The 220,215-nt window shown below is 37.8% G+C and overlaps 2 protein-coding genes across 2 annotated transcripts; one reads left to right on the top strand and one right to left on the bottom strand.

The window, feature by feature from the left end:
- Nucleotides 1-21,819: 21,819 nt before the first annotated feature.
- On the top strand, nt 21,820-159,306 carry PLXND1 (plexin D1). The gene is made up of 35 exons (XM_039346542.1): nt 21,820-21,953; nt 25,875-26,006; nt 32,077-32,177; nt 33,312-33,441; nt 33,949-34,123; nt 36,952-37,060; nt 40,524-40,626; nt 48,816-48,920; nt 50,263-50,358; nt 53,361-53,454; nt 56,063-56,226; nt 61,761-61,912; nt 65,579-65,678; nt 66,616-66,755; nt 67,431-67,595; nt 70,773-70,863; nt 72,851-73,117; nt 73,948-74,097; nt 85,804-85,918; nt 93,003-93,110; nt 93,282-93,394; nt 95,286-95,393; nt 96,209-96,339; nt 98,334-98,532; nt 111,925-112,071; nt 116,256-116,412; nt 117,565-117,668; nt 120,134-120,197; nt 139,192-139,226; nt 140,190-140,294; nt 142,671-142,834; nt 144,554-144,701; nt 150,310-150,450; nt 151,287-151,361; nt 156,895-159,306. Exons 2-35 carry the CDS (start codon nt 25,893-25,895, stop codon nt 157,009-157,011), a joined length of 4,287 nt encoding a protein of 1,428 aa, XP_039202476.1. The 5' UTR covers nt 21,820-21,953; nt 25,875-25,892; the 3' UTR covers nt 157,012-159,306.
- Nucleotides 159,307-193,290: 33,984 nt separating this feature from the next.
- Nucleotides 193,291-207,861, bottom strand: RHO (rhodopsin). Its single transcript, XM_039346543.1, has 5 exons — nt 207,402-207,861; nt 203,492-203,660; nt 202,169-202,334; nt 201,212-201,451; nt 193,291-198,823 (listed from the first exon to the last, which is right to left on the bottom strand). The coding sequence occupies exons 1-5, from the start codon at nt 207,760-207,762 to the stop codon at nt 198,701-198,703; spliced, it is 1,059 nt and encodes a 352-aa protein (XP_039202477.1). The 5' UTR covers nt 207,763-207,861; the 3' UTR covers nt 193,291-198,700.
- Nucleotides 207,862-220,215: the final 12,354 nt, after the last annotated feature.

Raw genomic sequence — 220,215 nt, forward strand, 5'->3', positions numbered from 1 at the left:
CTTTCCTCTCCCAAATGTGGTAGGCGATTCAGCACTCTCGCCAGAGGTGTTTCAGATGTGGGTCTCTTATCGGGCGGCACTTCCCGTTCCAGGTATCCTGGGGGGTGCGTGCAGTCCCTCAGTCCACACGTTGGTGCTCCTGTGTCTCCTGGCATTTCTCCAAGTGCTCGGAGATGCCTAGCCATTCTGGGGGTGGGGGGAAATCCCGATCGTTGTCTACCTTCCGTTTGAGTATTCCCGGGCTGCGGATGGTGAAAGGGGGAATTCTTTTCCACAATCCTCTCCATTGGTATACTCCGTATTTCTTTAAGATGTCTCCAATGGGATGGGGAATTGCCCATGCTCCAAGCTCTCAGCGTTAAGTGGGCTGGGCAAAGATCGATATGCCGATTGATTGAGTCCTTATTGGATAGCCATGCCTCCTTGAGCAAGCGGCCCCCTTTCGTATTGTCACTAGCCAAGACCTCTACGTTTTCAAAATCAAATCGGTGGCCTGATTCAGTCATATGTGCCGCAATCTGTGAGTATTGTTCGCCCCTCTTTACCGCTAGTTTATGTTCATGGACCCTAGTTCTTACTCTCTTGGTGGTCTCCCCAACATAGTTCTTAGAGCAGTCCTCGCAGTCGATCCTATAAATGACTGCTGACTTATCCATGGTGGGGAGTGGGTCCTTGGGGCACATGATTGCGGCACGCAGCGTCTGATTGGGTCTATGGGCTACCTTAACGTTGTATGGTGCTAGTAATCTAGCAGTAGCTTCAGAGACGTTGCAGATACAGGGGAGGGTAACCAGTATCGTCTGTGGTGCAGGCTCATTTGTACACGGATCTCTTCGAGGTTCAGGTGGCACACTGAAGCGCCTATTGAACCTTGTTGGATATCCATTACGTTTACATATGCGGAAAAGATGGTTTCTTTCCTCTGTTTTTACTCTGGCAGTACTACAGTGGGATTCCACCCATTTAAACAGGGCTCTAATGCATCTAACTTTATGGGCCACTGGGTGATTACTCTTAGGATGGAGGATTCTGTCTGTACACGTTGGTTTTCGGTATACCCTGGTTTCAAGAGTTCCATCTGGCTGTCGATGAACTAATACATCTAAGAATGCCAGTGAACCTTGACTTTCTTCCTCCATCGTGAATTGGATGTCTGGGTATACCGAATTCAGTATGCCCATAAAGTTAGTTTTTTGATGCCTCTTGATGACAGTAAAGGTATCATCCACATAGCGGGCCCAGAATTTAGGTCGATATTGGGCCATCGCTATGCACTCCAACTGTTGGAGTACTACCTCAGCAATTACACTGGAGATCGGAGACCCCATAGGTGTACCTTTGGTTTGCTCATATATGGTACCCTGAAAAGTGAAATATGTCTTCAGGCATACTTTCACTAACTTTATGAGGTCTTCGATTTGGAGAGAGTCCTGCTGTTGACCCGAGCCCCTTTGGTTCAGGCAGTCTCTTAATACCGTAACCGCCAGATCCTGTGGGATGGAGGTGAAGAGTGAAATGATGTCAAAGGACACCATTAGCTCATCCTCCTCCACCCTCAGGAGTTTTATCCTATCCAGGAACTCTTCGGCCGATCTCACAGTGTTGGTGTTATCATCGGTCAGGTGTCCGATGCGATTGCTCAGCCACTTGGCCAGTTCTGAGGTAGGGGTGCCCTTAAATGCAACAATGGGGCGGAGTGGGACGTTTGGCTTATGAATCTTGGGCAGCCCATAGAATCTAGCTAGTGCTGAGTCATTGGGGCGTACCCTTCTCAGAACGTCCTCACTCATTCTCTTGCCCCGTTTTATACCATCTAGGAGTTTATTGGTGTGGTTCCTAAGTGCGATCATGGGGTCTTTATCTACCACTCTGTATGCCGCTCTATCTTTGAGCAAATCCAATGCTTTACTCGTGTACATCCCCTTGTCCATGACAACTGTTGCTCTCCCCTTATCTGCTGGGAGTATAATAATGCAATCGTCTCTTTTGAGTTGTTCTAAAGCCTCCACCTCCCTTTTAGACAACGTTTGGTAGCCCCTATGGCCCATCAGAAGCCCTGTGACTTGTTGTTTTAGGGAGTTTTTAGTCTCTTCCCCTGCTCCAATACAAAATATGGCGGGCTCTAATGCTGCTACAAAATCAAGTGCTTTGGCATCTCTAAGGTTATAGCCCACGTCTTGCTGTAGTAGAGCGAGCTGGGATTGAATCAGTGTCTTAGTTGACAAATTACATACCAGCCTGTTGGGAAAGTTATTACCATTCCACTCACGCAGGCTGTTGATTCTGCGTTGGAATACTCCCCTCATATGCTGGCGTGTTCTTTCGGCGGTTATCCGAATGTGCCGGCTCAGTGCCTGGAAATGTTGGCTGGTCAGTTCCATCTCGCACTGCTCTCGATGAACCTGTACCCATGCTTTTAAGCTGTCTATGCACCTATGTTGGTCATTGATGAGCGCACGCATGGTACGGCGTTGGAATTGTTGAACTGCTTGCTGGCATTCCAAGGAATCAATGGTGGGTTTTCTCCTCAAAGATTTGGGGGGTAGGTCTTCTTTGAGGCAGTTGTGCAAAAACGTCAGCTTACAGTAGTTAGTTGTAATACGTCGTGCAAACTTCTCCCACTTTCTGGCCACGAGCAAAACTGCTCTGTCATATCTGTTAACAATTACACTAAAAATATGATCCCTGGGTATATCCATATTTAAAATCAAACAAATAAACGTGAGCACCAGGGAGTATTTAAAAATTTTAGTAAAATTTAGTAAAATTTAATACAATACCAATAAAATCACCCGCCCACCCCACCTTGCAACGCCGATCTGCCCGTGTCAACGGACAGCACAGAAGAGCTCCCAAAATGATATCGTGCAAGCAAGGAGCAAGGAGGAAATTTCAGTGTATTTGTGTATTTCAGTGCGAATCATTTCATTAACTGCAGTCACATGCTGAGTGGCCTGCATATATAGTAAATATTTTGAGTTTGATCAAATACGTAAAGATACATGACCTCAATATTTTATGAAAATATTAAACTGTTTAGGAGCCTGGAACTGAAGTTAACTCCAAGAGGGTTAGTTCGAGAGTCCTTTTTTTCCTTACAAAGATAGAAAAGATAACTCAAGTATGTTCCTATCCAGAATGATAACTATAGAACTGTAGTGCACCTATTATTTTAAGGAAACTAATGCCTGAAAGGAAATTTATATTTTATTTGGATATCTTTAGTTGGATAAATTAAATTGCTATTGGGAAATTGTCAGCCAAGCAAGGAGGAGGAGTCAAGTGGGAAACTAGCCTTGAGTCCTTGCGCAGTTGCAAGAAGCATAAGCCTGACCCCCACCTCCAGGTTCCATGGGAACTTCTGTTTATACCCAATAATTATTGTATTATAGGTAGAATACAATAAAGTAGTCATGTGTGGATCTGGTTGCCTGTGCCTGACAATTACTCCCATTCTATTGTTGCTTTACAGACTAAAAAAAAAAATTACACTGATTGTGAGGAGACATCTGTATTTGGATACCCAATCCGTATTTATTAGAATAAAAAAGTATAATAATAATTATTCTGCAATTCATCACTATTGTCAGACTTTACATGTTGATGAAAAAATTCCTGTTTATATGGGTTTAAGTCATAAAAAGGCGTTGTTCTGAAATGTTATTTTTGAGTTCAGACCCTTCCACCTCTCTTAAATGTTTTTATAGTGTATCTCAATCATGTAAAACATTAAAACATTGATTTTTTTAGCCAATGTTAGAATGTTTTATTTTTGTCATTTATGTAAGCTTGTGAAGCCTGTTATGTCTCATAAGTTAAAAAATTCAGAAAAAGGTAACCTGACACCAGCTGTGTTCTTTTATAAGGATGAAGTGTTATAGTAGTCCATAATAGATACGTGGACTTCCGGTGGTCAAGCAACGCTGATGGCGGCTACCTTGTAGCCGTCCTCCTGAGATGGTGTCAGATCTGCGGAGCACAGCATACATCAGCTGGCCCGCGGTTCGAAATCCCCTTCCCGGGTGAAGGGAAGGGGTAGAGACTGCATGAATAGAGGTAGAACCTCTTAACCTTCCCTGGATTTTTTTTTTAGGGGGGTAGAAAGAGTGTTCCCTCGGAGTTCGTGCCTTCTCCGCCTCTCAGCTGTCTTTGTTTCTTCGGAAGCAAAGTGAAACGCCGCTACCATCTCCGCACTTAAAGCTTTCTGGTGAGTGATTTTTAAAGCGGACAGAACTGTTTAAAGGACTTTACTTAGAGTTAGAGATTTATTTTTCTTAATTCTTTTTTTAGCTTATGCTGATTCTTTTTTTTTGATTTTTTTTTCTTCGGGCGGAAAGTGAGAGTGAAAGTAAAATGGCGCTTTGAAAGTGTTTTTTTCTATCTCCGGAAAGAAAAGACGGACTGAATGAAATGTATGCTTAGTGTTGCTTTTTTTTTCTTCTTCTTTTAAGTTTCTTTTTCTTTTTAAAGTGCTTTGGAAGTTCTTACTTTTATTGCACTTTTCCTGGTCTTTTTTTATTTGTAAAGATTTAAGCTTTTTTTAAAAAAGAAAGAAAGAGAGACTAACTTTAAAAAATGGCTTCAAAGAGACAACCAGCTTCTATAGTTTCCAAGGTGATTTCTTCTCCTGTTATTGCAACTGTTCAACAACAACTTAAAGTAACACCACCGGTGCAGCAACCTAAGGCTACATCTCCACCTTCTCCTCCTCCATCAGGCTCGTCTGCACAAGACATTAAAGACATAATGGGAAATGCTGTGTCTCAATTTAGGGAGGAAGTGAAGCAACTTCTGGAACAGAGCAAGTCTGAAAGTAAGGAGGAAATGAAGAAAGAAATGAAGGAGCTTTTTGCACAGAATAATACTATTTTGAGGCAAGATATAGTCTCAGCTTTATCTGGATTGGCTTCTGTGGTCGTGAAGCTGGACTCCAGATTGGAAGAAGTCGCAGAAAAAGTAAATTTTCTTGAGTATAAATTCCAAGATATGGAAAAAAAAGTGGAAACTTCACAAGATGATATTCTTATGTTTCAGTATAGACAGATGGAATATGCCTTGAGAATTAGGGGTCTTAAAGAAGATATGAATCAAGATTTGATGGAGATCGTGATCAATGATTTAGCTGTTGTTTTGAATATAGATAAAGATGAATTATGTGGAGAAGTGGAAAAAATTTACAGAGTTAACTCTTGGATTGCGAAACAGAAGAATTTGCCAAGAGATGTGGTGATTTACTTTGCCAAGAAGTCTCTGCGCAATCAGATTTTACAAGCTTTTTATAACAAGAGATTCCAGATTGCTGCCCAAGATATCATTATCTTAAAGGAAATCCCATCCAAAATTTTAAGAAGCAGAAAAGATTTTGCTTTTTTAGCAAATGAACTTAAAACAAGATTGATGCCATTTAGATGGGAGATTCCGATGGGTATTATTTTGAGCCATGCGGGGACACGTTATAGACTTAACACGGTTGTTAAAGCTAAAGAATTTTACAACACGGTCCTGGGAGCAGGCTCATCTTCATCCATGACTCAGAGAGCCTTGAGTGATAAAGAGTTGGAACAGCAGTCTGAAGGACTAGGTTTGATGGCTGCGGGGCAGGTGGAATGGATGCGTCAAGCAGAGGTTAAAGAACAGAGAATGACTCGTGCAGCACATAAACGTAAGGAAAAGGAACAACAGAAGAAAGAAGCTAAAGAATCTTCTCATCAGATTGTTTCGATGCCGGTGGGAGGAGCAAGATCCAAAAGCTCTGCAACACATTCTTCAGTAGCAGACCTTGAGGGAATCTTCTCCAGGCTCCTGTTTGAGGGAGATGGCAAAGTTCCTGATCTGGAATGTTAACGGTCTTAATTTTCCCCAGAAGAGAAAGAAAATCTTTCATTATTTAAAGTAACATAATAATGACATTATTTGTTTGCAGGAAACTCATATTTTACTTAAAGACCAAAAATATTTAGCTAATGCTCGCTTGGGATCTCATTTTGTATCTCCTGCCCCTGGGAAAAAAGGGGGTGTGGTAATTTATGTTAAGCAAAACCTACCAGCTTGCCTGGTAGAATCAGATCCTCAAGGAAGATATGTTATGATTGAACTTGGCTTCTTTGGTAAGAAAATTCTTATAGTGGGACTGTATGCACCAAACCAGCAACAGGAACAATTTTACAGGTTGTTACATCAGAAAATAACTCTGTTGGATTATAGGTCTGTGATATTAATGGGAGACTGGAATGGTGTTTTAGATACACAAAAGGACAAAAAAGGCTTTTCTACCTTCTTTAAACAGGCTAAACTACCTAAAGCTTTTTTTGACTTGAAAGAAGATTGGGAATTGAGAGACTATTGGCGTGAACGTAATCAAGAGGAAAGAGATTTTACCTTCTTCTCAGATAGACACCAATCTTTCTCAAGGATTGATTTCTTCCTGATTACAACAGATTTATATAATAGGGTGAAGAATGTAAAAATTTTTCCTAGGTCATTGACAGATCATAGTCCAGTCTGGATGGAATTGGTTGCTGAGAAAGAGGAGAGGAGATCCTGGAGGTTGAATGAGAATTTATTTAAACAAGAAAAAAATGTTCAAAAATTAAAGGAATGCTTAAAGGATTATTTTGTTTTAAATATGTTTAAGGGAACATCAATGTCAATGGTATGGGATGCAAGTAAATCTTTTATGCGTGGGATTTTGATAAAAATGAATAATTTTCATAGACAAAAGCAGACTCAGAAACGTAAAGAATTGGAAGATGAGATTAAATTAAAAGAGAAGCTTTTAATCTCAAATCCTTTAGATGAAAAGGTGAAAGGAGCTATAAAATTGTTAAAAACACAATTTAATATGTTGATGGCTGACCAAGCTGCAACTAATTTAATGTTTATGAAACAAAATACATTTTGTAATGCTAATAAACCAGGGAGATGGCTGGCTTATCAGTTAAGAAAGAAACAGAGACAGAGAATTATAGATAAAATAAATTATAATGGTAAATTGGTTTATCAGAAAGAACTGATTAAGAAATCTTTTTTAGATTATTATCAAAAATTATATAAGAGTACTAATGTACAAACTATAGATATAAATAATTATTTAAGTAAAGCTAATCTTCCTAAATTAACAGAAGATCAGAAAAAAGAGATTAATGGTTTAATTACCAATGAGGAAATTGTGATAGCTATTAAGCAATTAAAATTAGGCAAAGCGCCAGGTACGGATGGTTTGACATCTATTTATTACAAAACTTTAGTAGAAGAGATGACTCAACCTTTATGTGAGCTTTTTAATAATATATTACAGGGTTTAGAGATTCCTCCGTCATGGCGCAATGCTTTTATATCTTTGATTCCAAAAGAGGATCAAGATCTCACTTTGCCCAAGAATTATAGGCCTATATCTCTCTTAAATGTGGATTATAAAATTTTTGCAAAAATTATAGCTAATAGGTTTATGGGGGTCTTGCAGCAGCTTATACATAAGGACCAATCGGGTTTTATAACTGGAAGGTATATGAAAAATAATGTTAGACAAATTATTAACTTATTAGAATATTTAGATAAAAACAACCAAGTCTCTGCAGGGCTGATATTTTTGGATGCTGAAAAAGCCTTTGACCAATTGAATTGGCAGTTTATGTTATGTTTAATCAAGGAGATGAATTTTGGACAAAATATATTACAAGCTTTATCTAACATATATCAAAAACAGACTGCTCAACTTATTGTTAATGGGGGTTTGTCAGAGGTTTTCACAATAGAAAAAGGTACAAGACAGGGATGTCCATTATCTCCGTTATTATTTGTTTTAACATTGGAAATTTTGTTGATCAAAATTCGGGAGTCTCAAGAAATAAAAGGAATAGAGATTAATAAAAAAGAATATAAGTTAAGAGCTTTTGCAGACGACTTGGTTGTTACTTTGTCTCAACCTACTTACTCGGTAGTAAAATTATTACAATTGATTCATCAATATGGGTGTGTTTCAGGTTTTAAAATTAATAATAATAAGACTAAAATATTACCCAAAAATATGACTAATTGCGATAAACAGACCTTGGTTAACTTAACAGACTTTGAAGTTGTTGATAAGGTAAAATATTTGGGGGTCATATTATCTGCTTCTAATGCAAAATTGTATAAAAACAATTATGAAAAGTTGTGGATTGGGGTACAGAAGGATTTAAAGAATTGGGATGACTTACAGTTATCTCTTATGGGTAGAATTGCAGTTATCAAAATGAATGTCCTACCAAAATTTCTCTTTTTGTTTCAAATGTTACCTATCTTAAAGAATGAACTTAATTTAAGTGAATGGCAGAAAGGTATTAACAAATTTATTTGGGCAGGGAAAAAAACAAGGGTAAAAGTTAAAATTATGCAAGATTTTCGTGAGAGAGGTGGACTTAAGGTACCAAATTTGAAATTATATTATGACGCTGTGGTTCTAACATTGATTAGTGATTGGGTGAATTTAACAAATGTAGAAATACTCCATTTGGAGGGTTGGGATTTACTTTTTGGATGGCATGCCTATTTAATTTTTAATAAAAAAGTGGATTGGGTTTTTAAATCTCATATTATAAGGATTTCTTTGCTTAGGGTGTGGAGGAAATATTATAAAAGTGATTTTAAAATACCATTATGGGCTATACCTTGGCATGCAATAGAGGGGATAAAGAGAGGAGTTAAGATGGATACGGTTTCCTATATACAACTACTTAGATGGGATGGTCAGAATTGGCAATTAAAATCTTTGGAAGATTTAGTACATGAAAACATTACTTACTCATGGTTTCAATATAGACAAATAGTGGATAGATGGAAGACGGATCGTAATATGGGTTGGCTTAGAGAAGATGAAAATCTTTTTAAACAAGTAAGGGATCAAAGACCAACTCATATTAAGAGGGTATATGGGGTTTTAGTGGAAATGGATTCAGAATCTGAATTAATCAAAGATTGTATGATTAAATGGGCACAAAATATTGGTGAACCAATCCCATTGGATACTTGGGAACTTATCTGGGTGAGGAATTTTAAATTTACACAAGCGCAGAACTTAAGAGAGAATTTTTATAAAATGTTTTATAGATGGCACCTCGACCCACAAAAAATGTCTATTATGTACCCTGATCTACAGCCTAAATTTTGGAGATGTGGCTGTTTGGACGCTACTTATTATCATATTTGGTGGTCGTGTAAAAATATAAAAGCTTTTTGGATTAAGATATGGTGGAATATTCAAAGAATCTTTAGAAGGAGGGTAAGATTTACCCCGCAATTATTTTTATTAGGTATTGTTACTGATTGTGATGCTAAGGAAGTTATATTGATGTTAAATTTGATTACAGCCGCAAGACTGTTAGTAGGACAATATTGGAAGAAGGAATCTCTGCCTACTTTACAAGAGTGGTTTTATAAAGTTTCTTACTTGGCAGAAATGGCAAAGATTTCGGCCTTCTTAAAGGAGCAATCTCAAGAGAAATTTTTTGTTGTATGGGAAAAATGGATAAATTTTATACAATATAATTTGGATATGGAAAAATATCATTTAGCTTTTTCATAACTTGTATAGATTGTTCTTTTTTCTTTTTCCGTCTTTTGTTTTCTCTCTTTTTTTCTCTTAATTTTTTTATTTTCCTTTCTTTTTCTTTTTCTTTCTCTCTCTCTTTCCTCTCTTTTTTTCTTTTTTAAAGTATTTTTCTTTTTAATGTTTATGTCATATATATCTTATTATTAATTATTTTATAAGTTGTAAAAATTTGTTTAGGTTTTTTAAAATTTTAAATAAGCCTATATTCAGTTCTGGGAAGTTCGGGGAGGGGGGAGGGAGGGGTGGGTTTGGGAGGGATTGGGTGAGGGTTGATTTGTTTTTGGTTGTTTATTTGTAAAACTTTTAAAAAATTTTCAATAAAAAAAAAATAGATACGTGAAAGAGGCTAGAAACCCTTTTTGCATTGTGGAACTAATGAAATTCTGAAGCAAACAAAGAAAAAAAATTAATTTAAGTTTATCAATTTAAGTTAAAAACATTTTTTTAAAAAAATTAAATCTGTTTATCAGTTGGGCTGTGAATGATTGGCCATGGCTGATAAGGGATTTCTAGGTTCTAGTCTAGCCTTTTAACCACTATATTACACCGCACTGAGTTTCTATTAGTTCCCTATGTTCCATCCAAAACAAAATATTACTTCAGATTTGGAAGTTCTCTCCTGGTCCCAAAAAATTCTTCCTTTTTTCTGAGTGTCATTTTAACTCTTCTTCCTTTCCGGAAAGCTGGTGCCTCTAGTTGAATTATTCTTCCCTCCATAAAAGCTATTGTTAATTATCTGAAGGTTCTGGTTCAAGATTTAAGGGAGAGGGGGATGAATATAAAGTAATTTAAATGGAATATATTCTCTTTATCTCTAAGACCATTATTCTCTTGTTTTCTATTATAACTTTTTTTCTCTTAATATTATAATAACTGTGTGATCCTCAGCCTATTATCTGTCTGCAAGTTATACAGGTTGAATATATTTAAGGTAAAGAAAACTGTTTTGAATCAAGCTCGGCTGGTGACTACATACCTAAATGTGTCTGTGTTGTCACCTTGGCAACACAAGGAAACTATTTTCTGGGCCTTTTTTATTTTTTCGAATCTTGATCTAGATTACAGTACTGGAATTTTATAGCAGCCCCATCCAAGTTCTGATATGGTCAGCCCTGCTTAGCTTTTTTTGAGATCAACCAAGATCAAATTGGTAATGCCACTTGATGTGAATGTGCTTAACTACAGTTGTATAAAATATGTGCACTTTTTATCTGGACATAATGAAGCTGGCTTGTCAGTTTATGCTCCAGTCTTTATAAGGTCAAATCAGAGTAGGTTTTTTTTTTCAAAATCAATTTTCAAGTATCACATTCTGAAATATTCAGGTGTTTGAAAGATTTTTGCCCTGCTGTCAGGGATATAACAGCATCCCTATAGGGAACATTATCTTCCAATTCTTTTCCTATGAAAGTATTTAAGCAGTATTTTTTCTAAATATTAATGGGGGAGGTTGGTAAATGGGAGTAATTTTAATGCATTACATTTTATACCTAATATTTAAGGTACCAACAGCCTCTTTGCTTTACTTCTAGCCCCAGTATTCAAGAGTTTTATATCTTTCAGCAGGAATTGAATTCTGTGTATGCTATCAGCAGGTGAAGGAGAATTTGACTTAAATTAACATATATTATAGCCTTCCCAGGTTTGAGCTTCAACTCTTAGAATTGTCAGCAATGATCATGCTGGGTAAGAATCTCTTGTTAGGAAAGGCTGATAACATCCTTGGGAACAAACTATTAAGTGTTGGTTTCAAGAAGATAATATCTAGGAAAGCTGAATTGCTATAATGATATACTGCACAAGAATTTATGAAGTGAAAATTCACTGTATTTCACAGAAGATACATACATTTTAGAAAAAGAAGTCATAATTAAACATCTTTAAGTTTTAAAAAAGCCAAAAATTCTCAGTTTGAACTATTTACTAACTTACTAGCTAAATACATTATCCATTCAACTGTCTTTCCTTTCTCTACTTTCTAATTTACCATTCTGCTCCTCCATTTTGAATTTGGCCTTCTGTATTTTAAAGTATTCATCATTTCTATTTCAAATAAATACATTTAGTATTTGAACATATTCTAATGCAATTTTATATTTGTGTAACCTATTCCCAAAGGAGCAATGGACTTTTTCTTATTTAAAGATTGTCCTTTAGTGCAATTTGTAACATAGATTTGATGCTCTGTTTGAGGTGATTTGGGGATCTAGAGCAGGGGTCCCCAACCCCCAGTCTGTGGACCAGTACCGGGCCACGGCATGCCAGCAACTGGTCCGCACAAACAAGAAAAGCCCCATCCGCGAGATGCAGGCTGCACACAAACCCACGCACCCTCCGGTCCACAGAAAAACCTCTCTCCATAGAACCGGTCCCTGGTGCCCAAAAGATTGGGGACCTCTGATTTAGAGTAGTTCTGTTTAACTTAATTGTCATGGACAAGTTCTTGACTCTCTGGTTAGCTTTAGGATATTTGCTGATATGAATCGTTGCAGAGATAATGGGGTGACATAAGACTAAGATGATTAGATAAAACTAGGTAATGAAAACTTTCTGAAAGCTATTCAGGATTTTTCCAGCTTGTTTGAAATTGACTTTGAGGTGAATCTATGGAATGTGAAGAGGCCCAGGCAATAGATATAATTACTTCTAAGCAGTTTCCTTTTCCCGTTCATTGAGTCAAACCAGACCCTGTTTTAATGGGGGGACTGAGAGCAATGATGTAGAAAGAATGGTAGCTTGGACATACATCTTGTGTTGAATTGGATCAAGCCTAAACTAAAGCCCATTTGGAGCACTATAACGAAAGCAACAAAAAAGGTTTCTGATTCCTTTGCACCTGCATAGAATAGGCTGCTATTGCTTTTGTGCACGTGTTGCATCCTCCAAGGAGTATATTTGCACTATTAGGTTTCATTTACCAGCTACAACCATTCCTGAATCAGTCAACCTGGCAACAGTTAAATCTCAAGGGTCTCTAATTCTTTAATAGTTGTCTGGAAATTTTACTTGATGCAAAATGCAGTAGCCAATCTGCTAACAAAAGCATATTAATGCCCAAGTTGAAAGAGTTGCATTGGTTGCTGATTGTTTTTCAAGTCCAATTTAAGATGAAGGACTTGACTTCTAAACTGTTTAGAGCTTGACAATTTGAGATACCTGCTTAGTTACTAAATTAGAAGAAAAGGCCTGGTTAAAGAAACTCTTATTTTCTGAGGTCTGTTTCCCAAACAGACGTGTAAGAGGGACTTCTCTTGTACTTTTTGCACCTGAGTTATGGAATGTACTCTTTAAAAGCTGTCCTTAGCTCCTTTTTTAATTTTAGGAAATTGATTAAGAACTTCCTCTTTTGTCGGTCGTTTTTTCAGTTTGATTAATTAGTATTTTAATTGCTTTTCTCACATTTTAAAACTTTATTTAGTAGCCTGAGTTTTCCTCAGGGCAGAAAGATTACTGGTAAATATATATAATTTGTTAATTACATTGTTTTATAGCTTTTCTGTTTGGAAGAGTACTTAAAGCCATTAAACTTACATAAACAATGCAGTGACAACAAGTAGAACCACTATGTCAAAGAGAAAAAAAGATAGTAGCAAAAGTAATAGTCATCTTGGATGCAATCCCAAAACACTGGCATTGACAAAATCACCATCGGTTAATTACAAAAGACAGCTTTGTTTGGAACAGCTTACATCCTGCAGCAATATCTTTAACACCATCAAACAACAATATCTTTCTTTTCCAGGTCTTTGGAAAGGACTTGATAGGTGGATAAAAATGCCAGATCCAGTCCAAATGTCTGGCTGACTGTGCAGTGAGCCATAATGTTAATAATTACAGGTAATCCTTGAATTATGACTCTAATGGAGCCTGTCAATTATATTCCTAACGCGAGGATTCATTAATTGGAACTCATTAAACAAACCCCATCCCTCCTCTCTGCAATGCATTTGTTAATCGAACATGCGGGTCAGTAAGAGTGCATGGGGTATCTCAGGAGTGGGGAAAACCATGGGAGGCCTAGTGCAGAGACAAGACCACTGCCTCCAGCCACCAAAGGCCTCCCCCCACCCACTGAGAGATTCCATGATTCTCTTCACACTACTTGGTGTCCCAAGCTGCTTGGGCCTTTCCTCCCCATCCCATCACTGATCACTCAGTTACTTTTGGAAGCTTTCCAGAGCTCAAGACATCAGTTCGAAGCTATTTTCCTTAGATCTTGCGTTGTTGTTGTTGTTAATTGCGAAGTCGTGTCCGACCCATCGCGACCCCATGGACAACGTTCCTCCAGGTCTTCCTGTCCTCTACCATCTTCTGGAGTCCATTTAAGTTCACACCTACTGCTTCAGTGACTCCATCCAGCCATCTCATTCTCTGCCGTCCCCTTCTTCTATTGACCTCAATCTTTCCCAGCATTAGGCCCTTCTCCAGTGAGTCCTTCCTTCTCATTAGGTGGCCAAAGTATTTGAGTTTCAACTTCAGGATCTGGCCTTCTAAAGAGCAGTCGGGGTTGATCTCTTCTAGAACTGACCGGTTTGAACGCCTTGCAGTCCAGGGGACTCGCAGGAGTCTTCTCCAGCACCATAGTTCAAAGGCCTCAATTCTTTGGCCTTTCTTATGGTCCAACTTTCACAGCTATACATTGCAACTGGGAAAACCATGGCCTGGACTATACGCACTTTTGTTGGCAGTGTGATGTCTCTGCATTATTGCATTATTACACCCCAAACCCACCAACACTCTGGCTGCCACCACCCTTGGGAGGGCCCCACCCTTGTTGTGTCTGGAAAGCAAGGAGTGCAGGGTGACCAGCACTCCAAGTTCTCCAGATCTGCACGGGTACAGTTGCTGAAATCCAGGCAGGAGATCTGACAGGTGGGAAGGTGCCTGTGAATGCTACAATTGACTTGAGGGTGGGGCCATGCCTCCCAAGGTGGAGGCAGACAGTTCTTTGCCAGAGTATGGTGTGTTCAGTGCTCCAGCAAGGGGCAGGGCAGAGCAGGGACATTCTGCTTATGACACAGGCTGGAGCTTGGCAGTGAAAAGGAGGGGCTGGCCCAGCCCTTCACTTGGCTGGACAAGGACCCCAGCACCCAAGGCTACACAGGAGATGAGCATGGGCAGTGCAAAGCTCTCAGGCATGGCACCCAGCGGCTACACTGACCTGGCCTCTGCGAGGGCTCAGGCATCCCTGGCAATGGCACTGCTGCTTTGGTTGTTCAGGAACACTTGCTGAAAATATGCAGAGGGTGCACGTGGCACTGACCAGGCTGGGACAAAACAAAGCCTGAAGGAATGTGATAGATCTCATGTTCTTGCACATGCTTCCATCCTCTGCGCAAAAATGCTTTTCCAAAGAGGAAGAAAGTGTGTGTAAGAATACGAGATCTAAGGAAAACAGCTTAGCATCAATATCTTGAGCGCTGAAGATCTTCCAAAGGTAAGTGAGCAATTGGTGAGAGGGTGGGGAGGAGCATGTGGAATGCAGTGGCCTACCAAAGCAGGCCCAGTGCTTGCTGAGACCCGACAAGGCAGGACTGGGGGAAAATAGGCAGGGAGCATGTTGCAGCATCTCTGAGGTCATTCGTATGGGCGAATGCAACATATGTAACTTTGGGACCCAGTTGTAAGTACTTTTGTCAGGGATGTCATAACTTTGAACATTCACTAAATGAATGTTCGTAACTCAAGGAAAATCTGTACATGGAGAAAATAACTATATTTGGAGATGCTGGAGTGGAGCCATAATTGAAGACTGCCATGCCTACATAATTGAAGACTGCCATGCCTATTTGTTGTAAGTCTCTGACTCTGCTATAGAAAATCTTCTCTGTTTTTTGTTCAGTGAATTCAGCTCTTGATATGTGGAAACCATGGTTTATGACAGTTCATCCTTCAGGTTGCCTGGTTTATTCATTGAGTCCTCATGGAGGTCAGGAACCTGTGACTTTCTTAATGTTGCTGAACTAAAAATTGTAGCCCCATATTGGCTCATCCAGTGTCACCACAATTGAGAAATACTAGGATTGGAGGCTGGAGGGGCACAAGTATTTTATTGCTGTACAAATTATTAGGGCGGTATGGAGCTTTAAAGGGGTTTTTCACATCAGTGAAGGTTTTTAAAACTATTTCATACAGCAATATTCGCTTCAGGTTTTTTTTTTTAATGCAAATGAACACTGATGTTTTGTGTCATTCTGCTGGAAGAATATTCTGCAGATACTCCTTGTCTACTGAAAGCATTGGAAAAGTATTCTTGGCGCAGCAACAGATGAGGCCCTGGAATAATACAAAGAGCTTTGTTGATTAGAATTTCATCCCCTTTGTGATTCAACAAGGAAGTTCTACTTCTGCAGTATAAAATTGCCTAATTGCCTTTCTTAAATACATTTTTTGTATTTCAAAATTCACATGTTAAATATATTCTTAGTCTGAAAGTTTAATAATATAATGCTTGTTAGCATCAGTGTTGTCTCCTTGGTTTCGCTTGTATTTCCTATGTAAACAAGAATCAGTATAGTAGTTACAGTGTATGACTACAGTAGGAGACTTTATGCATTGTGTAGCCTTTGGTATACTTTTGGTATTTTCCTTGTTTTCTTTTCTATGAGAAAAGAGTCATATGTTCAGTACATGAGAATAAATGACTTTCCAAAAACCAACAACCCTGGAAGACAGTATTATACTTCATCTAAATATATAGTACTTAATATGATCAGTCAAGTCAGGGTTCAGAAAGCCTAGAAATGATTTTATCATTCTCTCTTGTTTGTGCACAATACTCAGTAATATCAATTTAGATGAAGGTAGAAGCTTTATCTTTGCTTATTTGTTTCTCTTGTATGAAAGGTAAGGTGTATTTGGGGCTAAAGTGTTATACTCAGAAGTGCAATTTATTGCCTACACTGCATATGAGCCGGACAGATTCCATTACAACTTACTATCAGTGAATCAGCCTATTAAGATTTTATAGTTGAAAAAGTCACTGCAGATATCATTATGACCATGATGCTTTGCCAAGTGTCATGCAGTGGCCAGGTGCCAGACAATTGGTTCTTTGAGACTCCAAGGACAATGAACACACCAAAAGGTAAGGAATGTTTAAACGGTATTAATAACTTGCCCTTGCTTTGGCTGTTGGGAGTCCCAGTGACAACAGCAGAGAGACCCCCAAAGAGCAGTTTTTTCCCCACAGCACTGAGTGTTCAAGCCTGTGACAAAACTCAAAGCACAATTTCAGGGTTTTTATTAAAACTTGGCACCATGATTTCATGGCACTGCTTCCATGGTCAGGAGATTGCAAGACTGGACCTTGCCTGAGGAGTGCATAACTCTGGGATAGGAATGAAGGACTGAGAATTATCTAGATAAGCTGGTGCTTTGCAGCTGTGTGAAGATTTTCCCCACCTTGCCAGCAAGAGTGAAAAACAAGCAGTTTAAACATAGCTCAGAACGAACCCTAAATTTATAGTGTTTTCTAAATATGAAGAGAAATCAAAATACATCACTAAACTCCTCAAAATACAATAGTCTTTCACAGTGCCACTACACATGATTACTATATTTGTAAGTATTTGCTATATAATGGAACATCTGTTAAATCAGTGAAAGGAATAGTGCTATCCAATAATAAAAGGATATTTGCCTACTTAAAGGAAGAAATGTAAATATTGTTTTAAAGATGAAAGCAGTTTTTAAAAGTAATATAATTAATGTAGAAATGAAATATATATTTTTGCAGAGATCCTCATGATAACACATTATCTCTTCTTTCCTGTATTAAATTCTGTGCCGTATCTTGGAAGTCCTGTTTAATTTGTATGGCATTCACAATGGATAAACATTTTTCTTAATGTTTTTCCCATTGTACTTTAAATGCAGTAAACTGAAGAGCTAAAGTGATCTCTAATTCAACCTCACTACTATTATTACAGTATTCAAAGTCCTGCTATGCTTCCATAGAGTAGGGTATTCCTGGGGGGGGGGCGTAACTATGACAACTTCTGCCACCAACTTACCATCACCAACTCACACCTGCCACCTTGCCATGGGACATGGTGGGGACAACTCGCTGCAAGCTTTGGCCTTCCACTCTGGTTTCCAAAGCCGGTCCAGCTTAAAAGAGGCCAGCACACCCTCCTTCTCCAAAGCACGATGGAACCACATCTACATGGAGGGAAGTGTGTAGTGGGGTATAGTGGGGTGCCCCAGGGCTCTGTTCTGGGCCCAGTGCTCTTCAACATCTTTATCAATGATTTGGACAAGGGGATAGATGGGGAACTCATCAAATTTGCAGACGACACCAAGCTGGCAGGAATAGTCAACACTCCAGAAGACAGGCTTAAAATATAGGAGGACCTGGACAGACTTGAACACTGGGCGCTATCTAACAAAATGAAATTCAATGGTGAAAAATGCAAGGTTCTACATTTAGGCAAGAAAAACCAAATGTACAGGTATAGCATAGGGGGTACCTTGCTCAATAATAGTAACTGTGAGAGGGAAATTGGAGTCCTAGTGGACAGTCATTTAAATATGAGCCAGAAGTGTGCTATAGCTGTCAAAAAAGCCAACACAGTTCTAGGCTGCATTAACAGAAGGATAGAATCAAGATCACGTGAAGTATTAATACCACTTTACAATGCCTTGGTAAGGCCACACTTGGAATACTGCATCCAGTTTTGGTCACCACGATGTAAAAAAGATGTTGAGACTCTAGAAAGAGTACAGAGAAAAGCAACAAAGATGATTAGGGGACTGGAGGCTAAAACATATAAGGAACAGTTGCTGAAATTGGGTATGTCTAGTTTAATGAAGAGAAGGACGAGGGGGGACATGATAGCAGTGTTCCAATATCTGAGGGGCTGCCACAAAGAAGAGAGAGTCAAGCTATTTTCCAAAGCGCCTGGAGGCAGGACAAGAAGCAACGGGTGGAAACTAACCAAAGAGAGAAGCAACCTAGAACTAAGGAGAAATTTCCTGACAGTTAACCAGTGGAACAACCTGCCTCCAGAAGCGGTGAATGTGCCAACACTGGAAGTTTTCAAGAAGAAACTGGACAGCCATTTGTCCAAAATGGCATAGGGTTTCCTGCCTGAGCAGGGGGTTGGACTAGATGACCTCCAAGGTCCCTTCCAACTTTATTATTATTGTTATTGTTATTATTATTATCTTTTCAGGTGGCAGTGGCAGCGGATTCTTCTTGGTGGCAGCATTGTTTGGTGGTGGTCAATTTATTGAGCCTTTTAAAAAAAATGCCAGCAGGTCTACTATAACCGTTCTCCTTATTTAGTCAAGCTATGTGCAGAAAATATATTGAAGGTTGATGAATTGGAAGAAGATTAGTGTGGCTTTAAAACTGGAGGAAGAAACATCAGTAACCTTGAGTAGTCTGATATCTGGACATTTCAACAATTAAAATCAAAGAAGTACCGGCAAAATCTAATCCTGATTGCCTTTCAGGTGCTTGGCACCTGGTATGCACATACAAAGGTTACTGCATCCTGCGGTCCTGTGATCACCATTAGCGACCTTCACAGCCAAATTCCAACAAACAAAGTCATTGGGGAAGCTGGCAGGAAGTTGCAAGTCACAGTCCCATGACATGCTTAACTATCTGCCATGATTTGCTTAACAACCACAGGCAAAACTGATGTTGTAATTTAGCACAGTCACGTGACTTGCTTAACCACTGCTCTGCTTAGTTGCCAGACCTTACTGCAATCAATAAGTGAGGGCCACCTGAACTGGTTAGTTCATATTTAACAGTAAAACCAAATTCTCTGGATTATTGTAAAGAAACCAGGCTAGTAATAAAATCTAGTCATTCTTACTCTGCTCCTACCTCCTACCCTGGCTAAGGAGCTAATCCTAAGTAAGATCCTTCTCCATTGGTCAGCTGAAGGTGGAATCTTTGCTGTTCTCCCAGCTGAGAACTTAATAGTGTTGTGAGTGTAGAAGCCACTTTATGACCCCCCTCCTCTGTAGAAGTGCGAGCGAGACAACCTTAGGGCTGCTTTCAAGGACACCTCTGATGCAGCTGCTCCTTATTCCAGGCACCCCTTCTATTAGATATAATTCACATATCTGATACTTAATTGCTTGCCTTATATGCTTGGCCTGCACTGCATTACTTATGATTTATTACCTAATTGATTCTGTACAAGATTTGTATGCTAATTTTCCCCAATGCAATCAATTGAACATGAGAGTTAAATAAAATAAAGTATTTTTGAGGAAATTGGAATTGTGTGTCAGTGGATACTTTATGAAGTAAAATTATACAGCATGCTAGAGTAATGCTGCAGTATTAAAGAACATGGGCAGAGTTTAAACGTATCTCTTACCTTGTAAATGTTACCAGAGACTTTCATAATATATAGTTATTTCATGCTAAAGAGTAATTCAACATGAATACACCCAATTTAAAATGTGGTTTACTCTTCAGAAAGTGCACATATTAAAATGTACATTGTAACTGTTTGTCTGTATCCATGTGGATTAAAGTAGCTTTAAGTTTTATTTTCCACCCATTTCCTAGTTATGTCTAGCATGGAATTTGCCCTTTCCACAATTGCTACCCACTGAGTCAACATCTTCATTGAGCTATCTAATGTGATCCCTTTTTCCCTTAATCACTGACATTTCAGACTCCATCAGTGTATGTGTGAAATTAACATTACTTGCCACAGATGTTCATAGCTTTATTCTTATTTCAACTGAGCTGCATTTGTCATTTGATCATTTAACCAGTGCAAAGATATGCTTTTGAGACACATATGTTTATTATACATTTTATTGAGTTGAATAGGTTGGTATCATCTGTAAACTTTGTTACTGTGTAGTCTCTCTGGTCCTGGCATATATCTTGTTACCTCAATTTGTTGTAGTAATTTCAGTTCCCTCCCTGAGATAGTCAGTACAGGCTTAAGCATCTGTCCTGTATCTTCTATAGGAATTGCAGATGTAAATAATTAGTTTCTCTGCCATATCCATATCCTTCTTGAACGTCCTTAAAATGTCTACATTAAATAGAACAAGTGAACATAAAAAATATATGTATTGCTCTTTTAGATCGCTATGTATCATAAAACAAGAGTCTACCTTACTCCTAATTGTCTTTACAGTTAGGAAAGGGCTATGAATCTTTGCTGTTTATAATATAGAGCTCATGAGATTTATGTTAAAGCTATATTTTATTTTATAGTAACATTTCTATGCCATTCCAATCCAGACCTAGTTTGATCCTGTGATTAAGACACCAAGCTAAAACTGGGAGACTGTGAGTTCTAGTCCTGCGTTAGGCTGGGTGACTTTGGACAGAGCACTCCTCAGTCCAACTCACCTCACAGGATTGTTGTGAGTTGTGAGATGAAGAAGTATTAGGTATGACTACTACATTGAGTTATTTATAAAAATAATAAAGGTGGGATAAAAATAAATAGCATAGCTGAGTGGCATACATAAAACCAAACCAAACCACAAGATTAAAAATAATAGTACTCAGAAAATATGCATTTTAATAGCTTTAATTAACATGGCTAGATGCAACACCTAACAATCCTGAATGCTCTCTTCCAGGGCCCTGTTTTTACTTTTTTACAGAAATTCATTATAGGGAAAGTAGTCATTGTACATGAGGGCAAGCTGTTCCATAAAAATAGCAGCATTGGTGAGAAGGCTCTGTCATGTGGGATACTTGCAAAAGGATTCTTTTGGAGATGAGATCTTCAGGGTTTCTCCTTCAGATCTAATTAAATGAAAATAGCATTCTGAGCTCACAACGTGCAGATCCTCCTGGACTCACAGCATCTGCTGGAACAATAGCTAATGCCTACTATAGCTAGGAGAATTTTTGTTTAATTACATCTTATGTGCCAGTTTGCAACCATTTTTGGATCAGGAAGCGTTGTACATGGTCACTTACACCCTTGTCATCTGAAGTCTGGACTATGACAATTTGTCCTACATAAGTCTAAGCCACGAAGACTTAGCTTTTTAGGAGAGTATTTGGGAATGCTGAGGACTACACTTATCATTATGTGGCATATTTAATGGAGTTCTATTTCATTAGTCCTGATAGTCTTGATGTAAGCTATTTAGAGTCTTCAGGAATTGAGCAGCACATAAGGCACAATGAATAATATAAATAAATAAAATTATATCCACTCATATATCCTTTTCTTTTCAGTTGCAACCAGAACAACTGGACTGTGGTGCAGCACATCTCCAACATCCATTGTCAATTTTGCATCCAATCAAGGCTAAACCAGTGTTTACTTCACCAGGCCTTACATCAGTGGCCGTCTCCAGTATCAATAATTACACAGTTGTATTTTTAGGAACAGCAAATGGAAGACTGCTTAAGGTAAAATGACCTGGACACCAAAAGGCTATGGATGTTTTTGCAATTAACAATGGAGTTTCTTTTGATTGTGAACCTCCTGTTCCTAAATGCCATGTTGATGGGTTTAGCTCATGCTAAGCCATTGTAGTTTGTAAACCATACCATAGTATGGATAAACCAAGCCATCTGTGATTTATTCAGCTAATTATTATTTTATTTATGGTCAAAATAGCTAACTTTCTTCATTAATCAGGTTTCTAATGAGGCATTTATTTTCCATGCTAATTATTCTTTCTTATCTCCTATCTCTCAAGGATTTTATGAATTCTGTTCAGTGAAATTTGCATGTTCTTAATATTTTTGTGGAAGAAACTGCAAGCCTTATGTAGCATTGATAAATGTTTTGAACATCCTTTGTATACTTATGAAACCACGATTTTGAGCATATTTTGCTCATCTAAAAGCTTATTTTTGTCTTTGATTCTAAATAAATTTTAAAAATTAGAATTTCTTTTAATAGCAAAAGGAAATGAACCTTGTAAAAATTTTAGTTCCCACATTAGGTGTAACAGTGTCTGTCCAAACAAGAAAATAGACTGGCTAAGGCATTTCTGAACTTGGCAAATGAAGATTCTGCATACAAAGCCTTGATTCTTTTTTTAACTCTAGAAAATTTCTTAGCTTGACATTGTGTCTCAGGTAGTCAAGACTAGTGGTGAGCCTGCAGCTTGCATTTCATAATCATACCCACACGATAGTTAGTGGAAAAGAAAATGTTGCCCATGTAGTTGTGTTACACTACATTTTCCTATCCTCTAGATCAGGGGTCCACAATCCCTGGGCTGTGAATCAGCACTGGGCTACGGCATGCCAGAAACCAGGCTGCACAAACAAGCAAAGCCCCATCCGTAGGATGCAAGTAGCACGTGAAACCACGCCCTCTCCGGTCCACAGAAATACCTCTCTCCACGGAACTGGTCCCTGGTGCCCAGAAAAGTTTGCGGGCCACTACTCTAGATAATTCAGTTGGTTGTATTTATCTGTCTTTCCTTAATAGGAAATGTGGTCCTTCATACATCCCTGGGATATAATAAGGGATCTGATAAAGTGTTATTGTAGGTAATAGTTTGAGCGAACCAAATAATAATTTTGATCTCCAATGTTCAAGTATGTTTATGAGGTACAGGATATCAGAGATGGAAGGGACCTTGGAGGTCTTCTGATCCAACCCTCTGCTCAGGGAGGAGACCATTCTGGACCAATGGCTCTTCAATCTCTTGTTAAAAATCTCCAGCGATGGAGCACCCACAACTTGGAAGCAATTAATTGTACTCATTTTTAGGCAATTTCTCCTTTGTTCTAAATTGGATCTCTCCTTGATAAGCTTCCATCCATTACTTCTTGTGCTTTGAAGAATAGGTCAACTCCTCTTCTCTGTGACAGCCCCTTAGATATTGAAAGACTGCTAGTATGTCACCCCGAGTCCTTCTATTCATTAAACTAGAAGTAGCTAGTTCCTGCAACTGATGGGCAAAGTTACGCTGATGCAGCTTATTTGATTACAATCCTGTTGATAAAATTAAAGAATTCATGTTTAGGAAGTGTAAGACTGGCCTGGCATATTAATCCAAGATTCTCTTAACTTAGAACAGAAAAAATTAATCACTCATCAAACTGATCATCACACAGGCTTTCATTCTTCAATAAAGATGGAATTAGTTGTTCCTTTAAGTTGCATATGGATATACAATATCTTCTAATTCTTAACTTTTAATCAGCAGTTGAGATTAGAGTGTAATCAAGATGTTATTTAATATATTGTAGGAATAAATGCTTGTACTTAAGATGTTATTGCACAGCTTTTAGTTATTAACAATGCCTATTTATACATTTTTCCTCTCTTGATTGGCACTTGTGAAAAACACAGACTCTCTCACACTTGCAGTGGTCAGTCCTCATTGGTTATAGTAATTGCGGAATTGAAGAATGTGTAATATGCCTGTTTTATCCATGTTGAAACAATACATTGGAGACCAAAATTTAAGGTCTCTACCCCAGCAACGGCCAGCAACTGCCATACTTCACTGTATATTGTTGCTGAAGAAAGAGCTCTGTGTCAGACACCCATGTCTCATGGAAAAACATAACTAGAAACTGGTTTCTATCAATCTGAAGATAATAACACGTAATGTAGAATATTAGATCAGAGTAGGAAGAGAAAAGAAGGGAATCCAATTTCTTTCCTGCTTTGAAAATATTTCTAGCAGGTGGAAAAGATAGCTGAAGTTCTCTCTCTGGTTTGATATTTGCCCAGTTTATACAACTGAAGTGCTAGGTAACTGGCTTCAGAGTCAGCTGTACAGGCAATGAATGTGAACTACATTTCTCACCCAGCTTATATTCACATAGTAATAACAGCTCTGTTTCCATTGTCATATCAGAAATAGCAATCTTATCTGCTGAACCTCCATTAGAAAAAGATTCCTAGCTCCTTTATTCCTAGGATAATTTGTTGAGATGGCTATAATCTAATTGTATTCCACAGCTGCACAACCAGAAGCCTTTTTACCTTGGGGGCTCCTTCTTATTTGGCACGGAATACGGAATATTTGAGTGATAATTCAGATTTCCCATCCAAGACAAGACAGTAAAAGGAGGATAGGCGATGTTTCAGCCAGTTCCTAAGCAGTAATTATAATTTCCTATCACATAGGCAATTAATATGGTCCAGCAAATGATAAAGTACACCAGACGAAGGCATATCATAAGGGACATTATCAGTGACACATTCAAGAGAGTCATTAACAGAACAAAAGTAAATGTAGAAGAGCAACACTTTCAATGTTACATAAAATATATTGCCAATTAAAACCATAAGACAAACCATTTTGCCAAGGAGTATTTCTGAAATATAGTTTTGTTAAACTTTGATTAGCTTAAATAATGCATGACTGACTAATTCTAGTCTAAAAACACCATTGGAATTTTTTGGCTTTTTTTTTTTTTGAAAAAAATTGCTTTAATATACTGTAGAAGATAAAAGAAAATTTAAAAAGGAAGAAGAAAGGAAATAAGAAAGAATATGTTTATGTATGTGTATTTTATTAAGATATTCAGGCTTTATCATACCAAATAATATTGATCGGTCTTTCCATGATGTCCAGAAAGACCCACTGAATAATCAGAGAAGGAACATATGTCATCAGATCACAATTACATTAGTGTCTTTCCTTATGTTTCACGCTCAATAAATCCATAGTTCTACATATATTCGTAAGGTTCAGATAGTTGTTATATAATTTACAATTAAATTTACATTTTAAAATTGTATTATCTTCTTAAAACCACTTTAACAAGCTAATAGACATTAAATCAAAAAGAATAATATTGAGTCAAGGCAGTATCATATGGATAGTTGTTCCCTTGATCATTTTACAGGAGCATAATATGTAACTGTTATTAAACATTCTGAAGTGTCCAGTAAGCATGAACAAAATTAACACAATCTTAAACTCATCAGAAAACAATATTCTTCGAGATGTTTAACCATTGATTTACTAACATGGGTTATTTCAACTCTTTAATCCAGGGTTCTTGAAAATAATTGATATACGACTTAGCAATGCTCTTTAATTGCATATTAAAAATACTTTCAGTTTAGAATAACCTAGCACATATTTCAATCCTGATAGCAATTCAAGAATTTTATATGCTTCTAATGGATGGTTTAATTTACAATTGCTATCATTTTCTTACTTCATGCTCTTGTGTTATTAAGTTAAAGATGAAAGGAATTTTTCACTTAATACTTTTCAAGATTCCATAGTTCTTGCAAAAAGCTACTGTTTTCTTAACATTTCTGATAGGTTCATTTTCTTTTTCTTCTTTTTCCTCAAAATTTATGACATTGGAGGTTGTATAAAATGTTCCCTTTTTTTACAGATTAATCTGAACAGTTCCATGGAGGTTATAAGCAGGGAGTCAATTATGGTGGCTTACAGTGAACCTATCCATCCTATTATGCAGTTTGATCCATCTGATTCCAGTTACCTGTATTTAATGACTTCTCATCAGGTAAGATTATTTCCCAAACCCACCTTTCTATTATCATGAGATCTGTGCTGATTAAAACATTCATAAGTGTGAATTTAATCAACTAGGGAGTTTTTCCAAACTCTTTCTGCGTTATACTTTTCACTGCTGCACAGATGATATAGTAAGCAGTACTTCTTACAACATATTATAAATATTTTCAAAATAATTGTTGATTTTATTGGCTTGTCTTGAAATTTACATTTTTGCATTGTCATGCATTGTCTTTGTTACGAAATTATTGCTCCATCATTCCTCGTCACTGATCATACTTTGTAGGGATGGTAAGGGCTGTGGGATGCCACATTTTTCTTGCTTGGATAGATCATGGATAATTACTGGATGTATTTTGTAAGTTTACCAGCATAGCTTTTCATATCTTATTGGCATGATGAGACAGGATTTTTCTCAAACAAGCCATAATTGGAGGATTATGGATTATTAAGTCTAAAAAGAAAGAAATCATTATTTAGGAGTATGCGTGAATCAAACTATTGAATGTTTCTGAGAAGCAAATTTAATACACTTTTAATCTGCCCTTGATGATGTATTAGATGGAACAAGATGGAAAATAAAACATTTATATCAATACAGTTAAGATTGATTATTCACTATGAGAAAAAAAATGTATTGAAAACACAGCAGAAACCAGATCTTATAAGGGGAAAGGCTGAAAGTTGGCTGATATGTTTCTCTTGTATAATTATGCTTTCCTACTGTTTGTGTTTAATTACGTTGGTGATAGGTGCACTATTGGGAGACTTGTAGGGCAGACAGATTCACTCAGAGAAAATCTATGTGGTCACTAAAAATCACTACAAATTTGATGGTACATTACATTGGTCAACAAATTTTTTTCAAAAGGTTTTCCTTCCTGAAGTAAGGTTATGATAGACCCCTTCAAACTAAATACAAATATAATTTCAGAATGATTTATCATGTAGGAACCTTGAGAAATAGAAATTAACTCTTAGTTATTATAATGTGCTGCATGAGTTCAACAGGGCTAAAAGTGTTTTGCTGTTGATTTTTGTTTGTACTCAGTGACGGATTCATCTTACTGCATTGTCCAACAATACTTAGCCAGCACTGATGGACAGTTGCCCTGACACTGTTTTTCTATTGTGGCAATGTCCTGGTGAAAACCTTCATCATTTTCGTCACTGACTACGCTTAGATTTTTTGGGAAAAGAAGTCCAAGTGTAAATACAGTAAATAAGTCTTCATTGACATGTTGCACTTCATGGTCTTGTATGCTCTCTCAGATGTTTGTCAACCAGATGAATGGAGTTTTTTGCTCTGTCTTCCTCTTTTACCACTTTGGGTGTTGAGGGAGATACTATGTTCTGGTTCTTGTTCTTCTGGCAGCTTCCAACGTTGTTATTTGATGCTGTTGTAGTGTGTCTTTGATATTGTCTCTCCATCTTCTTCTGGGTCTTCCTCGTATTCTTTGACCTTCTCCTCTTTTTGTATATGCCTTGTACGGTATGGAATCTTAAGACATTGTCTCCAGGATTTGCTGCTTTTTGTAAGTAGTTTTAAGATTGGTTCTATGCCAATTCTTTCTTTTATGATCTCATTTCTGATTTTATCTCTCCTGGTCACTCCAGCAGCTTTCCTCAAATATCTCATTTCCGTGGTGACTAACTTTTGTTTAAGTTTTATTGTAAGTGCCTATGTTTGGCACTGGTATCATAAGGTGGGAAAGAATACGTTGTGTTTGAGACGCTTCTTTATGCTGATAGGTACTGCCTTATGTTGTAGGAGTGGAGCTAGCTATCCCAATACTTGGCTGGCCTTAGTGCATCAATCATATGTTCATCTCTTCGTCCATTTTACCATCTTTGGTGAATGTTGTTCCTAGATATTTGAACTTTGATACTTGTTTTATGCTTGTTCCCCTATAACTAAGTTTAAGTTGGTTTAAGTTATATTTAAGTTGGATATCTATAGTTGCCAAGAAAATTCTCAATAACATCTTTGAATGCTTTCTAGGCAATTTTCTCAGGCCTCATTAACAGATCTTCGAACTGCTTGACATTAATGATATATCTGATCTGTGGACCAACAAAAATGCCTTCCTTAATTTTGGCATGAGCTATTATTGGAAACATCTGTCTCAAATAACAAAAAATTGCACTTTCCTTGTTCAGCACTTTCACAAAATGTTTCATCAATCTGTGTTTTATATGAAACAGAGGCAAAAATATCTTTGTCAGGTCAACAAGTGGTTCACGTGCCATGTTTTTCTGTCCTTAGAACCAAATTATTTTGGAATGGTGTTTCTTTTTAATGTAATGCAACTCTCTTGCACAACTGTCCTAATTGCATATGTAACAAAAGTACTTGGTATATCTGAGCAGCAGTGTCAGTACTTTTAGATCTCCACAAATATCCCAGTTGTCCTTGGTGTACTGGATGTGCTTCAGCAACAGTCCCATGTTTTTGTATGTTTCTTTCATGTACGTAGCATAGGAAATCGGTACTAACAGGTTTTACATAATTGCCATTGTTTAAAAACAGAAAATTTCTACAAAATCTTGTGATAGGTTAAATTACAGATTATTCTTGTGATTAGCTGCCAAAAATCTGTAGGATACACCCAAAAGTATCCAGGAAGCAAATTCTTTATTGTTCAGTGTCACAATTAATCAATTGCTGTCTTTACTGCCTAACTGAAAAGAAAATGAATTTGGTATTCCTTGCAAGCTTCAGTGTTATTTGCTATTTAACCTCTGAGCTGTAATTCCTTAATTAATCAATATTTCCAATATACAAAAATCATATCTTGTTCCTAAATCATTTATCCCCTAACCATTTTTGATCAAAATAGTTTACTGGTAGTCCTTGTTCAACAACTGTAATTAGGACCACAATATCCATTGTTAAGTGATGTTTTTGTTACGTGATCCCAACGGATTTACAACTTTACTTCCATCATGATCATTAATTGCTGATTTGCTTATCAGAAATTGGCTGTAAAACATGCAAATGGCAATCACACAATCAGTCTTGATCATGTGATCATTGGGATCTGGCAACAGTTATAACTGCTACACTGCCAGCAACCGTTATAAGTGCTATACTGCTTATAAAGTTGTTTTTTTCAGTGTCATCATAACTTTAAACAGTCGCTAATAGGCAATCATTAAGTGAGGACTACCTATACTTAAAAAACAAAAAAGATGCTCAACTCTTGGTGATTACATGGACACACTATTTAGTTTTCTTGGGAGTAATATGTAATTGTTTTCCCTTCCAATACCTTTTTCTGAGGGGGGGGGGGTGTTCCAACTAAGCAATAGCCCTGAATTTGGTTTCTGATCCAAGTATTAATCAAATCCAGCCTTGCTTAGTTTCCAAACCTATAAAAGCTTGAGCAGGTGTTGCCATCTGCTGAGATATAGTGTACGCCATATTAATCTATTATTAGCAATAATACTTAATGTGCAAACTGTCAAGGGAAGAGGAATGGATATTCTGCTTGCAATATAATCACAATATGTTCTATGTAAACTACAAAAGGCAAGATTAAAATTTTAAATTACGAGATGTAATAATTTGGTAGAAGCTATGCAACATTTGTGTCTGCACCCACACAGAATGCCTTTTGTTGTTATGAATGACATCTTTAAAATGAAAAAAAAATGGAAATTTAATAAATAAAGTATAGGGAAAACCAGCTGTTAAAACACGCCAAGTCCTTTGTAAATATCAAACATCATCTATTTGTGAGAGAAAATCTCATTCCCTGGGTGAAAAATTTCAACTGCCCAGAGATATTGCCAACCTGTGTCAGAATGATTTGTCAATCTGGTTTTGTTTATTGGCAGAAATAGCTTCTGAGTGCCTTCATATAAATGTATGTGGAACTAAGGCCATCAGGGAGCAGTAAAATTCTGAATGGGGTCAGTGTTACTGCAAATACAAAAGGCTTATCTTACATTTGAATGTGGTTTAGACAAATACCTTAAGTGATTGATCCAAATGGCAGACTATATAGCAGTATTCTATTAAATTCTTCTCAGAACTAACATTTATAAAATAAAGGCATCTTAAGAGAGTAAAAATGTTTGAAGTCGGTAAAAATCCAAATTTATGCTTAGCAAGAAACATCCATGGATGTTTTCGAGCCAGTTTCCATCTCCCACGTTCACTTATATCTGCAGTGGATTTTCGTAAAACTAAAAATGCTATTATCAGGTATTGGAAGAAATATGGGCCAAATATATTACCCATAAAAGAACGCACTAGCTTTTCACAAACACCTTGAAGCAAATGTGGAACAGCTTGCCTCCAGAAGCAGTAAATGCTCCAACACTGGAAGTTTTTAAGAAGAGACTGGACAGCCATTTGTCCGAAATGGTGTAGGGTTTCCTGCCCGAGCAGGGGGTTGGACTAGATGACCTCCAAGGTCCCTTCCAACTTTACTACTATTATTATTATTATATTAATCATTTTCTCTTCTTAAACATGTTATAGTGTTTTGCATTTTTAGGCAATTATAGTTGTTTATATACTTTTTATTAATCAAATCTTCCTTTCTTACTACTTACTGTGATTCACGTAGCAGAACATAGTTCCACCTGAGTAATGAAGCTATATTATTAAAGTGTGTATTCATGCGTGTTTCTCTCTCTCTCTGTATGTGTGTGTGTGTGTGTATGAAAAACAATTTCTAGGACAATTATTTTTTTTTAAAAAAACTTAGATTTAAAAAAACAAACTGTCATGGAAAGAAAAAAGCAAAATGCAGCAATTTTAAAGAACTTATTAAAAAAGAAGTGTAGAAGTTATTTATCATGTTCTTTTGTTTGCTTATTTGTTTATTTATTTATTTAAACAGGAGACAGATGTTAGCATTCTGTTAAAATATATATTTTTCCTTTTTTCCTACCTGGAATATTCATAACATATAATAATACTGAAAATATGGATAATAAAATAATTAAAATAACAAAAATAAAAATCATGTTAAATTGTTACGGTTCTTTCCATCTTAGACATGTATGCAAATGCTTCCATCAATGAATTTGTATTACAATTCTTTGCTAAACCCCCCCCCCCCATATTTTTTTAGGCAGCATGAACTGTATAGCAGCAAATCTCTGTTTCCTCCTTAAATAAGCTAGATATGAATATAAAAAAATAATGTACATGATTTCAAAACTAGGCAAAAAACTACATAGGAAGGGAAAGTGGACTAGTCCTAAACACATTCTCTATATAACTGTTTATCAAAACTAAATAAATAAATAAATCATTCAACGCATTATCCATGGATGGATGATTGTAGCTAAATTATCTCTGCTGAGGCTCATTTATATGTTTGTCTACTGTATATAATACAAAGAATATTATATAAAGCAAAAAATGACAGAGTTCTGTTACAAGCTCTCTCAAGCTATGAAGCTGCTCTTTCTGGAGGGGAGCAACTCTATAATAATTTAATGATCACTAAGTCTGACAGATGAGCCTCCTACTAGCCAACATTTCAATTTTCTAAATCTAACATTTAATTGAGATCAACTACTATCTCATCTATGTTGCATGAAAAGGAATAGAATAGAATAGAATAGAATAGAATAGAATAGAATAGAATAGAATAGAATAGAATAGAATAGATCTCTATACCATTTCTGACAAGTGGCTGTCTAGTCTCTTCTTGAAAGTCTCCAGTAATGAAACACTCACAAGTTCTGAAGGCAAGCTGTTCCATTGATTGATTGTTCTCACTGTCAGAAATTTTCTCCTTATTTCTAGGTTAAGTCTCTCCTTGATTAGTTTCTATCCATTGTTCCTTCTCTGTCCTTCAGGTGCTTTGGAAAATAGGTTGTTCCCCCTCTTCTCTTTGACAGCCCCTCAAATATTAGAACACTGCTGGGCACCATCCATATTCTGATGATAATTGTTTCTAATCTTTTGATCAGCCTGGATAACTATAAGATGCTTTGTTGCTGTAGTTAATTAAACAAGAGTCTGCTAATAATAGTTTGTTTTAAAATAGTTTGATTTATTTAAATTTGTTACCTTGATTTTCTCTGTTACACAGATTGCTCGTGTGAAAGTAGCTGCTTGTGACCAATACACTAAATGTGCAGACTGCTTGGCTGCAGCTGATGCTTACTGTGGATGGTGTACCTTGGAGACCAGGTGGAATATTTTTGTATTTTATAACCCTCTTACAATAAGCCATTCTGAACAGATAATTACTTAATATTATTGTAAACTTTCACCAGATTCATTGACTTCTACAATAATAAATAGCTGATGCAACTTCACAGGTTATGTAAATATAAATACAATCAAGATATTGTTGGATAAATATCATTTGAACAATTTTCACTTTTTTATGAGAATTCACACATAAGCTTAATTATTTTGTGGGAGAAGAAAACAAGTAGACCTGTGTATTATACTATGCATGAGATAGTCTAAGGCACATTTCGAAAATAATAAAAACCCATGTAATCATGGGTTTATAATTATAATTTAATACAAAATTATCTGTCATGTGTCATTTGCTTTTTTTACTTCAAATGTGATATGATAAGTCAAAATATTGTTTTAAAAGTACTCTTAGCATAAGAAGTCATGGGCAGTATGCATATTTTGGACTAGTCAAAAGTCTTTGTAGGAAACAGGACAAAGCCACAACAATCAATTTATGTTTTTGAAGAATATTTTAAGAGTGTCTAGGGTAAACAGAAATAAGCCATATGAAATTGAGGGAAAACATTGAATAACTACCTGACATTCTATTAAGTCAGCAAAGTTCAAAAGCTGACCATCTTATTTCCATGGACTTAACAGCCATTTTTTTCTCCATCTTTTTTGGGAAGCACCCAGCCAGGCAGGGAGGAGAACTCAAGGGTGGAGTTAGCCTGGAATCACTGCACAACCACAAAAGACTGACCCCTCTAAGTTCCTTGGGGCTTTTTCTATTTGTTCCCAAGGGAAGGCTGCCAGTCTGGGATGATTCTTGTATTATAGGCAGAAAAAAAAATAAGGTAGTTAGCTTGAACTCTGCATGTGTGGGTCTTCATGCCTGACAACCTTAGATGTCAAAAAAATAAAAATAAAATCAAGATAAACAGAAGGCAAACAGTGGAAAAATATACGAATCATTCCTAATCATATCTCTTGTGTTTTGATTATGAGGTTAACATTTTAAGATAATGGCTATCATACTTAGTGAAATGACAAACATGAAGACAGCTTTTCAAGAAAATTAATAATTGGTTTTCTTCTAAAGGTCTGATGTCATAAATGTTCTACTTATTTTAGGTGTTCACTGCAGCATGAATGTGCCCATTCGGAAGAGTCCTATTTCTGGATCAGTGCCAATGCGGGAGTACAACAATGCCCTTCAATGACAACAATGCCTTCAGAAATAAATATCGAGAACGAAAATGAGGTACATCAAGTAGGAATTACAATATCTGTGAACAGATTCTCTTAAGCAAGGGGAACTGATTGTAAAGCATTATGAACAATATTTAAATAATTTACATGCCCCCCACCTCATACTGTAACAATAACTCTCGGCAGTGTACAAGGATTACAACAACAGCTATAAACAATGATCCATGTCACCCAAGGTAAACAATAAATCCCAATCATAAAAAGTCACATCAGCAGCATAGTGAAACAGCCTTGTGAAAGGTTGTCAGGGTCAGAGCCATCTAGATCTCTGCAGAGGATATTGTTCCACTGGGCAAGTGTTGACACATAGAAGGCATCTTGTAATTTTACTAACCCAATCTCTGAATGTTCAGCTGCACTTGTTTTTTTTACTCAAAGCAGCAGCAGCTTTGCTCCAAACATTTAATTTAAAAATATAGTATTTTCAAAACCTGTTTATCCATGTCATTTAATTTTTTGTTAATTATTAGAATGATAACATTTTGTTGTTCACTTTTAGGGTATGATAATCCAAATAAATGGGAACATTCCCAATATGAACGGAATGGAAATAGCTTGCAATTATGGAAATAATATCCAAACTACTGCTAGAATTCATCCCCAATCTCACAACCAAGTAATTTACTGCAGTTTTCTTCCCAGAGAGAGCTATCCAGCCTTTCCATTAAATCAAGGTATGTATGAAAAATGATGCTTTAAATAGTGATGATGATGATGTGATAATGACATTAAAGATGGCTTTCTTAATTTTTTAAATTAAATTAAACTTCCTTAATTTTAATATGTATTTAGTATTTGCATTTATTCAGGTAATGTTCCAACAGCTGGGACGTGTTTCATTAGATCAGTGATGGATTTCTGAAAACTTGGTTTGTTGAAATGCATTTGCTGGTTTCTATATATACTCTGCAAGAATGCTTCAAGAGAATACGATTATGAAGTAGCCTGTTAGATTTTTAGGCCAATCCTGAGTTCTGCCCTAAGAAATTCTGTAGGGAAAAAAATACCCTAAGTATCAATATTAATTAAAAATCCTTATAAATGCACAAGAAGTACTGTGAACTAGAAGCAAAGACAAATTTAAAAAAAACTTTAATTTGTTCCTTTTAATAATTAAAACACATGTATGCACAAAGATTTTTTATTCCTTTGCCTTTACATTTGTGTCATCCAAAATGGCATAAATTGAATTTAAGAGAAAATCTCATTAAAATTGTTAATAATACAATTATAAATGGGTAGGAACTACAAGAAAACTTATAGTTTTGCTTTTGTTATTGAGCTGATAGCGCCACACTCGTCTCACACAGTCATTCCAATAATTCACATAACCATGGAGGGAGGGGGTATATCACAAGTGGACTTGTAAAATTCTGTTTTTATAGTCACATTCAACAAAAGTAGTTTAAGCATTCTGTGGAGTTGATTCCTGGTCTGGTCTACCTGGTGGGGCTGAGAAGCTGTTGGAAATGGAATGAGAGAATGGATATAGGTAGTGGTGAATTTATTCTTATTCTTATTTTATTTATTTGTATCCCACCTTTATTATTGTTACAAAGAACCCAAGGCAACAAACATATCCAACAATATTCCTCCTCCTATTTTCAGCACAACAGTAATCCTGTGTGGGCTGAGAGAGAGTGACTGGCCCAAAGTCACCCAGTTGTCTTTCATGGCTAAGGAAGGATTTGAAATCATGGTCTCTTGCTTTGAGTGAATTCAAAAAAAAAAAAAGTTCAAGCTTCTTTGAGTGAGGGAATGGTGCCATCAGTTTTAAAAGAGATAATAGTCTCTTCTGAACAGGTTATTATTATGGCCAGTTATCAGTCTACATTCAATTTTCCTCCTGATCAGAAATTACACAAGTCTTCCCCAGCCCAGGTGCTTTCCAGATGTGATAGCATCAAGTACAAAATGCCTCAAACACGGAGTATAACGTAAGTATCAGTTTACATAAGACATGACATACATCTGCAGGATATTTGGCATGATGTCATCCCTTCAAACTAGACCAAATCAGGAAACAAACTCCACAAAATTAATGGAACTCTTTTTAACTGATGCAAGAAATAGTAAGAGAATCTTGAAACTCTGACAGTATTTTTTTTCCTCCCTCTTATCCAGGTAGTCCTCAACTTATGACTACAATTGAGCCCAAAATTTCTGTTGCTGAGCAAGACAGTTGTTAAGAGAGTTTTGCCCCATTTTACCACCTTTTTTTGCCTCAGTTCTTGAGTGAATCACTGCAGTTGTTAAGTTAGTAACATGGTTGTTAAGTGAATCTGGCTTCCCCATTGACTTAGCTTGTCAGAAGGTTGCAAAAGGTGCTCATATCTCCCCAGGATACTGCAACTGTCATAAATTATGATTGTGTGACCATGGGGATGCTGCAACGGTGTGAAAAACAGTCATAAGTCTATTTTTTTCAATGCTATTATAACTTCGAACAGTCCTAAATCAATGATTGTAAGTTGAGGACCATCTGTACCAAAGAGAGTTAAGACATACTGTAGCTAGTTTAAGTTTCTTTCTAATGGTCTCTTTCTTAAATCAGGTTTTGCTAACTGTCCCCATATACTTTCGCCAAGGCCAGTTTCCTGATTCAGTACAGAATGTCTCAATTCGGTGTGTAGCAAAAAAATAAATAAATTAGGTGGCACATGTTGAGTCATGTAAAAAAAAAACTTACCTGCAGTATTGAGCACTTGTCATATGGCTGTCTCATTCATTAATGTTACCGGCATATACAGTTTTTCAGTCTGAAAGTTAAATTACCAGTTTCAAATCACCATTTGATTATTTGCTTCACTTTGTTTAGTGAAAGTAATTTGTCATGGTCATAAAATACTGAATAAATCTATTTATAAAGTTTGGATCCGTTTATCCTGGATATAGTTCAGGAGTCTTGCCAAAACAAATACTTTATATCAAAATCCTGACTCTTCAAACTACTGAATTTATGGTTAAATAATGGTGCATGAAAAATTGCTTCAAAATAAAGGATGAATGATTATATCAACTCCATTTCATTCATTTTCAAAATGTTTTGAATCTTGATTTTATCCCAGCAAAAAGGGATATTTTTAATGCATTTTAGTTACAAGCTCCATTCCAAAATTTAAAAATGTAAATATATTTTTCTGTATATTCTCATTCACATATCAGTTTCTCAATATTTAAAACAAACATTTTTTAAAAAACATTTTACTATTTTGTTATTTTACTAACAAAAATCTTCGCAGAGATAATTTACATTCATAATACATAATCATTCACAAAATACATATTGACAGCTTTTCCTGTTTTATATATTAATTTGTATTTGTAATGTAACAAAATAATCTTGAGAGTGTTTGGAGAAGTTGAACTCTTGAGGAACTTCATTTCTTGAGTAAACAACAGTTTTTAATTTTTTCTTTTTTCAGACATTCATGTTGTCTTGAAAGTAAACTATGAAAAGAGTTCCCTTGTGACTTGCTTTTTTGGGGATTGTTTGTTTCAGATCATGTAATTATTCAAACTGCAGTACAGGTCAACGGAAAAAACATTGTGTGGGCCAATTTCACCATCTATGATTGCAAGAGAACTGGGAATATTTATCCAAAGACAGCGTAAGTGATCTCATAGTCTGTAAATTATAGAGAATTATGCAGGTTGCTTAGCTTAGGTTTGCATCAGAATTCAGTGGTAGGAAATCCCTGTATCTTTGCTGGTGGTTTCAGTTTAAGCAGGAGGAAATATTGTAAAATTGATAGTCCAAAATACTACAGATTTAACATTTTGATTTTTTTTAGATAGAGGGTTTCAAAATGTAGAGTTGTAACTCCCTGGGAATTACAATATTGTTTGTTATAGCACTTTTACAAAATACTCAATGCATCCATAAAAATCTGTTGCATCCAAAATCTCAGGAAATATTTTAACTTGCCTTGATTCATTGTCATGGATTGGAGTTTTTTATGCAGTTAGTACTGTGGACCACCCCCGCATTTTTGTGGACTATTACAGCTGAAAACTATCGATCATGACAAACTGTTATTGGATATTGACGGTTCATTGACATGGAACACAAATAATTGCATTTGTCTTCTGTCATAAATATTCATATGTCTGCAGCATCGGTTGCCAGCAAGGCATGTAGAACTGTATTTGTAATGTTTGAAGTGTCTGAAGAAGTGTATATGCTTGTGTAGCTCAGAGTTTTTCCCTGTAATTTTAACAAATGTTAAAGCAATTACTAGTATGCTCGCTGCTAAAGAGGAAAAGCAATTCTTCTGACACATCTCTGTTGACAGCTCTTTGAATGTAAAATTCCCAACAAAAATTTCTCCCCTCCCTGAATTTTGGAGCAGGGTACAAAATTAGTAGAAAGATTTAAGAGATCCAGTTTGGTCTAGTGGTTAAGGCATTAGTTTAGAAAGTAGGAGACTGTGAGTTCTAATCCCGCCTTAGCCATGAAAGCCAGCTGAGTGACCTTGGGCCAGTCACTTTCTCTCAGCCCACCTCAAAGGGTTGTTATTGTGGAGAAAATAGGAGGAAAGTGTATCAGATATGTTTGCTGCCTTGAGTTATATGTAAAAATAATAAAGGCAAGATACAAACAAAACGAATATGAGAAGTCTACAAATATATTGAAGTCTGTATGAGTCAGGATATAATTCCATAAAGAACAAACAAATATTGATGAAAAATAAATGTGGAGTGAAAATTATGAGTGGCTGTCTCAGGAATGAAAACTAGAAACCATACAAAAATAAGCAAGTTCATCTTTCTAATTTTAAAAAAAGTACGATTTTGAATGTGTCAGTTTCTGTTTGTTAGAACAGGAAGAGGGGTTTTTTTTGTAAAGTTATAAAATTTGTAAAGCTTTTGTAAAACAGCTATCACTGTTTCATTTGATAAATAGATAAAATTATTACTAAAATCTTTTTCCCCCCAATGCTAATTCCAGTAAAATTTTCAGTTTTATTGTGAGGTGGGAGATGGCAGAAGCAGAAACACATTTATTTTTTAAGTGGTCACGGCACCAAACAGTGGGAAAACCTTGTTGTAGATTTACTAAGCTAGAATCACTTTGTTATCTACAAGGTATTTTGGATGCCGGGCAGGATTGGCAGGAAAGATGGTATAAACCTGCCAAGAATTGCAGAGGCTGGGTTTTTAGAGCATTTCAGGCCATCTGGATGTGCTGATGCTTTGGGGCAATTTTTTTCTTTCCCATTTTCCCATGATAATATTCTTGACTGAAAGCTTTAGAGTTAACCCTCAGAAAGCTGGCCTAAGGAACAAACAACTACATTTTTGAGATTGTTTAATTTATATGTAGATATAGTTGGATATTGTGCTTGGCTTAATTTTAATTCCGTCAGTTATTAATAGTAGTATGACAGAAGCTATTTTCACATGATTTTTTTTGCTATCTTTTTAAAGCAATTTTGGGGGGGTTGTTAGGAGTTATAGATAGTAGCAAATGCTATCTAAACTACATTGAAAGACAATCTCTTCAGTATAATTTTAAAAATTCTGAGTTAAGAACAAGCAAATATTTCCACAAAATGACCTGCCAATCCCAATGTATGATACCAATTATGTTAATACATTGTGCTAAACCAAGTTTAACTATAATTTATTGAATTAACCAAAAACATTCTCATTCCTAAACCGAACTAGCTGTTTATAGTGGATATGAGAAAGGGAATGTGTTTATTCTGCAAGAATAGTAGTAAGCAAAATAGTAAGCAAAAATGTGGAAAAAAAGACATTATAAAAATAGAAAATAACGACAGAGCAGAAACAGGGCTGCATAATAAATAGATTACATCTATTCTAAAAGAATAATTTACTTGCATGGGCTAATACTGAAATTACTGGAATAATATTCTTCAGAATTAAAAATTAGATGAGTATAGCTGCAGACTTGCCATATTTTAAATGTGATCTTGTTTGCTGCATTTAAGTTGTTCATAAATATCTGAAAAAGTGCAATTCACAATTCAGAAATCCTTCTCTACAATAATTTGGTATTGAATATGTACTATTTTGGATTACATAATTTATGATTTTCTCCTCCTGCTTAAAATAAAACCTCCACCACAACCAACAACAACAATATATATGTGATAACAATAGAAAGGGATATTTGTAGCTCAGGGTTGAACTGTGGGGTCCTTGAAGGCATCCATGAACACCAATGAGCAGTCAAAAGACATGATGAAAACTCTTTAATTGCCTATCACAAAGATAGACTTTACCATAGTTTCAGCTGGGAGATGTGAGTGTCCAAAACCACTAAAGAATTCTTGGAAGTTTGGAATTCAGACAAATCAGCTATCAACAGGTACATTGAAATAGGCAACATCTACATACCACTCAAAAGAGACAATAAAAAAGCTTTAAAAAACCACAACACCCCTTGATGAGCATCTAGGTAAGTAGAGCTTAATATCAAGCAGTAAACAACAGCCTAATCAAGGAACCATCAAGAACATTCCCACCAACACTGACAGGGCAAGCCTCCTTGAATATAAGTAGAGAGCAAGCCCCATGACCTTCTAGCACCGATGAGCCATGGTGGCACAGTGGTTTAGATGCAGTATTGCAGGCTAACTCTGCCCATAGCCAGAGGTTTGATCCTGACCGACTCAAGGTAGACTCAGCCTTCCATCCTTCCAAGGTCAGTAAAATGAGGACCCAGATTGTTGGGGGCAATATGTTGAAATCTGTAAACCTGTTCTTAGAGTGCTGTAAATCACTATGGAGTGATATATAAGTCTAAGTGGTATTGCTGTTTCTGTGTTACCTAGTTGTGTAATAAAATGTCTTCAAGAAAACAACCAGAGAGCACCAAGGATCTCGTAGATGTAATAAAATTTGTTCGCTTATCAGACATAGTAGCAAAGGATAATCTCATGGCTGCTCCACCATACATACACACAGACAATTTAAAATATTTTAGATTTTCAATAGATAGTTTTACAATAAGCCATGACAGTATTTGCAGATTCATAATGAAAACAAAGCTTCAAAGAAGACACTGCTATACTTAGTAAATGTAGTTTCTTTTATATATTTCAGGTGTATCAGTTGCCTCTCAGCTAAATGGAAATGTTATTGGTGTCCTAGAAGAAGCTCCTGTGTATCCAACGTGACTGAATGTGAGAATTCAGTACAGATTACTGTAAGGCACATAACAGTATAGTTTTTTTAAAAAATCTTGATTTGTTTCTCTTGGGTTGGGGGAAAGTAATTGCTGCCAACAAAGGCTTTTAAAGAAATATTATAGAAACACTTATGTTCAGAAAATGTTGCATATCATCGAGGGGGGAGGGAGAGTTTTGGAGGACTGGATCTGGATGCATTTCATAGCATGCTTTCAAACCGCTGAGATTTGCAGTGCACTACATCTTATTCTATTTATAGATTGCCCAGTTCCATTACAACTATGTGCAGCATAAAATATACAAAATTTAAAACGATCTACACAAAAATAATATCTGGAGAAAAACAACTACTGTGTCACAAATCAATTAATCCACAAGAGGCCCATCTCCTATTCTAGCCAGGTTTTAAAGGCATATCTAAATATGGTCAGGGTGTGGCCTATACAATTTCTGGGGGGAGAGTAAAAGCAGTGAGACTGTCAAGAACTGTAAAGCATAGGCAATAAGAAAGCCAGCAGGAGGTTGCAAGTCCTATACACCTTGCAAGCAGGCCACTGGAAAGATAAGGTGTGCAAGTGACAGGTGCAGGTGTGGGGATGTATGCTATAAGTGCTGAGGCCAGATTTATCCCAGGAAAAAGCCATACATTCCAGAGTGACTTGTGATCTTCCCTGCTGGCTTCCTCATGTAATAGTTATCAAGTTAAATATCTATCAAAACTATCAAGTTATATTCTTGATAGTTATGCATTGCCACTAATAATACAACTTATTTAACTTGTATAGCAATATGGTTTATATTCCAATTATGGGAGGGCACTGTGGCCTAGCAATTAAGACACTGGACTTATCAGGCAAAAGGTTGACAGTTCTAGACCCAAGTACCATGTGACGGGGTGAGTTCCTGTTCTTCCCCCAGCTCCTGCCAACCTAGCAGTTCAAAAGCATGCAAATGCAAGTAGATAAATAGATACTGTTCTTGACAGTCTCACTGCTTTTACTCTCCCCCCAGAAACTGTGGAAAGGTAAACGTGTTCAGTGCACTTTGGCACATAGTCATGCTGGCTACCTGATTAAGGAAGCGTCTTCAGACAGCTCTGACTCCCTTGGCTAGGAAATGGAGATGAGCTCTGCCCCCTAGAATGAGACATGACTGGACAGGGGAGACCTTTACCTTTTTTTACTCCAAATATATCATTAACTTGAGAAAATCTAGTTTTCTGTCTCTTTGGGACCCCCTACATCTCTAGAGTACCACAAGTTCCTTTCTGAGGTCTCTGTCTTTCTTGGCTTTGGCTACTCTCACTGGCTGTTTCCCCTGCCTCTTCTAACATACAATTTGCTTTCTTCTCTTTCTTGATGTTTGGCACTGTCTTTTCCGTTGATCGTCAATAACATCTTTGATTTTCTTGGTGTCCTGAAAGTCCCAGCCTTTAAAACAATTCCCAGTGTTTTTGAGATCGTCATCGTATACTCAATATCACATCAGAGAAACTGGTTTGCTTTGTTCTTCCACTTTAGCTTGACTTGACTTGGAACTTAAACATGAGCAGATTGTAATGTGTTCCACAGTAGGACACTCACTGAGCACAACTTTGACACTATATTGGATCTTTCCACCTCCTTGTACCAATAATATAATCAACTTTGACTTCTGTGTATTTTATTTGATGATATTTTTTGTTGTTTGAAGACTGTGTTGAAGAAATCACTGCTTCGCAGAAGCTTTCCCCCATTTAATTTCAATTTCCTAGGCCAAATACTTGAACTTCGTTCCTTCCTTCCTTATTTTGGCATTCCAGTTTTCAACCACAAACATCATATTTTGCTTGTGTGTTCTATCAATTTAAGATTGATCTTAATAATAAAAGATATCAATCTCTTCTTCATGTCAGTTGTTTGAGCATATCCTGAATAATCATTATAAAGGACTGTCTGCAAATCCAGTTGATATTGTTTGGTTATTGACTGAATTTGTACTTAGGTAATGTCTTTGCTATATCCTTCTTCATGACTTTGAAAGTAATATGTTTCCTTTTTTTGCTTTTGGCATCCTCAGTAATAAATAGTATGAACTTCTGATTGAAAGTGTCTACTTTCAGTTCATTTCAATTCACTGATGCCTAAATAGTCAGTATGTAGTCTGTTCATTTCATCTTTCACTGAAGAGCTTTCTCGTGTTCATATTTTTTTACGTTCTTTGTTCCCATTCTAATTCTGTCTTCACAACTTGGAGTCAAAACATCCTAGCATCCACTATATATGGCTGTTAACACCAACTTGATAGCACATAATAAATCAGTGGCAACATCAACCATTAGTCTTCCCAGAGGCTTTAATCTAGCTATGTCATAAACACCATTAATACTCTGATTAAGAATAAATAGGCAACTTTGTTGTAAAAAGAAGCATTAAAGGCTACTTTTAGGGTGCTTTTAGGAAATGCACATCTCATCAAAGTAGAAATTACATCAAATTATATCAAAGGTGTATTTTAAATATTAGTGTCAATTAAAAGTAATGGTGAAATCCCAGATTCGTCTGAAAACTAAATATAATTTATACATTTGTAGTAGATCCAATTAGGCATTGATCCTTTGTTTCTTGGTGTTCTGCAGTATTGGAGAGTCATACCATAAATATGAAGCTTGTTTTGATCAGTTGTTTGTCTATGGCACAAGCCTATCCAGCTTATTGCTTTGTATGGGTTATGTTGTTTCTCCTGATTTCAATGTCCCGAGTGTATTTTTTTAAAACCTGTCTAGTTGCAATAATTAGAGTCTTTTTGGAAAGCAGCTTCACAGTCTTAGATCATAAGCACTGTTTAAATACAGAACATTAGTAATAGATTTCTAAAGGATTAAACACCAAATGTGCAAAGGCATTTTCCATTTCAGGTACACTCAGGCAGCCATACCCACTGTGAAGCTGAATATACCAGGTTCATCCATTTAGAATGTAGTTGCTAGAATGATTAAACATACATTCAGTTAATTTCATTGGACTGGAAACAAAAGACTGAAGCATAGAAAGGGAGCAGCTGAGTTAGGATTTGGTAGGTTAACCCTTTGGAAGTGAACACTGGACCTGTTAGTGATGATCTTCAATAACCATTTCTGCTTTACAGACTTTGTTTTAACAACAAAAGGTTCTTCGTTTGTTATTCACCCTTTAAATGTAAAAAAGGGCAGAGATCCCCAACCTTTTGGGCACCAGGGACTGGTTCCGTGGAGAAAGATTTTTCCCAAGACCGGAGACTGCGTGGTTTTGTGTGCTGCCTGCATCCCACGGATGGGGCTTTGCTTGTTTGTGTGGACAGGTTGCTGGTATGCTATGGCCCGGTACCAGTCCATGGACCAGGGGTTGGGGACCCCTGAAATAGGGAATGGTATTCATCCTCACTTTAGCAAGCGCTTTACAAAAAGTTGAGGAATTGCACATATTAAAGTGGCAAGTACCATTTTAAAACTAAAAGGCAGAGCCTATTTTTCATTGCTTGATGTGGAAAAAGCTCTTGTGATGTTATCTAGTTGGGTAATGAAATGTCTAGAAGAAAACAACCAAGGACCCCAAAGAGTTTTTTATTTACTTTTGGCAAGATCTCAGTACAGCTAATCCTCGACTTATGACTGCAATTGAACCCAACATTTTTGTTGCTAAGTGAAACATTTGTTAAGTGAATTTTGCCCCATTTTATGACTTTATGTGCCACCGTTATTAAGTGAATCACTGCAGTTGTTAAATTAGTAACATGATTGTTAAGTGAGTCTGGCTCCCCATTGACTTTGCTTGCCAGAAGTTCTCAAAAGGGGATCACATGACCCCGGGACACTGCGACCGTCACAAGTATGACTAAGTTGCCAAGTGTCTGAATTTTGGTCACATGACTATGGGGATATTGCAGTGGTCGTAATCGTGAAAAACGGTCATAAGTCACTTTTTTCAGTGCCATTGTAACTTTGAATGGTCACTAAATGAACTATTGTAAGTCAAGGACTACCTGTATTACAATTTTCAAAACTGAGATAGGACCCAATGAAAATTCAGTATAGCACTAATTCATAATAATCTGTCCTTAGAGTGTAAGCATATATTTATATAGTAACAAGTTTGATTCAAATAGATAGGGATTTTTTTTTTCCCTTGGAGGGGGAGAGTTAGTTTAGAAGAGAGAATAAATTAGTACTGTTTTTTAGCTTGTATGGTAGAGAAAAAAACCATTCTGGTCTTCAGTTCCATTATTATTCCTCATCCCTTGTTATGAGCGCAGCAAAATTGTTTTCTCCTACTGAAGAGAAGCCCTTACTTGTAACTAAAGCTTCACGTACATAAAAATGTGGAATTTAGATTGCTGCAAATGGCTTTGCTAGCCTAAGTGAAGATTTTTAAAGTATTATAATAACTGGAAGTGCATGTGTTTTTAAGTTAAGCAGCCAGTGCCCTATATTATTTGTTCTGACAGCTGTAGAATACTATCATTTTCAGTGATACTTAATTTTGCTACTTCTTGATATAGGAGAGCAACCATTAATTTGCAGGAAAGACTAATAGCATTTTAAATGAATAGGGAACTGAGCAATTCAGAGAAGTTTTAAAAAACGGCTTCATTTTTTTTTTCAATGATATTTTGGGTAATGTTTTTTTTGGGGGGGGTGGTTTGATGTCTTATCTATTTTTCAGCTGTAGTGTTTGGCATTTCCTGTTGTAAGTAAAGATCTATAGTGTCACTGGGAAAAGGAAGAATGATGATAATAGAATTAGCCAGACTGAACATTTACAAAAAAAGGAAATTTTTTGAACATTAATTTTTTTTTCCTGTGTCACTCCCCCTCCCCACCCCAAATGAAAGACACACTACATTTTCACAAGGCAGGGGATTATAGATAGCTAAATTGTTCTATCCTGTTTCTTTTTCTAGCAACTGAAGTGGTTGCTTTTACATCAGGTATGCAACCATTTTATTGAGAAGACAGGAAGAATCAAACAAGAGGCATTTTCTTCCTGCAAACAATTCTGTTTGCAGCATTTAAGATGGAGAACGCTGCTTACCCCTTTAAGCTTTAGTTTTCCATTTATCTCACTCTTGAATAGATCACAAACTATTTAATGACAGCAGTAAGAAGATTCTTGTCCATCATTGAAAACTGTTTTCTCAATTAATGTAATCCATACACATTGGGTTGTAGTTGTTTTAATAGAATATTTTGGTGAAAAATATAGCAAAGTCAGATTGTTTCTCTCTCCCTTTTCTTTTAGATGACCCAAATGATAAAGTGCCTCTTTATCGTAAACTCTATGTCTGATCCATTTATTTATACTGTATATAAATTATATATTTGTGGAAGAATGGCGAGAGGGATTTTTATATAGTGGAATTACCTTTCGTTTTCTGCCTGAAAGTTTAAATCTTTATTTGGACGATGTTTCACAGAAATAAGAGAAATAACACAGTGTCCCCTTATTGGGTATATGGGTGGCATATACATTTGATAAAATAAATAAAATTAAAAATGCTATTTATACCACTCCATTGACTTAGGAATGATATACTTCTTATGGAGCAGAGGGAGAAATCAAGAGTATTCAAGTCTGTGCTGTCACCACCACCACCACCACCACCACCAAGTGGAAAATTTATCAGAACGTAGAGACTCAAGTGATATCTGAGAAAGGAGTGGCTTTTTTCAGCTATAGCTGGTTCATTATCTATGCTGTTCCTAGATAGGATTAATTTGGCTATGTGATCTTTATACTTGGAACATCTGTATTAGATTATTGCAGTGTATTCTAATTGAGGGGTTACTGCAGAATGTTGTATTGTGTTATGGCATTGAAAAGGGCAATTAGAGCATATAATACCTATTCTGAAGATACCTTTAAGGTCATACAAAGCCCGTATTAAGTTTTAGTAATGGGATATCTGACAGAGAATGTGCTTTTCCTCTCTGTCACCTAACAACTAGTGAGGACCCCACTAGAGGGTGCCACAATAATTTGCTGTGCAACCACGTAAGAGAAGATATTCTTGGTACAAGCATCCCCTCTCCCTTGAAGCTTTGCCATTGGTTTAAGATAAATTGGTTTGCTCCAGATTTTAAAGAAATAGATGGTCTTGTGCCTTTTATCCCATTCCTTATGATCCCCTGTATTATCTGTTTACTCATTTTTCATATCAAGTTTTTAAGAGTGATTTTATTGAATTATTTATTGTTAAATTTGAAATGTGTTATAAAATATTTTTGGAATGCTTCTTGGATTAGCATTGTTTTCTAACTGAAATTATATAGAAAATAATAAGTAAATATCTAATGGTTTTGAAATTAGTGGTGATTTGAGGGGGGGTTGCAAGTGTTGTGTGTTCATGTATGTCCATGTGTATACCCGCATTACCTCAAAACTCAGCAGGTCTCAATATGTCAGCAATTTCAGTGTTTTTAATTTTTATTTAATTTTTGATCCCTGAAATATTTGGTATCCCGTATTTTGTGGTGCTCATGTATGCCAGGTAGCCTACCCCAGGGTGGGCTCACCAAAATTTTTGATGGTAATATAATTGTCTGCATAATAGAGGAAAAGATGTAATGGGAAGAATAAGCTCCTGGTCAAATTGATTTATATTTCTAAGAGAAGCTCCTCTTCTATATTTGTTTCATTTATGTATTTACTTAATATATAACTTTAAATTGCATTTCTTTCTCAAGACATACTAAAAATACTAAAAACAATTAAATCAGTATCAACTTATTTAAAAAAAATAGCTACCCAACAGAATAAAGCCACAGTAACAAGTAAGAATAAAATCATCTTGTATAAAAATTATAAAGAACCTTGGGAACAGAATAATAAAATCTGAAAATTAACTCTTTTTATCATTGAAAACCAACCAAAAGGGAAAAAAATTCAGGCACTCTCTAAAATACTTCCCAAAGGAGGAAATTCCATAATTTTGGGGTTTCCTTTAAAGGTTTCTATATAAAGTGGCACCCAACCCTGCATTCTTCCTAATGGATATTTGAATAGCATCTCTATACCAGATAAAGACTTATTCTGTTTTAGGGCTTTGCTATAGGCATAATAACATATACTTCAAAATAGTACGAAGCCTTGCAAATTGTGGTCAGATCACCCTAAACCTGATTTTAGAGAACAAAATCAGTCATTTGAATTGGACATAGCAGCAAATGAGTAGCTAGTGCATTGGATACAGAAACTGGTATTTTGTCACCTTAGCATATCACACCTTCCAATGTCTAATCTAAGCTGTTCTTCTCTTGTTCAAATGTCTGAAGCATTCCTGAAGAGGAAGACTAGTAGAGTGTTCTGCAGTAATCTACTCTAGATACAAGCAATCACAATGTATTCTGATAATATTATAATTGGCATGTCAGTCTTGCTTCTGTGGAGTATGATGATGGACCTCTAAAAACAGCTTCACCTGAGTTGGATTCCAATTCAAGGAGGATTTCAGTGTGAAACTGGGAAAAAACTTTGCTTACTGCTGTGAAGACTCTTACAGGAAATTTCTGATTCTATACAAAACACATAGTTTCTTTGTTAGCATCATTTGATTCTTTTCTTCTGATGAAAGTGGGGTATAGTAGCTATTTCTTATTGACAGCTGAGGAGAGCATATGGTTTTCCATTTAATTTGTGAACAAATTAATTTCACTGTGAAAAATCCCAGATTGATAACAGAGTTGCCTGAAGTCAGAAAGCTGAGTGTTCATCTATGGGACATAATGAAGAAAAAAGAAATAGCACAAGCCAATCAAGTTTCACACCTTAGGGAGAATGTTGGTGAAGTTTCTTTTGCTTTCACACTATTATGTGCTTAGTCTGTGCAAGCAAAGGTGTCATTTCGTATCAAACATTCATTTGACATCTGTCCATTAAGTTCACAATTTATTTTATTTCTCATACAAATCAGAGGACTTTTAAACTTGAAAATTCAGATAACATTAATATAATAAAGACAATGATTTTGTATAATTGATTATAGTGGAATTTATTTTATAGTAAATTAAACTATTTCTATTATATAAAAAATATCAACGTGGGAGTATACTAAGCTAACAACCTACAAGAATAACTTTATGGAATTATGACAACACCCATTTTTGTAGCTCGGTTCTGCTATTTCAGTGTTAAAAAGGTTGAATTTTTTCCACCCTGACCTTCAGTTCTTTCATTTGTTTCCTGAAATACAGAACAGTACTGATTGTCCACAGATTGTGCCTGTTTCTATTGCACCAGTACCCACAGGGACTTCTCAGGACATTACAATGACTTTGAGAAATGCTGCTTTTATAAAGGTAATAACATAAATAGGCTTTGTAAAAAGAAAGAGCGAGTAGATCCTATGTTTGCACAAGAAGTCAGATAATTGAGATTATTAAATTAAGTTAATATATGACATGTATTTTCCCTTAGCGATAATGACATGAATAGTCACTTTGAGGACCTTAACAGAAGACGGACAGGTGACTGAAGGGGCTAAGTAGGAAAGAAAGAATATGTTCCATAAAAAGAATTTACTTGAAAATTGTTATATGTAATTCAGTGATATTCATGATATCCATACTATACATGGATTCATAACATTGCAAAAGGTTCATTTGGGGGGATAATGTACTTCTAAACTTGAAGAATCTTTTCTCCTGATATACTACTAAGTGAAGTTTGCAGGCATACAATTCTCACAAGAAAAGTTCACCTTATCAGTTTTTGGATATCCTCATGACTGAAAGAGAGAAATGGAGCTTGTGAAAAGCAGAAAGTAGTAAAATCTATCCTAGAAATTGAACCAAGATCCAAAAATTAAATGTTATCATCCTATCTTTTTCAATTAATGAAGAGTAAGATTTCCCTTTTTGCCTACCTAAATATTGTCTACATTGGGGCAATTTTTGATTGTGATCACATCAAAATAAAGTTTCCAATAATCAGACTATATACTCTCCCATTCCTCATTATGTCTTCAAATACTCATGTACTGCTCCCATTCTTTGCAGTGATCGCTAAGTAGGAGTAAAAAATACAGTGTTATTAATACACTTTTTAAAAGGTAATTTGGTTATCAGTATGTAGGAAAAGAAATGTGATATATATGTTAGATTCAGTAAAAACAGAAGGAAGTTACAAAATATCTAACTACTGGATTTAAAGCTGAAAATTGAAGACATGATAGTGAACTTTCAACAATTAAAATACATGTTGCTTTCCTAGAAAACTACAGATATACAATAAATTCCTGGTTTGTGTATCTGTTTTACTGGCACCACCTCTTAATGCCATAGGCAGGAATATTTTGTAATTATGAGAATTTTTAACTAGGATATTATCTTATTTATTCAAAGATGTATTTCTTCTATTCTTATATTTGAGTGGCCCATCTCTGAGCTATAGGAAATTTAAAATATTTTAATTTAAAATATGTAAAATGTTAATTTTATTTCAACAAGCTTGTTGCAATTAAAGTGCATAATAATAACTAATATTACTGTTATAATAAATGATATTCAGTAATTGAGATCAGAATTTGGCTTATTGATTTATTAATGTATAAGAAAATTACCTAAAAATCATTCTTTTTCTGTTAGAAAATATGTAAAAGATTATTATTCTACAATTTTTCCTTACATTTTTACTATTTAGGAGATGCCTTTGGAGTGTCACTTTGAAACTGAAAATGATAGGATATTTGAGGCTCAGTGGCTAAATGCATCTGCTGTTCAGTGTACTAATGTGTTGGTAAGTTTATGACTATGATTATTTTAATATTTTTTAGAGTTTTCTGTTTATAAATAGTAGCATGTCACACACCATATGCATACCATTTTATCAAGTCACACACTCTATCTAAAATTTCAGTACAGTCTAGCTCCATGAACTGCATATATTCAGTCCAAAGCTGCTCTTTCTAATAGAAACTTCACTTTATCTACTTATTTACATACTTGCTTCATTTTATATACCATACATTTCCAAAGAGGCTTACAATATGCTGATTCAAGAATGATTAAAATTAATAGAAAAACCAGCTTGTAACAAAAATTAGAGCAAATCTGATGTATCAGCATTCAAGTGGTGGCATTTTAATATTTCACTCCTGAGTGTTTTTACCACACTCCAGAAACACAATAGAGAGAGGGTAGTCCATAGGTAGTTTATTCCAACTCAGCTGTGGGATCCTTTCATTCCTTTGATGGTAGAACATACATCAAACCTTCTCTCCATGGTCTCACCAGACACACACAGCTTCAGCTCAAAGAAAGTGGTCTCAGAGGTGTCCAGGCCCAGTGCAATGTAGGCTTTCCAAACTGATGTCCAGCATCTTAGTTTGCACTCAGAAATTAATTGGCAATTAGAGCAATTCCCATAATAGTAATGCCATTCAAGTGAACTTCAGTATGCTATCTGGGCTTCTGCTAAAAGCTGAAGGTTTTGAATAATCTTCATAGGCAGTCCCCATGTAGAGTGTATCTTAGTGATCTATGAACTAAGAGAAAATGGTGACGTAGCATCCTCTAGACACAGGGTCCTCTAGACACATCTCCACTGCAATTCCTGCCCAGCTCATAACTGGGTATTACTAACAAATTGATTATATTCTCCCAGTGACTCCACATAGATGATAAACAGTAAAAGAAAAATGACAAAGCTCAGTGGCAGTAAGAAATAGAGTTCCTGAGAGTTTGATCTCTTCTCTACCCATCACGTAGAACTGACTACTCAAAGAGAACAGAAGGGAGTAACTTGATACCCGAAGATCTTCGTTTCTGCAGCCCCTTTGTAAGAGTCTCCTGCAGGCATTGAGGAGAAGGGAAATTCTTTTGCAGCAACAGCTTGTAATCTTCTCTGTGCATATTGCATATTAACTTTCTGGAGAAGCTGGCAGGGAAGATTGCAAATGATGATCACATGATTATGGGGCACTTGGCAACCAGTTGTAAGTGCAAACAGGTTGCCAAGTGCCTGAAATGCAATCATGTGAGCATGGGAATAGTGTAGAGCAGGGCTTTTCAACCAGTGGTACGTGTACCACCTGTGGTTCCTTAGCACATGGCAGGTGGTATGCAGGCCTGCCCAGCCAAGTGTAGTGGGGGAAGGAACGAACCAGCAGAGCGCAGGACTTACTGTGAGAGAGTCCTCCGGAGCTGCATAGGGTGAGGCAAAGGCCCCAGGACTGGCACTTCCAACTCACCCGGAAGAGAAAGGAGGAGGAGAGGGCGGAGACAGGAGAGGCTATAAAAGGAGGCAGTTTGGGCGGGAGAGGGAGAGAGAGAAAAAAGAAGCAGCCTTGGGAGGAGGTGGAGTCAACTCTAGCTACAAGGGAAAGAAGGAGGAGGGTGGGGAGAGAGGAGAGGAGATCAAGCAGGCCAGCCATGAGCCAATCTACAACTTCTGTGGCAGACATCTGTGCTGGCAGCAACAAACAGGCAAGAAACGCAATGGGGGAGGGCTTGCCCTCCACGAGGAATGAAGAAAGACAGCATGGGCTGGAGATGAGCACGGAGGGAGGGAGGGTGGTAAAAGTTGGTAATGAGAAAGAGGGAGGAGGGAGGCTATACCTTTAAGAGAAAATAAAAAATAGACTAGAGGAAACAAACCTCTGGCTGCTGCTGCTGCTCCCGCTGCTCCTGTTTCAGCTGAACAACAAAGTGGGAGAGTAGAAGGATTCTTATGTGCTTTTGTGATTTTGAAGTTCTGGGATTTGTGCAATGTGGTCTTAAGGAATGTTTGGCAATTTCTATTTGGCTGAAGGCTGATGTCTCGTGTTAGATTCTATTGCTCCGCTATTGTTAACTATAAGTTTTGCTATGAGGGATTTTGAAGTATTTTTCTCCTGAATGGATTTTGCCTGTAACATTCCTTTACTTATGAATGGAGCCATTTGGGGAGGCTGCCTTAGCCGGCAGCCAGTACTTACTATATTTTTTTTTCTTCCTTAAGTACTGGCTGCTGGCTCCTTAACTTTCCTTTCTAGCCAGTAGCTAATTCTTAAAGGGGAATGCACCTTTTTAAGCTAGTTCCCTCAGCAGCTGTCTCAAGGCTTTTCCCTGTTTGATAAATATATGGAATAGAGAAAATATAGGGGGGTTCAAATTCTTCCTTCAGAAGGAGATGGGAATGAGAAAGAGAGAGGCAGGGAAGGAGGAAGGGAAGGCAGTCCCGCCTTAGCACTTGGCCCCTAGCAGCTCTGCCATTGACCTTGCTTTTCAAAAGGTTGCAAAAGGGGATCACATGATCCTAGGACACTGTGACCATCATAAATATGAATCAGTTGCCAAGCATCCAAATATAAATCACATGACCCTGGGCATGCTGCAATGGTCATAAGTGTGAAAAATGGTCATAAATCATTTCAGTGCAATTGCAACTTTGAACAGGATTTTTTTTTTGGTCATCATGTTTTTGACACCTTGCTAGGTGGTATTCAAATATTGCCATATCCTAAAAGTGGTACAATCAATGAAAAGGTTGAAAAGCCCTGGTATAGAGGTCATAACTTCAAGGACAGGTTATAAGTAATTTTTCCTGAGTCTCTCTTAACTTCAAATAGTCATTAAGCAACTGGCTGTAAGTTGAGAATTATCTATATGATATTTGTTTAGTCTATTCTCCTGATTTCTTCTGATGAATATATGTATCTTGTTGTAATACAGAAATGCTTTCGCAGTAAAACCTTAATTTACATGTTTTGGTCTGTTGGTTCAGTAAATAAGATAACTCTCTTCTCCTATTTTATGTAGCTTCATACTTTCAAGAAAAGACACTTATTTTTGGTAAATCTTCAACTGAAAGGAAGACCTGAAAAATTTATTGACAGTCCACTGATGATGACAGGTTTGACATAAATTTGGTTTGCTTTTCATTATTTTCTAACTGGAGTATTTCATCTATTAAAGGCTTACATATTTTTCACTAATTGGTCTTTTCATTTTATAGTCTCCTGAAGTAGGTTAGAGTTTGTAAAGCCAAAAAATGCAGTATTTCGATTATACAGAATTCATATCTGTATGCAGATATCTTGGTTCTTGTTCAAAAGTGGGTTTTATATAGTTACTAGCAAACTATGAATATTGATAAAAATAACACTTGCCATTGTATTTAGAATGTATTTTCTCATTCAGCTTCAAGATATCTGCATATTGTTAAGTTTATGTCAATAAGACATACAGAACAAATGTATTTTGGAATTGAATTATTGTTATAGTACAAGATATGTGGTATCTAATAGTTTAAGGCTGATTTACATTTTACTTTGGGCCTATTTTTTATTTCAAATTGATTGAAGCTTCACTAGCACATTGGTAATATATGAAGGTATTGTTTATCTAGCTGAGCTTTGTAATATCCACAACAAATGTTCTCTCAAAATACTGGCAGAACTCAGATAACACTTGTATTTGTGGATCATAGATCTTTAAAATCTATTAACCATAATATGCAAATAAAAATGTATATGCAGTTTTTAATTGCAAAATTCTAAAGATATTGGGAATGTCTATAAACAGTCTACAATTCACCTATTTGCTATGGAATGAACAATCTTGATAGAATTTTGCTTTGTTTCAAAATTCTTTTTCTAGTCTATAGATTAGCTGAAGTCCAATTCTATACCATGTTTCACCAAGTTTTAGTACTGGCTATTGATTAATGAGAATCTCTTATTTCAGGGACAAATTATCTGAATGTTTGTGAATGATACATACAGATTTTTTTTAGAAAAATGTAACCTTTAATGTGTTTACACAAATGTTGAAAATTATTGGTTTCTATTGGCTTAAGATGTTTGTAAACCACTTACAAATATTCTGAACTTTTTTTTATTTATACAGTTTATTTATTGGTTTCTATTGGCTTAAGATGTTTGTAAACCACTTACAAATATTCTGAACTTTTTTTTATTTATACAGTTTATTTATTTAGAAAATGTACACGATTGCTCATCTTAAATATAACTCTGGATAGCTAACAACCAATTTAAAAAGTAAAAAGAATCCATAATCAAACAAAGTTACCAATACCGAGAAAAATCAAGGCATTTCTTTAATAATGAAGAATTGTGAGAACCAATCAATAATTTGCGTGCAAAACAAACAAAAAGAACAAAAGTCAATAGCCTTGGAACATGAGCAGTAATCTCTCCCACCTTCATTGAACTGTTTACCATTATACTCCGAGATCTTTTTTCCTCAACAGTTACTGCTAGCTCTGGTATCATTAGTTTGTATGAGTAGTTAGGATCTTTGCCACCAATGTGTATCACTTTACACTTGCTTATATTGAATGACATCTACCATTTGGATGCCTACTGTACTTCCCTAATGTGCAGAAATCCCTTTGGAGAGTGGGGAAACAGCCACCTATTCAGTGCCTGTGAAAAGCTTACAGCTTTAGGGCCAACCAAAACACCAAGGGATCCTGTTCTACAGAGTAAATGCTGCTACTGAAATGATATGATTCCAACAAAAATTCCAATTTTTTTGAAGGAAGAGACCTGAAGCTTAACCTATTTATTAGATCAAGTATAACAAAAAATAAATAATAGAAGTACCCTGGCCCTAAGCCATGGATTGCTTTATAGGTGATGAATATGACCTTGAATTTCAACCAGAAGACTTACTGAGAAGTCTTTGATGACTTATACTTATCCACATGTTTATTAACACCCTTAATAAACGCTAGTAAATTAGTTAGACAGGAGCATCCTTAGTGAAACCATGTTGGGTATCCTTGAACATGGGTTGTGTCTCCAGATGTTTGATAGTATAATTTTTAATAGCTGTTTCCACTCTCCTCCCCAGCACAGATGTTAAACTGACAGGCCTATAATTTCTTGGATTTCCCCAGGAGCTGCTCTTAAAAATTGGAGTTACGTTGGCCAACTTCCAGTTCTCAACTACAGAGGCCAAGAGTAAAAACAGGTTACATGTTTTAGTTAGAAGGTCCACAGTCCCAGCTTTAAGGTCCTTAATAACCCTTGGGTGGATACCATCTGGACTTGGTGACTTGCTGATGTTCAGTTTTGTAATAAGGACTAACATCTGTTCTCATATCACCATTATAAGGCTCAGTTTTCCTGATTCCCTTCCCTTCCTTTTGATGGCAAGTTAGTGACCTGTACACATCACACTGAGCATTTTAAATAATATTTGCTATTGAAAATTTACATTTTTTTTCTTACTGGATGCTATAGTGCAGAGTTGGTTCTCATGTGAAGTGGTCTAGAATTTTAAAAACAGCACAGTGTGACAAAAAGGGAATGCTTAAGTACTAAATTATGAAGAAAGGAGAAGTGCCAAGAATTTCTGGAAAAGCTTTAGGATCACAGCAGAAAACTCTTGTACAATCTCTTATTCCTCCATTGGATTTAAAATGTTACGTTGCTGGAATCGGGGAGGGATCATGCATATTTTAATTTTAGCATACCTTATCTGTTTTTTTCCAGTGGAGATTTATAACTGTGCAACTGGAAGTGCTGATTGTTCTCAGTGTCTTGGGAGAGAAGATCTTGGTCACCAGTGCATTTGGAGCGAGATCACTTCTAGTTGCAGATTAAATACTGAATTTTTCCAGATCCCAGCCATGTGCCCTCCTCCTGAAATTAGAAAGGTAAACTTTGGATTCACTGCAGTATTCACTGTATTTCAACTCTTGAGGCTTTAAAGTAAAAGACAAAGAATGGAGAGTCTGTCTACAGAATTGAGAAACCTGGTGTCCTGAATGGAAGTTGAGGAAGGAATCTGAATTTTGGTCTTTGTAGCAGATACTGTATGTTTGCCTACCTATAAATGATAGAATCAATGAATGATCATGTGAACACCCTTTACAAGAGAATCATGGATCACAGTTTTTAAATGAGATATGTCCTGAAACCTGAGATAGGAATGCAAGCATTACTATAATATGATTAAAATGTGTTTTCCTGTCAAAGATTATGGGAATTATGCTCATTAATTTAAAGGGAATTTATATGTCATTCCTTCCACTTTAAGTGATCCAGATCCATTAGAGTTGTATGGCAGTATACAAGTTCAAATCTTCCAAATACTAGATTTCATCCAGCAAAAGATTAAGTGGCTGTAAAATTTCCTTTTGTATGAATAGAAGAGTTAAAACTTTATTTAAAAAAAAATAAAGAGCCAGGTTACTTGGGGAAAAAATGGTGTTCACACAAGATAGATTTTCAACATGTAGAATCTCTTTTGTTGAGGAGATAATGTGTAAACATATAGAACCATAGTGTTGGAAGAACCCATTTAGTCTAACATTCTGCTTAATGCCAAATTCCAAATTAAAGGATTGTAGCCAGGTGTGTGCCTATGATCCATTTCAACGTATCCGAGAAAGAAAAGTCTTTTGCTTTCTGGGTAATTAGTTCATCTCACACTATTTTTACTTTTAGGATTTTCTTTTAATATGCAGTCAGAATCTGTATCTTGTATATTATTGTAGTCCTACACTCTGGATTGAGAAAGAACAGGACCTTTTTCTATGTAGTATCTTTCAAGTATTTGAAGAATGCTGTCATATCCAACCCAGTCATCCTAAGTCTAAAGAGTCAGTTTCTCTTGGTAGGTTTTGATTTCCTGATCATCCTTATTGCACTTCTCTGCAATATGCTGTTCCAATACCATTGAATCGTTTTAACATTGTGGTACTCTATGCAAAACTAGTCACTGGATTTAAGATGGAGTATGCCCAAAGCAGAACAATGACCCCAAAGATGATTTGCAAATAATGCTGATTATGTAGCCAAAAACTTTATTCATTCATTCATTCATTCATTTTAGTTATAGATACCACCCATCTCATTCTCATTTGGTTTCTTCCCAGCCATATCATTTTGTCACCTCATGTTTTGTTTCCAATTTACTACTAAGATCTCTCCCCCCCCCCTTTATCAGCCAGGTAATCACCATTCCCTTTCAACCCGCCTTTCAACATCTTTAGTACATTGTTTATCAGCACTTTTGAGTTAATTTAGTCTTGCTTCCTGAGAGACGGTAACTATCTCTTTTAACTCCACCGTGCTCTTATCAGGAGATTTGAGCAACAAATGTATTGCTTTCAGTGAGGTTTTTAATTGGTTTCAATTACAGAAAAAAAGCATTTAAAATAAGCAATTCCAAATGAGCCACTTTCTCTGTCTCTGGTATCTTTAATGATTCAGGAATAAAAATAGCTTTGAAATTTTTCAGTAGTCTCTTCTTCAGCTTTTCTATCAGCCTATTCTTCCCCACACTGAAAACAGTAGAGGTGATTATCTTCTCTCTAGTCTTACCTGGAACCCATAATTCACCAACAACTGCTTTCACTTAAAAATAAAGCTCTCTGCTACCCAATATTACTGACTAAAATAAGTAGCTAGCCTTCAAGACTGATTTGGAATCTGAAGTCATGGTTCAGAATCCAAATTAAATTTACTTTATGATGCATTACCTTTATAGTACTCAATGGCACATAGAACAAAAAACCTTTCGTGGGTAAAGGTATATGCCCATGCTCATCAGAGCAACTCCTTATTTTACACTTGAAGTCCAAGAGAAAAAAAGGCAGAAAACAGATAAAAACCAACAACACATGCTTGTGTAGCAAGATGCACGATGGCTCTCCACAAGAACATGAACAGCATGCATAACTATCTTACCCAATCTTTTCTGTTGATACCACTTGCATAGTTAGTTACTGACTTGTAGTGTTCTTCTTTCCTTTCATTATATTTATTCATGAGCTGGAGGGATGGGTAAAAATGCTACTTGAGTGCCCAGATTATCATGTTTTCTCTGAAAGTTTTCAGAATCTCAGGTAATACAAGTAGTCCTCAACTTACAACCACAATTGAACCTAAAATTTCTATTGCTAAGTGAGACATTGGTTAAATAAGTTTTGCCCCACCTTACGACTTTTCTTGCCACAGTTGTTAAGTGAATTACTGCAGTTGTTAAGTTAGTACATGGTGATTAAGTGAATCTGGCTTCCCCATTGACTTTGCTTGTTAGAAGGTTACAATAGGTAAATTATACGACCTCGGAACATCGCAACCGTCATATATATGAATCAGTTGCCAGGCATCTGAATTTTGATCATGTGACCATGGGGATGCTGCTATGGTCGTAAGTGTAAGAAAAAGTCATAAGTTACTTTTTTCAGTGCCGTTGTAACTTCGAACAATGACTGAATGAAGGTTGTAAGTCAAGGACTACCTGTATGGTAATAAATGCTTGTAGATGTTCTTTGAAATGTCATCTATATGTACTGGAAGAAAGAGATTCCTTCATAAATTTGCATTTGCTGCAAATATGTGCCTGGTTGTCTTCAAGGAAAACAAGCTGCAGACTTTGCAGATCATGTTGCGTCATCCTAATCATTCATCTTCGCTTTTGCTTCTTTACGCAGCAATACTTGAAAAGATTTCATTTTATTTACATATTCTCACATTGCCAAATAAAATTTTTAACTTTAAATTTGATTATAGTTTTCCATGCTGGAGTTCTAATCACTTGTCCCTGTTAGTTCATTCGGTGGGCTAATTCTCTGGAATCTGGCTGCCTTATATTCCTCTTACAGTCTCTGATTATTCCTCAAGAAGCACTCACACTCCTCATTCCATTTTTCAGTATTGGGCAGAGAAACATGTGTCTCCAACTCTTTGGTGCTTTGCAGAATTTGTCACTATAGATTAGCTATGAGGACTGCAACAAATTATAGCTTCCATCCGTTGAAATGTTTACTGTACAACTGTATATGTATGTTTGTATGTGAATATATGCTGTATATGTTGTTTCTGGTTTTGGCTTTTCTTCTTTTATAATTTTGTGTAGTTTTTCTTTGGGTTTTGTATTTAGTTAATTTTTTAAAAAAGAATCAGCCACTCCATCACCCACAGTAAATAATCAGGAAGTCGCAGGACAAACACCTTTCAATCAGCAAGTATTCAGGAGATGAACTTTCCAGCCCTCCTAGTTCACCATGAAGTCCTTCAGATCAAATAGCCTCTCCAATTAACCTTTCTTTTCCTCCTGTTGAATTCACATGTCTCACTCCTTGTTAGCTCTGGTATGATGAATGTGTGGTATGATCAGTATCCTCATCTGTGTCAGTAGCTCAGCTTTTTGAAGTGTGTAGAAGTAGTAAAATATATCTCCATTCTCTTCTCTCTAATCAAAATCTACGAGTGCAATACAGATAGTTCTTGTATTATGACCGCAACTGAGTCCAAAACTTCCGTTGCTAGGCAAGACATTTGTTAAGTGAGTTTTGCCCCATTTTCTTGCCACAGTTGTTAAGTGGCTCACTGCAGCTGTTAAATTAGTAGCATGGTTGTTAAGTGGATCTGGCTTCCGCATTGACTTTGCTTGTCAGAAAGTCGCAAAAGGTCGTGATCACATGACCCCGGGACACTGCAACAGTCATAAATATAAGTCAGTTGCCAAGCATCTGAATTTTAATTGTGTGACTGTGGGAAAGCTGCAGCAAGCATAAGTGTGAAAAATGGTCATAAGTCACTTTTTTCAGGGCTGTTATAACTTCGAACGGTCACTAAGTGAACTATTGTAAGTTGAGGACCTGTATACAGTTTATTTAGCAATCTCCATATAGGAAACCAGCAAGATATTAAAGAATTTTAATGGAACAAAGTAGTTAATTCAGAAAAAGCTAATTAATCCAGGGAGCTTAGAGTTGGTAGGTTCCTCATCTGTTCAAAATCAAGAAGCTAATTTATTATTAATATGTAAAATATGTTTCAGTTTCTTTGGTCTAACAATGCAGAGGAAATGCTAATTAGGTCCACTCAATTCCACTGAACAGTGTAGGAAACTGAGCCTCTTGCTCCTTGCCAAAAGCAACTAGTGAAAACAAATCATCAGCATTAACATTATTAGACTAGGATGCTATTTCCTTAGCAGATCCTGTATATTCCATTTCAAAAATAAACTAGGGGTTTTTTTTTAGTGTCACTAGAGTTGTCCTGTGAGGAGGAAGATGAGGACAACTGTAACCCTACTGGAGCAGTAAAGTCAGGGACATTATCAAGTTTAAGCAGCTTGGCGGAAGAAAACGCCTCCGCTCTTGACCTTCTGCCCTGGCTGACGTCATGTTATGTTGGCAGCAGCTACAGGGAAAGGCAAGCTGCAGGCTTTGTAACTGAACTTCCAGGAAGGAAGGCTGTTGTTCCTTCGTAGCCTTCACCAGCTTTATAGTTGTTTTTATAGATTTGTCACAAAATGCTTTTTCTAATTGTAGGTATTAAGATAGCTCAAACATCCTGTGAAATCAGTGACTTTGGTTCATGGAAAAAATAAGTGATAACAAATGAAATCTCCCCTGAGATTTGGTATTGTTGTGAAATACCATTGCAGCTTCTGACCATCACATTTACAAAATGGGTAATTCCAATGAAGATAATGTAAATGTTAGGGATTAACACTACTGAATCAATTGCGAAGAATGTTACAGTATATCTATATTTTTCCATTGGCTAATCTTGTTGCTTTTCACATTCCTTGAAAAGATACATTAGTTAAAGTAAAGGAGCCCCTGAGAGTTTTATTCCATTAGTCATATGCCAGCTTTAGGAAGCAATGCTCATCTCTGCTCCTTTAAGCCATTGAGCCAGCACTGTCCAAAGATGTTTCCACGGTCATGTGGGCAGCATAACATCATGCCACAGTGCAAAGCATATGGGAAAACACAGAATGCTGTTACTTTCCCACCTAAGTGGTATCTATCTACTTGCATTTACATGCCTTCAAACTGCTAGGTTGGCAGGAGCTGAGGCAAGTGACAGGAACTCATTCCGTCATGTGATGATAGGACTTGAACCAGAAGAGTATAGACCAGGGGTAGGCAACCTTGGCTCTTTTATGACTCATGGACTTCAACTCCCAGAATTCCTGAGTCAGCATAGTCCATGAGTCATAAAAGAGCCAAGGTTGCCTACCCCTGGTATAGACCTTCTCCAGCATATTTTAAGCCACTGAGCCACCACGCCTCTAGCAGGATGAGAGATGGTATAAAATTAAGCCATACAAAGTTTAAATCATTTATGAATGTTAAGGATATGGCTTATTTGTTAGAGCGAATAAAAAAAATCCCTCCCTTTGTTTTAATCTGTGTTCATTAAGTTTCCTTTGAACTTGCAGATTGAGCCTCTGGATGGACCCTTGGAAGGAGGAACTCAGATCACGATTCGAGGGAGAAATCTTGGCCGTAGATTCAGTGATGTTGTTAATGCTGTCAAGATAGGAAATGTGAAATGCTCACCACTTCAGGACAGATATATAGTCTCCGAAGAGTGAGTAATTCAGGCTGAATTATTTTGAAATCGTATACATGGGAAGGGTTTATTTTGTACTTTTTAACTGATTGATCCTTTCTCGCTTCGGGCTTCAGGTATGATATGGCTTGGCATATGACTGCGTAGAAGATTGCGTGATTCTGTTAATATGTAAATTGATAACAGAATATTCAGTCCTTAACTTCTGTTACCGTTACTACTAACTGCTGTTATTTGCTTACTCGTCCAGTGAATGAAACCATCAGGTGCAAACAACCAGACCCATATTGAAGAAATCAATTAGCTGTTTTATTGCTAAGCCTTTACATAGAAATCTTTTGCACCTGAGTGAGACCAGATAAGATTCAACATCATTCAAGAGGAGTTGGATTTCATCTCTTATGCCCACATAGGGAATTCTAAACTAAGTCATCACGCTGGCTTGGCGGTCTGTCTCCTATGGAAATTATTCGGGCCACCCCATTCCAGAAGAAATCACTAATATATATGTACATATTCAAAATGTTTGATCTTTTCTTTTTTTTTCATGAGAAAATTCCTTCAAAATTATAGGTAACAAAACTAAAACTTAAAATTGAAGCTTTCACATCCTAGAATTCAAGCTCTTTTTTTGTGCTATATATTATTATTCCGATTTTTAAAAAATCACATACATTTCATGGGATTTTTTTTTAAACACACATATAACCTAAGTAAGGAAATTACTTTTTATGTATAGTAATACTTCACTGACAAGCACAAATTGCTCTTTAGTTAGCTGTCTTTGTGTAACAAACAACTGTAATTCACAAAATTCAGACCTTTCTCATCTCTTGTAGACAGGGAGGAACTTAGGACGACAAGTGTAATAAAACTTACACAGCTGCTCCCCATGCTGTCATAGTTTAGAAATAATTTCTACAGTTCTATCAATTTTTCTCCTAGCTTCACATCCACATCCTTTTTGCAGTTGTCTTCATTATCAAAACTAGACAGGCTTCACAGACCAACTGAGGTGACTGTCTATATCCTGCTTTGGAGTGAACTCATCCTTGGGAGAAATTCACAAGATATTGTATTCTGAAAATGCTATATACTCACTCAAGAACCAAGGTTAAAAAGTTCAACAAATAAGCAATCTAGAATTACTGACTCTTTGTTGTTCTGTTACTAAAAGCACTATAACAACATTTTTACTTTGAAAGAAACACAGATTATATACATTATGGAGAGTTGATGGATATAGGTAGAGATAGTATGCTTGAATTAAGAAAAAGGAAAATATGCATAGCCATGCCAAAAATGCATCGTAAATAAAATAAATGTATGAGATTGAATGTCTGAACATGCTATTACAGCTTAGTGTTGTCCCTGATACATTTTCTACTTCTGAGCATTTATGAATTAAAGCATCATTAAGTTTATAACTTCCTACAGTGGCCCTTCAATTTTCTGACCAAGCTCAAAATGTTCTCCCTCATAGCCACTGTTGCAGCTTCTTCGTCAGTATAAGATCTTTTAATAGCAATAATGTGGGCAGCATGACATTCTTTCTTTCTCATGTGCAGGAGAAGGGTACATTTTCAACATTTATAATAACAAATAACAGAGTTGGAAGTGACCTTGGAGGTATTCTAGTCCAACCCCCTGCTCAAGCAGGAAACCCTATACCATTTCAGATAAATGGTCTCTTCTTAAAAATCTCCAGTGTTGGAGCACACACAACTTCTGGAGCCAAGTTGTTCCACGATTAATTGTTCTAACTGTCAGGAAATTTCTCCTTAGTTCTGAATTGGTTCTCTCCTTGATTTAGTTTCCATCCATTGCTTTTTGTCTTGCCTTCAAGTTTTTTGTAAAATAGGTTGACCCCTTCTTCTTTGTGGCAGCCCCTGAGATATTGGAACACTGCTATCATGTCCCCCTAGTCCTTCTTTTCCTAGACTAGATATACCCAATTCCTGCAACCATTGTTCACATATTTTAGCTTCAGTCCCCCAATCACTTTTGTTGCTCTTCTCTGCACTCTTTCTAAGTCTCAACATCTTTTTTTATATCATGTTGATCAAAAACTGGATGCATCATTCCAAATGTGGTCTTATTATATTATATAATAATATAATTATTATGTTATATAATATTGTATTATATTGTGGGCTACTGCTTATCCTATATTCCAAATGTGGTCTTATTATATTATATAATAATATAATTATTATATTATATAATATTATATTATATTGTAGGCTACTGTTTATCCTACAGAAATTATTCCCATTCTGTTTTGTAACATATATGACATAATAAAGTTGAGTACAGGGCATCCGTGGGGGGGGGGGAAGGGATATGGTGATTGGAATAGTGGCTGTCATCTTCAGTTTTAAACCACCATCCCACAACACCCCTGGCTAAGTTTGTATATATTTACCACAACAATATTATCATTTGACAATAACAGCCACTTAGTAGAAAACAAAAATCCTTGTTGTATCTGGTATTAGTGCTATTCGAAAGAACATATTGTAATTTCTAGGAAAACTCTACACGAAGATGAAAAATGCATAAATAGCACATTGGACAAAGGACTAATGAAAAAGTTATGGTTTAATTAATTAAAGCAGTGCGGTGGTTTTTGGTGCAGACATTCTTTACATTTTAGATCATTATTCCAAGCAGAAGTTGGTAGCATCTTTAAATCAGTGGAGTCACTTTTTAAAAGTATTATTTAAATTTACAAAATAGAGGGGGGGAAAGGGAGAAAACCCTAAAAGACAAAAAAGCAAAAAAAAAAAAACCCAAACAATTAAAATAACAACAAGATCATATTATAAATCAAGAGAAAACCATTCAGGACATGTTTAAAACATATCATTAAACTTTGACCAAACAGAATAATATTGATCAATCATTCTGTCACATCCATAGTTCATGAATTGAAAGCAAGTACATATCACCTGAGTCAAGATGTTAAATATGGAGTTACTCTGTCTTTCCAGATAATCTGTAAAAATCAGATGAATTTGGATATGTTTATATATAATTCAAAGTACATTCATGTGATCATGTCCACATCTACATCATCTATGCATATTAAGAAATATAGAGTTAGTAAGCCATCACAGGGCAATAATGGGATGACCGGGACACATATTACTTTAAAAAAACAAACAAACATTGTTTTGTTTTTTTAGTCAACTGCACATTTCAAGAGTAGACTATAATGGCCAGATTTTGATGAGTCTGTAATCATCAGAATTGGTAACAGAATTTCAGAAATATCAGTTATTATGAATGAGAAACAGCTGAAATGGGCATATAGACTCTGACTTTAATCAGATTTGGGTGGAATTGTCCATTCCTAAATATCCTGTTTTACTTAGATTGCTATATCTAATTTCAAATTGTTGCATTACTTCAGAAACAAGGATAATAAAAAATTATAACAGAATAATGGTATGTGACTTATTATTTTTTCAGAAATGCTTATGAGGCCCACATAAGGCATAGAGGCATTCTTGAAAATAAAAATAATACAGTATGCCAGCTTTTAAAAAATGTAAACGCTCTTTAAAAATAAAACAAAAACAATACCCAAAGAGCCATAAGTTCATATTTTGTCTATACTTGACATATTTTGTAGTCTGGTCACATTTCTTATTTTTCAGTCAAAATCTTATTTTTACATAGAATTGTTTGCTGGACTGGAGAAGCAACAGAAGAATTTTCCGATGTGGTGACAGTAAATGTGAGCAAAGAAGGAAAATCCAAGGAGCAATTTTCTTACATTGTACGTAATTTCTGGTAATTCTTAATCATGAATTGTCATAAGGAAAAGTTGTGATTTCCAGTGATATGCACAAACAAATGTGGAATATATCATAAATTAATAAAAACATAAAGTTTAAATATGCCTTATCCATTGAGTACTTGAATGTTTATGAGAATTAAAGAGACTATCTGAATCTTCTTTGTCACAAAGATACCCAGATCTACCTACTTTTACAGTGATACTTAAACCTGCACATTACACTAAAATGATTCTTAAAATAAACAGGTTATCCTATTCTATGTAAAGTACATCTCTCTGATAGATCTGTAAGTTTTGTTGTTGTTTTTTCCATCAGGCCAGAAAGTAGCTTTTGTAAAAGCAGTTTAAATCAGGTGGAAGGAATTGACAAGTTAGAATAATTTGGGGGGAAAAATATAAAAATTCTGTGGTACTGAAACGATGTTAGCATAGGTATCATATGGAAGGAAAAACCTCACAAATAGATACTTTTTTTTGTGTAAACATCCTGTCACCAATAATACTTTTGGTTACCTTAATGAAGTTGCAACTTGTTACTCTCATCCAGTTCACTGTGTCTGATTCAGGTGAGACAAAAATGAAAAGATAGGCTGTTAAGGACAACTCTTTCCAAACATTTTACATTAATCTTGTAAGTAATGTAACAGTGATATCATTTAATAGTTTTTATAGTGTGCAGTACTAAATAGTGTGATTGATTTCCAAGCAATTAACTTAGGATTATTTTTCCCTATGATATTTTAACATCTTTGGTTTGTTGGAGAATGATAATAGGGCCTGTCACGAGCAATTTTTTAAATGTTTGCAACATTTACATTTCTGAACGGAGATGTCACTACAAACTAGGAAACCAGTGTATCTTCTTGACATTTTTCTCTCTCTCTCTCTCTCTCTTTTTTTTTTTTTGCCTTTTTAGCTTCCAGTAGTGAAATCTATGTCTCCATCTGTTGGACCAAAAGCTGGTGGTACCAAAGTAACTATCACAGGAAATAATCTCAGTATAGGATCTAAGCTTCGAGTTTTGCTCAATACTACAAAAGAATGCAGAGACATAAGGTAAATACTGCTCAGAATGAAACATGGTGCAGCTGTAAAGGTTAGAAGTTATACTTTTCATAACAAATAACTAATTGAATAAGAATGTTTTCTAAGAAATATGTTTTCTAAAGTATCCATTGGGTTTGGAGTAGAGATGATAATTTTCCAAAGTTTAAAGGATATACTTTTGATGGATAGCCTAGACTTGGTATTAGTGCTATACGATATTCATATATAACTGTCTTGTAATAATAAACAGTTTTTTATTAGATCAAGTAATTTATGGAGGATGTCTATCTGGTAGCAATTACAATTTATTTCTCAATATTTGTATAATATATATCAGAATTTCCAAATAATCTACAAATGCTAAAACTTCCAAAAAACAGAAATTGGAAAGCAATGTTTCTTGGAGTTCTCTGAACTTGGATTTCTTTTTGTATATGAATTTATTTATTAAATTTATATGCCACCCATCTCACAATCAAGCAACTCTGGGCAGCCTTCAATGAATACCAAGCATCCAACAATCCAACCCTGAGTTAGATATATTCTTCAGTATTCTTTCCTTTTTTTGTTACAGTTTCATAAGCCTTTGTTACTTTTAAACCTTCAGATGAATATCATGCAGCGAGGATTCTCACTGGGCACATCCATGAGTTATATTCAGAAATGTTTATCCTTTCTTTATAGTCGCACTGATACTGCCATCATTTGTACCATGCCAAGTGTGGAAACTATTATCCACGTGTTTGTCTGTGTCCAATTTGAAGACAAGTCTTGCATTGGTTCTAACAACTTTCAGTATGAGAAAAATCCAAGTATAACAGATATCAACCCCAAAAAGAGTCCAGTCAGGTAAGATAGCTTTCTCTGTGAGATCTTGCAGAAGTGGTCTGGGTTAAATCTAGTGCATTCATGGAAGCTGTGTATATTATTCTGAAGATTATAGAGAAGAGGCAACTTCCATGCCTGTTTTAACCAATGGCAAATAATTTTATCTGGTATAGAGACAAGGACCTGACATGACAGTCAGAATGCAACCACCATTAGTGCACTGGAAGGAAATCTTCCATGGGGCGATTTCCAGCCACTTGGAATGATAGCAGAGGAAGTCCTCAGGCTTTCTGATTACTCCTTCTAAGTACATCAAAGCAGAGACTGACCCCGTTTCACCTTTTCTTTTGCTTTCTGGTAGAGGATTGTCCCCACATACCCATTCTTCACTGAAATTTGGGTAATGCAATAAACTTTGTACAATAAGTATTCTTGGAATCCAGTCATTGATGCAGCTGTATGGATCACAGGCCAGATTCATAATGTGGTGATGCAAATGAAGATGACCTACTATCCTGGTATATTGGCTCATTGAAGAGGTCGATTAAGGCCTGGTGTATTTCAGTGAGAACAGGGCCTGGTTTCTTAGAAATAGCTTGCTCACACGAGGGTCTTCAAGAATTTTTTTTCCCACCCAGCTGGCTAGGAAATAGTTCAGTGACCCAAAACACTGTCAGGGCATGAAATTCAGATCTAGAACCTACCCTGCAACTATAATATTGATTCAACTTCTGGAAAAATTACGTTATGTTTTATTAATCATTTTTTATGGAAGGAATTATTTTTACCCCTTGCACCCCTTTGCTCAATATACTGTACTCTTTCAACCTTGTTGGAAAGATTTGCTGTGAAAAGTATAGTTGATGAGTCAAGCACTTGTTCACTCTTAACCCAGAAAAATGTTAATTTTATATGCTTCAAATCATATAAAAACTTCAGGCAAATCCATATAAAATAATATTATTTTATTGGCCCTCACTTCTTATATAGGTTGCATATTTTTTATTAAGAAACTAGTATATTTGTTCTTAAAATACATTGCCTTTGATGTCATTTCTTCTTCAAGGCCTCGAGGCTCCTGTTCTTTTCTGAACGTCTGTGAATTCACTCCCTGCTTAATACTTATTTAAGTATAACACAGGATAATGTGAATAAAGAAACAAGCAAGTGTTCCTCAAGACCATGTCACTCAGAGTGTGTGTATAAGGCCGAAACTCCTGATTTTTAGTAGTTCTTTAAAGAGAATTGTGACTTTTAATTACAGGGACCAACTTTTAACATGCGTGAAAAATCTCTGAAAGTGAGCAATGATGACACTTCCAGTTCTCAATGCTTGATGTAAAATTATCTTAATTGTTTTATTCTGAGGATCAAGAGAAGTAGCTCAAAAATGTATGTCAGCAGCTACAAAATATAGCAACTTATGCTTGGCAAAAGTTTAAGATTGAAATAAATGTAATGTTAAATGATATTGTACCAGTGACATTGGTACTGAAGTCAAATCAATCAAACACTGAAGTCAAATCACAATTATCAAACACTGTGTAGAATTTTTCTTCAGAGAAGCCGTATCCCCCAAACGTTCACACAGAAATGGTATGAGGTACAAAATAGATAAGAACAGCATATTAGGACTTAGAGAAGCTTAAATGATTTGTGAAGTCCTATATGGGATATTCTGGTTTGAGTATTTTTGAGGCTAGATGGATGTATTACTATGTTCTGATTTCCTAATGAGCCAATATAGTTAAAGCAGATGGGACATGAAGTGTGTGAAATAATAAAAGGTTGGATGCAAGAGAAAGCCTGGATAAAAGTTTTTGTTAATCAGTGGATATAGGCCATTCCCCTTTTCTGCTCCCAACGCCAGTGGCATGTTCTGGGGTCACTTCCTTTCATAGATTCTGCAGAGGTAGTGCCACATTTAGCTGTTTATAGGCAGCTTTTAAGGCAGTGGTTCTCAACCTGTGGGTCGGGACCCCATTTGGGGTCGAACGGCCATTTCATGGGGGTCGCCAAACAAGGATGTCCGCCATTTTTTCCCCTTTTCTTTGGCCATGCCCCTGGCACCTGGTGATGTATAAGTGGTTGGGGGTCACCACAACATGGGGAACTGTATTATGGGGTCACGGCATTAGAAAGGTTGAGAACCACTGTTTTAAGGGGAAAAGTATTCAAACTTATTGTTTACTTGTAAGCAGCTGCTGCCGAAGGTTTTGGTTTGCCAGCAAGAAAAAAAAAATATTCAAACTCTGTTTCCATTCAAGTTCAGTGGCGAAATGTTTCTTGATTAATTGATAATTTTCTGCTCCAGTAACTTCTTGAATACTCCTGGATGCTATACGGTATCACTGATTGTCTTGGTCTCAGTCTACTGTTAGCAAATGTTTAAAAGGAAATCGTGTTTTTCTATGATTTGGCTGGGGAGGAGCAGAGAAACCTAATGTGTATTTTTGAGACCTAGTTGGGTAAAGACAGAAATAGTCATTGTCGAGATTTGCCTAGCAGTTTTTGAGGACCTTTGGTGTCCATTGCTGCAGAGAAAGAGGAGCATGTTTACAGAACTGTATGAAATCATAAGTATCTGGTACAACCGTGATGATAAAGAAATGATGTATGCTGTAACATAATGATACAATCCCCAGCCTTTCATATTTGCATCTAGATACAAATATGTAAGCATGTGGCTTGAACTCTGACACAACATTCTTTTCATTTTATTTTCATATACATGGGGAAGGCATGTCTTAGTTACATGTAAATCTTATATACAGCCTATATATACGTGCAATATGGATAAAACAATCCATGTGTCCTAAATAAAGCATATGCACCAAGTTAATAAAATGTTATATAGTGATGTACATCAAAAACCTTATTCTTCTACTTAAAGAGCAGAAGGTTGTCAAGTCTTCCTAAAAGGAGAAAAAAATATATTTTTGTCAAGTGAACATTTGACAAAGATTCAGGGACAAATATAAATTTCTATGTCCTTGAATCTAAGTTTTGTTTTTCATATAATAAGTACTGGGAAAATGTATATATTTCATGTTTCATAAAAATAATATTTATTCTACAAAGAATTATTAGGACAATATTTTACTTATTAAGCTTATATCTCCCATATATATAGCATTCATCCTTCAATTTTTCATCCAATCCCTTACCTTTCTGCTTCCCTTTATTGTGATTTAATAGTGGAGGCAGAACCATCACTGTGGAAGGAAATGGATTTCTCATGGCTCAGAGTGTGTCAATGGTTGTTCATTCTGTTGGAAAAGAAAAAGTGGTAAGTCTTCACCAGTGTCATTTGAAAAAGTATTGAGCAAAATGTGTAGAAATGAAATAGAGGAGAAAACATAAACTTTATCTAAGTCCCTGAAAATATTTATTCAGTAAGTACAGAATCCTCAGTTCTACTTTCTGTTTTTATAGACAATTTTACTGTCACATTATTAAACAGCTTATGATTCCACGTGTATCTTTTATCATGACACTTCAGTAAGTCTTCAGAAAGCAGGCAAATGGAGAGTTACAGTTTTGCATCGTAGTGACGCAACCGAGGAATTGCAAGGCTCTGCACCCCACGGCTGGTTTTGCCCTGCCAGGGGTCCCTAAATGGGTCTAAAGTCAGCCCAGAGAGGCGACGAAGAAAGGAGGGGTCCCCCGCTGATCACGGAATGATGGCAGTTGATCTATTTGATCCGGGGTAAGCCCTCTAACCTGACAGGAGAAAGGCTAGCTGTACTCCGGTGACTAGTGACTATTGGCATCCGAAGTCCAAAAGCACCAACTAAGAACAACTGTGAACAGAGTGTTGGAGCTGAGTGAGAATATTGATCTTCTTTTCTCTATTTTTGAAATTGATTTCCTGGAAAAGATCCCCAAGAAGCAAAAAATCCTCCAAAAGTGAGAAGAGAGGGGACATATCCCCACCCTTCCATAGACAGAAGCAGCAATTTAATTTTTATGGGGGACAGAAATATATTGAAATGAAGTTAATAATACTACAGTCTGGACAAATCTGAAAATTATGAAAAACGTTAAAATTCTACATCTGGAAGAGTACTGATAAAATTATAAGAAACTAATTCTTTGTTTTAAAAGTTGGAAAATGAATAGCTGCTGACATCTAGTGGAGGATTAGAATAGAACAACAATTGCATTGACTCAGAAATTGGCAAGACGCCCAGAAATAAAAAAACAACTTGTTCCTTTGAACTTCAAGGACTTTTTAGCCAAATAGAAAACAGCTGGGAACAGAGGAACACATCAGCAGAACCTTCCCTTTATACAAAGGCTCTTAAAGAGACACAGACCCTGCTGAGTCATTCCCATGATTATATCTTACATTATATAAGCTGGGTCGCTGTTAAATCAATATTTTGACAACATATTGCCTTCAGCATTTTAAAGTTTTAAGTTTATGGGAACTTAATTACTTGGGAAGTGGGTAGGGCAATCTTACTTAAAATTACTTCTGCATAACTGCTGTTCTAGTCCTTTTTTCTGGGGATAATTTAGTGCTCATATTCAGAGATCTGATTTTTTTTTTTTTGCTATTATCCTCGTGTATAGTAAGTTAGGCTAAAAGAGAAAGAGCTCCTTGGTGGGCAGTGAATGCTGGTTCTTCATTAGAAAAAATTCCAGAGAACGCAAGTTTTAGCATTGGGTACTTTCTTTTCAGTTATATCCTACGGACTAGAATTTGTGGCTTGACCTATATGGGTTTTGCAACTATAATATATTATATGAACAAAGAAATGCAATTAGAGTTTTGCAAAATTGAATTCTCTCTCAGATTTTTTATTCAATGTTTTTCAAGTGTTCAGGAAGTTAGTTTTTGCTTCTGTTTACCTAGCTTCTCTTATCTTTTGTCATCTGTAAACCCCAAAGGTGCTTTTGCCAAAAGGCAACTGGACTTTGTTTTTCCTTGAAGACATTTTGCTTCTCATCCAAGAAGCTTCTTCAGTTCTGACTGAATGGATTCACAGTTCAATCAAAACTGAAGAAGCTTCTTGGGTGAGAAGCAAAATGTCTTCAAGGAAAAACAAAGTCCTGTTGGCTTTTGAAAAAGCACCTTTGGCACAACCATGACCTGGATGACTGAGAATCTCCATAGACACTGTCATCAGTAAAGGTGAATTACACTGTAGTTTTTCGGTCTATATTGGCCATTGATGGAAGTATCTATTTTTGTTTTGTCAACTGCAAATATTTAAAATTGTTGTCAACTTTGTAGAATCTCTGTTGTCTATGTTTGATTTGCTTTCTAGAACTGCAAAGTTCATTCGGACACTGTGATTACCTGCCCTTCTCCAGCTGCCTCCAATCTTACTGGAAGCAAGCCAGCATTAGTGGACTTTTTCATCAATGGACTCCTGTATACCGATGAGAGCCTTTTCCCCTTTGAATACCCTGAGGAAGCTGTACACGTTAGCAAATTCCACATGGAATACTATACAGATCCCCAGTTCTTCACAGCCAAGAAAGAAAAATGGATTAAACATCATTCTGGCGAGCCCTTGACACTTGTTATTCATGTAAGAATTTGGTATATATATATATGGACACTGAGAGAGAGGAGGATGCTTAATGTGAAAATATTTAAGCCTCCAAGGGGAAGGAAACTTGAGAAAGCAACATAGTCTGACATAGGCAGATTGTCACCTTTAATCATTACATTGATTATGAGCTGGAGAAGGAAGACTTGACTCAATTAAACTAAAAATTTAGCCATGAGCATTCAAGTAAAAGTGTATTCTTTTTCTAACAACCTAAGAATATGGGTAAATAAAAACAATAACAAAGGAACAATTGTACGATGGAACAGTAATTGAAAAAATATTCTTATTCCAAAAAAACCGCACCAACCTGCTCATTCTAATAGCTGCTATTAAAGAAAGAAGGGAATTTTGTTAAAGAAACAAAGCTATTTGAAGGCCATTATGGTTACTGAAAGTCTTCACTAAGTACCATGAGCTTCAGAAGCTGTGTATTCATCAGCAGGCAATGGAAGCACTACGTTCCCTCCTTCTGTTTTTCTCCAGCTTATTTTTCATCTGTTTCCCATTAGGTTTCAATATTAACTATCAGGTAATGATCAAAAGCACAATTTGCGTTCAAGGCTTTTTAGCTCAAGTTTTCTATTCTAGGAATTTGAAAGGGATTGGTAAACAACTCCTGTTTTTATAGGCATTAATGTCTTAGTTAAAACAGAAAAAAATAGGATGAGAAGAGAGTTTTGTATTCGTGCCTTGAAAAAATGAAAAGTACTACCTGAGAGCTTTGAAGTCAATAAAGTTCAGAAATGTTGAGGGTTGAATTTAGTCCCTGGCAGAATCATGTTGCTCTTCTTTATTTCTCTTATTAGAAAGAGCCTGACAACCTCGGTCTGGAAAGCAATGAATATGAAGTTAAAATTGGCCTAATTTCCTGTGAGATCCAAATTGTTTCTGACAAAGTCATTCACTGTTCCATCAATGAATCTTTGAGCACTTCAGAAAGAAAGCTCCCTGTTACGGTAAGTGATATGAGTCTGAAAGCATGTGCCAACATGTATATCATTTGCTTTGTAGCCATCTACTGCCCCATGGAATTGTGCCCCATGGAATTTGGCTTCTGTTACTAAGTCCAAGTTTTTTTAAAAATAATATTTTGCCTTTGGCATCTATATTGAAAGAAAATAACATTAATGAAAACTTTCAAAGGTTATAAATATGGTGCCACCAAAAAGATAGCTTTGTGGCATCTTAAAAACTAAACGGTTTAGTATGAAATAATATTATCATGGTTAATAATTTTCATACCAAAATAAATGTATTAGAAGTTAAGACAAGGATATGTAACTTTTCTTGATTGAAAGGCTATACTAGGCTTTGCACAGTGACAAGGACTGCATGTCCAAAGTAGTGAGAATGTGGGACCCCTTGGGGGGGGTGGAAAGTTTCAGGGGTTTTGCCTCTTAAACCACCCACTTCATCTGTTCTTAAGCAGACTCTGGGAGACCCAAAAGGGATGCTGATTGGCCACACGCAGTTCCCGAAACACACATTTTGCAATCCTGTTTTACAGGTTGCATAAGATCCTTCTTACATTCCCCAGAGCTGGGCATAGTTTTATCATGCTAAATTATCAGGAACTGCTGGGAGGTCATACAAAGTATCTGTATATACACAGGTTGTCCATCCCTATATTAAATTCTTTTAAAATGTGATCTGGGAGAAAAAGGAAAAACTCAAGGATTTCATCCAGTGATTTGGGAATTGTTAAATATTGTGGAATATTTTCTTCTGAACAATACACAAAATACACAAAGTCTATAAAGAATTGATGTTCTTACACAGATGACACTTTGGATCAGGGAAGAGAATGGATTCTCCGTGAATGTGGAGATTCATTGTGTTTTGTGCTTTAAAGTTGTCCCTCTAATGAACAAGATTCATCAAAACCTCTTTCCTCAGTCATCCTACCTGAGGCTGGAAATAATGTTTTGGATTTATTTCCCGTAGAAGCCAGAGGATAGGTGAAAATCCAATTGAGTTGCTCACACTGTGTAAAATCTTGTGCTTTTGTGTGCTCGGTTTTCTAGGATAACATTTGTCTCATTTAACAGGCTGCAATTTGCTTATTGTCTTGGTCTTAACCTTTCTGATGCTTTTATTCTTTGATATTTTAATGTGTTTTTTTATTATTATGTTGCTGTGCCTGTTGATAAATGGGAATGGCTATTAGAGAGATTATGGACTCTGCTTGAGTGGATTACTCAAGCAGAGATTGGATAGCCATCTATTACAGGTGCTTTCATTTGGATTCCAGCAGTAAACATGGAGCAGACAATACCCCTAACTTCCCCCCCCCCATATTTGTACATCTTATTAGAAAGCACCGTATAAATTAATTTAAATAAAATTAAATTGATTTAAATATATTTTAAAATATTGGTATATTTTTGAAAAGCTGAGGGAAATACCTATTGTATATACTCACAAATTGCCCATTTGTGAATAAGCCAAACCTGTTTTGGAGATGTATTTTGGGACCCAAACCTTTTGATTTATTCCAGCGTTTGTATGGTAATAAGTAAATAATTAGAAGTAATACAGGTGGGCTGCAGTTGGGAATATTGATGTAGATTTGACTTCTATACACTATTGCCATCTATCCCACATGTCTGTAAATGATACCGTAGTAGTTCCCACATATGGAAGAAACCAAGGTAGACATACCCAGGGATATCACTGGGGTGAAGATTAAATCTCTTTTCTATCCATTATGTTCTTATTATCCAGAATGGAAAGCCATGTGATACAGACTTAAATTCCTTAAGTTTCTTTTTGCCTCTTTAAAATATAATGCTTAAGTGTTAATGAACATTTAAAAGGGATGAGAAGAGAGGGAGAAGTAAGTAATTCAAACAGAAAAAGAAGACAGATGAATCTTCACATGCCATTTGTAACAAAAAGCTTCCAATGAAAGACCAGAAACATTTTATCAAGATGACCGGTTCTATCCAAAATAAATAATGGGACAGAATAATTAAAAATCATAGAATGTGGGTTATTCCTAGTGGCACTAATTTAATGATGAATTGTAAGTCCTGTCTACCATTAATAATTGTACAATTTATGTGGTAACCTTCAGCAATTTCACATTTTGTTCCTGCTTGGAACACACACACACACACACACACACACACACTTAAGAATAACAATAACAGAGTTGGAAGGGATCTTGGAAGTCTTCTGGTCCATATGCATTGAATACGCTGGAAAAAACAGTTGCCCTTAGTAAGAAGTACTTTCAAGAATTTGTCAAGACTGGCTTTTGGGAGAGGGGTGTATGGGACTGCATGTGACATTAACTTTGGCAATGGAACTTGGTCAGATGTTTAATTTAATAACAGATGCTCCTCCCCAACACTGATGGCAGCACACTTCCTTATTAGGAGGAGAGGTTTAGCCATTTCTAAAATTAAGGCTTCCAAGAATACATCCAACATACATACAATGTATTTTCAGCAGCCAATGCTTTACTTACCAGCACTTATCATCTGAATGGTTGTATTCCTCTCAGAAAGACAGGATTCTAGGCACTGCTCTCTCATCCTGGAATATTCTTTTTCTTGTATACAAGGTTTCTTCAATATATGACTGACTTCGTGATTTTATGAGTCTTCCTTTATTTCTGGGTTATGTCGTTTAGTTGTTTTGTATATCATACTTTTCACACTGTTCATACACTGGCTTCTTAGGAGTGACAGATGGAGACCTGTCTCCAAGGCCTAATAGTAGACGGTATAGTTTTTTCTGTTTGCTCACTCCAAATTCCAGTTGTCCCCTTTTTCAGTAAATGTATTCATATTAAATTGGCAGAAAAAAAATTGTTTTCATTGAAAGAGATAAAAAGAGAAAAGAGAGGGAGGAGTAAAGACAAAATCATCCCATGAAGTGCAACTAAGCCAAGGCATCTGAGGAAAGTTTTTCATGTTGAGGTCTTTATATATTGAATTTCATTGCCAAAGCAAAACCGATAAATATTAGCACTATGAATTTCCTGATATTTTTCTAATAAAATAAGAAAATCAGATGTTAATCATAACAAGGGAGATAAGATTTGTGACTGTGTGAGCAGCATATATATAATTCCATGTACAATTTGTTCAACTGAAAAATAGTTTATGTCGCTTTAGCAACGTATCCAATCACAGACTAGTCATATCACATCAGTTGTGTATGGGTGAAATATGGGTGATTTTTTCAAACGTTTGGCATTTATATTATAAGCTTGCCTAACAACAAGGATGACAAGTTTTAGAAAATGTATTCTTCATTCTCAAACTGGTTGGTTGGTAGGTAGGTAGCTAAGTAGGGAGAGAGAGAGAGAGAGAGAGAGAGAGAGAGAGAGAGAGAGAGAGAGAGAGAGAGAGAGAGAGAGAGAGAGAGAGAGAGAGAGAGATGGATGCAGTTACAGTACAGTACAGTACAGGTAGTCCTCAACCAAAATTAAACTCAAAATTTTTGTTGTTAAGTGAGACATTTGTTAAGTGAGTTTTGCCCCATTTTACGACTTTTCTTAGCACTGCAGTTGATAAGTGAATCACTGCAGTTGTTAAGTTAATAACACGGTTCTTGAGAGAATCTGACTTCCCAATTGGCTTTGCTTGTCAGAAAAATTACAAAAGGTGATGACATGGCCCAGGGACACTGCAAATATCATAAATATGAGTCAGTTGCCAAGCCTCTGAATTTTGATCACAAGTGTACAAAACAGTTTGCTTGTCAGAAGGTCACAAAAGGTGACCTTGGGACACAGTAATGATCATAAATATGAACCAGTTGCCAAGCATCTGAATTTTGATCACACAATCATGGGCATGCTGCAAAGGTCGTAACTATGAAAAATGGTCAGAAGTCACATTTTTCAGTGCCATTCAGTCACTAAATAAACTGTTGTAAGTTGAGGACTGCTGGTATTAATTTTTGGAAGAAGGAAATCCCAGAATCACTAGTAGTGAAGCTCTCAAACCACAGCTAAGTTGCATTTCTGAGTCCTGATTCTATAATATTTAGGAAACGTGATATTCCTTCTCTTCTTCTTTGCAGGCTTTCATTGACATCTAGTACAAAGTCTGTGTCATTCCTTCCAAGGTCATGATTGCCTCTTTTCTTTTTTCTCATTTATTTTTCTCAGTGCTTGGAACACTTTTCTTAGATGTCCATGTCAGGTTTCTGCTTAAAAGCTGTCCCTTCCATGAATCCATTTAGCTTCCTTCCAGAAAACAAGATGGAAGCTATTATTGCTGAATTAGAATGACCAGCTATCATGACCAATAGTAAGGAATGGCGGGACTGTGATGCAGCAATATCTGAAAACCATGGATTCTCCATTTCTTTTGGATATTAAGCATACTTTTAAAAGTTACACCTAGTACTTGGAACTATTTATGAGAATAAGCAGTCATTTGAGTTTCAGTCCAAATCAGACCTATCCATTGCTTAACCCATTCCTCTACCATATATTATCTACTCAAAATCTTCTCCTTTTCCCAGCTAACATTTTCCTCTGATTTGTTTTTTTGTTGTCAGTAATATCTTTGGGAACAAATTAGTTATAAAGGATTTATGGCAGGATGCTGGGCTGGAAAGAAAGGGTTATCCCATCTGCGTAGATTGCCATTATGAACCTGACTGGGTTTCTGTGCAATTGCTTTAAAAAGCAAACATAAAAAGCAACAATTTTTAGTTTGAACTGGTATGAAATAATGGTATTTTCTAGTGCTGTATCACTGTGCCAATGATTTGGAAGAAATGGTTTAGATTTTTTGTCTGCTGTTCACTTAAATAGCCCTCTTATTATTATTTTTTCACACTTCTTCATGAGTTTGAAAAAGAATGCAACTGCTTTAAAGAGTCATCTCTTTGAAATTAATGCAATTCAAGTAGAAGCCTGGAAAAGAGGGGCTGCTTTAAATAATAGCATGCTTAGGAGCATCCAATACAAGGTCCAAATAATTTTAGAGTTCACAGTGCTAATATTGCATATAAATGCTCTCCATTTACTATTTCGTTTTTTTTTTCCCTTATTGCTTTTACTTCTTTTTCATTCTCTCCATTCATCTTACAATCAAAACTCTACAGTGCGGGCTTTTTTTTAAAAAAAATAAAGCATGAGAAAACTGCCAAAATTCTGCTTTTGTTGGCTGCCGTATCCCTTGTATTGTAATAGGCTAGAATGTTCTGCCAGTTTTTAAAAGCTATGAATAAAGCTACATGTTTTCCTTATCTAATTAAAGGAAGATATGGAAAGTTCATTGTATTTAATCTCTATAATGCATATTTATTGTTCTCTTCAAAATCTGAAGTCTGAAATCCAAATTGTAAATTCTCTGTTTCCTTGTACCAATTTTATTAATTTTCAGAAAGAGATAAAATACAAAATAACAGAAAATGTTGGGAGGGGAGGGGATCAAAAGGAGAGTAAAATTGAAAATTACTCCTTTGTATTTCTTTTTTTTTCATATTTGTTATTCCCCCCCCCCCTTGTCTCTCTTGTTGTAAAAAGAAAAATCACAGTAGCCTGACATACTTTCTTTTGGCAGGTATATTTTAAGGCTCACTTTATCTATTTAATTTATATCCTAAAGGAAATCAACCCTGACTGTTTCTTGAGCTGAAGCTCAAATACTTTTCCAATGAGAGGACTCATTGGAAAAGACCCTGATACTGGGAAAAATTGAATGCAAAAGGAATAGGGGATGGCAGAAGATGAGATGGTTAGATAGTGTCATTGATGCAATGAACATGAATTTGGACAACTGGGAGGCAATGGAGGACGGGAGAGTTGGAGTGCTATGGGCCACAGGGTCACGAAGAATTGGACATAATCTCTTCTCACTGGAGGTTTTTAAAAAGAGATTGCACAGCCATTTGTCCAGAATGATCTAGGGCAGTGGTTCTCAACCTGTGGGTCAGGACCCCATTTGGGGTCGAACGACTATTTCACGGGGGTCGCCAAACAACGCAATCCGCCATTTTTTCCCCCTTTTCCTTAGCTGTGCTACTCCCTTTTATTCTATTTGCTTTTGAAAGCCAATAGAATAGACTCTCTTGAATAGAGTCTAATTCTATTGGTTTTTCAAAAGTGCTGCAAGTTGTCTGCAGCGAAGGCAAGCTGCCTGGAAGTTTCCACCCCTCCCTGCTGAGCAACTACTAAAAATGTAAGTAAAAGAGGGCCAGGGGTGGGAGGTGGGAGGCCGGTGGGCACAGGGAGGGTTGCTGGCGCGCGTGGGGCCCGGCGGGTGCCTTACCTCCCTTGGGCTGGGCCAGGTGGTGGCCCAGCCGATGGTCGACCTGCGCCATCTCTGCCGCTTGCCAGCTACGCCTCGGCTGGCGCAGGGGGCAGCACCACGCATGTGCGGCGCTCCCGGGCAGGGAAAGTCCTCGGCTTACAACCGGTTGGATAGTCCTCGACTTACGACCGGTTGGGGTTGCAGCATTAAAAAGGTTGAGAACCACTGGTCTAGGGCAGGGGTAGGCAACCTTGGCTCTTTCATGACTCGTGGACTTCAACTCCCAGAATTCCTGAGCCCTGGTCTAGGGCAGCGGTCCCCAAACTTTGCGGCTTGGCAGCCCGGCTGGGGGAGGACAAGAGAACTGGACCCCGGGCGCGCACAGCTGCACTCATATAAGAGAGAAGAGAAGCCTTTGGGGCATGGTTTTATGCTCTTTCAGGCTTCTCCATGCCAAAAGCTTTTGCAAAGAAACAGAAGGCCTGAAGCAATGTGAGATTGCTCCCTGAAGCATTTTGTCCATTTGCAAAAGCTTTTGGCACAGGGAAGAGAAGGCTTTGGAGGCATGGTCTCATTCTCCTTCAGACTCACCTAGGCTGCCTGACACTCCAAAAATGGATTGGGCATCCTGCACAGGTAGCCTCGGTGAGTCAGCAAAGCTGAGCAGGGCGCACTCATCCCACTCAGCCTCTGCTCTCCCCACTCCGCTGTTCAGGAGCAGGCAGCTTGACAGCCTGGCTGCAGGGTGGGGGGAGGAAGAGGGGAATCTGATCACATGAGTGGCAGGCTGGTGCACATGCTGCACTCACACAAGAGAGAAGAGAACCATTTGGGGTACTGTTCACATGAGTGGAGCTGCACACACATTCATGCACTTCAGTCTGCCTCTTGTGTGGCCCGGTTCTGAATAGGCCATGTTCCAGTAGTGGGCTGGGGGTTGGGGATGATGATGATGATGATGATGTAGGAAACCCTATATCATTTCAGACAAATAGCTGAAAAACTTCTCTTCTTAAAAACTTCCAGTGTTGGAGCATTCACAGCTTCTGGAGGCAGGTTGTTCCACTGATTAATTGGAACTAACTAACTAACTAAGGAAATTTCTCCTTAGTTCTAGGTTGCTTCTCTCCTTGATTAGTTTCCATCCGTTGCTTCTTGTCCTGCCTTCAGGTGCCTTGGAAAATAGCTTGACTCCCTCTTCTTTGTGGCAGCCCCTGAGATATTGGAACACTGCTATCATGTCATCCCTCGTCCTTCTCTTCATTAAACTAGACATACCCAATTCCATCAACCCTTATAGGATGTCCTGCCTGAGCAGGGGGTTGAACTAGAAAATCTCCAAGGTCTCTTCCAACTCTGTTATTCTTTTATACTGATTGAACAACAATAATAACATTTAATTTCTAAAGAACTAAATATGTTTTTTGAGGGGCAGGAATCTAAAACCCTATGGTCTTGAAAAGTGATAGGAACTAATGAGGGACAAAAAACCCCATAACTCTGCCATAAGAGAGTTAAAATATATTGATTTGATTATTAGAATTTTAAAACACTTCAATCTTGCTATTTGACAGTTCACAAAGGAAAAATCCATAATTAATTATATAATAATAAAACAATCATAACACAGATACTAAATTACTTTATGGAGCCCAGAAAGAATTCTGTGGTTTTCCCTTAACTAATTAAGAAGCCTTCCTGAAAAGCTGCATTTTAGCTTCAAAAAAGACAGCAAGCTTCAAGCAAGCCTAAATTCCAGTGGTGAACTATTTGACAGCAAGGGTACAATAATGGAGAAGCATTTTCTCCTAGTCTTGGCACCTCAATCTCCCAGTAATTAAGAAATATCAGCAGATATTTTTACAAATTGTACAGGAAGATTCTTATTGAAGGAGGCACCCTGCAAGTGGTTTGCCCCCAACCGATATAGTTTAAGAGACGGAGACAGAGCGTTTTTACTCTTAATGGAATTACTGGAAATTTTTAGTTGTCTCTATCAGGATTCAGCAGTTTAATAATCTCTCGTAGAATTAAACAAAAATGAATTTGCATTTGATTCCTTATTCACAAGAAACTATTACAGAACATTTATTATTCAAATCATGCTATTTCTGTAAGGAATGTAATCCAGGTTTCCATAATTAAAATACACATATTCTTAATTGCTTTGATTTTGCACAAAATTTAAGATATGTGAATAAATCAGTTTCTTCACCTGAGACTTCCTCTGGACATGAGTTAGACTTCTTGGTATGCAGAAGTGGCCAACACTGAGTTACTTCTCACCTTATGAGTGAGAAACCAGATAAGAGCATATCTGGTCATTATAAGCACAAAGGACAGATGGAAACAAAGAATATTAAGTAGTCTGTTAAGTGGTATGAACTGAAAAACTAAACAGTGCATTTTTAGAATTTTGGCTTTATAACTAATTATTAACTGCAATTGCTGGAATTCTGTTGGCACCAGCTTTCAGCTTTCTTCAACACATTTTATTTATTCTGAGTTCTTGGATCTTCTTACGAGCCTATTATGAGCTGATTCCTGATGCTTGCTGGAAATTACTGGAAATTATTAGCCATAATTTCTTAGTCACCTATTTCACCTACCTCTACTGCTGTTTAACTTCCAGATTCATCAGTAGTAGGTGCAAATTATTTCATTTCTCTTTAATTTCCACTCCATTTTACCAACATAATATCCTGATATCATAATATCATTGATCAAAATATACCTTTGATCAAAACTGCATGAAGAATGATAGAAATACAATATTGTTCAATATAGCATGGACCTTTTGGGCCAATGATGGGGATTGGGACACATTGTGTTACAGTTCTTCACATTCTTCTTCAACAGGTGGTTCTAGTCATTGTTGAGGGGAGAGATAGGAACCACAGGTCTTCACTGATGGGGTGACTCAGGGTTCAATGCTCTCTCTCCCCTCCTGATTAACATTTAAAGAACCCCACTTGGTGAAGTCCTCTGCCGGTTCACAGCTTGGTATCATCACCATATTGATGATAGCCAGTTTTACAAATGCAATTGAAGCTATTTAGGTACTGACTCCTCATCTGGTGGCTGTTTGTGTCTGGATGGGAAAGAAAAGACACCCATTCAATCCCGACCAGAGTGGTTGTGGTTGTTTGGTCCCCCAATTCAGTACATTCCCACCATTAGTCTTGAATAGGGTTGCACTTCCCACTTCAAGAGTTATACACAACTTTGGGAGTCCTCCTGCTCCTCAAAGCTGTGACCTTTTAATAATAATAATAGTAGTAGTAGTAAAGTTGGAAGGGACCTTGGAGGTCATCTAGTCCAACCCCCTGCTCGGGCAGGAAACCCTACACCATTTCGGACAAGTGGCTGTCCAGTCTCTTCTTAAAAACTTCCAGTGTTGGAGCATTTACTGCTTCTGGAGGCAGGCTGTTCCACTGATTCATTGTTCTCACTGTCAGGAAGTTTCTCCTTAGTTCTAGGTTGCTTCTCTCCTTGATTAGTTTCCACCCGTTGCTTCTTGTCCTTCCTTCAGGTGCTTTGGAAAATAGCTTAATTCCCTCTTCTTTATGGCAGCCCCTGAGATATTGGAATACTGCTATCATGTCCCCCCTTGTCCTTCTCTTCGTTAAACTAGACATACCCAATTCTAGCAACCGTTCCTTATATGTTTTAGCCTTCAGTCCCCTAAACATCTTTGTTGCTCTTCTCTGTACTCTTTCTAGAGTCTCAACATCTTTTTTACATCGTGGTGACCAAAACTGGATGCAGTATTCCAAGTGTGGCCTTACCAAGGCATTGAAGAGTGGTATTACTACTTCACGTGATCTTGATTCTATCCCTCTGTTAATGCAGCCTAGCACTGTGGTGGCCTTTTTGGCAGCTGCAGCACACTGCTGGCTCATATTTAGGTGATTGTCTACTAGGACTCCGAGGTCCCTCTCACAGTTACTACTATTGAGCATGGTGCCACTTATGCTGTACTTGTGCATTTGGTTTTTCTTGCCTAAATGTAGAACTTTGCTTTTTTCACCATTGAATTTCATTTTGTTAGTTAGTGCCCAGTGTTCAAGTCTGTCCAGATCCTTCTGTATCTTAAGCCTGTCTTCTGGAGTGTTGGCTATTTCTGCCAGCTTGGTGTCGTCTGCAAATTTGATGAGTTCCCCATCTATCCCTTCATCCAAATCATTGATGAAGATGTTGAAGAGTACTGGGCCCAGAACAGAGCCCTGGGGCACCCCACTACACACTTCCCTCCATATAGATGCAGTTCCATTGAGGACCACTCGCTGAGTACGGCCGGTCAGCCAGCTACGGATCCATCTGGTGGTGGTTCTGCCTACCCCACATTTTTCTATCTTGTCAAGTAGTAGGTTGTGATCTACTTTATCAAATGCCTTACTGAAGTCCAAGTAAATTATGTCCACAGCAGTCCTCTGATCCACTAATTTTGTCACTTGGTCAAAGAAGGCAATAAGATTTGTCTGGCATGATCTATTTTTGACAAACCCATGTTGGCTTTTAGTAATGACTTTGTTTGCCTCTACAAAGCTGTGGCCTTTCACAGGTACATCTTGTGTGCCAATTGTGCCTCTTCCTTGATTAGAAGGTTCTTCCAATTGTCATTCACACCCTGGTCACCACACAACTGGACTATTTCAGTGAATTCCAGATGGGGCTTAAGGACACTACACTACATCTGGACGCTACAAGTGGTTCAAAGTTGCTTGAGCAGTACTGGACATTCCTTGTGCCCATCTGTCAGCATTTGCTACACAAGTAGCATTGGCTACCAATTGGCTTCTGATGCAGTTCCAAGGCACTGTTTGTTATCTTTAAAGCTCATCATGGCTTAGAGCCTGGCTATCTGAGGAACTATCACTCTCCCATTGTTTCAGTAGTATTAATGGTTATTATTTTAACTTGGGAATTCTATGAATAAACTTTAAAGCAAAATAAAATTTGCTACATGTAAGTAAGTTACTTTATAGATATATTCATATTTGGGATGCAGACAGTTCCTGAAAAATAAAATAACAGGGGGGGGGGAATAAAACCTAAAGAAGTTGACATACTTTCTACCAGGATTCTTTGCTGAGCAGGAATATTAACTTTAATCTTTTACTTTATATCCTAGTAGTATTATCATGTAACCTATGTGCAGCTGTTTCCATTTTTTTTGCCAGTCATTATCCCCAAGCTCATTATTCTTTGTACACATACACAGGCCTGTGATAATAGTTGTCAGATCTGGAAATGCTAACCAAAATGAAGTCTTGATATTACATTACATTATTGTGATTATTGCAAAATTAGAAACTAAATACTTTGCTAAGTTCAGGCATTCATGTCAAGCATATTTCCCTTGTAATGTGATTTCTTTATTTCTTCTTTCTTTTCCATTAAATAACTGGGTGATAGCTTCTTTCTGTTCTTTCTTAGATCCAGGTTGGGAAATTCAATCAAACAATTACTATGTTGCATCTTGGAGGAAGTGAAACAGCTATCACAGTTTCAATAGTCATCTGTAGCGTCTTACTCCTGTTCTCTATTGTAGGTAAGAAACCATACTGATTCCAAGTGTGTTAAGCATGCATTTTCAACAACTGAAATTGTTACTATCTATAAAATAATGTATTTACCATAATAGGAGATTGGCTGGGCAACATTCATGTGATGACCACTAGGTAATTATTTTGGGATTTAAGGATTTTCAAAAGATGTTTAAGGTAATCAGGAGGCAAAAGCAGCAAAGCAACATGGTGACATTGTACATATGAGCAGAACTCAACTTTGTAGACTTCTCTGTTTCAACATGGAAGTCTCTTGTTTTTTCCTTTTTCTAGACTGATAAGTCCAGAACCTTAATACACCATAACTGTGTCATTTCATCATTTAAACTGGCAGGAGATTAAACTATTAATGTTTGACAATTATGAGGGCAATTTGGAAATAAACCTCCATTTGGTTATCAATTACAGACACTTGCAGATACAGAACTTTTATTATACGAATTAGAAAACTACAACATTACATTAGTTTTTGACATAATTGCCATTCAAATTGAGGCATTTATCATAACGTCTTATATCAGCGGTTTTCAATCTATGGGTCGCGACCCCATTTGGGGTCGAACGACCATTTTACGGGGGTTGCCAAACAACGCGATCCGCCATTTTTCCCCCTCGGGGCGGCGCTGCGCATGCGCGCCACACATGGGGGGGCACCACGCATGCGCGCCGCGCATGGGAGCGGCGCGTCCGTGTGACGGGGTTGCGGTCACACAAAGGTTGAGAACCGCTGTCTTATATGGTTTGAAATTCTTTCTGCAAAACAATTTCCCACCTGGGAATGAGGCCACCCTGTAACAGCATCTCGAACCCATTCGGTGTGTTTTGTGCTTCTCAGAAAGGAGTTTTGGTATCCAATGAGCACAGAACTTGCGGTATCCCAAATTTTCTTTCACTACCTCATACAAAACAGTCCGAGAAGCTGTAAAGAAAGCGCAAATATGAACCGACGGACTGGGCGGCCACTTCTTGCCTCATTGTGCATGTCATTTCATCCATCTTTAAACATGCAACCCATTGACATATGAGACCTTCACTCACCATGTTTGGTCTGTAAACATTACACAGTTCACGATGAATTGCAGCTTCCAAAAGTTTTTTCACACACAGGAATCGTATTATTGCATGCACTTCACATTTGGAGGGATTTTCTGTGGCAGGGTTCATTTTCAGTTGACCTAGTGGTTGAGTAAACTGCAACACAACCTTCTCCTTCCACTCCTCACTGCCTACTGAACTACTGTGCATGGCACCATAGGGCAGGTGTCGCTATCCCCGCCTATTTCTCGCACATGCTCAAATGGAGTTTTATTTCCGAATTGCCCTCGTATTTGGTGGCTCTGGAACCTGTTGAAAATAATCTTGTGAATGCCATGTAGAATATCAGTTGTCTACTCCTGTATAAATTTAAACTAAATACTGATATTTCAATATAACCTGTGTCCATATTTTACATCTTACCTCCCTGAGAAACATGAATGTTTAATTCACCTAACCACTTTTTCAGTCTCCCATTTTCCTTTTTTATCCATTCATTCTTCTTTTATATATTTTGTTTCACAATACAGTCTTCATTCTCTTTTTATCATCAAACTATCTTAACATTCATCTCTCACTGTTTATTCATTGCACATCGATTCATCACCCATTGATTTTACCACACATGTTGGCTAAGTACTTCATTTGGGTTATAATTCAACTTTTATGTTCCTCCTGACATATCCAGTTTTAATTTCCATATAATAAAGTGAACAGAGCTACAATCTGATACACAACCATTTTTGCTTCTTTCAGTAAATATTCATTTCTCAAAAATATCACATATTACCTGTCATTTTTCTATTATAATTTGTACATCTTAATATTTCTCCGACCATTTTCTCATCTTTAAGAAACATTACACCTAGGTACGCAAATTCATTTATTTTGATATATGCATTATTTCTATCATCTGTCACACTTATTGCATTCAACAACCAAGCCTCAACTCTATGATTACTGAAAAAAGTCATTATTAATCAAATTTCATTGCTTTATCATATGCTGTCTCTAGGTCAATAAGTATACAATAAACTATCATTCCTACATTTCTGCTAAAGAGCAAAAATCTAGTTTGCGCACACACTAGTTTGCATGTCTTAATCAGGATTCTATTGTATGCCTTCTTGGGCACACTTAATAAGTCAATTGTTTTTTTAAAAACATTCTTGTAGCATATATGATTTCATTTTCATCCATTTTTCTTGGACTTTAATGTTTCATTAATTCTACTCATCAGCATATCATTATCATTCAGATACAAATGTCTAAAATGTTCCTTGCTCTCTAATGTTTGAATCCTCACTTTTAATTCTTAATACCATCCATTCTGCTGGAGGCTCCTTGTTTAGCCTTTTCACCCATTTGCGAAACAATTTGTATTCGTGTCAGAATCATTGCATTTTCTCTTCCTCTATAACCTTATCGTTTCTTTTGCTTTTTAACATTCTTTGGCATTATACTTTTCTCAGCCTGATCATCATATAGAGATTTTTTACCATGCTTATTTTTGCAGCATTGTTCCTGTATATATACATTCTTTATATGTATTTATTCTTCTTCATGGCTACTTTATGTTATCATTTGACCAGGCATCCCTTTCCAAACTTTCTATTAGTGCAACTCCAGACTTTTCTGTGGCATTCTATAACAGAGAACTTTTCATTCATCCAAGCAATATCTACATCATCTTTCCTTGGGTCTACTTTCTATTCATTCTTTTGGGAGATTAATCTATTTTATAATCCTTTTTCAAACAGGAAATGTATTTTCCCTCCATTATTTCATTCTTGTTTTTAACTTTCTTTTTCCTCAATATTTTTTTTTCCTATGATCCACCTTAACACTTCCAAAATGGCTTTTCCTTCAATCAGAACATCTCATTATCTTCTTAGCATTCTCTAATTTTCTCAGATTTTCATCAAAAACCAACCAAATCAATCATGCTTATAGATATATACCTATTAATTCTTTTGCCATTTATAATTTATGGAAAAACAGAAATCTTTTATGCTCTGAACCATTTAAGCACATTCAAAGAATAACTAATTTAATGTTAATATTTATTGCTTTAATATTTTTCATTGTTTTTAATGATTGTAAACTGTCTAGAGTCACATCCAGAATGAGATGGACAGCATATAAATTGAACAAATGAATGAATGAATGAGTGAATGAAAAATAAATAAACAAATAAATAAATAAATAATCTCTGCTATTCCATAAATTATCTTTGGTTCTTCCAACCTTGCCATTCAGTGGAGCATACATCTATTAACAACCTAGAGATTTCTACTTTCATGTGCAAGCACAACTTAAATCACATCAATTTATACTTTCTGACATAAATTGTATTTCTTTTATCCATATTTAAAATTACCTTTGTGTAATATACTTCATGGTACCTGTTCATTTAAGTCCACTTCATGAGATCATGCAGTATCTCCTTTATTCAGATCTGCTATATTTTCTCCTTTTATTTTATTTAAGAGTGACATCTGATTTTCTTCCATATCATTTGTTAATTTTTATCATTTTTTAAAATTTATTTATTTTGTGACTCTGAGTCATTGTTGACTACAGGTGACTGCACAGACAAGTCCCCGCAGTTTTTTTTTGGGGGGGGGGGCAACGGAAGCGTTTTGCCCTTGCCTCTTTCTGAGGCTGAGAGAATGCGACTGGCACTCAAAGTTACCCAGACTTTTTAGGGAAACAGCAGAGAAGATTGCAAATGGCAATCATGTGATCCTGGGGCAATTGGCAATCGGTCATAGATACAAACAGGTTGGCAAACATCCAGATCATAATCACATGACCACAAGTGGGCTGGGACAGCCAGAATTACAAAGACTGGTTGTAATCATGATTTGTTCAGCTCTGTTATAACTTGGAATGGTTGCTGACCAAATAGTCATAGATCGAGAACTGCCTGTATAGTGTTTCCTGCATCCAACTGACTTGGAAGTATATGCTGTATATTGCAAGGTTTCAAGAGAAAGCTTTTATTTGTTGGTATACAACTACCACCAGATATACTACATTACACAGATTTAAATCTATTAAACGGATCAGATTGGTTTTCAATAATTCCTTACATATATAAAATCCATACATATGCTTAGTATGATAGCTATGTTACAATTATGATTTCTAGTTGTTTTAATTTAATTATATACAATTAATATCTTTGTTTATTCAGTTTATAACTTGCTTTTCTTCCTCAAGAGCCAAAGCTATTCATAGAACTTATAGAAATTTGTTAAGCAAATATAAATACAATTTATTTTTATGGTATTTTTACTAAATAATAATCTGCTAATCAAAATTATGTTTAACTTTCTCATTTCATTGTTTTTAGTCATTCATTCTGGGCATAAATTTGTCTTGCATATTGCTATGTGCTGTTAAATTCTGCCAAGTTTTGCTGCAGGCTACATATTAATGAGCCTGATTATAATGTTAATATTCTTCTGTGCCAAAATAGTTAATATTGTGCCAGAATTAATACAATCAATTAATACTGAGAGGTTTTATCAGATGTTCACAGTCATTAGATCAATTTACATGTAACATAAAGTACATAAGTGGTAGATTCATGTATTCTGTTTTTCCCCCCTATTCTGATTGCAAGGAGGTGACAGTAAACACTAGCTCCCACTGTCATACACTGATTTTTTAAATGTTTGAATGAGAAATTATCTTTAACATTCACTAGGAAATTACAAGTCCATTAGCAAGATTGAAAAAAATCTCAGAAGAAAACTGTGTTTCTATAATGATGCATGTAAACAACATGTATGTAAACATATAGTAACCATAAGTCAAACGTGACTCAAGGAAGCATATATTTATCTTATGTTTTCTTTAATATGTTTTATATTTTCTTGTCTTTAATTGTTGTTTGCAACTAGTGCTTGTTTCAGTATACCAGACCTTGATTCTGAAAGATCAGTCATAATTAATTGAAAATAACAGAATAACAGAGTTGTAAGGGACCTTGGAGGTCTTCTAGTCCAACCCCCAGCTCAGCCAGGAAACCCTATACCCATGGTGGCGAACCTATGGCACGCGTGCCACAGGTGGCACGCAGAGCCCTCTCTGTGGGCACGCGCGCCGTCGCCCCAGTCCTAGGCCTTCAGCTGGGTTTTATAAAACCTTTTCGCTTTAGGCCTCCACTGCCGTGTGCAAAAAAAAAGTTTCACTCAACCAATCAATTTTAACTTCTCGCGGGAAAAAAAGTTGGAATTGATTGATTGAACTTTTAGTCCCACCCAGTCTGCCGTTACCATCACAGCCACGCCCACCATATGGGCCATGCCCACCCAATTGGCCACACCCACCCAGCACCTGACGATACATAAGTGAGTTTTCAGTTGCAGTTTGGTCACTCGGTCTCTAAAAGGTTCGCCATCACTGCCCTATACCATTTCAAACAAATGGTTGTCCAATCTCTTCTTAAAAACTTCCAGTATTGGAGTATTCACAACTTCTGGAGGCAGGTGGTTCCACTGATTAATTGTTCTAAATGTCAGGAAATTTCTCCTTAGTACTAGGCTGCTTGTCTGGTAGCAGAAGCTTCCAATCTCATTCTAAGAAAAGAAAGGAAGAAGTAGCATTTACAGTTCTTAAGTTTATGCTGGTAGTGCTAAGCTAGGGAGCGTGTATGACTTCAGATGGTATGGAAATACAACTGATGGGATCCTTCACAAAGGTCCTTAATGGACATGTTGCAGATTTTGATTCAGGATCATAATGTAGCTATGTTGCCTACTTTGGTGCTAAGGTGAAATTTGGCATTATGTTTTTTATCACAGTACACCATTCTGTCTTTGACTGTGCAGAGATTTAATAAAATAAATGCTAACACTGTAAAAATGCAGGTATTTAGATTGCACTTAATAAGATAGCTCCTAATTGATGCAAGATTTTCAGTTGTTTCTAGATCCATTTCAAATCCCTACTACAATTATTTCCCCCTTCAAGTTTGGGGGGAAAGTTCTTGGGAAAAACACCTATTTTCATCTTTAGATTTTGGAACTGCTTCCCAGAACTCCTCTTAGTTCCTTATTATCTGATTTGTAGTGAATAACAGAGAGAGAACTTTTCAGTCCTGGTGACTACTTTGGAGTGTTCTTGCAAGAGACGGTCACTTGGGATCCAGGGAGAGGTCATCTGGTGTTAAGCAAACACCTTCTCCTCTTCCAAGTATTTTTAGGGTTTTTTTAAAAAAAAAACCTTACTTTTTCATTTATTTTATTAAAGTTGTAGCTTTTGATTTTATTTTAATATTTTTTTTATGGCACTTGAAGAATTAACAAATAACAAAAGAAAAATAAATGACACATTTAATATTTGTAGCTGCATGAATTCTCCATTTACTTCATAGTTCAGTTGTTTATTATGTAAATTAAATGGTTGATATACCTAATGTCATTCAGTCTTTTCTGAAACTTTTTGATCCATCAGACAGAGTTTCTGCAGGATGGCCTGTCACTAATTGCTTGTTATAATGATAGTATCTAGCCACCTGCTCTTCTGTTTTCAATTGTCTTTACTGGTAATTTCTCCAATTAAAGAGGAGAATTTATTATTTATTCTTCCTGCTTTCACACTGTGGTATATGTCCAGAATGTTTAAATTCTAGTTTCACTACTAGTAATTCCAGGGAACAGTTTAGCTTTACTTCAGCTAATATTTAATACATATTAGCATCTAAATACAGGTATATTCCTCTGGTATTTGGTATTTTGTAAAATATCACTGTAGAAAGAACAACTGAACTTCCTAATCCTTTGGAAACATCTTTTGATATACAACCCAACGGACTAAATTTCAAATCCAGCTCTGATAATTGTTTATCTTTCCAATTGATTGGAAAGCTATTATAGCAGCAGCTATTATAACTTCTGGAATAGTAGATTATATTATGTGTACTTTTTCTTAACAAATAATCATAAATCAGTGCTGGTTTAATACAAAAGATTCATTTGTTATTCTGGCTTTGGGGCCACTTTTTCCCTTTCTGTATTCCAGCATTGTTTGTGTTTTGCACCAAAAGCCGACGGGCAGAGCGTTATTGGCAAAAAACTCTGCTGCAGATGGAAGAGATGGAGTCTCAGATCAGGGAAGAAATCCGTAAAGGTAAGCGTTGTACTTGGGCAGAATGGCGGAGTCATTTGGCAGCAAAGAAATTTATCTTCTGGAATATTATTTACTACAGATTAGGCAGAATAATATACTGTTAGTATTCCTAATAATTTATACATTGAATGAAAGTGACTCATTCTCTTCATTATGGTTTCCTTCAATTAGGTTTTGCTGAACTTCAGACAGATATGACAGATCTTACCAAGGAATTAAATCGCAGCCAAGGAATCCCATTTCTTGAATACAAATACTTTGTGACTCGCACTTTCTTTCCCAAAGTAAGACAAAGTCGTATACTACTATTTGTTATTTATAGGTCTTATATGTCACTTTATTTAGCTCACTCTGAGTAGCTTACAACTTGCAAACCCATATTTTCAGATTATAAGCAGGTTTTAAAATTATAACCATACTTTATAAATGTCATTTTTGGTGATTTTAAGCTCTGTGTATTTATGCATATATATTTCAGTTTTTGTCAAGCTGCCTGTCATCAGGGGTGTGAATGCTATAAATATGTATCATTCTGATACACAGCACAAAAAAGTATATTAATTTTTCACAAAGCAGACTTTCTACCACTTTTAGCTTTAGAAAATTAAAATGTATGGCAAGTATCTAATGAAAACTTCTTTAAAAACAGAAATCTGTGAGAAACTGTAGGCTTATATCTTTTGGTGGGAGTTCTCTATTTCGCCTTTAAGGACCAGTTGTTTTCCTCACATTTTTGGCAACTTTAATTTTAGAAGCAGAATAAATGAAAGCAAATAAAATATAAGCAACTACATTGTATCCAAAGACATTTTGAAGATAAAACTCAAAATATTTTTCTTCAGGTCATTCAAACTACAAGTCTAGGAAAATAAATCAGTTCTGTTGTTTTAGTCTTTTTAAAGGTACAATAGTGCAGATATCCCATAGCCACTGTTTGTGGATTGGCCCTGAATAATTCTCTCTTTGCTGGGGAGGCCTGAATGTTGGACAACTGAGTTCATGATCTCAATATAGTGAAAGCTTTGTTTTTCCAAAATGTGTCTTGTTAAAAGTTGTTCTGCTTGTTCATTCAGAAATCTGTAGCCAGGAGTTTAAAAGTTCCATAGGACATATAAAGTTATATAAAGAGCCGTGGTGGCACAGTGGTTAGAATGCAGAATTGCAGGCTAACTCTATGTACAGGCTCAAGCTTGAGACCTTCCATCCTTCTGAGGTTGGTAAAATGAGGACCCAGAGTGTTGGGGGCAATATGCTGACTCTATGAACCAAAAGCCTCCAGAAGTTTGAATGCTCCAACACTGGACAACCATTTGTCTGAAATGGTATAGGGTTTCCTGCCTGAGCTGGGGGTTGGAGTAGAAGATCTCCAAGGTCACATCCAACTCTATTATTATTATAACCACTTAGCGAGTCCTGTAAAGCACTATGAAGTGGTATATAAGTCTAAGTGCTATTGTTATTTTTTTTCTAATGAGTGGTCTCATATTATGACATCTCCTTATAACTGTTAAATATTAATGCTCTGTTAGCATGCTGTTGAAAGAAAAGTCTTCATCAGGGTCCAGTCCAGGCTGAGAGTAAACAAAACGGAGACTGCTTTAGAAAGAAGGTTGTAGTTTATTGAAGAGCAGAACTATAAGACACGAGGCTCTGGAACAATTGACCAATGTAGCTGGGAGTGATGGGTTTTTATACCTTCTTGGGCTTTTGTGTTTGGAGTTCCTGTTTCTGTGGCATGAACTTTGACCTGAAGTTCTTTTGAGTGTGTCCTTTTTGGTAGTGGTGGGTTAATCCTATTATGTCCTAAAGGTCATGTTTCCTGTCCTTAGTGTTTGGGTGGGGGAATGTAGATTTTAGGGGTCTTTGTCTTTCTAATCTCATTAGCTACAAGCTTCCTGGCGCCAGCCTTTCTGAAAGGATTATCACATCTGCATTTCTACAGGCCTGGTTTCTGCTGAGTTTCTGGCTGGGGGGAGGGAGACTTGGGTCTGTCTTTGCCTAAAACTTTTCATTATTCCTTTGGGGAAATATAATATTCTGCCTTTTTAAAATTTCCTTCTTGGGGGGGGGCTGCTGTCCTCCCACAATGCAATTTAGTAAAGACATGAAGAATTAAATTACACCTCTGTTTTGCTAAATTCAAAATTCTTGCTTCCTTTGTTTATTTTTTTCTAGTGTTCTTCTCTCTATGAGGAGCGATACATACTGCCTTCTCAGCACCTCAATTCCCAGATGGGGTCTCAAATCCAAGAAACTCATCCATTATTGTTGGGGGAATGGAAAGTATGTAATTCTTCGATAAATTCAGCTTAATCTATTATATCCACCATAGTACTGATCATTTTATTATGAGTGCTTAAGAATATGATATATTTGGGATATTGGAAAAGAAAAAACAGAGTAGCTAGTAAAGTTTCTTCTCAAGAAAATAGAAGAAACTGGTGAAATCTCTTTATGACTTGTACAGAATTGGAACATATTATATGTTTGTGAAAATACATAGTATAGTGTAAATATAGCAACAGTATATTCAGTCTTTGATTTATTCCTGAAGAGATTAGTTAATATCACTGATTTATGTGTAGTATTTATATCTGTAGTACTTGTCCATAATGTCTAAAGTAATTCATTTTAGCCAAATAATTCAGTCTGATATAAGCCCACATGGCTACTACTTCAATTACTCTAAAAATAGTGCTTAGTGATTCAAGTTTAATATTAAAAAGTATCTGAGTGAAATGCAAGGAATTCTATTGCTGCTTTCTTTTCTTTAAGGTAAAGTGGGAGAATAGTCTACTTTTTGTACAAATCATAATGAAATCTCTATTAGATTTACTGTTAAAAGGGTTCTGACTAAATTGGAGGAGCTTTGACATAATAGAGTTCAAACATCTAGTTTAAAAATCAGATAATATACGTATCTGATTAATTAGGTTAATAATAAGAAATTCAATATTAATTTCCTTTGTTTGCATACTAGGGTGGTATGTCTTAATATTGGTTTCAGTGTGGTTATTGGCAAGTTTATTTTGTACACTATGTGAAGAAAAAAAATATGAAGCATTCTTTTCTCATCCAGATTGCCGTTTTTTCCTTAGATTCCTGAAAACTGTAGACCAAATATGGAAGAAGGAATTGCATTGTTCTCTACCTTACTTAACAACAAGCACTTTCTCATTGTGTTTGTCCATGCTCTTGAGCAGCAAAAAGATTTTGCTGTGCGAGACAGGTATGACTCCTTGAAAACTTAAGCTAAAGTGAGATAGTACAAATTTAATTCAAGCTGGCTACAGCTGTTATTCTGAAAAATTAGATGAGTCTACCCTGATTTTTTTTCATCAGAAACATTCTGAAAAATAGAATGTTTTTTCTATGCTTTTCTGTACTGTTGCTCTGTGTTTTTTAAACCTAGTATTTGTGCTTATAGAATAAATGTTTTATTTAATTATTTAATAAACTAGAACACAGTGCTGGTTATGAATGTTACATAACAAAATTATTTGTAACTATAGAGATAATCCTGTACATATAACTAGTTGTTTAATGATTGTTCTGAATTACGACAGTCTCAGAGAGGGTCCTGTACAGCCTGTAAAGTCCTACTGGCCATTATAAAATGACACTCCCCACCTCCCCCATTACATGTCTCCATTTCAGGTGCTTGGTAAAAGATTCATATTTATAATTGGTTGCAGGATCCCACAATCATGTGGCCATAATTTGCAGCCTTTTTTGCTGATTTACAGCAAAAAAAGACCCATTGGGGAAAATGGAATCAAACTTACAACAGTCTGATTCGCTTAACTACCGCCATAAAAACATTTGTAAAGTTGGATTGTAATTTTTAAGACCATCTTAAAGTCCATTTTGGTAATCTGGAAAGGAATTTGTTCATCTTCAGTAAGAACTGAAATAAAATGTTAAAAAACTCAAGCCCTTCACAAACCCACAGACCAAATGTTTCCTTTAAAGTAGCCATCTTGTTCTCTAGTAATTAACCTAAAAAATCTTGTTTTGAGTTTGAAATGTAAACAAGACGGATTTTGTTCCTACCCAAGGGTAACTTTCTGATTAACTTTAAATCTTTCTTTAAATCTATTTCACAGAGCCTTAGCATTTAAAAACTTTCCCAAATCTATTTTAAATAGATTTCTTCTTTGTTGAAGAAAAAAAGGCTGAAGAAAAAAATAAAGGACTTACAATTTTCTTTCTTGTTAAACGGATGGAAGAGAACCTCAACCAGCAATTGGCAGATTTGTGATTCCAAAGGATTTCAATCTTAAAGAAACAAAAAGTGATTAAAAAAATTAAGTTTGGATGAACCCTGAGGCCATAAAAGGCTGCATTTACAACTTGATAGAACCCACAACTCCCAGGTGAACACATGAGGCCGCAAAAATATCTATTTCTGCCAGTTACTCACAAAAATCTGCAACCCAGAGTATTTGTGGGCAATCTCTAGTTCTCTTTTTATTCCAGAGATAACTTTGGCAGTCCAAATCCCACATTGACCTTTTTACCCCAATGCCCCTGCAATAATGTGAAATGGAAACAATGTGTTAGCTTGCCTTGCCTCGCTAACTTTTAAACATACACGGGGAGCAGCCTTGATGGCAACAAGTTGAGCATATATGGCTTGCCAACTTTTGTGAGAAGAACCATTCAATACCCACAACATCAGATTTTGAACCACACAGAAAATAGATAATACGGAAAATGTCTTGTAGCTGCTCAAATTTAGAAATGGCAGAATCACAGATAGTGACAGGTTATATTACCTTATACTAAAAAAATAAGAAATATCAAAGGAGCTAAGTATAAAGACCATTCCCTGAACCATTCCCATTTTTATCATTAATGTAGATCTGAACAAGAGCTGTATCTGCAATGAAATATGTCTTTCTTTAGAAATCAAATGTTCCTGCTGTTCTTGTCTTGCTTTAAAAACATCGCCGTGCTGTAGCTCAACTTGCAGGTGTTAACCTTCTCTATTATTATCCCTTTTTTCTTGTAACAATTGGCATCCATTTCTGTCAAAGGGTGGCATAATACAATGTGATTATGCACAGCTGTGATACATATGGCTTGAAACATCAACACTTTTGAGGAGTTTTGTGAAAGCAATTTGGAAGGTTACCATGGTTTTAATTTCTGTTCATGTTGATTGATGAATTGCATGTTGTATTATCAGTCTCAGTTATTATTCATTAACTCTTTCTTCAGATGCAATCTGGCCTCCTTGCTTACCGTTGCATTGCATGGGAAACTGGAGTACTACACCAGCATCATGAAGGACCTCTTAGTAGATCTCATTGATGCTTCTGCTTCTAAAAACCCCAAGCTTATGTTGAGAAGGACAGAATCTGTGGTTGAGAAGATGCTGACCAACTGGATGTCCATCTGCATGTACAGCTTTCTCAGAGTAAGAAATTGGGAAGTGAAAATTTCCATAATTGTGGCAGGTATCCTTATGGATGTGTATAAAAAAGACTGGACATTTAAGACCTTCAGTATATAATTTTCCATTTTATGCACTTTAATACTAGTTATCTAATAAATCGTTATCTAATATTCAGTGTTGTCAAAGTATGAAAAACTGACAAGACAGAAATATCATTTTCTTTTTCTTAAAAAAAAAATCATAGATCCTGGATACATTTTAAACCTGAAGTTATTAATTTAAATTTAGGACAGGTAACATTCTATCATCTTATTATGATACTTCAAATCATAAGAACAGGTAGTGTACTAAATTAGTCTGATATGTCAACTTGTATTTTGACTTTATTGGAGGATTTATCAATATCATTTGGAAGTTTTGCATAGGCTTTTAGTTGTTCTGCATTCAGGTATTGTTGTATTCATGCATTTTTATACTACTCCACAAGAAAAAATAAGTTAGAGATGTCATTATTACTCAACGTTCCCAACAATACCTTTGGACATATAAAACTTAGAGTTTGTGAGCTGCCTGGACCACCCAGAAAACTGAAGAACTATTGAATTGCTAACAGTCCGAAGAAAAGCTAATACATAAGCAGCTGTGGCAATTTAAAAATACAGTGTATTTGAGCATTTGAGTAAAGATTTCAACAAGCAATAACTCTTTCAATGCTGCACTGGAATTCATATGTTGCAATATAGAGAAGATCACTTTTATCATTGTAATGTAGTTAAAAAAGTAATTTGCATGCCAAGAAAAGGCCTTGTGTATGGCAACTTAATTCTAATATTTAGCAGATTTTTTAAGCTGCAAAGATTATCTTTTCTACACAAAAACAAGGTTTCTAATTGGTGATGCTGTGGAATTTCTGTATTTAGTTCTTTAGTATTCAGTTTTTGTTTCAGAATCACTCACGTTTTATAATAATAATTTAATTTAGACTATTCACATTGGCCACATTTCTTTTCAAGAAGCTTTGTCTGCTTTTAGAAAACTACTAACTGATATTTCCATAGCCAGGCTAACCTAATAATCCAAGTATAAACTGCAGCTATTTATGCAAATCTCAGTAATGAGCTGAACATACAAATATTGTCTGTATAATCTCAGCAGATACTGGTTTTCAAGAAATTCTCAAGTTTTAGTGTTCTTTGAAGAACTAAGGTTAGAGATATTTTCAGAGGTAACTTAAATTTTAAAACATGCTTACCCTAAATGTACATTGTCTTCATACACACAGGATTCTTTCAACTATTTCTCTAATTCCTATAAAATTATTTTGGGAATCCTTCATTTGGTAAATACTCTACGTGTGCATTTACAAGTTTTTCCCACTAAATTATGCCAGACATATTTTGATTTCCCAGGGAAAATTCATTAATAAAAACCAGCCTTTTTTAAAAAAAGAAATCTGAATAATATGTATGCTTGAACATAGTTATCCTTTCATGTTTACATTTTTCTGAATTTTATTATGCAGTAATAACCAAGTAAAAAAATACATAATAGTGCGAGAACATTAAGAACTATTTACACTGGTTCAAGGATTAGTGAAAATTGTTGCCAGAAATGAGAAAGAATTTTTATTTGCATAAATATATGTACAAAGATGAACACATTTTTCACTTGTACATTTTTTTTGCCTGATTTCAGTTTTTTCTATCACTTTTTATTCTTTTTCTGCATTATCCTTGCTCCCAAAGAGAATAGTACACATGTGTGAGTGCATGCACATGTTTGTGTGTGCAGAAACAAAATAGAACATATTGTACCTAAAAAAAGGAGATTGTTAAAAGTAAAGCATTCATCTATGTGAATGCTTAATTCCCTCGAATAAGTGCTCATGGACTGTAGTTTTAATGTACATAGTGTTGACTCATTCCTTTCTTTTGTTTATACATTTACATTATCTTTAACAAAGATTGTGGTATAAATGCTATAATTATCAAACAGCAACACTATAAAATATGTTTACCTAGAATTCCCTCATTAAAGAAAATACTTATAGTATTTGATTATAGACATTCAGGGTCTAAAATTTAAATCAAATTATTCCTGTATTAATTTATTTAGTATATTTATAGGCCCTTCATTTTAATATACATGACTCTGGGTAGCGCACAATGAAAACAATAAAAAAAAACAACCAGAAGTAAAATAAAAATTAAAATAATACAAAGTAGCAGCCGAAGAGGACTTACAATCACTAAAAGAAGCCCTAATATGGGCTTTCCATGTTATCAGGGCCCCCAGGCTTGATGTTTTCAGTGCTAAACAAAAGGCCATTTTATGCTTGATGTTAGCTATTCAATAAATTGTGAATAGGGAAAAGTAAGAAACATGTTGTTGTTGTTTTTTAAATGTGGTGCTAAAATCTACTGATCTTGCATAAAGTCACTGTAAGAAAGCAGAAACCTCTCTTGAGAGAAAAGAACTCAGTTGGAATCTGATACCACCAAAGCTGACAGCCTAATATCTCCTGAAGGGAAATATAAAGTAACAGTATATAATTTTCTGGAAGGAAATCAAGTTTTATCCTATGGGATTTGAGTAGGATATCTTATAAAAGAAATTAATATCTGCAGCTTTCAAGCCTCTTTTTCTTTCAATACCTTAATTCCAGTACAAGTGAAGAAAGAATTGTGCATTGACTAGTATTTTTAATACCATGGATCCTATTTTATGAGCATATGAGGGCAAGGGACTTGTTTGAAGGAAGTATTTGAAGCATATAGGGGTGATAAAAGATAAAAGGGTTGTAGTAGGAAATTGAAATATAGTTTAAAATCCCTAACCATTAATCTAAAACATGAACTATTTTGTAAATAATTTGTGCATCCTGCCCCCTTCTTTTAAATCTGAGATTATCCTAGCTATAAGGGGGGAAAAAAGGCAGATGTTGTAGACATACATTGATTCTTCATGTAAGGTGTGATAATAGAGTAATGTTTTGGTATTTTGCAGAGGAATATGATTGGCTGAATCTGAAATAGCCTGCCAGTAAAGTAGACAATTTGAAAGAGTGTTGATTTTAACAAGGATGAGACAGTGCTACCTTTCCATCTGATGTTTAGAGAGAAAGTGTTCACACTCAGTGGTACAGGTAGACCTTGCTTATTATCTACTTTAGATAGCAAACATTTCCACTTACAACAGTGATGAAAAACTATTTTCACAGCACATTTCCTACACCCCTTAGCATATAGGTTGAATAAATAAGAAGAAAGTATATGGCCTTGATCAGAGTTCTGATCTAACTTCATCTTGTAATACTAGAGATTTTTGTAAGTATGGAATATTTCCTAAGATATCTTGGATGTTGACATCTGCACTGTATAGGTGGTGAACCTATGGCACGGATGCCAGAGGCGGCACTCAGAGCCCTCTCTGTGGGCACGTGCACCATTGCCCCAGTCCTAGGCCTTCATCTGGATTTTATAAAACCTTTTCGCTTTAGGCCTCCGCCGCCGTGTGCAAAAAAAAAAAAAAAGGTTCAATCAGTCAATTTCAACTTCTCGCAGGAAAAAAAAGATCTTGCAAAGTTGGAATTGATTGATTGAACTTTTTAGTCCCACCCAGTCTGCCATTACCACTGCAGCCACGCCCACCCAATGGGCCACACCCACCCGGCACTCGACGATGCATAAGTGGGTTTTTGGTTGCAGTTTGGGCACTCAGTCTCTAAAAGGTTTGCCATCACTGGTATAGAATTTCATATGCTCTTCCATCTTTTGTGAATTAGATACTATCTGTCCACTGGCATCACGTAGCACACTAAATTGAGATTGGAAACTCCATATAAGTTCATAATTTTTTTGGAAAACTTTCTTGATAGTTCTGTATCTGTTTCCATTCTCACCATCTTTATTGATGTCATAATGCTGCTTCTTGTTTCTTCTAACAGCCTCTGGAATTCTTTATTATGTTCCTTCATGAGATTGTTGTCTTTTTTGGCTTTGGTTTATCTTCCTGGCAATTTCCACCATGTGTTCAGTTATCCAGTTACTTTCTTCTGTTTTTTTTATTTTTAATCTTTGACAGTCTCTTTTCATATTCATCCTTAACAACTTACAGTATTTATTTTCATTCCACAATTCCTTTGATTCCCTATGAGTGAAACACCAAACTGATTGCTGATGTTTTCCTTGAAAATGGTGGGTATATGTTCAAAATCATATCATGGAAACATGGCTTTATTCTTCCACTTTGGTTTAATTTAAAATCTGCATGTGAGCAATTCATGTTCTGTTTGACAGAAAGACATAGGCTACATCTTTGTTATTATCACTGAACTCTGCCTTGATTTCTCTGTGCTTCATCTGATGTTGTTAATGTATATAGGCATTATTTTAATTGTTTAAGTTTGGGTTAGCAATGAAGAAATCATTGGATTGGCAGAAATCATTCTCCTACTTCATTTTAGTTTTCTTTGGCCATACAACCCAACTATATTTTCCTCCTTAATGTTTCTAATTTTAGCATGCCAATCATGAACCTCAAGCAACTAATCTTGCTAGCACGTTCTGTCTATTTCAAATTGAATGTGACTATAAAACTCATCATTTCCTTTTCTTCATCAGTGATTAAAACATAAACTTGTCATCTTAAAGAGATGTCCATGAAGAATGATTTACATTATTTAGTCACTGACTACATTGTGGACAAGTACTGTTCTTGCCATTCCTTTTTTTTTTCATGTCCTGAGTATGATCTTCTAACTGAAATATGTACAATTCCAGTCCACTTCAATCTACAGTCATGTAAAATATCGGTGCATAACTAATTTATTTCTTCTTTCACTATGTTGTGTTTTTCCATGTTCTTAAGTTTCATGTTTTCACTGTCTTTGGATTTTTTTTTCCTGCATGGTAATCTCAGTTTTAATCTGATCATATCATAAAGGCTATTAGTACTCCAGAGGATCCTCAGGTCTTTAAGAAGTCACTACCTTAGTCAATGCTGTCCACCCTGAGAGGCCTGTCATGCAGCACTACATTGTCAGTCACAGTATGTTGTATGTTCATGTGGCTTTCTCAGTAAAACACAGGAGTGGTTTACCATTGCTTTCTCCCACGCACTATGAAATTATTGCCTTTATCAATATCATTAAAGCAACAATCCATTTCTAATCCATCTTTCTGTATCCCTGCTGCCAAAATATAAATGCTTGCTTGCTTTATCCAGGCAACTGACACAACCTTCACTCCTTGGGTAACCCTGCTGGGAGTGTAGGCTTTTTCTGATCTAGCAAGTAAATGTAGAAATGCTAGTGGGAGAGGAAATTCAGCAATGAATTGCTGTCCTTCACTTGTCTCTATTAAATCTGTAGGGATGGCACTGCTAAAGAGATTTATTTCTGAGGAAGAATCGAGATTGGCTGTTTGAATGGAACAAATTATGCCACTGTATTTTGGCTACTTTACAAACTGGAGGAAAGCATAGTAAGGTGGCTGTCTTGATAAGCCTCTGTTTTAATTGAATGCAATCTGTAGATTTTGAACCTACTTATAAGAACCGAAATAAGCATCTTTTTAATCCTCCTAGATGAGATACCAGGGATTATCCTATGCACAGAAAGAATAATTTTAGATGGTGTTTGAAGCATCACAAATCTATTTCCTTTTCAGACTTGGGAATAGTTGTAAATCATCCAGCTATTTGCTGTGTAGGAAACATAAAGCAATGACATTTCTTATTGCTTTGGAACTAGTAAAGGAAGTCAAGCACAACTGAAAACTGAAAAAAAAAACCTGAAAAATTGCAGACCTCTGACAAAGAGTGCTGCATTGAATTTAGTTTAGGATATATCCAAATGCTGCTGAAATTGGGTTCCCTAAGGTGGAGAGTTATGTTGGAGGTGACCACAAACTGTTAGGGTTAGGGTTAGGGTTAGGACCATCAGATAAATACATTTATAAATATTTTTCCAATTTTCTTACTAAAGGTGACTCTTACCACTTTTTCACAATATCTTTAACTATCCAATTCCAATACTCTGTGATTCTCAGCAGCCAGCATTTATAGATATGGCTTTCATTGATCTGTGTAAGTCCTTGCTTTTTAGAGCTCACTCTGGTCTAATTGCAGCAGCAGATTTTTTTCCTCAAAAATCATTATCGTTTTTTTTGGTAGTAGAACGCCAAGCATGAAGAGATTCATTTTGGTACCAGTGTTGAATATCAATTGTGAGTGGTAGTATCTTCTTAAAAATATTCTGCTGTAAAGAAAAAATATTTTTCAAATTTTATAGTGAGCCTAAAGTCTTAAAAAAAACCCTGCCTTTATTTTTAGCAGGACCTTTTATCTAATAGCTGAAGGAAGAGTTTTGCTCACTCTTCTGTGGATGATATTGTGGCTATCCAGATTCTCTGCACACCTTTTCCAATTCCTGGATCTCTACATTTTCTGGTTGGAGCCAAGAATTCAATATAAAAATTTTCTTCTGCTGAGCTGCCAAAGAAAGATGGTAATGATCAGGAATAAACAATCACAGTAACCAATATTATACCTTGCTATAAAACTCTTAATACCCAACACTCTACTCATTTTCAGTCTTTACTCCTTAATATATGACATAGCAAACTAGAAAAGTTCTTTTCTTGATGAAATTAAACAGTTCAGCATATTGATTGATGATAGGTGTCCAAGAGAGTCATCAGTCATTTGCTTTCCATCATCTGTTTCCAAAACTCTTTCATGAAGAGGGCAATGTTAATGAATGAAAATTCAGAATAGACTTCCAAAAATCAATTTTGTTCTGTGGAACTATAACTCCACAGTGTTTTCATTTCATTGCTCAGCGGCCCATTTATATGTAGTAACTGTAATGAGATTTTTATTCAGTCTGTTGATACCATAACTTCTAATTCTACCCATACTTTTAATTTCCAAAAACCAATTCAACAGATTTCTAGAATCACAGAAAATAAATCATAATGTTTTGTCATTGTTGAAGGCTTTTTCCTTTTTCCAGTAGAGAAATGGTTTTTTTAAAAAATTATATGCATCATCTTAATTGGTTCCTATATACACTGTATATATAAAATATGCTAGTCAGATAGCTCCAAAATGTACCTAATTTGTTTCTGTGAAACAAATCCACTTATGTAAGTTGTTTTTGTACCGATATTAACTTACTCTCTTGTAGCATTAGGCCATGAGACATATCTGATGTTAGATCTGTTTTTTGTTTTTCAATTATCCCCATTAATCACAACATCTATTTGAAACAGCTGCTGCAAACGGTCCCTAACAATCGTGTGGTGAAAAAAATTCCTGCAGCTTACATTTTTCCTCATAAGTTAGCATTACATGATGTACACATTTGTTTTACATTAATGCCCTCCCAAATACTCTATCCATTTGTGTTGCAGAACAGAAAATTGAAGCACAAGCATTCTAATAATGCAAACTTTCAAAATAGTCAGTCGTAGTTATCCATTGTATAAGTAAAAGGAAACTGCAATGACAAACATATATTTCAATAAGTATCTTTATGTTAGATTCTGCCTACCTTCTTTGTTGTCCCAATCAAGCTGTTCAACATTTAATTAAAAAAATACGTTTTGTTCTCAGTGGAGAGTAAACTAGACTAGGCTAACCTCAGTCCTTCATTGTTGTCAATCTGCAAGACTTCATTTGATTCATCAGACTTAATCAAAGCTATGGGTACTATTAGTGTGAATGTGTATATGTGTGAACAATGTGAATACATAGGTAGATGAATCTCTTCCATGGAATTCCCATCTTGATGTTTCTCATACTCTAGGACAGTGGTTCTCAACCTTTCTAATGCCGTGACCCCATAATACAGTTCCCCATGTTGTGGTGACCCCCAACCACTTATACATCACCGGGTGCCAGGGGCGTGGCCAAAGAAAAGGGGGGGGGGAAATGGCGGACAGCCTTGTTTGGCGACCCCCGTGAAATGGTCGTTCGACCCCAAATGGGGTCCCGGCCCACAGGTTGAGAACCACTGCTCTAGGATACTCATGATCAGTGGGAATGTGGATTCTCATGCCAAGTAAAGAAGTTGAGACAGTAATTTACTGTAACAATAGCAATAGACTTATATATTGCTTCACAGTGCTTTAAAGCTCCCTCTAAGCAGTTTACAGAGTCAGGAAATTGACCCCAATAATCTGAGTACCCATTTTACTGACCTTGGAATGTTGGAAGGCTGAGTCAACCTTGAACAGTGAGGATCGAACTGCTTGTAATCAGCAGAATTATTCTGCAATATTGCAGTCTAACCACTGCACCAGCACGGCTCTTATGTAGTATTACTTAGTAATATAAATATTGTCAAGTCTAGTTTGGACCTTTAAGGGTAATTTTTTTTCTTGTTTGGTTCAGATTTTGGCTGAAATATTGTAGGTAGGTAGGTAGGTAGATATTAATATACACTCAAAAATGGTTTTTAAAACAAATTATCTGACAAACTAACTGAAAGCCTCAATTCTGACATCATTTTAAATTGTGGTTAAGGAAGCTTATAGTTATTAAATAATAGTTTGCAAAAGATTAGGTAACTTGAATTTGAATGTATGTATAACCATGATCTGTGCTAATTGTGGTAGGTATAAATCAATGTCTTATAGCTATATTTCAACAAATGCCAACAATATTCTTTAAATTATGATATACTGTAACATTTAACAAAGTAGGTTCTGAACAAAAGGTTTTTCATTTACTATAATGTTTATAAAAATATGAAGTTGTAAGGAACTTATTCTGTATTTAAGTGAGAAAGAAATTATGGTGTTTCTCCATAGAGGTCTAGACTTACATAGTCAGTGTACATATTGGCTGCCTTGCTTTGCAACTGTTTGAATTTTTTAGAATAAAACATAATAGATTTTTTTTGTTTGCATTTTATAGCTCATTTTAACACGGTTCCATAATCTTGAGTTTAGATGGTATACAAAGTTTTCTAACATTATGATGATATACACCATGAAAACCTTGCTTTCTAGAATTAACACAATACATTGTGTTTGGACAACATGCTGTGCTTGAACCAGCTACTTTATAGCATAGCATAAAGTTGTCTCAGTATAAGAATAACATATAAATTTGCGTGATATTCTATTTTATGTTTTTCAAGTGACCATTTAGGTTGAAGCATATAGAGAAGCAGCTTGAAAACATCATATAAGGAACATTTGAAAGAAAGATGCCAATTTGCAATTTTTATTCATGCAAGTTATTTTTATGTTCAGGATTACTTTGAAGGAACCATATTACAGTCGCAAGTCAAAATGTCTTATTAAAAAAACAAACACAGTGGAAAAATATGTTTTTTCTTTTAAGAAAGCCTGTTAATCATTTTCTCTAACAAAAAAATCCAAGTCATTTCCAAAACTATTTCCCACAATAATTTTATAAAACATTCCAAGCATTGCTATTTCATCAGCAATTGTTTTCTGTGTATTTCCTTCTCCATTTTTAAATGTGTTTCTTAGCCCACGAACGCGAAGCCAAACCCACGACCACGAACGCGAAGCCAAACAACAGCAATGCAGTTCACCATCTCTAATCCCTCTGTAACTAAGACAAACCTGAGCACAACAAAGCCCCCACCCATACAGAACACTCCCGCATCCAATCAGAGCACAGCCAACCCCCCAGCCAATCAGAGCACAGCCAAGCCCCTAGCCAATCAGAGCACACCTCCACCCAATCAGAACACAGCCAAGCTCCCATCCAATCAGTTCATACCCCCACTGGCAGTTAAAAGGAAGAAACAGCTACAACCACACATTGCTCCTAGAAGCAAGAAGCTGAAAGCACCAGCCTGAAGATGACGAATGAGACTTCGTCGAAACGTCGCCAAGACACTTCCAATTTTACGCGGGAGAAAACCCGAATAACCAAAGACCTACATATGTGTGTGTGTGTTTTCTGAGGTTTTCGCGGGTGTTTGGTGTTTGGTTATTCGGGTTTTCTCCCACGTAAAACACTTTTCTCCCACCAAGACACTTCTAATTTTACACGGGAGAAAACCCGAATAACCAAAGACCTACATATATATATATATATATATATAGGATCCTATACGTTTGTGTTCCCTTTATTTTTTTGAGATATATATATATATATATATATATATATATTATATATATATATATATATATATATATATATATATATATATATGTCTTTAATGGTTATAAAAATACAAATCCCGGGCATATAAATACAAATCCCGGGCATATTTGTTCAATGATGCAATCTTCGATCTCCGGGAAGAGTATACTCCAGTTATTTATTGTTAAAATAACATTTAAAACAATAAAAACAGTTATATACAAGATTATATAACTATTTTTATTGTTTTAAATGTTATTTTAACAATAAATAACTGGAGTATACTCTTCCCGGAGATCGAAGATTGCATCATTGAATATATATATATGTATATGTATATGTATATACATATCATGTAGTGTAGTTGTTCTTTCTTCAGTAGTAACCCTTGCCATTAAACCTGTTGCAAAATACTGCAGCAGTAACTGAAAAGCCCTAGCTTTTTTTGTAGCAGTATCTTTCAAAACAAAGTAGAAAAAATTCATGCACTCTGTTTAATCAAAAACAGTATATGTGATGCCATGGCAATAAATACTAGTTCTGTCAGGGTGGCCTCCTCATAAAGCACATTCACTAGCTTTGGAAGTAGCTTTATGATTGACACATATTTTGTTTCTGAGACTTTAATAGATTTTGTGTGGAGGTTTAGCCTTGTTTGTTGGAGGACAGGGTGTTGATGTATTGGAGAAGGAACTTAAATCTGAAGTTTAGTGCAGATCCAGAATGCATAACTGACCTTGATTTTTCAGAGGCCTGGGTCTAAATTTAGTGTATAACTACTCACTAGGCCACTGTAGCTTCATAGCAAAATCAGCTTTCTCAGCAAACATTCTTGAAATTTTATTCTCTCCAATTTTGTAAGCAAAGCTAAAGGAATAGTACTAAATACACTAACCTAGGAGGGTGTTTCTGGACTGCTTGGAGAGTTCCTACTGCTATCCCTCAGAATTGATTATCCAACTATTTAATTTTTTTCCCTTCTGAAAGAAAATGGATAAATAGTGGATAAATGGAGGTAAATACTGAAAAAAAACCTCTCCCTCCAAAATGAGAATGATATAATATCATAATCTGACATGTAATACCACTTTACCACTTCTAGAATCTAGAGACATTAATATTTTTCTGTTCTATCCCTATAAATTAAATAAGCATATTTCTCATCTAGTAGCAATGCGGCTGTTGTGAAATGTATCCAAAACCAAAATTAAAAGAGTAAAATGAAAACAAGTTAAATTGATAACAACAACTCCAGTAAGAAGTAAACATCTAACAAAGTGTTAGCAAAATCTTCAAATGAGTAAGTTAGAATTATTATCATTTTATCAGAAGAAATTATGCTGATGAAAAATTAAATCTTGGCACTACAAAACAGATAGTATACACCCATGGACAGCCTTGTTTATATTGCCAAGAACAACTGAGTGAAAGCCAGTAATAACCTGTTTCTATAGTGATGTGTACCCATCAAGTGGAGGAATTTGAACAGATGTGGACCATGTAGAATTCTAAAACATTTTTATAATAGTTATACTAGAGCAGTTAGACATTCAGAAGTGTGTATGCACCTGGTTGCATGTGGGAGAGGCACAGTTGCATCACAAAAGTAAATATACCCCTTAATGAATGAAACAAATATTACTATTAACTAATGACATTAAGAGGGCTTCCTTAATTTGATATGAATTTAATCAGAAAAATTCCTTTTGGATTCTTCAAAAGTCTATACACAAAATGTTAATAAAGTTACTGCTATCCAATTTGAATGTTGCCATATAAAGTAAGTACTGAATTAAAAGTTTGTGGAAATTTCATTTTTTAAATAGTTAGCTAGTTAGTTAGCATAGCCATCCACCTCAAGCCAGTGACTCTGGGCAGCAAACAATCATAAAAATAGTTAAAATTGCTAAAACACAATACATAAAAGAAATTAAATATCAGTAACAGCTAAGACATATCCATTGTTGTCAACATAACCAGGAAATAGGCCCATTCATATACCCGGGGCCCTGGACCCTGGCACATGGCCAGGTTTTCAAGGCTTTCCAAAAAGCCCACAGAGTAAGATCTATTCAATCTTTGGAGGGAGAATGTTCAATAGAGCAGGAGTTATAGCAGAGAAGGCACATCTCCTGGCCCCCACCAGCCAACGTTCCTTGACTGATGGAATCCAGAGCATATCAATCCTGATGGGCCAGATTGGATGGATAAAACAACTGGAAGAAGATGGTCTCTCAGATAACCCAGTCCCAAGCCATGAAGGGATTCAGCCAGTTCGCACCACTTCGGCAAAACCGATAACTAATTTTTTATTGCCCAAGCCTAGAACGAACTTCCAGAAGTGGCATCCACGCAGAGAACCAGTTGTTCCCATATTTGAATCTCACCACTGCATGAAGGGCTTTAAAGTTGACAAGTAGCCCCTTGATTTGCACCTGGAAACAGACCTACAAACAATGCTGTCTCCAAAGCAACGGTGTTACATGTATCATGTAGTTGACACCATTTAGAACCCGTGCAGCTACATTCTATCCCTACATTCTACTGAAACTTCTGTATGTTCCTTAAGGGCAGCCCTATGTAGATCATGTGGCAGTAGTTCAAATGGGAGGTTACAAGGGCATGAGAGACAATGAACAAATTGTCCTGGGTGCAACTGGTACACACAAGGTGTACAAATGCCCTCTTAGCCATGGCTAACACCTGCTCCAGCAGGAGCTGTGAGTCCAAGAAGACCCCCAAATTGCACACCAGGTTCATCTAAGGCAGTGCCACCTTATCCAGGAAGCATCCAAAGCCACAGTCTTGCTTGGGTTGAATCTAAACCCATAGTGCCCCATCCAGGTTCCTCAGTCTCCAGGCTTTGAGACAAGATGTCCAGGGCATCGCTCAGGCAGGAGATACAAAGCTGGGGATCATCAGCATAATGATGAAAGCTCACCTGAAACCATTGGATCACCTCACCCAGATCTATCTTCTCTGTAGAGGTCCATATAAATATTGTAGTTGTACAGGATATTGAACAAAGCTAAATTGTATAGTTGTTCCTGTACTATAATTTTTCAGTCTGAATGCTTTCATATTGGTTCTTAAATCTTCTCATAAGTGAATAATTTCATTTGCTTTTGTAGAGTGATAAGTAGCTCTTTTGGGTTACTTTATAATACACTAGTATTACAACTAGAAGTGTGAATTACCCTTTGCATATATGGACAATGTTATAAAAAATGTCCATTGTTAGTTTATGCTCAGAAAATCATAGCTTGTTATTTCATCTAATAGGAAACAGTTGGGGAGCCTTTTTTCCTGCTGTTATGTGCTATTAAACAACAAATCAATAAAGGATCTATTGATGCCATCACTGGAAAAGCAAGATATACGCTTAATGAAGAATGGTTATTGAGAGAAAACATTGAAGCAAAGCCAAGGGTAAGAAGTTCCTTTTTCTTGTTTTTAATAAAAATGTGTTTGTTACTTTGCCTATGAGGCTTTTGTAACCAGGACACCTTAAGGTTTGAAGGCCTGTTTGATGCAACAAAAAGGCTGATACCTCTTTTTGAGTGTGTTATCTCTGTTCTGAAATTCAAAAATGCATCCTGTTCCTAAGCAACCACCACTAAGGTTACTTATTCCCTTGATAGACAAAGTGGCTGAAGCTGTGACCAGAGACAAAAGGGACAGCAGGGATCAAATCATGATTTTTCTAAGTGTTCATTCAGTTAGCAGGCTCCCCTGAGATTGAAAAACTTCTTCCCAAACTAAATTAGTTTTTTCAGTTATAACTCAGAGGTTTTTTTTCCAAAAAAGATAAGTCATTGTTTTTTTAGTAATAGCAGCCCCAATTCTCCTTGAATTGAAGGACCGTGCTGAATACAGAGGGGAATATTTTCCAACAAGTGTACTATAAAAGATAGGTCTTGAAAATGGATCATGTCTAGTGAGATAACTAGTCAAAACACAAAATCATTGAGGTTGACAAATCATAATGTACTCAAAGTACAGTTTTCTTAGGAATTATGTAGATTAGATACCTATTCTCCAAATTTTACTACCTATTCTATATATCAAATGGTAGCAATTGTGCAAACATATATGAAATATGCAATTCTTAAAATATCAGTGTTGCTAAGACCTGAAAAACAGAGTATATATCGAATTATCAGTTCATAGATGATGGAAACAGTTACTACTGTGTTTCCCTGAAAGTAAGACCTACCTCGAAAATAAGCCCTAGCTTGATTTTTGGGGGTGGGCCTAATGTAAACCCTACACCAAAAATAAGCCTAGTTTTGGGGTGAGGTGCACAGCTAAAAATCAAGCTAGGATCAGGGAGGGGGTGGAGCTGCCCCACATGCCCCACACCGCTTACCATTGCAGCCAGGCCTCACACAAATCGACACCTGCCTCACCTTGCCAGCCTACTTCTTCTGCAGCACCCCCCAGCCTCCATTTCACTGGCAGAGGCCTTCTGGAAAGGTCTCTGCAGCCAAGAACCGAGCTACTGATTCAATCCGTAGCTCGGTTATTGGCTGCAGAGGCCTTTCTGATAGCGAAATGCAGGCCACGTGCATCAATCCAAAGCTCCATTCTCAGCTGTGAGGCATTTCCTTCAGCTGCAGAAGAAGTGGGTCAGCTGGGCGGGGCTGTTGGTGCCGCCACTACGAGGTGAGACCGTGGAAAAGACACCCCCCAAAAATAAGACCTGGTGCCTCTTTTGGAGGCAAAAAATAATAATAAGACCGAGTTTTATTTTCGGGAAAACACAGTAGTTATTCAAGGTTTTATTACAAATATTACAGGAATTGTACTGAAAAATTATGATGTTTTATAATTCTACTGAAAAATTATGTTTTTTATGAGCTAGTTCATACTAGGCCAGGGGTAGGCAACCTTGGCTCTTTTATGACTCATGGAATTCAATTCCCAGAATTCCTGAACCAGTACTCGATGGAGGAATGTGTTAAATTCAGCCTGTTAGTAAATGCAGTAGTAAAAATGTCTGCAGAATGAAAATTAAACTCTGTATTTGACTGCAATTGTGTAAATCTTGAAGAATAGTCCCAGAATCAGTGGGCTCACTCAGAAGTTAGGATGGGTGTAAATGGAAACAGCTTTGGGGCACTGAACCTTTTGCCTTACTGCCATATACCCATTCCTAGCTGAATGATAACTTACGGTGCAGAATTGAAGGGCAGCTTTGTCTTTCATGAATCCATATGAATAAATTGGAAAAATGTATTTTAGTCTTTGTTTACTAGCGACTGAAATAGAAATGAATGGACAGTTCCATTCAGAGATATCATTAAGAGCACACAAACAGTCCACAATTGATTCTTTTTTAAAAATACATATATAAAAAATGTTCCCAGGACACAAGCAGAACTGTCTACAACTCGCAGTACCTATGATGGTATATTGAAGAGTTGAGGTCAGGGAACAGTGGTATCGTAACAATAATTATAATTCATTAAACTTCCCATCTCTCCATAGCTCTGGGTTATCAGAATTTCAGATATGTAGGATTGAATGTATGCAGTTCAAAAGACAGCATTGAGGCAGTCCTTAACTTACAACAGTTCATTTAGTGACCATTAGAAGTTACAATGGCACTAAAAGAAAGTGACTTATGACTGGTTTTCACACTTGTAGCTTCTGCGTGGTCATGTGATCAAAATTCAGCTGCTTGGCAACTGACTCATATTTATGACAGTTGTGGTGTCCCAGAGTCATGTAATCACCTTTTATGACCTTCTGACAAGCAAAGACAATGGGGAAGACAGATCCACTTAACAACTGCGTTACTAACTCAACAAATGCAGCGATTCACTTTATAACTATTGCAAGAAAAGTTGTAAAATAGGGCAAAATTCACTTAACAACTGTCTCACTTAGCAAGAGAAATTTTGGGCTCAGTTGTGATCCTAAGTCAAGGACTAGCAGTATTTTGCTGTCCAAAAGAGGAAGCCAATTTGATTTGCTGGCTAAGGCAGAGGTCTCCAACATTTTGGGCACCAAGGACCATGGAGAAAGGCTTTTCCATGGACCAGAGGATGGAGCTTTGCTTGTTTGTGCGGCCCACTTGCTGGCATGCTGCAGACCGGTGCCAGTCCACAGACAGGGGATTGGGGACTCCCGGTTAAGGTATTGGATTAGAAAGCAGGGGGTCATGTTTCCTGTTATGCCTTGATCATGAAAACCAGCTGGGAGTTCTATGTGCCAATCATTCTCTTTCAGTCCAGCCCATGTCACATTTTGTAGTATGCAAAATAGGAGGTGGGAGCATAAAGAAACGTACTCCACCTCAAATTCATCCAAGAACAAAGGTAGAATAACAATCAAATAAAAAGTGCTCTTGTGAAATCATATTCATGAGATATCACCAACTATACATTTGGAACACTTCTGTATATTTCTTGTGAACATACTGTACCTGATTATATGTAGTCACACTGCTTCTAGCTGAATATTGTTTTAATGGAATAAAATCCTGAATTAAATATTCAGGAATAGAATCTTGACACGTTCAGTTGTCAAACGTAATCTTCAGCTAATGTCTGTTCCCAAATGGTAAAAAAACATAGTTTTCTCTCTTGAGGTATTTTGTTCTTTTTGAATCAACTAGCTAGTATATTATAGCTAGTTAATTCAAAAGGAGCACAAAAATTTAAGAGAGAACACTGTGATTTACAAATGCAAATTCTCATAAATATCTTCTTATTGCTACAAATGCTGCATGGGCCTTATTATTCCAAAGAGCAAAATAAATTGTAAAGCTTTCTTAAACTGTGTCATGTCCAGCTGCATTTAAAGATGTATTTGATTGCTCTTCTGTATTTTTTTAAAATCCAACTATATTTAATAAGCTAAGAGACCAGGCAGAGGGATTTTAGCAAAGCTTTCTCCCTAATGTGTTTTTTTTTAAAATGTGGGGGGGGGTTGTCTTGTAGGGAAGTATTTCATCATATCAACCCTCATTTGCAGTCTGAAGTAGTGAAGTTAAGACACATGTCTAGGTTTTATCTGCTTATATTTATGAGAATTATGTCAATGCAGCAGTGGTAGCAACAAGAAGACACAGAAGCTCAGGTTGCTAAATGTAATTTCTACTTAGCCCAGGGAAGAGCCAAGGTCATTTATTATGTACTAGATCTATGTTACATCTCTCTCCCTCTCTCTCTCTCTCTCTCTCTCTCACACACACACACACACACACACACACACAGAAAGAGAGAGAGAGTTCATAATCATTCTAAGGCAAAGTAAATTATCATTGTACCCATATTCACTGGTGCTACAAAATGAATTTATGGAAGAAAATGGCAACTGCATGATATTGTTCCTGTATTTCAGACCTTAAGTTCATAGACAGGACAGTTCAAGGGGAACTTAACAATGTTCTCATACCGCCTTGAATAAAACAGTCAATACCAATTTACTGAACTATAAATCAGTGCTTTTCACTAGCTTTAACATTCACCTCTTGCCATCCCTCTCTCTTTTAATATACGGTAGTTAGATTTGCCAAGGATTCTTGGAGTCTATAGTTCATATGCTTTTCATGCTTATAACTTGTGCATATCACCTACAACCTTAGCAACCTTCTCCTTCCACAGAATCTTAATGTGTCTTTCCAAGGCTGTGGAATGGACTCTCTGAGTGTTCGGGTGATGGATACAGATACTCTCAGTCAAGTTAAAGAGAAGATACTTGAAGCCTTTTGCAAGAATATTCCATACTCCCAATGGCCCAGAGTGGAAGATGTTGATCTAGGTAAGTAAGTTTTTTTTTTTGTTGAGAAGCACCAGTTTTTATCTTTAGGATATGAATGCTCATCATATACAAGATAACATTCAGACATGGAATATCTGCCCTTAGTGTTTTTCTTTGATCAGCTGCTTGGGAATTAAGCAGTGTTTTAAGAGATTTGGTATTTGTTTTGCTTGTTTTCAAAAATTCACTTTGCCATTAAGAGTGCTTACGTTACATACAAGCAAAATAATCACCAAACCTAGAACTTCCAGGAACAAAAAATGACAGAGATAGGTTGCATTGAGGTGGAGTGTGTGTGTGTGTGTGTGTGTGTGTGTGTGTGCGCGCGCATATGTACATGTGTGTGGGTAAAAGATTTAATAGAGATGGCACTAATTATTGAAGGACCAAGCCATCAAATAAAACACTGAGGGCTAAATCTCAGGAATGCCCCTAGTTGTGCTTATTCAGCATATTCAGGGAAACAGCAACAGGAACATAAAGTACTGTTGCTAATCATTGCCCAAAACTAAAAAGGAGATCTTGGCAGAAGCAAAGGTAATAAGCTTTATTTCCAGATATAAATGCTAGGGAATATAGAGAAAATGGTGATTTTCACAGGGAGCTCAGCAGTTTCCCTCCTCTGAAATTTAAAAAAAAAAGTTTTGAGGAAATTGAAAAAATTGGTTGAAGTCAGAAAAAAATGGTAGCTCTACAATTAATTAATAGTTTGTAACTTTATTTACGTTCTCTTAAGTTGTGCTTCAGAAATTAACTGAATTTGAAATGTTTGAAATTAATAGAATTTCTGTATAAATGCATTCAGGGTTAGACTGTACTTGAGCAAAAGCAATTGTTGTATATTTATTTAAATCCAGGTAGTTGGAAATCAGGGTGTTTTTTTCTTTGCAAAGTTTAAGTGTGATAGTATTTTTATTGGTATATAGATAGTACAAAGAGTAACAGGGATTACAAATTATCTACTTGCAATGCTCTTAAAAGATTTTCTACCATGGTTACTCACATGTGAGTCTAATGGAATAAAAATGCTTGCTACTGGAGTACTCGTTTGCCAAATCACAAAATGTGGCATCAAAATAAGAAAAGCGATTTATATTCTTGCTAACACTTGCTGTATTTCAGGTAACTTTTTATTCCGTTTTCTTTTTTTAGAATGGTTTGCCACAAGCACTGACAGTTACATCCTCCGGGACCTTGATGACACTTCCGTGATGGAAGATGGCAGGAAAAAACTGAACACCTTAGGACATTATAAGGTAAAAAAAGTATCATTGCTCCAAGAATTTCTTTCCCTTTCAGCCTGGCTTTCCTCAGAGGCCCCACGATCTGCTTCCTAAGCAGGATTAGTAGAAGCAAGCAGGAAGGTTGCCATAACTCCACAAGACCTTCTGGGGAATAGACATCTGCCCTGGCGAGAAATTCGTTAATATTGCAACACATCAAGACTAATTAAACACTTTTCATGCAAAACAAGATATTGCCGTGGAAGAAAAAGCTTCGTTTTTCCCAGTGGCTGCCATCCATCCGTCCTAATTAAAATCATGCCAGTCCTCTTCTTAACAATAGTGTCAGAGTTCGCATTGATGTCTTATGGGAGCACGGGTTGCCCACAAAAGAAGCCTGCTTTTTTTTAAACTTCCTTTGTGAAAAATAATTTCAATTCATTTGAAGTGACAGTCATATAATTTAGGCCTTTCTTCAAAGCATTTTCACACGCATATACTAATTTCATACAATAGCCGTGGGACTGAGCATGTACTACTTCTGGGTTTTTCCTTCCGTTCAGTTGTGCCTGATTCTCAAAGACTGCCTGGACAATTCCCTGCAGTTTTCTTGGAAAGGTTTTTCAGAAGGGGTTTGCCATTGCCTGCTTCCTAGAACTGAGAGAAAGCGACTGGCCCAAGGTCACCCAGATGGCTTTGTGCCTAAAGCTCCCAGTCTCCCATTTTCTAGCCTCGTGCCTTAATCACTACATCAAACTGGCTCTCACTACTTTTACAGTACCACAGCCTATTTCCTGGTAAGATAGAAAAGCGTGGGATAGACAGTACCACGACCAGATGGATTCGCAGTTGGCAGACCAACTGCAGTCAGCATGTAGTCCTCAATGTAGCTACATCTATGTGGAGGGAAGCGTGCATGCAGTGGAGTTCTGTCTTGGGCCCAGTGTTCTTCATCATCTTTATAAATGATCTAGACCAGGGGATAGAAGAGGAACTCATCAAATTTGAAAATGACACCAAGCTGGAGGGAATTGTCAACACTTTGGAAGATAGACTCAAGATTCAGAAAGTTCTTGACAGACTTGAGCGTTGGACCCTATCCAGCAAGAGGCAGCTGAGTGGTGGGAAAAATAAGGTCCTGCATGTAGGCAGGAAAAAGTAAATGCATCGGTATAGAATAGGAGGCACCTGGCTCAACAGTAGTAACTGTGAGAGGAGCTAGTGGATTACCGCTTAACTATGGCTCAGCAATGTGATGCAGCTGCCAAAAAAGCCAATACAATCCTAGGCTGCTTCAACCTTGCAGGAAGTGATAGTACTTCTCTACATTGCACTAATCAGACCACATTTGGAGTACTTCATTCAGACTGCATGGTGGCAGTCTTCTGAAACCTAAAGGGCTGTCACAGGAAAGAGGGCATTGATTTATTCTCTGTAGTATCTGACAAGAAGTAGTGGGTGGAAGTTCGTCAGAGAGAGATTCAGTCTGGAAATAAGGAGGAATTTCTTGACAATGAGAACAATTAATCAATGGAACAGCTTACCTCCCAGAGATGTGGGCACTCCATCACTGGAGGTTTTCAAGAAAAGATTGGGCCACCAGTTGTCTGAGATGGTATAAGATCTCCTGCCTTGAGAAGGGGATTGGACTAGAAGACCTCCAAGGTCCCTTCTAGCCCTTTGATTCTATGATTCTACATCTGTACCTGATCTCAATTAAACCCTTCCTACTTTTAAGCTTTTATGTTTACCCAGTCTTATGGTGGCTATGTTTGTGAACTAGTCTGTAATCCAATATGTATTTCAAAAAAGCTCCCATTACGGAATGCGTAAAGAAAATGGTATAACAAAAAATTCATATGTAGTTTGCAGAGAGCGCCTGTTATCAGAATATTACATTTCTGTCATCTCCTGTTCACAGATCTTTTGTGCAAAATCCACCGTGTTTTTATTATTCTGATGTAATGTTTTCCACAGGCATAAGAAAAATAGAGAAACAATTTGTACAATATAAGCTTCTGTATGCATTTACAAAGTCCCTCTTTGCACAATGTGGTCTTCTTCCTAAGTGACAGCATGTTCAGTTTTACGTGCTTAAGGGGTAAACTACACTCAATTCACATTGTTGTCTCTGCAGATATCTTAATATTTCCATCAAAATGTAAAATGGGAGTTCTTTAATACTTATATGCATATTAAAGATGTGATGCAGCATAATGTGGTTAAATTAGTCAAGCCATTGATAACTCTAGAATCAATGAAATTAATTTGCAGCCATTTTATTTTAAAAATCTGATAATGGGCAGAGGAGACAAAGGCGAGAGTCGTAAGCATTTGTCAGCAGCAAGTTGCAGAAAAATGCATGTATCCTAAGACAGGAGATTATAACTCTTTGCTAAATGTATTTAGTAAATGTCTCTCAGTCATTTTGCAGAAATGTCACAATGTAATTTGTTACTCGTTCCTAATAAGACTTTGCTTCTCCCTCTGGCTCATAGATCCCTGATGGTGCCTCCCTAGCTATGAGTTTAACAGATAAAAAAGACACCACTTTAAGTAGAGGTAAGTTGACACTCATTTTATTTTGTAAGTATCCTTGGATTTTTCAGGGAGGATTTAAAATTATTATCATTATTAAACATTCTATTTCATTAACTAAAAATTAAATACTGTGACAGACATCTGTGGTTTAGCCCAATTTGGTTTTGTGAAGAATGGAAGTTACAAAAAAAATTGGGGAAATCTTTTTTTTTTTTAAATAAAAGATAGCATGAGAGGAGAAGGGTATGAATCCTCTCTCTTTCCCTAGTTTCTCAGTCTTCTACTTAATTTGCAGCCTCTACCCAAACAAAAGATGTACAGTTGAGTATCATAGATAGTCTGGCTCAATAAAGTAACATTGTCTTCATTTTTTAAAATGATATTGCATCTTTTGAAAATACTAAGGCTTTTCTTCAAATTTGCTGAGCAAAGCATTCTGGAGGCAGAAATAAATGTGAGCTAACTTTATAATTGGAAGCAGAATTAGACGGGGGAAGGTTAGGTAAGAGTGCGTCCAGGGGATACAAGGAAGCACAGCCGAAAGGAAAGGGAGATTCAACACTGCCTCTCCAGCCACGATCCCAATTAAAGAAATTTCCCTTGTTCTGTTAGGAGGTGGAAACCTCAGATTCCATTACACTTTGGATCCAACAAAAATTGTGCTCCAAAATCACTGATAATTCATCAATGCTCATCTATGACAATTTTTTTTCTCTTTTTTAAAAAACTTTCTATTGATGACTAGGATTACAGGTAATTTATCACTGACTAGCCCCTGAAAAGGAAAACCAACTGAAGATACAAACCTGGAGGACAAATAGACCTCCATTAATCATTTTAGCTTCACTTTATTTTATCGATTATACCAGTGGTTCTCAACCTGTGGGTCGGGACCCCATTTGGGGTCAAACGACCATTTCATGGGGGTCGCCAAACAAGGCTGTCCGCCATTTTTCCCCCTTTTCTTTGGCCACGCCCCTGGCACCCGGTGATGTATAAGTGGTTGGGGGTCACCACAACATGGGGAACTGTATTATGGGGTCACGGCATTAGAAAGGTTGAGAACCACTGGATTATACCTATATAATCAATATGGCTATATTTAAGAAGGCAAGGGGGAGGGCAGTTTTCATCTCATAATTTTGTACATAGCTGGAAGTGAGATCCTCAATGACAGATTGGACCAAAGGGACCAATTGGGGCTGCTGCTTGCTTATCATCTTCCCCATAGTGCAGCAGTGTTCCTGTCCAAGTTCCTTGATGCTGTACCTCAGACATGTCAAACTTGCGACGTCACAAGCAACGTATCGGAGCTTTTTTGCCATTGCCGGCAATGGGGTGGGCGCGGCTCCAGTATGATGAAACCGGCCCATGGGCCGGCAGTTTGAAACCCCTGCTGTACCTGAATTGGCAGTGGCATTTCCCAGACTCATAGTTCTGTGGGATTTTAGCCACTCTTCTCTGACACTGGAGTCAGTAGTGGTTCCAACCATGGACTGGTCCAACTTAATCAGGGTCTAACCTACATTAGTTTTTTGTCTTGTGACAGGTCATACAGGGTTCATACCATGGATGATGTTAATAGCAATCCCTTGTCATGTCCTTCTGGCCATAGAGTTTTCTGAGACTACCCCACTGCAGGGAAGTAGGACTTGTTCAATTGGCCCACTCCAGGCAACCAATACAAGTATAGTATAGGGGGTACCTTGCTCAATAGTAGTAACTGTGAGAGGGACCTCGGAGTCCTAGTGGACAATCACTTAAATATGAGCCAGCAGTGTGCTGCAGCTGCCAAAAAGGCCAACACAGTGCTGGGCTGCACTAACAGAAGGATAGAATCAAGATCACGTGAAGTATTAATACCACTTTACAATGCCTTGGTAAGGCCACACTTGGAATACTGCATCCAGTTTTGGTCACCACGATGTAAAAAAATGTTGAGACTCTCGAAAGAGTACAGAGAAGAGCAACAAAGATGATTAGGAGACTGGAGGCTAAAGAATATAAGGAAAGGCTGCTGGAATTGGGTATATCTAGTTTAATGAAGAGAAGGACGAGGGGGGACATGATAGCAGTGTTCCAATATCTCAGGGGCTGCCACAAAGAAGAGGGAGTCAAGCTATTTTCCAAGGCGCCTGAAGGCAGGACAAGAAGCAATGGGTGGAAACTAATCAAGGAGAGAAGTAACTTAGAACTAAGGAGAAACTTCCTGACAGTTAGAACAATTAACCAGTGGAACAACCTGCCTCCAGAAGCAGTGAATGTTCCAACACTGGAAGTTTTTAAGAAGAGACTGGACAGCCATTTGTCTGAAATGGTATAGGGTTTCCTGCCTGAGCAGGGGATTGGACTAGATGACCTCCAAGGTTCCTTCCAACTTTATTATTATTATTATTATTATTATTATTATTATTATTATTAATAATAATAATAATAATAATAACAATATTAATAATAATAATAGACCCAGTGCCATTTCAGATGGAATTTGAAGTTTTTCCTGAAGCTCTGATGCATGATTTGGCCAAGGCCTTGGTATTGCAACTTAGAATGAGCACATGGAAAGGGCCTTGGACTGAAGCTGATACACAATTTGGGGTGTCCTCCTGGGCTCACAGCAGAACAGATAGTTACTTTAGCTTAAGGGTCCCCTCGCACAGTTGCAGTTTCTGTGCCAATTGCACCCGATCCTGGATCAGGAAACCTTGCTCATAATCATTCATATGTTTGTCACTTCCCAGTTAGATCATTGCAATGTGCTATATATGAGGCTGACTTTGACGATCATCCAGACTTTACAACTGATCCAAAATGCAGCAGCACACACATACTGTCTCATGTACCCTTTGATTTACTGGTATTGCATCTCTGCTATGTGAACTACATTAGCTTCTAGTATCTTTCCATATACAATTCAAAGTGCTCGTTGTTGGGTCCAGGTTATTTGTGGAGCCACTTTTTCCTAAAGGTATCACCATCTTCCACTGAGCATTGATAGCTCAGCAATTGTGATTGTTTATATATTAGAAAATGTTTTAGGGCCTTCCTTCCTTCCTTCCTTTTTACTATTCTCTGGTATTGCACGTTAATTACCACGATGTAAAAAAGATGTTGAGACTCTAGAAAGAGTACAGAGAAGAGCAGCAAAGATGATTAGGGGACTGGAGGCTAAAACACATAATAGTTGCTGGAATTGGGTATGTCTAGTTTAATGAAGAGAAGGACGAGGGGGGACATGATAGCAGTGTTCCAATATCTCAGGGGCTGCCACAAAGAAGAGGGAGTGAAGCTATTCTCCAAAGTGCCTGAAGGAAGGACAAGAAGCAACAGATGGAAAGTAATCAAGGAGAGAAGCAACCTAGAACTAAGGAGAAATTTCCTGACAGTTAGAACAATTAACCAGTGGAACAACCTGCCTCCAGAAGCAGTGAATGCTCCAACACTGGAACAGCCATTTGTCTGAAATGGTATAGGGTTTCCTGCCTGAGCAGGGGGTTGGACTAGATGACCTCCAAGGTCCCTTCCAACTATTATTATTATTATTACTATTATTATTACTACTACTACTACTACCCATACTTTCTCACGTGAAGTATTAGTACCAATTTATAAAGCCTTAGTAAGGCCACACCTAGAATACTGCATCCAGTTTTGGTCATCACATTACAAAAAAGATGTTGAGACTTTAGGGAAAAGTGCAAAGAAGAGCAACTAAGATGATTAAAGGCCTGGAGACTAAAACATATGAAGAACGGTTGCAGGATTTGGGTTTGGCTAGTCTAGAGAAAAAAAGGACTAGGAGTGACATAATAGCAGTATTCTAGTATTTGAGAGGTTGTCACGAAAATGAAGGAGTCAACTTATTTACCAAAGCACCTTAGGCAGGACAAGAAATGGATGGAAACTAATCAAGGAGAGAAGCAACCTGGAACTAAGGAGAAACTTCCTAACAGTGAAGACAATTAACTAGTGGAACAGCTTGCCTTCAGAAGTAGTAGGTGATTCATCACTGGAGGCTTTTAAGAAGAGACTGGACAGTCACTTGTCTGAGATGGTACAGGGTCTCCTGCTTGAGCAGGGGGTTGGACTAGATGACCTCCAAGGTCCCTTCCAACTTTATTCTGATTGAAATCTCCTATTAAATTTGGTGTGTTACAAGCCAAGACTTTGGTGTGTTACAAGCCAAGCCAATCTGTTTGTATTTGGAAATCTCACAATATTTTAATCTGGTCATTTTCAATTACTTTTTCAACTATACGTTCCCACCAATTTTTCATTACTGGAAATGATAATTTTTACAGATGTTCCAGTGAACCATTTTGGTTATTGTATTATCTCATCATTTATCAGTTTATGTGATCTTGCTGAGCATATAATCTACTGTTTCCTCTACTACTTTGTACCATCTGCATTTTGAATCATTTGGTGATTTTTCAATTCTGGCCTTGATTGCCTTAGTTTGAATACCTTGCTCTTAAGCAACCGATTCCTTTTTTAAATGTAAACCATTGACAGCTTTTATCTTTATGCACTTCCCCTCAATGTTTTGAAGAAATTTATCATGCAGTTAGTCTTACTCTGGTTGATGACATTTGGCATTTTTATCCACCTATTGAGTCCTTCCGAGGATCTGGGAGGAGGAGGGGGGAGGGTGAAGAGGAGGAGATTTAATCATGAAGGGCTTTAAAGTCCTTTGTGGCTTTGAGATCAGATTACCTGAGAGACCATCTTCTTTCAGTTGTTCCTGCCCATCTAATCTGGTCTGGCAGGATGGACATGCTCCAAGTCTTTTCAGCCAAAGAATATAAGTTAGTGAGAACTGTTATGTCCCGAGCCTTTGCAAACGGCTCGGGCGTTTGCAGGCAGTCCCGGGCAGGTGCAAAGCTGCCCGGGACCAGACAGGCTGTCGCCAGCGCCGTGCGCATGCGCGGGTGCTGGCGCGGGAAAAGTAACCCATTTACCCAGGAGTTGCCTATATAAGAGGCTGTGAGGCGTTTGGGCGAGGCTGAAGCCATCTTCCTGTAAGCTGAACGCTGAATAAAAGAAACTGAGAACTCCAGCTGCTTCTCGTGTCTGTTTTCCCGCCACGGACTCAACACTGGCGACGAAGATGGGATGCCTTGCACTACCCGGAAAGGAAGAAGTGTAAGCTTACCCAAGGAGTCCTGAGCGGCGAAAGAGGAACGGCGTTGACTCGGCAGCTGCCCGCCAATCCGGTGTGCATTCGGGGGTAGGCTGGCTGATAGACCCGTCTCCTGAAGATCCGAAGATGGCGAAAATCGGAAGGCTTTCGGAATTCGACGTCTCACATCCAGAGCGGTGGGAGTCCTACGTATCCAGAATGGAGAACTACTTCAAGGCAAACCAAGTGAGGGAAGATAGCTTGAAGGCGGCCACCCTGCTTTGCGTTTGCGGCCAAGACGCCTTCGAAATCGCAGAAAACCTAGCAGCACCTGTCCCAGTAGAGTCTGTAAGCTACGCAGACCTGAAGAAGCTGCTGAAGGAGCACTTCAACCCCAAGGTGTCCGTTATCTCATGGCGCCACACCTTCGAACACAGGGATCAACGGTCCGGTGAGTCAGCCAAGGAATACATCGCCGTGTTACGGAAGGCCGCCAAGCCCTGCGAGTTCAAGGACCTCGAGGAACGACTGAGGGACCGATTCGTGTGCGGGTTAAGGCATCGAGAGCTACAAAAGAGACTTTTCGCAAAGGAAGAATTATCCTTCCAAGATGCCTTAAGGGAAGTCACCGCAGAAGAAGCAGCAGGCGGCGCCGTCAAAAATATGCGGCCGATCAGAAACAGTGCAGAGGGTGCGTCCGTGCACCAGGAAGACGTCCGACGAAACTCCGAGGAGGATCCGGACGAGGAAGTCGACCGTCTACACCCCGCGAAGGAAGAGAACCAGAAGGGAAGCTCTTCGGCTCCGCTCAAGTGCATCGGCTGTGGAGGTCGCCACAGGAGAACCGACTGCAAGTTCCGCTCCGCTACCTGTCGGGCATGCGGTAAACAAGGGCACATTGCAGCTGTGTGCCTGGGCCGACGAAAGGCACAACCCCAAGAAGAACGCCTGAAGGGTACCAGATTCCCCAGCCAGAATAGGGTAGGTTTTTGCGCTTCGCGAAGAAGCATCTGTAGAACAGGCACACACAAGCCCATGAAGAAAAAGCTGTCACTCAACGTGAAGCTACAAGGGGTTCCATTATCTATGGAACTAGACACAGGGTCTGCCCTGTCCATCATTTCATTGCATACATTTAGGAAGATTTGTTCCAGAAGTGGGTCTAAGGCCAAGTTAAGGCCTTCTGATATTGTATTAACAGATTTTCAGAACTCAAGAGTGTGTGTTAAGGGGGAGGCCACCCTTAACGTGCAATACAAGAGTTTTGAAGGTCCACTAGACTTATTAGTAGTAGGGGGTGAACGAACGAGTCTCATAGGACTCGATTGGTTTGAGGCCCTGGGGATACACGTCACAGGACTCAATAGCTTACAAACACTCGACCTACAGGAAGTCTGCAAAGAATTTGCAGATGTTTTCAGCCCCCAGCTGGGCACATTCAAAGGACCACCTGTGTCCTTAAAGCTAGACCCCACTGTCACTCCCATTAGGATTAAAGCAAGAAGGGTCCCTTTTGCTTTAAAAAGTAAGATTGACACTGAACTAGACAAACTAATCCAACAGGGAATCCTAGAACCTGTTGATTCCAGCCCGTGGGAGACCCCCATTGTCACGCCTCTAAAGGCAAATGGGGACATTCGCATTTGTGCTGATTACAAATGCACACTCAATAAGGCATTGCAGCAACATGCCTATCCTGTTCCTGTGGTCAGTCACATCCTGGCCTCTCTCAAGGGGGGGCGTGTTTTTGCAAAGCTTGACCTAGCTCAAGCATATCAACAGCTGCCTGTTGATGATGATGCTGCCATAGCTCAGACCATTGTGACCCACAGGGGAGCCTTTAAAGTAAAAAGGCTACAGTTTGGAGTGAATGTCGCTCCTGGGATTTTCCAAAGCGTTATGGAAAACACACTACGAGGTATACCAGGGGTCTGCCCCTACTTTGACGATGTCTTGATTGCAGGAGACTCCACACACATTCTAGCTGAAAGGCTTAGGGCTGTCCTGTTAAGATTCAGGAAATCAGGCCTCAAGCTCAGAAAAGACAAATGCCAGATTGGGGTGCCTTCTACTGAATTTCTGGGATTCAAAATTGATGCTGCTGGGATTCATCCTGCTGAATCCAAACTAACTGCTATTTTAGAAGCACCCAGGCCAAAGTCTAAGGCCGAACTTCAGGCCTTCCTAGGCCTCCTGAATTTCTACAATTCTTTTCTTCCACATAAAGCTAGTGTAGCTGAGCCTCTTCACAGGCTACTAGACAAACAGGCTGTGTGGCTGTGGTCACAAGCGCATGAGGCTTGCTTTAAAGAAGTCAAGGCCTTGCTCACTTCTAACAGTGTTCTTGCACATTTCAACGAGTCTCTCCCTGTGTGCATCGCTTGTGATGCGTCCCCCTACGGGGTTGGAGCTGTCCTGAGTCACCTCAGGTCTGATGGAACTCAGGTTCCTATTGCATACTACTCCAGAACACTGTCTTCTGCCGAGCGCAACTACGCTCAGATAGACAGGGAGGCTCTGGCTGTTGTTGCTGGAATTAAAAAATTCCACGATTTTCTATATGGCAGGCATTTCACGGTCTTCACTGACCATAAGCCTCTGCTGGGACTGTTTACCACACGTAAGCAGACTCCCCACATCATTTCCCCTAGAATGCTTAGGTGGTCTATTTTCTTGTCTGCATATGATTTTTCATTACTCCACAAGCCTGGGAAAGAAATGGGCCATGCTGATGGCCTCAGTAGATTGCCTCTGCCAGTAGTAGAAGCTGACCCCGCGCCAGCTGTCAACATTCTATCAATCCAAGCCTTGCCCGAGCTCCCTCTTAGTGCCAGGGATGTTACCGCTGAAACAGGTACAGATCACACACTTTCACGTGTCCGCTCCTGGGTCCTGTCCGGGTGGCCTGAGCACTGCCCTAGTCCTGAGTTTCAGAGTTTCTGGTCCAAAAGAAACGAACTGTCCCTTTCTCAGGGTTGTCTGCTTTGGGGAAACAGAGTTGTCATTCCCACCTCAATGAGGACTAGGGTCTTAGAATCCCTCCACGAGGGTCATCCTGGCATTGTTCGTATGAAGGCTCTTGCACGCAGCCACTTGTGGTGGCCTGCTTTAGATAAAGATATTGAGGCTAAGGTACACGCATGCCACCTGTGCCAACGATCTCGCCCAGAGATGCCCCAAGCTCCTGTGCATAGATGGGAGGAAACACAGTCCCCATGGTCTAGGGTGCACATTGACTACGCTGGGCCCTTTCAGGGCCAGTTCTTCTTGGTCCTTGTTGACAGCCATTCAAAATGGCTTGAGGTTGTGCCTGTCTCATCCACCACCACTGCAAAGACTATTCAGGTACTGAGGGGGATTTTTGCTGCACACGGGCTGCCAGATGTCATTGTGTCCGACAACGGCCCTCAATTCACCTCCTCCGAATTCCAAGCTTTCTTACAGGCAAACCTGATTCGTCATGCCACGTCTGCGCCTTTTCACCCATCCACCAACGGTATGGCTGAACGCATGGTGCGCATCGCAAAGGACGCCTTGAAGAGACTCACCTACGGGGACTGGCATCACAGGTTGGCTGACTTTCTCCTTTCTTATCGCACCACACCGTCCACTTCTACAGGGAGAAGTCCAGCTGAACTTCGTTGGGGGCGCCAACTTACTACTAGACTTGACCGGTTGCATCCGGACAGACTGCTTTCATCTACCTCACATCCTAGGGCACCTAGACAACTACTTGTGGGTGCCCCGGTTTGGGCTCGCAATTTCGGGCCTGGTCATACATGGGTCCCCGCTTCTGTGTCCAGGATCACAGATCCTCTCTCCTACGCGGTTGCCCTGGACAACAGTCGTGTCCTGCGTCGGCACATCGACCAACTTCGCTCTAGGCGAGACTTTTCTGCTGAGACTCCTGGGTCTTTTCCAGGGGGGGAGGGGGACCCTTTGGAGCAAAGGGAAGGGCAAGAGCTACTGCCCATCTCCACTGAGGGAGCCACAAACGGCTCGTCCCAAGGTTCTGCAATTGCTCCGAAAAGAAAGTCATGGAGCTTACCCACACAACAGGCACTCACGCCTACTCCAGCCAGGGAGTCACCCCGGGGGCATACTCACTTTCCACACACATCACACAGCACTCCAGCAACGGAGGATACCCGGGGGCATCCCAACAAATCATTCCCCGCAAGAGAACTGGCACACAATTCCCAAGGTTGGCCTGACCTTACCCCAAATCCTACAGGGGGTCAAACATACACAGAGTTAGTCGAGGAACCAAGTCCCGACTACAACAACCCTAGCACAAATCAGGGAACACCTGAGTTTTGGGAAAGTACAGAAACCCACACGAGCCCGAACACAGAATGGGGTTCAGGGAATGGACAGCCTCCTGACAGGTCTTGGACTGACCTAGGAGGTTCTACAGAGACGCCCAGCAGCGGCTATCACTTCAAGGGGCCTGAGGGTCTACAGCTAGGTAGGTCAACCAGGTCACAAAGTAACAGAAGCCCTGGCCTGACGAGCCCGGTGGGCAAGCAAGCAGGCCAGGCATCGGGGCACAGTCCTTGGAAGACACCAGGGCACAATAGAGAGAACAGGCTCACGCCTCCCTCCAGTCAGGGGACTTATGCCAGTAACCCAGAGCTAAGAAGGTCACAGAGAGCAAAGAAATCTCCTAAGTATCTAGAAGATTACATAACATTGCTGGCAAGGCAAAAGCCAGTAATCAGTGGGAGCACTGGGGAGCAAAATGTCATATAAAATAAATGTTGTATGTTGGTAGTAGTTTTAGCCCGGGGGAAAGGGGTGTTATGTCCCGAGCCTTTGCAAACGGCTCGGGCGTTTGCAGGCAGTCCCGGGCAGGTGCAAAGCTGCCCGGGACCAGACAGGCTGTCGCCAGCGCCGTGCGCATGCGCGGGTGCTGGTGCGGGAAAAGTAACCCATTTACCCGGGAGTTGCCTATATAAGAGGCTGCGAGGCGTTTGGGCGAGGCTGAAGCCATCTTCCTGTAAGCTGAACGCTGAATAAATGAAACTGAGAACTCCAGCTGCTTCTCGTGTCTGTTTTCCCGCCACGGACTCAACAAGAACCACAAGAGGTGCCTTCTCTGCCATAACTCCTACCTCTGGAATGTTCTCCCTCCAGAGATTGGGATGGCCCCAGCCCTGCTGGCCTTTTAGCAGGCCTTGAAGATCTGGTTATCTGCCCAGGTCTGGGGTTCCAAGTGTTTGAAGGACTCCGGTTCTTGGTTATGTTGACATCACAACTAATTATAATATCTTTGGCTGCTATATGTATTTCTTTTTTTATTGTATTCAAACTGTTCGAATTGCTTTTATGATTGTTTGCCACCCAGAGTGGCGGACAGCTTTACAAATTGAATAGATAAATAAATAAACTGATAAAGAAGAAGAGTAGTAGTAGTAGTAGTAGTAGTAGTAGTAGTAGTAATAATAATAATAATAATAATAATAATAATAATAATAATAATAATAATAATAATAAAGTTGGAAGGGACCTTGGAGATCATCAAGTCCAAACTCCTGCCAGGCAGGTAATTGACCCTAGATCACTTAGTAAGCTAATACTGTACAATAACTTTGAGCCTCCTTTATCCCATTGGATATTGCCAAATTAAATCTCTTATTCAGCTTTAAGCTGAATTTATTAATGTCACTGCAGTCCGATATTTCAGTTTTCTGTTTCTTGCACTAAATATGTGCATGGTACACCAGTAATCAATATTTCTCTTACCTTTATTTCTCCCTGAATCTCCCAAGTGAGCATTCCTAAGCAGTAACGTATCTTTTGCACTGTGAATAGAGCTTAGAAAAATTTTTATTTGAAAGGGAACATAAACCCCAGTCCTCTTTCCAGCTGTAATCTATTCCAATGTGAATAGCTTTTATTTATTTATTTATGTTACCAGTGCTTATATCCTTCTCCTGTCCTAACATCTTTGGGCAGATAATAAGAGAAAACATACAAAACAGGTAAAAAAACAAAAGAGAAGAGCATGTGACAAAGTGCTAAAAATTAAAAGCCCAAAGCATATCTGAAAAAAAAAGTTCTTCTAGTACTTCAGCCTGCCCATAATTTACTATTTCCTTCTGAAATTTTATTACTAGTATCCCCAGTATGTCGTTTATGGACCCATGTAGCACCAGACATTTTCTTCAGCATTCACACAAACTTTTTGTCCCTTCTAGTGGAGAGTGTCTATGGAAGTTCTCAGTCACCCAGTCATGGTTGTCTCGTGGAGAATGGTTTCTAATGGAGAATGGCTACATACACTCAAAAGAGAAATGCAAGCCTCCAGCTTTATTTTCATGCTCCTCTTCTCCTCTTTGCGCGTCTAGAATAGGATTGGTGTCAGCCTTACATGACCAAGATACATATGCCCTTTGTGCCTAAAACCACTTTTAAGATTAGCTATAGTAATAGGCTCTTGCAGGCTTGAATGTGCTCTTCCTCTTGTTCTCCTTTTTATCTTCATGTGAATTTTGGGTGTGTCTGCCTTTTTTAACTTCTCTTCCCTCATCTGAGCTTCTGCAGGATTCATCTGCTCACTGTCTTGGTAATGGATCTCCCCTCACTTTACTCTCTACAGTTGGGCAACCTAAGGTCCCATGGTCACATACAGTGCCCTGAATCTCTTTTACTATTGGCCTCAGAGTTCTTGCTTAACCACAGCTGCCAAAATTCAGTAGCTTGCTTTCTCATCATTTTGATGCAAACATGCAAAAACAGCTGTGTAAGTTCCAAGATAGATTGAAGTAAAAAAAAAATAGTCATAACTCCTTCCTGTAAAACAACAGGAAAAAAAGGAAATCCTGGCCCTACTCGTACCACAACACAACACTCTGCTCTATTACTGCCCCTGTAGTAGCCTTCAAAATAAAAGCAACAATGGAACACCCCAAAAATATAGAGCCATTGCAGAAAAAATATCCGAGTCCTGGGAAAGTACCATAAGAAAGAAACTCCAAACAACCCCACTTCGATTAGATGTAATATGAAGTAGAGAGGCTTTGACTGGATTTCAAAATTCTGCTACAAGACTTTCACTCCATTAAAGTGCAACCCAAGATGCCTTCTGATGCCTGTTTTCTGACCTTGCCTACCTCAAAGGTGAAAACCCTTGCTCTGCAGCATTCTTGGAAAAGAAAAGGATGGGAAAAGATGTTAGTTTTCAAGAGGAAAGGAAGGAAAGGTAAGAGAAGGGAAGGAAAGGAAAAGAAGAAGGGAAGAAGGAAGGGAAGGGAAGGAAAGGAAAGAAGCAAAGGAAAGGAAAGTAGAACTTGGGAGTTTGGGCTGGGAATAGCAGATGGTCTTAGAATATTATCATTGATTATAATCAAGCAAACCAAGTGTTTACAGCTCTTTGTGTTTGCACCTGTATTGCCAGAGAGACTGCTTTTTGGGGGGGGGGAGGCATTTCGTCTGGCTTTTAAAGGTTGTTGCTTTAAGATTGAATATGATAGCTCTGTTCCTCTTGGCTTTAATATTATATTTTAATTTTGTTGTTTTTCAGTTTGGTTTCTGGTATTTTGTTTTGTGTACTGCCTAGGGGAGCTCTGTTAGAAAAGAAAGCTGGTAGAGAAATGGATTTATAAATAAATACTGTCAGGTATGTTTTCTCTGAGGAAATGGCAGTAATGGTAAAGGGTGAATTTTTCTATTTGAACTCCAAGAAAGAGACACAGATACCTATTATGCTATAGAAGCATGGAAATGAAACCAGATGGGTTTAACCTATGAAAGGTTTGGCAGCTCCAAATTTTACAGTGAAAGTTTCTTTTATTTTCTTGGAGGTTTCCAGTATGCATTTGGCTGATATAGATCCTGCATCTACATGGGGGGAAGTGTGTAGTGGGGTGCCCCAGGGCTCTGTTCTGGCCCAGTGCTCTTCAACATCTTCATCAATGATTTGGATGAGGGGATAGATGGGGAACTCATCAAATTTACAGACAACACCAAGCTGGCAGGAATAGCCAACACTCCAGAAGATAGGCTTAAGATAGAGAAGGATCTTGACAGACTTGAACATTGAGCACTAACAAAATGAAATTCAATAGTGAAAAAAAGTAAGGTTCTACATTTAGACAAGAAAAACCAAAGGCACAGGTATAGTATAGGTTGTACCTTCCTCAACTGTGAGAGGGATCTTGGAGTCCTAGTGGACAATCACTTAAATATGAGCCAGCAGTGTGCTGCAGTTGCCAAAAAAGCCAACACAGTGCTAGGCTGCATTAATAGAGTGATAGAATCAAGATCAGGTGAAGTGTTAATTTCAGACTTGGTTTAATGTCATGGTTCTATGGTAAGATCAACAAAATCAGAACTCCAAGGCTAGAGATTTCCTCAAAGAACATGTTTATTGGTTACAAAATATTGGCATGGTCAAAAGTGAAACCAAGTCTGAAATTCCCTCCAAAGAGTTACACTATTACAAAGTCAAACTTCTCACCCCAGGGCTATGCAATCAACTACATTCCCCAGGGCTATGCAATCAACTACATATTTGGCAGGCTTTCTAATTAAACAGCCAACCCACTAAGCTAACTGATAGAATGGCCTTGGTTTCCACAGGAGTAGCAAAAATACTCCACACACCCTCCCTTTTTGTGGCAAACTAGAATGAGTGAGATGGCTTTAGCCAGGTGCGTTATAGAGTTGACAACCATTTTATAATACCTTGGTAAGGCCACACTTGGAATACTGCATCTAGTTTTGGTCACAACAATGTAAAAAAAGATGTTGAGACTCTAGAAAGAGTACAGAGAAGAGCAAGACAAGATAATTAGGGGACTGGACGCTAATACATATAAAGAACAGTTGTTGGAATTGGGTATGTCTACTTTAATGAAGCGAAGGGCGAGTGGTGACATGATAGCAGTGTTCCAATATCTCAGAGGCTGCCACAAAGAAGAGGGAGTCAAGCTATTCTCCAAAGCACCTGAAGGCAGAACAAAAAACAATGGATGGAAACTAATCAAAGAGAGAAGCAATCTAGAACTAAGGAGAAATTTCCTGACAGTTAGAACAATTAATCAGTGGAACAACCTGCCTCCAGAAGCTGTGGATGCTCTAAGGTTGTGGAGGTTTTTTAAAAAGAGATTGGACAGCCATTTGTCTGAAATGGTATAGGGTTTCCTGCCTGAGCAGGAAGTTGGACTAAAAGACCTCCAAAGTCCCTTCCAACTCCATTATTATTATTATTATTATGGATCATCGCACAGTCAGCCAGATGTTCAGACTGGATTTGGCATTTTGTCTACCTATCGAGTCCTTACCCAGGATCTGGGACAGGCAGATGTGGATGTTTGATGGTATTACAGGTATCGTCGCAGGATAGAAGCAGTTCCTAGTAAGGCCGCCTTTTGCAATTGACTAATGGCAAATTTGTCAATGCCAATGGTGTTCAAGTGGTGCTCCAGCTGTTTTGGGATTGCACCCAAGGCGCCTATGACTATTGGTACTACCCTTGCTTGCTTTTGTCACAGTCTTTCTATTTCTATTTATAGGTCTTTGTATTTTGTTATCTTCTCCAGTTCTTTCTCTTCTATTCTGCTGTCTCCAGGCACTGCCACGTCCACTATCCAGACTTTTTTGTCTTTCTTATCGACAATTGTTAAGTCTGGGGTGTTATGTTGCAGGTGCTTGTCTGTTTGAATTCTGAAGTCCCAGAGCAGTTTAATTTTATCATTTTCTATGACTTTCTCTATTTTATGATCCCACCAGTTTTTGCTTACAGGCAAATGATATTTTTTGCAGATCTTCCAATGCACCATTGTTGCTACTTTGTCATGCCGCTGCTTGTAGTCAGTCTGTGCAATCTTCTTGCAACAGCTTACCAAGTGGTCCACTGTTTCTTCAGCTTCTTTGCATAGGCGGCACTTACTGTCTGTTGCTGTCTTCTCAATTTTGACTTTATATGCATTTGTCCTTAAGGCTTGGTCTTGTGCAGCCAGAATTAGTCCCTCGGTCTCTTTCTTCAATTTTCCTGCTCTTAGCCATTGCCAGGTCTTGTTATTATCTGCTTTCCCAGCTATTTTTTTAATGTATTGGCCATGTAGTGCTTTGTCTTCCCATGCCTCTATTCTGTTCTTCATTTGGTCTTTCTTGTAGGCCAGTTTGGTCTCTCCAGTAGTCAGTAAGCCTTCCTGATATACTAATTTCAGTGCATCTTCATCATTGTTCTTCAGATATTCTTCCAAAGCCATTTTTTCTTCTTCAACCATCTGATGTACTTGTAGCATTCCACGCCCACCTATTTGCCTTGGTAGATAAAGTCTATCAATGTCACTGCGTGGATGAAGGGCATGATTCATTGTCATTATTTTTCTGGTCTGCCTATCCATTGCTTTTAGTTCTGCTTGAGTCCAGTCCACTATTCCAGCTGTGTACCTAATGACTGGAATTGCCCAGGTGTTGATTGCCTTTATGGTATTTCCTCCATTGAGTTTGGACTTTAAGATCTTCTTCACTCTCTTGATGTATTCACCTCTAATCTTTTTCTTGACTTAAGTGTGCTTGATGTTGTCAGCTTGAAGGATACCCAAGTATTTGTAGTATCTTCCTCATCCAGACTCTTAATGTTATTTTCGTGGGGCATCTTGATTCCTTCAGTTTTCATTATTTTTCCTTGTTTGATAGTAAGTGTGGCACATTTGTCCAAGCCAAACGCCATAACAATATCTTGGCTATATATACGGACAGTGTTGAGCAGCAATTCTATTTCAGATGATGTTTTTCCATACAGCTTCAGATCATCCATGTACAGGAGATGGGATAGTCTGGCAGATGTTTTTGATGTTTGATAGCCAGGTCCTGAGTTATTCAGTATTATTGACAGAGGAAACAGTGCAATAATAAATAGTAATGGTGACAATGAATCTCCTTGAAATATTCCTCTCTTGATATTAACCTCTCCCAGTCTCTCACCATTGATCTGCAACTGTGTCTTCCATTGTGCCATCGATCTTTGCACAAATTTTCTGATGTTTCTACTGACTCCTGTTATTTCTAGGCACTTTGATTATCCAATCATGTGGCAGAGAGTCAAATGCCTTTTTGTAGTCAATCCATGCCACATTCAGGTTGGTCTTCCTTTTCTTGCAGTTTTCCAAGATCATTTTGTCTATTAGGAGTTGATCTTTTGTTCCTCTGCTATTGGGGCAGTTTCCTTTCTGCTCAGGTGGAAAGAGATTGTTTTCAACTAGATCAGTGGTTCTCAACCTTTCTAATGCCGTGACCCCATAATACAGTTCCCCATGTTGTGGTGACCCCCAACCACTTATACATCACCGGGTGCCAGGGGCGTGGCCAAAGAAAAGGGGGGAAAAATGGCGGACAGCCTTGTTTGGCGACCCCCATGAAATGGTTATTCGACCCCAAATGAGGTCCCGACCCACAGGTTGAGAACCACTGAACTAGATGCTGTTGTACTGCATCAGCTACCACACCAGTTAGTAATTTGAAAGTTGTTGGTAAGCAGGTAATTGGCTTGTAGTTGCCTGGTGTTGCCCCTTTTGCTGGGTTTTTCATTATTAGGTAGGTTTTCCCAGTTGTTAGCCACTTTTCAATTTCTCCTCCTTGTAGTATATTGTTGAATTGCTTGGCAATGAGTGGGTGTATAACTGTTAGATGTTTCAACCAAAACCCATGCAGTTCACTTCACATGGTGCTGACCAATTTTTGATTTTCCTTGCTCTTTTTTCTACCATTTTTGTTGTTATTACTAGTTCTTTCATTTATTATTATTATTATTATTATTATTATCAGCACCACCACCACCATCATCATCAAGAAATCTCATGCCATAACAAATCCATCAGACTCTGAGAAATAATAACCCTCTTAAGACATTATCATTTCAGGCTTACAAGTTATTGTTACTTCAGGTTGGTTTATAATCCACCTTTTAATTTTACATTACAAGATAAAAGCTCAAAGGGAATCTAATCATCGTTCAAAAAGAGGTTCTTTTTCTGTTCAAAATGAACACTCTCATGAAACTAAGAGAAATTTCTGTAGCTTGGAAGTAATTGACCTATCATGACATTGCTTTGTGGTGAGTGACTGGATTTTGCAAAGCTAGCATGTCTGTGGCAGTTGGGAAAAAATAAGCTACAGTAATTTATGTTGGTGAATCCTACCATTCATCTAAACGCCTTCAGTGACATCCACAAAACTGAGTAGGATTGATGGCTAGACAAAAGAAAGACAGAACAGAGACACTTAGCGCCCTGTTCGCTGCAGTGCATGACTTTCTTTGAATAGTAGCCAGCAGTCTGAGAGAGAGAGAAAATATGTATATGGATGTCCAAAGAGCAGCAAACGGTATTTTGGCAGAGCTATAAGGAGGCCCAGGCCTGGAGCCATCCATAAATACAATATAACTTTGGTCATCAGACTGGATATTATGAGGTCATTTTCTTTCCTTTTTCTAAACAGTATGCTTCTTGACCCTTGTTCTTCAATGGCTGTCTTTTCTATTGTGACACATCAGCTGTCAATCTCAGTCAAGTTCAGCTCCTGGGGCAGAATAACTTTTAGCTGGATAAGTAGTTTACTAGCAAGCAGATCAAGTTTTCAGCAGTCACCATAGCACTGTGGAACTGGAACTGACCAATAAAACACTCCAAACCTACTGTATTGATGGAAAATTTCAAAAAGTCACCATTCATGAAAAAGAGCATAGTAATTATGCAGTGCTATTTTGTTTTTCTCTAGAAAATAAAATATGTGAACAGAAAGAATGTTTGTGTGTGTCTGTGTGCACACGCTTGTCTGCCTATCTCTCTGTCTGTCAGCCAGATATGAAAGTAATCCTGTGGTGTAGTCCATGATTTTTACCCAACATTTTCCTTCACTCTGGCAAAACAATATGCCTCTTCAACCTCTACTATATCACTTTAAAGCTTGTCTGATCCTGGGGATTTACAGTGTCAGAAAGAATCAACTGCAGAGAATAGTAGAGAGGCTCAGGGTAAATCCCCATTTTTGGATTTCCTACTCCAGCAGAGATCTCCCCTGTATCTCATGAGAAACAAAAAAGGCCTCTTTGGCTCCAGACCTCATTGTGTCTTTCATTGTTTGTATCTGGCATAAGGTAATGAAATGAGCAGCAAACTTCTGTTTATTTTTCTTGTTAATATAAGCAATTCACTCACAGCTTGCAGTGACCACACACAGTATAAATGTGTTTCAAGTGTTTTGGATAACTTTTGCTGTAAATGAATAGATATAAATATCCTGTTGCTGCAGCATGTGTTAAAGTATATTATTACATTTTTTCCTGTACTAAATTTATTTCTTACTGTGTTTCTGTGGCCAAAGTCTAATATAAATAATATTAGTTTCAATAAACATTTAATATTTATGTTAAATATGTACTCACAAATTTGATAATAAAAACTTGACATGTTTTAGTTTTTCTCTGTTCAGACTTCTACCTCAGATATGTAACTAAATGCAGGTGGAGGGACTGATTAGACTACCTCTAGTTATCAGATGTAAGCTGATACTTTCTAAAAATCTGTTCAAGGGATTGATAAATAATCAGTGATAAAAGGCAGCCAAACATGACTAGAAATAGCTTAGAAATTGAAAAGCAGAACTAGAATCTAATACTATACATTCTCATCTCAGACCCATGCATCTAGTTCTCAAATTATATTAAAAAAACCAACAATTTTTAAAAGCCAGGTAAAAAAATATTTGACTCAGTTAATCTTTGATGGGATAATGGTACTCAGATGCATCTTTAAATGCAATAAGCTGATGTGCCGATCATCTTCAATAGTAGATATCCTTTGCTTTTGAAAAAAAAACATGCTTTGCAAAATAATACACTAAGCAAATTCTTCCTTTGCTTTTCTCCTACTTTTTTTCCAGTAAAAGATTTGGACACTGAAAAATACTTTCATTTGGTGAGTATTCTGTTCCAAGAAGAGTCCATGACATTACTCTGCCATTCTAAGTAGGCCAGATAGATTTTCCTTAGAGAGAGGAAGTTTTCCCCCACACACCAGAAAAATATATGAGTGACATGGTTTAGAGAAATGAAGTCAACACCCAAATCACAACAGCTTTATGCAAAGCTGAGGAAAGAATTACAAAAAATAATGTGATGGTTGGGAGGCAGGCCTGGGCCAGTGTACTATAACCAAATCTGTTCCTAGTGAAACAAGTCCCCCCCCCCTTTGTTTCCCCCTGCCTTACAGTTTAGTTGTGTATAATCTAAGGACAGTAATGCTGCACATGGTTTATTGTAAAGGCAAATGTAAGAATGCTTTCCATATGCACAGTTTATGCGGAACGATAAATTTGTCATCCAGTCAGTTTATTGGCCTAGGATCAGACTCATTGGGGAGGGGACAGTTTAGACCCTTGAGGTTCTTGCGTTGTTTGTGTAATAGGATAATAATTGAACACACAAATTTGGCAGAGAGAAGGAACGCATTCAATTTTTTTTATCTGAGTCTCAATCATAATCTTGCATGTATTTCTAACATATTTTATCTTCCTGATGACTGCCAGTTATCAAAAGGGAAAGAATTGTTATATCTAGTGATGTTTTAAACAGCTGAATTCATTGTAAACTGAACCTATTGCAAAATTCTTCATTCACTGAAAGGAGAGGGGAAAGGAAAGGAGGAGGAAACAACCAATACAGCTGGCAATAGTATAAATTATATTTAATATTGTTCCATTGTTCATAATCTCATTGCTCTGGTTTATAGCATAAAGAAGTAGTCTTTCTTCTTTTTTTAAATTAATGCTTTGTTGGCAGCTTTTATATTTAAAAAAATCTTTGTAATAATCGTTCATCATCTGTTTGTATCTGTGTGGATTTTTTTCTTTATTGTTATTGTTGTTTGGCCATTGTCCAGGTCCTTCCCACAGATGAACTAAATGAAAATAAAAAATCTTACCGACAAAGTCATAGAAAAAAAGTTCTTCCTGAAATCTACCTAACCAGATTGCTTTCCACAAAGGTAGGACATTAGAGGTGCTCTCAGTGAAAAGATTGATCCTTGGTATGAAATTATTGATCCCAGATGTATGCTTTGGCATATTACAAATGTTCCAACTGACTAACAAAATCAAGTTCCATTAAAATTAACTCTGAATTACCCAATGTTTTACATTACATGAGAAAATAGCTATCTTTATGATTAAAAATGAAATTTTGTAGTGTAATCTTGTATATTTTTTTATTTGTAAATAAAATTCTATTACATTTAGTGGAACTTATTTTTAGACAAGTGTGCATGAAATGAAATTGCATTTAGTAAAGAGTAAGGAGTGTAGTGGCTCACATGGTTAGGACACTGATTGACAAGCAGCAAGTCTGCGTTCGAGACCCAAGTACTGTAGTAGGATGGAGTGAGCTCCCATCATTCAGTCCAGCTCCTGCTGGGGACATGAAAGGAGCCTCCAACTGGGCGTCCCCTGGGCAACGGTGATGTCACCAACTAATCCTTTCAACCCAGAAGCACCTCGGTGCTTCCGACACACATGCAAAGCGAGTAAAGAGTATATTTCATTAAACTCACCGGAAAGACATTAATATTTTTAGTTATTATATTGTTGATTGAAGTCAACTCAGATTACTATGCTTATAAAAATCCAGATTTTATAAAGTTTGTAAATAAAAAGACAATGTGGGATATTTCATTATATTCTAATTTTGTTATACTAAGTCAGTGATGGCAAACCTTTTAGAGACCAAGTTCCCAATCTGCAGCCCAAAACCCACTTATGTATCATCGGGTGCCTGGTGCATGTGGCCCAGTGGGTGGGCATGGCCCATTGGGAGGGCATGGTCTATTTGGTGGGCATGGCTTCGGTGGCAACGGCAGATTGGGTGGGACTAAAAAGTTCAATCAATCAATTTCAACTTTGCGAGATCTTTTTTTCCTGCGAGAAGTTAAAATTGATTGATTGAACTTTTTTTTTTCCACACGGCAACGGAGGCCTAAAGAGAAAAGGTTTTATAAAACCCAGCTGAAGGCCTAGGCCTAGGGCGACAGTGCGTGTGCCCACAGAGAGGGCTCTGCGTGCCACCTGTGGCACGCGTGCCGTAGGTTCGCAACCACGGTACTAGGTTATATTCTAATATTGTTGCATATTGCATTAGATTTTTACTCTGCTGTTTTCATCTTGAGTATTGTTTTATGATGTGTTCCTAAATTTTGGGCATAGTGAATCTACATCATGACTGCTTTGAGGGTTATACAGAGTTTCACATTTATTATTCATATGTAGATAGCATTAACTGTAATAAAATTGCAAATCATAATTATAGACAGAACTTAATTCAAAAGAGACACATTTAATTATTTCCCTACATATTGCATTTTGGTTAATGTTTATTATTTCTTTAAAGAGAAAAAGACCTCACAGCTTTTTGTATTAAGCAGTTAAAATGCCTGAGTAAAGGATTAAGCTTTCTCCTTTTGATCCTAGACTACATATCATACATAGATTAACAAATATATGCTGACTAAATCCTTTATTCTATACCACATTATTTATTCAGTTAAGTTAGACCTCTGGCCCAGTGGTCTATTTATGTGTCATATTTCTATAATAATCAATACCCAAAGCAGTTAACAGTAAACATTAATTTTCCCAACACATAAGATAAAGATCAATTTGCTAGAAAAACAGAAATAAATCTTAAAAATTCAATATAAGCAGCAGAGCATAAATATAGTATTACAGTAAAACAACTTCTACAAAACAAAATCAAAATTAACAGTTCACTTATATTTTACTAAATGCAGAGCATTTGTGCAAATGCACACAAGTTCAGTTTCGTATTTTGTCATTCAAATAACTGAAATGGGAAGTATGATAGTATTTCTTCATCTTATGTATTGTATACTCAAGAAAAACTTAGTTATCTGATGCAAAAATGGTGAAGTGTCCCATCTACTTTAAAAAAAAAACAACAACCCATAAAGTATCAGTACTAAGGCTCTTAATGAACTTGGACACAGATGTTGGCTAGAAGCCAGTCTGTAATTCCAGTGCTTTGTGATTCATAATTGGAGGCGAGATCACAGAATTGCCAGGGGTCTATAGTTTTCCCACTGTTTACCACACAGAACAATCACAGATGTGGTCTTAAATTTCAGAACCAGAGAAAGAGAACTCAGTGCCAAAAAGGATTAAATGCTAACTAAAACTAATTACTCCAGTATACATAAAATTAACCCAACTCTCACGAAAGATTCCCCCCTGTTCACTCAATCGTATAATTTCAGATTTCTTCAACTTAGTCTGAAAAATTTAGTTAAAGCATATTAATATTTAGTCGGCATTGTGGGTCCTTAGTCCAAGCTGATTTTTTTTTCATTCTTCAGGGCACACTGCAAAAATTCCTGGATGACTTATTTCGAGCCATTCTGAGTATCCGAGATGACAGGCCACCCTTGGCAATTAAATATTTCTTTGATTTCTTGGAAGAGCAAGCAGAGAAACGGGGGATCTCTGACCCAGACACATTGCACATTTGGAAAACCAACAGGTTTGGGAAAGAATTTCCATCTTTTCTGTCTTAACTACAGGCCTACTTCTGAACAAGTGCCTTTGATTCAGTGATGGGATTCAAATAGGTGAACAACTGGTTCTCTGTATGGATGCCACTTCTGGAAGTCCATTCTGGGCCTTGGCAACAAAAATTAGCTACTGGTTCTGCCGAAGTGGTGCGAAGTGGCTGAATCCCACCACTGCTTTGATTCCCCTGGCAATTTCTCAGGAGGAAGCATATGTAGAAAATGAATGAGAGAAAAATGAAAGAGAGCAAGAAGTTAACTTCAGAACTGCAGCTGTCCAATGCTTTTCAAATTCACACCAGGCAAATTCCAGGTTCAGGAATGGATAAACATTATGAAATGTCCATATAAATTTATGTATTTCTAGTACTTAGAAAATAACTATAGACTTTTTTATTAAAAGTGAGAAAATATCCCTTTGACGTATAGATTACCTGACTGAATTGGCAGCAATCAATACATTTTTACAGTTTTTTTAGTACATACTGTATTTTCTCAAAGCAAGAAGATCTTATAACACTACAGCAATGATGGCAAACCTTTTAGAGGCTGAGCGCCCAAACTGCAACCCAAAACCCACTTCTGTATCATCGAGTGCTGGGTGGGTGTGGCCCATTGGCTGGGTGTGGCTCTGGCTGGGCGTGGCCCATTGGCTGGGTGTGGCTGCGGTGGTAACGGTGGGACTAAAAGGTTTAATCAATCAATTCCAACTTTGCAAGATCTTTTTTTTTCCCCGCAAGAAGTTGAAATTGAGTGATTGAACCTTTTTTTTTTTTTTTTTTTGCACATGGCAGCGGAGGCCTAAAGCGAAAAGGTTTTATAAAACCCAGCTGAAGGCCTAGGACTGGGGTGACGATGCACGTGCCCACAGAGAGGGCTCTGAGTGCCGCCTCTGGCACCCGTGCCATAGGTTCGCCACCACTGCCCTATAGCTCACCCGGGGCAAATCCCTTCACATTATTCTACCAATAGGGCAGCACAACTTCTGTGATTTAAAGGGACAAGTCTGTACATGTAGTCCTCGACTTATGACCACAATTGAGCCCAAAATTTCTGTTGCTAAGTAAGACATTTCTTAAGACATTTGCCCCATTTTACAATCTTTCTTGGCCCGTTGTTAAGTGAATCACTGCAGTTATTAAGTTAGTAACACTGTTGTTAAGTGGATCTGGCTTCCCCACTGATTTTGTTTGTCAGAAGTTCAGAAAAGTGATCACATGACCGTGGGACACTGCAACTGCCATAAATATGAGTCATTTGCCAAATGTCTGAATTTTGATTACATGACCATTCCACAACGATCGTGTGAAGTCACTTTTTTCAGTGCCATTGTAACTTTGAACAGTCACCAAATGACCTGTTGTAAGTTGAGGACTAATCTTTCTTATGTTGCTGAAGTCATATGTTTTATTGAACTCTAAGCAGATATTTTTGCACTATGAAATCAACTTCTATAGATGTTATAGATTAATCTCTATATTTAACAAAAATAGAAAAGTTAGAATGGAAGAAGGATGTTTAGGCAACAAATATGATGGTCAAAGATCATTCCCATTAGACCAATTTCATCAGCTGGCAATCTTGCTGTTTTTAGATCCTAACAGTTAATATATTATTTAATTTATTTCACTCTCTAATTGAAAGATGTAAGAATCAACATGATAATTATCACTGTGAATTTTGTTCTGTAGCCTACCTCTGAGATTTTGGGTCAACATTCTGAAGAACCCCCAATTTGTCTTTGATATCGACAAAACTGACCACATAGATGCCTGTCTTTCTGTAATAGCTCAGGCCTTCATTGATGCCTGTTCCATCTCTGACCTGCAGTTGGGCAAGGTACGTAATGGGCAATGAGGATGATGTTTTCATCTGCTGTTCCACTCAACAATATTTCTGGTTGTCTTGTGACTAGCATCTATGTGGTAAAGAATATTAAGGGAGGAGAGAGGAAACTCAATGTTCCTGTTAGGAAAATGAGAACCAAAATTGAAAAATTAACAGGTATATACATTTAATTCTATTTCATTCTATTTCATCATTATTTAATAAACAATAATGATCAAATACAAGTCAGGAACATTATTAACCACCAGAAAGCTTTCTTCTATCACCTATGATAGTTTACTCCCTGGGCTAAGATATCTAAGTCACCATCTAAAGTTACTTCTAGTCACTATTACCATCTTTTGTAAAATAAAATTAAATAAATAAATAAAATAATAATAATAATAATTTACGTCTCACCATATTTTTTATGGGAGAGACACTCTTTGTCTGACTCCTCTGATGAGACCTGTCCAGTATGGTTGAACCTCTGGCATAGCTCTCATCTTCCTCAGAGTACACAAGCCCCACAACCACATCAAGGTAGTGCCTCACTGGGGGGATTGCAGAATGCCATACCGGCTCAGACGTCGCCCGGGTTAACAAGGTCCGCACTAGATATTGGAGTTCCTGGATATCTGGTGAAAAATGGGTTACAGGACTCAGGACTGTTGGCTGAGCAACCAGGGCCAGCAGCTGCAGAACTACTGGAAGAAAAGATGTTTACCCATCGCAGATACACAGTGATTGAAAACAAAGAAATAATGATCTGTTACTACAGATCAAGTCCAACAAGAAGAGGATATCTAAAACGAATGCACCAGTTCTGGAAAGAACAATATCCAGAATCAGAAATAACAGAATAGAGACTAGCAGATCAACGCCAATTTATAACACGAAATAAAGTATTCACAGAAACAGAATTGGACGAACTGCAAAGAAATCAAAGCCTTACCAGAAGTAATTCAGAATGTAGAGGCAAACCAGGGGGAGTTGGCAGTGAAGGAATCCAGCAGAGATATACAACTGTTCTCATTTGGAAACCAGGCACCTCTTCCTCAGGAAGAACAAAACCCTCTAACTAAAGAAATAAAAGAATTGAAACAAAGAATAACTGAGCATCTAGAACAGCACAAAAATAACAGAATAAGGCTACCTGCATTGAAGCTTGTTCCAATGCACAAGCATTAAAAGATGCAAATACTGCAATATCAAGTATAAGCACCAATTCACTGCAAGAAACAAACCAACTAATGTACAGCACAGCTGCAGTTATAACAGAATACCTGGGATGCAAAATCAACAAAAAAGAAAAACAAACAAACAGTGCACCAGAAAAATGGAAGGTTAGACTAGAAAATAAGATCAGCAAGTTAAGATCACATGCAAGCAAGCTAGAACAGATGAAAGAAAAGAAGCTGAAGAACAAGAAGACCAAAGAATACCTAATCAAGAAATACCACTTAGAAACAAGGAAGATCAAGGAAGCACTGGAAATAATAAAGCAACAAATAACAGCTATAGCCAGGAAAATCAGTAGATATGAAGCTCGAATTGCAAACTATAGGCAGAACCTCCAATTTCAATCCAATCAGAAACGTTTCTACCAATCCATCAATGGAGAAACTGCAAGGAATCAGTCAGTACCTGACAAGGAAGAAACAGTGCAGTTCTGGAAGCAGATATGGGATAACCCAAAGAAATACAACAAGGATGCGGCTTGGTTAAAAGAGGTGGATGCAAATAAAACAGAAGTTGAAATGAAAGAACTAGTAATAACAACAAAAATGGTAGAAAAAAGAGCAAAGAAAATCAAAAATTGGTCAGCACCAGGTGAAGATGAACTGCATGGGTTTTGGTTGAAACATCTAACTGTTATACACCCACTCATTGCCAAGCAGTTCAACAATATACTACAAGGAGGAGAAATTGAAAAGTGGCTAACAACTGGGAAAACCTACCTAATAATGAAAAATCCAGCAAAAGGGGCAACACCAGGCAATTACAGGCCAATTACCTGCTTACCAACAACTTCCAAATTACTAACTGGTGTAGTAGCTGATGAAGTGCAACAGCATCTAGTTGAAAACAATCTCTTTCCACCTGAGCAGAAAGGAAACCGCCCCAATAGCAGAGGAACAAAAGATCAACTCCTAATAGACAAAATGATCTTGGAAAACTGCAAGAGAAGGAAGACCAACCTGAATGTGGCATGGATTGACTACAAAAAGGCATTTGACTCTCTGCCACATGATTGGATAATAAAGTGCCTAGAAATAACAGGAGTCAGTAGAAACATCAGAAAATTTGTGCAAAGATCGATGGCACAATGGAAGACACAGTTGCAGATCAATGGTGAGAGGCTGGGAGAGGTTAATATCAAGAGAGGAATATTTCAAGGAGATTCATTATCACCATTACTATTTGTTATTGCACTGTTTCCTCTGTCAACAATACTGAATAACTCAGGACATGGCTATCAAACATCAAAAACATCTGCCAGACTATCCCACCTCCTTTATATGGATGATCTGAAGCTGTATGGAAAAACATCATCTGAAATAGAATCGCTGCTCAACACTGTCCGTATATATAGCCAAGATATTGTAATGGAGTTTGGCTTGGACAAATGTGCCACACTTACTATCAAACAAGGAAAAATAATGAAAACTGAAGGAATCAAGATGCCCCACGAAAATAACATTAAGAGTCTGGATGAGGAAGAGTACTACAAATACTTGGGTATCCTTCAAGCTGACAACATCAAGCACACTTAAGTCAAGAAAAAGATTAGAGGTGAATACATCAAGAGAGTGAAGAAGATCTTAAAATCCAAACTCAATGGAGGAAATACCATAAAGGCAATCAACACCTGGGCAATCCCAGTCATTAGGTACACAGCTGGAATAGTGGACTGGACTCAAGCAGAACTAAAAGCAATGGATAGGCAGACCAGAAAAATAATGACAATGAATCATGCCCTTCATCCACGCAGTGACATTGATAGACTTTATCTACCAAGGCAAATAGGTGGGCGTGGAATGCTACAAGTACATCAGATGGTTGAAGAAGAAAAAATGGCTTTGGAAGAATATCTGAAGAACAATGATGAAGATGCACTGAAATTAGTATATCAGGAAGGCTTACTAACTACTGGAGAGACCAAACTGGCCTACAAGAAAGACCAAATGAAGAACAGAATAGAGGCATGGGAAGACAAAGCACTACATGGCCAATACATGAAAAAAATAGCTGGGAAAGCAGATAATAATAAAACCTGGCAATGGCTAAGAGCAGGAAAATTGAAGAAAGAGACCGAGGGACTAATTCTGGCTGCACAAGACCAAGCCTTAAGGACAAATGCATACAAAGTCAAAATTGAGAAGACAGCAACAGACAGTAAGTGCCGCCTCTGCAAAGAAGCTGAAGAAACAGTGGACCACTTGGTAAGCTGTTGCAAGAAGATTGCACAAACTGATTACAAGCAGCGGCATGACAAAGTAGCAACAATGGTGCATTGGAAGATCTGCAAAAAATATCATTTGCCTGTAAGCAAAAACTGGTGGGATCATAAAATAGAGAAAGTCATAGAAAATGATAAAATTAAACTGCTCTGGGACTTCAGAATTCAAACAGACAAGCACCTGCAACATAACACCCCAGACTTAACAATTGTCGATAAGAAAGACAAAAAAGTCTGGATAGTGGACGTGGCAGTGCCTGGAGACAGCAGAATAGAAGAGAAAGAACTGGAGAAGATAACAAAATACAAAGACCTACAAATAGAAATAGAAAGACTGTGGCAAAAGCAAGCAAGGGTAGTACCAATAGTCATAGGCTCCTTGGGTGCAATCCCAAAACAACTGGAGCACCACTTGAACACCATTGGCATTGACAAATTCGCTATTAGTCAATTGCAAAAGGCGGCCTTATTAGGAACTGCTTCCATCCTGCGACGATATCTGTAATACCATCAAACATCCACATCTGCCTATCCCAGGTCCTGGGTAAGGACTCGATAGGTAGACAAAATGCCAAATCCAGTCTGAACATCTGGCTGACTGTGCGATGATCGGTAATAATAATAATAATAATAATATAATAATAATAATATAATAATAATAATAATAATAAGCAAGGGTAGCAAGCAAGGGTAGTACCAATAGTCATAGGCTCCTTGGGCGCAATCCCAAAACAACTGGAGCACCACTTGAACACCATTGGCATTGAATTTGCTATTAGTCAATTGCAAAAGGCGGCCTTATTAGGAACTGCTTCCATCCTGCGACGATATCTGTAATACCATCAAACATCCACATCTGCCTATCCCAGGTCCTGGGTAAGGACTCGATAGGTAGACAAAATACCAAATCCAGTCTGAACATCTGGCTGACTGTGCGATGATTGAGAATAATAATAATAATAATAATAGAGTCACATTGTTATAAACAGCCCAAGATTGCAAGTCCCATCTCCCAGAATTATGACTTGGGCAATTTCATGATAATCTACAAAGTAGATAATTACCTTTTTATTACTTCATGTCAATCTGCCATGAGTTTCTGTGTATAAGAGTTTTCTGACCCTTGAAAGAATTGCAAATGCTTAGTAAGACGTCTAATTTAGAAGTTTGTTTCCTGATTAGTATCAGATACTTTTTAATGCACATCTAGAATTGTCAGGCTCAAGTGCATGAACTGGCATTACTAAAGTCATAGCAATAAGGAGTATACAACCTATTTCCTGGGAGTTGGACAATTTGGTACTTAGAATTCTCTCTCCTTGCTATAACTATAGGAAGAGCAATCCTATTTTAAATTTAATCCTCAAAGGGCACCATAATCTAATATGTATGAATAGAATTAGGCTCTAGATTAGAAGACGAGAAGATGGTAAGGTGTAAATCTATTTTTCTTATTAGGTATCTCGCCTATCATAAAGTTTGAATTTTTGTACTTGGTTATCACAACCTTCTTAAATATTGGTTTTCAAGGTAATCTGACACCAGGAAGCCAAAACTAATTTATGGATCCCAAGGAAATCTAATGCTGATTTATAGCCCTTTGAGTGCTACAGAGATTTAATTGTAACAAAACCCTGTTTTGCACTGTTATTGAAGTGAATCCGGAGAATTTAATATACTTCCTTGAGGCATTTTGTTGAGGGGTATAATTTAGTCCTTTAATTAGACATCAATATAAATATAAATAAAGGTGGGTGTATGTTATGTGTAATGTGGCAGCATGGGATACCGAGTGATATATGTTTTAGAAAATAATACTCTGCTAAGAAATTTAGCACTCTCTTGGAATTATCTTTAAATATTCCTTTGTGAATACTGGTCTGTAGACTAATTCAATTAATTATATTTATCACATGCTATAACATACATTGAATCATATCTTGGGAAGCTAATGCAAAGATAACTGCTCCTTTCAACCCAGTGGTTTTTGAACTTACCAGTGCATACATTTATATTTTATCAGGGGAAGGGCATATAATTAATCTTAAATACTACTGTATCTTTCCTTTGCGTTTCAATTTTTCTTTCTTTTTTTTTTAAGAAAAAATAATTAATCATTGAAAAAATAATGAGTTCCCTCTGGATTTTTGTCTCTAGGATTCACCTACTAATAAATTATTATATGCTAAGGAGATTCCTGAGTATAGAAAAATTGTACAGAAGTATTACAAACAGATCCATGACATGCCACCTCTTAGCGAACAGGAAATGAATGCCCACCTAGCAGAGGAATCCAGGGTAAGAAATCTCCTCTTTTATAATGTATCAGTTTCAGATTTGTCTCGTATGACAATTTCTCCAACTCTTACCAGGAGTACTTTTAATCCCAGACAATTATGAGGATACAGGTGGTCCTCGACTTACAACAGTTCACTTACCTATAACCATCTTTCACTCTTACAACCGTTGAAGCATCCCCACAGCCACATGATAAAAAATCATTGGTAATTGACTCACATTTATGACGGTTGCCGTGTCCCAGAGTCATGTGACCCCTTGTGCGACCTTCTGACAAGCAAAGTCAATGGGGAAGCCAGATTTACTTAACAACCACGTTACTAACATAGCCACTGAAGTGAGTCATTTAACAACTGTGGCAAGAAAAGTCATAAAATGTGGCAAAACTCACTTAACAAACAACTCGCTTAGCAACAGAAATTTTGGACTCAATTATGGTCATAAATCGAGGATTACCTGTATTGCTTTCATGTTTAATTAAAAGCACTTTTTTATTTTCTAGGCAAACAATGTTCAAGAGTGCTATTTAAGTATTATTTAAGTATTAAGTATTATCAGGAATCAAACTAAAATTTGCTTGACTATAAATCAGTAAAGAGATTTTTTTCCTTGGCCACAATGCATTTTCATTTTTTTCCTGCATTACTCATAAGTTATGTATGTCACATAGTAATTAGCTGACTTTGAAAACAATCAGAGTTCAAATATGCTGATGCAGCAGAGAGCACCATCCAATGCAAGTAGAATTCTAACCCAATTGATTCCTGTCAAAAAGAGTGGATATGATTTAGTGTAAAGTGAAGTAATGTTCTTTGTTTGTTTTATTCTTCATGAAGAAATATCGGAATGAGTTTAACACCAATGTTGCCATGACAGAGATTTATAAATATGCCAAAAGATACCGCAGTCAGGTGAGTCACTTCCTTGATCTGATAGGAAGAAGTTGTTTTATCTGTCAGTTCAGATTTATGTTACCTTGTAGCAGCAGTGGTTGAGGATAACCACGTTTGCATAGCGAAATATTCGACATGTATCTTTTGCATGCTTAACTACTATACCAAAACCTGAATTTGCATTGAATTAATATTACTAATGTTATTATCTCATAGCTGTAGACGTAAAAATATGAATCCAGATCACGAGGGAGCAACATGCAGTTCACGATCTGTTTGCCCTCGTCAAACTTTTTGCAGTTTTCAGGATCAATTTGCCATTGCAGTTCAATAGCAAGCCACTCTATCAGATACCACTAACAAACCATTTGAAAACATCTTTAGTTATCTGAAAGGATTAGAATTAGCTTGATGTAATCAAGACTCTCAGCCATTCCATTCATAAGCCAACTGTAAAAACGGCAGTTTCCACAAGGTGTGGCTATCCGGAGTCACATGAAAGATCTCAGTGACCCTTCGTTGTTATAGCGAGATTATGCCAGCTCAGATCCAGCATCCATTCCTCTTGGAAAAGCTGTGTTGTTAGCCAGCAGAAGCCATCAAGACATCAGCTTCCCATGGTGCTTACAGGAAGTATCCAATTTCATTTTGTTTTCTTCGTGCAATTAATTTCTCAGACATTTACTGGCTGATTTTTCCCCTTTGGCCTTGCTTACTTTTTTTATTGCCCCATCAGTCCCAAATGCATACTTTTTTTTCAATTTAGCCTTTGGCAAACCAATGACACTGTTACCCGAGCCCAAATTGTTCTCTTCCATAATCCATTTGCATAATCAGTAGATTTGAAAAGTGCTAATAACTCAAATTATTTAATGCTTCTAATAATTAGATCCCATTGAGATAGTAAAATATTAGCTCCAGAGTAAAAGAAGCTACAAAATGCAGATCTTGCACGGGTTGTCAGTTTTAAGGATGATTATATCACTTCAGAAAAAAAAAAGAACTTCACGTCAGTTAGTACTTCTTAGATTCTTTTCATATAAACACATCCAATATTCCCTTCCTCTCCCACCCCACACAACTGCTACATCTCAGACTTTTTACAGAAAATCTTTTAAAATACTATGAAAATATTATGCACAAACTGAAAAACACAGAATGTAGTTGGTGGTATTTTTATTACTTAAAAACACCTGTTAATTTGTAAATCTAAAAAATATTACACATGATTTTAAAGCACTGTTATCTAAGCCTAGCTGTTCTTAACATTCTGTATAAAAATGCATTTTTGTACCAGGATCAATTGGGCAGCTTGTAGCTTCTAAGTTGTTGCAGTGTATTACTTTGCCATAAGAATGAAAAATTCTCATTCTGCTACACTAACAGCACTTCCCTATACAGCCATCCTCAGATATTAAGTCCAATAGGACTTACTCCCATGCAAGTACAGTGCAAACTATGGCTAATGAAGTCAAATGTACCTCATTTGGCAGCTCTTCTTTCTTTGGCTCAATGCAATTTATCCAAGCTTTATCCAAGCTTAAGCTTGGGATAAAATTCAGAGAAGAGCAACTAAAACAATCAAAGGCCTGGAATCTAAAACATATGAAGAATGGCTGCAGGATTTGGGTTTGCTAGTCTAAAGAAAAAAAGAAACAGAGGCAACATGATAGCAGTATTCCAGTATTTGAGGGGTCGCCACAAAGAAGAAGGAGTCAAACTATTCTCCAAAGCACCAGACAAGAAACAATGGTTGGAAACTGACCAAAGAGAGAAGCAACCTGGAATTAAGGAGAAACTTCCTAAAAGTGAGAACAATTAACCAATGGAACAGCTTGCCTTCAGAAATCATGGGCACCCCAACACTGGACGTTTTTAAGTCACTTGTCTGTAATGGTAATAGGTTGTCCTGTTTGAGCAGGGGGCTGGACTAGAAGACCTCCAAGGTCCCTTCCAACTCTATTTTGTTCTATTCTATTCTAAGCTACAGTTTCTTTTAGAAATAAAGTGGGAAATCACTTATTGCAGTTTAACAACAACATTAGATTTCCAACCAGTATCAACCCATATTTTATAATCCTATGTTATAGTAAACCAGCAGAATGTTATTTATAAAGAGTGTCACCAGACAAACACAATGGAAATCTTTGGTTTTCTACCATAAGTAAAACCAAAAATGTAATTGACCATCCAGCTTCAGAAAGTCCAGTGTGCATCTTCTTTTCTTCCATTCACAAAGAGGGCACAACATAGCCATGTCATCAGATTTGTTCCTTTCTTTTTCCCATATTTGTGATCACCCATCTACATTGTTTACATACAAAACAGACTTATGGTCCTTGGTGCTCTCTGAATTTGGTTATTTTCTTGAAGATGGTTCATTATCCAAACTAGGTAACATCATCAGAGAATTGATGACATTACCTAGTTTGAGTAATGAAATGTCTGCAAGACCCCTCATTTCAACCCTGAGATACAAATATTCTCCTTTAAACATCTATGGTCCCTCCACACCAACACCAGTCTTACTCCCCAGCTACAGGAACAGTTTATTACAACCTGCAGTTGTGTTTTCTGCATCCCATCTCAAAGCTACAATGCTCCCTGCTGCTGATTGATTGCAAAAACCAGTACCGAAACAGTCTCTAACTCCGTCATTGCTGTTGTTTATTAATAGAATAGAATAGAATAGAATAGAATAGAATAGAATAGAATAGAATAGAATAGAAGCTGGAAGGGACCTTGGAGGTCTTCTAGTCCAGCCCCTTGCTCAGGCAGGATAACCTATACCATCTCAGACAAGTGACTGTCCAGTCTCTTCTTAAAAATCTCCAGTGATGGAGCGCCCACGATTTCTGGAGGCAAGCTGTTCCACTGGTTGATTGTCCTCACTGTCAGGAAGTTTCTCCTTAATTCCAAGTTGCTTCTCTCCTTGACCAGTTTCCAATCATTGTTTCTCGTCCTTCCCTCTGGTGCTCTGATGAACAACCTGCCCCCTCTGCCTTGTGGTAGCCCCTCAGATACTGGAACACTGCTATCATGTCTCCCCTATTTCTTCTTTCCTTTAGACTAGCCAAACCCATGTTCCGTAGCTGTTCTTTGTATGTTTTAGTCTCCAGGCTTTTGATCATCTTAGTTGCTCTTCTCTGAATTTGGTAACCTCCATACTGGTTGATCAAGTAATAACAATTCCCACTTCCCCCCACTTCACCCCTGCCTTCTCCATGTGTCCTTAGATTTTAATATTTGGTTTTAATTTATTTATGTTTTAATGTAAATGTTTAGATATATTTTTATGATTGTAAGCCTCCCAGAGTTACCCTGTGGTAAGAGGAGTGGCTAATAAATTTTATAAATAAATAGATATTGTGGGTAGAGGAAGGTGAACACATTTCCACTGCACTTTTCACTCATTCAGCATAAGATGCTTCTACTCAAAATAAAACCAAAGATCTATATTACGTATTTATTTAACAAATTTATAAAGCCCCGCATCTCACAGGACATGACTCTGGTTCGAATATAACCTTGGTGACCAATTAAAATAATATAACTATTATTAAAACACTGAAGTACAATTAAAAGAAAAAACATAGGAAGAACTAGATTGCAGGAGAACACCAAGCCCACATAATACAGCCACCTCCCAAGGAAGCTCCCATGGAACTCTCACCATCTCAGATAGGAAAGTAGAACATTTCTTACTTGGGCTGTGTTGCCACAAAAGTGACACTAAAAAGGAGAAAGAGGGTATAGGGGTTGATCCACTGGTAACATCAGAGCCTTTTGTGGTAGTGCCCTTACTTCCAAGTAAGCATGTATAAAAATAACCGCTATTCTGTGCTAATGCTAAAAGATAGCCATGTATTTTCAACAGAGCAAAAATGTGAAGCCAAGCCCCATAGCTTCCCCACTGAAGGTTTGTTCCCGGGTGGAGAGTATCTCTGGAAAAGAAAGATGTTTGCCACTGTCACTCCTCAACCAAGCAATATTCTGAATGCCTTTTCTGGTCCTAGAATATAAATCAAAAAAGTTTGTAATTCTTCACAGCTAAAGCAGTTATTCTTTATAATTAAAGGGACAAGCAGCTACACTATCAATAATGATTTTCTATCATAATCCTTCTTCTCCTGACATTGCCGTTTTATTGTAATGGACTGTGAGAATAACCTTGGGAAACAAAAGGAAGAGCCACAAATTTGGTTTCCTCTCTGGACTGTCTCAAAGGGTTGGCATTTATCTTCCCATATAGTGCTGTAGCTAAACTTGTTTCTAAGTAAAAACAGTTAACATTTGAGGATAAGACCCATACAGGTCTCTGATTTCTAATCTAGTCAATTTCACAAGCACATCAGACAATCCAAAGTAGTAAATTTCACAATCTTTTTTCTGCCTTGGACTCTAAAATTTATAAGTTAACAGAAAGCCTCAATGCCTTCCACCAAATTTGTTGGTGGAAGGCATTGAGGCTTTGTCCTTTGTTCCCTCCTTGCCATATTTTTATTTTGCTGATTTAGAATTATAAAGAAAGGAAAGAACAGAGTGAAATCCCCCTAATTAGATAGCTAATTATATTGTCAGGAACGGAAGGTGAAGTAGTTCATTCTGGATTGGTTGAAAGTACAGTGGACAATGGTGGAACAAATGAGTTGCTTTAGATTATTCAAATTGCTGTATGTACAAATTGAAAATGCAAAGAGCAGATTAAAGTAAAATGTAAGAAAGAAAAAAAATCACAACAAAGAAAGCAAGAGCACTTGAGAGAACTGGTGCCAAAGAGATGTAATTTGTAAACCTGAACTGCAAGACAAATTGCAGAATAAAGACTCTTATTCCAATAGATCACTCATCTTTGCCAAAGACAATTCCTTTTTTCCCCCCTCTTATCCACAATGGTGAAGACATTGCAAGATGTAAAACCTTAAATAGTTTTCCTTCAATAAAAAAGAGGAATCAGTAAAGGAATAACGCAGGAGGGTTTCAAGGAAATAGTTCCCTGGAATCTTCTAAAAACATTAAGTTTATTTCTCAAAAGCTGAGTGTTAACAAGACGATGCACCATCCATTCCTTTAGACCACTGTTTCCCAAACTTGTAATGGCTATGGTTGCTGGAGAATCCTGGGAATTAAAAAGCACATATCTGGAAATTGCCCCAGTTGAAAAACACAAGTATAAATCATTATAGTAATAAGGAAATACAACAATCAGCAATGTAAAAGATGGGTGGAAATCAGTTTAAACAGGTAGATGATTTAAGAACTTGAATGACATAAATTGAGTGGACCCAGGGCTTTTTTTGTCACAGAACACCCAGAACGGAGTTCCGGCACCTTTTTTGGATGGAACCTTGTAGGGTAGGCAAGGCGGGTTGTATGACATGTGTGAGCTCCGGCACCTTTTTTTTTTTTTTTTACAAAAGCACTGAGTGGACCTAAATCAAACACATTTTCCTGGAGAAAAAGTCATGAGTAGTCATGCATAAGACTGCATTCATTATCTAAGTAAAAAAAAAAAAAAATCTCACGTTTGTTTAATTCCTTGTTTCCTCAGATAGTGAATGCGTTGGACTCCAATTCTACCACAAGACGCACTCAGCTGCAGCACAAATTTGAGCAAGTGATTGCACTTATGGAAGATAATATTTACGAGTGCTGCAGTGAAGCATAGGTATCAGCCTGAACTTTGTTCCTGTGTTTAGAAGTGACCTTCTCTGCAGTGCACTGTCTTTTAAGAAACACCCTTTTAAAGTCATTGTTTGTCAATATGTACCCCATTGTATGTATATGATGATTAAGAAACCAACTTGATAGCAGATCTGCCCATGTTACACTATCTGGAGAACTGAGCGGTGTCCACTAAACAGCTTGAAATTTACTACAGGATCTGCACTGCATGGCTCCCATAACTTATTTGCTGTCCTGTTCGACTTCAGAATGGCCATCTTTTACTTCATTCGTTTTCCCAGAGAAAATCTTTGCGCACCAAAGATCAGGATACGGAGATAATGCTAAGATTGTTGAGAGAAAAGCAGCAACATCTCAGGGAATAATGAATGAAAGTTTCAAAAGGCTCTCAGATCCACAAAGGAATTCTCTCTAAACAGTGCCCCTCTTTCTTCTGTGTACTTTAAATATCAGGGAATCCATTTACTGTACACAGTTTGCTGCATTATATTGTATTTTGTGCCTTTTATTTTTGTACTATATGTGTAACATAGCCACACCGTCCTCCAACATAGGAAAGAGGTGGAGATTTCATAGGGTCCACAATGCAGTTCCTTCCCGAATAGACACGGCATATGAAAGCACTTTATCTCATCACAAAAATGGCTGTTACCTTGCTGAAAGGATCGTTGTTGGGTAGCAAACAAGAGTCAGAAAACAACCAATCAGTGCAGCTGCTCCCACTTCTCCAAGCTTCCCAGATATTCCTGTAGGTTGACTTGCACTTGGCAAATTCTCGGACTGCCCTCGGACTGCTTGAGGAATAGTTTTCCACAGAAGGAAAAGTATACGCATGCTGCAGGGTCAAAGGACTGTGCTTTCTTCCCTTATTCTGCCCCTGTTAGTTGAAAGGGTATATATAGGGCTGAACTTTCAGCTCAGCTTAAACCCAAAGTTCCTAACAGTTGGCTTAATGCAAGGCCGCTGTTAATTTTCACTAGAACAAAAAGAATGGTATATATTTCTGTTCCAATTTCTATCTGAAGGGGACTTTTTTGTGTGGTGTCCTGCATTTGCCAGCATCATTGCAAAGTGTCGTGTGTTTCTAAATTTGATGATGCCTGAAACGTTCCCTTTATCCTTTCATTGTCCTCTCTGTTGTGAAGGAGAGACTATCAGTAGTTCTAGTACTCTCAAAATTCCCCTTTAGTACCTTAGGTAGATGCCTTCAGGCAATGGCTGTTTTGTATAAGAAGATGAAAACTCATCATAAACGCTGAGGCCAACTCACGCCCTTGACAATGCCAAGCTCATGAACTGCCAAATAATGCTCAAGCATACCACACTACCTCACCAAAACCAAGGGAGTCTAAAGAGGAGTTGCCACAGTTTTGAGGCTGAGTTGATTGTGAGGTGGGAATTGAATTTCAGTTTTTTAATCAAAATCTTGTCCTTGACAGTTACCTTACTTCAGATACAACTTTCCAAAATGCCTAGTATTAGTAGATTATTTGAGGAACTGGCATGTCATGATGGTTTTTATATATTGCTATATTGAAATACCGATTTTATCCATGGCAAAAAAAAGAGGAATATGGAAGACCTGAAAACAGAACTTCAAAAAGTTACACTCACTGAAGAAATGTATATGTATTTGCCAAGAGACTGGTTGTGGAAGAGAAATTTAAGAATGTAGCTGGGCTACATTTAACTTGACAGAAGTTGTTTGTTTCCTTCAAAATTATTATTATTTTTAATTATGAGGAGCTGCCCAGTAACACACAAACTTAAAGAAAACTCAGGAATGGGAGGATGGAAACCTATTCTGGATTATCATGTCTGCAGAGGAGGGAAATGGATTGCAACTGAAGCAGGTTTAACAAATGTGCTAGTTTTGTCTGTGCAGGAAGCTGTAATTTTGGCATCAGCAGCCTAGTTCCTACATAGAATTGGGTGAGCAGAAAGCTCTTGACTGACCTTCCTTTCCCCTGGAAAGTCCTATCCTGGGTATAACTAGAGGTAGTTGTGAGTGTTCCAAGCCGTGTGCTTGATGCACAAGTGTGATGGCATATGCTTTGTTATTTAATTCTATGTTCAAATATTAGCTACAGTCATTGAAAAGAAATAAGTTGTCTGCAAGGTGGAAACTGAGGGGAGCCCAACTTTATTGTAATATATATATATTATAACTTTGTCAAGTTATTTGTGAGTGTTTTTCCCCTTTACCTGCTGTTTAATGGAAGTGGCAAAATCCTTCAAGTGCTGGGGGATATCTTTGTAATAAAATAAGTTGATCAAATTTAAGTGGTAGTGTGTCCATTCAGCAAATTCTCATCCTTTTAGACAATTAAAATAAGTACCGTAGCACAAAGTTTGTCAAGCTGTAAAAGCCACTGAAATAGTCCATCTGGACAAAGTTTAGGCTTGTGGGATCTATTACTCTGAGATCCACAAAACTGAATTAGGCCAAAAAACATACAACTAAAAAAGGACATTGTTTATGAGAATTCATATTTGTAGGAATCCTGACTTTATTCATTCATTAGCATTGTTCCCATATTTCATATTTCTCCATTAGGATAATCTACTGAAAAATAGAGGAGCTTCTTCTATCCAACAAATGGAATAATTAGCATACATTAGGACAGGGATTTTTTTTAAAAAAAAATAGGTTGCCTTTCAGAACATATGTATAACAAGAGAAAAACTAGCAGCTGCACTTAAAATTTAGAGAAACAGTAACACCTAATGGGCATGACTACATCATGCAGTTTGGTTAATAGCATTATGGTTTTCATAGTTTTTCTGGATTATTGGCAGGTGGTGTAGAGTTCTGTTGTTTTTTAATGGTGATGGCCTTGTTTTATCATGGTTGGGTGGTATTTTTCACTACAAAATGATATGAAACAGTGTCACTGCTTTTTGGCACTTTGCTGTGAAAGAGGGCTCTAGAGGCCAGACAGGTTGCACATCCCTGCCTTGAATAGTCTAATTAACAAAAAGGTTCACTTGGCATTACAGAGATGTTGGAACAAACACCTGGAAAACTTGAATTCATGATTTTAAAAAACCCTAGGGCTCTTAGAAGACATGCTGAAACATTCCTTTACGACAAAATTGAAAAATAATTCCATCCCTACGGTGAATTAAACTTCAGATAAAAAGCATCCAGCAATCTGCCTGTCATATGTACAGTATCTGCAGAGGAGTTTTTCTCTGATATCCAATAAACCTGTGAGCAGATGCCCACACAGTGACCTTCAGCTGTACAGAAATAAATACCCCAGACAATTTTAGGGGGCTAATGGCTATTTCATGAAAGAATGAAATACAGTTCATGTTTTCTCAATATGGAGTATACTGACATTCTGTACAGTAGAGAGATCAATATCCAAGATACCTTAGAAGATACTCCCTACTTAACAAAAACCTTTCCTATTAGAAGATTAAATCAGATCAGCACTCTGGTCATTGCTAAGTTGGAAGGCTACGGGAACTGATGGAATGCTCCCTGAAATATGGCAAGCAAGAGAAGAATCAGTCAAGATTTTAACTGAGGTAGGACAACAAATCTGGAAAATGATATTGTGGCTAACCAGTTGGAAGAATGGATGTACATTCCAATTCTAAAAAAGAAACTGAAGAGTATGCAAACTATCATACAATATCTTTAATTTCACACACAGTTATGCAATAACAATATATCCTGCGACTTGCACGTGATAGGTTTTCTAGTACATTAAATATTAACAGCTGTCCAAAATGAAAAATGAGCTAATTAATTGCTTGACGATGGAGTACCCATTTCCAATCTTATACAAATGCCTGATTCAGCCAGTCCACAGAACATCAACATTCCCTATCAGAAGGTTGATTCTGATTGATTTGGCTGTGCTGCAGAGACTATTGTTACACACTGAGGGGCTTAAAATTATCCCACATTTGTCAATTTAAATTTGCCTTGGCTGAAATGTTCATTTTATCAGAATGGAGTAGATATGGATGGTTTTTTAAGGCTAATATCTGGACATTCTAAGAAACACCCTCATTTGGATTATTTATTTATTTATTTATGAGACTTATATACTGCTTTAAGTGCAAGCACTCTCTAAGCGGTGTACACCAGTAAGCAATGTGTATATATATATATATATATATATATATATATATATATATATATATATATATATATATATTTACATTGCCCCCAACAATCTGGGTCCTCATTTTACCTACCTCGGAAGGATGGAAGGCTGAATCAACCTTGAGCCGGTGAGATTTGAACCGCTGACCTGCTGAACACAGTCAGCTAAAGTGGCCTGCAGTACTGCACTCTAACTGCTGCGCCACCTCGGCTCTACAGTAAGTCTCTAGAACATGCCTTACTATTAAAATTCTCATATCTGTTTGTTTCTAACCTTAAATTGTGTGAAGTGGTGCAATCACAGAGAAACCATTTTTGAACCAATGGACTAACTTACAGAATGCTAGGACCCATTAGTCCCATGGGAATGAAATTTGGGGAAGGTGTGGCCATTTCAGCACCACCTTACTGCTGCTTCAGTGCTGCCAAGTCATCTGCAATCACATGATCATTTTGCCCCCAATAATTGGGGAGGGCTTTTAAGGGGAGATTATTTTTGATAATGTTTAATTGTTTAGGGGGTTTTTTTGTAATGTTTAATTGTTAAGAGGGGGATGAGGAGAAAATAGACTAAGTGGATCTTGCTGATTAATGAGATCAGAAATTCAAAGATGAGTTTACAGAAAACAGGTGAAATATGGAATGAAGAGGTAGCTGGTTATAATGTAAGAGACTGGTGAGTTACTAACAAGAAGAAACTAAGAAAAATACAATTTTGCTTTTGGGATTTGATTAGAATTATATGAGATTATAGAAGTAATGTAGACTATTGTTAATTGAGAGTGACACAATGCACTATACTTTTTTTTTTCTTTTATATATTTTTTTTATTAAAAGTTTTATAAGTTTTACAAAAAAGAAAAAAGAATACAAAACAAGAGACAACATATACAAAAAAATAAAACTAAACAATACATAGATAAAAAAAAATAAACCCCCCCCCACCCCTCCCAAACCCCCCCCCTCCCTTCCCCCCCCCCCTGAGCTTCCCAGAGCAGAATATAGGCTTAAAAAGTAAAAATAAAAATTAAATTAAAAACTTTATATTTATATATATAAAAAGATTATCTATAATATATATAAAAATAAAACTTATAAAAAAACTATATAATATTTTTGTATACCCAATCTGAATTGTATAAATTTTATCCATTTATCCCAAACAGCAAAAAACTTCTCTTGCGTTTGTTGCTTTAAGAAAGCCGAGATCTTTGCCATTTCTGCCAGATAAGCTACTTTAAGAAACCATTCCTGCAATGTAGGCAAGGATTCCTTCTTCCAATATTGTCCTACTAACAGCCTAGCGGCTGTAATCAAATTTAACATCAATACAACCTCCTTTGTATCACAATCTGTAACAATACCTAACAAAAATAATTGCGGAGTAAATTTTACCCTCCTTCTAAAAATTCTCTGGATATTCCACCATACTTTGATCCAAAATGCTTTTATCTCTCTACATGACCACCAAATATGGTAATAGGAAGCCTCATTATAACCACATCTCCAACATTTGGGTTGCACGTCAGGGTACATATAAGACATTTTTTGTGGATCAAGGTGCCATCTATAAAACATTTTATAAAAATTCTCCCTTAAGTTCTGTGCTTGTGTAAATTTGACATTTCTCACCCAAATTTTTTCCCAGGTGTCCAATGAGACTGGCTCACCAAAATTCTGCGCCCATCTTATCATACAATCTTTAATTAGTTCCGTTTCTGAATCCAATTCAACTAAAACCGCATAAATTCTCTTAATGTGGGTTTGTCTTGAATCCTTCACTTGCTTAATAAGATTTTCATCTTCTCTAAGAAAACCCACCTTACAATCCATCTTCCATCTGTCTAGTAATTGCCTATATTGGAACCAAGAATAAATAAAGTTTTCTTGTGCTAACTCTTCCCGTGATTTTAATTGCCAGTTTTGTCCATCCCATTTAAGTAACTGTCTATAAGACACCATATCCATTTTAACCCCTCTTTTTATTGCTTCTATCGCATGCCAAGGTATAGCCCATAATGGTACTTTGAAATCACTTTTATAATATTTTCTCCAAATCCTAAGTAAAGAGATTCTTAAGATATGAGATTTAAAAGCCCAATCCATTTTTTTATTGAATATTAAATAGGCATGCCACCCATAAAGTAAGTCCCATCCCTCTAGATAAAGTATCTCAGAGTTTGTCAAATTTATCCAATCACTGATTAGTGTTAAAACCACCGCATCATAATATAATTTCAAATTTGGTACCTTAAGTCCACCCCTCTCACGAAAGTCTTGCATAATTTTAAACTTAACCCTTGGCTTTTTCCCTGCCCAGATAAATTTATTAAGACCCTTCTGCCACTCATTTAAATTAATCTCATTTTTCAAAATTGGTAACATTTGAAACAAAAAAAGAAACTTAGGTAAAATATTCATTTTTATCACTGCAATTCTTCCCATGAGGGATAATTGCAACTTTTCCCAGTTCTTCAAGTCCTTCTGTACCCTGACCCACAACCTTTCATAATTATTTTTAAATAATTTTACATTAGAAACAGACAACATCACCCCCAAATATTTTACCTTATTAACAATCTCAAAACCCGTCAGGTTAGTCAAAATCTGCTTCTCCTGACTAGACATATTTTTAGGTAAAATTTTGGTCTTATTTACATTAATCTTGAAACCCGAGACCAAGCCATAATGATGAATCAACTGTAATAAGTTTGTTACAGAATAATCAGGTTGCGACAAAGTAACAACCAAGTCATCCGCAAAAGCTCTTAACTTATATTCTTTTTTATTAACATATATTCCTTTAATTTCCTGGGATTCTCGAATTTTGATCAATAATATTTCCAATGTTAAAACAAACAACAATGGCGATAAAGGACACCCCTGTCTAGTACAATGCACTATACTTTTAATAAAAACATGTTGGCCAGTTAAATCAATCATAGTAAAAGTGCTAGGTGCTGTGATATTAACACAGATGCTTTGTCTTCCTTTGCATCTGGTCATTCTGAGATAGAGCTTTATACAAACAAATTGGTCAGAACAGAATAACAGTTAGAAGGGACCTTGGAGGTCTTCTAGTCCAAACCACTGCTCAAGCAGAAGACCCTATACCAGCGGTTCTCAGCCTGTGGGTCAGGATCCCATTTGGGGTCGAACGACCATTTCACGGGGGTCACCAAACAACGCAGTCCGCCATTTTTCCCCCTTTTCATTAGCTGTACTACTCCCTTTTATTCTATTGGCTTTTGAAAGCCAATAGAATAGACTCCCTTGAATAGAGTCTAATTCTATTGGCTTTCAAAAGCCAATAGGAATTGTCCAGGCTGTCTCTGCTCTGCTGAGCCCGCCAAAAGTCCCATTCTGCAAACGGTGCTGCAAGTTGTCTGCAGTGAAGTCGAGCTGTCTGGAAGTTTCCACCCCTCCCTGCTGAGCAACTATTAAAAATGTAAGTAAAAGAGGGCCAGGGGTGGGAGGTGGGAGGCCGGCGGGCGCAGGGAGGGTTGCTGGCGTGCGTGGGGCCCAGTGGGTGCCTTACCTCCCTTGGACTGGGCCAGCCGGTGGCCCAGCCAGTGGTCAGCCTGCGCCGTCTCTGCCGCTTGCCAGCTACGCCTCGGCCGGCACAGGGGGTGGCACCATGCATGCGCGGTGCTCCCAGGCAGGGAAAGTCCTCGACTTATGACCGGTTGGGTAGTCCTCAACTTACGACCGGTTGGGTAGTCCTCAACGTACGACTGGTTGGGGGTCACGGCATTAGAAAGGTTGAGAACCACTGCCCTATGCCATTTCAGACAAATGGTTGTCCAATTTCTTCTTTAAAATCTCCAGTGTTGGAGCATCCACAATTTCTGGAGGCAAGTCCTTCCACTGATTAATTATTCTAACTGTCAGGAAAATCCTCCTTAGTTGTAGGTTGGTCCTCTCCTTAATTTAGTTTCCAACTATGGTCAAATCAGCATACACATCTGCCAGGAATTGCTCATGTGGACTTAGGTTTCAAGACTTCCTAACCCTACCTTTATTTCTATCCAAACAAACATGCTTGACTTGAGATTTCTGGGAGGGGGGGGAGAGTAAAACACAAACATTCAACTGCAAAAAGTTCTGTATTGTTTCACCTCACAACAAGCCAATATTTTTACAATAGAGAATACTAACAGGGAGCTAAAATTCTCAACAGGTCACGTAGATTATTTCCAGTTGTGTTATTACAATGGGATTGTCCAAGAAGACAATCCTCAGCCCAATTAAATCTGCATCAATCAGGATACTGAACCAGCTTGCAGTCAAGGAAAACAATTTCCCTTGTCTCTCACCAGGGCCTATAGGGATGACAGTTATACAGGAAGGGGGGATGGTGACAGGTGCTGATGTTCATGATTTTCAACAGATAAAAGTGTCTCCATTATCTGATTCCAGTTTGTACTTCTTCCAAAGGTGTGTCTGTTTTGTAAAAGGAAAACCTTTCATAATGCTAACTAGGTGGTCTGATGCTACACATACCGTTTTGGGTCTGATATCTACAATGCTTGCAGTTGTCAGTGATAGGCCTGTATATATTTTCCATCAGCTAGAACAAAAGTAAAACTTAAAGAATTATATAGATCAAATGTTTTAAATTACTCAACTATACATATGGATTTTTAATTAGCTGCTTAGAAATTAAAATGTAGCTTAGCCTACTGGGATAAGTGAACATGCTCACCCAGTTGCTGCTTAAAAGATACAAACACGGTTGCCCTCGTACAATAACTCTTGATTGAATTTTGTTAATTAATTCCCTGTTATTCTTTCCTTTGTACTGGAAGAATGCCATATACTTTCAGCTAAGTTATATTTTACCCAATTGGCACTTATCATTGTTCCAATTAACAAGGGCAAGGGAAAATTGAATGCATCGCAGCTGGGGCCATGTTCAAATTTCAAATAAGCTTTTTGCAAGAATAAAAACAATCTAGGACAAAAAGGAAATAATTCATTTTGTATGGCAGCAGTCCATAGAATACCCCAGGTCTGATATCACTTCCCACATGAATCTTTCATTTTAGGTTACCTAACGTAGTTGATGAAGTTTTATTTAAATTTCTTGACAATTAGCTAACTTGATGATACCGATAGAAATTCTTAGATCAAAATTTTAAGTTATATGCTAGCATAAATCCATTCTGAAGTTAAGGTATACTTTCATAACTCTTCCCATTTGTCTTGATTGGTTTTTATGTTGACTTTCATATACAGTGGGGCAAAAAAGTATTTAGTCAGCCACCAATTGTGCAAGTTCTCCCACTTAAAAAGATGAGAGAGGCCTGTAATTGTCATCATAGGTAGACCTCAACTATGAGAGACAAAATGAGAAAACAAATCCAGACAATCACATTGTCTGATTTGGAAAGAATTTATTTGCAAATTATGGTGGAAAATAAGTATTTGGTCAATATCAAAAGTTCATCTCAATACTTTGTTATATATCCTTTGTTGGCAATGACAGAGGTCAAACATTTTCTATAAGTCTTCACAAGGTTGGCACTCACTGTTGCTGGTATGTTAGCCCATTCCTCCATACAGATCTCCTCTAGAGCAGTGATGTTTTGGGGCTGGACGACACGGACTTTCAACTCCCTCCAAAGGTTTTCTATGGGGTTGAGATCTGGAGACTGGCTAGGCCACTCCAGGACCTTGAAATGCTTCTTACGAAGCCATTCCTTCATTGCCTGGGCGGTGTGTTTGGGATCATTTTTTTTTTTATTGAAAATTTTTAAAAGTTTTTACAAAAAAGAAAAAAGAACAACAACAACAACAAAAAACAAAAAAAACAAAACAACCCTCACCCAACCCCTCCCAAACCACCCCCCATCCCCCCCCCGAGCTTCCCAGAACTGAATATAGGCTTAAATAAAATTTTAAAAACCTAAACAAATTTTAACAACTTATAAAATAGTTAATAATAAAATATATATGACATAAACATTAAAAAGAAAAAATACTTAAAAAGAGAAAGAAAAAAGAAAAAAGAAAGAAGAAAAAAGAAAGGAAATAGAGAGAAAAAGAAGAAAAAGGAAAAAAAGGGAAAAGTACAATCCACAAAATATCAAAAGTTATATACAAATTATAAAAAAGCTAAATGATATTTTTTTATATCCAATTTATGTTGTGTAAAATTTATCCATTTTTCCCATACAGCAAAAAATTTCTCTTGCGATTGTTCCTTTAAAAAAGCCGAAATCTTTGCCATTTCCGCCAGATATGAAACTTTAACAAACCACTCTTGCAAAGTAGGCAAAGATTCCTTCTTCCAATATTGCCCTACTAACAGCTTTGCGGCTGTAATCAAATTTAGCATCAATATAACCTCCTTAGCATCACAATCAGTAACAATACCTAACAAAAATAATTGCGAAGTAAATTTTACCCTCTTTCTAAAAATTCTTTGGATATTCCACCATATCTTAATCCAAAAAGCTTTTATGTTTTTGCACGACCACCAAATGTGATGATAAGTGGCATCCAAACAACCACATCTCCAACATTTAGGCTGTAAATCAGGATACATACGAGACATTTTTTGTGGATCAAGGTGCCATCTATAAAACATTTTATAAAAATTCTCCCTTAAGTTCTGGGCTTGTGTGAATTTAACATTCCTCACCCAAATAATTTCCCAGGTGTCCAGTGGAATTGGTTCACCAAAATTTTGTGCCCATTTAATCATACAATCTTTAATTAATTCAGATTCTGAATCCAATTCCACTAGAACCCCATAAACTCTCTTAATGTGAGTTTGTCTTTGATCCTTTACTTGTTTAAAGAGATTTTCATCTTCTCTAAGCCAGCCCATGTTACAATCCATCTTCCATCTATCCACTAATTGTCTATATTGAAACCATGAATAGGTAATATTTTCATGTGCTAAATCTTCCATCGATTTTAACTGCCAATTTTGACCATCCCATCTAAGTAATTGTGTATAAGAAACCCTATCCATTTTAACTCCTCTCCTTATCCCCTCTGTCGCATGCCAAGATATGGCCCATAAAGGTATTTTAAAATCACTCTTGTAATATTTCCTCCAAACCCGAAGTAAAGAAATCCTTATAATATGTGATTTAAAAACTCGATCCACTTTTTTATTAAAGATTAAATAGGCATGCCATCCAAAAAGTAAATCCCAACCTTCCAGATGGAGTATTTCTACATTTGTTAAATTCACCCAATCACTAATCAATGTTAAAACCACAGCATCATAATATAATTTCAAATTTGGTACCTTGAGTCCCCCTCTCTCACGGAAGTCTTGCATAATTTTGAGCTTCACCCTTGGTTTTTTCCCTGCCCAAATAAATTTGTTAATGCCTTTCTGCCATTCATTTAAACTAACCTCATTCTTTAAAATAGGTAGCATTTGAAACAAAAAGAGAAATTTTGGTAGGACATTCATTTTAATAACTGCAATTCTACCCATAAGAGATAACTGTAACTTATCCCAATTCTTCAAGTCTTTCTGTACCCTGATCCACAACCTTTCATAATTATTCTTATACAATTTTGCATTAGAAACAGATAAAATAACCCCCAGATATTTTACCTTATCAACAACTTCAAAATCAGTTAGATTAACCAAAATCTGCTTATCCCGATTAATCATGTTTTTAGGTTTTGGTCTTATTATTATTGATTTTAAAACCCGAAACACATCCGTATTGATGAATCAATTGTAGTAACTTTACTACAGAATAGGTAGGTTGAGACAGAGTAACCACCAAATCATCTGCAAAAGCTCTTAACTTATATTCTTTTTTGTTAACTTCTATTCCTTTTATTTCCTGCGACTCTCGAATTTTAATCAACAAAATTTCCAAAGTTAAAACAAACAGTAACGGTGACAGTGGACATCCCTGTCTTGTACCTTTTTCTATTATAAAAACCTCTGACAAACCCCCATTAACAATGAGTTGTGCCGTTTGTTTTTGATATATAGCACCTAGAGCTTGTGATATTTTTTCACCAAAATTCATCTCCTCAATTAATCTTAACATAAACTGCCAATTCACTTGATCAAAAGCTTTTTCAGCATCTAAAAATATCAGCCCTGCAGAAATTTGGTTGTTCTTATCTAAATATTCTAATAAGTTAATAATTTGTCTAACATTATTTTTCATATACCTTCCGGTTTCTTTTCTTGTTTAAATAAATTCTCATTCACCCTCCAGGATCTCCTCTCCTCTTTTTCGTCAACCAATTCCATCCAAACTGGACTATGGTCCGTCAGTGACCTAGGAAAGATTTTTACATTCTTTACCCTGTTATATAAATCTGTTGTAATAAAAAAAAAGTCAATTCTTGAGAAAGATTGATGTCTGTCTGAGAAGAAAGTGAAATCTCTCTCCTCTTGATTACGTTCACGCCAACAGTCCCTCAGCTCCCAGTCTTCTTTCAAATCAAAGAAAGCTTTAGGTAGTTTAGCCTGTTTAAAGAAAATAGAAGAACCTTTTTTGTCCTTTTGTGTATCAGAAACACCATTCCAATCACCCATTAATATCACAGATCTATAGTCCAGCGAAGTTATTTTCTGATGTAACAGTCTATAAAATTGTTCCTGTTGCTGATTTGGTGCGTACAGTCCCACTATAAGTATTTTCTTACCATATAGACCAAGTTCAATCATAACATATCTTCCTTGAGGATCTGATTCTACCAGGCAAGCTGGCAGACTTTGCTTAAGATAAATAACCACACCCCCTTTTTTCCCAGGGGCAGGAGACACAAAATGAGATCCCAAACGAGCGTTAGCTAGATATTTTTGGTCTTTAAGTAAGATATGAGTTTCCAGCAAGCAGATAACATCATTATTATGTTGCTTTAGATAGTAAAAAATTTTCTTTCTTTTCTGCGGGGAGTTAAAGCCGTTAGCATTCGAGGTCAGGAACTTTGCCATCTCCCTTAACCAGGAGCCTGGAGAAGACTGCCTGAAGATCTGCCACTGAAGAATGTGTTGCAGAACTCTTGGGTCTTGCTCCTCCCACCGGCATTGAAACACTTTCATGAGAAGTTTCTTTAACTTCTTTCTTCTGTTGTTCCTTTTCCTTACGTCTATGTGCTGCACGAGTCATTCTCTGCTCTTTAACCTCTGTTTGGCGCAGCCATTCCATCTGTGGTTTTAATCCTTCTGACTGCTGTTCCACCTCTTTGCCGCCCAGAACTTTCTGAATCATAGATGAAGATGAGCCTGCTCCCAGGACCGTGTTATAAAACTCTCTAGCTTTGGCAACCGTGTTAAGTCTGTAACGCGTCCCCGCATGGCTCAAAGCAATGCCCATCAGGATCTCCCATCTGAATGGCATCAATCTTGTTTTAAATTCATTAGTCAAAAAAGCAAAGTCTTTTCTATTTCTTAAAATTTTGGATGGGATTTCCTTTAAAATAATAACATCTTGGGCAGCAATCTGAAACCTCTTATTATAGAAAGCTTGTATAATCTCGTTACGCAGGGATCTCTTTGCAAAGTAAATCACCACATCTCTTGGCAGATTCTTTTGTTTTGCAATCCAGGAGTTAACTCTGTAGATTTTTTCCACTTCTCTACGTAATCCATCTTTATCCCTATTCAGAACAACAGCTATATCATTAATCACCATCTCCATTAAATCTTGATTCATGTCTTCTTTGAGACCCCCAATTCTCAAAGCATATTCCATTTGCCTATACTGAGACATAAGAATGTCCTCCTGTGAAGTTTCAATCTTTTTTTCCATATCTTGAAATTTATCCTCAAGAAAATCTACTTTCTCTGCAACTTCTTCCAGTCTGGAATCCAACTTCACAACCACAGAGGCCAATCCTGATAAAGCTGCAACTATGTCTTGCCTCAAAATAGTATTATTCTCCTCTAAAAGCACCTTCATTTCCTCTTTAGTTTCAGATTTGTTCTGCTCAAGGAGATCTTTATTCTGTTTAAAAAGATCTTTCATTTCCTCTTTACTTTCAGACTTGCTCTGTTCAAGAAGTTGCTTCATTTCCTCCCTGATTTGAGATACAGCATCTCCCATTATATCTTTAATGTCTTGTGCAGACAAACCTGGCAAGAGAGGAGAAGATGGGGGTGTAACCTTAGGTTGCAACACTGGTGGTGTAACTTTAAGTTGTTGTTGTACAGTTGCAATTGCAGGAGAAGAAATCACCTTAGAGACTATGGAAGCTGGTTGTCTCTTTGAAGCCATTTTTCCTCTTTTTTTAAAAAAAATCTTATTCTCTCTTTCTTTCTTCTTAAAAAAAGATACTAAAATCCTTAAAATTTAAAAAAAAAAGACCAGGGAGAGTGCAAAAAAAAAAAAAAGTTCCAAAGCACTTTAAAAGAAAAAGGGAAAAAGAAACTTAAAAGAGCATTTAAGTCCGTTCTTTCTTTCCGGAAAGAAAAAAAAAACACTTTCAAAACGCCATTTTATTTTCACTCTCACTCTCCACCAAAAAAAAAAGAATCAACATAAGCTAAAAGAAAAATGAAAAGAAATAAAACTCTAACTCTAAATAAAATCCTTTAAACAGTTCTGTCCGCTTTAAAAATCACTTACCAGAAAACTTTAAGCGCGGAGATGGTAGCGGCGTTTCACTTTGTTTCCGAAGAAACAAAGACAGCTGGGAGGCGGAGAAAGCACGAACTCCGAGGGAACGCTCCTTCTACCCCCCAAAAAAAGAAATCCAGGGGGGGTTAAGAGGTTCTACCTCTATTCGTGTAGTCTCTACCCCTTCCCTTCACCCGGGAAGGGGATTTCGAGCCGCGGGCCAGCTGATGCGCGCTGTGCTCCGCAGATCTGACGCCGTCCCAGGAGGACGGCTACAAAGTAGCCGCCATCATCGTCGCTGACCACCGGAAGCTCTGGGATCATTGACATGCTGAAAGACCCAGCCAAGTTTCATCTTCAATGCCCTTGCTGATGGAAGGAGGTTTGCACTCAAAATCTCACGATACATGGCCCCATTCATTCTTTCCTGTACACGGATCAGTCTTCCTGGTCCCTTTGCAGAGAAACAGCCCCAAAGCATGATGTTGCCACCCCCATGCTTCACAGTAGGTATGGTTTTCTTTGGATGCAACTCAGCATTCTCTCTCCTCCAAACACGATAAGTTGTGTTTCTACCAAACAGTTCTACTTTGGTTTCATCTGACCATAGGACATTCTCCCAATCCTCTTCTGGATCATCCAAATGCTCTCTAGCAAACTTCAGATGGGCCCGGACATGTACTGGCTTAAGCAGGGGGACACATCTGGCACTGCAGGATCTAAGTCCCTGGCGGCATAGTATGTTATGATGATTGCCTTTGTTACGTTGGTCCCAGCTCTCTGCAGGTCATTCACTAGGTCCCCTGTGTGGTTCTGGGATTTTTGCTCACCATTCTTGTGATCATGTTGACCCTATGGGGTGAGATCTTGCGTGGAGCCCCAGATCGAGAGAGATTATCAGTGGTCTTGTATGTCTTCCATTTTCTAATTATTGTTCCCACAGTTGATTTCTTCACACCAAGCTGCTTGCCTATTGCAGATTCAGTCTTCCCAGCCTGGTGCAGGTCTACAATTTTGTTTCTGGTGTCCTTCGACAGCTCTTTGGTCTTCACCATAGTGGAGTTTGGAGTGTGACTGTTTTTTATATTGATAACAAGTTCAAACAGGTGCCATTAATACAGGTAATGAGTGGAGGACAGAGGAGCCTCTTAAAGAAGAAATTACAGGTCTGTGAGAGCCAGAAATCTTGCTTGTTTGTAGGTGACCAAATACTTATTTTCCACCATGATTTGCAAATAAATTCTTTCCAAATCAGACAATGTGATTGTCTGGATTTGTTTTCTCATTTTGTCTCTCATAGTTGAGGTCTACCTATGATGACAATTACAGGCCTCTCTCATCTTTTTAAGTGGGAGAACTTGCACAATTGGTGGCTGACTAAATACTTTTTTGCCCCACTTGTATGTAGAAATGTCCTTGAATACTGTATTCAATTCCAGGCACCACACTTTCTGAGAATTTGAAATAAGTTCAGAGAAGAACAAGAGCCTAATCAGGGAACTAGAAATTAAGACAGAAGTTGAAAGAACTGAGCAAGCTGTCAAGTGCAAAAGACCAAATCCTCAAGTATAGGTTAGATAAGCATCAACGGCACTCAAGTGGGTTGAATTTAGTTGTCATGTGGCTATGTAGGGATTTCAGACTAATCCCCTTTTTCACTCTGCCCCAGATTCTGCCATCCCTTCTCCTGCACATAAGAAGACCAGTCTTCAAAACCTTGAAAGGCCATTATATTGAGCACAGGGGTCAAACTTGATCATGTCACGTGACATATTATGACTTTTCTACCTTTGAAGAACCAGGATGGCCGTGGCCTGTGAGTGACGCATCCAGCCTGCAGGCCGCCAGTTTGGCACCCCTGATATAGACGGTAAAGCCTTTTCTCCATCATTCTAGGTATAGAGCACAGAATAATGGATTTAAGTTTCAGCAATGCTGATGCCAATTTAATCTTTTTGATGAGCATCACTAGAGGTATTCAAGCATAGACTAGGTAACTCACTGTCTCAGATGTTTTAATTTGGATTCCTACATTAAATAAGGTTTTGAACATTGAGGTGAATCTCCTCTTCTAGCCCTATTCTGTTCCGCAGAAATAATAACACTTAGAATTCATTCTCTTTCTGTTCTGTTATTTACATGACTAGATACAAGGAAGGCAATCTGGTTTTACTCTTGTTAATTAAAATGTTGCTTTATTGGGAAAATAATGTTTACATTCTAATAGCCCAGTATAACTCCATCAGATCAGAGATTAAAATAGCTGTTCTGAAAATAGAGATGTGTTTAGAAGCACTCATAGCTCAAAAACAGCACATGTTTTGCACGCAGAAAGTTCTAGATTTATTCCCTGGCATATTCAACTATAAGAGAAAAGGCTGGAGGTGATACATTAAAGAGTTGCTCTTGATTTTCACTTCTTGAGTAGATGGATGAATAGCCTGGCCTAGAATAAAGTGGTAACGCTGCCACATAAATTAGATCAAAATTAGATTAAATTATAAATTATATACATTGAAAGGGCTTTGAGACTTCTGCTTGAACATAGCATTAATTTTCATGTAAGAATATTCCAATATATCTTCCTATATAGTGAGACTTTTTGTTTTCTACAATCCTGCTTATTGCAGATCCTTGGATTCCTAACCTGCTCTTGAATAACATTGGATTCCCTCAAAACAATATGTGTGAAAGACTTTTCACTTTCATGCACAAGCTTTTCCAGAAAGATGTCTATAAACGTGAAACTAGATTCCTGTCTGCATTTGCTTGTGCATTTCCATGTGAATTTAACTTTCTGCAAATCTGGCATCCATCTAGATTACAAGAGAGAATTTAACTTCACCTCCTCTCTGTGGACTCACCTGGGTTTTAATATGTCTTCCCTCTTAATGGCCTTTTGCCCTCAGCAATTAGTTATATTGGATAGGTGAGGCTGATCTCTGTCTTCTGTCCTTTGTATCTTTTCTGTCTCCCAAGGACTCAGGTCCGGAACATTTTTGTGATTGTGCTGGCTAACTTTCACTAAGAGGCTTCCACTCAGCTTGTCTAAGTAAGGGGTTGGATAACATTGCCTCAACAGCCTGCCCTTGTGTGCAAGCTTATGCCTGCAAGAGAGTGCTAAGATTTCATTTGCATCCACTGAATTTTAGCTTATAGACTGTCATAATATAGTCATCATAGAAATAACATTTCTAGTATTTCCTGCTTCAATTTGCAGCTTTGCAAAGACATTGAATATTTCAGCTCTCTGTATCAGGAAGCTGGGTTCTTTCCAACATTCTCCACACTGTCAAGTTTAGACACTGTTGAAAAGCAGCTCCTAATCACAATCAACTGACTTGCAGCATTTGAGCAAGGCAAGCAGATGGGACCCTATCGTTTGGCATACAAGACTTAACATCACTGGATTTTGCTGAAGGTTTTTGCTCACAGCTTTTGGTAATTCTCCTCCTTAGCATCTGTTGAAAGAATCAGGGATGGAGAAGAAGAAGAGAAAAAAAAATACAGATGAGTCATTTACTTGTGTTTACAAGCGAAGCAGCCCCATATGAGGCTATTTAATCTCTCCCTCCTCTGTTAGCCAGAGGGCCCAATTTGTTGCACTGACAGAGAGCAAGACCTGCCTCCAGCAGCTGGATATATTTTTCTTGCAGAACCCAAAGGTTAACAGGCCATCAGAATAAAGAAACTTTAATATGAATAAGTATCCATTTCTAAAGAATTCTAAAGTACTGGAACTTGATGAAAGCCAATACAATAACTCTCTGATCACCTCCTTTTCCGCCCCAAGAAAAACATAAATCAGGTTGTTTGCTTCAAGAATGGCTGAACCAGAATTAAAGAAAGCTGCAGTCCCGTGTTTTGATGAGATGAGCCTCTGGTGATCAAACACTCATGGCAAGGACTCAAAAGACCCTGGAGGATGAAAAGACCCAACTCCTGGTGATGTTAGAGGCACATCTGTTATAGTTGTCTTGGCAAGGATACACAAAATATTTGTTACTGGTTTTTTTCAGGGATGTTTGATCAAGTTCCCAGTCTAGCCTAAAGCATAATAAAAGTGCTGGGAGATGGAAAAGTTTATCATTTGAAGGTGCCCTACGACAGTGTGAGGCAGTACCAAGGATCTGCTTCAATGCTCCTTCCAGAAATGTAAGACTCTTTAACATCCTTGTTAGTCTGCTGAAATATATTCCATGAGGGTTTTCCTGGATTTCCCCCCCCCCCCCCGAAAGGTATAGCTGATCCACAATCCTGTTTAAAACAATGAAAAGCGAGATATTCCAACTTTCCATTACAGGTTAGTATAAAAAAAGATTCTTTCTAGATAGTTTCAGCACTTACAACTGATGTCTCATTTTTTTAGTTTTGGTTATTTGATTTGGTCTCCTGATTATATCCTCTTCACCATGTTATTGATGTTTTAAATTACAGTATGTCAGTATGCCTATATATAAGACACAAGGCACCAATCCTATCTTCTATTTCTTCACTACACTTTTATGCAAAAAGGTCTTCTTTTTGAATGGGGATTTTTCCCCACATTGGGAATTATACTGATATGCTGAATATTATTACAGAGACAGACTATACAGAGCCAAGACATATTAGATAGCCCTCCAATAAATAAGATACTTTTTATTGTAATGATTATCATAGATGGTAACTAACTTTTAATGAACGATGGTATTATAGTTATCCTATGGGGGATTAGAGAGTTAAGCTTTAGTACACATTTAGGGTCGTTGACTAGGAAATAGGGGAGGAAGGAGGGAGGCAGGTTGTCCTCCAAGGTAGTGATAAATGGAATGCTTAAAACAAAGTTGATGAGTGCAACAGCCTAACTCACAGGTTGGCAACCTGCGGCTCTGGAGCTGCATAAGGCTCTTTGAGCCTTCCCCTGTGGCTCCCAGCTGCCATTTGCAGAGAGAGACAGAGACAGAGAGAGGCACTTGTGCTTCCCTGCTTCTCTCTCTCTCTGTCTCTCTCTGTGTTTGTGTTTTTGATTGTGTGTGTGTGTGTTTGTGTGTGTAAAAGAGAGTGGACTCACGATGTTCTCTGACAAGCTGAAAAGCTTTTGGGGCGGGGCTCCTCCCTTTGCTGCATCTCTGCAGGAAGCAGGAAGGGCAGGAGAGAGCTAGCTAGCCCAGCTATGCTGACTCAGGAATTCTGGGAGTTGAAGTCCATGAATCATAAAAGAGCCAAGGTTGCCTACCTCTGAGCTTGTTGGAGAACAGCCTGAAGCCAGTTGCCAGGTGAGCAGAAGATCAGAAAGAGGGGGGAGAAAGAGAGAGAGAGAAAGAGAGGGAGAGGGAGGGAGAGAGAGAGAGAGAGAGAGAGAGAGAGAGGAAAGAGAGAGAGAGAGAAAGAGAGTGGGAGAAGAGGACTGGCAGACCAAGGGCAGAAAGAGAGAGAGGGAGAGAGAGAGCGAGGGAGGGAGGGAGGGAGAGACAGAGAGAGAGAGACCTTCTTGACATCTAAAATGAAGATAACACTGCATATATATTAAAGGTAAAAAAGGATATACTGTATGCAGTGTTATCTTCATTTTAGATATCAAAAGGGTTTTGTGGCTCCCAGTGTTTTGTTTTTGGTGGGAAACAGGTCCAAGTGGCTCTTTGAATGTTTTGGGTTGCCTACCCCTGGCCTAACTGAAAATCTTGCCTGTTCTTCCTCTAATATTAAGGCACAGCCTCCCACATTATGATGCCTAGACTTCTTTAACATCAGCTCCCTATGCTATGAGAATTTGACAGAGGGCTGCCTACATCTTGCTGGGAGACAAAAAATATGTGATGACTTCCCTTTCCCTTTGCATTCCAAAACCAGTTGGAATGACATTTGCAAATATCTTTGGCAGTGGCCGTGGGATGGAACCATCCACCATATCTGAGGCTACAAGAGAGACTAGGTGCCTCCACTACTTTTTGTGCTGCCGTCCCAGAAGAATATCTGGGAGTTCAAAAGGACTCAACAGAGCCAGTCGCACTGCTTCCTATACAGTATGTTTCTCCTCACAACTATAAAAAAATTGCCACTGAGATACAGTTCAATTCCAACATTTATTCTCTGGATGAACCCAGTCCTAGAAAGCCTGCCAAGTATTCTCTTAAGATAGAGGGGTAAACTCTATATTCGATTCTGATAAACTGAAGATATCCCTTCCTGTAACCATCAAGAAACAGGACCGACGTGTGGTCATCTAGAATAGAGGCAGGCCTTTTTTTCTCATAGAACGCCCAGAACGGAGTTCCAGCACCTTTTTTGGATGGAACCTTGTAGGGTAGGCAAGGAGGGTTGTATGATGTGTGTGAGTTCCGACACTTTTTTTTTTTTTTTAGAAAAAAAGCACTGAGTAGAATAGAATAACATTTGGCCACCTGCACCTGATAGTTCCCAATAAGAATAAATCCAATAATATGATATATCCTGGTGGTCAATGTAACTGAGAAACAATAGAAAAATCCATGTAAAATTCCATACAAGAGAACATGATGCAATGTAACTACTTCTCTGATGTGGGGAAGCTGGCCTCTATATATCATTCTGAGAACTTTCAAAGTGAGATTAAATATTTACTAACTGTATAGCAATAGAACTTAGACTTATATACTTCTTCACAATGCTTTACAGCCCTCTCTAAGTGGTTTACAGAGGCAGCATATTGCCCCCAACAATCTGGGTCCTCATTTTACCGACCTCAGGGTGGAAGTCTGAGTCAACCATGAGCCAGTGAGAATCGAACTGCTGGCAGTATTGCAGAATTAGCTGCAATACTGCATTTGAACCACTGCGCCACCACGTCTCTTATGTATCCTTTGGTTTTACATGGATCCTGACAGCAGCTTTATGGTGCCCCTGAGGGGCCCTTGAGGGTTATGGAGTTTTGCACTTAATCCATTCACAGAGCATTTTCCCTGGAACAAACCTTGATTACCTGAAGGCAGGACAAGAAGCAATGGATAGAAACTAATCAAAAAGAGAAACAACCTAGAACTAAGGAGAACTTTCCTGACAATCAGAACAATTAATCAGTGGAACAACCTGCCTCCAGAAATTGTGAATGCTCCAACACTGGAAGTTTTTAAGAAGAGACTGGACAGCCATTTGTCTGAACTAGTATAAGGTTTTCCTGCCTGAGCAGGGAGTTGGACTAGATGACCTCCAAGGTTCCTTCCAACTTTTTATTATTATTATTATTACTACTATTATTATTATTACTATTACTACTACTATTATTACTATTATTATTACTATTATTATTAAAACATGCTTCACTGCCAGGAATGGGTGAGAGTGAAATAAATATTGGGCAAACTTGGAGAGCAACTGGAAGGAATAGAAGCAGTCAGGGTCCACCTATCTTCCTTGTGGTTTACACCAGTGCACACTATTTTGTGCATTGCTGCCGTGCTCCTGCATCTTACCTGATTACAATCCTGGTAAGCTGCCCATGAATGTTCTCTCTACAATCTTCATAACTGCACTCTATGTGCCCCAACTTGACTCTAGGCACTTCTTGGCCCCAAAGCTACCCAGTCAGCTGCTGAGGGGCAAATGGAGTCAGTGATTAAATGAGCTTGACAACATCTTCACATAATGCATGATTGATAGACTTGCACCACAGAATGGTCAGGGGGTGGAGGGGGTCGGCCATTCCAAAAAATTATTTTTCAACTTTGTTTTCAGCTTCTCTTATTTTTTTTATGAACCAGTATCTGAAAAAGAGAAATGCTATCATCTTCTTTGGCAGCAAGGCACAGTAAAAAAAAAAAAAGAAAGAAAGAAAAGAAAGTCAAGATTGCAGCCATAATGGCAAGATCAAAGCTCTGCCTGGATTTTATGTGCAATGCCGGATCACTTCCAGAAAGTGGCCTCACATTTATTTATTTATTTGAAAATGGATATGGCTGCCTAATTCACTCATGGTGATTCTGAGCAGCTTACAGAAGCAAAGCTCCAAATGCAAAACCCAATAAACCCTCAACCTCCCCCCCCCATCAAACAAGCCACTTGATGAGCTCCGTATCACCCTGGGGGCTCCAGGCCACTGGCAAAACCAGGTCTTCAGGGCCTTTCAAAAGAGGTGGGGGCCAATCTTCTCTCCATGGGGATATTCCACAAGGAGGGAGCCACCACAGAGAAGACCCTTGTTCTTAGTCCCACCAGATGGACTCCTTCTGAGAGGGGGGCTCATAACATACCCTGCCTCCCTGCTCCGGTGGGTCAGGTAGATTGTTTAAGAGATATCAGCTGCCAAGGAAAAAGCCTCAATGTATTCTATAATTGTACAGAATAAACATGAGGTAAGTTAATACTTGAACAAATTGGCTTTCTTGAAAAAAAAAGTTTTTCTTTTTAAGACAACAAACCTAGATCAGCAACCTTTCTATTCTTCCAGCAAAGCTCCTATAGTTCTCTTTGCCTCCATCAGACTAGCAGAATTATTTAAAACTGGAGAAATAATCAAGATGTAAATTTATGTAAGATTAAGTGAATCATCATATGGCTTCCAACATTACCACCAATGGGTGGCCCATTGGAAATCTGCAAACTCAAAACAGTCACAGCTGGCCTTGCCCTTTCAGTCCTTCAGAATGCCAAGAAATTACTTCAATCTAGGCCTCAATGAGATCTAGAAAACTAACCCAATCATTTACGATTCATTGCCAAAACAATCTTTGTAAGGTCAGCACACTAGAAATATAAACATGGAAAGAGTCAACACCTTTTTTCTTCCTCACGGATACCTCTAACCTTATGGACACAGGCAAACATTAAAGCCAGCTTTTGCCATCACTGCACCCCCATGCCTTCCTTGTCCTGCCTATCACACCAGGCCTCCAAATCTCAGTGAGGCAAACAGCAGCAGGCAGCCAACATTTCTTTCCAATTTCTACTTTCTTGCTGATCTGTCCTCCCGTGGTAGCAGTGCCTGCGGTCATGTTTGCAAAATGCACAGACAGACTTTTGCCTCCAGATCAAGGGCTCTTCATAGGTCTCTCTCACTTGCTTTGCTCCGAAGGCTTCTGATTAGCATCTTAATTGAGAGGGCTGAGATGGCAGCTGCTAATTATTCTCCTGCAAGTCATCCTGCCAGCATGACTAGGAACAGGTGGCAGCAGGGCTGAATTTAGCTCACAAGCTCTCGTGCACAGGCAGGCAGGGGAGGGCCAGCTAATGAGAGGCTTCTGCCATAAAAGAAATCTTATGGCCCAGTTCTAGTTTCTCCCCCCCTCTTGTCCCTCAGAGCCAGAATAAATGGCAGCTGCTGTCGTTGATAAGTTTGGCCTCCTTAGTTGCTACCTCATACCCAGCAACATAGCTTCTCCTTCAGTTTATGTCAGGACTGGTCATAAGACAGGAGCGTCCGAATCTGGCAACTTTAAGACTTGTGGATTTCAACCATTTGTCTGAAATGGTATAGGGCAGTGGTGGCGAACCTATGGCACGGGTGCCAGAGGCGGCACTCAGAGCCCTCTCTGTGGGCACGCGCATCGTCACCCCAGTCCTAGGCCTTCAGCTGGGTTTTATAAAACCTTTTCACTTTAGGCTTCCGCTGCCGTGTGCAAAAAAAAAAAAAAAAAAGGTTCAATCAATCAATTTCAACTTTTTGCGGGAAAAAAAAAGATCTTGCAAAGTTGGAATTGATTGATTAAACTTTTTAGTCCCAGCCGGTCTGCCGTTACCATCACAGCCACACCCAGCCAATGGGCCACGCCCAGCCAGAGCCACACCCAGCCAATGGGCCATACCCACCCGGTACTCGACGATGCATAAGTGGGTTTTGGGTTGCAGTTTGGACACTCAGCCTCTAAAAGGTTCACCATCACTGGTATAGGGTTTCCTGCCTGAGCAGGGGATTGGACTAGATGACCTCCAAGGTCCCTTCCAATATCATTATTATTATCATCATCATCATCATCATCTCCCAGAATTCCTTAGCCAGCTATGTTGCCTGGGGAAATCTGGGAATTGAAGTCCACAAGTCTTAAAGTTGCCAAGTTTGGAGATCCCTGCTCTAGACCCACTTCCTATGGGACTGTCTTTGAAAACCATCCAGAAGCTTCAGCTGGTCCTACTTAAGTAGAAATAGAGGTTTCAATGTTCTCCCTGCAATAGCTTCCCGTTGGCTTTTTGTATTGTTCAGGGCCTGTATATCTACAAGACCATATACTCCAAGTCACCCATCCAGTAAGATGGGGATGGGCAGGTTTACTCCAGGGCCCTTCTCTTCCCCTCCCCTTCCCTGTCCTCCTCTACACAACCTAAGGAATGGAGCCTTCTCTTTGCTGTTTCTTCTTTAGAATAGCCTACCACCCAAGATCAAACTATATTCCACCCTGTTTTGCTTTATGAGAGGTGTGAAAAGCTGGCTTTTCAAGAAGACCCATGGGAATCTCCCACCCTAGCCTATGCTGGATGTCTGGTTCTCATCAGCTTTAGTTTCTTCTTTCTTTAATTTTCTTTTTTTTTTTTTTGGTTGCTGTTGTTATCCTTAATATTTTCAATTAGTTTTATCTAATTTCACTTTCATTGTGTTTTGATCCTTTTACTGTAGAAAGGACTCTTCTTAGAGTCCTGTTAGATTGGGGTGGGATATAAAAGGAAGGAAGGAAGGAAGGAAGGAAGGAAGGAAGGAAGGAAGGAAGGAAGGAAGGAAGGAAGGAAGGAAGGAAGGAATGTTGCTGTATTTCAATGTTGAGAAAGCATACTGTATTAAACTAGTTTGGCAGTATCTACCAGGCTACCCTGTGATCCTGAAGTATTGGACTTAAATAATTATAATTTCAACCATCATATCTATCCTGGCAGGAAGTTATGGGAAATGCAATTCCTATAAAATCCATCCTGAAGAACACAATCTGGGGACAGCTGGGCTAAATCTGGGAAACTCCCTGCCTGTCAGTGCAGACATTACTAGCAATGATCTAACTTAGCAGAAGGCTGCATTTAGGAGTTTTTTTTCCCCCTGTGATAACAACTATCAGTTATGTCTGCAAGAGACACACGTGGAGGACTACCTATGAATATTAAAGAATCTGTGCATTAAAGTGACTGCTACTCTTAAAACAGTGAAACAAATTTTTCAAGACCCTTCAGAAGCCTAAAAAAAAGGCTACTTTAATGAATACCAGAGTGATGTGTGCTCATGTAAGAGCCAAACCACTTTTTCTTAGTTATTTTCAAAGTATGCATGACCCTAATATTCATCATCTCATCTCATGACTGCCACGCTGAATAACCCAAGAAAGCAGACATAACAGAAGACCTGTAAGCAGCTTAGCATGATACTTAAGGTCCTGGATGTTGGAGCCCCCATTCAATAGTATTCAATGAGTAATTTCTGACCAGTCAGTATTTCTCAATCCAACATCTCACAGAGTTGCTCTGAAGCTAAACTCTCTTGAGCAACTGGGGCAACTATGAGATCAGACCGTGATAATGACATCACCTAAAAATACAATGCATTTCAGTGGAGATCATTTGGACCCTGGGCTGTGACTCATCAGGAGATATCGATTCAGCTGGCTCCTTTCATCAGAAGAGATGCTCTGCTCCATTTTCTGAACTTGCACAATATCTCTGCTCCACATGGCAGCCCAAATACCTTGGAGGACAATGGTTCTTTGGCATAGAGCTTAGCCATTGCTTGGAATGAGGAGGTTTTCCAGGAGCGAACAATTGCAGAACAGCCGGGAGATATACAAATGTATTTTTACTTGTTATTACAAGTTAATGCCATTTAATTTAACACACTTTTAAAGAAAGTTGCCAATTACAGGCCAGATATTCTGGTGCCTTTTTACTAGGATAATTAACATGCAGGAGGCTAGAAAGGTAGTCATATGCTTAGTCCTTGCCATTTTCTAAAAGTCCCTGTATTCCTCAGTACCAGCTATTGTTAACAACCAGCAGTACACTGGCACATGGGAAGTTTAATTTATGGCATTTTCTCTCTTAATTGGCATCTGTTTTGCAACATAATTAGTTTTAATGGTGTTGTTTCCCACTGAAATGTTTGGAATGAGATGACAGGGATTCAAATACTATTGAATGTACATATGTATGTGCATGCATGTGCATGCGTGCATGTACCTATATAATGCAATTCCAAGATCTGGGCTGCAGTAATCAAGAGGATGCCAAATGATAGCTGAGAGATATTGTTTCTGTATCTCCTTGCAGCCTTGCAAATTTTTACAGCCCAGATCTTTGGCCTTAGTGCAGTGGAGCCCTTGATAGATTTTCCTGGTCGTGAGCCTCATCAAAATCGGGCTTCATATTCCTAAATAAAATAGGCTAAGATCAGCCTGCGCCTCTTCATTAGGTTGAGACAGAACAAGATGCAGTCAATGCCGGTGGTGGTCAGGCAGTTTTGGGACGTAGGGGATAGGAAGGAGGTGAAACATGTTAGGTCAGATGCTCAGAGAGATGCAAGCCAGCAGCACTCCCGTTTTGCTGAAATGTCTGTTCACAGCAGTCTTTGTGTATGTGAATGATTCTCAAGATTGTTAAGGTCATGGGAGCTTTGTGGGTGGATTGTCATGCTGCCAGATTTGTGCAGGAGATTTCAGAACAGAGCAGGAAAGGAAGAAACTTCTGGGTAACCAGGAATTTCTCAAATAAAGCAGACCAAATGCCTCCACTTGTGAGTTCCCATTGGATGCCAGCCATTGGTTGAAACAAGGTTGCCAGATGTTCCTTGCTTTGAATGATCCCTCTCTCTGGGTCTTAGAGAGTGTAGGAGCTTCATGTTTCTGTAGAAATCCAGCCTTGATTTTACTGCACACACAAACATGCACGTACAGTACATGCATACCCGTTCAGGATCAGCTGTCCTTTATTTTGTTGGCAGCCTAGCATATAAGGCCAGCTCTGGTAGATATTCTTGCTTACTTCATGCTGTTCCCTCTCAAAGTAAGCAGAGCTATGCAAGGTGCAGAAAAGGAGTAAGCAATTGTAAGCAAAAGAAATTAAAGGAAGAAATCATAGGAAGTGGAAAAAAAGAAAAGGAAGTATAGCTAAATCTAGTTTACAGCATTTACTATAACTCTCCCTGTCTGTATGTTTGTGCAAACTGTGCTTGCTTTCATCAAGTCATATATTACCTTTAGTTCTTTTCAATTTGTCACCTCTTTCTTTTTGAGAATTTCATAATGAAGTTTTTTTAAAAAAAAATCCTTTTTTTTCAACCATTCATTCCCTTTCCACATATTTCTGAGTCAGTCCTCATTTCTCTCTAGATGATCTAACCACCACAGTATTAATTACTGTGTTCCTCTTGATCACTCATTTTTGTATTCAGTCCACATTTGTACAGCAGTTATTAGTTCTTGACCATCTGTTGTTGTTTTACTATGCACAATTCTTAAAAATCCCAATCCCACTGCATTCAACTTAACTTATATGTTCTCCTGATAGAACTCTCATTTCCATCTAACAAAGTGAGTGGAAGAATGTTCTTATACATAACCACTCTCTCTTCTTTCAGGGAATGCTTATTCCTTGAAACCAACCACATAGTATCTGTCAAATATAACACCCTTGGTCTTTGATCCATTATTCTGTTAAATGTTCTATTTAAATCAGTTGTTCTAGTTCTATCAAGAGTACTCTGCATTTTCATTACATCTTTTACTCTTAACTGTTCCTTGGTCTTTTTTATGTGTGTATGTGTATATGTATGTATATGTACATATGTATATGTATATGTGTCAGTGGCCTGATAGAATTATTGAGAGATACAAGGTAATGATATATATCTTTCTCAGCCCCATTTTTTGTAGTAATATTCTCTTATAGGTATTTTCCCTTCACCCACAGCTTCTTTCACTTCATAGTTCTGGTTCTGTCAAGCATCGTTTTTCATACTTTCCAGTAGTGTAACTCCACACACCTCTCTAGCTGTCCCACATCAAATCATTTTCTTGCATCCTTCAATAATTCTATCAGGCCTTCATCATAAATATGGATTTTTATTCATTTTTTTGCAATCCATAAATATCAATAGGTTTGTGCTTCAGTCATATATTTAGTAGAAACAGAACTTTTTCTAAGCTGACACTTTCCAGTCACCATTCAAATTCATTCTTGGGTTTCCAAATGGCCCAATCTTTTTCTCTCTACTTTTTCTCTCAACAGAAAACTGCAAGAGTTCATGAACTTTTGACACTGTCCCACTTATACACTTGGTTTAACAAAAGAATAATAGTTTCTCTTGGATCATTTTCAGAATGTTGCAGAATTTCCCCAAAACTCATATCTCCCATTATCATATGTATTGGAGTTAACATGCAGTTTTCACCAAACAATGGATTCCTACTTTCAGAAGCACACACAGCAGCCTAGATGAATCACTGCATATTTCATAGCATATATTTAGCATTTTCATTTATAATTAAACCTACACCTTCACTTCTCTGCATGTATTCATCAGTTGTCCTCCATAAAATTAGATCAACTAAACTCGGATTTATACATCCATCTCCTTTCTCTTAGTTTTACAAGCCCATATGCATTTTTCTTTCATCGACTTAATAATTCTCGCTCTTTACTATTTACTTATCTTACATCCAGTGTTCAATATTCTATAAGCTATGGTTGTCCTGGTATAATTATTCCCTTTTTGGTCAGTCAAGATTGTCACATGATGTTTTTTTTTTTTTACTAAGACAAAGAAAGTGTGAACTAAATTTTCAACCTTAGTCCCATCAATGCACCTGCAGGTTCCACCCTAATGGTAAACAGCTCCAATCAGTTTACTATCAGAAACCCTAGTTTTCCCATAGTATGGTGACCCTATTATATGAACTGTTCACTCACTCAAATGATGTCTTCTTCCAGGAAGCTGATGTTCAGGAATATCCTTTATATCCTGGTTAAGTGTGAGGTAGAAAAACATGGTGGGACCCCAAATGCTTCCCATTCTATGCCACTGAACAAATCAGGTTGGATTCCTCACCGCAAGGGCAAGAAAGTCTCATCCGCACAATTGCTGTGCACCACATTTTTGCTTCTTTCTGCTTGGCCTCGGTTGGCCTCCGTTCGCCTCCATAATAATAGAACAACTATGGAAGATCGTGTGATTTGCCCTCCATTCGATGAATACTAGATCTCTAATATAAGACTACCTTTTAAGCCAAGCACATTATTGTTCCCATCTTACTAGCTGTGAGATATATGCAATAGTGACACATTCCAAGATCCGTGCGTTTGGTCAGGTATTAAAAGCTGACTAAGGATTCAGTATGTATGGCGGTGTTCATGCAATATGTTTACCCAGGAATAATTGCATGGTATGTTCAACAGAAAACTACATGGATGTGTTCACTTAGGTAAGAGACTATCTTACCTAATTGAAAGAAACCCAATTTTCTGGATTTGTGCATCACATGGAACCATAAAACAACCACATAAGAGTGGGTTCGTGTAATAAACCATGCTAAATGTGTTTGAACAGTACTGTTGTATAAACCTCTATGAACTAATAGGAGAAGAGCATTGGGCTGTACTGCCTCCATGAATGCCACTCACCACTTCCAAACTCAATGTGAATTTGTTTTAGCCTCTTCTTGGAATATATGAGGGGTTTCCTTCTCTAGCAGTGGCAAAAAAAAATCCATAAGTAAATGGAATGGATTTTGATTTGGAAAAGCAAATCAAAGATAACAGATGTGCTATAATTTTGCAAGCCATCAATTGGACTAATTTTATGTATCTGAAATGCTTGCACTGCATATGTGTCTACATGTGCTGAATATAGAACTGTAACACTCTCTCCCTCTCTCTCTTTCTTCAGATGTGAATGTGCATCTCACATAATCCCTAGATTTCATAAAACTATGCCAGTATCTCAAACACTTAGTACCATCTGAGATCTGAGAATATAGCAGTTTGGGGCAGTAACATTCCAACATATTTTGCTGCCAGCAACTGAGCATGAAAAGGAGCTTCCTCCAATGCTAGGGCCAATATTTTCAAATCATCCATCCAGACATTAAATCCTGCCTGCTTGTATTTTAAATTCTGCTACCTGATGCAGTTGGTTCCTCCATGCTGATGCTAATCTAGTTTTACTTTTAACCAATGCTTTTTTACTCTCAATGTCCCATTTCTTCCCTCCCCAGATTATTTTTATGATGATTTTTTGGGGAGGTGATTGAAGTTTCACCATCAAAGAAAGTGGATCCAACCCAATGATCTATTAACATTACTAAAAATGACTTCAAAGTGTGCATCCACACTTTAGAAAGGATTTTCAGGTGGATTTTTTGCTTTAAAAAAGCAGTCAGGGGGCATTGTTTTCATGTTCCCTGAGCTGTAGCAGTAAATTATAGTTAGAGGCACCTCATCTACTGTATGCTATGAAGGCAAAAACCTTCCAATTCCAATTTATTTCTCCCTAATTTCAGTTTCATGCAGTGTTGAGTGATGCCTGATCAAATTTTAAACACAGCAAATGCCATTCTGTTTTCACAAACATGTGCCCCAGAGTAGCAAGTACATCTGGAAGAAATATTGGCACAGTGTTGTCTCAGAAATGAAAGGGGCACCAGACCATGCCTTTGTTTGGCAGGCTAAACTGTCATCCTAAACGTCAAAGCAGCCTAAGTATTGTTAGTTTACATTTGTTTCTTTTGTAATGCTAAAGCACTTACAAAATGCTTGGGGAGGGAGATTTCAGCTAAGAAGCAGCCAAGTAATGACTCCCTTGAACTGAAATGGGAACAACAGCAGAAGTAAAGCTGCCACAGATTTTGGAAACAATACAAAGCACTGGAAATATTTCACTTTCTGGATTGGGAGTGAAGAATTTGGAACTCCAGTCATAAACAAAGACCAGAGAAGAATCTGAAAGAGTTTTTGGAAACCACACAACAAATGCAAACATCTGAATGGAATAACAAAGACACAGAATGTGGACTTTTGGTAATATGAAGAAGGAAAGAGTCTAAGAACAAGAAAGGACAACACACTCTGCCTGTTGTGTCCTGAGCCTGCAAAAGCAGGCTCGGGACGTTGCATTGGTCCCGGGCATTCCAAAAGCTGCTTGGGACCAGACAGAGCGGTGCCGGCCTTGTGCACATGCGCAAGGTGCAAAAATGCTCTGTTCCTATTGGTTGACACTGTCCGGGCTTCTGGCCATATAAAAAGGCCTGCATGCCTTTTGCTTTTGCTTGGTTGTTGTAGAAGGAGAATAAAGTTGTTCAGCATCGCCATGTGTCTTCATCATTCACATGCAAACGAAGTATACAACACTGCCCGTAATGACTCAGATGAAAACAGACATATTATGTGTTAAGCAATGGGCAAAATTAGAGGTATTCTGACTGAACTCAAGCTGCCTGTACGTGAGCTTTGAGGGGTCAACCTTTAAAACAAAATACACCTTACAAGAGACAGATAGCTGGATGAACAACACTAAACAGTTTTCTATGTCTATGAAAATGTCTGTGTCTGTCTTTCCCAAAATTTTTCATGATTTTGCAAGTTTTTAAAATAAGGCATTAGTAAGAGGAGAGTATGAGTGAATAAGTAAACTTATTGTATAGGATACTTTTAGACCAATGTTTTTAAACTTGGCAGCTTTAAGATAGGAAGACTTCAGTTCCCAGTATTCCCCAGTCATGCTGTGGCATCTCTTTAAATATTACTTTGATTTTCTCCCATTCTGTTCCTGGCAGAAAAAGGAACTTTGGTGTACACAAGAAAGGGAATAACACATAAATATGTTTTAAATTCTTTCCAACTCAATGGATTATTAAAAAGAAGTTATGTTGAAGGAATCTGAGCTCTATCTGTCTGTCTATCTGGTCAAAAGAATGTGTGGGTTTCCCTATATTGTTTCTTTTAAAAACAATCACTTTCCAGCATAACATCTCTCTTTCTAGAATATTAAAATGTAAGAGGCACCTTGTTTGAAGAAATGATGGAGCAAGCCTAAAAAGCACACGTGTGCCAACACAACACAAGCATGCAACTCAACTCCAAAAATCCAAATGTTTGGGGCTGAATCTTTTTGATTTGGGCGATGCACTAGGCTTCAGCATTAGGACACTTTAAAGACAAACAAGTTGTGTCATGAGGTTTTTTTATAGAGTAGGTTTATCAGATAAAGAAAGCTATACAAAGACAGTTCCTCGGATTATTTATGTGAAAGTTTCTGGAATAGAACAGCAGAGCAGTCGAATAGAAGAATGAAGGTTTTCACACTGGCATCACCTGTTACCCACAGGGTCTCTCCCCTGGCATCTCTCCCCTATCTCTGGAGTGTGTGTGTGTGTGTGTGTGTGCATGGGTGTGTGTGTGATAGAGAGAGCGGCTCATCTCCTGAGCTGCCTTTCTGATGTTGAAAAAATAAAAATGCAAAAAGTGAAATAATGTCACCAGTACATACTTTAGAGCAGTGTCAACAAAAAATATATTACAGGATCCTCTAGATCACGATAAAACAGCAATTTAGAAAAACTATAGAAAAAGAAAATGCAGTGCTCCAGGCAGACCCCAGGATCTGCTATAAATTGTTCATTCTTTTCCCCAAAGTCTCATTTAAAAGAAGGGACTGGTTTGTGAGTCAAACTAATCGCATGAACATTCTAGAAGAAATTTGATATCATCACACGTAGTACGATAGATGGATAATAGATGGATAATAGACTAAGGGAATATATTAATTTTCCTGATTTGCACAAAGAAAAAAGAACAATAGAATTACTCAAACAAATAAATCAAGAATCTAACACAAGTTCCTGGCTGGACTTTCACTTATTTCTACTGAAATAACAGCACCTGAAGCATCTATTCCTCTGCTTCAGTTTTTCTAGACTCCCCACTTCTTGGTAATTCCAAACTTCAATCAGCGGCTATGGAGAATGATTTTAGTCACCTGCATTTCCCAGTCACAGTTCACAGCTTCTGGAGTTCTGTCGCTTGTTTGAAAAAAGGTCCCAGTGTTACCTGACGTTGTGTCTGAAAGCAAGGAAATGTGGATCGGGACTGCCCTCAGTCTGCTCAAAGAGATGTGAGTTTGAGTTCTGCCAGATCGTAGGAGAACTACAATCACAGCTTTTTATTTTTGAATATGTTTATACTGTTACAATATGGCAACAATGAAAGCTTCCCCATGCAGGCTTCTGGGCAGGCCACTGGGAGACTTTTGGTTTGATCCAGCAGAGGTCGTCTTCTCTGTTTACATTAGAGTGTCTTTCTATGTCAGTGGTTCTCAACCTGTGGGTCGGGACCCCATTTGGGGTCAAGCGACCATTTCATGGGGGTCGCCAAACAATGCAGTCTGCCATTTTTTCCCCCTTTTCCTTAGCTGTGGTACTCCCTTTTATTCCATTGGCTTTTGAAAGCCAATAGAATAGACTCTCTTGAATAGAGTCTAATTCTATTGGCTTTCAAAAGCCAATAGGAATTGTCTAGGCTGTCTCTGCCCTGCTGAGCCTGCCAAAAGTCCCATTCTGCAAACGGTGCTGCACCAGTTGAGTAGTCCTCAACTTATGACCGGTTGAGTAGTCCTCGACTTACGACCGGTTGGGGGGTCACAGCATTAAAAAGGTTGAGAACCACTGTCCTAGGTCAATGTTTCCTAACCTAGGCAACTTTAGGATGTATAGACTTCAACTCGCAGAATTCCCCAGCCAGAATCTATACACCTTAAAGTTGACAGAGTTAAGGGACACTGATCTAGGGTTCAGCTATGTGCACTGCCTGATTGCCATTTCAGTAGGGGAAAAAATTAAGGAGGTCGGAAATTATTGTCCTCTGTTAATCGCCCTACCCAAACAATGTGATCCCAGAATGTTTTTTTATGTTCCATTCCAAAAGTACCCTTATTTGTATGGTGCTGCCTTGAGGTCTTTTTTGGGTATCTCACTTCAGCTTCTTGTAGGCTAGCCTCACCAGTTCATTGGCTATTTTGATAAGGAAGGACCATCCCTTCAGCTAAGTCAGTGCTTACTATGACTTCTAATACCTTTTAATACCAATTTTTACTACGAGTGCTATAATGCACAAAAGCTATAATTGTTGTGCAAATAGAAGAGAACTAGGAAACTACTGTTTTTCCCTTCCTGAGCTTCCTTGTGCTAAAAAAAAAATGGCCAGCAGTGCACTATTTCATCATTTTTTCCAATAGCTTGAAATTAAAGGACTTCATGTTGTAAGTTACAACTTATACTGTAGATCATAAGCTATTTGGGCTATCTAGGAGCTCAAGTGAGTGAGAAATGGTAAAGCAATACATCACTGGAGACTTTTGTTTGCTTGCTTGTTTTAAAGCAGCAGCCCCCAAACGTTTTGGCTGCATGGACCAGCGCCGGCGTACGGTGGCATTCTGGAGGGAGGGGATAGTTTCGCACACTCAATCCCATGCATGTGCAAACGAAGCTTGGCACGCTTGCCTGCCACTTGCACAGTCCTGTTCCCACCGGGCCATGGACAGGTGCCAGTCCATGGCCCAGGGAGTGGGGATTCTTGTTTTAAAGTACGTGACAAAGTAGGGAATCCAGGGCACTCTTGGTTAGATTAGATCTAAATGATATCAAAAAGAAATAGTGAAAAGATTTTTTTTTCTTCAAAAAAGCTGTCTGTTTTGGCTGCAGGTATTTATTTACAGAAGGGTCTGCTCACAGGAAGGAAAGTAATTGGCCATTGTTTTCTTGATACCAAAAGGTGGGAGGGCACAGCATCAAGGGAATTGTCCAATGAGAAAATATGATAGCATGTAATCTGGACTTTATCCTCGTAAGCTCTGCCAAAGTTCATCGGTCTGGACAATATTTTCTGAAACAACCTGGAAATCAAGCTGGCATGAGCAAAGGACAGGAGCAACTTAAATGATAAATGCAGATACTGTATATATTTAGTTAGCTACTGCAACTGTGGCCTGTTAATAGAAAACGAAATTATATTGCTTTTGGTTCTCTTTTCCTCTCTTTTGGATTTTAAAAGACTTTTTCAGGAATAGGTTAAGGGAAGTAGTCCTTATCAACTGACTGGATGCCTTCCTGTAGTTTTACTTTTGGGAACTCCTCAGTGAAGTGCACCCGGTCAAACCTTTGCTTTTTTTATAGTGTAGATCCATCTAATCATAGGTTGCATCATACGTAAGTCTGTCAAAGTTCGGCGCATTCTGTAGTGATGAAAAGTATAGCTGAATTGAAGATTAAATTCCAAATTAAAAATGACTTCTGTTTTCCCCCTCCAATTCCTCTATAGGTAGTACTCGACTTATGACCACAACTGAGCCCAAAATTTCTGTTGTTAAGTGAGACATTTGTTAAGTGTTACTACCTTCTTTGCCACAGTATTAAGTGAATCACTGCAGCTGATTAGTTAGTTACCTGATTAAGTGAATCTGACTTCCCCATTGACTTTGCTTGTGAAAAGGTCATAAAAATGGATCATATGACCTTGGGACACAGTAACGGTCATAAATATGAATCACTTGCCAGGCATCTGAATTTTGATCACATGATCATGGGGAATGCTTCAAAGGTCATAACTCTGAAAAATGGTCATAAGTCATATTTTTCAGTGCCATTGTAACTTTGAATGGTCACTAAACAAACTGTTGTAAATCAAGGACTACCTTTATTATACATTCATGCATATAAATGAATGCACCCACAGAAAGATAGAGATGTATAGGTATTTCCAGGATAAGTGAAATATTCATTTTCTTTTCCCCACTATTCCAAACCAACTATTTTTCTTCCAAATAAGTAATGGGACATCAGCTTCAGTGCACAGAGCTTAACTTATCAAAATGTCAGTTAAATCAAAAAGGATGCTTGCAAATAGCTCTTTTTAAAGGACTCAAATGTTTTGTTTCCAGCTACCTTCCTAGCACTCTGTAAAGTTGAAGACAATCATGTGATACAGAAATATTCTCCAGAACTGTAATTATAAACACAGAGAAATGTGGGTTGTTGTTTTCTTTTTTTAAAAAAAAGAAATAGCAGCACTAAAAATAAAAATCCAAATACTTCAATACCATTACGCTATGCCATCTTGCAGCTTCGCAAACATATGTTGCCATCTCATGTCCATATGCTCTGCTGGTTGGCTTGCACTAGAGTGAAGATAAGCTAGCTACCATAAATCTTCTGAAGAGACGGCGTTGGCCAAGAACCTTTGGTTTGGGCGTCTGCCAAATGGAATTCAAGCTGAAAGTGAAAAAGGTGCCCGCCAGAAATTCAAGGTCAGAAGCTGTGTGGTCTGTATGAGAAACTGGGAGGGGAGCTGAGATAAATGAAGTCATATGACAGGTAGGGTATGCTACCATGGAAACGTGCCATGTGGCACCAAGGAAAACATTGCCCATTTCTCTAACTCAGGTCTTTGATTACATCATTTTATATACAGCATTCAAAGAGGAGGAGGAGGAGGAGGAGGAGAAGGACAAAAGAAAGATGGATAAGCAGGCAAAAAGCCATCTGCAACCGGCTTGTAATATATGCTTACGCTATTTGCACAGAGCACACATGCTCGGTATCTGGATTATGGGGAGAAAATTTGGGTACCACTTCTTCAAGTCTTCAAGTCTATTCTACTGCTTCACCCTTTCAGTTTAGTTTAATTATAGTTCCCTGCAATGACTGCATAGGTGAGAACAGCATCATATACAGCATCTCTCTCAAAACCTCAATCATATTCTTGTAAGACAGTGGGAAAACCAAGGGAGAAAGACTTGGTTTTGACCGTGTGTGTGTGTGTGTGTGTCTGTGTGTCTGTGTGTGTGTGTGTGTGTGTAAGGAAGAAAATTCCCATTTCAAATTTCCTAGCTTCTGATCCATCAAGGTCCTACAGGAAATCATATTTGCCCCACAATGCATCCAAAACTGAGTTAACTTCGAGTTGATTTGTGCACACTCTGTGTCTTTGGGTTTTTAGAAGTTTTCTAAAAACAATAAAGAGACAATCCCCTTCTGGCTTTCATGCAATTCAAGTGAAAGATGTGGATGATTTGTAAATCAGATTCAAGCATTTTCTTACCATATTACTTCAAGTGTTTTGTTTTGCCTGCCCATCCTGATCCAACATACCTGTACACAGCCATTGGACCTGCCTTAGTTCTTACCCGCTTTTGCATGGGTATATCCATGTCATTAGCAGAAGCTAGGTGGACTACAGGTGTCTCCACCTTTGCTTCTTTCTTCTTGGTATTATATTGCCTCTTAATTCCCTATCTGTGATGCTTTGTGTTGGTTCCCTTTCCTGTAGAATGCTGGAAATAAGTGATGGAAAAAGATGTGAGACTCTGTTTGTCCTTCTATCAGTCTATCATCAAGATAATGATCTAAAAGCAGAACATAATAGGACCAAATAACTGGCTGGGGTGATGAAGAAAATTACAATATGTTAAGAAAACATTCCTTAATGGAGTGTTTCATAAACATTTTTCCCTCAGAATCCTTCCCACTTTTAAAAGTTATGAAGGACTCCATAAGAGCTTTTGTTTGGATGGGTTGTCTATATTTACCATATTAATTTTTTTTTAAAAAAAATTAAAATCCGCTGCCACTACTGCTTCTCATAATTGTTTGATGGGATTTTAATATTATATTATTTTTTGACATAAACTGGAAAATAATTTGATTTTGTGAATCCCTGAGAGGGTCTTCAGGGGCACTCAGGGCCCTTTGGACCACATTTTGATGAACACTGCTGTAAAACATCCTTATGGGAAAAATACTTGGGCATCAGCTCAAAATGTTGTAGGCTTTCATTTTAAACCAAGCCATTTCTCTTTTCATCATGGAACACAGAAAGAAGTATATGAACCCATCCTATGCTTCTTCCTGCACACGCATAAATCCACCCACCCACACCCACATATATGCAAAAATACAGCTCAAAGGGATAGTAGAAAATGCATAATACAAAGCAAAACCTCCCTTCATTGCATAGAAAGAACCACAAATAATGGACCACTACTGATAATGGTGTTGAAATTCCAGAAGCCATGATCAGTATACTTTCCCTACTAAGCTTTTCCTGCATTCTGGTTTATCTATCATGTCTTTGTTTCTTAAAGACACTCCTTATTATATCTCTTGACTGTCCTATTCCTTAGCACATCTGCCTTCTTGGTCTTAGAGTCTCCATCCTCTACCCCATGATCATGCTGGCAAACTTCCTTAAGTTTAAAGGACTAAAATGAAGATGAAATATTTGGTCTAAAATGAAGATGAACCTGATTTTTTTAAAAATTCCCACAAAGGAACATTAGACAGAGAAAAGACACACAAAAATCCCATGCGAAGGATTGTGGCATAAAGCTATATACATGGTATGTATGCATAGGCTGTTACTGTACTGGACCTAGATGTGCTCAGCTTAGTATTCTCCATATAAGTTGGAGAGCAAATCAGAAAAAAACAAGATTCTTGGGGTCTCTTGAGCTGAGTTCTTTCTCCTTTCCCTTGCAAGAAAGAAAGCACAAAAAAAAAAAAAAAACCCTCTACCTGCTCTTACTCCAAGGAAAGTTGGCCTAGGACTCATTGTGTTCAGTCAGCATGCTATCCCCACTCTATTAGTTACTAAAAAAAAGCAGAATCCTGTATTATTTTAGAATCCTTATCAGTAAAGAAACTCTTTGTGTAAAATGCTCACTATACAAGGCGAAAGGGGAACAGGTTTACCTTGTCCCCTTGAAGCTAAGGCCATGCGCCTCCCTCTCATTATTTACATTTTCCACCCATTTGCTCACTTTCAACCATCTCTTCCTCTGCTATTACATTCCCAATGACTGTCACACACACCCTCCCCCAAGCAATTATTTGGGGGGCAAGGGGGCAGGGTCATCTTCCTTTCAAGTCAGTATGGTAATTATTTGCTCCCAGCTGTTTCTCCCAGCCCAGCTGTGGCTTGGCTGTCACAATCAAAATATTAACATTATTTCAGACATTAAGAATATAAAAGCCACATCTTTCAACTTCTTATGAGAAACTAGAGTTTATGAGTGTTCTTTCTTCATGTAAGTACACAGCAATTGGAATCCTGGGGAAAGTTCTGTGATCTCGTAATAGCTCAAACAATTTCTATCTAAATGAGGAGCTTAAGAAAACATAAGATAAGATCACCTTTATTGTCATTTTTATACTGTGGGCACAATGGCACACATCAAAAATGAAATTTAGTTGCCTGCTCTCAAAGTGAAACATATACATGACACACACCTAAACATACTATGAACAACGTCTGGTTCTGGATGATTTTAAAAGGTTATTCTTCATTCATGAGATAACGCTAAAATGTTCAATGTATTTAATTGGCAAAGATAAAGAGATTCAGGTACAATCTCAGAAGTATTGCTTTGCCTCATGTTTTGCTCAGTACCCCCCAAAATTCATTCGTGATTCTGCAGTTTTGTTTTGTTTTGTTTGGAGTTTTGTACTATATACAGTGTAGGAAAGCTAAATAAGCTGTGCTTCAGCAAATAGTTTTCTTCCAAATGCAGCTGTGATCTAGTCTGATGTTAAGGCCTTTCCCTCACATTCTGGGATACTCTCATAGCACAAAATTGTGCCGCGTGACTTCATTCTGTAGGAGGGAAGCCTGGCTTTTCTTTCCCTCAAATTCGTGCATGCATTTACTGGGCAATTCCCATTGCATTCATGTGCTGGGAGCAGATACCTTTCAACTTCTTGGGTAAGGCAGGTGTAGCTAAAGAAGGGAAGATTTTCAGTGCTGGTGCTCAGCTTTGTCTTCTCTCTCCTAGGAAACTCACCCAATAAATTGGCTTGGCTTATTTCCTATGCCTTTTGATGCTGCTGAAAATTGTCTTTTGCTGATCATCTGGTGGTGAGGGTTGGTTTTTTTTTTTTTTTAGGATGTTGCTCCTTCTGCGAACTTCCTTAACTTATCATAGATTTCAAATCCGATTTGGGACAATTCCTTCCTTCCTTAGCAGTTCTTCCCTTTTCTCCTCTGTATTGTTCAGCAGAGCCTTAGCCCTTTCCCAAGGGCATACTGTAGGTTGCTGGATAGAGGGGAAATGGGGGGGGGGAATGTTCCTACTGTCTTTAGGTTATCTGAAGGCCCCAACTAAATTTCTCTGAAGATTCCTTGTTTTTATGCTTTTCATAAGGTACTCCAAGACTGCTGATTGTCCCTGAACATCTGGAATATAACTGTTAAAAATCAATCAGTTTAATACATAATTCCTGTCCAATGCAACAGATTTTTTAACTGAGATCATTTGCACTAATGGTATCTCTCTGATCTTGAGAGAAGTACATTGTAGTTTTATTTACTGAAAATTGTACTGATTAGATGAAATGGAACCATTCCACTTCATGCTACCAAACTGTGTGAGGATATCAAACCAGTATGAAGTAGACTCTCTGTCACCATTATCCACTCTCTTAGTACACAAACATGAGATTGTAGTGGTACATTTTGATAATTTTTCTGCAAATTAAGCTCAGATAAGTCTCCAGGTATCATAAGAAATAAGAAAACAAAAATCCAGGTCTAATTGCTACCATGAATGTGCAAATGTTCATTGAATACAAAACTTAGGAAAAGAATGGAAACCCAACAGAGGCAGCAATGTGTACTTAGGAACAGATAGCGCCAAACAGCCTTAAGATAAGAATTAAATGCATTTGTAACGATACAAGCTAATGCTTCAGGGTATCTAACTAAGTTTGGGGCCATTAACCTTCTTGTTCTTTCATGGCGCTGATTTGATTTGCACCACTTAAAATGCAATCCTATATGACCTATCAGCAAAAAAGCAAGCCTTATTTTGCAATATAAAACAAATTGGATCCCATATTCCAGAGTAAAAGTAAATAGGATTGCAAGTGGAACGTGTATAACTTCGTTCTCTTGTCATCACAATCTGCAATATAGAGTTTATGCTGCCAGGTGAATTGGAAGTGGTATGCTGCCGACAATAAGGAATGGTGAGAGGGAAAAGTATTCTGCCACTCAAATGAAGTATTCGGAAATCAAGGGCTTCCGTACGAGATCTACGCAGGGGAAACCTGACTTGTGGAGACTGTAGATGTCTCTGTCTTGGTGCCAGCAGAAGTGTCTTCCTCTGCCAAAGGATTCTTTCCACAGCAAAGCGTGGTGATCATACAGTTGCGGAACTACAAATAAAAGTTTAAAAATCATTAGCAAATGCAACTTGCACCTTCAGGCAGAAGCTGTAATAACCATGTCAAAAGATCAGTGATAATTCTAGAATCTGGAACACGCTAATGACTGTTCTACTAAGAAGTGCATTTTTTCAATTGGTCCTAATGCACTAACTGCAGCCCTTCCTCAGTTGCAGATTTAGTGAAGGCTATCCGCTGAAGATTAGCTATGTATTACCCGTGTTTCCCCAAAAATAAAAAGGAGAGGTTTTTTTGCCTCCAAAAGAGGCACGGGTCTTATTTTGGGGGGAGGGGGCACCAACAGCCCAGCCCAGCCAGTCCACTTCTTCTGGGGCTGAAGGAGCAGCTTCATTCTGCAGCTGCATTCCAGCCTGCATTTTGTAGTCAGGCTTTTCCGGAAGGCCTATGCACAGCCAAGTACCAAGCTATGGATTGAATGTAGCTCAGTACTCAGCTGCAGATGTCTTTCAGAACCAAGCTATGGATTGAATCTATAGCTTGGTTCTTGGCTGCACAGGCCTTCAGGAAAGGCCTATGACTGAGTAAGGCAGGCCTGGCTGCAGAAGATGCCTCAGAAGAAATGGGCCAGTGAGGCCTGGATGTGGGGCGCATAGGGCAGATCCACACACCCACCCCCAACCTAGCTTGATTTTTAAGTGTATGCCCAGCCCTAAAACTAAGGCTTATTTTCAGGGTAGGGCTTATATTAGGCCCACCCCCAAAAATCAAACTAGGGCTTATTTTCAGGACAGGCCTTACTTTCAGGAAAATAGGGTATTTCCAATTCTTCTGAAGTACCACAGTGTGTTTTATGTTGAGTGTTCAAAGCATCCACAAAATGCAATTGGTAAAAACTAGCCATGTTGTTGATCTCTGCATGATATAGGGAATCATATGATACCTGTACTGGGCACAATTTAAGGTGCTAGTGTTGACCTTTGAAGCCCTACACGGCTTACAATCAGATGACCTGCAAGACCTTCTCTCCTGCTTTGAGCCTTCCTTGTGTCTGATAGGCGCTTCTGAAGATGCCCCTGTGCCACAAACTTGGCTATTGGATACCCAAGGTTTTTTCTGGGTAGTTCCAGCTATGCAATCCCTAAATACATACCTAAAAAGGCATATTTAGTTTTCTTTCTCCCCGAATTTAGGATGATGGCAAAGACACAGCTTGTGATCAAGCTTTTACAATTTTAATCATTACAATTTTCAGCCAACTTTAGGTCATTTTAATCATAAAATGAATATAATTTGAACGACTTAAATTGCAACAGTCATACTTTTTATTACTGTAAACTGCATTGAGAGTTGCAAGGTGTGATATAAATTTAATAATAAATAAAAGGAATAAAAATCTGGACATTCATTTTCATTCATAAGGGCAGCCTCCCACCATCTGGCTCCCTCTGCTTCCCTGGCCCTTTGATTCACTTGGGTTTGTACTGAAGATGCTTTTTCAAAAGGCAACTGGACTTTGTTTTTTCTTTGAAGACATTTTGCTTCTCATCCAAGAAGCTTCTCCAGAACTGAAGAAGCTTCTTGGATGAGAAGCAGAACATCTTTAAGGAAAAAACAAAGTCTAGTTGCCTTTTGAAAAAGTCTAGTTACCTTTTGGGACAACCATGACCTGGATGATTAAGACTCTGTATAGACTATGGGGTTTGTAGTCTAATGTAACTGGCAGGCATAATTGGCTAAGTCTTTATTTGTCCTTCCATGACTGTTCCTCCTGAAATCCTAGAGAAAGAGCTCATATTTATTTTAATTGGTCCCTGTGTTTCAAGGTCAGTGAAAATCCTTGGCACACTCCAGACACCAAGGAAATAATTCATAAACCTATAATTCATTCTGTTTAAAATAACAGAGTTCAGCCTTCTTGCCTTGAAAGGCTCACAAACACTGAGTTTTGTTAGCAGCTTCCTTTGATCCAATGAAAGAAGGAGAAGCTTTTGGCAAGTTCAAGAGTATAAGAACATCTTCTCTGGCCCAAAATCTTGACCTATAACACATACACACACACACGCACACACACACTACACTACACTTTGAACAGGTTGCTTGGGATTTTCAGACTGTGTCAGCCCCAGAAAGATGCATTGCTGTGTAACATAATGAAGAAGTAAAATTCAGTCAAGAGAGTGGCTATGTCATGGGCTAGTTTCATTTGCCATCTGGCAATGAAACCACTGAAAGTTCTGCCGGCTTCCCCCCAATCCTGTATTTATAATACGGAGAATAATTAGTCTACCTGGCAGGGTTTGCAACATGAATTATTATGATGTACTGTATATTGGAAGCACTTTAAGCACTTAGGGAAAATGCTGTAAATGCCCATCATCATTACACTCTTGAAAAGCTGTGGCAACATTTCCAAGTTACCTGTCTGTTCATTAAGATATAAATCATTGGATTGTAGACTGCAGAGCTCTTCGCAAAGAAGGCTGGGACGGTCATAAAGACAGGACCAAAGTCAGATCCTTGATGAGTAAAGATATAGAAAGCCACAGAGGCATAAGGGACCCAGCAAACAAGGAAGGCAATCACCATAATGATAACCATGCGAGTGACTTCTCTCTCAGCCTTCTGAGTGGTGGCTGATTCCTGTTGCTGAGCAGCAGCCTAAAAAAGCACAACAAAGGATGTGATTGAGACTTTGCAACTGTGCTGTTCAGAATGGACAGATGTTAACCAGAGGAAGGGCCCTACACATTTTAATAAGTGTGGAAAGAAGAAACTCTACATTATGTGCAGCTCTCAAGAAACAATTGTGGCCTGCAGTCCCACCTACAGCTAACACATTTGTGTGTGTGTGTGTGTGTGTGTGTGTGTGTGTGTGTGTGTGTGTTTAAGTTAAAATTAAATGTAGTAAATTTAAGAGGGGAAGTCTGGATAAGGGAAATATAAAATAAGTGGAGGACATTTGAGAAGAAGGTGGGTTTTACTTCAGACCTGATCATGTGGGGCTTTGCCCACCCCCATTGTCTCCTGTTCCCCGTCCTCATGAAGCCCTAACACAAATGCTCCCACAAATTATTCTGAATATTCTTTGCAGCAAAGCACATATCTGGGATGCTGGAGAAGGATTTCTCAAAAATCTATTAAACCTTGGTGAACTCTTAGCACTGATGTAGCTGGAAAAGCCTGGGAAATTGCAGATACGCTGCAGAAAATGGTGGTAATGGTTATGACCATAACATTATTTCCAAAGAAAACCAACCAATCAAAACTTTCATTATCTTAACAACTCTGGTTCTTATTCTTCTTATGTGGATTAAATGTTTTCGATCTGAATTGGTCTGGTGGAGAAAATATTCCTCTTTCTGTAGAATCACCCACCTCTTTAACGGTGCAGAGAAGACGACCATAGCAGAAGAAGATAATCGCCAAGGGAATAAGAAAATGTACAACGAACATATAGACGACATAGGACTCATTATAGACTTCTGGGGATGGTGTATAATAATCAATTCCACATGAACTCTGCATACCTTCTGGGATATATCTGCATTCATATAAAACATAGGTAGAATATTACAGTTTGTAGAAATAAAGATATTAACCCTTTAATATTGTTAATATGTGCACTATTTCCCTAAAGAAGAAAACTTAAGCAGGCTTCTTTCGAAGAAGATATCTTGGGAGCATTTCTTATTCATTTGAAGGAGGTAAGATTTATTTATTTTTTCATTTCCAAGATAGTATTAAGTAACCAAGAGTCAGTTTTGTGTAGGGATTAAGGCATCAGGCTAGAAACTGGGGGACTGTGAGCTCCAGTCTCACTGTGGGTACAAAGCCACAAAGTCATTCTCTCTCAGACCTAAGAAGGAGGCAATGGCAAACTACTGCTGAAAACCTTGCCAAGAAAATTGTAAGAACTTGTCCAGGCAGTCTCTAAGAAGTGGACATAATTGAGTGAAAGGGGAAAAAAATCAGGTAAACAGGGCTAGTTCACTATTCTGGCTGTTGGTTATTTAACTATTTATTCCAAGGGTCTTCAAACTTGGCCCTTTTATGTGCCTGGCTGAGGAATTCTGGGAGTTGAAGTCCACAAGTCATAAAAGGGCCAAGTTTGAAGACCCCTGATTTATTCATTTCTTCATTAACATGTGAGTCTGCGCATTTGGTACCAGTCTTAAGAGGCTTGGAACAGCTGAGGCTTTTTAGCCAACTTTTTAGCCGGCTTTAGCCAGCTCAATTTCAGTTTGCTGATATTGATTTGAATAGTCACCTTATTTGAATATAGGAAGAAAATAAGAGCAAAAGGATAAGGAATGTGGACATGCACATTAAAAGAGGGTATATCAGAGATGTACCCCTGATAAATAAATACAGGAGTAATGTTGTTGAGATTTTGGATACTCATAGCTTGGTGCCAACAAAAATCCTCTGTGTAAGTTATTTTTCCACAACAAGAGTTGATTAAAAAAAAATCCAGTGGCATCTGAATTTTGACTTTCCAACTTTATCCTGGAAATCCTGGAAATTGCAGTTCAACACACCTAGAAAATGCCAGGTTGGAAAAGACTGACAGATTTATTATCCTTAATATTTATAACAAAAGATATGACTGGCACACCTGGACCTACGTATTACTTCTATCCCCATTAGCTCTCTTAGGTTTGTACTTCAAATCATATCAGGGATTCAACAGATACCCACCTTGACCATCCAACTAGAGGAGGACCAGCACAAGCCAAAGCCATGATCCAAGTGAAAGCCAATCCCATTATGGCATGAGTTTCGGTGAAACGGAAGTTGCTCATGGGCTTACAAACTACTACATATCTTTCTATAGCCAGGACTACAAGAGACCAAAGAGCCACCTCACCTGTAAGAGAATAAAGCAACCACGTATTTAAAAAATATTTTTAAAACCCCAGAGAGATGGAAAAACATTTCCAAGACCAAATGAAAATATTATTTTCTGATTTCCATTGTTGTGATCCTTCATAACATTGCTGCATTGCATTGATTGTATTGCATTGCATTTATGGGCTTCCCATTCAGAAAATATCCTTGGAATGTTTTGTAAGGGTGAAACAAAGGAACAACAGTAAAATAAAGTAAAACGATCTAATAGAGCATAAAAATCCAGACAATCATATAATCAATCTACATTTTAACATTTAAAGAGCCATAAGTTACAAAAAAGGTGTTAATATTTAAATGCCTGCCAAAGGACAAAATTTATACACGTAGAGTGAATATGCCAACTAGATTTCTTTAGGAAGAGACAATTCTACAGAACAGAGAGAACCTCAGGAATAGAGGCATAGGGAGAAGAGACCTCTGATGCTCTTGCAACAAACAGTAGAGATGTGGGGAAAAGAGGGTTCTTCAGGTTGACAGAAGCTAAGCTGTTTGGGGCTTTAAATACCAACAACATAGTTAACAAATAAAAGATAAAAAACAAACACCAGGATATAATAAATCAGCCTGTTTAATATAAACAAGCCTGTGGTTAAGAAGAGTCACTAAGCTTTCGTCCTACCAAAAACTGCCGGCGTCATCAGAGTTAAAATAGAAGGAGATTGGGAAGGCAGCTCATATAGCCTCCTGCCTCTGCGCCCGGCTCCTTAAGCACATAATCGGCCCGTTGATTGTATTAATCCGTATCGCGCAGAGTTGTTCTGCATCAGGCAAACTGTCTTTGGCTCCACTGGTTGTTTTACGATCCTCAAGTGCTCTTTTAGAGCGTGTGCAAGCACTTGGAGGGCGGCTGTCAATCCGTCCCTGCGCCCAGTCTCCCTCCCTCCCAAGGCCATTATCCTCCCCCACCTCCAAGGCCATTGTCGTAATTCCTCCGCTCCAGTCCTGCAACAAGCAGCTGTTCCGGCATTCCTGCTCTCTGTCTTCCAGATCATCTCAGCACATCCGTCCCTGGCTTAGGGCCGTTTGATCCAACAACATAGTGCACTCTGAGGCCCCATCCCTGAAAATCACAGGTTCTGGCAACTGCAGCTGCCATGTCAATGAAATAAAATCTTTGCATTAGCCGCATTCATTCATTTGGTCTGGGGAAAACAGTGTAAATCCCCGGTCGATAGCATTTTGAACAGGTCTGGAAAACTGACTGGGGATTAGTGTAGGTATAAAATTGTGGAATACTTAAAACGGCCAGATCCAGTAAGCAGTTTTCTTCTCTATCCTTCATTAACTTTGATTATCTAATGCAGGAGTTCCCAACCGGGGGGGGGGGTGCTCGAACTTTTGTATGGGGTGCGAGAATATATCAGAAGCATTCTAGGGGTGTGAGGTATAGAAAAGATTGGGAGCCGCTGATCTAATGTCTCCAGACATTCTGCCACATGTAACATATTACAATAACCCATATTAAGGGTTTGCCAATAGATGCAGGAAGAGCAGGTAGATGGACCAGGGCTGCTACAAGGCATGAAAAGCCAGCCATTTTTCTATGGTAGAGTCATCTTATATATTGTAACCGCAGCAAGATGCACAATGATGGAAGAATAATGAAATCCTTCTGTGGAGGAATGGATTGTGAAAATGACAGAACTCATAGGGGGGGCAAAACTGGACCTGTTTGGGCAGATTAAAAACAACAAAAAATGTTTATGAAAAACTGGAAACCTTATATGGACTTTCTGCTGAAAGGAGAAAGACATTAAATGATGATTTATGGGTCCGAAGATTAAGATAGAAATGGACTAAATGAGGACCTGAAGGAATTTATATAATATCTAAGAATGAGGAAGGATTATAAAATTGTAACTATCTGTTGAAAAGAAGATGAGAAATCATTATATTTCTTTAGTTCTTTATTTTCTTTTCCTTGCACTTTTTCTTCTTTCCTTACCTTTCTTTTGATTATATTGTATGGAAACATTCTCAATAAATATAAATAAATAACAGTCAATATTTTTCTGAGGAATTTTCAGATTGGTGAATAGAATATTCTGGGGTCAGAATATACGTGAAGAATCAGAGAAACCTTGGGGATAATCCTGTTCTCAGAATGGATCCAGAATTGGTTGCAAAGTGGAAGTACCAGAGTGCATCTTAACTAAGTACTCTCATGTCATTCCCACGATCTTATTCCATGTCTAATGAGTCTCTTTGAAAGTGTCCTCATTTTTGAAGTTCAACCCGTATATGAATTTGGCAGATCTCTGTAATTTTGCCCAGAGCTGTCCCAGTTAAATGCATGGAATGGGGGACAAATTTAATAAGAAAAAGAATAAAGCAGCCTTTTCTTGCCAATCCTAAAATTTCTATATGGATTTTGTTTTTTTATATTTTATTCATAAAACAGTTCAATTTGTGCAACTCTCCTCTTCAGTCAGTTATTTCCTAGGCAAGTATATTTACATCCAAGAAAGGAAAAAATTGGCATTAAAACACAAATAACAGTGTGTTAACATTTAAACTAAATTTGTATATCAGTGATTACATGACCTCTGTAAATGCCATACACTAAAGAAAATAAATAACAAATAATAGTGAAATAAGTTACAATTAGGGACATTGCTGTTTTATTCCCCTTTAGTCCACACACCAGAACTTCCAAACTTTTCTCAAAATTGTGAAAACATATCGTTTTTTATTCCTTCCCATCACCAGTTTTGAACCTCAACAACATCTCATTTATGCCTTAAACATCATAATGCTTCTCTTATTTCTATCTTTGAGAATAGTTGAATGAAGGATTTGCTTCTTAGAGCACTTAGAAGGGTGAGTTCTTGGAACATTTTTTTTAATTTAAATCTTATTTTCTCTATTATCTGTCTGCACTCAAAGAATAATCTTGGAGCAGACATTAAAAGTTTGTTTCCTTTTCAAGAAACTAAATAAGAAGTTTGCTTCTTTTGTAAAACAGGTTTACGTTGTTTTTGTAAAACAGTGAACTTGATGGAATTACTACAAAAGCTACCTTTCCAAATTTTAAATATTCCAACATGAAAGGTGAAACATGAAATAAGCTGAGATTTATCCGTTTTCTTTGGTTATATATACAGGCATTCTAAATAGAGGAAGACTTTGATAGAATTTGCTTTTCCTAGGTTATTTTATTTCAAAATTAGGACTCCTCTGAGACCAGTACACTTGTGTAGTAAAATATATAATAACAAACCAAATTTAAATCACTGCAAGATGATATTTGAAACGGACTTGAACACATAAATATTTTTTAATGCTTAAAATTTACTGCAGGCTGGTGTGCAAAATTTTGCCAGTCTGTTAAATTGTGAAAAACTTGACAGAAACACCTACCCTCTGCCTGAACCAGAGAAAGATTACAATAAGAATTTTTGTCTAAAAAGAGTTGGTGAACAAATCAACCAGATTTTTATATTAATGCTTTTGAATCTGACTTATTTTATACCATTTCATAGCCATATTAATAACTTGCCTCTTTTTTTGTTTCTGCACTGAGGTCCAAGATATCACTAGAATTTTCCAATGTTAATTGCTCTGGAAATTCTGAGGAACTTTCGGTGTTGTAAAGAATATCCCAAGAACCCTACATGAAAATCTGAACTATGCAATTACAGCCTACAGGTTCATTAAGGGAAAAATGACATTTGGGAAGAGGAATCAAAATACATACCACCCAATGTAGCAAAGAAGCCTTCAATGTTGCATCCTACTGTACCAAAAACGAAATATCCATTCATGGAAGTATACATGGTGGTGGTGAAGCCAGCTAAGACCATGAAAAGATCGGCTACTGCCAAATTTAACAGGATGTAGTTCAGCGGTGTTCTGAGTTTCTTGTGTTGGATGGTGACATACAGGGTTAGAAAATTGACAGGAAATCCAAGCAAAATCAGAAGAAACATATACGCAGCCAAGGCAGAATATTTCCATGGATCTGCCAAATAATATTGGGGATATTCAAATGGACTCCGAACAACACCAGTCTTGTTTGACATGGGGATATAGAAATTAAGGCCTTCTGTTCCATTCATGGTGGCAGCTTCTTAGGTATCTCTTTCCAGCAAAAATGTCTTTCTTTCTAACCCCCTTCTTATATTTTAGCAGTTATTTGCTGAGCTGCTTCTCCCAAGCTAACACTGCTCCCTTTATAAAAGGTGACCCTAGTTAAGACTATATTACTGGTGTCAGCACAACTTAGACTTAGGTCAACATCAATCATAATAATCCAAGATAAAACTGGCCCTTTTAATTCTACACAGTGGATTGACGTTCATCTTGTACTGTGGCTTCGTTTCAAAAGAGCGGTAAGCATATTCAAATACCCAGCATGGATAGCTATATGGAGATGGGAAATAAGGTGATGGACATAGTAGTCAGCTCCTGTCTGGTCCAAGAGGCTGCTTTGTGCCATTTGCTCTTGCCAATACAAACACACCACACAGTCCTTGTGGAAAACCTCACCTGTATCAGGTGGAAGCATCCCATTCTCAGTAGTTAATACAGAGAATGATAGTGTAGCAACTTTTAGGACACTAGTTTCCTCATTGACATTGTCAAATTTGGACAATTGAAATATACAAATTTGAAATTACTTTGAAAGTGGCTACTTTGAAAGAATTCAGGGAATTATATTGATGTTGAATGTGTGTGCATGTGCGTGTGTGTTTTGCTGCAGTTGCTCACAGAACTACGATTCCAAATTCCTGCAGTTAGTCCTCATGAGGGTGAAATAAGAATGCATCTGATCTTACCGTTATATCAAAGATCTATTTTGAATTTCGACCCGACTACTATCAACCATCATTTATAATGTGTCTACCAACTTGAATATCTCTACAATTAAAAACCAAGCACAAAATCAAGTAATGCAAAACAGCATTAAGCCATTGTAACAGTAAACAAAAAACAATAAATAATAGCCTGACTACATCTGTATAAAAAGGTAAACTAGAACTGTATTCTTAAATTAATAAAGCACAGGTGAGACACATGGCATAACAGAAGAATTTTGATGCAACTTGGGAGAGCCCATTGGCTCTACTTACATGAGAAATGAAAGGGGGAAAGGAGAAATTTATTCACATCTCCCGAATCATTAACCAATCCTCTTTTTCTGATTTATGCTAATGTAACTATAATGTGACTGTATTGAGTTCCTACAGGACTGCTTTTGTAAGTAAAGAATTTTCCACTCTTGTGCAGAGATATCATTCTCTCGCTCATGGCTTTTAAGTAATAGCTATAAAAATTAATGCATACACTTCAGAACTGAATCCTTCATTCTGCAACTGTTGAACACTTACATTATCCTATCATTATCCAACGCAGAGTTATTATATACTTGGGTTAACTACACAACATGGGTGTTTTTTTTCAACCAAGTCATATGTTCAGAAAGCCTTTCTGGACAGTAGCCAAAAACAACTGATAAAGAAACTAAAGCCATTCTTGAAATTCCCAGAAGCACATATGATCCTCTATTTACTTCTGGGGATAATTGCTGTCAAGTAACTGTCTCTTGATAAAAATGGGAGCAAAGCATACATTACAAGAAGAAAATATATTCTAGGGGATATTTATAGTCAAAGGTTACATTAAAATTAATTGAACAGGTTAATCAAGACTAAAATAGGTCTTCTGATTGATTTCACATAATGGTTATGATTATACCATAAAATAAAATAAACAGCTCAGTTAACAAATATGTGTGCACGATCATTTTCTTTTTGCATCTCTGACACCTCTTTAAGCAAGCTTTGGGGCTTAGCATGTCTTCCAATCCAAAATGGCTGACATTTTAAGTTCCTAAAACTGAGAATTATATTCAGTTATAAATTACAGTTCCCAGTTTCTAGAAACCTGAAATAGCATGCTTTGCGGGTTCAAACACTTGAGTAAGCCACAAAACCTGCTTAAAGAGCCATATGTGATGGCAATTAATTTGGCAGAACCTGAATCTGGATTTGGATTCAATTCACAGTCTAATATAATGAAGAATGTAGGAAAAGGGAGGAAGGAAGGACGGAAAGAAAGAAAGAAGGAAGGAATTTTGGCTATTGCTGCATTTCGACATTGAGAAAGCATATTAGAACAGTTTGACAGTATTTACCAGGCTACTTTGTAATCCTGACTTAAATGACCATAATTTCAGCCATCATATCTATCCTAGCAGGAAGTTATGGGAAAGAAACACTATAAAATTTCTTGGTGATCCACTATTGTTTTTTCTTTTATATACAAACAGAATTGATTCTTCTAGAGTCTAGACCATAGTTTTTATATTTCATATTTTATATAGGTATTACCTGTGTGTACCTATAATCACAAAGATTAAAGGTTTTTAAAAGTTAAGGAAAGCAATAGCCATTACGTTGCACTCCAGACCATTATTTTTATCAAGAATATTTTCTACATTGCTGAGGTGACCAACTGTCCCCCTTTAGGGAGGACAGTCTTCCTTTTGTGAGTTCTGTCCTCCCTCAAAAAGTGTCTTCCTACATGTCCTCCTTTTCAATATTTGAAGACTAATCTGCAGGGCTTTTTTTTTCTCATAGAATGCTCAGAACGGTGTTCTGGCACCTTTTTTTGATGTTTTTTTTTCAACTTTTGCATGAACTGTGCTACTCCCCCTATTGGCTTTCGAAAGCCAATAGGAATTGCTGCTGAGCGTGCATGAAAAAACCCGGCCAGAAACTTTGCACATGTAAGTTGTCTGCAGTGAAGGCGAATTGGCAGGAACTTTGCACCCCTCCCTGTTACCCAACTACATCATCTCCTAGTTAGTCCTGAAGATACCTGGAGGAGACTGGAGTGGTGACGCCATGGTAACTTTCTCTTGATTTTCAGCCCTGCTAGGGCAATAATGGCTGCGGGCACGAGAGGCAAGGGCGGCGGGGCTGCTGTGGGCAGGGATGTGAGGGGTGGCAGTGGCCGGCTGCCCCCCGTGCTGTGGGAGCCGCGGGGCCTACTCTACATGGGGCTGCACAGGGTGGGCGGTGGTGCTGGCGAGGTGGCTGCAGGTGGGGTGTGTTGATGGCGGGCTGCCCCCCGGGGCCGGAGCTGGCACAGCTGATGCTTTGGGAACCGCGGGGCCCACTCTACACGGCAGGGCAGCAGTGCTGGTGGGGCAGCTGCGGGCAAGGGCGCAGCATGTAAGCATAATTACAATATAAAATGTTATTGTTACAAATGTTTTTATTATGCATTTATCATATTATAGTGTAGTCTGTATTATTGTTGCAATGAATAAAATGTTTCTTTTATTTACAATATTTTTTCTTCAATTTATTTGTGTCCTCCTTTTCATTGTAAAAAAGTTGGTCACCTTAACATTGCTACCCCTATTTTCGAAGCCATCAAACTAAAGTGTGCATGTAGTATGAAGATAATGCTTTGGCAAATTGATTGGCTGTGTATCTGGTGGGAGGCAATATCCAGTTTGCAACAAAGCAGAGGGAGGAGACCAGGTTTTCTCACCAAATGAACTTCCTGATCTCTGCTGCTCTCGTTTACTGTTGAGTCCCAAAAACCAGATTAAGTAATCTGACAATAAAGAACAATTTGAGCATTTGCACCTGCTGTGCTGGGAGAGGGTAAGGTCCCTGAAGGAAATGTGCCCTTGAATATAAAACTGGCAGCTTTTTTTTTTTTGACCTAAGGACCTGTAAATGGAAAATATCAGCACTTAAAATGGGGCCTTCTGCATACAGTTTCTGGTCCTGCCCTCAAAGGTTAAATATTCTCTTCTCCTTTGCAGACTATTGGGAGGAACTGTAATATCTAATCTAAAAAATTAAGAAGCGAGTATAAGCTGCAGCAGGAGAATGTCTTGCTAAGTGGAAGGAAGGCAAAAAGGAACAGAAATGTACTGTGACAAAATCATTTAGTTGTGAAACTGTGCCTGAATTATGTACAAAATTACATAAGAGAGCAGTTGTCATATTTTCTTCATGAAGGAAGATGTACAGGTACAACATAAATAACACTGATTCCAGGCCATATTGATCTGAAAGCAGAGCTAGCATATTTGACTCATCTTTATTAGTGATACATGCATATTTAATTAAGCTTTCACTGTATTTCTTACCTTATTATTTTTATTATAAAAGAAACCTCCACTACTGCTCCAAGGAATGAGGTCCAGGGAAAGAGGTAGAATCAGAGTCATGACATCATCCAATGCTAGCCAATCAAAGCTGTGCATAGTCTATTCTGCTGCAGACTTCCCAAGCCACAATTCACTGAATGTGTTCACGAGGACCAAAATGATTATGCATACCAGAATACAAGGAATGGCACCTTCTTAACTATTTTATGCATATTACTATCCAAGTCAAATGTATAAATAAAATATATTAATAGCGGATCGCAAAGAAATGCAGATATTTTTGGTAAACATATGTCCCTCTGTTTTGAGAAACCAAACCAATTACCACAATTCATTCGGAAGGAAGGAAGGAAGGAAGGAAGGAAAGGAAGGAAGGAAGGAAGGAAGGAAGGAAGGAAGGAAGGAAGGAAGAAAGAAAGAAAGAAAGAAAGAAAGAAAGAAAGAAAGAAAGAAAGAAAGAAAGAAAGAAAGAAAGAAAGAAAAACACTTCGTACCCAGCCAAGCTCATCCAAGGGCATGGGAAACAGCTAGTGGACATGGCCTAAATAGCTAATAGTTTCTTAACATGGCTTTGGCATTGCTGGATTAAAGGTTTATCTTTCAGATAATGAAATGGATCATATTAAGACCTGATTCAATAAGCCATTGCTGAGGTGGGCATAGCTTACCAGCAAAATTGTCACCTACATCAACTGGGTGGAAAAAAAGAACAGCAAAAGAGAAACGTGAGATACTGTTTAAATATTGTTCTAATCTGTAATAGTAAGGCAAAGCTTATCATCTTAACCAATTTGCTTAAACTGCCATTTCTGAATTAAATGTGTGTTTATCAGAACCTCTGAAAAGTCTGAGCAATAATGAAGGGACATAAAGAGACATCTTTGCTGGCATGAAAAACCTGCTGTTGAGACCGCTGTCAAAGTTCCTGCTATATCTGCATATGGTTAAGACTGCCTATTCTTAAGCATCGCTTCCATTTAACTGTTTTCATGCCTACATGGAACACCAAAAACTGCCTTAGCAGCCCACCCACTGACCCATGTAGTTCAGTGTTCCCTGTATCAGGTCTCCCCAGTTTGGTACCCTTTTTCTCTCAGAATTGCTATTCATTATGGTCAGGTGCCTTATGGATAACTCTTTGCCTATGTGTGGTTATGTCTGTCATGAAGATCTGTTTTACAGAGGTGTTTGAAGAGTAACTAGCAATCCAAGGACATACTCTGAGCTAGATGAGCAAACCACCTTTGCTCATGAGCTGTTAAGCCCAGGAGTCTTCCCCTTGTCAAAGTTTTGTGGTTATTTGTTGATAAGATAGATAGATAGATAGATAGATAGATAGATAGATAGATAGATAGATAGATAGATAGATACCGTATATGCCGGCGTATTAGGCGACCCGGCGTATAAGACGACCCCCGTCTTTATAGCCGGGCCGCATTCCTAGAACGTCGTCTTATACGCCGGAAACTACCAGTGTTTCCGGCGTATAAGACGACTCGGCGTATAAGACGACCCCCATCTTTGGCGCCGATTTCAGCGCTCGCGGAAGTCGTCTTATACGCCGGCATTTACGGTAGATAGATAGACAGACAGAAAGACAGACAGACAAACAGACAAAAATTTAGATGCCACCCATTTCACTCTGCAAAGCAATTTTTTAAAGTAGCTGTTTAATTTGGACAACAGTGATTGCATTTAAGATTCTCTTCCAAATAACTGTAAAGCATAACTATGAATCACTAATGCAGCTGCATGGCTGCTGCAGACATTCACAGAGGAATTGAGGCGCCTAGTTCCTAACCTAGGCCTTCATGTTAGCCTAGATGTCTGCAGCTATCAAGAGGGCTGACTTGATTGTAACAAAGTCGTGTTTAGCTTTGCTTTTAGTGGTTACCTTTCCATTTCTCTTGCATGTAGCCCTGAGGCTGAACAGAGGTCATTTAAAAACTTGGCCTTGAAAAAAAACACATCATACTGTAAACGAGGCAATACTAATGTAGCTGTTCCTTGGAAGTCTGCTTGCCAGTTGCTGCATGACCTTGCAATGTCAAATGAGCTTTTATTGATGAAGAATCTGAAATTGCAGCAGACAGGAATGAGAATGCAGAATGTGAATGTTTTCCTGAACACACTAAGAAGGTGGGATATTATTTGGCTTCAGGAATTTCTCCTGTTCATATCCCATCATTCTGCCCAAATACGGGCCATTTTAACTATTGCACCAATTGTGCCCAGTGGCATCCACAAGAAGTATCAAAAAAAAAATAAATCTGAAGAGCAGCCACAACCCACATAATTGAAGTCTCTCTCTCTCTCTCTCTCTCTCTCTCTCTCTCTCTCTCTCTCTTTCTCTCTCTCTCTCTCTCATCCCTCCCTCCCTCCCTCTTGATTATATACCATAAGGTCAGTTCTTAGAGACCACATAGACAGACTTTATCTGTTCCTAACCTAGGCCTTCATGTTTTCCAACAGCACTCCCTTCACCAATGTTGATGAGTCCATCCTGGTAGACTTCTCCAGAGAATTACGTCTCCACATAATACCTTCAAAATAAGATTATCTGAATCTAGTCATTTGCCATCTGGACTGATTTGCTCTATGATCCATTTGTTCTTGGCTATCATAGTATTGTCAGGAGCCTTCTGCAACCCACAATTCAAAGGCATCAATATTTTTTCTATGCTGCTTCTTTAAACTCTGATTTTCACATTCATACTTGGCATTGCTCTGATATAGACACATTCTTGCATCTGAATAACTTTTCCAAAGTCTTCACTGCTACTGTACAAAATGCTAGTCTGCAGCACATTTCTTAACTGGTATACTTTTACTTTTGTTGTTGGGGTTTTCTTGGTTCCTTCAGGTCTGTTTTTGACCCCTGGCAACTGTCTGGACTAGTTCTTGCAGTTTTCCTGACAAGGTTTTTCAGAAATGATTTGCCATTGCCTCCTCATTGGGCCAATCATTCTAAAATAGAATGATTGGCCCAAGCTCTCTCAGCTGGTTTAGTACCTAAGGCAGGGTTAAAACTCACAGGCCTTAACCACTACACCAAACTGGCCCCTAAGTTGCTGTATCTGTTATCATTAGTCTGGTCTTCTTTATATTTAATCAGTCATTTTCTTCCATTGTGCTCCATGACTTTCATTACTAGAACTTGCAGATCATGTGCATTTTCTACAATCAGAGTTTTGTAATGCAGGTTATGGATGCTTCTTCCTCCAATTTTAAAATAATGGCAATTTTCTTCCAATCCTGTATCTCTCAGTTCAGCATAGAGATTCAATAGCTAAGGAGAGAGTACATAGCCTTGAGTTAATCTTTTGCTGACCAGTCAATCTATTTTGCCACACTCTGTCCAGACTGAGGCTTCTTGTCCTATATATGTTTTAGGATTCCCATTTTCTGAAGGACAATCCACTGCTTGATATGGTTGACACAATGAAAGGTATTTCTACAATCAATGAAGCATATGCTGACTTCTTTCTGGTACTCTTTGGCTTTCTCAGTTATTTGGTGAGCATTACTGGTAATGTCACATGTTCCTTAGCCTTTTGTAGAACCATTTTAAAGATCTGGCATCTCCCTTTCTATATACTTTAAGACTCCAATCTACTTGTAGCACCCCAAGCTAATATGTGAAATTAAGAATACTGTGCAATATTTGCTAATATGTGAAATTAAGAATACTGTGCAATATTTGCTAATATGTGAAATTAAGAATACTGTGCAATAATTTGCATACTTGATATGTCTCTTTTATTTAATATTGGTATGTAGACTGACTACTTCTGATCCATTCTATTTGGCATTATAGTTTGGTTAGAATCTTAACTTCTTCAGTTGCTTCCATATTTCTGTAGAAATTCCATCAACTCCTATAGGTTTGTGATTTAGCAATAACTGGAATGCTAATCTAGTGTCATCTAGAACTAGAGATCCTTATAAATAGGGAATATATATTCCAGAATATCTTGGATGCTGACATCCATCATTATATTCCCTCAAATGTTGTTTGATCTTTTTGAACTAGTCACTGTCTGTCCACTTGTGTCATTCAGTCTTTCAATTTGAGGGTGAAACCTCAGTCTGAATTTGGAAATCTTTTGAAAAACTTTTTCATGTCTTTCATTTTCAATGTCTTTGCAGGTATCATCGTAATACTGCTTCTCGTCTCTTTTGACAACTCTCTGAAATTATTTGTTAATCCTTTCTGAGGCCTTTGTTTTTCTTGGCTTTGGCTTTCCTTCTCTTGTTGGCAATTTTCAACATCTGTACTGACATCTGGTTTGCTTTTTTCTGTTTTTTAATCTGGTGATCTCTTTTCATATTCATCCTTAATGATAACTTTGATTTCATTCCATAGTCCCTCTGGTTTCCATCAACGAGATTCAAGACTTCAAAGCAATTGCTGATGATCTCCTTGAAAAAGATTGTGTATGTTCAAGATCAGTATTGTCAAAACTGATTTGCATTGTTCTTCTGCTTCAATATGACTTGGAACATATACATGAGCATTTCAAGATTCTCATTATTTTCAACTTTGCCATTCAGCTCTCCAGTTCAAGCAGCACCTGTCAAGTTCCAGAGAAATCGGAAGATCCAGACATTTCAAATGAATATAAAAAAATATTACAAGATTAAGCTCTCAACAAGAATCTGAACTACTAATGATGGTAGATAAGTCAAAGGCATTTCAAGGTGGGCTGGACGTAGGTCTCTTGTAGACATGAAGGGACTCATAACTGATGATACTTTTGACCCTTCCCTCAAGCTCATCCTAAGTCATCTCCTTCATCACCTCTTGCTTGTGTGTTCTATCAATTTCAGATGCAATTTGACTATAAAACCCATCAGCTTCCTTTTTTCTGCATCTGACTTTGTAGCATAAACTTGTAAAATCATTGTGTTAAAAACTTGCCTGTTCAGTCTATTACTCTTTAGTTGGCTGCATTGGATCCAAGTACAGTCTTTGCTATGTCCTTCTGTAAAAAAAAGTGGTTTTTGTTTTTCATGTGGTGGGTAATAAACAGTATGATTTTCTGACTGAAAGTGTTCAATTCCAATCATTTTAATTAGGTGATGTCTAAGACGCCAATGTTTAATCAGTTCATTTCCTTTTTCACACTGTTGAGGATTCTCAAGTTCATGTACTTATGTTCCACATTCATGATATAATTCTCAATTTCTAGCTTCCGATATTCTTTTTCTATGTAATAGCAGCAGCTAGACATCTAGAAGGCTTTAATCTATCTAAGCCATAAACACTATTAATACTCTGAAAAGTCCTCAGCTTTTTCTCAGTAGCATGTTATGCGAGAGCTGAGTTCAGAGGCCCATCATCTTACACTATATCATTAATCATTTTACCTTGTCTGTCCATGTGTTTTTTTTTCTTTAAATAAAATATAGGAGTGATTTACCATTGCCTTCGCCTATGCATTATGAATTAATGTGTTTGCCATTGTCACTGAAGCATCTTTCAATATGGTTGCTGCCTAATATAAGTGCCTGTTTGCTTTTGCTGGGCAGCTGAGATGGCCTTCATGCCTTGAGTGAATCTGGTAGGTGTATATATTCTTGACACACACTGCCAGAAGTTTTCCCTCAGGAATACAAACACACACACACACACACACACACACACACACACCATGAGGAGGCATCATAGCAACACTTGAGAGGGATATAGATATACATACAGATATTTTATCACATTGATATGACCATGTAGATACGTTATTTGTTTCACTTTCCTGGAACGATTGCCTGAAAACTTCTCTCTAGAGATTGAGGGCCAAAAAATTTCCAAAGTGGAGACCTCTTTCAGTTGATAGACAGTTAAAGCAGGCTGATACTCTGTCCTCAAAGGAGTGCTCAAATTCAGACTACATCCTGACTGAAACAGGATTAGATCATGGAAGGGTGAGTGACGGTAAAAGAGTGCCCTATGTTTTTATAGCATTAAGCTATTATCCTTTGCACACTGTGAGATGAGAAAACAGATAAGTGAAAATCTGAAAAATGATACTTAACCCCTCAGAATTTTGTTTGCAAGCCTGCAATAAAACAACCTACTACAAAGTCATTCCAGTAGTGAGATAGCAATAGCACTTAGATTTATACACCACTTCATAGTGCTTTATGTCATTCTCTAAGCAGTTTAGAGAGTCAGCATATTGCCCCTAACAATCTGGCTCATTTTACCAACTTGGAAGGATGGAAGGTTGAGTCAACCTTGAGCTGGTCAGGATCAAACTCCCGATAGTCAGCAAAGTCAGCCTGCAATACTGCATTTTAATCACTGCACCACTAAGGCTCTATGAGTGCATAGCATATAAATGAGATTGGTGGCATATAAATTTAATAAATATCTACTAACCAGGTAGACTGAGGTGGGTTGGTTGGTTGGTTGGCTAGTTAGTTAAGGTGTTGCTGTGTTGGGTTCAGTTCCTTGTGACTGCATATAAACAAATGCTCACTACCTTGACCTGTCTCCGGTAATAACTTACAGCTCTTCCAAAGACAATCCAGTAATCTTTTTGATCCCATCAATCCACCTTATCTGTTGCCTTCCTCTTCTTCCACTTCCCTCAACTTTGCCAGGCATAATCATGCTAGCCCATTATCCACTCACATCACATGCCCTATTATTTAGTTTCTGTATACTGATCATCACCTTGAGGGAGCAGTATTTATCTGATGCAAGATTGACAGGTTTCTCTTGCAATACATGATGCTTTTCCCCCCCTCCAAATCAATAATTTGAAGCCATCTTTTTTCTTCTCTTGCTCTGTCAATATGCAGCTTTTAGAGCTGTATACCACTGGAAAGCTAATCACCTTAACTATTATCTTTGTTCTCATTGAAATGTCCTTATTTTTCCACAATCTTGTCTAAGTTTGTCATTGCCTTCCTCCTTTGTCTCTAACACATTATCCACCTTTATATTTGAGTCCCCGAAAGCAAATACATTACCTTCACTAAACATGCAAAACAAAATAAACTTTATTCTAATAATTTGCATTAATTTGGATTTTTCGTTTTCAATTTTACCTCTTACAATGAGCCTGTCAAACTCTACTTTCAGTTAACGATGTGGTATTGTTTGCACAGATAAACTGTTAAGAGTTTCCTCCTCCAATTTTGGTTCCAGCTGTCATCTCTTCTAATCCTACCATTTGTATAATATATTCGCTGTGCAAACTAAACAGATGTGAAGATAATATGCATCTTTGTCTTACTGCTTTCCATATTCAGAACAATTTTGTTTCTCCAAATTTGTTTCTTACTTTTTGTTCATTGTAAAGATTTCTTTGAAGAATAACCAGGGATTCTGGAATGCCCAATGGTTTTAAAATGTTCCATATTCTGCAAGATCTATACAGTCAAAGGCCTTGCAATAACCAATGAGGCAGAGATAAATCTGCTTTCCTGTATTGCTTTGCTCTTTTCATCCTTCGTTATCTCTTTGCTTTCACATCCCCGTCTTTTCTGAACTGTTTTGAATAGTAATTTAAATAATTTGACATGTGTGGCTATAGACACGTTTTTCAGAATTGACTTTAAATAAAAACATTGCATTACTGATAGTCCTCGACTTACAACAGTTCATTTAGTGGCCATTCAGAGTTACAACGGCATTGAAAACAGTGACTTATGACTGTTTTTCACACTTAAAACCATTACAGCATCCCCAAAGTCCCATGATCAAAATTGACTCAAATTTATGATGGTTGCCATATCCTGGGGTCATGCAATCTGCTTTTGCCACCTTTTGATAAGCAAAGTCAATGAGGGAGCCGGATTCATTTAACAACCCTATTACTTAACAACTGCAGTGATTCACTTAACAACTGGGGTAAGAAAGATCGTAAAATGCGGCAAAGTTCATTTAACAATTTTTTCACTTAGCCACAGAAATTTTGGGCTCAATTGTAGTTGTAAGTTGAGGACTATCTGTACTGCACTCATTCGGTAATTGGCACATTTCATCTGTCTTTTTCTAGTATAGCTATATGCTTGGATATTTTACCATTTCTAGCCTAATTGACTCTGCAATTGCCCTGGAATTAAACTTAACTTTTTTGAAGAGAAGGCATGTGTAGTAATCAGTGTACCTTTTAAACTCTTTATATATCAGATTTCAAGCTTTCTAGATCAGGGCTTTTCAACCTTTTCACCTATTGTACCACTTTTAGGATATGGCACTATCTGAGTACCACCCGTCGCCTAGCAAAGTGTCAAAAACTTGATGACCTCCCCCCCCAAAAAGGGAAAAAGTGATAAAGGTAGTCGTCAACTTACAATAGTTCGCTTAGTGACTGTTCGAAGTTACAATGGCACTGAAAAAAGTGCCCCACAAGGCACAGCCAAG

The sequence above is a fragment of the Crotalus tigris genome, unplaced genomic scaffold (assembly GCF_016545835.1).
Source record: "Crotalus tigris isolate CLP2741 ecotype Arizona unplaced genomic scaffold, ASM1654583v1 scf7180000018006.973166, whole genome shotgun sequence".
NCBI classification, from domain to species: domain Eukaryota; kingdom Metazoa; phylum Chordata; class Lepidosauria; order Squamata; family Viperidae; genus Crotalus; species Crotalus tigris.

Excerpts from the sequence above, each read along its gene's own strand:
- PLXND1 (XM_039346542.1), top strand. The coding sequence starts at position 25,893 with ATGGAGGTTATAAGCAGGGAGTCAATTATGGTGGCTTACAGTGAACCT. Across the intron at positions 96,340-98,333 it reads GATTTTGCTGTGCGAGACAG|ATGCAATCTGGCCTCCTTGC; the intron begins GTATGACTCCTT and ends CTCTTTCTTCAG. Across the intron at positions 117,669-120,133 it reads ACACCTTAGGACATTATAAG|ATCCCTGATGGTGCCTCCCT; the intron begins GTAAAAAAAGTA and ends TCTGGCTCATAG.
- RHO (XM_039346543.1), bottom strand. The coding sequence starts at position 207,762 with ATGAATGGAACAGAAGGCCTTAATTTCTATATCCCCATGTCAAACAAG. Across the intron at positions 203,661-207,401 it reads CTTCTTTGCTACATTGGGTG|GTGAGGTGGCTCTTTGGTCT; the intron begins GTATGTATTTTG and ends ATTCTCTTACAG. Across the intron at positions 198,824-201,211 it reads ATATCTTAATGAACAGACAG|TTCCGCAACTGTATGATCAC; the intron begins GTAACTTGGAAA and ends TTTTATTTGTAG.